The sequence below is a fragment of the Hemitrygon akajei genome, chromosome 21, assembly GCF_048418815.1.
Source record: "Hemitrygon akajei chromosome 21, sHemAka1.3, whole genome shotgun sequence".
In the NCBI taxonomy this organism is placed as follows: Eukaryota; Metazoa; Chordata; class Chondrichthyes; order Myliobatiformes; family Dasyatidae; genus Hemitrygon; species Hemitrygon akajei.
In genome coordinates, this window is record NC_133144.1 from 70,646,536 (window position 1) to 70,927,628 (window position 281,093).

Here is a 281,093-nt window from a genome sequence, read left to right on the forward strand (position 1 = left end):
TAAATAACTGCCATAAAGGCAGCACAATGCTTTTCTTCGAGTGTTTTCCATGTTGATGAGGGTGAGTACAAATGACTGATTTACAATAATTTAATTGTGAAAGTGCGCTTGATTTATCGTACAATTTCATTGGACCTCTGAATTACTCATCAATTTTATTGGTCTACTGTTACGAGGCAAAATGTTTTTGGCGGCATGAAAAAAAACCATGCATTAGCCGCTCCGTATTAAAGGCCGCAGAGTTCAAAGCTTTTCAAAATGTGGGAAAAAAGTAGCGGCTTAAAATCCGGAATCTACGGTACAAATCATGCAAGACACTTAAGCATTCAGCTCTGCAACCAGAAACCACTGCTCCATACATGCATTTGATTCCCACAATGACAACTGGAAAATTTAAATCAAAGTAAACTAAATTAAATATTTCATGAAAGTACTAAATTATAAAAAAAAAATGCCTCAGTGATATTTTTCTAGGAAGAAAATCTGCAATTCCTTACCAGTCTTACACCAGACCCACCAAAATGGTTACAAACCGAACCACTTCCTCAGATTGGGGGTAATTAAGCACAACAATAACATAGAGACATAGAAATCTACAGCACATTGCTGGGCCAAACATGTAATCTACTCTTGAAACTGCCTACAATTTCCATACTACATAGCCTTCTCCTTTTCTAAGCTCCACGTACCTACTTAAGAGTCTCTTAAAAGCTCCAATTGTATCCACACCTCTACCACCTTTGCTGGCAGTGCATTCCACATACCCACCACTCTTGTAAAAAAAAAACACTTACCTTTGACACCCCCCCTTGTACCTATTTCCAAGCGCCTTAAATCTATGCCCCCTTGTGTTAGCTATTTCAGCCTGGGAAAAAGCCTCTGGCTATCCACACAATCAATGCCTCTCATCATCTTCTACATCTCTATCAGGTCATTTCATTCCCCGTCACTCCAAGAGTAAAAGGCCAAGTTCACTCAACCTATTCTCATAAGAGATGCTCTCCAATCCAGGCAATGCCCTTGTAAATCTCCTCTGCACTCCCTCTATAGTACCCATATCCTTCCTGTAATGGGGTGACCAGAACTGAACAAAGTACTCAAAGTGGGGTCTAACTAAGGTCATACCTAGCTGTAACGTTACCTCATGGCTCTTGAAATCAATCCCATGGTTGATAAAGGCAAACACACCATATGCCTTCTTAACAACGTCAACCTGCACAGCAGCTTTGAGTGCCCCATATATGACCTTTCAAAAGCTCCAGCATATCCTCTTTCTTAATATCCATACACTCATCCGTTTCAGTCTGCTGCAAGTCATCCCTACAATTGTCAAGGTTCTTTTCCCTGGTGAATACTGAAGCAAAGTATTCATTAAGTTTCTCCGCTACTTCCTCCAGCTCCATGCACATGTTTACACTATTGTTCCTATTCTCACACGGCTCATCCTCTTTCTCTTTAAATACATGTAGAATGCCTTGGGGTTTATCTTAATCCTCTCATCAAGGCCTTCTCATAGCCCCATCGAGCTCTCCTAATTTCATTCAAGCTCCTTCCTGGCACCCTTGTAATTTTCTAGAGCTCTAACAGTACCTAACTTCTTGAACTTCACTTTTCATAAGCTTTTCTTTTCTTCTTAACTAGATTTTCTACCTCCTTTGTACACCATGGTTCTTTTACTCTACCATCCTTTCCCTGCCTCAATGGAACATACCTATGCAGATGGACTGAATTTTCCCCTCAATCCCACTCTCCATCTTTCACCCCGTAACTCTCAACCCCTTTATCAATCAACAACTTTATTACTTTATCACTTCCCATCAGTCACCTTATGTATAGACCCTCCTGTGCCCAGAGTCACTTTATGGCAATACAATCAATGTATTCAAGCCATTTTATGTATTTATATTTATTGTATTTTTTCAGTTATTATTGTGTTCTGTATCTTGAAGTGGGAATCCTGAAGTAGGAAGGTGAACAGCCAGAAGTCCTGGTACATACTGGTACCAATGGCGTAGGTAGGAAAAGGGAGGAGGTCCCGAACACAGACGACATGGAGTTAAGAAGGAAGTTAACGAGCAGGACCGTAAAGGTAGTAATCTTGGGATTATTGCCTGTGCCACGCGACAGTGAGTATAGGAATAGAGTGAGGTGGAGGATAAATGTGTGGCTGAGGGATTGGAGCAGGGGGCAGGGATTCAGATTTCTGGATCATTTGGTCCTTGTTTTTTTTTAAAAGGGAAGGCGTGATCTGTACAAAAAGGACAGGCCACACTTGAATCTGAGGGGGATCACTATCCTGGTGGGGAGGTTTGCTAAGGCTATTGGGGAGAGCTTAAACTAGAATTGCGGGGGGGGGGGGGGGTGGGAACCGAACTGAAGAGATGCAGGAAAGGGCAGTTGGCTCACACAAAGAGAAAGCTTGGAGACAGTACGAGAGGGAGGATAGGCAGATGATAGAGAAGGGATGTGCTCAGACCGATGGTTTGAGACATGTCTACGTCAATGCAAGGAGTATCGTGAACAGAGCAGATGAGCTTAGAGCGAGATCAGTACTTGGAGCTATCATGCTGTGGTCACTTCGGAGACTTGGATGGCTCAGGGGCAGGAATGGTTACTTACAGTGCCAGGCTTTAGATGTTTCAGAAAGGTCAGGGAGGGAGGTAAAAGAGGTGGGGGCGTGGCACTGCTGATCAGAAATAATGTCACAGCTGCAGAAAACCCCAAGACATTCAACAAGTATGTGAAGAGCAAGAGGATAAGACATGAGAGAATAGGACCAATCAAGTGTGACGGTGGATAAGTATGTATGCAACCGGAGGAGATAGCAGAGATATTTAATGAATACTTTGCTTCAGTATTCACTACAGAAAGGGATGTTGGCAATTATAGGGATTGTAGGGATGACTTAGTGGACTGAAAAGCTTGAGCATACAGGTATTAACAGGATGTGCTGGAGCTTTTGGAAAGCATCAAGTTGAATAAGTCTCCGGGACTGGATGAGATCTATCCCTGGCTACTGTGGGAGGCAAAGGTGGGGGGGGGGGGGGGGAGATTGCTAAGCCTCTAGCAATGATCTTTGCATCATCAGTGGGGACGGGAGAGGTTCCGGAGGATTGGAGAGTGGCAGATGTTGTTTCCTTATTCAAGAGACGGAATAGAGATAGCCCAGGAAATTATAGACTAGTGAGTCAGTGTTTGGTAAGTTGATGGAGAAGATCTTGAGAGGCAGTATTTATGAACATTTGAAGAGGTATAATATGATTAGGAATAGTCAGCATAACTTTGTCAAAGGGAGGTTGTGCCTTACGAGCCTGACTGAATTTTTTGAGGATGTGACTAAACACATTGATGAAGGTAGAGCAGTAAATATAGTGTATATGGATTTCAGCAAGGAATTTGATAAAGGTACCACATGCAAGGCTTATTAAGAAAGTAAGGAGGCAATGGATCCATAGGGACTTTGCTTTGTGGATCCAGAACTGGCTTGTCCACAGAAGGTAAAGAGTGGTTGTAGACAGGTCATATTCTGAATGGAGGCCAGTGATTGTGGTGTACCTCAGGGATCTGTTCTGGGAACCCTTTTCTTCGTGATTTTTAGAAATGACCTGGATGAGGAAGTGGAGGGATGGGTTAGTAAGTCTGTTGATGACATAAAGGTTGGGGGTGTTGTGGACAGTGTAGAGGGCTGTCTGAGGTTACAGCAGAACACCGATAGGATATAAAACTGGGCTGAGAAGTGGCAGATGGAGTTCAACCCAGATAAGTTTGAGGTGGTTCATTTTAGTAGGTCAAATATGATGGCAGAATATAGTATTAATGGTAAGACTCTTGGCAGTGTGGAGGATCAGAGGGATCTTGGGATCCAAGTCCATAGGACACTCAAAGCTGCTGTGCAGGTTGACTCTGTGGTTATGGCATACAGTGCATTGGTCTTAATCAACCATGGGATTGAGGTTAAGAGCCAAGAGGTAATATTACAGCTATATAGGGCTCTGGTCAGGCCCCACTTGGAGTACTGTGCTCAGTTCTGGTCATTTCACTACAGGAAGGATGTGGAAACTATAGAAAGGGTGCAGAGGAGATTTACAAAGATGTTGCCTGGATTGGGGAGCATGCCTTACAAAAACAGGTCGAGTGAACTCAGCCTTTTCTCCTTGGAGCGACAGAGGATGAGAGGTGACCTGATAGAGGTGTGTAAGATGAGAAGCATTGATTGTGTGGATAAGTCAGAGGCTTTTTCCTAGAGCCGAAATGGCTAACACGGGAGGGCACAGTTTTAAGGTGCTTAGAAGTAGGTACAGAGGAGATGTCGGGGTAAGTTTTTTTTTAAAAAAACGGAGAGAGTGATGAGTGCATGGAATAAGCTGCCAACGATGGTGGTGGTGGAGGATATGATAGGGTCTTTTAAGAGACTCCTGGATAGGTACATGGAACTTAGAAAAATAGAGGGCTGTAGGTAACTCCAGGTAATTTCTAAAGTAAGTACATGTTCGGCACAGCATTGTGGGCTGAAAGGCCTGTATTGTGCTGTAGGTCTTCTATGTAAGTTTCTACCTTGAGTTTCTTTATTCTGATGCATCAATTTGGTATAACAATTATTAACAATGATATTAAACAATCTTGAATCAATTTCTGCCTGAAATATACCCAATGACTTGGTCTTCACGGCCTTTTGTGGCAACAAATTCCACAGATTCACCACCCTCTGGCAAGAAGTTCCACCCTCTGTCATTCTAAAGAGGCATCCCTGTGTTCTGATGCTGTGACCTCAAATCCCGCAGTCTATTAATGGAATTCTTTCCAGATCCATTCTACCCTGCCTTTCAGCAGTCAGTAGGTATCAGTGAGATCCCTCCTCATCCTTCGGAGCTTCATCAAATATAAGCTCAGACCCATCAAACACTTTTCATACATTCAGTCACGATTCCCAGGATAATTCTTATGACGCTCTTCTAGACCCTCTCCAGGGCCAGGGCACATTTCCTTAGATCTATGCCTAAAATTGCTCACAATATCTTAAATGCAGTCTCACCAACACAGCACAATGCCTCAGCAATACATCCTTGCTTCAATATCCTAGACCTTTAAAAATACGTGCAAATGCAAATAAATTGCTTTCCTTAATACCACCTCAATCTGAATATCAACCTAGAAGGGATCTTACAATATTACTCTCAAGCCCCTTTACATCCTCTTTCACCACTTGGAAAACAGTTTGCACTATTATTCTTCATACCAAAGTGCACAACCTCACATTTCCTACTCCATATTTCATCTGTCACTTTTGTTCACTCTCTTATACTGATTTTTAAAAGCTTCCCAATCCTCTAATTTCCTACTAGTTTTTGCTGTATTATATGCCCTCTCTTTGGCTTTTGTATTTGCTTTTTTTCTTGTTAGTCACAGTTGTGTTATCTTGCCTTAAGAATACTTCTTCCTCTTTGGAATGTATATATCCTGTGCCTTGCTTCCAGAAATTCCAGCCATTGCTGCTCTGCCATCAATCCTCTGGTGTTTTCTCCCCCATCAATTCTGGTCAACTGCACTCCCGTGCCTTTGTATTTGTCTGAACTCCGCTGTACTACTGATACACTTGACTTTAGTTTCTCCTTCTCAAACTTCAGAGTGAATTCAATCATATTATGATCACATTTCCCCAAGGGTTCTTTTACCTTAAGCTCTAATCAATTCAAGTTCATTGCACATCACCCAATCCACCCGAGCTGCTCCAAAAAACCATCTTGTAGGCACTTTTGAAATTTCCCCTCCTGGAATCCAGCACCATCCTGTTCTTTCCCAATCTACATACCGATTTTAATTCCCTATGGCTATTTTAACATTGCCCTTTTAGCATGCATTTTATATCTCCCGTTGTGCATTCTGACAGGCTGCATCATTGTCTGGTATGGGGGTGCTACTGCACAGGACCGAAAGAAGCTGCAGAGGGTTGTAAATTGAGTCAGTTCCATCTTGGGTACTAGCCTACAAAGTACTCAGGACATCTTCAGTATCTCAGAAAGGCAGCTTCCATTATTAAGCGCCTCCAGCACCCAGTGCATGTCCTTTTCTCACTGTTACCATCAGGTAGGAGGTACAGAGGCCTGAAGGCACACACTCAGCAATTCAGGTACAGCTTCTTCCCCTTTGCCATCTGATTCCGAAATGGACATTGAACCAGTGAATACTACCCAACATTAAAATATATATTGTTTTCTGCATAAATTTTAACCTATTCAATACACATACACTATAATTGATTTACTTATTTTTTATTATATATTTTTTCTTCTTCTTCTATATTATGTATTGCATTGAACTGCTGCTAAGTTGCCAAATTTCATGACACATGCTGGTGATAATAAACCTGATTCTGATCATTTGTAGAACACATCCTTAACTACTGCTTGGGTGTGGGGGGGTCCTGTATACAACTCCCATTGGGTCGTTTTACCCTTGCAGTTCTTTAGCACTAGCCACAATGATTCAACTCTGCTCAAGATAGTGCCTGTGTACAATGCTCCTTTGGTTGACATCTTCATGATAGATCATGAAACCATCTTTTTCACTTCTTATGTTTTTACATTTGTTTCTCATATTGAATATGGAGCTTGTGTTTTGCTGTATGGAGATCATTTGGGTGCTTCAGCACTCCGCAGTCTCTGAGTGGACTCCAAGAGGTGGAGGCTGCATGCGCAAACTTTGTAGCGGGCAGGATGCAAGCTGATATTTGGCTCCATTTAGCCAATTAAAGTTCCCATTGCCTATCACTTAAAGGGACGAGGAAGATTGAATAATTAAAGCTAATACAAATTGTAGAGAGCCATTGTAGAGAGCATTGACCAGGTTTTTTTCTGCATTTTGTATCTGGATTTTGGACTATAGACTCTTTTTCCAGTCTTGTAGTTATTATATTCAGTGTTTTCTCACCCAATCTTCTTGTTTTTTTATGTGTGTAGGAAAAATGGATTTGGAAGTTGAAGTACCTGAACTATTTCATTTGTTTTTTTTGTGCGGGAGGAGAGATTTGGAGGTCGATGTGGCTGATCCATTTTGCTTAGGAGGATGATTTTGGGGATTGAGGATCGTGCTGCCTTTCTTTTTTCTCTTGGTTTCATGGCTACCCAGGGAATATACTTTGATATGAAACGAACCTTTGAACACCTTCCAACTCTCTATCTTTCTAATGATTTGATTTTTTTTTTAAATCAAAAGTGCAACACCACCCCTTCTGCCCTCCTGCCTGTCCTTTCGCTACAATGTGTATCCTTGGACATTAAGTACCTAGCTATAATCTGCTTTCAGTCATAATTTAGTGTTGCCTACAACATCATACATGCCATTTTGCAACTGTGCTCCAAGTTCATCTACCTTACTCAGTGTACTGCGTGCATTCAGATATAACACTTTCGGTCCAGTATTCACCCTTTTGGATTTTTTCAGCCTTTTACATTGCATCTCATCCTGTTGACTGCAACTATGTTCTATCAACAGGCTCTCACTACGCATTGCTTCTGTTTGTAAAAACAGAATAAAGGCGTAAACTATTTTCTAAATGGAGAGAAAATTCAAAAATCAGAGGTGCAAAAAGGACTTGAGTCTTTGTGCAGGATTCCCTAAATGTTAACTTGCAAGTTGAATCTGTAGTAAGGAAGGCAAATGCAATGTTAGCATTCATTTCAAGAGGACCAAAATATAAAAGGATGTAATGCTGAGGCCTTATAAAGGCATTGGTCAGACCACACTTGGGAGTACTGTGATCAGCTTTGGGCTCCTTATCTAAGAAAAGATGTACTGGCATTGGAGTGGATCGAAGGTCAGTAGAGCTAACAAAGATGTCTTAATATGATTAAATGAACTATTGCTGCTTAAAACTGACAGAAACAAAGCTGATTGTGGACGTACTCCTCACCAGATTCCACATATGAAACATGGCTGCAGGTCAGGGACACAAGTGCATCTAAGGAAATGGGGTTTTAAACTCAGTACCAACTATCTTGCTAGCAAACGTGCAGTATCTGGTGAATAAAACTGATGATCTGAGAGCTAGGGTGCTGAATCAGAGGGATAGTAGGACCGTGTGGGTCCTTTGTTTCATGGAATCCTGGTTAACCGCTTCCATACCAGATGCAGTGATTCAGATCGATGGATTTACTATACACCATCAGGATAGATCTATAGAGTCTCTCAAAAGCAGAGGTGGAGTATGCCTCATGAACAACTCTTCTTGGTGCACGATAATACCAATGCTGTCCCAATTCTGCTCACCAGACTTTGAATATCTCGCAGTTAAGTGCCATCCTTTTTATCTACCACGGGAGATTTCTGTGATCATTTTGGCAGTGGTATACATTCCACCTCAAGCCAATATCAATCAGGCTTTAGATAATCTGAGCAATGGGATCAACATGTACAAAACAGTGTACCCTAACATCTTCACATTGTTTTGGAGGATTTTAAGCAGGCCAGACTGGGGGGGGGAAATCACTAAACAATTATCAACAGATCACTTACAATACCAGAGGAAACAACACAATGGACCATTGTTACACCACCATCAAGAATGCCTACCATGCTATTCCATGCCCTCACTTTGGGAAGTCTGATCACCTGGCTGTACTTCTACTCCCTGATATAGGCAAAGACTAAAGACTGCAGCACCAGTAGTGAGGACCAAGAAGGTATGGACAAGGGAAGCACAGGAGTGCTTACAGGACTGCTTTGAATCGGTGGACTGGACCATATTCAGGGATTCATCTTCAAGCCTGGTTGAATATGCTGCAGTTGTTCAGTTAAAACCTGTGTGGATGAGTGTGTGCCTACAAAGACTTGCTGTACATTGCCAAACCAAAAGCTGTGAATGAACCAGGACGTACGTCGTCTGCTGAAGGTTAGATCTTTGGCATTCAAGTCTGGCGACCCAGGTCTGTACCACAAAACCAGGTATGATTTGCAAAGGGCTATTTCAAGGGCAAAGAGACAATTTCAAATGAGGGTGAAGGTGACATTGGATGTACAACTCTGGCAGGGTTTACAAGACATTACTTCCTACAAAGCAAAACCTGATAGCATGAATGGCAGTGATGTTTCACTACCAGATATACTCAATACCTTCTAAGCCCACTTTGAAAGGGAGAATATAACTACAGCTGTGAAGATCCCTGCTACAGGCGGTGACACTGTGATCTCTGTCTCAGCGGCAGATGTTAAGCTAGCTTTAAAGAGGGTGAACCCCCGCAAGACAGAAGGCCCTGATGGAGTACCTGGTAAGGTTCTGAAAACTTGCGCCAACCAACTGGCAGGAGTTTTCAAGGACATTTTCACCCTCTCATTGCTATGGGTGGAAGTTCCCACTTGCTTCAAAAAGGCAAAAATTATATCAATGCAAAGTAAGAATAATGTGAGCTGCCTTAATGACTATTGCCCAGTAGCACTCATATCTATAGTGATGAAATTGTTTGAGAGGTTGGTCATGACTAGACTTAACTCTTGCCTCAGCAAGGACTTGGGTCCATTTCAGTTTGCCTATCAGCACAATAGGTCAATGACAGATGCAATCCCAATGGTTCTTCACACATCTTTAGACCACCTGGACAATACAAACACCTATGTCAGGAAGCTGTTCATCAACTTTACCCGAGCATGTAACACCATCAATCCTACAATCTTGATTGATAAGTTATAGAACCTGGGCCACTGTGCCTCCCTCTGCAATTGGATCCTCATCTTCCTAACCAGAAAACCACAATTTGTGTGGATTGATGATAATATCTCCTCCTCGCTGACGAACCACACTGGTGCACCTCAGGAGTGTGTGCTTAGCCCACTGCTCTACTCTCTATTGTAACATCCTGGGAAAGGTTTCACTGCTAATGTAATAGTCTTTCTGTAGAAAGTGTGTTTGGGTTATGGTTAGAGATAACGGGTGCTTTGGAATGTGAGCTGCCCAATGACAGGAGGGTATTTTCCTGCCATGTGCTTGACACCAGGGTGACCTGGGTCTTTTGTTCGGTGGGAGATGGAGAGAAAATGCCAGAGTGGGCCATGACCTAACAAAGACCAAGGAGACAGGAGGAGGATCAGTGAAGGGGAAACCGTGAGCCACAACTTGTACACGTTAGACTGTTTTGTTAAAATGGGCCCTTTACTTTTTTGCTTTTTCTTCACTAACCCTGTAGTCAAAGAACTATAAAGCTAAATTGTTTAATTGTATGCGGTGTATTGTCTGTTATTTCGTGGTACTTATTTGTAACAGGGTAACAAATCATGCAGCATCCACACAAACAGGGGGTTTTGGGTTGAACTCACATCTCAATCTCACTCATGTGGCAGGGCCAGGGATTGACTTCCATAGACTTATGCAGCTGACAGAACCTGAGAGTTACACTATATAGCCATTACTGTGGGGCTAGGCATAGCTCAAATACCATCTGTAAATTTACTGATAATGCAACCTTTGTTGGTAGAATCTCAGATGGAGACGAGAGGGGCGTACAGGAGCAAGACATACCAACCAGTGGAGTGGTGTCACAGCAACAACCTTGCACTCAATGTCAGTAAGACAAAAGAGCTGATTGTGGACTTCAGGAAGGGCAAGATGAAGGAACACAAACCAGTCCTTAGAGGGATCAAGTGGAGAGAGTGAGCAGTTTCTAGGTGTGAAGATCTCTGAGGACCTAATCTGGTCCCAACATATCGATGCAACTATAAAGAAGGTAAAACAGTGACTATACTTCATTAGGAGTTTGAAAAGATTTGGTATGTCAACAGAAAGACTCAAACTTCTACAGATGTACCATTGAGAGCATTCTGACAGGCTGCATCACTGTCTGGTATGGGGGGAGGGTGGGAACTATTGCACAGGACTGAAAGAAGCTGCAGAGGTTCGTAAGTTTAGTCGGCTCCATCTTGGATACTAGCCTACAAAGCACCCACAATATCTTCAAGGAGTGGCATCTCAGAAAGGCAGTGTCCATTATTAAGGACCCCTCCAGCACCCAGAGCATGTCCTTTTCTCATTGTTACCATCAGGTAGGAGGTACAGAAGCCTGAAAGCACACACTCAACGATTCAGGAACAGCTTCTTCCCCTCTGCCGACTGATTCCTAAATGAGCATTGAACCGGTGAACACTACCTCACTTTATTAATATATATTATTTGTTCTTCCATGATTTTTAATCTATTCAATATACATACACTGTAATTTCTTTAATTTTTGTATTATGTATTGCAATTTACTGCTGCTGCTAAGTTAACAAATTTCACAACACATGCCGGTGATAATAAACCTGATTCTGATCCAGAGGATGTACATAAGAATTCTGGTTATGAGGAGTGCTTGATGGCTCAGGACCTGTTCTTGCTGAAGTTCAGAAGAATGGTGGGGAGGGGGGGGGGGGGAAATCTCATTGACACCTATCGAATATTGAAAGATCTGTGCAGAGTAGATGTGGAGAGGATGTTTCCTACAGTGGATGAGCCTAGGACCAGAGGGCACAGTCTTAGATTAGAGGGATGTCCACTTAAAATAGATGAGCAGGAATTTCTTTAGCCAGTGGGTAATGAATCTACAGAATTTGGTGCCACAGGCAGTTGTGGAGGCAAAGTCATTGAGTACATTTAAACCGGAGGTTGATAGTTTCTTGATTAGTCAGGGTGTCAAAGGTTATTGGGAGAAGGCAGGAAATGGGGTTGAGACAATAGATAGGCTGAATGGTCTAATTCTGCTCCTATGCCTTATGATTTCACTCAGAGGATGGTGAGGGTGTGGAGAGTTATCAAGTTATATTGAATAATGCTATGAAATACTTTGGGCAGAGAAAAGTACAGGCAGTGCTGTTGTTGTGTGGGCCCTGGGTAATTTAAGGGTTCCTTTCCTGAGAATAGTCTACCAGTAGGAAATATCTATTTTCTCTAGCTATGCATGTGTTATTACATGCACTTGTTATAATTCTTTCATTTCATTGAATAATGTCCTTAATGCTATCCATAATTGAACTAGAGTAATATATACAGTTGGCCTTCCTTATCCGCGCAGGATTGGTTCTGGGACCCCTCGCAGACACCAAAATTCGCGGATCCTCAAGTCCCTTATTCAACCTGTTCAATGTGGTGGATCTTAGGACCCAGTGGAACCCCAGACCTTATTATTTTTTTTTTATTTTTTTATTAGTTTTTCAAAACATTTTACAAAATTAAAAACCCCAAATCCCAATGAGGAGCATTAATACAGAGCAAGGTTAAGCATACAATAACAATATGCTACAGAGGAAGAGAATTTAACAAAAAAGCACCTAAATTAAAGACAAGTGAGCTTAGTGTCCTCCCCAAACCCCACAACACAAGAAAAAAAAACAACAATTCCAGACCAACCACCACACAATATAGAGAGTATAAGTCCGGACAGTCAAACTCCCAGACTGTGAATACACTTAGCAGCAGAGGATAATAATGCCTACTACCAGAAAAAAAAAGGGAGCTGAAAGCAAGGGACCGAAAAGAAAAAAAAACCCTAGTCAAGAGGAAGGTTATGAAAGTACTCGATAAAAGGCCCCCAGATCTTATGGAACTTTAAATCCGAATTGAGAACTGAATAATGAATTTTTTCGAGGTCCAAGCAGGCCATAATGTCGTTAAGCCATTGCGCATGAGTGGGCGGGGCAACATCTCTCCATCTAAGGAGGATCAAGCGTCTCGCCAGGAGAGAGGCAAAGGATAGTATTCGACATTTGGTCGGACCCAGACATAAATCTGTCTCACCCCAAAAACCGAACAGAGCAATTAAGGGGTTAGGTTCTAGGTGCTGATTCAGAATACCCGATAGTGTAGTGAAGACATCTTTCCAGAATTTCTCCAAGCTAGGACAGAGCCAGTACATATGGATGAGAGAGGCCACGCCCCTCTTGCATTTATCACAGAGCGGACTAATGCCAGGGTAGAATCGAGATAGTTTAGATTTAGACATATGGGCTCTATGAACAATCTTAAACTGTAAGAGACAATGGCGAGCAAAAAGAGAGGTTGAGTTTAGATTTAGACATATGGGCTCTATGAACAATCTTAAACTGTAAGAGACAATGGCGAGCAAAAAGAGAGGTTGAGTTAACTGATTTGAGAACTGAGTCCCAGCTCTCCTCGGATAAGGAGATATTTAAATCCTGCTCCCAGGCCATTTTAATTTTATCCACAGGGGCCTGTCGTAAGGCTGCTAGTTTATCTTGGATAATTGAAATTAAACCTTTACCTAGTGGATTAATGGAGAGAAATAGGTCCATAGCATTTTTCGCAGGCATTTCAGGAAAGTTAGGAATTAAAGGAGCAGTAAAGTGTCGGATTTGGAGATATCTGAAAAAGTGAGCGTTAGGCAGGTTGAACTTAACAGAGAGCTGTTGAAAAGAAGCGAAGCGGTTATCAATGAAGAGATCTTCAAAATGTCTAATGCCCTTCCTGTACCAAACATGGAATGCTGAATCGAACGTGGTAGGTAAAAAAAAGGTGATTATGTGCGACAGGGCTAGAAATGGAAAACCCCTGGAAACCATAGCATTTCCTGAACTGAGCCCATATACGCAAAGTGTGTCTAACCAGTGGATTAGCTATTGATCTGGGCAGACTGCTAGGGAGTGCAGAGCCAAGAAGTGCAGATATAGATACTTCTTTAGTGGAGCTCAACTCCATTGCCACCCAGTTAGGGCACTCAGGTTGACCGTGGAAGAAAGACCAGAAGGCAGCACAACGTATATTAGCTGCCCAGTAATATAAGCGAAAGTTAGGTAAAGCCATGCCACCCTCTTTTTTAGATTTTTGGAGGTGGATTTTATTAATTCTAGAGCACTTATTCTGCCACAGATATGACAAAATAATAGAGTCTAAGGAATCAAAAAAAGATTTAGGAATAAAAATTGGGATAGATTGAAATAAGTATAAAAATTTGGGGAGAACATACATTTTGACAACATTGATACGACCTACCAAGGACATAGATAGAGGTGACCATTGTACCAGACTCTGTTTTGTAGCATATGAAAGATTGACAAAGTTTTCACGAAAGAGATCTTTAAACTTCCTTGTGACTGTAATTCCAAGATAAGTAAATTGATTATGGACTACTTTAAAAGGGAGATCACGAAATATTAGTTCTTGTGCTTCTTTATTAATTGGGAAAAGTTCACTCTTATGTAAGTTGAGTTTATAGCCAGAGATCTGGCTAAACTGGTCAAGAAGTGAAAACATTAGAGGTAAGGATGTAGACGGATTTGAGAGAAAGAGTAATAAGTCATCAGCATAGAGAGAAACTTTATGCTCAACACCCCCTCTCCAAATCCCGGTCAGTTAAGGACATTTTCGAAATGCTATCGCCAGAGGTTCTATAGCCAAATCAAAGAGAAAGGGACTTAAGGGGCATCCCTGACGGGTGCCACGTTTGAGATTGAATACTTGGGATTTCTGAAAGTTAGTTAGAACAGAAGCAGTAGGACACAGGTACGGCAATTGGATCCAAGAGATGAAACTTTGGCCGAGGTCAAATTTTTCTAAGACTGCAGAAAGGTAGTTCCACTCTATACGATCAAATGCTTTCTCCGCATCAAGGGAGATAACACATTCAGGAGTCCCAGTTGGAACTGAGTATAAAATATTAAATAGACGCCGAATGTTAAAAAAAGGGAGACGGTTTTTAATAAAGCCTGTTTGGTCATCAGAGATAATGGAGGGAATAACGGTTTCTAATCTATGAGCCAACACTTTAGCTAAGATCTTTACATCAACATTGAGCAGAGAGATCGACCTGTACGAGGAACACTCTGTTGGGTCTTTGCCCTTTTTTAAAAGAAGAATAATAGATGCCTCATTGAAAGAGGGTGGCAATTTGCTGTAGTTAAACGAGTCAGATAATACTGAAAGTAACTGAGGAGAAAGAAGTGAGGAGAATGATTTATAAAATTCCACAGGGAACCCATCAGGTCCAGGAGATTTCCCTGAGGACAGTGCAGAAATTGCAAAAGATATTTCTTCTAGTGATATAGGCGCATTAAGTTTGGCTTTGAAATCAGATGAAAGTGAGGGGATATTCAGATTCTATAAAAATTGATCCACAGAGATATTGTCATTCAGGGATTCAGAGGAATAAAGCCGAGAATAAAAATTTTTAAATGCGTCATTAATTTCTAAATGATCTGATGTAAAGTCTCCGTTCTCCTTCCGGATCTTTGTAATATGTTGTTTGGCTTTAGAACGCCTCAGCTGATTGGCTAGGAATTTACCAGACTTATCCCCATGAATGTAAAAGTGACTCTTGCTTTCGAGAAGTTGGCGTTCGACAGGTTGAGTGGACAGAAGGTTAAATTTAGTTTGGAGTTCAACGTGCTTCTTGTATAATTCAGGGTTCTTAGTTTGGGCATATAATTGATCCACATCTTTAATCTGGTTAATGAGGTCTGCTCGATCTGCACGGGATCTTCTATTGAGATTTGCTGTGTAAGAGATTATTTGACCCCTCAAATATGCTTTCATGGCATCCCAGACAATCTGGGATGGCACTTCAGGTGATGCATTAGTGTTAAAATAGAAGGTTATCTGGTCTTTAATAAATTTTACGAAATCATCATCCGATAATAAAGTTGAATCGAACCGCCAGTGTTTGTTCCTCTGAGGGAGACCGGGAAAGTTCAGAGAGAGGGTAACTGGGGCATGGTCAGAAATCAGTATACTCTGATAGTCACAAGTGTGGGCAAATGGGATAAGTTGGTTATCGAGTAGGAAATAGTCAATTCTAGTGAAGGTATGGTGAACATGTGAGAAAAAGGAATAATCTCTCTCTGTAGGATGAGGAAACGCCATATATCAGAGATACCAAAATTAGAGAGAAACGACTGAATAGCTAAGGCAGATTTGGTAGGTGATCTGGTAACAGAGGACGATCGGTCCAGTTTAGGATCCAACCAACAGTTGAAGTCACCACCCAGTATAAGAGAGTATAGTTTAAGTCTGGTAGTGAGGAAAAAAACTGTTCAAAAAAGTTAACATCATCAAAGTTGGGGGCATACAGGTTTGCTAGTGCAACTTTAGTGTTACATAGTTTACCAGAAACAATAATAAAACGGCCATTTGTGTCCGATATTTTATTATGGAGTTCAAAAGGAATATTTGAGTTAATAAGAAAGGAGACTCCCCTAGCTTTAGCGGCAAAGGATGAATGAAAATGCTGACCCGCCCACTTGGACAGAAGCCGGGAGTTATCGAAACAACGAATACGAGTTTCTTGGAGGAAAGCAATGTCAGCTTTGAGTTGTTTAATATGTGAGAATACCTTCCTCCTTTTAACAGGGTGGTTCAGTCCCTTTACATTCCAGCTCACAAATTTAAGTGCACTAGCCATTATCAATTACTAATGCATAAAAGGCAGCAGGCATATAAAAAAATCAAGCAATACAATAGCAGTCTGGGAGCAGAGATGTAAACATAGATTCGTAAGGTCAAAATATAAACATGTCCTAAACAATAAAGAAATGTTGGAACTGGAAATCCCCCCCCTTCCACACAACCCAAAACTAGACGGCTACCAAAACAAGTAGCTAGCTCTACCAAAAAAATTAACCCAAATACAACTTCCAGATCTGTGTCATTGACAGCAGTTCCGTATAAATGCTATAACAAACAGATTAGAACACTTTCTGCCGAGATATACAACTTAATACAGAGAAAATCGGAAGAAAACCAAAACTAACCTACCCGCGAAATATTATAGAAGAATAAAGTAAGAGAAAGGGGAAAAAAAAGGTAAGAAGGAAAAAGAAAAAAAGAGGAAGGGGAAAATTATAAATTCAAGACGAGTATTTATCAACCGTTTACCGAGAAGGGAGAAAAAAACATTCAGAGAATGGAAAAAAAAAGGGGGTGAAGAAAAGAAAAAGATAAAATAAATATTTAAAACAGAGGAAAAATAAATCAGCAGTTGAACTGTGAACCGACAAACAGGGAGGCCTTCACTAAAGACTTCAAACTTCCAAAACAAGTTAGATTTAGTTGTAGAACTCTGTAGGTAAAGTTATACAGAGGTAAAAATAGATTACACACACACCAAATCCCGGGAGAGATTGTCAACAGCCTTTAGAGTTTCAGTGAATAATGTCTGAGTGATTCAAGTGAATTCCGAGTCCAGAGAAAGTAATTTTACTACGAGGAGTACTTATCCACCATTTTAGGAGGTCCGATCAGATTCTGAAGATGACTGGATAGCCGGAAGACTTGCCACAAACGCTTCAGCTTCCCTCGCTGATTTGAACCACTTGAATTCCCCGGTATTAAACTTGATTCTTAGGTCAGCAAGATTACGAAAGGAAGGTTTGAAACCACGATCAAAAAGCACTTTCATTACGCCTTTATACTCAGCGCGCATCTTTAAGGTCTGGGGTGCAAAATCTTCCACAAAGCGAATGGTTGTATCCTGGAAAGAAAAAGAGCCTCTGCGACGTGCCTCCACAATCAGACTGTGTTTTACCTGGTATTGATGGAAACACAAGATTACTGGTCGCGGACGGGAGCCCAGAATTCCGGGGGAAACATAGACTCTGTGTGCCCGTTCGAGCTCGGGCGGGTTTGGAAGCAGATCCTTCCCAAATATCTCACAGAGAAACTCGGCGAAAAACTTCACGGTTGACCCCTTCTCAGTTGCCTCTGGTAATCCCAGAATTCTGATGTTGCAGCGTCTGCTGCGATTTTCGAGATCCACCATTTTGGAAAGAAGTTTATTAGATTTTTCCTCTAAGCTGGAACAGAGAGTCTCCAAGTATCGAACCCGACTTTCTAAAGCTTCAGAAGTCGAATCGATGCGAGATAAGTGTTCAGCATGTTTGTCCACTTTATCGTTGATCCGATCCAGTTTCTCTTCTAACTGTTTGAAAGCGGTTTTAATTTCCTTTAAGATTTCGTCTCAGAGATTTTCAAGCGCCTCCATCGTCACGTCCGATGAGGTCGTAGTTTCTTTTCTCCCGGATTTAGAACTCTTGCTAGACATTGTAGGTTAGATATATTCACAGGCAAGTAAGAGATACCGAAATAATTCCTAACTAAGCTTTATAAAGTGGAGACATTTAGTGCAAAGGTAGCGACAGTAACTGAACAAAAGTTCAGAGCAGCTAAGCAATCGCCATCTTACCGGAAGTCCTCCCCCAGACCTTATTTAACCTGTCTCAGTGCGGTGGACATTAGGACCCAGCAGCAGAACTCCGAATCCGCAGTGTTTCTGTTCACGAAAATAATCACGTTCATGATTGAAAATAAAGTGGAAATAATAAAGTGATCGGAAAGAGGTGAAATGCCATCGGTCATTGGAAAAGCGTTAGGCTACGTCGGTCAACGACTGGAACAATTTTAAAGGATAAGTGAGAAAGGCTCTACACCGATGAAAGTACAATTATTACTAAGCAACGCAGTGGTTTAATTATTGGGTTTTTGATCCTCCACATCAACCAGGCACGGATGGAGAGTGCACTCGGAAGTGGTCTGTCACTGAATCGAACTCGGGAACTTCCCAAGCCCGGCGCTGAAACATACGTTCTTAAGCATTTTATATCATAGAAAGGTAAAATATACTATATACTAAAACAAATATTTGACTAACTGACGCTAAATAACACCAGATGTACCTGTTCTGACTTACTTACTAGAGAACTTACGATTTTTTTTGATCCCGCTCCACGATAAACCACGCACATCCTCCCGTATTCTTTAAATCATCTCTAGATTACTTACAATACCTAATACAATGTAAATGCTGTGTAAAATAGTTGTTATACTGCATTGTTTTGGGAATAATGACAAGAAAAAAAGTCTGTACATGCTCGAACAACAAGTACTAGAACAGCACTTCCGGGTTTTCGCATTCGCAGTTGGTTGAATTCGCGCATGCGAAATTCATATATATTTTACTAGGTTGAAAAATGTTTTTTAAAATATGGGGAAGAGTTTGCATAATATCAGATTTCTTTGAGTCCATCACTTGTAATGCAGTGAGCCATCTTAGAGAGGGGAGAAAAGTGCATGGATAAAATAGAAACAGCATCATTCTTGGAAAAAATCTTCAACTATTTTCCAATTTAAAAAAAACCCATAACAGTTAAACCTACTAGTACAAGACCTATTAATGCAAGTGTTAATATCAGTTACAAAAAACATGGATAAGCAGTTATTCTGCAAACTTACCTTGACTAAATGTAAACCCATACTTACTTAATGAAGGCTGGTGGCATATCTCTCTTCATAACTTGGTCTTCTGTAGTCTGTACAGTTTCTTTGCCAACCTGAAATCAATATATATGCACTTGTAAATATTACAAATACATTTATAACAATGTTTAATTTCAACAGACAAATGCAATATTTTAAACATTCATAAAGACAATTTATAATTTCAGGCATACCTTAGAAAATCAATTTATCTAATGATATTGACCATGTTATTTCAAAATCCATCTGCTGCCATTTCCATTGGGCTGTCTTGACCATGGATGTTGCATCCCAGCTGTCTATGACACGCAAGCCAGTATGCAAACCAAGGCAGTATGATATGAAGTGCAAGCTGTTGCCCATCGCTGCTGTTGATATCCTGGATTATTACAACTTTTACTAACAAGGGGGCTAGTTATTATTACAACTTTATTAATTATTATTATTTATTTACAAGTTTTTTATTATTATTATTACAACTTTTACTAACGTGGGGGTCCTAGTGCAGGATAACCTAAAGGTTAACCACCAGGTTGGATCGGCAGTAAGGAAAGCGAATGCTACGTTGGCATTCATTTCAAGAGGAATAGTGTATAAGAGTAAGGAGGTGTTGATGAGGCTCTATGGGGCACTGGTGAGACCCCATTTGGAATACTGCGTGCAGTTTTGGGCCCCCTATCTTAGAAAGGATGTGCTGATGTTGGAAAGAGTTCAGAGATGATTTCACATCTCTGTGAAAGAGTTCAGAGATAGGTTCACAAGGATGATTCCTGGAATGCAGGGACTAACATATGAGGAGCGTTTGTCGGCTCTTGGATTGTATTCATTAGAGTATAGAAGAATGAGAGGGATCTCATAGAAACATTTCGAATGTTGAAAGGGTTAGACAGAGTAGATGTGGAAAGGCTGTTTCCCTTGGTGGGTGAGTCCAGGACAAGAGGTCACAGTCTTAGAATTTAAAACAGAGATGAGAAATTTTTTTAGCCAGAGGGTCATGGATTTATGGAATTTGTTGCCACATACAGCTATGGAGGCCCAAGCATTGAGGGTTTTTAAGGAGGAGATTGACAGGTATCTAATTAGTCAGGGTATCAAGGGATATGGGGAAAAAGCCAGAAATTGGAACTAGATGGGACAATAGTTTAGCTCACGGTGGAGTGGACTCGATGGGCCGAATGGCCTGCTTCTGCTCTTTTGTCTTGTGAACAAGAATGAATATTAAATCCAACTGGTGAATAAATGAAAAGCCCAGTATATACATTACCTTGGAGAAATAAATGTAAAAGAGATAAGATGAAGAGAAATGTGTTATTTTGTGTCAGATCACATCAGCGAGGATTGTGCTGGGCAGCCCACAAGTATTGCCATGCTTCTGATACAAACATAGCATGCCCACAACTTACTAACTCTAACCCATACTCATTTAAACTCCTTAGACAGCAGCAGGAATCGAACCTGATATTATAGCCGGTACTGTAAAGTGTTGCATATCCTTATAGCAAATGTAGCAAAGAAAATTATTGTAGAGATAGTGTGCACATGTGGCAATATGAGTGTGAATGAGCTGGTGAGGCAGAAAAAAAAATACAGCTTTTTGTGACTCTTGCAACAACTCATGCTCCCATTTTTAACAGCAATACAAGCTTGAGATTTAGCATTTTGTTGGGTTACAGACTATTTAATTAAGATGACAAATCCAGCAATAAAACATTTCCAGCTATATCAGAAATGAGCAAGGGGTACAACAAAGAACATAGAAGACCCTTCAGCGATGATGTCTGTATTGACTAAACCCAATACTAAAACAAAATGGAACATCTGTTCCGAATGTGGTCCATAACCTTCTGTTCTCTGTTGCTGTCTTCCCTGCTTCCATCACTTTCTGACTGTGTTTCCAATGTTGTGTAAAAAAAAACTTGCCTCATAAATCTCCTTTAAATTTCCTCATACATACCTGAAAGCTATGCCCTACATTTAACATTTCAACCCTGGAAAGAATACATTAATCTATCCTGCCTCTGCCACTCAGATTTTTCTATCAGAGAGCCCCTCAGACCATCAGTCCAAATTTCTCCAAACCCTCCTTACAGCTAACACTCTCTAAAACAGGTACACCTCTTCCGCACCCTCTCCGAAGTCTCCATATCCATCTTGTACTGATGCAACCAAAACTGCACACAGTAGTTCAAAGTTTTATACACCTGCAATGCAACTTCCCTGCTTTTATAGTCAACATCTCAACTGATGAAGACAAGCATGGCAGATGCCTATTTTACTATTGTATCTACTTGTGTTGCCAGGAAGCCATAGACTTGCAGCCCAAGATTCTTGTGGCCACCCATTTCTATTCAGCTTCCTATTCCGACAAGTCACACTTGATGAAGCCACACTCAGGTTGGAACAGCAACACCTCACATTCCAGCTGTGTAGCCTCCAACCAGATGGCATCAACATCAATTTCTCTAACTTTTGGTAAGTCCAACCCCTCATTCTCCTCTCCTTTTTCATTCCTTATTCTAGCTCCCCTCCCAACCCTTCTCTTGTCCTTGCCTGCCCATAAACTCTGATTCCCGTCCTCCTTCCCTTTCTTCCATAACCCATTTTCCTATCCTATTAGATTTCTTCATTAGCCCTCGCCTCCAAACTATCACCTCTCAGCTTCTTACTTTATTCATCCTCCCCCATCCACCCACCTTCCTCCTCAGCTGGTCTTACCCATCACTTGTCAACATCTACTCCTCACCCCCCTTTCCAAGCTTCTTATTCTGCTCCTTTCGTTTCCAGTCGTGATAAAGGGCCTGAAATGTTATCTGGTTATTCCCCTCCAGTGATACTGCTCACCTTGCTGAGTTCCTCAGCAAATGTGCGTTACTCAAGATTTCCAACATCTCTTGTATATAGTTCACAAATGATATCATTTTGATTTAGCCACAATGCTTCAAATGAAAACAACACTTCCATTATGAATATGAAGGTACTTAACAAACATCAGGAATACCACATTCAAATGGTTTCAAAATTGAAACCATTGCACATTAAATTGGCTTTCAACATTCCATTAATTCTTCCTGCGTGACTTCATGTGATACAGAAACAAACAAAAGAGATGCTGCAGATAACTTCTTTTGAAATAGTATAGCATAAAGTAATACAACTCAATTTTCAGTCTGCAATAACAAATTGCTAGTCCTTACACAAGCATTTAATTTAGAATTTAAGCAACTTCTGAGTACAGCCCAGTGGTGCATTTGCATCTGTCATGGTTAATGAATTTTTCATACAAATTGTCTATGCACGTTCAGTCTCATCATGGAACATTGGTCCAGTATCATTAAAAACTTCTGCAAGGACTTCATGGCTGAAACTTCCCAAAGACAACCTGGGTGCATAAAGATTAGAGAAATGAGCAATATCAAAGCTGCAAAGTTGGCTTTTAAAAGCTTTGGGATTCAGGCTGAAAGATAAATGGATTAAAATCATAGGAGAGCCTAAAAATATCCAGGAGACAAGAATTTAGATAAGAACTAAAAGGCAAGACATATAACATAAGTCTTCAGCCTTCTCTATTCTTAAAACTTAGTAACCTCAAGATTACTGCCTGTGACAGGGCACAGTGCAGATAGGAAAAGAATGGGGTGCAGATAAATGCGTGGCTGAAGAATTGGAGCAGGGACAGGGATTCAGATTTCTGGATAATTTGGACCTCTTTTGGGGCAGGTGAGACCTGTACAAAAGGGTTGGGTTGCACTTGAATCTGAGGACCACCAATATTCTTGTGGGGAGGTTTACTAGAGCTTTTGGGAGTGGTTTAAATTAATATGGGAAAGAATATAATAGAGTTGAGGTTGAGCCAGCAGGTTTACAAGTAGATGATGGATGTAACATGAATGTGAAACCCTCTAGTTTCCTTGGCTGTGCAAGTCTAGGGAAAACACTCCCCGGTCCCACCAAACTCGTGAGACAGACGGCTCTCCCGCCCCCAAACCCTGGTTTGTGTGGATGTAGTGTAATTTACTACCCTGTTACAAATTAGTGCAACGAAATAACAGACAGTACGCTGCATACGATTAAAGTAATTATATTTATGAATCTTAAATTAACTGAAGGGTTAGTAAAGAAAAACAAAGAGAAAAGGGCCCATTTTAATTAAACAGTCAAATGTGCACAAATTGGAGCTCATCTTGAACTTCTCTGTCACTCATGTGCTGGGCCCTTTGTCTGCATGAAAGCACACACCACCTTCCAAACGTCGCTCGCAATCCATCTCAAACAAACGGATCTCTCACCAGGTCATATCTAACAACTGGTTCTCCCCAGCGTCTTTTCTCTTCATCTCTCGCCGAACCAAAAAAACCCTCAAGACCAAACTTAGTTTCCCTAATCAAGAAAACCTCCCCTAATTCTATCATCCTAACTGGATGGCACACATTCCTCATCATCCCTTTATCTTCAACAATAACCCAAACAAGCCGACAGTAGATTGCTCTTACAGAACTGCTAAAAGAAATACATACAGCAGAACAGTAAAAATATGAACCAGAGGATTACACTCACCCCACCACCACAAATTGTTACCTCTTCATGACTTGTAAATAATGTGTCATCCCATCATTAATAACACCATTTTCAAAGGAATTTTGTGATGTTAGAACCTCCAATCCATTTGTAAATGGTGGTGACATATCTCTCTAGGGGGATAGTCACAACCCTCTGTTCCCCTGGTGCTGCATAGGCCAGCCTATCTGGGAGTCTCCTGACGCTTTGAGATCTCCTTATCCCATCATCTACTTTTTTATTTTCAAACACTCTATAGGATATTTCTGGTCTATATGGCAAGGCCTTCCCCAGACTATTACTCGTGCCTTCCAGCAAATCAGGTTCCTCTGCCACTTGGCTGAGCTCAACTTCATTCCCATTTAGTTTGAAGCCCAACCCCCCCCCCCTTTCATGGTCCAGCTGCATGCCTGCTTGTCCACTGCTAGCCCCCTCCCTCATTACATCTGTCTCAGCATGAAAAGCATTTAGGAATCTCTTCTTCAATTAGTGGGGAGCTAGCCAAAGGCAGCATATACCACATGCCCATTTCCCAATCCTCAGAGTCCGTATCCCATTCAGGAGCAGGGGCCGAACTACTCTTTCCTGCTGCTGGTCCTTCAGTCTCCCCACGTCACAGCAGAGTTCTCTTAATCTGTGTAGGGTAAACCTGCACCTCTTGTCCCAGAGGGAGAAGGTGGTTTCGATGGAAAATCTTAACAAGTCCTTTCCCATCCTCTTAGTCTCACCCAAGAAAACTGGTATGTTTGGCATCTGACTCTCCATTAAGTAGGGCGTAGCCACCCAGCAGTCAGCCAACTTATGCTTCCCAGGAAGCCCAAATTCTTTATGAGGACTCAGTTGCCAGGCAAGAGTTGGGAAACCTTTTGATCAGATCTCCTCTTATTTCCTTGGTTCTGCTTGGTAGCCGAGACCTCAGCTAATTCAAAAGCCTTTTTCAGCTCCCTTCTCATAACAGACACAAACTTCAGAAAAATCTTCTGCAGTAGATCTTCCTTGCTAGTCCAAATTCAGAGGTCAACAAACAACCTCTCCTTGGGTCCAAACATCAGATAATACAGCAAGTGTCCAGTAGCTTCATTCTGTGTGCAGTAGTAGCAGTGGACAAGATGTCCAATATGTTGACTCCACTTGTTCTTTTTGCTGATCTCCAAGGTTCCAAGCATGTCTAGCAAGGTCCAATTGAACCTCTCAGCTGGGGATCACCCTGTGGGTGATAAAGCATAGTCCTCGACTTCTCAGCTCCAAGCATGTTCAGCAACTCATGTATGAGCCTACTCTCGAAATCCCATCCCTGATTGCTATGTATCCACTTGGGGAGGCCATAATAAATTAAATACCTCTCCCATAACACTTTAGCCACAGTGGATGCCCTCTGATCATTGGTAGAGAAGGCTTGGGTACATCTGGTGCAGTGACCCGTAATGACCAAGACATTCACCATGTTGCTGGCATTTGGCTCTATTGACATGAAAACTATACACACTAGGTCCAGGAGCCCCACACTCTGCAAGTGGGACAACATAACAGCTGTCGTAGACAGCATCTTCCTCCATATACATCAAATGCATGACCTACAGTACTCTGTCCTCTGGCTTCCCCCATATAGCCAGAGTCATCATGAAGTGACTTCAACACAATCCTCCGATATTTCTCAGGCAGAACCAGCTGGGAATGCCAAGGCTGGTCCGGAACCGATATAGAATCTGGTTCCTCAAATCCAATCTGAGCCATTCTCTCAGTCACTGCAGACTGTTTCACCTTGTCTGCTTGGGCCATGTCCCCTTTCGCAACTGCTGACCAACCAGTACCCATACAAGGGCCATCTCACTGAGCAGCTGCCACTTCCCCAGGGATCAATCCTGGCAACAGCTGTCTTCAGAGCAGTCAGGTTGCAATGAACTTATGGAATGGCACCATCATAATTTCCCAAATGATCCACCGCTTGATTCTGCCCTTGCCTTTCCTCTGCCTTCTCCATGATGGAAAACTGGCACATGGCTTTGACTCCAGGGGCAGGGAGCTCTCCCAGTCTCTGTTCCTGTCCAGCCCCTCATGTGTACGTCGGGACAACGGATCGCCATCAATGTTCCTACTTCCCAGCCGGTACATCAGGCTAAAATCATAGGCAGAAAATGCCGCCAACCACCGATAGCTTGTGGCATCCAATTTCGCCCAGGTCAGGATACAAGTTATTAGATTGTTGGCTGTCCTCATCTTGAACTTGGTATCATATAGTTAGTCACTTAGCTTATCCACCACAGCCCACTTCAATGCCAGGTACCCCAATTTGTGCGTGGGGTAGTTTTGCTCAGAGGGTGACAGACTCTAGATGACAAACATGACACGTCTCAACCCTGATCCTGATACAGAACACCCCCTAAGCCCTCTCTGCTGGCATCTGTATGCAATACATATGGCAACTGGGAGTCTGCAAAAGCCAGCACAGGTGCTTCCGTCAGCAGCTCCTTCAGCAACTGAAAGGCCTCTTCACATTTTGCATCCAATCTTGCTCCTAAAGGCTCTGAAGGGCTAAGATAATTTTTACCTAGGGAGGGTAACCACACAGAATCTGATTTAAAGGATGACTCACTTCAGAGTAGTAGTAGGCCTCCGTTAGTCTCGATAGACCATGGATTTGCAACTTGGGCAAGGTTTTTTTTTTAAATGGAAGACCGGCAGGTGCCCAAGCTGCATATCTCCCCTCTCCACACCACCAATGTTGTCCAAGGGAATGGCATTAGGACCCATACAGCTTGGCACCGGTGTCATCGCAGAGCAATGTGTGGTTAAGTGTCTTGCTCAAGGACACACACACACAGCCTCAGCCAAGACTCGAACTAGCGACCTTCAGATCACTAGATGAACGCCTTAACCACTTGGCCATGTGCCAACTCACTTTAGAGTAGCCCTTCATGAACCTCCCACAGATAGTGCTCATATAATCCAAGAAACAAGCACGCAGTCTGCAGCCTTGGCCATGTGGACACCGCCTCTATCTTAGATGGATCTATAGCTACTCCATTCCGTGAGACTATGTGCCCAACATAGTTGAAAGATGTCTTGCAGAACTGGCACTTGTCCAGGGAAAGTTTTAACCCTACAGCTTTCAGGCAGCCCAGCACCTTCAGTAGCCTCGCTTCATGTTCCTCCAAGGTGGACCCAAACACTATGGAATCATCCAGATACACCAAAACCTCAAGCAAGTTCATATTGCTCACTGCTTTCTCCATAATATGCTGGAAAGTAGCAGGGGCTCCCAATATGCCTTGGGGCATCCTTTCAAACTGGAAGAATCTTAGTGGACATATCAATACTGTCTTCTCTTTGTCAGCCTCACTCATTGGGATCTGGTAATACCCACTGAAGTCCAGCACACTGAACCACCTCGCACCACTCGGGCAGGTCAGTGCATCCTCAATTCTCGGGACTGTATACTGATCTGGGACTGTATGCCTGTTCAGACTCTGATAGTCCACACACATCTGTATCTTTCCATTCTTTTTCCTGACCACCACTATTGGAGATGCCTAAGGGCTTCTGGACTCAGTGATGATCCCAGCTTCCTTCAGCTTCCACAAACGCTGCCGAACCTGTGCAAGCGCCAATCATCATGACCTTTCTCTGAATAGGGTGTCCTTTGTCACCTGGATGGTGTGTCACTAGAAAAGACATCTTCCAGTTTCAACATCTCCACTATCAACCTGTTCTTCCAACCACCAGGTACTGGGGAGTCCCCAAAGTTGAATGACTTGGCAGTCAACTTCCCCTTTTTGGAGAGAGTTTCTCGCTGGCTTGTCTCACAGGGACACTAGACATTGCTGTCCACCATTGGCACCACTCGGCTGAGAGTGACCTCCTGCTCTAAAGTGTTCCTGACACTCACTGTCATCCTGTTCACCCGTACAACCAAGAGCTTCTACAGTTTGGGCCTCACCAGTACCCCAGCAGGTCTTCCAGAGCATCCACATCCTTCCTATAGTGAGGTGACCAGAACTGGACACAGTACTCCAAATGTGGCCTAACCAGAGTTTTATAGACAATAGGTGCAGGAATAGGCCATTCGGCCCTTCTAGCCAGCACCACCATTCACTGTAATCATGGCTGATCATACACAATCAGTATCCCGTTCCTGCCCTCTCCCCATATCCCTTCACCCCGCTATCTATAAGAGCTCTATCTAACTCTCTCTTGAATGCATCCAGAGACTTGGCCACCACTGCCTTCTGGGGCAGAGCATTCCACATATCCACCACTCTCTGGGTGAAAAAGTTTTTCCGCATCTCAGTTCTAAATGGCCTACCCCTTATTCTTAAACTGTGGCCTCTAGTTCTGGACTCACCCATCAGTGGGAACATGCTTCCTGCCTCCAGTGTGTCCAATCCCTTAATAATCTTATATGTTTCAATCAGATCTCCTCTCATCCTTCTAAATTCCAGTGTATACAAGCCCAGTCGCTCCACTCTTTCAACATATGACAGTCCTGCCATTCCGGGAATTAACCTTGTGAATCTATGCTGCACTCCCTCAATAGCAAGAATGTCCTTCCTCAAATTTGGAGACCAAAACTGCACACAATACTCCAGGTGGGGTCTCACCAGGGCCTTGGTACAGCTGCAGAAGGACCTCTTTACTCCTATACTCAATTCCTCTTGTTACAAAGGCCAGCATGCCATTAGCTTTCTTCACTGCCTGCTGTACCTGCATGCTTGCTTTCATTGACTGATGTACAAGAACACCTAGATCTCGTTGTACTTCCCCTTTTCCTAACTTGACTCCATTTAGACAGTAATCTGCCTTCCTGTTCTTGCCACCAAAGTGAATAACCTCACATTTATCCACATTAAACTGCATCTGCCATACATTTGCCCACTCACCCAACCTGTCCAAGTCACCCTGCATTCTCATAACATCTTCCTGAAATTTCACACTGCCACCCAGCTTTGTGTCATCAGCAAATTTGCCAATGTTACTTTTAATCCCTTCATCTAAAACATTAATGTATATTGTAAACAGCTGCGGTCCCAGCACTGAACCTTGCAGTACCCCATTGATCACAGCCTGCCATTCCGAAAGGGACCCGTTAATGGCTACTCTTTGTTTCCTGTCAGCCAGCCAATTTTCAATCCATGTCAGTACTCTGCCCCCAATACCATGTGCCCTAATTTTGCCCACTAATCTCCTATGTGGGACTTTATCAAAAACTATCTGGAAGTCCAGGTACACTACATCCACTGGCTCTCCCTTGTCCATGTTCATTGTTACATCCTCAAAAAACTCCAGAAGATTAGTCAAGCATGATTTTCCCCTCATAAATCCATGCTGACTTGGACTGATCCTTCTGCTGCATCATTACCCCACGACTCTTAAACTCTATCCCTCGATTTATGAAAGCTAACACACCATAAGCTTTCTTAAATACCCTATCTACCTGTGAGGCAACTTTCACTATGGACATGTACCCCCAGATCCCTCTGCTCCTCCACACTACCAAGTATCCTGCCATTTACTTTGTACTCTGCCTTGGAGTTTGTCCTTCCAAAGTGTACCACCTCACACTTCTCTGGGTTAAACTCCATCTGCCACTTCTCAGCCCACTTCTGCATCCTATCAATGTCTCTCTGCAATCTTAAACAATCCTCTAAATTATCCACAACACCACCAACTTTTGTGTCATCTGCAAACTTGCCAACCCACCCTTCTACCTCAACATCCAGGTCGTTAATAAAAATCACAAAAAGTAGAGGTCCCAAACCCGATCCTTGTGGGACACCACTAGTCACAACCCTCCAAAACAAATGTACTCCCTCCACCACGACCCTCTACTTTCTGCAGGCAAGCCAATTCTGAATCCACTGGCCAAACTTCCTTGGATCCCATGCCTTCTGACTTTCTGAATAAGCCTATCGTGTGGTAGCTTGTCAAATGCCTTACTAAGATCCATGTAGATCACATCCACTGCACTACCCTCATCTATGTGCCTGGTCACCTCCTCAAAGAACATTATCAGGCTTGTTAGATCTGCCATTCACAAAGCCATGCTGACTGTCCCTGATCAGACCATGATTCTCTAAATGACCTTAGATTCTATCTCTAAGAATCTTTTCCAACAGCTTTCCCACCACAGACGTAAGGCTCACTGGTCTATAATTACCCAGACTATCCCTACTTCTTTTGAACAAGGGGACAACATTCGCCTCTCTCCAATCCTCCGGTACCATTCCTGTAGACAACGAGAACATAAAAATCCTAGCCAGAGGCTCAGCAATCTCTTCCCTCGCCTCGTGGAGCAGCCTGGGGAATATTCCATCAGGCCCTGGCGACTTACCCGTCCTAATGTATTTTAACAACTCCAATACCTCCTTTCCCTTAATATCAACATGTTCCAGAACATCAACCTCACTCATATTGTCCTCACCGTCATCAAGTTCCCTCTCGTTAGTGAATACCAAAGAGAAGTATTCATTGAGGACCTCGCTCACTTCCACAGCCTCCAGGCACAGCTTCCCACTTTTATCTCTAATCGCTCCTATCATCATTCCTGTCAACCTTTTGTGCTTTACATAATTGAAAAATGCCTTGGGGTTTTCCTTTACCCTACTCGCCAAGGCCTTCTCATGCCCCCTTCTTACTCTTCTCAGCCCCTTCTTAAGCTCCTTTCTTGCTACTCTATATTCCTCAATTTGACCCATCTGATCCTTGCTTCCTAAACTTCACGTATGCTGCCTTCTTCCATCTGACAAGATTCTCCACCTCACTTGTCACCCATGGTTCCTTCACCCTACCATTCTCTATCTTCCTCACCAGGACAAATTTATCCCTAACATCCTGCAAGAGATCCCTAAACATCGACCACATGCCCATAGTACATTTCCCTGCAAAAACATCAGCCCAATTCACACCTGCAAGTTCTACCCTTATAATTTGCCCTTCCCAATTAAAAATTTTCCTGTCCTGTCTGATTCTATCCCTTTCCATGATAATGTTAAAGGCCAGGGAGTGGTGGTCGCTGTCCCCCAGATGCTCACCCACTGAGAGATCTGTGACTAGATTTCCTCACAATAAGAGTATTCATCCTCACAAGAATTGAAGCTTCACCCTCCTCAACCGGGACTGGACAAACCATCGCTAATGTATCAAGGGCATCAGCTACTCCCACATCTGCCTCCGAAAACTCCAGCTTCAACCACAAGTAACCATCATATGGATAGTCATCCGTACTAAGACCCCAGATCTCTAGCACAGGGAATGGCATCAATAGTAAATGCATCAAAAACCATTGTAAAATGAATGGTACAGCAGAGTAACCTGAGAGCCAGTGTCAAGTATGGCTCTAGAATAAATACCCTCAATCCATAGCAATACAGTGGAGCTTGGCCCAACTAAACCGTCATGAATAAGGTTCTTGCTTTAGGGTGTTCCTTGATTTATTGCTGGGAACACATTCCCCCAAGATGACAGGCCGTTCCCTCACTGGGTCTCTACGCTTTGGTTCCCGGGGGCTCACTCTACGAGGGTTTTCCTGTCCTTCTCACTCTAGTCTGACGTGTCCTTCTTCTCCGTATTTATTTATAACTGACAACACCGGTCACCATCTCCCCCCCCCTCCCCCACCTTCTTCCAAGGTCCTAGGCAGTTCCACCGCCGTTACATCAGTGCTAGTCTGAACTAAAACAAAGTCTTTGCCTGCCATTTTATCAAACCTCCGCTCCACAGTTGTAGCTGATCCTACTGCTTTAATGGTACTTAAAAGTTCGAATTAACAATTCATCAGGAATACGAGTGTCTACCCCGCTCAATACACACACATTCGTTACCAGTATCTCTGTGGATTTGCATCACCACTCAACACCTGTGGCATCCATAACCACTTATCATAATCACTTTACCACACAATAGTTTAACACAGGCTTCAACACACAACCCACTGGATCAATGCTCAGGGCAATCCACACAGCATCCAACTAAATCAATCCCAGACTCGCCCCCACAATGAAAGCCCCAGGTTTCTTTGGCTACCCAAGTCTAAGGAAAATACTCTCTGGTCCCGCCAAACTCGTGAGACTGAGACTGATCTCCCACCCCAAACCACAGTTTGTGTGGATGCAGTGTAATTTGATAACCTGTTACAAATTAGTGACATGAAATAGTAGCCAGTACACTGCATACGATTAAAGGAATTATATTTATGAATTAACTAGAGGGTTAGTACAGGGGAAAAAAAGCAGAGGGCCCATCTTAATTAAATAGTCAAATGTACACAAGTTCAAGCTCATCTTGAACTTCTGTCACTCGTGTGTTGGGCTCTCAGTCAGCATGAAAGCACGCATCACCTTCCTTTGAAAGGTCAGTTGCAACCCACCTTGAATAAACAGGTCGCCAGCGTCTTCTCTCTTCATCTCCCACCAAACCAAAAAAAAATCCCAGAGACCAACCTTTCTGTCCCTCACCAAGAAAACCTCCCCCTAATTCTACCATCTTAATTAGATGGCACACATTCCTCATCATTAACAATAACCCAAACAGGCTGACAGCAGAACAGACTGCTCTTACAGAACTGCTAAACGAAATACATACAGCGTAACATTAAAAATATGAACCACAGCATTACAAATTAAGGAAGGACATGTCAATGATTAGTACAGATGCAGACAGAGAAAAGAGTTAAACTGGATCACAGAGGCAAAATTCAAAAGGACAAAGAATGCAGGACTGAAGGAGCTGTATTTAAATACGCGTAGCATTCGGAATAAGATGGATGAACTCATGGCACAATTAGAGATTGGTTGATTATGACATTGTCGGCATCACTGACTTGTGGCTGAAAGAAGGCCACAGTTGGGAGCTTAACATAAACAATACAATTTGTATTGAAAGGACAGGTAGGAAGGATAGGCAGTGGTGTGGCTCTGTTGGTAACACAGGGTCAGAGAATGTTGAATGGTGGAGTTAAGAAACTGCAAGGGAAAATAAATCCAATATGGGAATCATATATCACCCTCTAAATAGTAGCCATGTTGTGGGGATGAGATTGCAATGGGAGCTAGAAAAGGCACGTAATAAGGGTAATGACACATTTGTAATGGGGGACTTCAATCTGTAAGGGATTTCAGAAGGTCAGATTGGTGTCAGATCACAAGAGAGGAAGTTTGTTGAATACCAATAACATGGCTTTTTAAAAGCAGCTTGTGCTCGAGCCTACTGAGGAAAAGCCATCTTAGATTGGTGTTGTGAAATTAATATAAAGGTACACTTAGGAGAAAGTGATCATAATATCATTGAATTCATTCTGCAATTTCAGAAGAAGCATAACTCATATGTATCAGTATCAGCTTTACCAAGAGAGATTTCTCACAGGTAGGCGGTGATTATTTGAAAAGGAAGCTTCAAAAGCGTTTGTCCATTATATGTGGCCTATCAGTAGCTATAACCGAAGCACCAATCGTGAGTTAGATAGCAGGAAAGGTTCAGGCATAAAAAAGGAGTCACTGCCTAGCGGAGCAGTCATCGATGGAGTGAACTGAGGCAAAATGGCAGAACCTTGGCTCATTCGGGCTTCTGTGAGTGGACTTTTTTTTCCTTTCCAGTTTTTTTAAAAAGAGGAACATAGATCATGTCTGTAGGGTTAGTGTACTTTGCTCTGGGTGTCAGATGTGGGAATCCTGGGAATCTTCCAGTCTCCCAGATGGCCATATCTGCACCTGGTGCACTGAGATGCAGCTTCTGAGAGACTGTGTTAAAGATCTGAAGCTGCGGCTTGATGACCTACAGTTTATTAAGGAAAGTGAGCAGGAGATAGATAGGAGCTACAGGGAGTTGGTCACTCTGAGGCTGCAGGAGTTAGATAATTTGGTGACTGTCAGGGAAGGGACGTGAAGAGCTCAGACAGTAGCGAGCACCACTGTGGCCATTCCCCTCAGTAATCGTCATCTTGATTTGGATGCTGTTGAGGGGGGTGACCTGACTGAGGGTGACCGCAGTGATCAGATCTCTGGCACTGAGCCTGGTTCTGTGGTGCAAAAGGGAGAGAAGATGAGGAATGTGGTAGTCACAGGGGATTTCAAACAGAAAGAAACAGATAGGAGGTTCTGTCAGTCTGATAGAGATGCCCACATGCTGTGCTGCCTCCCAGGTGCCAGGGTACAGGATGTCTCAGATCAGGTGCAGAGTTTTCTGAAGGGAGAGGGTGAACAGCCAGAAGTTTGGGTACACGTTGGTACCAACAATATAGGTTGAAAAAGGGAGGAGGTCCTGAAGAGAGAAATCAGAGAGTTGGGTAGTAAGCCAAGGGAAGGGCATAAGGTAGCAAAATTAAGAGGGAAGTTGGATGATTAGGAAGCAAAAGGCAACTAAAAAGCTATAAGGAGGAAAAAGATTAAATATGAGGGCAAACTAGCCAATAATATAAAGCAGGATACTAAAAGTTGTTAATATAACAATTACAGCACAGAAACAGGCCATCTCGGCCCTTCTAGTCTGTGCTGACGCTTACAATCACCTAGTCCCACTGGCCCACACTCAGCCCATAACCCTCCATTCCTTTCCTGTCCATATACCTATCCAATTTTACTTTAAATGACAATATCAAACCTGCCTCTACCACTTCTACTAGAAGCTCATTCCACACAGCTACCACTCTGAGTAAAAAAAATTCCCCTCATGTTACCCTTAAACTTTTGCCCCCTAACTCTCAACTCATGTCCTCTTGTTTGAATCTCCCCTACTCTCAATGGAAAAAGCCTATCCATGTCAACTCGATCTATCTCCCTCATAATTTTAAATACCTCTATCAAGTCCCCCCTCAACCTTCTACACTCCAAAGAATAAAGACCTAACTTGTTCAGCCTTTCCCTGTAATTTAGGTGCTGAAACCCAGGTAACATTCTAGTAATTCTTCTCTGTACTCTCTCTATTTTGTTGATATCTTTCCTATAAATTGGTGACCAGAACTGTACATAATACTCCAAATTCGGCCTTACCAATGCCTTGTACAATTTTAACATTACATCCCAACTCCTATACTCAACGCTCTGATTTATAAAGGCCAGCATACCAAAAGCTTTCTTCACCACCCTATCCACATGAGATTTCACCTTCAGGGAACTATGCAACATTACTCCTAGATCACTCTGTTCTACTGCATTCTTCGATGCCCTACCATTTACCATGTATGTCCTATTTGGATTATTCCTACCAAAATGTAGCACCTCACATTTATCAGCATTAAACTCCATCTGCCATCGTTCAGCCCACTCTTCTAACTGGCCTAAATCTCTCTGCAAGCTTTGAAAACCTACTTCATTATCCACAACGCCACCTACCTTAGTATAATCTGCATACTTACTAATCCAATTTACCACCCCATCATCCAGATCACTAATGTATACGACAAACAACGTTGGACCCAATACAGATCCCTGAGGCACACTACTAGTCACCGGCCTCCAACCTGACAAACAGTTATCCACCACTACTCTCTGGCATCTCCCAGCTAGCCACTGTTGAATCCATTTTACTACTTCAATATTAATACCTAACAATTGAACCTTCCTAACTAACCTTCTGTGTGGAACCTTATCAAAGGTCTTACTGAAGTCCATATAGACAACATCCACTGCTTTACCCTCGTCAACTTTCCTCGTAATCTCTTCAAAAAATTCATTAAGATTTAGACAATAGGTACAGAAGTAGACCAGTCGGCCCTTCGAGCCTGCACCGCCATATTGAGATCATGGCTGATCATTTACTATCAATACCCGGTTCCTGCCTTGTCCCCATATCTCTTGATTCCCCTATCCATAAGATACCTATCTAGCTCCTTCTTGAAAGCATCCAGCGAATTGGCCTCCACTGCCTTCCGAGGCAGTGCATTCCAGACCCCCACAACTCTCTGGGAGAAGAAGTTTTCCTTAACTGTCCTAAATGACTTACTCCTTATTCTCAAACCATGCCCTCTGGTACTGGACTCTCCCAGCATCTGGAACATATTTCCTGCCTCTATCTTGTCCAATCTCTTAATAATCTTACATGTTGCAATCAGATCCCCTCTCAATCTCCTTAATTCCAGCATGTACAAGCCCAGTCTTTCTAACCTCTCTGCGTAAGACAGTCCTGACATCCCAGGAATTAACCTTGTGAATCTACGCTGCACTTCCTCTACACCCAGGATGTCCTTCCTTAACCCTGGAGACCAAAACTGTACACAATACTCCAGACGTGGTCTCACCAGGGCCTGTACAAATGCAAGAGGATTTCCTTGCTCTTGTACTCAATTCCCTTTGTAATAAAGGCCAACATTCCATTAGCCTTCTTCACTGCCTGCTGTACTTACTCATTCACCTTCAGTGACTGATGAACAAGGACTCCTAGATCTCTTTGTATTTCTCCCTTACCTAACTTTACGCCGTTCAGATAATAATCTGCCTTCCTGTTCTTACTCCCAAAGTGAATAACCTCACACTTATTCACATTAAACGTCATCTGCCAAGTATCTGCCCACTCACTCAGCCTATCCAAGTCACCCTGAATTCTCCTAACATCCTCATCACACGTCACACTGCCACCCAGCTTAGTATCATTTGTCAAACATGACCTTCCACGCACAAATCCATGCTGACTATTCCTAATCAGACCCTGTCTATCCAGATAATTATATATACCATCTCCAAGAATACTTTCCATTAATTTACCCACCACTGACGTTAAACTGACAGGCCTATAATTGCTAGGTTTACTCTTAGAACCCTTTTTAAACAATGGAACCACATGAGCAATACGCCAATCCTCCAGCACCATCCCCATTTCTAATGACGTTTGAAATATTTCTGTCAGAGCCCCTGCTATTTCTACACCAACTTCCCTCAAGGTCCTAAGGAATATCCTGTCAGGATCCAGAGATTTATCCACTTTTATATTCCTTAAAAGTGCCAGTACTTCCTCCTCTTTAATCGTCATAGTTTCCATAACTTCCCTACTTGTTTCTCTTACCTTACACAATTCAATATCCTTCTGTTTTCTGTTATATAAAGAATAAAAGGGAGGCGAGAGTTGATATTGGACCACTAGAAACTAGTGAGGTAAGTAATGGGAGACAAAGAAATAACATATGAACTTAATGGGTACTTTTCACCTGTCTTCACTGTGGAAGACATTAGCAGAGTTCCAGAGGTCCGTGAGTATCAGGGAGCAGGAGTGAGTGCATTGGTATTAAAAAAGAATAAGTGCGAGACAAATTGACAGGTCTTACAGTGGGTAAGTCACTTAGGCCAGATGAACAGTGCCATGAGAGAGGTTGCTGAAGAGATAATGGATATATAGGTCATGATCTCTCAAGAATCACCCGATTCTGGTATGGCCCCAAAGGACTGGAAGATTGCAAATGTCAGTCCACTTTTCAAGAAGGAAGGCAGGCAAAAGAAAAGTAATTATAGGTCAGTCAGCCTAACCTCAGTGGTTAGGAAAATACCAGAGTGTATTATTAAGAATGAGGTTTTGGTGTACTTGGAGACTAAAAGAACATATAGAATAGCACAGCACATTACAGGCCCTTCGGCCCACAATGTTCAGCCTCCCATATAACCTACCACCTTAAATTCCTCCATATACCTGTCTCGTAGTCTCTTAAACTTTACTAGTGTATCTGCCTCCACCACTGACTCAGACAGTGCATTCCACGCACCAACCACTCTGAGTAAAAAACCTTCCTCTAATATACCCCTTGAACTTCCCTCCCCTTACCTTAAAGCCATGTCCTCTTGTACTGAGCAGTGGTGGCCTGGGGAAGAGGCGCTGGCTATCCACTCTATATTCCTCTTAATGATAAAATAAGTCAAAGCCAGCATGGTTTCAGTCAAGGGAAACCTTGACTGACAAATCTGTTACACTTGTTTGAGGAAGTGGGTGGGGAGACAAAGAAACAGTGGATGTCACTTACTTGAATTCACAGAAGGGAACTAACAAGGTGCCACGTAAGGCTGCATAACAAGATAAAATCCTGTGGCATTACAAGAAAGATACTGGCATGGAGGCAGCGAGTGGGAATAAAGGGGGTCTCTTCTGGTAGGCTGCCAGTGACTAGTGGTGTTCCTCAAGGGTCAGTATTGGGAACACTACCTTCCACATTGTCAATGATTTGGATAATGTAATTGATGGCTTTGTGGCAAAGTTTGCAGATGATACAGATAGGTTGAGGGGTAAAAGAAGAAGAAAGCCATTAACTCCGAGTGGAATCATTGGGACACCATCATGATGGTATTTTTAAGCAGACTTTCTTGTTTTTACGAGGCCGAGTTGTTAGCTCGACGCTCAACCCAGCACAGATGGAAAGTGTGCAAGGCAGCCCACTGGATTCGAACTCAGGGGCCTTCGCTCCGAAGTCTGGCGCTGATGCCACTACACCACCAGCTGACTAGAGGGGTAGGTAATGCTGAGGAAGAAATGCGATTGCAGCAGGACTTGGTCAAAACATTGGCAGATGGAATACAGTGTTCAGAAATGCTCCTTTTACCAAAATGCATTATCGTACAATAGTGCAGACTACTTCTAAGTGGGGAGTAAGTTCAAACATCAGATGTGCAGAGGGACTTTAAGTACTCGTGTAACTCCCAAAAGGTTAATTTACAGGTTGAGTCTGTGGTAAAGAAAGCAAATGCAATGTTGCCATTTATTTCAAAGGGAATAGTATATAAAAGCAAGGAGACACTGCTGAGGCTTTATAAGACACTTGTCAGGCCGCACTTCAAGTATTGTCAACAGTTTTGGGCCCTTTATCTCAGAAACGATGTGTTGCCATTGGAGAGAGTCCAGAGGAGGTTCACAAGGATGATTCATGGAATGAAGGGGTGAACATATGAGCAGCATTTGGCCTGTACTTACCGGAATTTAGAACAATGTTGGGGGATCTCACTGAAACCTACCAAATGTTGACAGGACAGGATATGGTGAACGTGGAGAGGATATCCTAGGGTAGGGGTATCTAGAACATAGTGGGCACAGCTTCAAAATATAGGGGCAACTCCAGAAGCAAGGAGGATTTTTTAAAACCCAGAAAGTAGTGAATCTGTGGAATGCTCTGCCACAGACTGTGGTGGAGGCCAGGTGCATGGGTATATTTAAGGCAGAAGTTGATAGTTTCCTGATCGGTCAGGGCATCAAAGGGTTATGGCGAGAAGGCAGGATCCGGGATCAGCCATGATGGAATGGTCTAATCCTGCTCCTATGTCTTATGATCAAGGAGGTAGAAGGCAAAGGAATTTGCAACATGGACAGATTCTGTATTTGATGCACTAGAAGAATGTACTGTACATGGAACTTCATCAAGCTAAGTAAAAAGGGGAAGCATCACTAAATAGTCATATGTAATGATTGCACAGCCATCTATGGAGGAAAAAAACTCAAAGTTCAAATTTATTCTGATGCATAATATATACAACCTTGAGACTCATCTTGCAGGCTCTGACAAATAAACAATAGAATCCATGAAAATTCACACACAAAGACAAACAAACATCCAATGTGCAAATAGTACAATACAAATACAAATACTTTATTGTCACCAAACAATTGATACTAGAGCATACAATCATCACAGTGATATTTGTTTCTGCGCTTCGCACTCCCTGAAGTACAAATCAAAGTAAATATGATAAAAATTTAAATTATAAATCACAATTAGAAAATAGTAAAGTGAAAGTACGGTAGTACAAGTCAGGTCCAGATATTTGGAAGGTACAGCCCAGATCTGGGTCAGGATCTGTTCAGCAGTCTTATCACAGTTGGAAAGAAGCTGTTCCCAAATCTGGCCGTACGCATCTTCATGCTCATGAACCTTCTCCCAGAGGGAAGTGGGACAAAAAGTGTGTTGGCTGGGTGGGACTTATCCTTGATTATCTTGGCAGCACTGCTCCGACAGCATGTGGTGTAAAGTGAGTCCAAGGATGGAAGATTGGTTTGTGTGATGTGCTGGGCTAGGTTCATGATCTTTTGCAGCTTCTTCTGGTCTTGGGACAGGACAACTTCCATACCAGGTTGTGGTGCACCCTAGAAGAATGCTTTCTACGGCGCACCTATAATGAGGGTTTTAGGGGACAGGCCAAGTTTCTTCAGCTTTCTCAGGAAGTAAAGGCGCTGGTGGGCCTTCTTGGCAGTGGACTCTGCTTGGTTAGACCGTCAGGTCATTTGTGATATTCATCCTGAGGAACTTAAAGCTTTTGACCTGTTCCACCTGCGCACCACCAATGTAGATGGGGTCGTGCGGTCCGCTTCTCCTTCTGACATCAATAACCAATTCCTTCGTCTTGCTGACACTGAGGGATAGGTTACTGTCTTCGCACCATGCCACCAGGTTCTTAATTTCTTCTGTACTCAGACTCATCATTACCCAAGATGCGGCCTACAATTGTGGTGTCATCAGCAAACTTATATATTGAGTTTGATGGAAACTTGGCTACACAATCATGGGTGTACAGTGAGTACAGCAGGGGGCTAAGTACACAGCCTTGTGGGACACCAGTGCTCAAGAGTGATTGTAGAAGAGAGCTTGTCCCCTATCTTTACAGCCTGGGTCCTGTCTGTGAGGAAGTTGAAGATCCAGCTCCAGATCTGAGTGCTAAGACCCAGGTTCCGGAGCTTAGGAATCATTTTATTTGGAATGATGGTATTAAAGTCAGAGCTGTAGTCAATGAAAAGGAGCCTTACATATGCGTCTTTATTCTCCAGGTGTTCTAAGGAGGAATGTAGTGCCACAGAGATGGCATCTGCCGTTGACCTGTTGCTCCGGTAGGCGAATTGCAAAGCGTCGAGGTTGACCGGTAGGTTATGGTTAATGTGTGCCATAACCAATTGCTCGAAGCACTTCATAGCAATTGATGTTAGAGCCACAGGTCGGTAGTCTTTCAGGCATGCCACCTTGCTTTTCTTTTTTTTTCCGGCACCGGGATTATCGTTGCCTTCTTAAAACACGAGGGGATCTTAGACTGAAGCAGGGAGCAGTTGAAGATGTCAGTAAACACTCCAGCTAGCTCGCTTGCACAGGCCCAGAGAACCCGTCCCAGGACGCCATCTGGACCCATCGCCTTCCTTGGATTTATCTTCAGGAAGGCTCTTCTAACGTCTTCCTCGGTGATGGTGAATCTTGATGCCACCAGGTCCGGTTCATCCAGAGGGGGCGGGACACTTCTGTTCCAATCTTGCGTAGAATACATTAAATTCGTCAGGAAGAGAAGCGCTACAGTTACTGATATTCCCAGCCTTTTCTTTGTGCCCAGTGATCTCATTTAGACCCTGCCATAGTCTACTGGCATCCCTCTGGTTAGCCTGGGCTTCCAACTTGGCTCAATATTGCCTCTTGGCACCCTTAATGGCTTTCCGGAGTTTATGCCTGGATTCCACGTAGCGACTGGTATCTCCGGACCTAAAAGCCGCAGCTCTAGCCTTCAAAAGGGACTGGACCTCATAATTTATCCAAGACTTCCGGCTAGGGAATACCCAGATCGTCTTGCGAGACACACAGTCCTCTGTGCATTTCCAGATAAAGTCCATGACAGCTGAGGCATACTCATCGAGGTTAGCTGCCGAGTCCTTAAATACTAACCAGTCCACTGATTCACAGCAGTCACGGAGGACCTCATCGTTTCCTCTGTCCAACACGACACCACTTTTGACACCGTGACCTCCCGCTTCAGTTTCTGTTTGTAAGCCAGGAGGAGGATTACAGCCTGATGGCCCGATTTTCCGAAGTGAGGTCGTTGGACGGAACGGTAGGCATCCTTGACTGCTGTGTAGCAGTGGTCAAGTATATTCGGGCCTTTAGTGGAGCAGGAGACATGTTGGTATAACTTTAGCAGTGCTTTTCTGAGGTTGGCCTGGTTAAAGTCCCCGGCTGTAATGAGCAAAGCCTCCGGATACCTGGTCTCAAGTTCACTGATGTTGGCATACAGTGTATTAACAGCACATTCCACATCCGCCTGGGGGGGAATGTAGACCGCTGTCCGTATTACCGAGGTGAATTCCCGTGGCAGATAATAAGGACGACACTTCACCGACAGGTGTTCCAGGTCCGGACTGCAGGAGCTTGTCAGTGCCACTGTGTCCGAGCACCACGCAGTGTTGATCAGTAGGCAGACTCCACCTCCCTTCGTCTTGCCCGCCGTGCTGTCCATCCGATGGATCTAAAATCCCTCTGGTCGGATGGCACAGTCGGGGGTGGCAGGGAAGAGCCAGGTCTCTGTGAAACAGAATACACAGCAGTTCTGCATCTCCTTGCAGTAGGTGAGTCTCCCTTTAAAATCATCCACCTTGTTCTCTATGGTTTGCACATTTGCTAGTAGGATGGTGGGCAGAGGGATCCTAAAGCCCCTCCGCTTCAATCTGACCAGCAGCCTAGCTCTTTTCCCACGCTTCCTCAGTAATTTGTGCATCTTTCCAGATTTCCATCGATGCAGTGTGTTGTTGGCAGCTCTGAGGTTGGTGGACTCGTCCCGCGAGGATCGATCGGCGGGTCGCATCGTCGGGCACTCCAGGTCAGGCCGAGTGACGGGGGAGGCTCCGCTGCCACTTCCAACTGTCGGGGTCTCAGGCTGTCCATTGGGTCGGGCCCCAAAGCCAACACTTAATCCCGGAGGGCCAGACTGCCGACTGAAACAAGTCTGAACTGTGTCACGGTTGCGGAGGCCTCCGCTGCAGCTGAGCCCCGGGCTCAACTTCCAAGGTCGGCGGCAGAGGCCTCACTTCCAGCACCTGTGGACAGCCACCAACGAGGCTCTACGGTGGTCACTCAGGGGTATCTTGAGGTCTCTGACATCACTTCTGTGTGCTCATTTGCTTCGGACAGGTGCTGGTCGGAATGGGCCATGCCTCCAGGCGTTCCGACACGGTAGCAGGCCGCGGGTCTCCGGGAACGTGGTGGACCTCGGACCAGGCCTCGACGATCGGGTCCAGGTACGGTCTGGAGCTGAAGCAATTCTGGTGCATCAATGATCTCCAGTTGGGTCAGTAACTTCGCCAGGGTGTTGTTGATCTTGCTAGATGTAGCAAATTGGAGGTTTAGAAGGTTTTCTCGGGTATAGGATAGTGTAGAGGGCAGTTTGTTGGGAGAGCACGCGCAGAGTCGCCAGTTACCGGCGCCATCTAGTAAAAACAACACAAATAATTTATTGAACATGAACTCCAGAGACCCAGAAAGTGAGTCCACAGGATGCAGAGTTAGTTCACTGCTATGGTGAATGAAGCAGGTTCAAGGCTTCTGGGCAACCACTGCTACTGAATCTGGTGGTGGGGACCCAAGACTCCTGCACCTCCCACCCAATAGTCTTTCAAAGTTCAAAGCAAAAAGTTATTACCGGTATCTCAATACGTATACCATGTACAACCTTGATATTCATCTTTTTGCAGGCAGCCATAAAACAAAAACAATAGAATTCACCAAAAACCCAAAGACTAACAAACATCCAATATGCAAAAAAAAGAACAAACTCTGTAAGCAATAAAGTAAACAAGTCACACACAGAACATGAACTACAGATTCCCCAAAAGTGAATCCATGGCTCTGGAACCAGTTCAGCACTGATGCAAGTGAAGCTGGATCAGGAGTCGGATGGCTGCAAGCCAAAGCTGCAGAGTCAGTTCAGCACTGAAACTGACCTATAGTAGTGAGAAGGGAGATGGGTCATGAGCAAGTAGACAGTGCTGAACATAGTTCATTTTCCATTCTTGGGCCTTGAGTTAGTTTTCTGTTCTTGGGTCTCAACATAGCGTCCACCCCCAGCGACAGTCACCCTGGGATTATTTGGAGAGTTCTCCAAATTCTTCAGAAAATCTTAAAACCTCTAGATCACATAGGCAGTTAAAAAATGTTCTTTAAAGGGAAATTATAGACTGCAGTTTGCAATGATCATTATTCAGAAGTACAATGCCTATTAAAAAATCACTCCCTTTACAAGTTTTTATGTTTTGTTGTTTTACAACATTGAATCACAGTGGATTTAATTTGGTTTTTTTTTGACACTGATCAGCAGAAAAAGACTCTTCTTGGTCAAAGCAAAAACAAATCTCTACAAAGTGATCCAAGTTAATTACAAATATAATACACAAAATAATTAATTGCGTAAGTATTCACCCCCTTTAATATGACACACCAAGGTGCAGCCTATGAGCTTTATAAGTCACATAATTAGTTAAATGGTGATCTCTTTTAGCAGACCTGTGTGCAGTCTAAGTTTTTCAATTGATTATAGTAAAAATACACCTATATCTGAAAGGTCCAACTGCTGGTGAGTCAGTATACTGACAAAAACTACACCACGAAGACAAAAGAACAGTCCAAGCAACTCCACAAACAGGTTATCGGGAAAGCACAAGTCAGAAGATGGAATTAAGAAAATTTCCAAGCCACTGATAATCCCTTGGACTACAAGTAAGTAAATTGTCAAGAAATGGAAAGAATATGGCACATTTATAAATCTGCCTACAGCGGGCCGTCCTCAAAAATCTAAGTGACCGTGTAAGAAGGGGACTAGTGACAGAGGCCACCAAGAGACTTACACCAATTCTGGAGGAGTTACAAGTTTCAGTGGCTGGGATGGGAGAGACTGCACAAATAACAACTGTTGCCCGGGTGCTTCACCAGTTGCAGCTTAATTGGAGAGTGGCAAAGAGAAGGACACTGTTCAAAAAAACAAGCTCTCATGAAATATCGACTAGAGTTTGTCAGAAGGCATGTGTGTATGACTCTGAAGTCAGCTGGAAGAAGGTTCTATGGTCTAATGAAATCAAAATTGAGCTTGTTGGCCATCAGATGAGACTCTGGCGTTAGCCAAACTCTGCACATCATCAAAAACACACCTTATCTACGGTGAAGGATGGTGGTGGCTGTATCATGCTGTGGGTTGCTTCACTACAGTGGGCCATGGAAGGTTTGTGAAGGTAGAAGGTAAAATGATTGAAGCATAATATAGGTAAATCCTAGAGGAAAACCTAACGTAGTCTGCAAGAGAACTGTGACTTGGGAGAAGAACAAAGACAAAGCAACACAGGAATGACTTAAAAATAACAAAGTTAATGTCCTGGAGTGGCCAAGTCAGAATCCAGACCTCAATCTAATTGAGAATTTGTGACTGGACTTGAAAAGGGCTGTTCATTCATGGTCCCCGTGTAATCTGACAGAGTTTTGAGCACTTTTGTAAAGAATAATGGGGAAAAATTGCAGTATCCAGATGAGCAAAGCTGAAAGAGACCTATCCACACAGATTCAAGGCTATAATTGCTGCCAAAGGTGCATCTACTAAATAATAACTTGAAGGGGGTAAGTAATTATGAAATTAGTAATTTTGTGTTTAATATTTGTAATTAATTTAGACTAATTTGTAGAAAGTCAAAAGAGCCAAATTAAATCCAATGTAATTCAATGTTAGCAACATAGATAACCTACAGCACAATACAGGCCCACAAAACTTTGCCAAACATGTCCCTACCTTAGAACTACCTAGGATTACCCAAAGCCCTCTATTTTTCTAACTTCCATGTATCCATTCAAGAGTCTCTTAAAAGACCCTATCATTTCCGTCTCCACCACCACCGCCGGCAGCCCATACCATGCATTCACCACTCTCTGCATATTAAAAAAAAACTTACCTCTGATATCTCCTCTGTACCTACTTCCAAGCACCTTAAAACTATGCTCTCTTGTGCTAGCCATTTCAGCCCTGCGAAAAAGCCTCTAACTATCCACAAGATCAATGCCTCTCATTATCTTGTACACCTCTTATCAAGTCATCTGTCATCCTCCATCGCTCCAAAGAGAAAAGGTCAAGTTAACTCAACCTATTCTCATAAGGCATGCTCCCCAATCCAGGCGCCATCCCTGTAGCTCTCCTCTGCACCCTTTCTATGGTTTCCATGTCCTTCCTGCAGTGAGGCGACCAGAAACCAGAATTGAGCACAGTACTCAAAGTGAGGTCTGACAGGGTCCTATATAGGTGCAACATTACCTCTCGGCTCTTAAACTCAATCCCACATGATGAAGGCCAATGCACCGTATGCCTTCTCAACCACAGAGTCAACCTACGTAGCAACTTTGAGTGTCCTATGGACTTGGAACCCAAGATCCTTCTGATCCTCCACACTGTCAAGAGTCTTGCCATTAATAAGAACATAAGAATACAAAAAAATAGGAGCAGGAGTAGGCCATCTGGCCCATCGAGCCTGCCCCACCATTCAATGAGATCATGGCTGATCTGTCCATAAACTCAGCTCCATCTATCTGCCTTTTCCCCATAAACCCTTAATTCCCTTACTATGTAAAAAAACCTACCTAACTGTATCTTAAATATATTTAGTGAAGAAACCTCGACCGCTTCCCTGGGCAGAGAATTCCACAGGTTCACCACTCTCTGGGAAAAACAGTTTCTCCTCATCTCCGTCCTAAATCTTCTCCCCCGAATCTTGAGTCAATGTCCCTTAGTTCTAGTCTCACCTACCAATGGAAACAACTTTCTTACTTCTATCTTATCTATCCCTTTCAAAATTTTGTATGTTTCTATAAGATCCCCTCTCATTCTTCTGAATTCCAGAGAGTATAGTCCCAGGCAACTCAATTGCTCCTCAAAGGTTAACCCCTTCATCCCTGGAATCAACTTGGTGAACCTCCTCTACACTACCTCCAAAGCCAGTATATCCTTCAAGTATGGAGACCAGAACTGTACACAGTACTCTGGGAGCGGCCTCACTAGTACCCTGTATAGTTGCAGCATAACCTCCCTGCTCTCGAATTCAATCCCTCTAGCAATGAAGGCCAACATTCCGTTTGCCTTCTTAATAACCTGTTGTACCTGCAAGCCAACTTTTTGCAATTCACGAACAAGCACTCCCAAGTTGCTCTGCACAACAGCATGCTGCAATCTTTCACCATTTAAATAATAATCTGTTCTACTATTATTCCTTCCAAAGTGGATGATCTCACATTTGCCAACATTGTATTCCATCTGCCAGACCTTGGCCCACTCACTTAACCTGTCTACATCCCTCTGCAGACTCTCCACATCCTCTTTATATAATTTGCTTTTCTACTCAGTTTAATATCATCAGCAAATTTTGCTATGCTACACTCAGTCCCCTCTTCCAGATCATCAACGTAAATGGCAAACAGCTGCTGGCCCAGCACCGACCCCTGCAGCACCACTGACTGCCAACCAGAGAAACACCCATTTATACCAACTCTCTGCCTTCTATTGGTTAACCAATCCACTATCCATGCCAATACACTTCCTCTGACTCCATGCATCTGTATCTTATTTCTAAGTCTCTTACTTATCTGTATCTTATTTATAATGCTATATTCTGCCATCATATTTGACCTACCAAAATAAACCACTTCACACTTATCTGGGTTGAACTCCATCTGCCATTTCTCAGCCCAGTTTTGCATCCTATCAATGTCCTGCTGTAACCTTCGACAGCCCTCCACACTATCCACAACACCCCCAACTTTTGTGTCATCAGCAAATTTACTAACCCATCCCTCCACTTCCTCATCCAGGTCATTTATCAAACTCACAAAGAGTAGGGGTCACAGAACAGATCCCTGAGGCACACCACTGGTCACTAGCCTCCATGCAGAATGTAACCTGTCTACAACCACTCTTTGCCTTCTGTGGTCAAGCCAGTTCTGGATTCACAAAGCAATATTCCCTTGGATTCCATGTCTCCTTACTCTCACAATAAGCCTTACATGGGGTACCTTATCAAATGCCTTGCTGAAATCCATATACACTACATCTACGGCCCTACCTTCAATGTGTTTAGTCACATCCTCAAAAAATTCAATCAGGCTTTTAAGGCACGACCTGCCTTTGACAAAGCCATGCTGACTATTCCGAATCATATGATGCCTCTCCAAATGTTCATAAATCCTGCCTCTCAGGATCTTCTCCATCAACTTCAACCACTGAAGAAAGACTTACTGGTCTATAATTTCCTGGGCTATCTCCATTCCTTTTCTTGAATAAGGAAACAACATCTGCAACCCTCCAATCCACTGAAACCTCTCCCGTCCCCATTGATGATGTAAAGAGCATCGCCAGAGGCTCAACATTCTCCTCCCTCACCTCCCACAGTAGCCTGTGGTACAACCCATCTGGTCCTAGCAACTTATCCAACTTGATGCTTTCCAAAAGCTCCAGCACATCCTCTTCCTTAATATCTACATGCTCAAGCTTTACAGTCTGCTGCAAGTCATCCCTACAATCATCAAGAACCTTTTCTATAGTGAATACTGAAACAAAGTATTCATTAAGTACAACATGAGTGAATCTGCAGGTGCTGGAAATAAATAAAAACACAAAATGCTGGCAAAACTCAGCAGGCCAGACAGCATCTATGGGAGGAGGCAGTGACGACGTTTCGGGCCGAAGGGTTTCACTTCACTCACCTCAACACTGAAGTAACTTCACAGCCTATAAACTTATTTTCAAAGACTCTACAACTCTGTATATATTCACTACATTTTACTATATGCACAATTTGTCTTCTTTTGCACATTGGTTGCTTGCCAGTTTTGTTGTTTATAGTTTTTCAAAATTCTATTGTATTTCCTATAAATACTTGAAAGAAAATGACTCTAGTGAATATACACGTACTTTTATAATAAATTCACTTCGACTTTAAACTTTGGTGATCAGGCACCAGGGGTGTTCAGTAAAAGCAGCAGATGGTAGCACCGTGGTTAGCAAAATTATTTTACAGCACCATGATCATTGATCTGGGTTTGATTATTGCCACTATCTGTAAGGAGTTTATACATTCACCCGTGACTGTGTGGGTTTCCTCTGGATGCTCCAATTTGTTCCCACATTCCAAAGATGCATGGCTGGAGTTAGTGAGATGCAGGCATGTTATGTTGGCACCGGCATGGTGATCCATGTATTGTGTTGGCAGTGACACAAAATGGCACATTTCACTATGTTTTGATGTTTCAAAGTACGTGACAAATAAAGTTAATCTTATCTTTAATGTCAAGTAGCATACAAAATAAGACAGAAATTTGCTGTTGTGATTGGCAGTCTGTGACCAGCAGTGCCCCAGAGACCTGAGCTGGACCATTATCTTTTGCAATATTTATTAATGACTTAGCTGTGAATGCAGGGGGCATGACTGGAATGTTTGCAGATGATACAAACATTGTGTTGTTGACAGAGGGTAGCTTCAGGTTACAGAATAATATTAATCAGCTAGTAACCTGTAGGGCAACAAAACATGGAATTTAATCTGATGAAGTGTGACGTGATCCATTTTGGATGATGTTATGAACGCAAGACCTCAAGGAGCCTCGGAATACAATGATGCCCCTTTAGATCAGAGATAAGGAGGAATTTCATTACCAGAGGGCAGTGAATCTGTGGAATTCATTGCTACAGATGGCTGTGGAGGCCAAGTAATAGGATATATTTAAAGAGGAGGTCGCTAGTGAGAAGGCAGGAGAATGGGGTTGAGAGGGGGGGAAAAAAATCAGCCATAATAGAGTGGCAGAGCAGCTACATTGGGCTGAATGGCCCAATTCTGCTCCTGTGCCTTAGGTTCTATGTCTTATAGTCGAAGCAGTTAGAAATAGATTTTCAAAGTAGTAGATCAAAGCAGTTGAAGGCATATCATCTACGTTCAGAACAACAAAAATCAGGGGGTGCAAAAAATCTTGTGGAGCAAAGTAAATAGGGATTGGAAGATTAGAGATCCAAGTGTCATAAGTTTTAAAAGAAGAAAAGCAATGCCACAGGGATGTGAACAAGATTTTTAAGATCAGAAGATTAATTCATATATCAAGGAAGGGCTGAAGAATGTTTTCCCCATTAAGAGAACTTGCCACTGTACAATCCACAAAGTACTGCACAATTTAAGGAGATGCGACCCTAACACACCTGATAATTTACATGATTTCTTGAAGATAGTAAAAATTGGGTTTTGGCTATATCTTTTGAGCACTCAGGATTTTAGCCTCATCTTAATCTACAAGAGATTTCTCTGAAAACATTTCTGGTATTTAACCTCCCTCATTTCTGTGCTGAGGAATTGCCCAAGTCTCCTCTGCTAGGAAGAATTAATTTAACATACACATCCGATGGCATCCTTTAATTAATATACTACTTTCCTCCATAGGCCAATAATGTCAATTGCCCAAGAGACCTAATTAGTCAAGCCTATATTTTGCTTATATACTTAGAGGTGTACAAAATTCCAACCACTTTGCAACTCACAAAATTAAAATATTTGCATAATTACATCCAAGCTCATTATACCCATCCTAAAGAAAGAAAAAAAGAACATGCCAAACTTTGAGAAAAACATGAACAAAATTTGAACTGCTTCTCAGATTCAATATCAATATTCAAAGAATGCTCTTAACTGCATTGTAGACTTGCAAAGAAAATTGAAGCAACAAACACAAAATGCTGGAGGAACTCAGAAGGCCAAGCAACATCTATGGAAAAGAGTACAATCGATGTTTCAGGCACAGACCCTTCATCAGGACTGGGAAAAAAAGAAAATTCCTTAAATGTTTATAGGAAGCATTGATGCAAAGTTTTGAAGAAGATTTCTTGAAGGTCACATCTGTAAAGGTTATATGCAAAATTCAATGTTCTGACCCCTGAACTTCATACTAAGAAATGGAAGACACTTGTACTTCTTTTAAAGTGAAGCAGCTGCGACTCACCAACAACTCTTCTACAAGTGATGGCAAAGAGATTCAAGTTGTTTGGAGAGTAGGTTTAGTTGCACAGACCTAAAACAAACATGTAAAGCCTGTTCCTCAAACAAAAAAAAATCTTGTCTAATTTCTCCTTGAGATCTTTCTCATCTGACTCCTCCATGTCTGAAATCCTGCAGCCTTCCCCTCATACCTCTTCCACCAGTTAGCTGCTCCAGTAATGGCAGGACCCAGTCTGAGCACTTGCAACAAGATTCCACATGTTGTTGCCACCATCACTAAAGTCAGTTTTTCCAAATAATTTGATTCACTCCATATACACTAGGAAACAGTAGCATCTACTGCATAAGCGATGGGATCAGGCCACATCTGTATACTTTAGAGCTATACTTTATTAGAAGTTAAGAGATTTAGCATGTCAACAAATACACTCAAAAACTTCTATAGTTGTACTGTGGAGAGCATTCTGACAGGCTGCATCACTGTCTGGTATGGAGGGCTATTGCACAGGACCGAAAGAAGCTGCAGAAGGTTGTAAATCTAGTCAGCTCCATCTTGGGTACAAGCCTACAAAGTACCCAGGACATCTTTAGGGAGCGGTGTCTCAGAAAGGCAGCTGCCATTACTAAGGACCTCTAGCATACAGGGCATGCCCTTTTTTCATTGTTACCATCAGGTAGGAGGTACAGAAGGTTGAAGGCACACACTCAGCAATTCAGGAACAGCTTCTTCACCTCTGCCATCCGATTCCGAAATGGACATTGAAGCTTTGTACACTACCTCACATTTTTAATGTACAGTATTTCTGTTTTTGCACATTTTTAATAATCTATTTAATATTTGTAATTGATTTACTTGTTTATTATGTTTTATTTTATTTATTATTTTTTCTCTCTGCTAGATTATGCATTGCATTGAACTGCTGCTGCTAAGTTAACAAATTTCACGTCACATGCCAGTGATAATAAACCTGATTCTGATTCTGTTGTGCTCAAGGTGGTCTAGAAAACGAGGATGTGATGTTGAAGTTTTATAAGGCATTGATGAGGCCTCACCTTTAGTATTGTGAACAGTTTTGGGTCCCATATCTTAGAAACGATGCTCTGACATTGGAGAGAGTCCAGAGGAGGTTCACTAGGATGATTCCAGGAATGAAAGGGTTATCATACGTGGAATATTTGATGGCTCCAAGTCTGCACTCGCTGGAATTCAGAAGGATGTGGGGGGGTGCGATCTCATTGAAGCCTTTGAAATGTTGAAAGGCCTAGACAGAGTAGATGTGGAAAGGATGTTTCCCATGGTGGGAGAGTCTAGGACCAGAGGGCACTGCCTCAGGATAGAGGGGCACCCTTTCAATTCAGAGATGCGGAGAAATTTCTTTAGCCAAAGGGTGGAGAATTTGTGGAACTCGTTGCTACATGCAGCTGTGGAAGTCATTAGGTATATTAAAGGCAGAAATTGATAGGTTCTTGATTGGATATGGCATCAAAGGTTCTGGGAAGAAGGCCAGGAACTGGGGTTGAGAAGGAGATTTTTTTTTTAAAAAAAGGGTCAGCCATGATTGAATAGCAGAGCAGACTCGATGGGCCAGATGGCCTAATTCTACTCCTATGTCGTATGGTCTAAGAACATAGACTCTTCAAGCCATGTTGTTTCAGTGAAGCTATCACACTGATATTTACCCCATAATTTAAAAAAATAGCAGGACAAATGCAATCCAGCTAAATACTGCCCCGCCTATGCTCATTTTCCATGAAGTACACTACTGTGCAAAAGTCTTAGGCAAGACTTTTGCACAGTACTGTAATTTTAATGTATTGCACTGTACTGCTGCCATTTAAAAAAATATTCATGACATTCAAAAAAATAAACCTGATATGGGTCTCTATTGTGAACTGAAAGTGGGAAGAGGGCAGGGAGAGGGGAAGAGAACAGGAAACACCAGAGAGACATTCTGTAATGATCAATAAATCAATTGTTTGGAATCAAATGACCTTGCCTGGTGTCTCAGGACTGGGTGTGTCTGCACCTGTGCCACCTCCACCTCGGTACTCCTTCTCTGCCACCTGTCCCACACTCTTCCTGTGGTGCTCCACCCTTATGATTCCCAACATTCTCTGCTCCCACCAGATTTACAACATCTGCACCTAAAACTTTTACACAGTACTGTAATGGATAATACTGTCAGAACCATAAAGATGCATTTACTCACCAATAAGCTTCTAAATGGAGTGGCTTGGAATTCAGCAGTAACATACTTGACTCCAGATGTAGGAAAGTCTTTGTCCTAACTCCCTTTGATATTGGGAAAGCAAGTGTGACACCAAACATAATCAACACACTAATAGAACACAGAAGAGCACAGCAGTTAATGGCCCTTCTACCCACATTGTACCAACCTGCGTAAACCTATTCCACAATCAATTTAATCTTCCCACCTACAAAGTCCAAAACCCTCCATTTTTCTTATATCCTTATGCCTAAAAAAGTCTCTTAAATGTCTGTATTATATCAACCTCTACCAGTACCTCCTGACAGTGTGTTCCATACACTCACCACTATGTAAAATCCCTCTGATATTTCCCCTAAACTTCCCTCCACTCACCTTAAATAGACGTCTCTGGTATTGGCCTTTCCGCCCTGGGAAAAAGACACTAGTTGTCCTCTGTATTTATGCCTCAGTCTTCTACACCCCTATCAATTCACCTCTCATCTTCCTTCACTCTAAAGGGAAAAGCCCCAACTTGCTCAAACTTCCCTCGTAAGATATGCTGTCTAATCTCCTCTGCACCCTCTCTACAGGTCACCATCCTTTCCATAATGATGCAACCAAAAATGGATATAATAAACAAGAGATAATCTACAGGTGCTGGAAATCCAGGCAACACACATAAAATGCTGGAGAGCTCAGCAGGCCAGGTAGCATCTATGGAAAAAAAACAGTCAACATTTTGGGTCGAGACTCTTCAGCAGGGCTGTCAGAGAGCATCAGAGATCACAGAGGGGGAGCAGTGAGAGTGCGTTTCACTGAACTCCCTTTGAAGGGAAGATTTAAACTTCTTCAGGGTAGGCACTCTGGAAGAGACTTCACAGTGTAGTAATCCAATCACAAAGAAGATTCAATCAGCTTCGGCAGCAAAGCAATGCGAATTAAATAAAAGTACAGAAGGAGCAAGAGGGGTGGCCTTTGTTGGGAGTAGACCAGCAGTGAGAGTCAGAGTGTCAGGCTTTGACTCATGAGGCTTCAACATGAGGAGGCTGAGGCTAAAGAAACAAGTTAGAGGATTTGGTCTTGGTTGCCCATTGTACAGTGTAGACAAGATGGCACATATAGCAGTAGAATGCTCTTCCTATAGGATGTGGGAATTCATAGATCCTGATGGTCTTCCTGATTTCAACATCTACGGGAAGTGCAGCCAACTCCAGATCATGAAAGACCACAATAAGGAGCTGGATTTGGATGAACTTGGGACCATCTGGGAGACAGAGCAGTTGATATCTATGACTTTTGAACAGGTGGTTACACCCATAGTGCAGATGGGTCAACACCAAGAGAAGTAAAGGGAGAAGGAATTCAATGCAGGATCCCCCTGTGGTTATTCCCCTCAGCAACAGGTATACCTCTTTGGATACTGCTGTGGGGTTGATCTATCTGGGCAAGGCAGCAGCAGTTGGCTCTGAGCCTCAGAAGGGAAGGGTGAAGTCAGGCACAGCATTAGTCATAGGAGACTTGATAGTTAGAGACAGATAGGAGACTCTGCAGCAGCAAAAGAATCACCAGGATAGAGCAAGTAGCTGGAGGTCATGGTACAATATGGTACCAATGACAGAGGCAGGAGAGGGGTAGAGGTCCTGTGCAGCAAGTTTAGGGAGTTAGGAAGGAAACTGAACAGCAGGACCTCCAAGGTGGTAATCTCAGGCTTACTTCCAGTGCCATGAGCTAAGGAAGGTCAGAACAGGAAGATAGCACAGATGAATGAGTGGCTGAGGAGACTGTGCAGGAGGCAGGGTTTCAAGTTCTTTGATCACTGGAAACTTTTCTGGGGAAGGGGTGACCTGTACAAGTGGGATGAGTTGCACCTGAACTGGAGGGGAACCAATATCCTGGGAGGGAGGTTTGCTAATGCTACTGGGGAGGGTTTAAATTAAATTTACAGGGGGGTGGGAACTGAAATGAAGAGGCAGAGGATGGGGTGGTTGGCACATAAGTAGAGACAGCTTGTAGGGAGTTTATAAGGAAGAATAGGCAGATGATAAAGCAAAGTAGCACTCAACCAGATGGTTTGAGATGTGTCTGCTTTAATGCAAGGAGTATCATGAGCAAGGCAGATAAACTTAGAGCATGGATCAATACGTGGAACTATGATGTTGTGGCCACTACAGAGACTTTGATGACTCAGGGTCAAGAATGGCTGTCGAGTGTGCCAGGCTTTAGATGTTTCAAGAAAGGCAGGGAGGCAAGAGGCAGGGAATAGCACTGCTAATCAGGGATAGTATCACAGCTGCAGAAAAGGAGGAAGTCATGGAGGGATTATCTGCTGAGTCATTGCAGGTGGAAGTCAGAAACAGGAAGGGGGCAATAACTCTACTGGGTGTTGTTTGTTTTTTTTTTACATGGACTGCCCCCCCCCCCCCCCCCAATAGTAACAGAAACATCAAGGAGCAGATAGGGAGGCAGTTTTTGGAATGGTGCAACAATAAATATAGGGTTATTATGATGGGTGATTTAACTTTCTTAATATTGACAGGCATTTCGTTCGAGCAAGGAGTTTAGATGGGGTAGAATTTGTTAGGTGTAGTCAGAAAGGTTTCCTGATGCAATATATAGATAAACCAACCAGAGGAGAGGCTGTACTTGATCTAATATTGGGAAATGAACCTGGTTAGGTGTCAGATCTCTCGCTGGGAGAGCATTTTGGAAGTAGTGATCACAACTCTATCTCTTTTACCATAGCTCTGGAGAAGGAGAGGAGCAGAAAATTGGAGGAAACATTTAATTAGTGTAGGGGGAAATATGATGTTATTAGGCAGGAATTTGAGAACATAAATTGGGAGCAGATGTTCTCAGGGAAATGCACAGCAAAAATGTAGCTAATATTCAGGGAACATTTGCATGGTGTTCTGCATAGGTATGTTCCACTGAGGCAGGGAAAGGATAGCAGGGTTAAAGAACCATGGTGTACAAAGGATGTAGAAAATCTAGTTAAGAAGAAAAGCTTACGAAAGGTTCAAGAAACTAGGTACTGTTAGAGATCTAGAAAATTACAAGGAGCTCAAGAATGAAATTAGGAAAGCTACAAAGAGCCATGAAAAGGCCTTGGCAAGCAGGATTAAGGAAAACCCCAAGACATTCTACAAGTATGTGAAGAACAAGAGGATAAGCCTTGTGAGAATAAGACCAATCAGGAATGAGAGTGTAAATACGTGTGTAGAGCCGGAGCAGGTAATGGAGGTAATGAATACTTTACTTCAGTATTCACCAGTGAAAAGGACCTTGGCAATTGTGGGGGTGACTTACAGTAGTCTGAAATGCTTGAGTGTATAGACATTAAGAAAGAGGATGTGCTGGAGCTTCTGAAAGGTATTAAGTTAGATAAGTCACTGGGACCAGACAAGACAAATCCCAGGCTACTATGGGAAGCAAGGGAGGAGATTGCTGAGCCTCTGACCACCAAAGCTGCCTGTGACAAAGATCTACACTGGCTGAAGAAATTCCTCTTTATCAACATTCTAAAAGGACATCCCTTTATTCTGAGGCTGTTTCCTCTGGTCTTTAGACTTTCACACCATAGAAAACACCCTCTCCACATCCACTCTATCAACATCTTTCAACATTCAATAGGTTTCAAATAGGTCACCCCTCATTCCTCTGAATTCCAGTGAATACAGGCCCAGAGCCATCAAACGCTCTTCATATGACAAGCCATTCAATCTCGGAATCATTTTCGTGTACTTCTTTTGAAACTTCCCCAGTGTCAGCACATCCTTTCTAAGGCAAGGAGTCCAAAACTGCACACAATACAAGTAAGGCCTCACCAGTGCTTTAAAAAGTCTAAACATTATATCCTTGCTTTAAAATTCTTGTCCCCTTGAAATTATGCTAACATCGCATTTGCCTTCCTCACCAATAACCACCTGCAAATTAACCTTTAGGGCAGGGGTAGACAACCTTAAGCACAAATTATTTTCTAGCATGCATTATTCATTAATTTGAGGCAAAACATAACTAGATATATTTAAATGGATAATTCCCATATTACAAGTTTTTAAATGGGATTTATCTGGCCCACCGTCCACTCATTCATAGGCAATCCAGCCCACAGAGGCCTCAGATTTTAGAATTTTCTCTCCACTTAGAAAATAGTCTACCCTTTCATTTCTTCTACCAAAGTAGATTACTATATACTTCCCAACACTGTACTTAACCTGCCACTTCTTTGCCCATTCTAATTTCTCCAAGTCCTTCTGTAGCCTCTCTGCTTCCTCAACACTATCTGCCCCTCCACCAATGTTCATATAGTCCACAAAATTTACAACAAAGCCATTAATTCCATCATCTAAGTCACTGACATATAATATATAAAGAAGCACTCCCAACACAGACCCCTGTGGAACACTACTAATCACTGGCAACCAACCAGAAAAGGCTCTCTTTAGTGCCACTCTTTGTTTCCTGCCAATCAGCCACTGTTTTATTGATGCTAGGATCTCCCTTGTAATAACATGGTCTCATAGCTTGTTATGCAGCTTCATGTGTGGCACCCTGTCAAAGGCCTTCTGAAAATTAAAGTACACGACATCCAATTCTCCTGTCTACCATGCTTGTTATTTCTTCAAAGAATTCCAACACAAGGCAAGACTTTCCTTAGACTACAGCCTATTTTATCATGTGCCTCCAAATACCCCAAAACAACATCCCTAACAATCAACTCCAGCATCTCCCAACCACTGTGGTCAAACTAATTGACCTATAATTTCCTTTCTTCTGCTTACATAGAATAGTACAGCACGTTACGGGCCCTTCGGCCCAATGATGTGCTGACCTTCAAACCCTGCCTCACATATAAACCCCCCCCCCCACCTTAACTTCCTCCATATACTTGTCTAGTAGTCTCTTAAACTTCACTAGAGTGTCTGCCTCCACCACTGACTCAGGCAGTGCATTCCACGCACCAACCACTCTCAGTGAAAAACCTTCCTCTAATATCCCCCTTGAACTTCCTTCCCCTTAACTTAAAGCCATGTCCTCTTGTACTGAGCAGTGGTGCCCTGGGGAAGAGGCGCTGGCTGTTCACTCTGTCTATTCCTCTCAATAACTTGTACACCTCTATCATGTCTCCTCTCATCCTCCTTCGCTCCAAAGAGTAAAGCCCTAGCTCCCTTAATCTCTGATCATAATCCATACTCTCTAAACCAGGCAGCATCCTGGTAAATCTCCTCTGTACCCTTTCCAATGCTTCCACATCCTTCCTATAGTCAGGCAACCAGAACTGGACATACTACTCCAAGTGTGGCCTAACTAGAGTTTTATAGAGCTGCATCATTACATCGAGTCTCTTAAACTCTATCCATCGACTTATGAAAGCTAACACCCCATAAGCTTTCTTAACTACCCTATCTACCTGTGAGGCAACTTTCAGGGATCTGTGGACATGTACCCCCAGATCCCTCTGCCCCTCCACACTACCAAGTATCCTGCCATTTACTTTGTACTCTGCCTTGGAGTTTGTCCTTCCAAAGTGTACCACCTCACACTTCTCCAGGTTGAACTCCATCTGCCACTGCTCAGCCCAATTCTGCATCCTATCAATGTCTCTCTGCAATCTTCGACAATCCTCTACACTATCTACACCACCACCAACCTTTGTGTCGTCTGCAAACTTGCCAACCCACCTTTCTACCCCCACATCCAGGTCGTTAATAAAAATCACGAGAAGTAGAGGTCCCAGAACAGACAACAACACACACAAAATGCTGGTAGAACACAGCAGGCCAGGCAGCATCTATAGGGAGAAGCGTCGACAGCGCTTCTCCCTATAGATGCTGCCTGGCCTGTTGTGTTCTACCAGCATTTTGTGTGTGTTGTTGTTTGAATTTCCAGCATCTGCAAATTTCCTCATGGTCCCAGAACAGATCTTTGTGGGACACCACTAGTCACAACCCTCCAATCTGAATGTACTCCCTCCACCACAACCCTCTGCCTTCTGCAGGCAAGCCAATTCTGAATCCACCTGGCCAAACTTCCTTGGATCCCATGCCTTCTGACTTTCTGAATAAGCCTACCGTGTGGAACCTTGTCAAATGCCTTACTAAAATCCATGTAGATCACATCCACTGCACTACCTTCATCTATATGCCTGGTCACCTCCTCAAAGAACTCTATCAGGCTTGTTAGGCACAATCTGCCCTTCACAAAGCCATGCTGACTGTCCCTGATCAGATCATGATTCTCTAAATGCCCACAGATCCCATCTCTAAGAATCTTTTCCAACAGCTTTCCCACCACTGACGTAAGGCTCACTGGTCTATAATTACCCAGACTATCCCTACTACCTTTTTTGAACAAAGGGACAACATTCGCCTCCCTCCAATCCTCTGGTACCATTCCTGTAGACAACGAGGACATAAAGATCCTAACCAGAGGTTCAGCAATCTCTTCCCTTGCCTCGTAGAGCAGCCTGGGGAATATTCCATCAGGCCCCGGGGACTTATCCGTCCTAATGTATTTTAACAACTCCAACACCTCCTCTCCCTTAATATCAACATGCTCCAGAACATCAACCTCACTCATATTGTCCTCACCGTCATCAAGTTCCCTCTCATTGGTGAATACCGAAGAGAAGTATTCATTGAGGACCTCGCTCACTTCCACAGCCTCCAGGCACATCTTCCCACTTTTATCTCTAATCGGTCCTACCTTTACTCCTGTCATCCTTTTGTTCTTCACATAATTGAAGAATGCCTTGGGGTTTTCCTTTACCCTACTCGCCAAGGCCTTCTCATGCCCCCTTCGTGTTCTTCTCAGCCCCTTCTTGCTACCCTATATTCCTCAATTGACCCATCTGATCCTTGCTTCCTAAACCTCATGTATGCTGCCTTCTTCCACCTGACTAGATTTTCCACTTCACTTGTCACCCATGGTTCCTTCACCCTACCATTCTTTATCTTCCTCACCGGGACAAATTTATCCCTAACATCCTGCAAGATATCCCTAAACATCGACCATATGTCCATAGTACATTTCCCTGCAAAAACATCATTCCAATTCACACCCGCAAGTTCTAGCCTTATATCCTCATAATTTGCCCTTCCCCAATTAAAAATTTTCCAGTCCTCTCTGATTCTATCCTTTTCCATGATAATGCTAAAGGCCAGGGAGCAGTGATCACTGTCCCCTAGATGCTCACCCACTGACAGATCTGTGACCTGACCCAGTTCGTTACCTAGTACTAGATCTAGTATGGCATTCCCCCTAGTCAGCCTGTCAACATACTGTGACAGGAATCCATCCTGGACACACTTAACAAACTCTGCCCCATCTAAACCCTTGGATCTAATCAAGAGCCAATCAATATTAGGGAAGTTAAAGTCACTCATGATAACAACCCTGTTAATTTTGCACCTTTCCAAAATCTGCTTCCCAATCTGCTCCTCGGTATCTCTGCTGCTACCAGGGGGCCTATAGAATACCCCCAGTAGAGTAACTGCTCCCTTCCTGTTCATGACTTCCACCCATACTGACTCAAAAGAGGATCCTGCTACATTACCCACCCTTTCTGTAGCTGTAATAATATCCCTGACCAGTAATATCACCCCTCCTCCCCTTCCCCCCCCATCCCTTTCAAAGCACTGAAATCCAGGAATATTGAGAATCCATTCCTGCCTGGTGCCAGCCAAGTCTCCGTAATGGCCACTACATCATAATTCCATGTATGTATCCAAGCTCTCAGTTCATCACCTTTGTTCCTGATGCTTCTTGCATTGAAGTACACACACTTTAGCCCTTCTACCTTACTACCTTTATACCCTTTATTCTGCTGCTCTTTCCTCAAAGCCTCTCTATGTTAGATCTGGCTTTACTCCATGCACTTCTTTCACTGCTCTATCGCTCCGGGTCCCAACCCCCTTGCAAATTAGTTTAAACCCTCCCAAACCATGCTAGCAAACCTACCAGCTTCCTTCCCTTCTTTTAGAGTGGAGTGACATTTGCAATTTTCCAGTCTTCCAGAGCCATTTCAGAATCAAGTAATTCTTGGAAGATCATTACTAATGCATCTACAATCTCTTCAGCTACCTCTTTCAGAACACTGAGGTGTACACCATCTGGGCCAGGTGACTTATCTACCTTCAAACCTTTCAGTCTGGCAACTTCACACACTTCTGTCCCCGACTCTCTCAAACTTGTAGTATACCATCTTTTCCTTAATGACTTTTTTGATCATCTATGACAACCTTCTACATTAACCACAACTTTTGCATCACCTGCAAACTTACTAACCCACACTTTCACTAACTCACTAAAGTGATTTATAAAAATCACAGTGTAGGAATCCTAGAACAGAACCCTATGGAACACCACTGGTCACCAGCGGCAGGACACACCATCTTCTAGCATCCTTTGCCTTCTGTGCACAAGCCAAGTTTCCAAGGATCCCATGCATTCTATCTTTCTGGAGTAGCCTACCAAGAATGAACTTGTGAAACACCACACTAAAATCCATATACATCCACCACCCTACCTTCATCGATTTGCTTCATCACCTCCTCCAAAATTCAGTCAGGTTCATGAGGCATGACGTGCTCCTCAAAGCCAAAATTATCCCAAATAAGACTATGCTTCTCCAAATGCTCATAAATCCTGTCCCCAGGAATTCTCTCCAGTAGTTTGTACACTTAAGTACAGCTCACTAGTCTAATTTCTAGATTACCCTCATCAACTTTCTTGAACAACATTCGCATCCTTCACTCCTCTGGTCCTACTCCTGTGGCTAGGGAGGATTAGAGATCTTACATATGGCCCCATTTAACCCTGAGTATTCTACCCTCACTCCTGTCATCCTCCAGTTTTTCATGTATGTGCAAAATGCCCTCTTAAGCTCCTCCCTGGCTACTTTATAACTCTTAACAGCCTAACTGATTTTTGCTTCTTTCTTCCTCCTGACTAAATGTTGTCTCAGTGGAACAAACCTATTTGTAACCCATACAAGTGCTCCCTAAACACCGCTACATTCATGCTGTGATCATAAGACCAATAAGACACAAGAACTGATTTAGTTCTGGATACCCCAACTATAGGAAACATCCTCTCCACATCAACCTTATCTTGTCCTTTCAACATTCAGTAGGTTTCAATGAAATTCCCCTGCATTCTTCTAAACTCTAGTGAGTACAAGCCCAAAGCTGCCAAACATTCTTCATATGTTAACCCCTTCTCTAGACTCTCTCCAATGCTAACACATCCTTTCTGTGATATGGGGCCCAAAACTGTTGACAATACTACAAGTGCAGCCTGACTAGTGAGCTTCCCTGAGAACATCTGTGCCCAATTTATGCTCCCAATTTCTTGTTTAATACCATTGTAAATAGCCCTTCTCCTATTAAATATTCCCCCATGTCACTTGTTCTTATCCCCATCCAAGGTTATGCTAAATGTTAGGTACTTGCGGTCACTGTCTCACCTACTGAGAGGTCTAGCACCTGACCAAGTTCATTGCCAGTACTAGATCCCATATGATGTCTCCACTAGTCAGCCTGTCCACATACCGTGTCAGGATATACCTAACAAATTCTGCCCAGTCAGAACCTTTTACACTAAAGAGGTACCAATCATTATCAGGGAAGTTGAAGTCACCCAAGACAACAACCCTGTTATTTTTCACCTTTCCAAACCTGCCTGCCTGACAGCTCCTCGACGTCCTGTTGGTTTTTTTTTTTTTGGGGGGGGGGGCTAATGGAATACTCCCAGAGTGATTGCTCCCTTCCTGTTTCTGACCTCCACCCATAGTAACTCAGTATGTGATCCCTCCAGGATGCCCTCACTTTCTGGAGCTGTGACATCATCTCTAATTAGCAATACTACCCCCACAGCTACTCCTTTTACCTCCCTGTTCCTTTTGAAACATCTAAACCCAAGAACATCAAACAGCCAATCCTTCACTTGCAACAGTCAACTCTGTAATGGCCACAACATTTTAGTTCTATGTACTAATCCATGCTCCAAATTCATCACCCTTGTTCTTAATACTTCTTGCATTAAACACATTTCAACCCTTTTGAGTGATGTATTAATACTCTACTCACTGCCTATCCTCCCTCGGTCTCTCTGCACATTGCATTTACCTGGCTTACACCAAATGCTCCATCATCTGACCTATCTGGTTCCTATCCCGCTACCAACCTAATTTAAACACTCCCCAATAACTCTAGCAAATCTGCTCACATGGACATTAGTCCCTCTCAAGTTCGGGTGTAACCCATCATTTTGTACATGTCGTACCTTCCCAGCAGTGATCCCAATGATCTACAAAACATTCTGGAGGAGTTTATTTAACTTTCTAAAAGATAAAATAAAGTATTTCTTGTAAATTATAATTTTATTAATCAGGGTTCTCATGCAGAGGCTACTTTTACAGCTCTATCAAAGCAAAACTGCACCACATTTACCGGTATTCTAAATAGGTTTCATCCAAGATATGAAAAGATATAGCTCACAAGTGATAGATTTGACGGAAGTATATACGAAAGCAATGACTGAGTGGGGTGCTGATTCTTGATTAATTTAAAATTGATGTTGATTTACCCTAACTAAAATGTGTTTCACCCCTTTAATCTGCTTGGTTGAAGCAAGGCACTTCTGAAAGGCAATCTCAGAAAAACAAATAGCAATAGAAATATAAATGTACTGAATATCAGTGTCATCTTCATCAGGGTCTCATCAGCAAGATGAATGAGTCAGCATACGGAGAGGAGGTGCAGCAGCCAACAGACTGGTGCAGCCCAGCAGCATCTCTACTTTCTGTGAAGGCTTAGAAAAGTCCATCTTCCACACCCCATCCTCACTACATTCTACAGAGGATGTATCGAGAGCATCCTGAGCAGCTGCATCACTGTCTGGTTTGGGAATTGCACAGTCTCGGATCGCAAGACCCTGCAGCGGATAGTGAGGTCAGCTGAGAAGATCATCGGGGTTTCTCTTCCTGCTATTACAGACATTTACACCACATGCTGCACCCACAAAGCTAACAGCATTGTGAAGGACCCCACGCACCCCTCACACAAACTCTTCTCCCTCCTGCCATCTGGCAAAAGGTACTGAAGCATTCAGGTTCTCATGACCAGACTGTGCAAGTTTCTTCCCCCAAGCCATCAGACTCCTCAATACTCAGAGTCTAGACTGACATCTACATCATTTATTATATTATAATTTGTCCTCTACTGTGTCTATTGTCTTGTTTAGCGATCATTGTACTGCCCTGCACTGTTTTGTGCACTTTATGTAGTCCTGTGCAGGTTTGTAGTCTAGTGCAGTTTTTATGTTGTTTTACGTAGTCTAGTGTAGCTTTGTGCTGTCTCACATAGTCTAGTGTAGTTTTCTGTTGTTTCATGTAGCACCAGGGTCCTGGAGGAACGTTGTTTCATTTTTACTGTATACTGTACCAGCAGTTTATGGTCGAAATGACAATAAACTTGAACTTGATCTTAACAAATTTGAAGAAAAAGAAAATGCTGGAGATATTCCCCAGGTCAGTATTTTTAAAAAAATCTATTTTCTGATTTACAGCATCTAGCTATTGCTTTAAGATTACTTCTGTCACAAACTCTTTTGGTAGCTTATAAGGTTTCCCTTTAAGGTGAAGTTTGGCTGGAAGTAATCAGCATTATTAATTTTAAATTGCTTACATATCAGTAACCCGCTTAATGATTGCTCTCATTTTTACTTCCATCAATTCTCTTCACACTTCATGCTCCCTTTATCTTTCTTTATTTAGGACCTGTTGCCTGTCCGTAATTGGATGTTGAAATGCTGACATTTATTTAGTAACAGTGCTGTAACCATTCTGTAACTCTCTTTACTTCATCCACCATACCAAAAAAAGCTGGCACCAATTTTATTCCTTCTTGAATGTTTTAGAGTTCAAGCCACCAAACATGGATCTGATGTCACTGATTGTGAAATGTTATCTGGTCATAATTCACTGAAATTTTGAGATTGTGACTACTATTTAGTTAATGGATTCAAGGCATAAAAACTGATTTTTATTGTTGCATTTTAAGTTCCTTGAGGTTGTTATAGCCAGGGATGGTAACAGGGACAAGTTCCCACTACCTATTAAATACGCCCAATGGGTGCACCTCAAATAGCCTCTGACAATTAGGTCCAGCTCATGGCTTTTACATGTGACTTAGCTACTAAGTCCAGAAGAACCATTTTTACTGACAGGACAAGGCGCAAAGGCATGTTACTGGCACCTTAAAACCAGTCACTTCAAGCAGATGGGGCTTGTCAGACAAGGTTAGCAGCTCATCTAGTAAAAGGAAAACTTTGATCTCAAATCTCTGCTGCCTTACAGCTATAGCCACTCATTTGGAAGGCTTCCTGAATAAACCCTAAGGGGAAAATCCAGAGCAGCAGTACCTAAGACAGTCCTACATGGGGTTCAATGATAATTGGCGACTTCTGCAACACTGCTGGTACCAAACTGTATCGGTCTTTGCCGTTCCTTTGCGTTCATCAGATGCGTGGAGAAGCAAAGCTTGCTACATGGGCAACAGCTTGCTCTCCATATCATACTGCCCAGGCTTGCCTATCTAGACAGCTAGGACACAATATCCATGGTCAACTCTGATCGACATAGGCCCTCACCTCAGTTTAAGTTTGTATACTCCAAAACACTTAAAATAATTAGAGACAGGCAATGCAAAGAGATTAAACAGATTTCAAACTGAAGTCAAAAAGTAAAGACCCAAGATTCAAATAAAATTACTCAAGGGTTCATCATGTAACAAGGCTACATGATTGCATTTCCACAGAGATATAATCACAGCTGTCTACAACAAAACTATCCATAGCTACTTCGTGAATATGCAGAGTTTCAAGAATGTGGACAGAGAGAAAAACTTCAACATATTGGCCTGACCTTATGTCAAATTCATATTATTTGTAGGAAAAGAAAATCTGTAAATTCAAGCAATTTAAGTAAATTCAATACAATACAATCTACTGCAGGATCACTATGCACTGTGCAGTATCTGTTTGCATGTCTGTGTCAGAGGGTGGCTTGGGGGAAAAAGAATTATCAACATTGGATTGAAATGCTTCATGTGGACTAAGAATAGAGAGAAGATAACCAGCAACAGAAGGGGATTGGCGAGATAGGGCCAGTACGTTAGTTGGGTGACAAAGGCAAGTAGATGACAGATGGAACCATGCGGCGAAGAGTGGTACTAAGATAAAGACAGCTAAGATTGTGATAATAATGAATATAAAGGCTACCAATGCTTAAATCTGCTAAGGAAGATGATAATAGGAAAACTGTGCAACTCAAGTTCCCTTTGAGATAAAATGTGTTTCTATGCTTAATTGAAACATGTTCACTTATGTAATTGACAGCTTCATATTTCAAAATATTTCATAAGACATTTCCATTGGGGTTCTCAGCAATGTTTGCATCCAGCTCTCACAGCAATTAGCATTTTAATAAAACAACATTTTATTCATATCCATAAGTTTACATTGTTTACTGATTATTAATAGATTTAAGTATGGATGAAGAACATCTGCATCTTTAGATTTCTCTAACCGTTTTCACTCTTATATGTCATCAACCACAAACTGCAAGATAAAAACCCCATGGTGGAGCATACATTTCTTCACTTTATCTGGATGTTGCAGTATTTCCTGTATTGTCACTCTTTTTTCAGATCAAACTTGAAAATATTACAAATGTAAAATAAGAGTCAAAATGCCAACAATAAGAACAAATGAAATTTTTAAAATATCAAGTCGACCATTCAGTGAATTTCAACACAAAGAGAAGGTATCACACCATTATTTCAAAACAATTCTCCAACAGTATAGAAGATTAGTCACCAACGTGGGAAAGAATTTTTCAATCCATATAAATGAGGTAGAAATTCAGCTATAAGAGAAAAACTGCAGATGCTAGAAATTCAACCAACACACAAAATGCCGGAGGAACTCAGCAGGCCAGGCAGCATCTATAGAAAAGAGTACAGTCTTTCTCTCCTCCCCTTTCTATAAGTGTATACCTCAATTATTATGTGGAGATTTTGACAAAAATGATTATATGATATATATGTACAGTATCTGAAATACATCTTATAGAAATGTTTGTTTGATGATAAACTTCAATAAAAAATAAATTATAAAAAAAGAGTACAGTCAACATTTTGGGAATTTCATCAACTTTACCTCCACCCTGCCCTCAATGTATTTGGTCCATCCCTGACACCTCTCAGCATGGTCATCTATGAATGGAGCATTATGAAATGGGGGTTTTTGCATCTGTACTTACACAGGAGACGGGCACATAATCTAAGTAAACAAGACAAAGCAGCAGTGGGATTATGGACCGTATCCAGATTACAGAGAAGGAGACTGTTGCTGTCTTGAAGCAAAATAGAGTGAATAACTCCACAGGGGCTGACAAGGTGCTCCCTTGGACCATGTGAGAGTCTAGTACATACATTGCAGGAGTTATAGCAGAGATATTTAAAACATCCTTTACAAGAGATGAGGTGCCAGAAAATTGGAGGACAGCTAATGCTGCTCCATTAGTTAAGAAAGGCTCTCTGAATCAGCTGGGAAATTATAGGTCAATGAGCCTGACATTAATGGTGAGAGAAAGTTATTGCAAGGTATTCTAAGGGTCTGGATATACAAGTACTTGGATAGACACAGACTGATTAAGGAGAGTCAGCATGGCTTTGTGCGTGGTAGGTCATGTCTATCTAATCTTAGAGTAATGGTCACCAACCTTTTTAAGCCCAAGATCCCCTACCTTGGCCTTAGTGAAAGGCAAGATCGACTCCAGATTGATTAGTTACATGCATGCACACCGGGGCAGTAAAAAAACTGGAAGTAAAACCCCGCAACCCAGAAGTAGAAATAATGTATAAACACCAGGAGTACCCACCCTTTTTTGCACCGCGGACCTGCTTAATATTGACAATATTCTTGTGGACCGGCCGACAGGGGGGGGGGGGGGGGGGGTTAAACACGACGGGAATACAGCGATACTCGAAGCAGGTTCCTTATATCCAGTCTATTCCACAATTTAGTTTTCGCAGCTCTCAGTACTTAGCTTTTGTCCCGCGCTGCTCGCGTTTTTTTCCGCTGGGAAAAAAAACTCAACAGGTTCGTCTTTGTGCAGGGTGCTTGGACTCAAGGTGCCAAAGCAGTTTTGAGGGCTTCATTGCCTCATTAGACAGCCCCCGGGCCTGAACTCCAGCCTCCCGCCCCCTGCTCAAGGCCTTGGCCAAGTGCGGCCGGTCGTGTGTGGGGTGAGAGGACAAAATAAGGGCCAGAGGTCCCCGTGCCGGGGCTGCGGCGGTTGCAGTCTGTAGAGAGTGACCGACAAAGCGAGGAGTGCATTAAGACGTGTGCCTGCCTCCCTTGTAGGATCTATCGGCCAACAAAAGTTTGTTTCAGTAGATCATAGTGTGGTAGCTGCTCTGCTGCTTATGAAACCGAGCCCGAATTAGATCGTCTGCGAATATTTTAGCACCAGGTTCCCCACGAACATTCGGTGTACTGAACAAGTTTAGAGGCGGCGCCCATCTGTCCGCGCTCCAAGGTCCAGGCTGGTAGCAACGGCACTTCCCACCGGCCGCGCAAGGGTATCACTGCGTTTAGGCGACTGATGACCTCGCGTGGGTTCAAGTTCAACAGTGGGCGTGACAGGGAATGAGGGAAGGTACAGCTGACTGACCGTTTCCTTGCAGCCCGGTGGTTGGGGACCATTGAAGTACACTGTGTAGTGCAGGGGAGTTACACGCATGCGCACTGGGCAGAAAGAATGGAACTAAAACCCCGCAACCCGGAAACAATCTCTCAACAGTATTTGTGTATTTAATTTTCTTTTTTTTTCAGGATCTACTGGGAAAGTCTCAAAGATCGACCAGTTGATCGCGATAGACAGGTTGGCGACCACTATTTTTTTTCCCCAAGGATGTTACTAGGAAAGTTGATGAAGGCAAAGCAGTGGGTGTTGTCTACATAGACTTTAGCAAGGCCTTTGACCAGATCCTACATGGGAGCTTTGTTAAGATGGTTTAGTTGTTTGGCATTCAAGATAATAAAGTGGTTTAGACATTGGCTTCACAAGAGATGCCAGAGAGTAGCAGCAGATGGTCGCTCTCTGACCGGAGGCCTGTAACTAGTAGTGTGCCACTCGGGTTGGTGCTGGGTCTATTGTTGTTTGTCATCTACATCAATGATCTGGATGATAATATCATAAATTGAATCAGCAAAATTACAAAAGACTCCAAGTATCTCAAAACCACATCCTTAATAATTGATTCCAACAATTTCCCAACCACTAAGGTTGAGAAATTTGCTAACTGGCCTATAATTTTCTTTCTTTTGCCTTCCTCTCTTCTTAAAGAGGGGAGCTTCATTTACTATAGATGTCTTGAAAGATCATGATGAATGCAGCTGTCACCTCTTCAGCAATCTCTCTCAGGACTCTGGCATGTAGTCCATCTGGCCCAGATGACTTATCCACCTTATGACCTTTCAGTTTGCCTAGCACTGTGTCCTTTGTAATAGCAATAGCATTCACTCCTGTTCCCTGATGCTCACGGACCTCTGGCACACAGCGAAGACAGATGTAAAGTACCCATTAATCTGCCATTTCTTAGTCCCCTATTAATACCAAACCAGCATCATTTTCCAGTGGCCCAATATCAACTATCACCTCCCTTTTACTCTTTATATAATTGAAAAAACTTTTGGTACCCTGCTTTATATTATTGGCTAGTCTGGCTTCATATTTTATCTTTTCCCCTTCTTATAGCTTTTTTAGTTGCCTTTTGTTGGATTTTAAAAGCTTCCCAATCATTCAACTTCACACTCACTTTTGCTACCTTATATGCCCTTTCCTTGGCCTTTATGCAGTCTTTAACTTCCTTTGTCAGCCACAGTAGTCTACCCCTGCCATTTGAGAACAACTTCTTTTGTGGGACTTAACTATTTTGCACCTTGTGAACTATTCCCAGAAACTTCAGCCAACTCTGATCTGCTGTCATCCCCGCCAGTATCCTCCTCCAAACCACCCGGGCAAGCTTCTGTCTCATACCTCTAATTCCCTGTATTCCATTGTAGTACTGAAACATCTGACTGTGCTTCTCAAATTACAGTATGATTTCAATCATATTATGATCACTGCCTCCTAAGAGTTTCTTTACATTAAGCACCCTAATAAGATCTGCGTTATTACACAACATCCAGTCTAAGGTAGCCTTTCCTTCAAGTAGGTTCAAGCACAAGCTGCTCTAAAAAGCCATTTCATAGGCATTCAACAAATTTCCTCTCGTGATCTGACACCAAATTGATTTTCTCAATCACCTTGCATACTGAAGTCCCCCATCACAATTGTGTCATTCCCTTATTACATGCCTTTTCCAGCTCCTTCTACAATCTTGACCCCACATTTGGCTACATTTTGGAGGCCTATATGATTCCCCATAATGGTTTTTTTTAAACCCTTGCAACTTCTTAACTCCACCCACACAGATTCAACATTCTCTAACCCTATGTCACCTCTTTCTAAAGATGTAATTCCATCTCTTAACAACAGAGCCACACCAACCATGACTTCCTGCCTGTCCTTTCAATACAAAGTTGTGAGCTTACATCAAAGGATAAACTATGGCCTTTTGGAAAATATTTTGCTTCTCAATTTTTCCCCGTGGCAAGTATATCAAAAATGAGAGGGTTTAGAGGAAGGGATTTTGAAATGCATGCAAGGGTATATTTTTGTTTTACATGGCAAGCGTTAGCATTGGGAATGTGCTATTAGAGGAGAGGCAGAATCAGGTATAATTATCATGTTTAACAAGCATTTAGACAGACTTAAATAGGCAAAGCATGGAAGGATATAGCTCTAATACAGGCAACAGGATGCATGTAGATGGGCAAGGTGGTTAATAATAAACACAAGAAATTCTATAGATGCTGGAAATCCAAATCAACACACAAAATGCTGGAGGAACTCAACAGCTCAGGCAGCATCCAAGGCAATGAACAGTTGATGCTTCAAGTCAAAACCCTTCTTCAGGACAGTTCAAGAAGGTTAATGCATCGGCTGAACAGCCCATTTCAGTCCTATGTGACTAAAGCAACACAGACATTGAAATCTGAAATAAAACATGAAACTGCTAAAAAAAACTGTTTCAACATAATTACAATAGCTATAACTGTAGAATCAACTTCCCACTGCAAAATAGAGAAAGTCTACACCAGTATTATTTCAGGAACAAAAAATATTGGCAGTGGTAGGTCACATGCTCCCTCAAACCTGTCTCAACATTCAATACGATAGTTGTTGATCTATCCCAAGCCTTAACCCCTTCCCTCTCCAATCCACATAGCCCTCAATCCCCAAATCTTTCAAAAATCTCCACCGAGATAGTTTGAATGAGTCACTCTATGACTTTCTAGGCAGAAAATTCTAGATTCAACATTGTGAAAGAAAAAGAAGTGCCCATGTATCTCATTTTTAAATGACCAGTCATCTTGAAACTATATCTTTCACTTGAGATTCTTCTAACCATGAAAATATCTCAACAGCTACTCTACTATTTCCCCTTAGGATTTTAAGTCAATAAGGTTATCCCCCAATCCAAAACATACACAAACAAAATATATTTTAGCTAAATGCATTTCAGATTAACATATACTTGATTTAAAACCGAATTTATTCAGTTTTCAATTTATTACATTACTTCCACTAATATAAAATGCAATTTTTTACAATTTAACTAACGTCCTTTCAAATGTCTTCCTTCTAACTGCAAAAAAAAGCACAGAATATTTCTGCACAATAGCTTCAGACAGACTACAGGAAAGCCACAGCAGAAACAAATTTACAGAGCTGAATAATGAATCCAACAGGGTACAGTGAACAAGCTCCAGAAGTTTTCCTTTTAAGGCTGCTCCATTTTGAGAACTAAACATTTCCATAAAAGGCTACTGTCCAAAGGAACTTTCTTCCCCCCAGTTTGGCTTAAGCGCAAACACACACAATTGCCCTCTTCTTTTTCCCATTATATGATTGAGGGAAAAACAAGTCATTCATGCAGATCTTAAGCTTTCCACGCTACTCTAATATTAAAGTCTGCCCCTTAAAATAGATTAGTTTGAAGGAATCAACAGAAAGGATAGAGTTTCTGCATGTTACCAGAGTGCAACGCAGATGAAATTGGCCAAGCTGTCAAATAAAAATTTTAAACACAAGTAGCATCAAGCAAAAATACCAATTTAAAAATAATTTTGCCCCAAATCAGATGCTGATATAAATTAATACAGATAAAAAAAACACAAAATGCTGGCAGAACTCAGCAGGCCAGACAGCATCTATGGGAGGAGGTAATAACGACGTTTCGGGCCGAAACCCTTCATCAGGAGTGAAGTAACATGGGATGGTCGAGGGGGGATAAGAAGTGGGGGGAGGGATAAAGTAGAGATCTGGGAAGTGATAGGCTGGAGGGAAATGGGCTAGGGGGAAGGTGGAGAATTATGGGAAATAAAAAAGAAAGAAAGGTAGGGCTGGGGGGAGAGATTATAGTGAGGGGGGAAAAAGAGAGAGAAAGAGAACCAGACTAAGATAATAGATAGGGATGGGGGTAAGGGTGGGGGACATCCCTATCTATTATCTATCAGTCTATCCTATCAGTCTGCATCCGGATGATAGCCCTCTGTATCCTTGCTATCCATGTAACTATCCAAACTTTTAAATTGAGCTCACATGCACCACTTGTGCTGACAGCTCATTCCACACTTTCATGACTGAGTGAAGTCTTCCCTCATATTCCCTGTAAACATTTTACCTTTCACCCTTAACTCATGACCTCTAGTTGTAGTCCTACTCAACCTCAATGGAAAAAGCTTGCTTGCATTTACCCTATCTATACTTCTCATAATTTTATATACCCCTATCAAATATCCCCTAAATCTTTTACAATCAAAGGAATAAAGTCCTAACCTACTCAATCTTTCCGTATAACTCAGGACCTCCAGTCAAAGCAACATCCTTGTAAATTTTCTCTGTACTCTTTCAACCTTGTTTACATCTTACCTGTAGGTAGGTGACCAAAATTCCACACAATACTCCAAATTAGGCCTCACCAATGTCTTATACAACTTCAACATAACATGCCATCTCCTATAATCAATACTTTGATTTATGAAAGCTGATGTGCCAAAAGCTTTCTTGACCCTATCTACCTTTCAATGAATTACAGACCTGTAGTCCAAAATCCCTTAGTTCCGCTGCACTTCTCAGTGCCCTACCACTGAGCTGAACTGTATACAGACTCTTCAATTTTAGCTTTATATTATGTATTCCCCCCCCCCCCACGTGTTCTTTCTTGTTGCCATTTGAGCAATTTGCTTTTTTGCATGCACGGGGGTTGATACACTTGTTGCCATTTCTGCACAGGGTGCTTGATATTTTCTGCTGAACAGGATCCATCGTTTCTTTGTTTCGTGGCTGTCTGTGGAGAAGATGATGTCAGGGTTGTGCACTGCATACATACTTTGATAATTAATGTACTTTGAATACTACCATTCACTGTGCAAGACCTACACTGGTTGATCCTACCAAAGTGCAAAACCTCACACTTGTCTGCATTAAATTCCATATGCCATTTTTCGGCCAATTTTTCCAGCTGATCCAGAAACCACTGCAAGCTCTATTGGTCTTCCTCACTGTCCACTACACTGTCAATCTTGGTAAAGATAAAAAAGAGAGAATTAAGACTGGAGTGAAGAAAAGTCAGTGCAAAAGAGTAAACGATTATAAGATTTTAAAAGCACAATGAGTGTAAGGTATTTAAAGAGCAAACACGAGGAAATCTGCAGATGCTAGAAACTTCAAACAACACACACAAAATGCTGGTGGAACACAGCAGGCCAGGCAGCAACTATAAGGAGAAGCACTGTCGACGTTTCGGGCCGAGACCCTTCATCATCCCTTCATGAGTGTAAGGTATTTTATTTGAATGCCTGTAATTTTCAAAACAAGGTCAGTGAACTTGTGGCACAACCAGTACAATGAAGTATGATTTAGTGGCCATTACAGAGACATGGTTGCAGGGTGGAGAGGATATCAGGTAATATGGAAGGATAGGCAGGAAGGTAAGGGAGATGGGGTAGCGCTCTTAATTAAGGATGAGATCAGGGTGATAGTGAGAAACGATACAAGATCTAACGAGCAGAATGTTGAATCCATCAGGATGGAGAGTAGGAAAAGTAAAGGGGAAAAAAATCACTGGTGGGAGTTGTCTATCAGCCACTGAATAACAACAATACAGTGGCACAGGCAATAAACAGAAATATCTGAGACATGTAATAATGGAACAGCAGCTATCATGAAGAACTTTTAACTTGCACATAGATTGGGTGAATCAAAAATAAACAAAAGTGCACTGCAGATGTTGTGGTCAAATCAAGACGTAGAAAAAAGCTAGATGAACTCAGGTCAGGCAGCATCCGTTGAGAGGAGCAGTCAACGGATGCTGCCCAACCTGATGAGTTCATCCAGCTTTTTTGTACCTCTTGGGTGAAACAAGTTGGTCAAGGCAGTCAAGGAGGACTTCATTGAATGCATCCATGATGGCTTTCTTGAACAGTGTGTTACTGAACCTACAAGGGAATGTGCCATCTTAGATCTGGTCCTGTGCAATGAGACAGGTAAAATTAGTGATAAGAGTGATTACAGTATGATTGAATTTCTCATACAAATGGAGGGTGCAATAGTTCAATCTAAAACCAGAGTATTATGTCTAAACAATGGAGACTACAATGGGATGAGGGAGGATTTGGCTAGTGTAGGAAGGGAACACAGGCGATATGGTGGGACAGTTGAGGAGCAGTGGAAAACTTTCAAAGAAATTTTTCACAGTGCTCAACAAAAGTATATTCCAGTTAAAAGCAAGGACGGCAAGGGTGGGGACAACCAGCCTTGAATAAGGTAAATAAAGGAAGGCATCAAACTAAAAGCTCGTGCATACAAAATCACCAGCAGTAGTGGGAAACTGGAAGATTGGGAAAACTTTGAAAAGCAAAGTACCACTAAGTGAGCAATAAAGAAAGGGAAGCTAGATTATGAAAATAAACTAGGACAAAATATAAAAATGGATAGTAAAAGATTTTATAATTATGAAAAACAGAAAAGTGTGGCTAAAGTGAGTGTAGGTCCCTTGGAGGACGAGAAGGGGGGAATTGATATTTGGTATTGAGGAAATGGCCAAGGCTTTGAATGACTATTTTGTGTCCGTCTTCACGGTGGAGGACACATCTAACATGTCAAAGATGGATGTTGTGGATGCCATGGAAGGCAAGGACCTCAATACAATAGCTATGACTAAAGAGGTAGTGCTGAGAAAACTTGTGGGCCTGAACATAGACAAGTCCCCTGGTTCCGATGGAATGCTTCCCAGGGTAATGAAAGAAATGGCAAAAGTTATAGTAGAGGCGTTGGTGATAATTTACCAAAATTATCTGGACTCTGGGCAGGTCCCAGTGGATTGGAAGACAGTGAAAGTCACGCCACTGTTCAAAAAAGGAAGGACATAGGCAAAAGGCAGGTAACTATAGGCCAGTTAGTTTAACATATGCAGTTGGGAAAATGCTCAAAGCTATCATGAAAGAAGAAATAGCGAGGCATCTGAAAAGAAAGGCATGTCCTGTTTGACAAATTTACTGGAGTTCTTTGAGGATATAACAAGCACAGTGGACGGAGGGGAACAGGTGGGCATTACTTACTTGGATTTCCAGAAAGCGTTCAATAAGGTGCTGTATAAAAGACTTATTCATTGGATAAGGATGCATAGAGTTGGGAGTGATGTATTAGCATGGATAGAGGATTGGTTAACCCATAGAAAACAAAGACTTGGGATACATGGGTGTGGTGAGTGGTGTGCCGCAGAGGTCAATGCTGGGTCAGCAATTGTTCCCGATAGATATTAATATTCTGGAAGAGGGGACTGAGTATAGTGTATCTAAGTTTGCTGATGATACTAAATTGAGTGGAAAAACAAACTGTGCAGAAGATACAGGGAATCTGCAGAGAGATATAGATAGGTTAAGTGAGTGGGTAAGTGTCTGGCAGATGGAGTACAATGCTGGTGTGGTCATTCACTTTGGAAGGAAAAATGAAAGAGCAGATTATTATTTAAAATGGTTAAAAAAATTTAGTCAAGTAGAGTAGTTAAAAGGCTCCCAAATGCCAAATTTTCCCCAGGATTACAATTTTTCCAGTTCTATACACGTCAATGGCAAACACTGCAATCCAAGAATGACGGCAAATCATGTAATATTTGGAAGCAACTTGCCCAATGTTCAGTCACAGAAAATACATTTAAATGGTTACTCAAACTGTATAATTTAGATACAGCTCTATTTTCCAATTTATTATACAATTCTGAGTCAAAGACCCATGTGTAGGACACAATGAAGGACATTACTTCCTACAAAGTGAAACCCAATAGCATGAATGGCAGCAATGCTTCACTACCAGACAAGCTCAGTGCCTTTTATGCCCACTTTGAAAGGGAGAATACAATTATAGCTGTGAAGATCCCTGCTCCACCTGGTGACCCTGTGATCTTTGTACTGAATTTAGAATTTATTTAAAATTTTACATCCATCCCACAACTTGAGGGAGTAAAAATTTTTTGTTATGACTCCATTGCAATGTACAGATATGTGAATTTAAAAGTCTAAAGGTTTGTAGAAATAAGCTGTCCAGTAACCTGTTGGTACCACAGCATTAAAGCCTGGACCAAACCAAAGCAGCTGAAACAGTTTATGGTTGAGGTGACTGGTGTCTGCGATGGGCTAACCTCAGGCTGTCTTTCAGGACGGTGAACCCTCACAAAGTGGCAGGCCTCGATGAAGTACCTGGTAAGGCTCTGAAAACATGCCAGCCAACTGGTGGGTGCATTCCAGGACATTTTCAACCTCTCACTGCTGTGGTTGGAAGGTCCCACCTGCTTCAAAAGGGCAACAAGAGTGCCCAAGATAAGTAGTGTGAGATGCCTTAATGACTATTGTACAGTAGCACTCACATCTACAGTGATGAACAACAACACACACAAAATGCTGGTGGAACACAGCAGGCCAAGCAGCATCTATAGTGAGAAGCGCTGTCGACGTTTCGGGCCAAGACCCTTCGTCAGGACTAACTGAAAGGAAAGATAGTAAGAGATTTGAAAGTAGGGGAGGGGAATGCGAAATGATAGAAGACCGGAGGGGGTGGGATGAAGCTAAGAGCTGGAAAGGTGATTGGCGAAAGTGATACAGAGCTAGAGAAGGGAAAGGATCATGGGACGGGAGGCCTCGGGAGAAAGAAAGGGGGGGAACACCAGAGGGAGATGGAGAACAGGCAAACAACTAAATATGTCAGGGATGGGGTAAGAAGGGGAGGAGGGGCATTAACGGAAGTTAGGGAAGTCAATGTTCATGCCATCAGGTTGGAGGCTACCCAGCCAGTATATAAGGCGTTGTTCCTCCAACCTGAGTTTGGATTCATTTTGACAGTAGAGGAGGCCATGGATAGACATATCAGAATGGGAATGGGATGTGGAATTAAAATGTGTGGCCACTGGGAGATCCTGCTTTTGCTGGCGGACCAAGCGTAGGTGTTCAGCGAAACGGTCTCCCAGTCTGCATCGGGTCTCACCAATATATAAAAGGCCACACCGGGAGCACCGGACGTACTATACCACACCAGCTGACTCACAGGTGAAGTATTGCCTCACCTAGAAGGACTGTCTGGGGCCCTGAATAGTGGTGAGGGAGGAAGTGTAAGGGCAGGTATAGCATTTGTTCCGTTTACAAGGATAAGTGCCAGGAGGGAGATCGGTGGGAAGGGATGGGGGGGACGAGTGGACAAGGGAGTCATGTAGGGAGCGATCCCTGCGAAAAGCAGAAAGGGTGGGGGGGGGGGGGGGGAGAGGGAAAAATGTGCTTGGTTGTGGGATCCCGTTGGAGGTGGCAGAAGTTACGGAGAATTATTCATTGGACCTGGAGGCTGGTGGGGTGGTAGGTAAGGACAAGGGGAACAGTCCTTCCAGGTGAGGCGACACTTCACCTGTGAGTCAGCTGGTGTGGTATACTGCTTCCGGTGCTCCCGGTGTGGCCTTTTATATATTGGTGAGACCGGATGCAGACTGGGAGACAGTTTCTCTGAACACCTACGCTCGGTCCACCAGAAAAAGCAGGATCTCCCAGTGGCCACACATTTTAATTCCACGTCCCATTCCCATTCTGATATGTCTATCCATGGCCTCCTCTATTGTCAAAATGAATCCAAACTCAGGTTGGAGGAACAACACCTTATATACCAGCTTGATAGCCTCCAACCTGATGGCATGAACATTGACTTCTCTAACTTCCGTTAATGCCCCTCCTCCCCTTCTTACCCCATCCCTGACATATTTGTTTGCCTGTTCTCCATATCCCTCTGGTGTTCCCCCCCCTTTCTTTCTCCCGAGGCCTCCCGTCCCATGATCCTTTCCCTTCTCCAGCTCTGTATCACTTTCGCCAATCACCTTTCCAGCTCTTAGCTTCATCCCACCCCCTCCGGTCTTCTATCATTTCGCATTTCCCCCTCCCCCCACTATTTTCAAATCTCTTACTATCTTTCCTTTCGGTTAGTCCTGACGAAGGGTCTCGGCCTGAAACGTCGACAGCACTTCTCACTATAGATGCTGCCTGGCCTGCTGTGTTCCACCAGCATTTTGTGTGTTGTTGTTTGAATTTCCAGCATCTGCAGATTTCCTCGTGTCTACAGTGATGAAATGCTTTGAGAGTTTAGCATGGCTATAATGAACTCCTGCCTCAGCAAGAACCTGGACCCACTACAATTTGCCTATTTCCACAATATGCCAATGGCAGACGCAATCTCTTCAGATTGCCTTAGATGACCCGGACAATACAAACACCCATGTCGGATCCAGTTAATTGATTATAGCTCAGCTTTTAACACCATCATTCTCACAGTCCTGAACAATAAGCTTCAGAACCTGGGTCTCTGTACCTTCCTCTGCAACTGGATCCTCTACTACAAGACCACATTCTGTGCAGATTGTTAATAATATCTCTTCCTTGCTGGCAATTAACACTGGTGCACCTCAGGGTCGAGTGCTCAGCCCACTGCTCTATTCTCTCTATACCTATGACTATGTGGCTAGGTATAGCTCAAATACCACCCATAAATTTGCTGAAGACAGAAACATAGAAAACAGGTGCGGGAGTAGGCCATTTGGCCCTTCAAGCCTGCACCACCATTCAGTACGATAATGACTGATCATCCAACTCAGAACCCTGTACCTGCCTTCCCTCCATACCCCCTGATCCCTTTAGCCACAAGGGCCATATCTAACTCCCTCTTAAATATAACCAATGAACTGGCCTCAACTGTTTCCTGTGGCAGAGAATTCCACAGATTCATCACTCTGTGTGAAGAGGTTTCTCCTCATCTTGGTCCTAAAAGGCTTCCCCTTTATCCTTAAACTGTGACCCCTCGTTCTGGACTTCCCCAACATCGGAAACAATCTTCCTGCATCTAGCCTGTCCAATCCCTTTAGAATTTTATATGTTTCAATAAGATCCCCCCTCAATCTTCTAAATTCCAGAGAGTATAAGCCCAATCAATCCAGCCTTTCTTCATGTGAAAGTCCTGCCATCCCAGGAATCAATCTGGTGAACCTTCTTTGTACTCCCTCTATGGCAAGAATGTCTTTCCTCAGACTAGGGGACCAAAACTGCACACAATACTCTAGGTGTGGTCTCACCAAGGCCTTGTACAACTGCAGTAGAACCTCTCTGCTCCTGTACTCGAATATTCTTGCTATGAATGCCAACATACCATTTGCTTTTTTCACCGCCTGCTGTACCTGCATGCCCACCTTCAATGACTGGTGTACAATGACACCCAGGTCTTGTTGCACCTCCCCTTTTCCTAATTGGCCACCATTCAGATAATAATCTGTTTTCCTGTTCTTGCCAACATAGTGGATAACCTCACATTTATCCACATTAAATTGCACCTGCCATGAATTTGCTCACTCACCTAACCTATCCAAGTCACCCTGCATCCTCTTAGCATCCTCCTCACAGCTAACACTGCCGCCCAGCTTCGTGTCATCTGCAAACTTGAAGATGCTGCATTTAATTCCCTCATCTAAATCATTAATATATATTGTAAACAACTGGGGTCCCAGCTCTGAGCTTTGCGGTACCCCACTAGTCACTGCCTGCCATTCTGAAAAGGTCCTGTTTATTCCCACTCTTTGCTTCCTGTCTGTCAACCAATTCTCTATCCACATCAATACCATACCCCCAATACCATGTGCTTTAAGTTTGCACACTAATCTCCTGTGTGGGATCTTGTCAAAACCCTTTTGAAAATCCAAATATACCACATCCACTGGTTCTCCCCTATCCACTCTACTAGTTACATCCTCAAAAAATTCTTTAAGATTCGTCAGACATGATTTTCCTTTCAGAAATCCATGCTGGCTTTGTCCGACGATTTCACCGCTTTCCAAATGTGCTGTTATCACATCTTTGATAACTGACTCTAGCATTTTCCCCACCACCGATGTCAGGCTAACCGGTCTATAATTCCCTGGTTTCTCTCTCCCTCCCTTTTTAAAAAGTGGGGTTACATTAGCCACCCTCCAATCCTCAGGAACTAATCCAGAATCTAAGGAGTTTTGAAAAATTATCACTAATGCATCCACTATCTCTTGGGCTACCTCCTTAAGCACTCTGGGATGCAGACCATCTGGCCCTAAGGATTTATCTGCCTTTAATCCCTTCAATTTACCTAACACCACTTCCCTACTAATATGTATTTCCCTCAGTTCCTCCATCTCACTAGACCCTCAGTCCCCTACTATTTCTGGAAGATTACTTATGTCCTCCTTAGTGAAGACAGAACCAAACTAGTTATTCAATTGGTCTGCCATGTCCTTGTTCCCCATGATCAATTCACCTGTTTCTGACTGTAAGGGACCTACATTTGTCTTAACCAATCTTTTTCTTTTCACATATCTGTAAAAGCTTTTACAGTCAGTTTTTATGTTCCCTGCCAGCTTTCTCTCATAATCCTTTCTCCCCTTTCCTAAATTAAGCCCTTTGTCCTCCTCTGCTGGACTCTGAATTTCTCCCAGTCCTCAAGTGTGCCGCTTTTTCTGGCTAAATTGTATGTTTCTTCTTTGGACTTGATACTATCCCTAATTTCCCTTGTCAGCCACAGGTGCACTACTTCCCTGGTTTATTTGGCTCAGGCAGTAATCCTGAGATTATTACTCTGGAGGTCCAGCTTTTCGATTTTCTTCCTAGCTCCCAGTAATCTTCCTTCAGGACCTCCTCTCTTTTTCTGTCTAGGTCATTGGTACCAACATGTACCAAGACTTCTGGTTGCTCACCCTCTCTCCTGAGAATACTCTGGACCCGATCCGAGATCTAGATAGCAGTGATAGGATTGGGCCGAGCCAGCATGGATTTGCCAAGGGCAAATCATGTTTGACTAATCTATTGGAGTTTTTCGAGGATGTAACCAGGAAGTTAGACAAGGGAGATCCAGTGGATGTAGTATACCTCAATTTTCAGAAGGCATTTGATAAGGTCCCACATAGGAGATTGGTGGGTAAAATCAGAGCTCATGGCATTGGGGGGGAAGATATTGACATGGATAGAAAACTGGTTGGCAGATAGAAAGCAAAGGGTAACGGTGAATGGGTGTTTCTCGGAATGGCAGGTGGTGACTAGTGGGGTGCCACAGGGCTTGGTATTGGGACCATAGCTGTTTACGATTTACATCAACGATTTAGATGAAGGCATTGAGAATAACATCAGCAAGGTTGCTGATGATACTAAGCTGGGTGGCAGTGTGACATGTGATGAGGATGTTAGGAGAATTCAGGGTGACTTGGATAGGCTGAGTGGGTGGGCAGATACTTGGCAGATGACATTTAATGTGAATAAGTGTAAGGTTATCCACTTTGGGAGTAAGAACAGGAAGGCAGATTATTATCTGAACGGTGTAGAGTTAGGTAAGGGAGAAATACAAAGAGATCTTGGAGTCCTTGTTCATCAGTCACTGAAGGTGAATGAGCAAGTGCAGCAGGCAGTGAAGAAGGCTAATGGAATGTTGGCCTTTATTACAAAGGGAATTCAGTACAAGAGCAAGGAAATCCTCTTGCATTTATACAGGGCCCTGGTGAGACCACACCTGGAGTATTGTGTGCAGTTTTAGTCTCCAGGGTTAAGGAAGGACATCCTGGCTATAGAGGAAGTGCAGCATAGATTCACAAGGTTAATTCCTGGGATGTCCGGACTGTCTTATGCTGAGAGGTTAGAGAGACTGGGCTTGTACACGCTGGAATTAAGGAGATTGAGAGGGGATCTAATTGCAACATATAAGATTATTAAGGGATTGGACAAGATAGAGGCAGGAAATATGTTCCAGATGCTGGGAGAGTCCAGTACCAGAGGGCATGGTTTGAGAATAAGGGGTAGGTCATTTAGGACAGAGTTCAGGAAAAACTTCTTCTCCCAGAGAGTTGTGGGGGTCTGGAATGCACTGCCTCGGAAGGCAGTGGAGGCCAATTCTCTGGATGCTTTCAAGAAGGAGCTAGATAGGTATCTTATGGATAGGGGAATCAAGGGATATGGGGACAAGGCAGGAACCGGGTATTGATAGTAGATGATCAGCCATGATCTCAGAATGGCGGTGCAGACTCAAAGGGCCGAATGGTTTACTTCTGCACCTATTGTCTATTGTGATATCTGGTACCCTCGCACCAGGGAGGCAACACACCATCCGGGTATCCTTGTCCGGCTTGCAGAACCTCTTGTCTGTTCCCCTCACGATGGAATCCCCTAAAACGACTGCATTTCTCCTTGCTCTCTTGATCACGGCACTGGGCAGAGTGCCAGAGTCCCTTTCACTGTGGTCTTCCTCTGTCTGGTCAACCTCTCCAACAGTATCTAAAACTATATATCGATTCCTGAGGGGGACTGTCACAGAGGTGCTGTCAACTATTTCTCTATAGGTACTATCGATCACCTCCTCACTTTCTCTAATAAGCTGAAGGTCATCAAGTTGTTGCTCCAGATCCCTCACATGATCCCGAAGGAGCTTCATCTCATTGTATCTGGAGCAGATATATTCCTGGGGGAGGCTGGGAGTCTCCCAAGGTCCCCACATCTGGCACTCCAGGCACAACACTAATCTTAAATGCATACCACTAATGCTACTGTCAGCTCTAAATAAATAAGCCTGTAACCTACCACTTTACTGTAAGGCTCAACAATCGCAGGAAGCCTCTCCCCGTTTTCGCCTAAGCCCGTTGAGCCAAAGCCCTATCACGCTGTACCCGTTCACTCCGCTGCCCGCTCCGACGCTGCCCGCTGGATATGGCAGTGTTCTTTTTAAATCTTCCGCTCTGAGGTCACCTGCCTGCGCAGACGTGCCTCTTTTATCCCAAGTAGTTTGAAAAACAAATCTGAACTTTTTCCCCGAAAAACTGGCAACTTACTCCTCTGCCTGCTTGCTGTGATTCATACAACCATTGTTGGCAGAATTTCAGATGGAGAAAAGGGCATACAGGAGTGAGACATACCAGCTGGTGGAGTGGTATCACAGCAACAACCTTGCACTCAATATCAGTAAGATCAAAGAGCTGACCAGGAACTTCAGAATGTGGAGGACAAGGGAACACAAACTAATCCTCATAAAGGCATCAGAAGTGTAAAGAGTAAGCAATTTCAAATTCATGGGTGTCAAGATCTCTGAGGATCTAACCTGGATATCAATGCAACTAAAAACGTCAAACAACAGTTTGAAGAGATTTGGTTTGTTACCAGAAACACACAAAAACTTCTACAAGTGTTCCATGGAGAGAATTCTGACAGGCCACATCACTGTCTGGAATGGGGGTGAGGGGGCTACTATGCAGGATCAAAAGAAGTTACAAGAAATTATAAAATTAGTTAGCTCGATCTTGGGTACCAGCCTCCATAGTATTCAAGACTTAAAATCATCAACCAATATTAAGGACCCCCATCTTAATGGGGGGGGGGGGGGCATACCCTCTTCTCATTGTTACCGTCAGGAAGAAGGTACAGAAGCCTGAAGGCACACATTTAGTGATTCAGGAACAACTTTGTCCCCTCTGCCATCCAATTCCTAAATGGACATTGAACCCATGAACACTACTCCATTATTTATTTTTAGTATTATTTCTGTTTTGCTCTATTAATTTTATTCTTAATATACATATACTTAGTGTAATTAATTTACTTTTTTTTTCTATTATGTATTGCATTGTACTGCTTCTGCCAAGTTAACAAATTTCATGATATACGCCAGTGATATCAGACCTGATTCGGATTCTGTAAGCTTGGTAGATAAAACTTTGAAAAAAATGTCAATACATTTTTCAAAAAGAATAAGCAGAAACTTTTTTTTTAAAAAAGTAGACATTTACTCTAACCAACAGAACTTATTGGAGTTGTTGGGTATAGTACAATTTTTTAAATTAATGAAGAGGGTGCAGTGGAAATACACAGGACTAAAGATTTGCCAGTTTTAGAAAAAGATTGGATAAACTTATGATTGATTATTGTAAAGTCAGAAACCAAAACTATACTTGGGTCAGGTGTATAAATCACGAGGAACAGAGACTAAGGCAAGGTAAAATCATTATTTAGAATCAAGCGGTTTCAAGAGTAGATGTAGATCATTTTTCCTACCCAGAGTACAGTAGTTATGTGAAATAATTGTAAAGGCAGAATCCTTCATCACACTTAAACGTGATCTACAGAGAAACACCCCAGTACTGAAAAGTGGCAAAGGTTTTTTTTTTCTGATTAGCACACATGGGCCAAATGGCTTCCCCTTACTGTATATTAAAAAAAATTACAATGTTAGAACTTTTTTGGCATTAGTACTTTTCCTCCCCACTGACAAAGTTACCATTCATCATCCATTTCCAGATTGTCTGATACAACTAAATTGCAAAGATACAAAGAGCTCAATACATCAATGTGGAACCAGTCTCCTCCTCTTTTTCTTTGGCTGTACAGCTCTCAGGCTCTATGGTAACAAACTCAACAACCAGTGACTACCACTGACTTTGTTACCAAAGAAAAATCTCTGGAATTAAGAGAGCTGGGGTGCCAGCAAAATTCCATCATGCACAACAGATAGTAATGAGGGACAGCACGTGAATCTATGTGATGCTGCTACATATGAAGCAGCTCCTACCCACTTTCACATCTTGGCAGAGAGCAACAGCTCTACTCATCGAAGCCTACCCAACACCTGCACTCACAAGCACCCTCACCTAAGGTGCAAGGGATTTCATTGCTGGAGAATGCCAGTGGAGGGCAGGAGTCACATCAGGTTCTTGGCAAAGCACACACAATTCAAGGACGTGCATGGATGGATGTACATGCCTCCAAGTTTGGACATTGACCAAATCACTTTGCAGCATGGCCCTAAGCAAAGTGCATTGTAAGACCAAGGGCTGGGGAAATTTTGAATTAAATGAATGATAAGCAAACTTTGATAAAGTGTAAAGCAGAATGCATGAGAAAATGTAATGAGGAAAAGGAGAATGGCTGAGAAACAAAACAAAAAAATCAGGGCTTCTGAGAAATGAAGGCTCCAAAATAAGTGAGGAAGTTTTAGCAAGATCTTTGATAAGGTCACACATGGTAGGCTGGTTGGCAATGTCAGATCATGAGATCCAGAGTAAGCCAAGTCAAATGGGCATAAAATTGGTCTGATGGAAGAAGTCAGATGATGGTAGTGAAAAACTGTCTTTCCAGGGTGGGGGCCTGTGTCCAGAGTGCTGCACATATTGGTTGAGTCCACTGAGTTCATGATAGACATTAGCTATTTAGATATGAATGGGAAGGTTACCAAGTTTGTGGCTGACAACAATATAGGTGGTATATTGAAATTGATAAGAATCTGAATGGCAGTTGAAATTTTACATGGACAGGGCAAAATGTTGCATATTAACAAGTTTAACTAGTGAAGGCCTTGTACAGTAAATGGCATGGCACTTCAGTGTTATAGAACAGAGACCGATGGGCAAGAGTCATAGAGAATCAGAGTTATACTGTTCATCAGTCCAAATGGCCCATGTCAATCACAGCATCCTCTTTGCTCGTCACAGTTGCCTGCATTCAACCCATAACTCTCTAAGCCCCTCCCCTCCATACACCTCTTAAATGTTGAAATTGTATAACCTCAACCACTTTTTGTGGCAGCTCATTCGAGGCAACCTCCGTGGAAAGTTACTTCTCAGTTCTCTCTTAAATCTCTTCTCCTCTCACCTTGTGTCTGTGCCCTTTCATTTTGGACTCCTCAACCCTGGAAGAAAGACAATGTCTGCCCACCCTTATTCTCCTATGCATCAAGGAATAAAGATCCAGCATGATAAATCTCTCCATATAGTCCAGACCCTTGAATCCTTATAAGTCTCTTCTGCACATTCTCCAGCTTGACAATGTCTTTCCTATAATATTGTGCTGCAGTTAAAGAAAATTTATTAATTAAGTACATATATGTCATCCCTGAGATTTATTTTCTTGAGGGCATGCTCAATAAATCCAATAACATAAGAAAAAAGAAATAGGAGCAGGAGTAGGCCATCTGGCCTGTTGAGCCTGCTCCGCCATTCAATAAGATCATGGCTGATCTGGTCACAGACTCATCTCCACCTCCCTGCCTTTTTCCCATAACCCTTAATTCCCCTACTATGCAAAAATCTATCCAACCTTGTCTTAAATATATTTACTGAGGTAGCCTCCACTGCTTCATTAGGCAGAGAATTCAACAGATAACCATAATATAATCAATGTAAGACTGTACTAAGTATGGACAACCAGTGTGCAATAGGCAACAAACGGCAAATACAAATAATAATAACAATAATAAACAAGCAAATAATTATCAAGAACTTGAGATGAAGAGCCCCTGAGAGCGAGTCTTTAGGTTACCCTCTCTGGTTCAGGAACCTTATGGTTGAGGGGTAATAACTGTTCCTGAACCCGATGGTGTGATTCCTGAGGTTCCTATATCTTCTTCCTGATGCCAGCAACAAGAAGAGAGCACAACCTGGATAAATGGGATCCCTGATTATGGATGCCACTTTCCTGCACCAACACTCTGTGTAGATGTGCTCAATGGTGTAGAGGGCTTTACTGGTGATGCACTGGGCCATAGCTACTGCTTTTGGTAGGATTTTCTGTTTAAGGGCATTGGTGTTTCCATACCAGGCTGTGATGCAGTCAGTCAATATACACTCCACCAAACAGCAATAGAAATTTGTCAAAAGTTTCAGATGTTATGCTGAATCTTCACAAGCTTTTAAGGAAGTAGAGGCACTGCCGTGTTGTCTTCATAATGGTATTTGTGTGTTGGACCCAGGATAGGTCCTCTGAAATGTAACCAGCAAGGAATTTGTGTACAAGATGATGAGAGGTATTGATCGTGTGGATAGTCAGAGGCTTTTTCCAGGGCTGAAACGGCTATCACGAGAGGGCAGTTTTAAGGTGCTTGGAAGTAGGTACAGAGGAGATTGTCAGGGGTAAGTTGTTGTTGTTGTATTTTTATGTAGAGAGTGGTGAGTGCGTGGAATGGGCTGCCAGCGATGGTGGTGGAGGCGGATACGATAGGGTCTTTTAAGAGACTCCTGGATAGGTACATGGAGCTTAGAAAAATAGAGGGCTATGAGTAACCCTAGGTAATTTCTAAAGTAAGTATGTGTTCGGCATAGCATTGTGGGCCGCAGGGCCTGTATTGGGCTGTAGTTTTTCTATGCTTTATGAATTTAAAGGTGCAGACCCCATCCACGTCTGATGAAGTCCAACTCATGAACCTTTGGTTTCCTCCTCCTGAAATCAATAAGCAGTTCCCATGTTAGCCTGGCTTATGCTAGTAGAGCTAGTGCTGTACAGCAGAGAAATAGTCCCTTCAGTCCACCACATCCATGCTGACCTTTTTGCCCACCTACATAATCCCATTTGCCCAAATTTTGCCTACATTCTTCTATACTTTGCCTATTTGGGCCCATTTCTAAAAGATGTTTTGCCATTGGAGAGGGTTCAGAGGAAATTTACAAGAATGATCTCAAGAATGAAAGGGTTAACATCAAACATAGAAGCATTGCCACCCTCTTTCAATGAGGCATCTATTATTCTTCTTTTTAAAAAGGGCAAAGACCCAACAGAGTGTTCCTCGTACAGGCCGATCTCTCTGCTCAATGTTGATGTAAAGATCTTAGCTAAAGTGTTGGCTCATAGATTAGAAACCGTTATTCCCTCCATTATCTCTGATGACCAAACAGGCTTTATTAAAAACCATCTCCCTTTTTTTAACATTCGGCGTCTATTTAATATTTTATACTCAGTTCCAACTGGGACTCCTGAATGTGTTATCTCCCTTGATGCGGAGAAAGCATTTGACCGTATAGAGTGGAACTACCTTTTTGCAGTCTTAGAAAAATTTGACCTCGGCCAAAGTTTCATCTCTTGGATCCAATTGCTGTACCTGTGTCCTACTGCTTCTGTTCTAACTAATTTTCAGAAATCCCAAGTATTTAATCTCAAACGTGGCACCCGTCAGGGATGCCCCAAAGTCCCTTTCTCTTTGATTTGGCTATAGAACCTCTGGCGATAGCATTTCAAAATTGTCCTGAATTGACCGGGATTTGGAGAGGGGGTGTTGAGCATAAAGTTTCTCTCTATGCTGATGACTTATTACTCTTTCTCTCAAATCTGTCTACATCCTTACCTCTAATGTTTTCACTTCTTGACCAGTTTAGCCAGATCTCTGGCTATAAACTCAACTTACATAAGAGTGAACTTTTCCCAATTAATAAAGAAGCACAAGAACTAATATTTCGTGATCTCCCTTTTAAAGTAGTCCATAATCAATTTACTTATCTTGGAATTACAGTCACAAGGAAGTTTAAAGATCTCTTTCGTGAAAACTTTGTCAATCTTTCATATGCTACAAAACAGAGTCTGGTACAATGGTCACCTCTATCTATGTCCTTGGTAGGTCGTATTAATGTTGTTAAAATGTATGTTCTCCCCAAATTTTTATACTTATTTCAATCTATCCCAATTTTTATTCCTAAATCTTTTTTTGATTCCTTAGACTCTATTATTTTGTCATATCTGTGGCAGAATAAGTGCTCTAGAATTAATAAAATCCACCTCCAAAAATCTAAAAAAGAGGGTGGCATGGCTTTACCTAACTTTCGCTTATATTACTGGGCAGCTAATATACGTTGTGCTGCCTTCTGGTCTTTCTTCCACGGTCAACCCGAGTGCCCTAACTGGGTGGCAATGGAGTTGAGCTCCACTAAAGAACTATCTATATCTGCACTCTTGGCTCTGCACTCCCTAGCAGTCTGCCCAGATCAATAGCTAATCCTCTGGTTAGACACACTTTGCGTATATGGGCTCAGTTCAGGAAATGCTATGGTTTCCAGGGGTTTTCCGTTTCTAGCCCTGTCGCACATAATCACCTTTTTTTACCTACTATGTACGATTCAGCATTCTATGTTTGGTACAGTAAGGGCATTAGACATTTTAAAGATCTCTTCATTGATAATCACTTCGCTTCTTTTCAGCAGCTCTCCGTTAAGTTCAACCTGCCTAACGCTCACTTTTTCAGATATCTCCAAATCCAACACTTTACTGCTCCTTTAATTCCTAACTTTCCTGAAATGCCTGCGAAAAATGCTATGGACCTATTTCTTTCCATAAATCCACTAGGTAAAGGTTTAATATCAATTATCCGAGATAAACTAGCAGCCTTACGACGGGCCCCTGTGGATAAAATTAAAATGGCCTGGGAGCAGGATTTAAATATCTCCTTATCCAAGGAGAGCTGGGACTCAGTTCTCAAATCGGTTAACTCAACCTCCCTTTGTGCTCGCCATTGCCTCTTACAGTTTAAGATTGTTCATAGAGCCCATATGTCTAAATCTAAACTATCTCGATTCTACCCTGGCATTAGTCCACTCTGTGATAAATGCAAGAGGGGCGTGGCCTCTCTCATCCACATGTACTGGTTCTGTCCCAGCTTGGAGAAATTCTGGAAAGATGTCTTCACTACATTATCGGGTATTCTGAACCAGCACCTAGAACCTAACCCCTTAATTGCTCTGTTCGGTTTTTGGGGCGAGACAGATTTATATCTGGGTCCGACCAAATGCCGAATACTATCCTTTGCCTCTCTCCTGGCGAGACGCTTGATCCTCCTTAGATGGAGAGATGTTGCCCCGCCCACTCATGCGCAATGGCTTAACGACATTATGGCCTGCTTGGACCTCGAAAAAATTCATTATTCAGTTCTTAATTCGGATCTAAAGTTCCATAAGGTCTGGGGACCTTTTATCGAGTACTTTCATAACTTTCCTCTTGACTAGGGTTTTTTTTTTCCTTTTTTTTCTTCTTTTCGGTCCCTTACTTTCAGCTCCCTTTTTTTTCTGGTAGCAGGCATTATTATCCTCTGTTGCTAAGTGTATTCACAGCCTGGGAGTTTGACTGTCTGGACTTATACTCTTTATACTGTGTGGTGGTTGGTCTGGAGTTGTTGTTTTTTTCTTGTGTTGTGGGGCTTGGGGAGGACACTAAGCTCACTTGTCTTTAATTTAGGTGCTTTTTTGTTAAATTCTCTTCCTTTGTAGCATATTGTTATTGTATGCTTAATCTTGCACTGTATTAATGCTCCCCATTGGGATTTGGGGTTTTTAATTTTGTAAAATGTTTTGAAAAACTAATAAAAAAATTTAAAAAACAAACAAACATAGAAGCAGAATTAGACCTAATCCATCATTTGAAGAGTGTTTGATAGCTCTTGGCCTGTACTCACTGGAGTTTAGAAGAATGGGGGGGGGGGGGGGGGAAGAACATAGAACATAGAATAGTACAGCACATTACAGGCCCTTTGGCCCACAATGTTGTGCTGACCCTCAAACCTGCCTCACATATAACCCCCCACCTTAAATTCCTCCATATACTTGTCTAGTAGTCTCTTAAACTTCACTAGTGTGTCTGCCTCCACCACTGACTCAGGCACTGAAGAGAAGAGAACCTCAGTGAAAACCACTAAATATTAAAAGGCTGAGATGAAGTGGATGTTGGCAGGATATTTCCAATAGCAGAAAAATCAAGGATCAGAGAACATAGCCTCAGAACAGAAGGGTGTCCCTTTAGCCAGAGGTCAGTATATCAAGGGTTTCATTGCCTCAGGCAGCTGTGGAGGCCTAGTTGTTTGGTACATTTAAAGTGCACTTTGATAGTTATTGATTAGTACAATGTCAAAGGTTGAAGAAAGCAGGAGAGTGGTGGTGAGAGAGAATACAAATCAATCATGACTGAATAGTGCAGCAAACTCGAAGAGGCAATTGACTCAATTCAGCTCCTATGCCTGTTGGGCTTTCTTTAATTGTCTATCAAAATACATCTTAAATGTAGTATGTAATCAGAACTGATTCCACTGCCTTCTCTGGTACAGCATTCCAAATAACAACTGCATGTAAAAGAAACAACCTTCTGATTAATTTAAAAACCCCTCCCTGTCACCTAAACCTATTCTTCTTGTTTTTGTTATCTGTATCATGGGTACAAGATTTTGATCTTCTACCCTAAAGATCTCTCAATCTACTTACTCCAAGGAAAAAAACTCAACCTATCCATAATCTCCCCCATTACTAGAAGCACCTGTATCTAAACAACTTGCTGGGTGATATTCCTCTACAGAAATAGTAAACTTTGAGATCAATAGAGCCCACAGCACCAAAAAGTCAAGCAATGGCTATCAGTTTGTTTCTTTTATAATTCCAGATTTCCAAAACCCTCAATATTCTACTTTAACTTTAAGCTCTAATTATATAAAGTAAAAAAAGCGTTGCACATATTCAGTTAACCACAAATAGTCAGCACTTAATTTGATAATGGACAAAAAGCAATTAGCAAAATTGAACATGTTTCTGTGATGAAAACCATCTACGTGATAAATGAGTCAACTTTGCACATATCTGAAACACATACTGAAAACGCCTCAAATCGTTGAGTAACGCTATGTTCTTCAATATTGCCAAAAACATAAATACACACGTGGCGCAACAATAAATATTCCAATAAACTGTAGATTCATAAAAGGTAACCAGTTGTCTTTGGGCGTACCAACGCTTTCTGGTAGCTGTCATACAAATCTCTCGATCAAACCAACCACAAAACAAACTACAGTTAATAAAAAGGAAGAACCCTGGTTTCAAGGCTCGAGTTCTAAGAACATAACACTACAAAGTTTTATTCTTCTTGTTTTTAATCAGTCGCAAAATTTATGGTCACGATGGAAAATCGTTCCCGCAGGGGATGCCCCACCGTTTGCTTGTAAGAAACAAAGCCTTTCATAGCTCTGACATGGTTTGCTTTATACAATTAAAACATGAAGATATTAAATGTTTATGGAAATGCAATATTATGTACACATCCAGTAAAACATTATGCACATATTTAAATGAGATATCGGAACCATGCAGAACAACACGTCTAACTATTCAGTAGACCAAACTGTGTGTGGACCGTCTATTTATCAGTGGTGGAACTCGATCAGTCCAAAGTTGTAAACTGTATTCAACATCATCGTAGACTTATTTGGGAGGGAAATTCTTACTGTACTGTTACCCTAGCAGCAAGAAATGAATTATGGAACATTTATACTGGGAGCACCTTTGTCTTTGAAAACAAGATCCTTTTCATTGTGTTGCATTTTAAGTAGTGGTAGACTACAATACACCCAGATTAGAGAGGATATACTTACCCTCACCAAATTACTGACAGCAGCCTGTACAGCAGCAACCGGGCCCGTAAGATCAGGAATTGCTTTTCCATCCACTTCACCCTCTTCGTGCATAATAACCAGATGGGAAATTTGTTGAGCCACGGGCTCCAGGATACTTTCTATCGTCTTCGTATGAAACACAGGCATCGTTGCAACTCAAGCAGGACCAAGATCAAAGTGCACCCAAAGTTAAAGAGAAGAAGACGATGCTTCTAGTCAAGATATGTTCGAAATACTTCCGCTTTCGACTTTACAATACACAAGAAAAGAACACTTCCAAACGACTTTCCTCGAGCAAGTCTCCCTTCTAGTGGATACCTTCTCTCCCACCCCGCCCTTCGCCAATTGTCTAACGTCATCTTCGGCGAGAGTGCCCTCTCACTGGTCTGTGAGACATTCAATCAAATATGGGGCACGGTTTTCTTTTTAATTCCGCCCCTTAGTGTGCGTCGTTTCCGGCGGGATTGGAGAACGGGCGTTGCTTCTCTCTTGGACCTTCTGAGTGCTGGTGACGTAAGGCGGTCTACTTCCTTAAAAGGGAATTCTGTCCTCTGGTATGGAATGTTTGGCGCTGTTGAAGTGCGGCTGAAGTCACTTAAGGCGTAGGCAGACTCTCCAGACCATCTTCTACCTGTAATTCCATTGAACTGGATGGTAATGAACGGCCATTTTTGATTCGAGCGTTTGGAGATATTAGCAAAAAGACTCAATGCTAGGGCAATCCAGAATTCCAGATGAGAAACCTGTTTGAGGTCCCGAACACAAGAATATCTGCAGATGCTGGAAATCTAAAGAAACATACACAAAATGTTGGAAGAACTCAGCAGGCCATGCAGCATCTATGAAAAAGAGTAAACAGCCGACGTTTCGGGACAAGACCCTTCATCAAGACTGAAAAAGAAGGGGAGAATGCGAAAATATGAAGGTGGGGGGAGGAGTGGGAGAAGGGAGGAAGAAGTAGAGGGCAGTAGGTGATAGGAAACTGGGGGAGGGGTGAAGTAAAGGGCTGGGAGTTTGATGTGAAAGTGGTAGAGGGCTGGAGGAGGGGGTAATCTGATAAAAGATAGAAAACCATGGAAGAAAGGGAAGTGATGGACAGGTGAGGAGATAAGTTGAGAGAGGGAAATAGGAATGGAGAATAGTGGCAATAGAGGCAATTTCCAGAAGTTCGAGAAACTAATATTCATGCCATCAGGTTGGAGGCTACCTAGACAGAATATAAGTGCTCCTTCAACCTGAGTGTGACCTCATCTCAGCAGTAGAGGACCATGAACTGATGTTGGAATGGGAAGTGTGATTTAGCCACCCATTACAATTCCTATTCCAACATATCAGTCCATGGCCGCCTATACTACCACGATGAGGCCACATTCAGGTTGTCAAAAACACTGCGTGCTACTCTTTTACTCTTGCCTGATGGTATTTTCCATTTTGGTTCTTGTCTCACATTAGATGTTTTTCTTAGCATTTCTTGTACTGGGGAGTTTGTTGGTCTCATTAACAACTCATTGCAAGATGAAGAACACTGTAACTGCCAGTATTAAACCATTTTACTTACCCTATCTCAGGCTCTTTAACTCCTCTCTCCCCCATCTTCTCACTCATAGCAACTTGGATCTTTCCTTATCTCAATCACGCTGAAGAGTTTTGAAAACCTGAAATGTTGACTGTTTCTACAAATGATGGTTGAATGCTGAGGTTTTTTTATTCTCTCCAGCATTTACTGTTTATTTTAAGTTAGGTTTGTCAGATGCATAAATGCATTTCTGTACAGGTGCAATGAAAAACTTGCAGCAACAACAAAGCACACCGCATCATACAAGCAGCAATCACAAGAAAAACAAATTGTATACTTCTTGACACAAAATAATCCATTTCAATATAAAGCAGCATTTATAGTTTTGTTAAACTATAGTGATTGGGGTTTTGCTGGTTATTTCAAGAATCAAATGGTTAAAGAGAAGTAGCTTTCTTGAACCTGGTTGTGTGGGACTTGAGGCTTCTGTACATATTGTCTGATGGTAGCTGTGAAAAGATGGTGTGGCAGAATATGGTTTTCTTTAATGATGGATGTTGCCTTCTATAGACAGCACCTTCTGTAGGTGCTACCAGTGGTGAGGAGGGATGTGCCTGTAATGTGTTTTACAGAGTCTTGATTAGTAAATGTGTCAAAGGTCAGGGGAGAACACAAAAGAATGGGATTGAGGGGGAAAATAAATCAGCCATGATGGATCAGATTTGATGGGCTGAATGACCTAATTCTGCTCCTGTGTCTATAACCATATAACAATTACAGCACGGAAACAAGCTATCTTGGCCCTTCTAGTCCGTGACGAAAGCTTACTCTCACCTAGTCCCACCGACCTGCACTCAGCCCATAACCCTCCGTTCCTTTCCTGTCCATATACCTATCCAATTTTACTTTAAATGACAATACCGAACCTGCCTCTACCACTTCTACTGGAAAGCTCGTTCTACACAGCTACCACTGAGTAAAGAAATTCCCCTCGTGTTACCCCTAAACTTTTGCCCCTTAACTCTCAACACAATAGACAATAGGTGCAGAAGTAGACCATTCGGCCCCTGGAGCCTGCACCACCATTCTAAGATCATGGCTGATCATCTACTATCAATACCTGGTTCCTGCCTTGCCCCCATATCCCTTGATTCCCCTATCCGTAAGATACCTATCTAGCTCCTTCTTGAAAGCATCCAAAGAATTGGCCTCCACTGGCTTCTGAGGCAGTGCATTCCACACGCCCACAACTCTCTGGGAGAAGAAGTTTTTCTTAACTCCTAAATGACCTACCCCTTATTCTTAAACCATGCCCTCTGGTACTGGACTCTCCCAGCATCTGGAACATATTTCCTGCCTCTATCTTGTCCAATCCCTTAATAATCTTATATGTTGCAATCAGATCCCCTCTCAATCTCCTTATTTCCAGCGTGTACAAGCCCAGTCTCTCTAACCTCTCTGCGTAAGACAGTCCGGACATCCCAGGAATTAACCTTGTGAATCTACGCTGCACTTCCTCTACAGCCAAGATGTCCTTCCTTAACCCTGGAGACCAAAACTGTACACAATACTCCAGGTGTGGTCTCACCAGGGCCCTGTACAAATGCAAAAGGATTTCCTTGCTCTTGTACTCAATTCCCTTTATAATAAAGGCCAACATTCCATTAGCCTTCTTCACTGCCTGCTGCACTTGCTTATTCACCTTCAGTGACTGATGAACAAGGACTCCTAGATCTCTTTGTATTTCTCCCTTACCTAACTTACACCGCACAGATAATAATCTGCCTTCCTGTTCTTACTCCCAAAGTGGATAACCTCACAATTATTAACATTAAACATCATCTGCCAAGTATCTGCCCACTCACCCAGCCTATCCAAGTCACCCTGAATTCTCCTAACATCCTCATCACATGTCACACTGCCACCCAGCTTAGTATCATCAGCAAACTTGCTGATGTTATTCTCAGTGCCTTCATCTAAATCGTTGATGTAAATAGTAAACAGCTGTGGTCCCAATACCGAGCCCTGTGGCACCCCACTAGTCACCACCTGCCATTCTGAGAAACACCCATTCACTGCTACCCTTTGCTTTCTATCAGCCAACCAGTTTTCTATCTATGTCAATATCTTCCCCCCAATGCCATGAGCTCTGATTTTACCCACCTATCTCCTGTGTGGGACCTTATCAAATGCCTTCTGAAAATCGAGGTACACTACATCCACTGGATCTCCCTTGTCTAACTTCCTGGTTACATCCTCGAAAAACTCCAATAGATTAGTCAAGCATGATTTGCCCTTGGTAAATCCATGCTGGCTCGGCCCAATCCTATCACTGCTATCTAGATATGCCACTATTTCATCTTTAATAATGGACTCTAGCATCTTCCCCACTACTGATGTTAGGCTGACAGGATGATAGTTCTCTGTTTTCTCACTCAATCCTTTCTTAAAAGGTGGGATAACATTAGCCATTCTCCAATCCTCAGGAACTGATCCTGAATCTAAGGAACATTGGAAAATGATTACCAATGCATCCGCAATTTCCAGAGCCACCTCCTTTAGTACCCTAGGATGCAGACCATCTGGACCTGGGGATTTGTTAGCCTTCAGCCCCATCAGTCTACTCATCTCCGTTTCCTTCCTAATGTCAGTCTATTTCATTTCCTCTGTTACCCTATGTCCTTGGCCCATCCATACATCTGGGAGATTGCTTGTGTCTTCCCTATTGAAGACAGATCTAAAGTACTTATTAAATTCTTCTGTCATTTCTCTGTTTCCCATAACAATTTCACCCAATTCATTCTTCAAGGGCTCAACATTGTTCTTAACTATCTTCTTTCTCTTCACATACCTAAAAAAAGCTTTTGCTATCCTCCTTTATATTCCTGGCTAGCTTGCGTTCGTACCTCATTTTTTCTCCCCGTATTGCCTTTTTAGTTAAGTTCTGTTGTTCCTTAAAAATTTCCCAATCATCAGTCTTCCCACTCACCATCTGTCATACTTCCTTTTTTTTAATGCTATGCAATCTCTGACTTCCTTTGTCAACCACTGTGGCCCCTTTCCCCTCTTTGAATCCTTCCTTCTCTGGGGGATGAACTGATTTTGCACCTTGTGCATTATTCCCAAGAATACCTGCCATTGCTGTTCCACTGTCTTTTCTGCTAGGATATCTGTCCATTTAACTTTGGCCAGCTCCTCCCTCATGGCTCCATAGTCTCCTTTGTTCAACTGCAACACTGACACCTCCGATCTGCCCTTATCCTTCTCAAATTGCAGATAAAAACTTTTCATATTATGGTCACTACCTGCTAATGGCTCCTTTACTTCAAGTTCGCTTATCAAATCCTGTTCATTACACAACACTAAATCCAGAATAGCCTTGTCCCTGGTCAGCTCTCGTACAAGCTTTTCCAAGAATGCATCCCGTAGGCACTCTACAAACTCCCTATCCAGGGGTCCAGCACCAACCCGATTCTCCCAGTTCACCTGCATGTTGAAATCCCCCATAACTACTGCGACATTACCTTTGCCACATGCCAATGTTAACTCCCTATTCAACTTGCACCCAATATCCATGCTACTGTTTGGGGGCCTGTAGACAACACCCATTAGGGTCTTTTTGCCCTTACTGTTCCTCAGTTCTATCCACACAGACTCTACTTCTCCTGATCCTATGTCCCCCCTTGCAAAACTCATGTCCTCTTGTTTGAATCTCCCCTACTCTCAATGAAAAAAGCCTATCCACATCAACTCTATCTATCCCCCTCATAATTTTAAATGCCTCTATCAAGTCCCCCATCAACCTTCCAAAGAATAAAGACCTAACTTGTTCAACCTTTCCCTGTAATTTAGGTGCTGAAACCCAGGTAACATTCTAGTAAATCTTCTCTGTACTCTCTCTATTTTGTTGACATCTTTCCTGTAATTCGGTGACCAGAACTGTACACAATACTCCAAATTCGGTCTTACCAATGCCTTGTACAATTTTAACATTACATCCCAACTCCTATACTCAATGTTTAATGTAAGTTAGATATGGCCCTTGTGGCTAAAGGGATCAGGGGGTATGGAGAGAAAGCAGGTACAGGGTTCTGAGTTGGATGATCAGCCATGATCATACTGAATGGTGGTGCTGGCTCGAAGGGCTGAATGGCCTACTCCTGCAACTATTTTCTATGTTTCTATGTTCTGATTAATGTAATTCATACTCTCTACAGCTTTTTGTGTTCCTGTACATTCAAATTGCTTTCCCAGACTGTAATGCAAATTGTCAGATATTTTCAACAGTACATCTGTAGAAATTTATTGAAGAGTTTAGTGACAAGCCAAGCTCCTTAATGTGCCTTTTAAAAACTAAAAAGAAGCCAAGATGCTGGTGGACTTTCTTTTTAATTACACCCACGTGCTGTGCCAAGACAGGCTGTCCAATATGTTACTATACAAAAATTTAAAGGTACACTCTCGACTGCTGATTTCAGCCAATATAAACTGGTACATGTTTACCCTCTTTCCCTTTCTTTCATTCAGCTCCTTAGGTTAGACATAGTGAAAGGTTGTTTTACTGGCACCACTGATCCAGGTGATCCATCTTGCTCCAGTAAGTTGGCTTTTGCCACCTGTGATTTGTTCAACAACTCTAGTGTCTTGGTGCATTTGCAGATGGCATTAAAGCGGTGCTTAGTCACAGTCTTTTGTATAAAGAGAGTAGAGCAGGGAAGCTAAGCATGCAGCCTTGAGGTGCATCTCCGTTGATCGTCAGTGATGAGTGACCCAATTTCCCTCAGGATTAATAAAGTATGTCTGTCTGTCTGTGTGAGGTGATGTTGTTATCAATCCTCAGTGAGAGATATCAGCCACTGAGGAAGTCAGGTATCCACATACAGAGGGATGTATGGAGGCCCTGGTCTGAAAGCTTGATCATGAAATTGAATGGGATAATTGTATTGAATGCCAAGCTGTAGTTGATATACAAATGCAACTTGACATAAAATTTCCTGTTAATTAGAGCAGAGAAAAGCCAGAAAAATGTCACAAAATGGCAATTAATCAACACCTTCTGTGGTAATAGGGAGCTTGGGGTACATCACGTAATCTCTGAGGAAGGAGCAAACACGAGGAAATCTGCAGATGCCGGAAATTCAAACAACACACACAAAATGCTGGTGGGACACAGCAGGCCAGGCAGCATCTATAAGGAGAAGCACTGTCGATGTTTCGGGCTGAGACCCTTCTGAGGAGACTCTGAGGAAGGATGTGGTTTGTGCTGTAAGACCATAAGACGTAAATGCAAAATTAGGCCATTCAGCCCATCAAGTCAGTCCTGCTATTCCATTATGGCTGATCCCAGATCTCATTCAACACATAACCTTTGATGCCCTGACCAATCAGGAAACTACCAACTTTTGCTTTAAATATACCCATGGTCTTGGGCTCCACAGCTGTCTGTGGCAGAGCATTCCACAGATTCACTATTCTCTGGCTGAAAAAATTACTCCTTACCTCTTATCTACTGAATTTTGAGGCTGTGCCCTCTAGTTCTGGTTACCGCACCATAGGAAACATCATCTCCACATCCACGTTATCTGGTCCTTTCAACATTTGGTAGGTTTCAGTGAGATTCCCCGCCCCACCCCGCATACTTCTAAATTCCAGTGAATACAGGCCCAGAGCTGCCAAACGCTCCTCAGATGTTAACCCCTTTATTCCTGGAATCATCCTTGTGAACTCCCCTGGACTCTCTGAATGACAGCACATCCTTTCTGAGATATGGGGCCCAAAACTGTTAACGATACTACAATTGTGGCCTGATCAGTGTCTTAAAAAGTCTCAGCATTATCTCCTTTTTCTTACATTCTAATCCCCTTGAAATGAATGCCAACATTGCATTTGCCTTCTTTACCACAGACCAACCTATAAATTAACCTTTTGGGAGTCTTGCATGAGGATTTCCAAGTCCCTTTGCACCTCTGATGTTTTGAATTTTGCCCCATTTAGATAATAGTATGCCATTTTGTTCTTTTTACTAAAATGCATTATCATACATTTCCCAACACTGTATTCCATCTGCCACTGTTTTGCCCGTTCTTCCAATTTGTCTTGAGGTCTGCAATTGCAATGCTTCCTTAGCACTACCTACCCTTCCACCTATCTTCATATTATCTGCAAGCTTTGCCGCGAAGTCATCAATTCCATTACCTAAATCATTGACAAGCAATGTAAAAAGTAGCAGTCCCAATACTGACCCATGAGGAACATCACTAGTTACTGGCAGCCTACCAGAAAAGGCTCCCTTTATTCCCACTCGCTGCTTCTCGCCCATCAGCCATTCCTCTATCCATGCCAATATCTTTCCTGTAACACCATAGGACTTTACCTTGTTAAGCACCTTATCAATTTCCTTCTGAAAATCCAGGTAAATGACATCCACTGCCTCGTCTTTGTCCACCCTGCTTGTTACCTCCTTGAAGAACTTGACAGATTTGTCAGGCAAGGTTTCCCTTTACAGACTTTGTCTTATTTTATCATTATTCTCCAAGCACCCCGAAACCTCATCTGCAGTAATAGACTCCAACACTTAACCAACCACTGAGGTTAGGCTGACTACCCTATAGTTTTCTTTGTTTTGCCTTCCTCCCTTCTTAAAAAGTGGAGTGACATTTGCAATTTTCCATTCCTCTGTAACCATGCCAGAATTGAAAGGTCATAACCAATGCATCTGCTATCTCTTCAACAACCTCTTTCAGAACTCTGGAATGTCATCCATCTGGTCCAGGTGATTTATCCATCTTAAGACCTTTCAGTTTACCTAGCACTTTTTCCACTGTAATAGTAATGGCACTCACTCCTGTTCCCTAACACTCGATTTCTGGCACACAGCTAGTGTCTTCCACAGTGAAGACTGATGCAAAGTACTTCTTAAGTTCATCTAGCCATTTCTTTGTTCCCCATTACTACTTCACCAGCATAATTTTCCAGTGGTCCAATATTAGCTCTGACCTCAGTTTTTCTCTTTATAAAGCTGAAAAAAAAACTTCTGGTATCCTGCTTTATATTATTGGCTAGATTGCCCTCATATTTCATCATTTCCCCTTTTATGGCTTTTTAGTTGCCTTTTCTTGGATTTTTAAAAACTTCTCCATCATCCAACTTCCCACTAACTTTTTCTATATTGTATGCCCTTCCCTTGTCTGCCAGAGTTGCCTACGGCTGCCATTTGACAACATCTTCTGTGGGACAAAGCTATCCTGAACCTTGTCAATTATTCCCAGAAACTTAAGCCATCTCTGCTCTGCTGTCATCCCCACCAAGATGTCTCTCCAATCCACTTGGGCAAGCTACATCATAACCAAGCTCTGATAGCACTTCATTGCAGTTGATGTAAGTGCCACCAGATGGTCATTCGGACAGTTCACTGTGCTCTTGGGCACCGATACAATTGATGCCTTAAGCAGGTGGCAACCTCAGACCACAAAAGCAATATCTTGAATATATTCATAAATACTCCATCGAGTTGGTCCATACAGATCTTTAGTACTCGGCCAGGTACACCACCTGAACAAGATGCATTTTGTGGATTGGCTTTGTTGAAGCCTGGATATCGGCCTCTGAGAATGAAATTACAGGCATGTTCAGAAATGTTGGAGCTCATGTGAGTGTTTCATAGTTCTCCTTACCAAAACATATATAAAAGGCATTGAATTCATCTGGGAGTGATGGGTCATTGCCACTAATGCTACCTGATCATGCCTTGTTGGAAGTTATATTGTCCAAGCCCTACCACTGCTGTCACGTGCTCATCTGTGATTTCAGTTTAGCCCAATATTGCCTCTTTGCACACACAATGCCCTTGCAGATGTTGTACCTGGACTTCTTACATAATCTTGTATTGCCATCCCTAAATGTTACATATCAAGTTTCAATTTTATTTCAGAATTCCAGCATTTAGAATTCATTTTGAATTAATATTTAAATGTGAATATATGCAAATTATCAATGTTTATTCTTGGGAGTACGTACATAGTTCCCTAAAAATACCCTTTTGATTCAATGTGTATCCTTGGACATTAAGCTCCCTGCTATAATCTTTCAGCCATGATTCAGTGATGTCGACAGTGTCATTCATGCCAATCTGTAAAGGCTGATTTATACTTCTGCGTAGGCTCTACACAGTAGTGAGCATGCATTGGTGTGTGCCAAAACACTAGTTGGCAGTGGGGTTTCTATGCCACTGTGTTAAGTTTCTCCATGACAGACATGGACGAGGAAATGCATTTCAAACATTTTTGCATGTCGGCAGGTAGATTTCACAATTTGGTTCACCTACTTCGCATCGGTGTATAGAGATGGTGGAGAAGAAACAACCGGAAATATGATGCTACCAAGCAGACCAATCACAGTTGTTACGGTCTGCATCGCCGCAACACGAGTTACTTTTTTAGGGAGGTGCACATCACTCTACGGCGTAGGGTATGCATACCTACAGTGTAGATTTGACACAGAAGTATAAATTGGCCTTAACTGCCTTACCAATTCATCTACCTTGGCAAGTAGGATTAAGGTGAATCCCAAGGCATTCTATACATACATCAACTGCAAGAGGAAAACTATGGAGAGGGTTGGATATAAAGAAGGGAACAGTTGCTTGGATGTAGAGAATGTGAGTGAGATCCTTAATGAGTATTTTACATAGAAACATAGAAAACCTACAGCACAATACAGGCCCTTCGGCCCACAAAGTTGTGCTGAACATGTCCCTACCTTAGAAGTTACTAGGCTTACCCATAGCCCTTTATTTCTATAAGCTCCATGTACCCATCCAAAAGTCTCTTAAAATACCCTATCGTATCCGCCTCCACCACCGTTGCTGACAGCCCATTCCACGCACTCACCACTCTGAGTAAAAAACTTAACCCTGACATCTCCTCTGTACCTACTCCCCAGCACCTTAAACCTGTGACCCCTTGTGGCAACCATTTCAACCCTTGGAAAAAGCCTCTGACTATCCACACGATCAATGCCTCTCATCATATACACCTCTATCTGGTCAACTCTCATCCTCCATCACTCCAAGGAGAAAAGGCCGAGTTCACTCAACCTATTCTCATAAGGCATGCTCCCCAATCTAGGCAACATCCTTGTAATCTCCTCTGTACCCCTTCTAAGGTTGTAGGGAAATTGCTGGAGCATTTGGAAAACCATGGCCTAATTAGGGAGAGCCAGCATGGCTTTTTGCAGGACAAGTCATGTCTTACCAACTTTTATTGAATTTTTTGAAAAGGTGACAAGAGAGATTGATGAAAGCAGAGCAATGGATGTTGCCTACATGGATTTTAGTAAAGTATTTGACAAAGTCCCTCATGGGAGGCTAATGCAGAAGATTAGGATACTAGGATACATGGGGCCTGTGGCGAATTGACTGGATTCAGAACTAGCTTGTGCATAGAAGACAGAGTGTTGGCGCGTGGCCTAGTGGATAAGGCATCGGACTAGTAATCTGAAGGTCACTGGTTCGAGCCTCAGCTGAGGCAGCATGTTTGTGTCCTTGAGCAAGGCACTTAACAACGCATTGCTCTGCGACGACACCGGTGCTAAGCTGCTTGGGTCCTAGTGCACTTCCCTTGGTCAACATCGGTGGCGTGGAGAGGCTTGCAGCTTGGGCAACTGCCAGTCTCCCATACAACTCTGCCCAGGCCTGCACCCTGGAAACCTTCCAAGGCGCAAATCCATGGCCTCACGAGACTTACGGATGTCTATAGAAGACAGAGGGTAGTGGTTGAAGGGACATATTTAAGCTGAAGGTCTATAATTAGTGGTGTTCTGCAGGGATCTGTGCTGGGACCTCTACTGTTTGTGATATATATAAATGACCTGGATGAAAATGTAGATGGGTGGGTTAATAGGTTTACGGATGATACCAAGATTGGTGGAGTTGTGGATAGTGTAGAAGACCAACAAAGAATACGGTATGATATAGATCAGTTGCTTGTATGAGTAGAGAAATGTCAAATGGAGTTTAACCCAGATAAATGTGAGTTCAAAGTAAAATGTATTATCAAAGTACATACACGTAGCCACATACAACCCTGAAATTCTTTTTCTGCAGGCATACTTAGCAAATCTATAGAACAGTAACTGTAAACTATAAACAAACTCTGCAAATGCAGATATAAATAAATAACAATAAGTTAAGAGCGTGAAATAACAATATAACATCCATTAATATAACAATATAAAAGAGTCCTTAAATGAGTGTAATTATTCCCTTTTGTTCAACAGCCTGATGGTTGAGGGGTGGAACAGTTCTTGAACCTGGTGGTAGGACTAACGTCTTGATGATAGCAGCGAGAAAAGAGCATAGCCTGGGTGGTGAAGGTCTTTGATGGATGCTGCTTTTCTATGGCAGTTTCATCCAGGTGTGCTCAATAGCTGGGAGGGTTTTACCCATGATGTTCTGGGGCCGAATCCACTATCTTTTGTAGGAATTTCCACTCAAAAACTTTGATGTTCCTATACCAGGCTGTAATGCAGCCAGTCAGCACACTTTGCACCACATATCTATGAAAGTTTGCCAAGGCTTTCAATGACTTGCCGAACCTCCACAGATGGATCCAGGACAGGTCCTCTGAGATAGTGACTCCCAGATGCTTTCCTTGTATTCACTCTCTTGAAGACAGCCCGCATGTTGTCTTCAGATACTAAGACCAAAGGACACATGGGGGTGCACAATGGTTCCTTTCTGTTCTGGTGGTCAAAGCGAGCATAGATGGCATGGAGCTCATCTGGAAGTGAAGCTCTCCTGTCCCCTATGTCGCAAGATTTAGCTTTGAGGGAGGTTATGGCATTCAAACCCTGCCACAGCTGTCAACACTCCTCATTGATTGCAGTCTAGTCTGGAACCTCAACTTCACCCAAAAGATGGCTTTCTGGAGATCCTACCTGCACCTCTTGAGGCATTCTTGACCTGGCTCTCAGCGGGTTCTGGATTTCCTTGTTCATCCAGGGCTTCTGACTAAGGAAAACCCTGAATGATTTCAAGGGGACACACTCATCCACAGCAGCAATAAAGTCTGCCACAACCCTGGTGTAGTCATTCAGATCCTCAGATGACTCCTTGATCATGGTCTAGTCCACTTACTTAAGGCAGTCCTGTAACCATTGCTCAACCTCATGCGACCACCTCTTAGTTGTCTTGATCTCTGGAGCCTTGCTCATTAAGCTCTGTCTGTATGCAGGTAATAGGAGTTCAGCCAAATGATCTGACTGGCCAAAATGTGGTCTTGGGAAGGAACAATAGGCATTCCTAGTGTAGCAATGGTCCAATGTGTTGGAATTTCTGAGGAATCAGGTTACATGCTGGTGATAACTGGGCAGGGTTTTCTTCAGACAGCCTGGTTAAAGTCACTGTCTATAATTTGAAATGCATCAGGATGGGATATTTCATGTTTAAGACCATAAGACATAGGAGCAGAATTTGGCCCATTGAGTCTACTCCACCATTCAATCATGGCTGCTCCTTTTTTATCCCCTCCTCAACACTATTCCCCAGCCTTCTGTCTGTAACCTTTGATGCTGTGTCCAATCAAGAGCTTATTAATCTCTGCCTTAAGTACATCCAATGACCTGGCCTCCACAGCTACCTGTGGTAACAAGTTCACCACCCTCTGGCTAAAGAAATTCCTCTGCATCTCTGTTTTAAATGGACGGCCCACTATCCTGAGGCAGTGCCCTCTTGTCCTAGACTCCCCCACCATGGGATAAATCCTTTCCACATCTAATCCGTCTGGGCATTTCAACATTTGAAATGTTTCAATGAGATCCACCCCTCATCCTTCTAAATTCCAGCGAGTACAGATCCAGAGCCATCAAGCACTCCTCGTATGACAACCCTTTCATACCCGGAATCATCCTTGTGAACCACCTCTGGACCCTCTCCAATGCCAGCACATCTTAGATGAGGAGCCCAAAACTGTTCACAAGACTCAAGGTGAGGCCTAAAGCCTCAGCCTCACATCCCTTGAAATGAATCCTAACATTACATTTGCCTTCTTCACCACCAACTCAACCTGAAAGTTAACCTTTATGGTATTCTGCACATGCACTCCCAAGTCTCATTGCATCTCAGATGTTTGGATTTTCTCCCTTTTTAGAAAATAGTATGCACATTTATTTCTACTACCAAAGTGCGTGACCATGCAATTTACAACATTGTGTTTCATTTGCCACTTTCTTGTCCATTCTCCTAATTTGTCTAAGCCCTTCTGCAGCCTACCTGTTTCCTCAACACTACCTGACCCTCCACCAATCTTCATATCATCTCCATAATTTAAATCATTGATATACAGCAAAAAAAGAAGTGTCCCCAACACTGACCCCTGCGGACCACCATTAGTCACTGGCAGCCAACCAGGCAAGGATCCTTTTATTCCCACTTGTTGCCTCCTAGCAATGAGCCAATGCTCTAACCATGCAAGTAACTTTCCTGTAATACATTGGGCTCTTACTTTGGTACGCAGCCTCATGTGTGGCACCTTGTCAAAGGCTTTCTGAAAGTCTAAACGTACAACATCCACTACATCCCCTTTATCTATCCTGCTTGTTATCTCCTCAAAGAATTCCCTTAAGGAAGCCATGCTGACTATGTCCTATCTTGTCCTGTGTCTCCAAGTACTTCATAACCTCATCCTTAACAATTGACTCCAACATCTTCCCAACCAATGAGGTCAAGCTAACTGGTCTGTAATTTCCTTTCTGCAGCCTTCCTCCTTTCTTAAACAGTGGAGTGACATTTGCACTTTTCTGGTCCTCTGGCACCATGCCAGAGTCCAATGATTTTTGAAAGATCATTTCTAATACCACCACAATCGCGAATGCTACCTAGTTCAATCATGAGTTGGAGAACAGGGAAGGCTCAGACATAAAAGGAAGACACTGCCTAGTGGAGTAGTCATCAAAGGAATGGTCTGAGGTGGAGTGATCTGAGGCAGAGCGGTTGGGTTTTGACTCATTCAGGCTTCAGCAAAGTAAGTGGGTAAGTGGACTTTGTTTTTTTTTTCCTTGCATTTTTTGGAGGAATAGAGAGCAGGTCTGTAGGGTTAGTACTTTGCTCTGGGTGTCAGATGAGGGAAACCTGGGGAAACTTCCAGTCTCCCAGATGGCCACATCTGTGTCAGGTGCACCAAGATGCAGCTCCTGAGAGACCATGTTAGGGATCTGAAGCTATGGCTTGATGACTTACAGCTTATTAGGAAAGTGAGCAGGAGTTTGTCACCCTGAGGCTGCAGGAGTTAGATAAGTGGGTGACTGTCAGGCAAGGTAGCACCCCTGTGGCCATCCCCCTCAGTAATCGTTATCTCATTTTGGATGCTGTTGGGGGAGGGGGTGATCTGACAGAGGACGACCATGACGATTGGGTCTCTGGCACTGAGCCTGGTTCTGTGGTGCAGATGGGAGCGAAGAAGATGAGGAATGTGATAGTCACAGGGGATTCCATAGTGAGGGGAACAGAGAGGAGGTTCTGTCAGCCTGATCGAGATACCCGCATAGTGTGTTGCCTCTCAGGTGTCAGGATATGGGATGTTTCGGATCGGGTGCAGAGTATTCTAAAAGGAGAGGGTGAACAGCCAGTAGTCTTGGGACACATTGGTATCTATGAAATAGGTAGAAAAGGAGGAGGTCCTGAAGAAAGAATTCAGGGAGTTAGATAAGAAGCTAAAAAGCAGGACCTCCAGGGTAGTAATCTCAGTCTACCTCCACACTAGACCAGATAAATCCGTAACTGAAGCCATTTTTCTTCATTTTGACCCTCCATCCACACTGAAATGGCATTTTCCTCCCCTGAAAACAGAGCTTTTCTAAAACACTCATGGCGTGCCGGAACAGATGGTGGCAGCAGTGCGCCATTTCATAGTTTTCTTGAACACAACCTCCAACACCACAACAATAATGGCAGACGGCTTCAGGAGACTGTCCCTGAGCAGAATGTTAATGCAGCTTTGCAGTATGACAGAGAATTTCAACCCCCCCCCCCACACACAACCTAACAATTTCAGAACAGAAGGCAACAAGACTGAAGCCAGAAGAGTTAGAAATGTACTCACCAAATACTTTGACCCACAACTTAATAAATAAGTATACTCATCTTGTCCTGTTTTTCTGTCCTTGCTTGTATGAAGGTGGTTTACCTATTTATGCAAGTACTTCTCTGACAATAGATGTGTTACAGCCTAATGTAACATTGTATGGAAATACAAGATAACACTGAAACAGACATGTTTTATACATTTAACAAGGTGCTTTATTAATGTATTGCTTGTGCAAACATTCAATAGATGCAATTGTCACTACTTCCAAAATGTCATTTTTAAGTAGTAGCTTATATTTGGCATAGACGTGAAAATGTTAAAACCAAAAAAGGACAATTGTAAGTTTCACTTTTACTCAGGTAAAAATAAAATCAATTTTGCCCAGTAACTTGTTTTATTGCCAATGTTAAATACAGCAAAATAATACAGAAAGACATAGCAAAAGTAAAGGCAAACAAATGAGGTAACAGCAAATTTCACTTTAGCCCAGTAACAAGCCTTATTGCATTTAGTTGTAGCTGTCATCCCTTTCATCGGTGAAGAGACTATGGCTGTAGGAAATGTTTCCAATACTGTCCATGAACTCCCTGTCGATTGCCTCCATACGCTTCAGTATTTATCTTTTTTAGTTTTAAGTCCTCCTGCTCGAGAGCCAACAGCTGTCTGTTGTTTGGCAATTACCTTTTAAGTTTTTCTAGTCTGTAACTGGACAAATGCACTCCAAGTCTTTCACAGCGCGAGATTCAACACCAAACATGTCGCTTATTTTCTGTAGATGTGCCCTGCACATGCCCAGTAGGAGGAGACGCGCCCAAATACCAGTTTTAATGTGGACAGAGGTATTTTCAAAAATGCCTGGTGTGGACGCCTATTGTTTTTACATGAAACTGGCGTTTACAAAATTATCTGGTCTAGTGTGGACGTAGCCTCAGGATTGCTGCCTGTGCCATGTGCTAAAGAGCGTAAGAATAGAATGATCAGGCATATTAATGCGTGGCTGAGAGACTGCTGTAGGGGGCAGGGCTTCGGGTTCCTGGATCACTGGGGCCTCTTTTGTATGACCTCTACAAAAAGGATGGGTTACACCTGAACCTAAAGGGGTCCAATATCCTAACAAGCAGGTTTAGTAGAGCTGTTCAGTAAGTTTAAACTAATTTGGCAGGGGGAACCAGAGTGAATGGGCCGAGGAAGGGGAAAACAGAAATAAATCAAAGATAGCATCCAACAGAGATGATAGAAAGGACAGGCAGGAGATGACACATAATCACAGCCAGTGGGATGAGTTACAGGGCAATAGAGGTGTGGTGCAGTTAAAACAGAAGGCAAGAAATACTGGACTGAAAATGTTATGTTTGTGTAACATGCTGTGAGGATTCACTGGTAATGTAATGGCTTCTCTGTAATGCTTCACTGCTAAGGCTAATGAAATGGCTTGTCTGTAATGTTCACTGCTGAGGTAATGGTTTCTCTGTAGCAGCAATGTTTGGGTTATGGCTGGAGATAACAGGACTGTGGTATGCATGTTAGCCAACGAGGAGATTGTTGCTCTGTCTTGTGGAGCTGGAAGAGAGTTTTTTGTGGTCCTTTTGCCGGGGAGAGATGAAGAGAGAAGACGTGAATAGAGAGATTTGGTAGACCTCCGGACAGGGTGGACTTGGAGCAAGGGTCCAAAGGGCAGCGACAATCGGAGGAGGTCGATGGTGGAAAATGAAATATCTTTATTTTCATTGCATTGTACAATTTATCATGCACCAATACAGCGAAAATAAGTTTGCAAATCTCGTACTCAATGCTATAAAACAACAAATAAAATAAATAAACAGTAAATAAAATCAAGTAACCAGCCAATACAAGCAATGTCCAGCAGTACAAAAGTGCAGCTCAGATGCATGATAGCCATAAAACCAGTATTAAAAGTAGCAATATAACAAATTTATGGATGGTGCTTGATCAATTGGTTCAGAGCAATTATTGCTCTGGGGGAAAAAGCTATTTTTCAGTCTGGAAGTGCGGGCATAGAAAATCTTATAGCATCTGCCAGATGGAAGAAGTTCAAACAGATGATTGCATGTGTGTGTATTGTCCTTACAAATGCTTGTAGCTTTCCTTAGGCAGCGTAAGCTGTAGGTGTCCTCCAGGGTTGGGAGCTGTGTCCCGATGATCTTCTGTGCACTAGAGACAACCTGCTGAAGTGCTTTCCTATCAGCTGCTGTACAACTGGGATACCACACAGAGATGCAGTATGTTAAGATGCTCTCTATAGTGCATTGGTAAAAAGTCACCAGCATCTGTTCAGGTAGACCAGCTTCCTTCAACATCCTGAGGAAAAACAAGCGTTGCTGTGCTTTCTTTACTATTGTTGTAGTGTTAGTGGACCATGTAAGGTCTTCTGAGATATGTATTCCCAGAAACCTGAAACTGGACACTCTCTCCACTATGTCTCCGTTAATGTAGACTGGAGCGTACTCGTCATCCTGTGACTTCCCAAAGTTGATAATTAGCTCCTTAGTCTTTGCGATATTAAGAGACAGGTTGTTCTCTGAGCACCAGCTCACTAAGTTCTGTACCTCCGCTCTGTACACTGATTCGTCTCTGTTGGAGATCAACCCAATCACTGTTGTGTTGTCTGCGAATCTGACGATGGAATTGGTGTTAAATGCAGGTACACAGTCATAAATGAAGAGGGAGTAGAGTATGGGACTCAATACACAACCTTGTGGTGTACCAGTGTTCAGGATAGTAGTGAAGGACAGATGAGGGCCCAGTCTCACAGTGTGTGAACTGAACAAGAAATTCAGGACCCATTTGCAGAGTGATGAGCTGAGGCCTAGCTGGTGGAGTTTGGAGATGAGTTTGCTGGGGATGACAGTATTAAAAACAGAGCTATAATCTGTAAACAACGTCTTCATGTATGTGCCCTTTTCCTCCAGGTGTGTCAGGACAGTGTGAAGAGTTAATGAGATGGCATCTTCCGCGGACCTGTTTGCTTTATAGGCAAAACTGGTGTGAGTCCAGTGTAGCAGGGACAGTGACTTTAATGTGGGAGAGGACCAATCTCTCAAAGCACTTCATTATTATTGGTGTGAGGGCAATCGACTTATCAGTGAGTTCCAACTTCGCACAGCAGACTGTTTAATAAATAAATATAGGCAGCATGGAGTAAACGAGCTGCTCGAGGAATATGAAGAATGTAAAAAGAATCTTAAGAAAGTAATTAGAAAAGCTAAAAGAAGATACGAGGTTGCTTTGGCAAGTAAGGCGTAAATAAATCCAAAGTGTTTCTACAGTTATATTAATAGCAAAAGGATAGTGAGGGATAATATTGGTCCCTTAGAGAATCAGAGTGGACAGCTATGTGTGGAGCCAAAAGAGATGGGGGAGATTTTGAACAATTTCTTTTCTTTGGTATTCACTAAGGAGAAGGATATTGAATTGTGTAAAGTAAGGGAAACAAGTAGGGAAGTTATGGAAACTATGACGATTAAAGAGGAGGAAGTGCTGGCTCTTTTAAGGAATATAAAAGTGGATAAATCTCTGGGTCCTAACAGGATATTGCCTAGGACCTTGAGGGAAGTTAGTGTAGAAATAGCAGGGGCTCTGACAGAAATATTTCAAATGTCATTAGAAATGGGGATGGTGCCGGAGAATTGGTGTATTGCTCATGGTGTTCCATTGTTTTAAAAGGGTTCTAAGAGTAAACCTAGCAATTATAGATCTGTAAGTTTAATATCAGTGGTGGGTGGGTAAATTAATGGAAAGTATTCGTAGAGATGGTATATATAACTATCTGGATAGACAGGGTCTGATTAGGAACAGTCAACATGGATTTATGTGTGGAAGGTCATGTTTGACAAATCTTATTGAATTTTTTGAAGAGGTTACTAGGAAAGTTGACAATGGATGTTGTCTATATGGACTTTAGTAAGGCCTTTGATAAGGTTCTGCACAGAAGGTTCGTTAGGAAGGTTCAATCTTTAGGTGTTAATATTGAAGTAGTAAAATGGATTCAACAGTGGTTGGATGGGAGATGCCAGAGAGTAGTGGTGGATAACTGTTTGTCAGGTTGGAGGCTGGTGACTAGTGGTGTGCCTCTGGGATCTGTACTGGGTCCAATGTTGTTTGTCATATACATTAATGATCTGGATGATGGGGTGGTAAATTGGATTAGTAAGTATGCAGATGATACTAAGATAGGTGGCGTTGTGGATAATGAAGTAGGTTTTCAAAGCTTGCAGAGAGATTTAGGCCAGTTAGAAGAGTGGGCTGAGCGATGGCAGATGGAGTTTTATGCTGATAAGTGTGAGGTGCTACATTTTGGTAGGAATAATCCAAATAGGACATACATGGTAAATGGTAGAGCATTGAAGAATGCAGTAGAACAGAGTGATCTAGGAATAATGGTGCATAGTTCCCTGAAGGTGGAAACTCATGTGGATAGGGTGGTGAAGAAAGCTTTTGGTATGCTGGCCTTTATAAATCAGATCATTGAGTATAGGAGTTGGGATGTAATGTTAAAATTGTACAAAGCATTGGTAAGCCAAATTTGGAGTATTGTGTACAGTTCTGGTCACAGAATTATAGGAAAGATGTCAACAACATAGAGAGGAGATTTACTAGAATGTTACCTGGGTTTCAGCACCTAAGTTACAGAGAAAGGTTGAACAAGTTAGGTCTTTATTCTTTGGAACGTAGAAGGTTGAGAGGGGACTTGATAGAGGTATTTAAAATTATGAGCATTAACAGCTGGAATTTCTGGAAGCAATTTGGAAGGCACAGGATATATACATCTAAAGAAGTAGTGTTCTAAAGGGCAGACGACACAACCATGGCTAGCATGAGAAGACAAAGCCAACATAAAAGCCAAAGAGAGAGATATAACAGAGCAAAAATTAGTGTGAAGTTAGAGGATTGGGAAGCTTTTAAAAATGAACAGAAGGCAACTAAAAAAGTCACTAAGAAGGTAAAGATGGGATTAAACTAACCAATAAAGAGGATACCAAAAATTTCTTCAGATATAAAAAGTGTAAAAAGAGAGGGAGAGTGGATATCGGACTGTTGGAAAACAATGCTGGAGAGGTAGTAATGGAGGACAACAAAATGGTAGATGAACTGAATAAGTATTTTGTGTCAGTCTGCACTGTGGAAGTCACTAGCAGGATGGTTGAAGTTCCAAATGTCAGTGGTCATGAAGTGTTTGAAGTTTCCATAAATAGAGAGAAGGTTCTCTTCAAGAGAAGAGAGAGGCGGAAGAAAGGAAGCTACAGGCTAGTGAGTTTGACCTCAGTGGTTGGGAAAATGTTGGAGTCTCAGGGCACTTGGAGGCACATGATAAAATAGGCAGTAATCAGCATAGTTTCCCCAGGGGAAAATCTTGCCTGACAAATCTGTTGGAATTCCTTGAAGAAATTCTTTCATGAGGATGATTCCAGGATTAAAGGGGTTAACATATGAGGAGTAGTTAGCAGTTTTAGCTCTGTACTCACTGAGATTTAGAACAATGTGGGGGGGGGGGAATCTCATTGAAACCCACCAAATGTTGAAAGGACCAGATTAAGTGGACGTGCAGAGGCTATTTCCTATGGTGGGGGGTGTCCAGAACTAGAGGGCACAGCATCAAAATTGAAGGGCGACCCTTTAGAACAGAGGAATTTTTTTTAGCCAGAGAGTAATGAATCTGTGGAATGCCCTGCCTCAGACAGTTGTGGAGGCTAAGACTGTGGGTATTTTTAAAGTGAAAATTGATTTGTCAGGGCATCAAAGGTTATAGCGAGAAGGCAGGTGTATGTGGTTGAGTGGGATCCAGGATCAGCCATGATGAAATGGCAGAGCAGACTCGATAGGCTGAATGGCCTAATTCTGCTCCAGTGTCTTGTGGTCTTGAATAACAAGCAGAATAGACAAATGAGAATCGGTTGATGTTGTATACTTGGATTTTCAGAATGCCTTTGACGAGGTGCCACACATCCTACTGTCAAGATGAAGCCACACTCAGGTTGGAGGAACAACACTTTATATTCTGTCTGGGTAGCCTCCAACCTGATGGCATGAACATTAATTTCTTTAACTTCCATATAACAATCATGGCACGGAAACAGGCCATCTTGGCCCTTCTGGTCCATGCCGAACGCTTACTCTCACAATGTCCCAACGATCCATTAATGCCCCTCCTCCCCTTCTTGCCCCATTCCTTATTTATTTACCCCCTCTCTTTTTTTTCTCTCTCTGCCCCTCTCACAATCACTCCTTGCCTGTTCTCCATCTCCCTCTGGTGCTCCTCTTCCCCTTTCTTTCTCCCTAGGCCTCCCATCCCATGATCCTTTCCCTTCTCCAGCTGTGTATCCCTTTTGCCAACCAACTTTCCAGCTCTTAGCTTAATCCCTCCCCTTCCTGTCTTCTCCTATCATTTTGGATTTCCCCCTCCCCTTCCCACTTTCAAATCTCTTACTATCTTTTCTTTCAGTTAGTCCTCACGAAGGGTCTCGGCCTGAAACGTTAACTGTACTTCTTCCAATAGATGCTGCCTGGCCTGCTGCATTCCACCAGCATTTTGTGTGTGTTGCTTGAATTTCTAGCATCTGCAGATTTCCTCGGTTTGTGCCACACATTTGACTGCTTATCAAGCTATGAGCCTACAGTATTACAGGAAAGATTTTAACATGAATAAAGCAGTGGTTGATTGTCAGGGGGCAAAGAGTGGAAATAAAGGCAGCCTTTTCTGTTTGACTGCTACTGAGTAGTGGTGATCCACAGGGGTCCGTGTTGGGACTGTTTAGTTTTACATTATATGTCAATGATTTGGATGATAGAATAGATGGCTTTGTTGCAAAATCTGCAGGAGATAAGAAGAGAGGTGGAGGGCAGGTAGTTTTAAGGAAGTAGAGAGGTTTCAGGAGGACTTAGACAGATTAGGGGAATGAACAAAGAAATAGCAGATGGAATACAGTGTCGGGAAATGTATGGTTATGCATTTTAGTAGAAGAAATGAAAAAGGTGACTGTTTTTTAAATGGAGAGAAAACACGGAAAAAAAACTGAGATGCAAGGGTACTTGGTAGTCTTTGTGCAGTATTCCCTAAAGGTTTATTTGCAAATTAAGTCTGTGGTGAGGAAGGCAAATGCAATGTTAGCATACATTTCAAGAGGACTAAAACATAAAAGCAAGGATGTAATGTTGAGCCTTTATAAAGCACTAGTGAGGCCTCACTTGGAGTATTGTGAGCAGTTTTGGACCCCTTATCTTAAAAAGGGTGTGCTGAAACTAGAAAGGTTTCTAAGAAGGTTCACAAAAATGATTCCTGGATTGAACAGTTTGTCATATGAAGAGCATTTGATGTACTCTGGGCCTGTATTTACTAGAATTCAGAAAAATGAGAGGTGACCTCATTGAATCCTATCAAATTGTGAAAACCTTTGATAGAGTGGATATAGAGAGGTTGTTCCCTCTGTTGGTAGAGTCTAAGACCAGAGGACACAGCCTCAGAATAGAACAGAGATCAGGAATTTCTTTAGTCAGAAAGTGGTGAATCTGTGGAATTCTTTGCCACAAGCAGCTGTGGAGGCCAAGTCTTGATGTATATTTAAGGCCAAGTTTGATAGATTTTTGATTGGTCAGGGCATGAAGGGATAAGGGAAGAAGGCAAGAGGTTGGGGCTGAGAAGAAAGTTGAATCAGCCATGATGAAATGGAGCAGATTCAGTGGGTCAATTGGCCTAATTCTGCTCCTATATCTTATTGTCTAACTATTGTCTTCTGTCATTATCACTTTCATGACTTTACCCTTCCCTACTGAGCCGCAGAGCCAGCCACAGTGCCTCTGGCTTGGCTGCCGCTGTTGTGCCCTGGTAGGTCATGCCCCCTTCAGTATCCAAAGGGATGTACTTGTTGCTGAGGGAAATGGCCACAGAGGAAACCTGCACTAACTGCTTACTCCCCTTACTTCTCCTGGTGGTCACCCATGTACTATCTGGAGCCTACTCTCTGGTTGTGACCATCTAAGTAAAAGTCTTATCTTTGAGTTTTCAGCCTTTGTACATTCAGCTCCAGCTTCTTGACCTTGTCAGTCAGGAGCTGAAGTTGAGTGCACTTCCTGCGGACAGTCATCAGGGAGACTTTCAGGTACCCTGCAATCCCATGTCTTAAGGGAGGAGCATTCCATAGCCATTACTACCATACTGGCTGCACTTTTTATACCTTTGGTTCTAACATCTCAAGCTTAAATTCTGAAATCAACTAATTCCAAATGAATCAGCACCCTTAGCCTCCACTAAATGAGACAGGGCAAGTTTTAAAAAACATGCAGGAAGTTGTGGGTGCCTGGATTGCACTGGCTAGTGTGGTAATGGAGGGAGATATATAGAACACAGAATTCTACAGCACATTACAGGCCTTTCAGCCCACAATGTCGTGCTGACCATGTAATCTACTCTAGAAACTGCCTAGAATTCCCCTACCGCATAGCCCTCTATTTTTCTAAGCTCCATGTTCCTGTCTTAGAGTCTCTATTGTATCTGCCTCTACCACCATCAAAGGCAGGGCATTCCACGCATCCACCACTCTGTGGAAAAAACTTACCTCTGACATCCCCCTTGTACCTGCTTCCAAACACCTTAAAACTATGCCCCCTCGTGTTAGCCATTTCAGCCCTGGGAAAAAGCCTCTGGCTATCCACACAATCAATGCCTCTCATCATCTTGTACACCTCAGTCAGGTCACCTCTCATCCTGCGTTACTCCAAGGAGAAAAGGCCAAATTCACTCAACCTATTCTCATAAGGCTTACTCTCCAATCCAGGCAACATCCTTGTAAATCTCCTCTGCACTCTCTTTAGAGACTTTTAAGAGATGTATAGATAGATACATATACAAGGGAAATGGAAGGATATATACAAAGAAGGCAGAAGAGATTAGTTGGCCATTTGACTAATTTAATTGGTTTGGCACAACATTGTGGGCCAAAAGGTCAGTTCTAGTGTTCTACTTTTTTTATTATCAATATTATTATAGCACTATAAAATCTATGATCTTGGCACCCTGTAGCAAGGTGAAGCAGGATAGGTGGGGTTGTGTATCTCAAACTGGAAACCATTATTTAACACAATTCTACTGATTATCAAAAAATGTAAGAATTCACAATTCACAAGATACACATTTTGGCAACTGTTTCAATATTTTATTCATTACCATTATGAAATACTAACAGGACAATCTAAATTTGCTCAATAGAAGATAAAACACATGGAATGTTCATAAACGTGTGCAAGTAATCTGCCATTTGAATCCAATCAACTGACTTTTTCAGCTTCCGAAAAGTGTAATTTGACTCTCTACTCTCACTGATAGAGAAAAGCAGGCTTGCCAAGCTTAAAATTTCTTGATACTCAGAAAACTTGATTCTGGTTAAACTGTCTTTTCAATTCAACTTTATCCTACAGCCTGTGGTTCTAGATTTGAATTTCATATTTTGCATTTCTGTAAAGCAAACTGTTCACAGTGATATTGCCAATCTTATCAATTAATTTTAATTAAACAAAATCAAAGTATTTTGAACATAAGGTCATCATAGCTTTTTTGCCATACATCAATTAAAATTAATCTTTATATATTTTGTCAAATCTTAAAGCTACACAAAATGATAAGTATAAAAAGAGGTATTCTGTCTGATGCAGACAAAAGCAGAAAGTTTTTGCAGCAGCAAAGTGTGTAGCTCATATCTTTGCAAAATAAATCCACGATTATATATTTCAGAAGTAAAACCAGGTAAGTTGGATGAATATTACTGGAAATGATTTTAAAAGTTTCAGATCAGGCAGCCATGTTTTCTTCAATCCACTGTAAGTAATTTGTTACTCTTGTGTAAATTCCTGGTTTATTTTTTTGGGCACACCCTTCTCCCCAGCTGATTACTCCATAAAGATACATTTGTCCATCCTTTTCACAAACCAGAGGTCCCCCAGAATCTCCCTGTCAATCAAAACAGAAAACATATCAGCTAACTATTGCTCTAATTATTGCAATAAAGAGGTTGCAATGCTATTACTGGTAAAATACTTCACATAAATATTAACAATCAATTAATTGAAATATGATTCAGTCGCAATGTAAACAAATTGACTTTGCATTGGCAAGCAACATGATATTTTAACATGTTTAACCCATCTAAGATCAGGGCATACATGCAATGGATCTGTTTGTTCAATTCTGAGATTAGATTTTAATTCTTACTTACTGTTCACTATTTCCATAACAACAAACCTTGGATCACCAGTGATCTAAAGGCATTTCTCAACTACAAAAATACAGCCTTTAGATCAAGAAACAGAGAGGAATTGAAACATATGCAGAGGGAGCTAAAGGAGAAGATCAAGGTTGCTAGAGAGGAATGAAGGAGAGAGCTGGAGAACAAACTTGGGCAGAGGAGCAATGGGAGGTATGGAGAAGCATGAAGAACATCACTAGCTTCAATCAGCCTAGCTATAGAGCTTTGGAATACAGCAGTGAATGGGCCAATGAGTTAAACCAATTCTTCAATGTGTTTGACAATTGCCATCCTGTTTACACGCCCCTTGGCACATCAGCCCAGGTACCAAGGCACCCAATACTCCCTCAGCACTTGCACCACCCCTCCTCCAGTTCAACACATGGATGAACGACACAGGCTACATTTCCCCCTTGCCTTGCTATCCATACCTCCACATACCAACTACTATTATCTGTATCTTGACCTCCCCAGGCCCCCACCTTCCACCAACTCCCCAGTCATCATTAACTCACCTTCACTGCTGAGCAGGTGAGAAGGGCTCTGGATAAACTCAGACACAGTAAAGCATTGGGACCAGATGGTGTGAACCCCAAAGTTCTGAAGGAGTGTGCTGAGCAGCTATGTGGAGTTCTCCAGCACATTTTGAATCTGAGTCTCAGCCTGGAAAGGGTCCTGACTGTGTGGAAAACATCATGTGGTCCCAGTACACAAGAAGGGTCAACTGAAAATCCTGAATGACTACCATCCAGTTTCCCTGACCTCACACATCATGAGGAGCCTAGAGGCTGGTCCTGACTCACCTCCAACCCCTGGTCAGATCAATCCTCGATCCCCTGCAGTTTGCCTAGCAGGAGCACAATGAAGTCGACCTGCTGAACAGAGCCTAATCCTATTTGGATAAGCAGGACAGCACAGTGAGGATCATGCTTTTTTGGTTTCTCAAGTGCCTTTGATACCATCCAGCCTTCATTGCTTGGGGAAAAGCTCCATTCAATGCAGGTTGGCATTTCCATTGTATCCTGGATAATGGACTACCTGACTGGCAGACCACAATTTGAGCTGTGCGTCAGACATTGCTACAAGCAGCACCGGGGCCCTACAGGAGAATGCACTGGCTCCTGCTTAACCTGTATACCTCAGACTTTAGACATAACACTGAGTCATGTCATCTGCAGAAATTCTCTGATGACTCAGTAACAGTTGGGTATATAAAGGGAGGACAGGAGAATGAAAACAGAACCCTGGTGGAGGACTTTGTCAAATGGTGCAAGATGAATTGTCTGCAGCTCAACATCAGTAAGACAAATGATATGGTGATAGATTTAGGAAGACTAAGTGTGCACTTCTCTCTGTTACAATTGGATGGTGAGGACCTACCAGTACCTGGGGGTGCACATGGATGACAGACTTGAGTGGAGCACCAACACAGAGGCTGTGTACAAGGTTGTCTTTACTTTCTCTTTCTAAGGAGACTGAAGTCTTTGGAGTATGCAAGTCTCTCCTTCACACATTCTACCAGTCTGTTGTCAGCAGTACCATCTTCTTTGCGGTGGTGTGCTGGGGTAATGGCATCATCACAAGTGAAGCCAACAGGCTCAATAAACTGATTGAAAAGGCTGGCTCTGCTATAGGAGTCAAAATAGACACACTGGAGGCTGTGGTAGAAGAAAGGACCCTACACAAAAACCTGGCAATTCTGTACAATGTTTTTTACCCTCTGCAAGCTACTTTGGCTGAACAGAGGAGCACTCTCTGTTGCTCCCCAAATTCCATCAGTCTGTGGACTTTACAACGAGGGGGGGAGAACACATTGGACCTGGTTTACCCAAGCATCCCTGACACGTACCGGGGTAGAACCCTGCCCCCACCTCGATTACTCAGACCACATCTCTGTGATGCTAATCCCAGCATACAGACCGCTCGTCAGGCGCTCCAGACCAGTTCAGAAGCAGGTGAAAACCTGGCCAGCAGGAGCCATCTCTGCTCTTCAAGACTGCTTTGAGCACACTGACTGGCACATGTTCAGGGAGTCTGCAACCTATGGCGACTCTACCAACTTAGAGGAGTACACAGCATCAGTGACCAGCTACATCAGCAAGTGCATTGATGATGTTGGCACATCACAGGCAGAAAGGGAAGGGGTGGCCACTAGACAGCGTAGCAGTAGGCAGGTAGTGCAGGAGTCCCCTGAGGTCATCTCCCTCCTAAACAGATATACTGTTTTGGATACTGTTGGGGGAGATGTCTCATCAGGGGAAGGCAGCAGCAGCCAAGTTCATGGCACCATGGGTGGCTCTGCGGCACAGGAGGGAAGGAAAAGGAGTGGGAGAGCTATAGTGATAGGGGATTCAATTGAAAGGGGAATAGATAGGTGTTTCTGCGGCCGCAAATGAGACTCCAGGATGGTATGTTGCCTCCCTGGTGCAAGGGTCAAGGATGTCTCTGAGTGGCTGCAGGACATTCTGGAGTGGGAGGGTGAACAGCCAGTGGTCGTGGTACACATAGGTACCAACGATATAGGTAAAAAAATGGGATGAGGTCCTACAAGGTGAATTTAAGGAGTTAGGAGATAAACTAAAAAGTAGGACCACAAAGGTAATAATCTCTGGATTACTACCAATGCCACGTGCTAGTCAGAGTAGAAATAGGAGGATATTTCAGATGAATACGTTGCTTGACAATGGTGCAAGGGGAAGGGATTCAAATTTCTGGGGCATTGGAACCAGTTCTGGGGGAGGTGGGACAGGTATAAACAGGACGGTCTGCACCTGGGCTGGACTGGAACCAATGTCCTAGGTGGAGCGTTTGCTACTGCTGTTCAGGAGGATTTAAACTAGTGTGGCAGGGGGATGGGAACAAGTGCAGAGAGACAGAGGGGTGTAAAATGAGGGTAGAAGCAAAAAGTAGTAAGGTGAAAAGTAAAAGTGGCAGGCAGGCAAATCCAGGGCAAAAATCAAAAAGAGCCACTTTTCAACATAATTGTATAAGGGCTAAGAGTGTTGTAAAAACAAGCCTGAAGGCTTTGTGTGTCAATGCAAGGAGCATTCGTAACAAGATGAATGAATTGAATGTGCAGATAGTTATTAATGAATTATAGTTGGGATCACAGAGACATGGCTCCAGGGTGACCAAGGATGGGAGCTCAACATCCAGGGATATATAATATTCAGGAGGGATAGACAGGAAAGAAAGGGAGGTGGGGTAGCATTGCTGGTTAGAGAGGAGATCAACGCAATAGAAAGGAAGGACATTAGCCTGGAGGATGTGGAATCGATATGGGTAGAGCTGCATAAAACTAAGGGGCAGAAAACGCTGGTGGGAGTTGTGTACAGGCCACCTAACAGTAGTAGTGAGGTTGGGGATGGCATTAAACAGGAAATTAGAAATGCGTGCAATAAAGGAACAGTAGTTATAATGGGTGACTTCAATCTACATATAGATTGGGTGAACCAAATTGGTAAGGGTGCTGAGGAAGAGGATTTCTTGGAATGTATGCGGGATGGTTTTCTGAACCAACATGTCGAGGAACCAACTAGAAAGCAGGCCATTCTAGACTGGGTATTGAGCAATGAGGAAGGGTTAGTTAGCAATCTTGTGGTGCGAGCCCCCCTGGGTAAGAGTGACCATAATATGGTGGAATTCTTCATTAAGATGGAGAGTGACATAGTTAATTCAGAAACAAAGGTTCTGAACTTAAAGAAGGGTAGCTTTGAAGGTATGAGACGTGAGTTAGCTAAGATAGACTGGCAAATGATACTTTAAGGGTTGATGGTGGATATGCAATGGCAAGCATTTAAAGATCACATGGATGAACAACAACAATTGTTCATCCCAGTTTGGCAAAAGAATGAACCAGGGAAGGTAGTGAACCCGTGGCTGACAAGGGAAATTAGGGATAGTATCAAGTCCAAAGAAGAAACATATAAATTAGCAAAAAAAAAAGCAGCACGCCTGAGGACTGGGAGAAATTCAGAGACCAGCAGAGGAGGACAAAGGGCTTAATTAGGAAAGGGAAAAAGGATTATGAGAGAAAGCTGGCAGGGAACATAAAAACTGACTGTAAAAGCTTTTATAGATACGTGAAAAGAAAAAGATTGGTCAAGACAAATGTAGGTCCCATACAGTCAGAAACAGGTGAATTGATCATAGGGAACAAGGACATGGCAGACCAATTGAATAACTACTTTGGTTCTGTCTTCACTAAGGAGGACATAAATAATCTTTTGGAAATAGTAGGGGACCGAGGGTCTAGTGAGATGGAGGAACTGAGGGAAATACATGTTAGTAGGAAAGTGGTGTTAGGTAAATTGAAGGGATTAAAGGCAGATAAATCCCCAGGGCCAGATGGTCTGCATCCCAGAGTGCTTAAGGAAGTAGCCCAAGAAATAGTGGATACATTAGTGATAATTTTTCAAAACTCCTTAGATTCTGGATTAGTTCCTGAGGATTGGAGGGTGGCTAATGTAACCCCACTTTTTAAAAAAAGGAGGGAGAGAAAAACCAGGGAATTATAGACCGGTTAGTCTGACATTGGTGGTGGGGAAAATGCTAGAGTCGGTTATCAAAGATGTGATAACAGCACATTTGGAAAGCAGTGAAATCATCGGACAAAGTCAGCATGGATTTCTGAAAGGAAAATCATGTCTGATGAATCTTATAGAATTTTTTGAAGATGTAACTAGTAGAGTGGATAGGGGAGAGCCAGTGGATGTGGTATATTTGGATTTTCAAAAGGCTTTTGACAAGGTCCCACATAGGAGATTAGTGTGCAAACTTAAAGCACACGGTATTGGGGGTATGGTATTGATGTGGATAGAGAATTAGTTGGCAGACAGGAAGCAAGGAGTAAACGGGACCTTTTCAGAATGGCAGGCAGTGACTAGTGGGGTACCGCAAAGCTCAGTGCTGGGACCCCAGTTGTTTACAATATATATTAATGATTTAGACGAGGGAATTAAATGCAGCATCTCCAAGTTTGCGGATGACATGAAGCTGGGCGGCGGTGTTAGCTGTGAGGAGGATGCAGGGTGACTTGGATAGGTTAGGTGAGTGAGCAAATTCATGGCAGATGCAATTTAATGTGGATAAATGTGAGGTTATCCACTTTGGTGGCAAGAACAGGAAAACAGATTATTATCTGAACGGTGGCCGATTAGGAAAAGGGGAGGTGCAACGAGACCTGGGTGTCATTGTACACCAGTCATTGAAGGTGGGCATGCAGGTACAGCAGGCGGTGAAAAAGGCAAATGGTATGTTGTGTTACGAATGTGCCACAACGCTGAGGGGCCGAAGGGTACAAAGTAGCCCCCTCCTTTTTGAAAATCGCAAGATCGCTATTAATTCGGGTCTGGGACCCAGGAAATGAGAGAGAGACGTCCAGAATACACAGGTTTTGGAATGTGTCCTGGCCTCAGCAAGACAAAGCCACAGATAACAGCCATTGTCTCTTGGAGACGGAATTGTGTATTGAGTACTGTACTATTCATTGAAGCCCCTCAGGGGGATGACCAGAGTGGGCTGGTTGAGGGATTACATCATCCCAACCTGATTGACATCTGAGACCCCGTGAGTAAGGATAAAAGAGGGTCTGGGGAACAACCCCTTTAGACGCACCAGGAGAAACGTCTGAGACCGGTGGGGACTTGTGTGTGTGTCCATCCTTGCCCGGATGACAAGTCTTCCATGGAATGGCCTCGCTAAAGGACGAATACGGATCAAGATCGGATAAAGGAAAGTTTCTAAAATCTGTCTCTCTCCAACAAAAGGCTGCAGCCTGCATGAACTGAGTGACTTTTATATTTCCATCGGACAATACATTATCCCCTAGACAACGATAGAGCTTATTTCTTATTGATTATTATTATACCCACACTTTTAGATTTAGTATTGACAACGTGTATTATCTGTATGTTTGCATTGATATTATTTTTGTGTATTTTTACCAATAAATACTGTTAAAGATAGTACCATCAGACTTCAACGGACCTCTCTATCTTTGCTGGTAAGTGACCCAGTTACGGGGTTCATAACAGTTGGCATTCATAGCAAAAGGATTTGAGTACAGGAGCAGGGAGGTTCTACTGCAGTTGTACAAGGCCTTGGTGAGACCGCACCTAGAGTATTGTGTGCAGTTTTGGTCCCCTAAAATGAGGAAAGACATTCTTGCCATAGAGGGAGTACAAAGAAGGTTCACCAGATTGATTCCTGGGATGGCAGGACTTTCATATGAAGAAAGACTGGATTGACTAGGCTTATACTCACTGAAATTTAGAAGATTGAGGGGAGATCTTATTGAAACGTATAAAATTCTAAAGGGATTGGACAGGCTAGATGCAGGAAGATTGTTTCCGATGTTGGGCAAGTCCAGAACGAGGGGTCACTGTTTAAGGATAAAGGAGAAGCCTTTTAGGACTGAGATGAGGAAAAACTTCTTCACACAGAGAGTGGTGAATCTGTGGAATTCTCTGCCACAGGAAACAGTTGAGGCCGGTTCATTGGCTATATTTAAGAGGAAGTTAGATATGGCCCTTGTGGCTAAAGGGATCAGGGGGAATGGAGAGAAAGCAGGTACAGGGTTCTGAGTTGGATGATCAGCCATGATCATACTGAATGGCAGTGCAGGCTCAAAGGGTCGAATGGCCTACTCCTGCACCTATTTTCTATGTTTCTTTGTTCTGCAGTAAGTGAATGAGCTTTCTCATTGGTTAACTTGAGACTGCAGTATTTGAATGAGTACTTTTAACTGGTTGTTCCTCATCTACAGAATTGAATGGAATTTTTTCTTATGTCGGAAGTTTGAAATAGTTGTTTTATGGTAGGTGCTATTTTAGACCGTAAGATATAGGAGCAGAATTAGGCCATCTGGCACAGAGAGTTTGCTCTGCCATTCAATCATGGCTGACCCTTTTTTTAATCTTCTCCTTAACTCTAGTTCCCAGACTTCTCCCCATAACCTTTGATGCTTTGTCCAATCAAGAACCTATCAATCTCTGCCTTAAATACACCCAATGACCTGGCCTCCACAGCTGCAGGTGGCAACAAATTCCACAAATTTGCCACCCTTTGGCTAAAGAAATTTATCTGCATCCCTGTTTTGAAATGGGAGCGCCCCTCTATCCTGAGGCTGTGTTCTCTTGTCCTAGACTCTCCCACCATGGGAAACATCCTTTCCACATCTACTGTGTCTAGGCCTTTCAACATTCGAAAGGTTTCAGTGAGATCACCCCCCATCCTTCTGAACTCCAGCGAGTACAGACCCAGAGCCATCAAACATTCTGCATACGATAACCCTCTCATTCCTGGAATCATCCTTGTGAACCTCCTCTGTACCCTCTCCAATGCCAGCCCATCTTTTTAAAGATGAGGGGCCCAAAGCTGTCACAATACCTCAAGGTGAGGCTTCACCAGTGCCTTATAAGCTTCAGCATCACATCCTTGCTTTTGTATTCTAGACCTCTTGAAATGAAATGTCAACACGGCATTTGCCTTCATCATCACCAACTCAACCTGCAAGTTAACCTTCAGGCTGTTCTGCACAAGGGCTCCCAAGTTCCTCTGTATCTCAGATTCCTGGATTTTCTCCCCATTTAGAAAATAGTCCACACATTTATTTCGACTACCAAAGTGCATGACCATGCATTTTCCAATATTATATTTCATTTGCCACTTTCTTGTTCATTCTCCTAATCTAAGTCCTTTTGCAGCCTACCTGTTCCCTCCACTCTACCTGCCCATCCACCAATCTTCATATCATCTGCAAATGTGGCAACAAAGCCATCTATTCCATCATCTAAACCATTTATATACAGCATAAAAAGAAGTGGTTCTAACACCGACCACTGTGGAACACCACTAGTCACTGGCCAGGAAAGGATCCTTTTATTCCCACTCGCTGCCTCCTAACTATCAACCAATGCTCGAACCATGTTAGTAACTTTCCTGTAATACCATGGGCGCTTAACTTGGTAGCAGCCTTTTGTGTGGCACCTTGTCAAAGGCCTTCTGAAAGTCCAAATATACAACATCCACTGCATCCCCTTTATCTATCCTACTTGTAATCTCCTCAAAGAATTCTAACAGGTTCGTCAGACTGGATTTTCCCTGAAGGAAACCATACTGATTTTGTCCTATTTTGTCCTGTGTCACCAAGTACTCCATCACCTCATCCTTAACAATTGACTAACATCTTCCCAACCACTGAGGTCAGGCTAATTTTAGTTTCTCTTATTCCAACTAGTAAACCAGTCACTATTTGTTCCATCGACTCTTAATAAAATGATCATGAAGCAGTAAATTTTATGTCTCATTCCTGACTTCTAGAAGAACCTTGGATTAAAATATCACATGATAATTTTACCTTTTACTGGCAATATTTAATATCATTGCACTTGGAAGCAAATATTGTATGCCAATGCTTTTTAGGTATTTTTCAGAAATGTGATAAATCGTAATATTTTTTTATATAGACAGGTATTGTACTTTCTCCTAGTCTTAAGCCAAATGATATGCACTTTGCATGCAGATATACTTTCTAGGTAAAATCTGATTGCAGTTGTCAAAAAAGTATTACAAGTCACAGTTTATTGCTAATATTTTGAAGTGTTCCTCAGATTCATAGATTTTCATAAGAAAACAAATAATCTTTCTTCCATTTACTTACTTGACAAGAATCTGCAGTCCATTCAGGGTGAGCAGCACACAACATGTTGTCAGTCAGCTTCTTTCCGTAGTACTGAGAGGACCTGCATAATTGCTGTGAAAGTATGTGCACTTTTGCCTCTTTCAAGAATTTGGAGAAGAAAGGCGAAACTATTAAAAAAAAAATACACAGCTTGGTTTGACCATATAAACCATATAACAATTGCAGCACAGAAACAGGCCATCTCGGCCCTTCTAGTCCGTGCTGAATGCTTACTCTCATCTAGTCCCACTGACCCACACTCAGCCCATAACCCGCCATTCCTTTCCTGTCCATATACCTATCCAATTTTACTTTAAATGACAATACCAAACCTGGCTCTACCACTTCTACTGGAAGCTCATTCTACACAGCTACCAGTCTCTGAGTAAAGAAATTCCCCCTTGTGTTACCCTTAAACTTTTGGCCGCTCTCAACTCATGTCCTCTTGTTTGAATCTCCCCTACTCTCAATGGAAAAAGCCTAACCACGTCAACTCTGTCTATCTCCCTCGTAATTTTAAATACCTCTATCAAGTCCCCCTTCAACCTTCTATGCTCCAAAGAATAAAGACCTAACTTGTTCAACCTTTCCCTGTAACTTAGGTGCTGAAACCTAGGTAACATTCTAGTAAATCTTCTCTGTACTCTCTCTATTTTGTTGACATCTTTCCTATAATTCGGTGACCAGAACCCAATACTCCAAATTCGGCCGTACCAATACCTTGTACAATTTTAACATTACATCCCAACTCCTATACTCAATGATCTGATTTATAAAGGCCACCATACCAAAAGCTTTCTTCACCACCCTATCCACATGAGATTCCACCTTCAGGGAACTATGCACCATTATTCCTAGATCACTCTGTTCTACTGAATTCTTCAATGCCCTACCATTTACCATGTATGTCCTATTTGGATTATTCCTACCAAAATGTAGCACCTCACACTTATCAGCATTAAACTCCATCTGCCATCGCTCAGCCCACTCTTCTAACTGGCCTAAATCTCTCTGCAAGCTTTGAAAACCTACTTCATTATCCACAACGCCACCTATCTTAGTATCATCTGCATACTTACTAATCCAATTTACCACCCCATCATCAAGATCATTAATGTATATGACAAACAACATTAGACCCAGTACAGATCCCTGAGGCACACCACTAGTCACCGGGCTCCAACCACTACTACTCTCTGGCATCTCCCATCCAGCTACTGTTGAATCCATTTTACTACTTCAATATTAATACCTAACAATTGAACCTTCCTAACTAACCTCCCATGTGGAACCTTGTCAAAGGCCTTACTGAAGTCCATATAGACAACATCCACTGCTTTACCCTCGTCAACTTTCCTCGTAACCTCTTCAAAAAATTCAATAAGATTTGTCAAACATGACCTTCCACGCACAAATCCATGTTGACTGTTCCTAATCAGACCCTGTCTATCCAGATAATTATATATACCATCTCTATGAATACATTCCATTAATTTACCCACCACTGACGTCAAACTGACAGGCCTATAATTGCTAGGTTTACTCTTAGAACCCTTTTTAAGCAATGGAACCACATGAGCAATACGCCAATCTTCTGGCACCATCCCCGTTTCTAATGACATATGAAATATTTCTGTCAGAGCCCCTGCTATTTCTACACTAACCTCCCTCAAGGTCCTAGGGAATATCCTGCCAGGACCTGGAGATTTATCCACTTTTATATTCCTTAAAAGCGCCAGTACTTCCTCCTCTTTAATCGTCATAGTTTCCATAACTTCCCTACTTGATTCCCTTACCTTACACAATTCAATATCCTTCTCCTTAGCGAATACAGAAGAAAAGAAATTGTTCAAAATCTCCCCCATCTCTTTCAGCTCCACACATGGCTGTCCACTCTGATTCTCTAAGGGACCAATTTTATCCCTCACTATCCTTTTGCTATTAATATAACTGTAGAAACCCTTCGGATTTATTTTCACCTTACTTGCCAAAGCAACTTCGTATCTTTTAGCTTTTCTAATTTCTTTCTTAAGATTCTTCTTACATTCTTTATATTCCTTGAGCACCTCATTTACTCCATGCTGCCTATATTTATTGTAGATATCTCTCTTTTTCCTAACCAAGTTTACAGTATCCCTTGAAAACCATGGCTCTCTCAAACTTTTAACCTTTCCTTTCAACCTAACAGAAACATAAAGATTCTGTACCCTCAAAATTTCACCTTTAAATGACTGCCATTTCTCTATTACATCCTTCCATTAAAACAAATTGTCCCAATCCACTCCTAAATCCTTTCGCATCTCCTCAAAGTTAGCCTTTCTCCAATCAAAAATCTCAACCCTGGGTCCAGTCCTATCCTTCTCCATAATTATATTGAAACTAATGGCATTGTGATCACTGGACCCAAAGTGCTTCCCATCACATACCTCCGTCACCTGACCTATTTCATTCCCTAACAGAAGGTCCAACACTGCCCCTTCTCTAGTTGGTTCCTCTATATATTGCTGCAAAAAACTATCCTGCACACATTTTACAAACTCCAAACCATCCATCCCTTTTACAGTATGGGCTTCCCAGTCTCTGTGTGGAAAATTAAAATCTCCCACAATCACATCCCTGTGCTTACTACAAATATCTGCTATCTCCTTGCAAATTTGCTCCTCCAATTCTCGCTCCCCATTAGGTGGTCTATAATACACCCCGATAAGTGTTACTACTCCTTTCCCATTCCTCAATTCCACCCAAATAGTCTCCCTAGACGAGCTCTCTAATCTATCCTGCCAGAGCACCACTGTAATATTTTCTCTGACGAGCAATGCAACACCTCCCCCCTTGTCCCTCCGACTCTATCACACCTGAAGCAATGAAATCCAGGAATATTTAGTTGCCAATCACACCCCTCCTGCAACCATGTTTCACTAATAGATACAACATCATATTTCCAGGTATCAATCCTTGCTCTAAGCTCATCCACCTTTCTTACAATGCTCCTAGCATTAAAATAAATGCATTTAAGAAATTCTCTACCTCTTCCTCTCTGTTTATCTCTAACAGTACAATGAACTTTACTGTCTTCTTTTTCTTCCTTCTCCCATACATCTGTTCCTACACTCTGGTTCCCCTCCCCCCTCATATCTAGTTTAAATCCACTGGAGCCTCTCTAGCAAACCTACCTGCAAGAATATTTGTCCTCCTCCAGTTCAGATGTAAACCGTCCCACCGGAACAGGTCCCACCTTCCCTGGAAAACTGCCCAATTATCTATAAATCTGAAGCCCTGCACCATGTCTTCAGCCATGTGTTGATCTGCACTATCTTACTATTTCTAAACCCACCTGCATGTGGCACTGGTAGCAATCCTGGGATTGCTATCTTGGAGGTCCTGTCCTTTAACTTGGCACCTAGCTCCCTAAACTCACCTGATGCCTTTTCAATTTTTGACAATGGGCTGTACTTAGTCAGTGATAGAGGGACACTACCCAATGAGCTCCAAATTCTGACACAATTTTGACACACGACTTCCTGGTTACTATGGGAAGCAGGGGAAGAGATTGCTGGGGTGTTGATGATTATCTTTATGTCCTTATTAGCCACAAGACTGGTAGAGAATTGAAGAATGATATATTGCAATAGGAATAATTCTGGGAATTATTGACTGGTGAATCTTATGCCACTGGTGGGTGGGCAAAATAATGAAGCTTGTTAAGATTTACATAGCTTTATTAGGAACAATCAGAATGTCTTTTTGAGAGGCAGATTGTGCTTCATGAACCTGATGGACTTTTCCAAGGAAGTGATAAAACAAATTGATGAAGGTAGGTCTCAGCCAAAAACATCAGCTGTTCATTCTGCTCCACAGATGCTGCCTGGCTTGCTGAGTTCATGCAAGCATGGAAAAGTACAGCACAGGGAGCCTTTGCTGTGTTGATTTAGTATTTACTTGCTCATAGAAGGTAGAGGGTGATTGTAGATTGAGCATATTCTGCCTGGAAGTCAGTGACCAGTGATTTGTTTTGGAAACCCTGTTCTTTCTAGATGAGGAAATGGAAGGGTGGATTAGTAACTTTTCAGATGACAGGAAGGTTGGTGCTGTTGTGGATAGTGTAGAAGGTTGTAGAGGTTACAATGGGGCATTGGATGGATGCGGAGCTAGGCTAAGAGGTGAAAGATGGAGTTCAATTTGGAAAAATGTGAAGTGATATACTTTGGAAGGTTGACTTGGAAGGCAGAGCACAGAGTGAATGACAGGATTCTTAGCAGAGTAAGCAGACATACAGATCTTTGGGTCCATGTCCACAGATTCCTCAGTTGCTTTAAAAGGGTAGTTAAGACGGCTTATGGTGTATTGACCTTCAATATTTGGGAGATTGTATTCAACAGCCGTGAGGTACTGTTGCAACTAATATGTATGTGTACACACACACACACAGTAGTGGGTGTCTGGAATACTTATGGGTGTTGGTTAAGGCTAATACATGGGGAATTTAGAAGACTCTTAAATAGTCATTTGGATGAAAAAGAAATAAAGGACACTGGGTATGTAGGAGGGAGGGGTTAGATTAATCATGCAGTAGTTTTGTATAGGCCAACACACCATGGTGTGATGGGCTAAAAAGGCATGTACTGTGTTTTACCTTTCTATGTTTTATCAACAATCACGTGCATTTAGTGGTACTTTTGACTCGTCTACTATTTTAATAATAGTGAAAACAAATCTAAAGATTTTTATTCAATGAAAAGAATTGCAACATGGAACAGAATAGTTCAGTACAGGAACAAAACCTTCAGCCCAGGATGTCCATGTTGACCACACAAATCGAAACTAATCCTATCTGTATACCATTGGTCTATATACCACTTGCATGCAGATATCCATCTAGATGCCTCTTAAATGTTGTTATTCCATCTTCTTACATTACTAGTCCTGGATGTGTGTTCAAGGCACCTACCACCCTGTCTATCTAAAATAAAACTTCCCTAGTAAATCTCCATAAACTTTCCCCTCTCTCTATGAACTCAAGTATTTGACATTTACAATCTGAGTATTTCTGCCTCTCAGAATTTTGTAGACTTGGAATCAGGTTGCCCCTCAAATTCTACAGTTTATACAAAGATTAGTGGCATTGTGACTAGTGTAGAAGATTGTCAAATAATACAATGGGATATTGATCAGGTGCATATGTGGGCAGCAAAAAGGCAGAAGGAGCCTAAATTGAGACAAATGTGAGGTGTTGCACTTAAGCAGATCAAATGTAAAGAGACAGTAAACAATTAACAATAGAATCCTTAAGTGTTAAAAATAGAGGGATTTTGGGAGCCAAGTCTCTAAGTCCCTGAAAAAGAATGCACAAGTCAATTGGATGGAAAAGGTGCATGACACTAAAGAAAGAGTTACCGTAGATTCCGGATTTTAAGCCGCTACTTTTTTCCCACATTTTGAACAGCTTTGAACTTTGCGGCCTTTAAAACGGAGCGGCTAATACATGATTTTTTTCATGCCGCCTCGTAAACATTTTGCCTCATAACAGTAGACCAATAAAATTGATGAGTAGTTCACAGAGGTCCAATGAAATTGTACGATAAATCAAGCGCACTTTCACAATTAAATTATTGTAAATCAGTCATTTGTACTCACCCTCATCAACATGGAAAACACTCGAAGAAAAGCATTGTGCTGCCTTTATGGCAGTTATTTAGTTGATAATATTTTCGCTTAGTAATTCATTTTCTAGTTAAAGTTAGAAGAGTTTTAACTATATTTGTTTTCTGTACTACATCGCGGGATGCTATGACGTCACACCCGGTTTCGCCGCGTCTTGTGGGAAAAATGCCAGTTTGCGATAAAACGGGACGGAGGGAGGGAGCGCATTACGCGAGCGGCTTTGGATCTGAGCGAACGCTGCTTTTAAGTTAAAGGCGATCAATAACTTTTCCTGGTAGGCTGCAGTATATATATTTTTTACCAGTCGTTAGGAGATATTGGAATGTTGTTCAGTAAAGAAGTATACGCAACGTATATTTAAAAGTAGCCGCGTTACGGGCACGGTTCGAAAAAAAGCATTTGCAATATGTATTTGTTTTTGTTACCATATGGATTTAATTAAAAGTTAAAAAATCCTCACGTGTAATATCTTTCTGTGTAAATATCTCATATTACAACGTGGGACACCTGCGGCCGAAAATCCGGTGCGGCCTAAAATCTGGTGCGGCCTGTACAATTAAAAAATTGATTTTATTTCTAAAATTAGAGCCAGCGGCTTTTAATCAGGTGCGCTCTGTAGTCCGGAATCTATGGTAAATGTGATTCTTCCTTGGTATATGCTAAAATAAAATGGAAGTTCTTAAGAAGTGTTTTCTTGTGGTTTTACATATGTGAAGTGTTTCCTTTGTTTGTGAATACATATGTGAATACCCTAAGCTGAATAAGGAAAGAACGCAGAATGAATTTTAAAATAATTTTCGTTACAGACATACTTGCCTTTATTAGTAAACACATTGAATTCAAGAGTCAGGAAATTATGTTGCAACTTTATAGAACTTTGGTTAGGCTGCATCTGGAGTATTGCATTTAATTCTGTTTGTCCCGTTCCAGGAAGTACATGGAGGCTTTTGAGGGCAGTGAACAGGCTCATCAGTATGCTGCCTAGATTGGAGAATGTGCTATAACAAGATGTTAGACAAACCTGGGCCCTTTACTCAAGCAGCAGAGGCTGAGAGATGACCTGAAAGAAGGTTATAAAATTGAGAGAGGCATGGAAAGACAGTCACCATATTTCCTCAGGGCTATACAGTAATACTTTAATACAACAGGGTGTTAATGTCCATTGAGAAGCATAATGTTTAAAGATGATGTGTGGGGCAATTCTTCAAAAAAATGTGGTGCCTGAAATGTGCTGCCAGGGTGGGGACAATTATGAATTAGAAATATTTAAGAGGCTTTTAGATTGATACTTGAATATGCAGAGAATGGATGGATATGGACCATGTGCAGGCAGAAAGAATTAGTTTAATTAAGTGTCATTAGCTGAATTGGTTTGGCACAACATGGACCAAAGGGTCTATTCATGTGTTGTACTGTTCTATATTATGCTTGAGAGGAAACAATTCTAGTTTATCTAGGATACTCTTTAATCCTGACAATATCTTGATGAACCTCTTCTACATGGTCTCCAAAAACCTTCACATCTATCCTGTAATGTAGTGACCAGAACTGCAAAGAATACTGCACATGTGGCATAACCAAAGTTTATAGCTTTAATAGCTTTTACACCCAGCACACTGACTAATGATGGCAAGTATGCCATATGGCTTATTTACCCATTTTATCTACTGAAAGTGAAATTATTGCTGCTAGATAGTTATTCAGAATTTTAAACTTACATGCACTTTCCATACCATAACCAGAAATTTCACATTGGGTGCCATCAGCAAGTCTTTGGTATTTCAGAGGCAGGCAGACAGTTTGTACAAATTTAGTCATCTTTGCACACATTCCTGATTGAGATTTCAGCTTCAACAGTGCTTTAAAGACAAAGGAAAATCTTTTAGGCAAAATACATAAATTTTACCGAAAGATTTATTTTCAGTGAAGCAAAATAAGTGCTGCTGAACTTCAAGAATTATTGCAAACAATTGTTAATTCATCTGAGAACTCCATTTTGAAGTTTTGAGAAGGAGAAGCTAAACTGTATTGGCTATTTCTTACATCCTTCACATACATGAGGAGTAAAAACCCCTACATTATGTCTCTATCTAAATGTGCAATCATAGTTATTTATAATTGTTTATAATAAATAGAACAGTCAATGTAATATAGAGTACCCTCAAATCAGTGTGAGTTCATCAGTCTGAAGCTGTCCCCAAACCTGTTGGTCCAGGCTTTTATGCTGCAGTACCGCTTCCCAGATGGTAGCAGCTAGAATAGATTGTAGTTGGGATGCCTTGGGACCCCAATGATCCTACGGGCCCTTTCTACACCCCTGTTCTGAATCATGGAAAGTTCACAACTACAGATGCGCTGGGCTGTCCGCATCACTCTCTGCAGAGTCCTGCGATTAAGGGAGGTAGAGTTCCAAAACTAGACAATGATGCAGCCAATCAGGATGCTCTCAATTGTGCCCCTGTAGGATTTGGGGGCCCATACCAAACTTCCTCAACTGTCTGAGGTGATTCCCATGGAGTAAAGGGAATTACAGAGGCGTTAGAAAGGGACTTGCCAAAGCTGATTGGAAGGGAACACTATCAGTGATGTCAGCAGAACACTAATGGCTGGAATTTCTAGGAATAATTTAGAAGGTACAGGAAAGATACATCCCAAAGATGAAATAGCATTCTAAAGGCAGAATGATGCAACCATGGATGACAAAATAAGTCAAGGACATCATAAAAGCAAAAGACCATAAGATATAGGAGCAGAAGTAGGTCATTTGGCCCATCGAGTCTGCTCCGCCATTCAATCATGGGCTGATCCAGTTCTTCCAGTCATCCCCACTCCCCTGCCTTCACCCCATACTCTTTAATGCCCTGGCTAATCAAGAACCTATCTCTGCCTTGAATACACCCAATGACTTAGCCTCCACAGCTGATTGTGACAACAAATTCCACAGAATTACCACCCTCTGACTAAAGTAATTTCTCCACATCTCAGTTCTAAATGGACGTCCTTCAATCCTGAAGTCGTGCCCTCTTGTCCTGGAATCCCCTACCATGGGAAATAACTTTGCCGTATCTAATCCATTCAGGCCTTTTAACATTCAGAATGTTTCTATGAGATCCTCCCCTCATTCTCCTGAACTCCAGGGAATACAGCCCAAGAGCTGCCAGATGTTCCCCATACAGCAACCCTTTCATTCCTAGAATCATTCTTATGAATCTTCTCTGAACCCTCTCCAATGTCAGTATATCATTTCTAAAATAAGGAGCCCTAAACTGCACACAATACTCCAAGTGTGGTCTTACAGGTGCCTTATAGAACTTCAACATCACATCCCTGCTCTTAAATTCTATACTTATAGACATGCATGTCAACATTGCATTTGGCTTCTGCACCACTGACTCAACCTGGAGGTTAACCTTTAGGGTATCTTGAACACAGTCTCCCAAAACCCTTTGCATCTCTTCATTTTGAATTCTCTGCCTATCTAAATAATAGTCTGCCTGTTTATTTGTTCTACCAAAGTGCATGACAGTCCACTATCCAATTTTGTATTTCATTTGCCACTTCTTTGCCCATTTCCCTAAACTATCTAAGTCTCTCTGCAGGCTCTGTTTCCTCAACACTACCCGCTCCTCCACCTATCTTTGTTTCATCTGCAAATTTAGCCACAAATCCATTAATCCCATAGTCCAAATCATTGACAACATCGTAAAAAGCAGCGGTCCCAACACCGACCCCTGTGGAACTCCACTGGTAACTGGCAGCCAGCCAGAATAGGATCCCTTTATTACCACTTTCTGTTTTCTGCCAATCTGCCAATACTCCACCCATGTTAGTAGCTTCCCTGTGATTCCATGAGCTCTTCTTGCTAAGCAGCCTCATGTGTGGCACCTTGCCAAAGGTCTTCTGAAAAGGCAAGTACAGCACATCTACTGCATCTCCTTTGTCTACCCTGCTTGTAAGTTCCTCAAAGAATTGCAGTAGCTTTGTCAGGCAGCATTTTCCTTTCAGAAAACCATGCTGGCTTTGGCCTATCTTGTCATGTGCCTCCAGGTACTCTGTAATCTCATCCCTACAATCGATTCCAACAACTTTCCAACCACTGATGTGAGCCTAACAGGTTTATAGTTTCCTTTCTGTTGTCTCCCACCCTCTTAAATAGCAGAGTAACATTTGCAATTTTCCAGTCATTCGTTACAATGCCAGAATATACCTCTCTTTCTGATACACAGTATATCCTTAGACGTTCAGCTCCCAATGGCAGCCATCCTTTAGCCAAGCTTCAGAGATGGCCACAACATCACATTTGCCAATCTGTAGCTGAACTTCAAGATTATACATTTTAATTCTTATGTTGTGTGCATTCAAATATAACACTTTCAGTCCAGTATTTGTTACTTTCTCTTTTACTGCACCACACTTCTATTGCCCTGTAAATCATCCCACTGACTGTGATTATGCTTCATCTCCTGCCTGTCCTTTCTATCAACTCTTGATTTATTTCTGTTTTTCCCTTCCTCAGATCTATCACTCTGGTTCCCATCCTCCGCCAAATTAGTTTAAACCCTCACTATCAGCTCTATTAAACCTGCCTGTTAGGATATTGGACCCCTTTGGGTTCAGGTGCAACCCATCCTTTTTGTACATGTTGTACCTCCTGCAGAAGAGGCCCCAATGATCCAGGAACATGAAGCCCTGCCCCCTACACTGTTCTTTCAGTCACACATTAATATGCCTGATCATGCTATTCTTGAGCTCGTTAGCAAGAAGTTTGGGTCCCTTGTCCAAGAAAGATGTGTTGGCATTGGAGAGGGTCCAAATGAGGTTCACAAGAATGATTCCAAGAATAAAAGAGTTAAAGTATGAGGAGCGTTTGATGGCTCTGGCCTGTACTCGGTGGAGTTTAGAAGATGGGGTGGGGGGGTGGGGGGGAAATTTCATTGAAACCTATTGAATATTGAAAGACCTTTCTAGAGTGGATCTGGAGAGAACATTTCCTATAGCGAGTGAGTCTAGTATTAGAGGGCCCAACCTCAGTATAAGGGGATGTCTATTTAGAACATATGACAAGGAATTTCTCTAGATAAAGGGGAGTGAATCTGTGGAATTCATTGCCATAGACAGACGTGGAGGTCAAATCATTGGGTATATATGAAGCAGAGGTTGATACGTTCTTGATTAGTGAGGATGTCAGAGGTTACCTGAAGAAGGCAGGAAAATGGGGTTGAAGGGGAAATGGATCAGCCATAATGTTGAAGCATATTTAATGGGCTGAATGGTATAATTTGTTCCTAGGTCTTATGAAATTTGTATTGTTTAGAGTAACATAGTATTAACAACAAACTTCATCTTACCAATATCATTGTCATATGTATGTTCATTGAACCTTTGGTGAATAATTATTTTTTCAACAGAAAAGTTTTGTTCATTCTTAGCATGTTCACTGATCGAAAATTTTCCCAGTAATACCCTGTAGTCTGTAGGGGAAGCACTAAACAAGAAACAAAGACAAGTTTTGTTTTAGAATATGTGTACAGAAAATTTGCTAACTTTATGGCTGCAATTTGCATTGCACCTCCTTTTAATGAATGTAATCCAATTCCCAAGGTACACGTGAAACTTACTGTCATTTCAATATCATATTACAACTATCACACTTTTAATTGTTATAGAGCAAAGCTTTGACAATATTTTCCACCAAAAAACAACTCAGTTTTTATAAACATAGGTGTTTTAAAAATATGAAAAAGCATGGCTCAATAAATAAGGAATCAACATCAACCAAAGGTATTGGACAATGAAAGGTATTGCATCAGGCTATGCAATGTGATTCAACCCACAATTTGCATCTGTTTTTGTATTCTTATTGTAAGTGCACAGTATTCATTATTATCATGTTCTTATAGAAACTAACTGTATAAAATAGTCAGATTGAAAACACATTAATGAGAGTGATGATATATGAACCAAATTAGTTTTATTTACCATCTTAAACTCCTCTTTAGTGAAGCTATTTTGAAAAGCATGGAATTCTGCATGAGATTTTTACTTATAAAGAGGACCATCACCACAAAAGACAGGTGTGATACACAGTAGTTCAATGCTATTATTGAAATAAATTTAGTTTAAGAGATTGAGTTTATAGAATAGGGATAGTTGGTCAAATATTTTTTTTTCAGCCAGGTTTTGGAAGAAGTATCCTGAAGAACAGTGAGGAAAAAAAATTGGTATTTCAAACTGTATTTATCTAAATTTATTACAGCTGACAGTGCTATTGAATCTCAATAATTAATTGCCAATTTAAGCTGGAGGGTTTGGCTATTTGGCAGAATAAAAGCTAAATTTTATTAAAAATCAACACTAAATTCTACTTCTTAAATAAAAATCTGGTACCAACAATACAAGCATCACTGAAGTATCGTTAGTAAGAGATTTCAGCTAAAGCAATTTAGCCAGAATTGTAAACAGAATGAAAGTTATTTTCAAGTCTGGCTAATTCTTACATGGGGACAAACTATGAAATAAAATAATTAAACAGCTCATAACAATAAATTATATGTTCATATTATTCCAGAATCAAGCAATTAAATGATTTAAACCAACTTTTGGTCTATCTTGAACTTAAAATGCTTTTGAAGAGACCGAAGAAATGTATCTGCAGAGTCTACTGATAACTGGTTTAGCTAACAGCCAGGGTTGTGTTGTCATTAACCCTGAATCATGGTTTAGCAATATTTGACAGAGTGGAGTGTGATCCCACTACTGGAATGAAAAGCTGAAAGAGGAACCTACTTGGTGACAATGCAGTGTGCAGCTGTCAGAACCCAGCATGGATTAATCAAACTTGCTCCACATTGAAAAGCCGGATTAATGGATCTTGCTCCAGTAATATAAAGTGCTGCTTGCCAAGGGTGAGATTCAATTGTGGCTCCAAGTCCTCCAACAATCTTCTTCATTTTATGCCACCTTTTGCCACACTTTGACTCTGATAGAAGAGAATCATCCACTAGTACAATCACATTTATTGGGATGTTGAAATACACATTGCTAGTTCTGTAATTTCCCAAAGAATAATTACTTTGGCTAAGCCAGAAAACATTGACTTATTCAACAAATTAATGAAAAAAGACACTATGTCTAGGGAAATTTTATTAGGACTAGAGAAGTCAGAGTAAGAAGGTGGGGTGGAGGGGAGGAAGAAGTACAAGGTAGGTGATAGGTGAAACCAGAAGAGGGAGAGAGGTGAAGTAAAGAGCTGGGAAGTCAATTGATGAAAAAGATAAATGTCTGGAGAAGGGGAAATCTGATAGGAGGTGGCCATGGAAGAAAGGGAAGGGAGGAGCAGCAGAGGGAGATGATGGGCTAGCAAGTTGATAAGTTGAAAGGGGGAAGTGGAGAGTGGTGAAAGAGCAGCAGTAGAAGAGGCCATGGACATGACATATCAGAATGGGAATGGGGAGTAGAATTTGAATGTGTGGCCTCTGGGAGACCCCGCTTTTTCTGGCAGATGGAGTGTAGGTACTCGGCAAAGCGGTCTCCCAATCTACATCAGGTCTCATGGATATACAGGAGGCCTACCTGGAACTCCAGATACAGTAGATAACTCCAGAGTGAAGTGTTGCCTCATCTTGAAGGACCTTTTGGGGCCCTGAATGGTAGTGAAGGAGATGATGTAGGGACAGGTGTAGCACTTGTTCCACTTGCAAGGATAAGTACCAGGAGGGAGATCAGTGGGGAGGGATAAATGGACAAGGGACTATCATAGGAAGTGATCCCTGCAGGAAGCGGGGGGGGGGGGGGGGGATAGGGGAGGGAAAGATGTACTCGGTGGGAGGATCCCATCAGAGATGGTGGAGGTTACGGAGAATTATGTGCTAGATGTGGAGGCTGGTGGAGTGGTAGGCAAGGACAAGAGGAACCTTATCCTTGTTGGGGTGGTGGATGGATGGAGTGGGGACAAATGTGCATGAAATTGAAGAGATGCATTGATAGTGGAGGAAGGAAAGCTCCTTTCTTTAAGGATGACATTTCATCAGTTCTGGAATGAACAGCCACAATCCTGAGAACAGATGCTGTGGAGAGAGAGGAACTGAGAGAAGGGGATGGCATTTTCCACAAGTGACAAGGTGGGAAAAGGTATAGCCCAGTTAGTCATGAAAATCAGTGGGTTTATAAGTGATATCAGTAGATAAAGCTGACTCCAGAAAGAGAGATCATGAAAGGGGAGGGAGTTGTCAGAAACGGACCAGGTACATTTGAGGGCAGGGTGGAAGTAGGAGGCATAGTTGACGAGCTCAGCATGGGTGCAGGAAGCAGCATCATTGTAGTCTTCAAACTAATATGGCAGGGGATGGGAACCAGTATTTTAGAGCTGTGGATGAGCCAGTAGTTTACAAGTAGATGATGGCTGTAACATGAATGTAAGGAAGGACAAGCCAATGATTGGGTACAAATGCAGACAGAACAAAAGAGTTAAATGATACCACAGAGGCAAAATTCAAAAGGGTGAAGAAAGCAGGACTGAAGGTACTGTGCTTAAATGTGAGTAGCATTTGGAATAAGGTGGATGAACTCATGGTGCAATTACACATTGGTCAGTATGATGTTGTGGCATCACTGAGTCATGGCTTAATGAAAGCCATAGTTGGGAGCTTAACATCAAAGGGTATAACTTGTATCAAAAGGACAAGCAGAAAAGCATAGGCGGTTGGTAAGAGATGGAATTGGGTTAGAGAACATTGAATCTTTATGGGTGGAATTAAGAAATTGCAAGGGTAAAAAAAATTATGGCAATCATATATAGGCCTCCAAGGTGTGGAGTTGAGATTGAAAAAGGAGTTAGAAAAGGCATGTAATAAGGGTAATGACACAATTGTAATGGGCTTCAAGGGGATTGGGAAAACCAGGTTGGTGTCGCATCGCAAGAGAGGGAATTTGTTGCATGCCTATGAGATGGCTTTTTAAGAGCAGCTTGTGCTTGAGTCTACTCAGGAAAAGGTTATCTTTGACTGGGTGTTAAGTAATAACCCTGACTTTATTGGGGAGCTTAATGTAAAGGAATCCTTAGGAGGGATGATTGTAGTATGATTGAATTCATACTGCAATTGAGGGAGAAGCACAAGTCACATGCATCTGTATTACAATGGAATAAAGGAAATTACAGAGGCATGAGAGAGGAGCTTGCCCAGGTAGATTAGAGGAGGATACTGGTGGGATAACAGCAGGGCAGAGATGGCTGAAGTATATGGGAATAGTTCACAAGGTGCAGGATGGATATGTCCCACAGAAGTAAATGTTCTCAAATGGTAGAGGTAGGCAACAGTGGCTGACAAGGGAAGTTAAGGACTGCATAAAAGCCAAGGAAATGGCATACAAGATAGCAAAAGTGATTGGGAAGTTGGATGATGGGGAAAATTTAAAAATCCAACAAAGGGCATGTAAGAAAGTTATAAGGGATAAGTTGAAATATGAGGGCAAACTAGCCAATATAAAGTAGGATACTAGAAGTTTTTTCAGTTATATAAAAAGTAAAAGGGAGGTGAGGATATTGGACCACTGGAAAACTGCTGTTGATGAGGTAGTAACGGGGAATGAAGAAATGACAGATGAACTTAATAAGTACTTTGCATCAGTCTTCACTGTTGAAGACATTAGCCAGAGGTCCATGAGTATCATGGAGCACAAGTGAGTACCATTGCAATTACAAAGGAAAAAGTTTGTGGCAAATTCAAAGTCTTAAAATGAATAAATCACCTGGACCAGATGGATTAAATGCCAGAGTCCTGTGAGTGGTTGCTGAAGAGATAGATGCATTAGTTGTGATCTTTCAAGAATTACATGATTCTGGCATGGGGCAGAAGGACTGGAAGATTGCAAATATCACTCCACTCTAAGAGAGGAAGGCAAAAGAAAGGAAATTATAGGCCAGTTAGCCCAACCTCAGTTGCTGGGAAAGTGTTGGAATCAATTATTAAGGATGAGGCTGGGGGGGGGGGGGGGGGTGGGGGGTGGGGGGAGGTACTTGGAGTCTAATGATAAAATAAAAATAAAAATGTGGTTGTTAAGTTGATGGAAAAGATCCTGAGGGGCAGGATTTGTGAACATTTGGAGAGGTATAATATGATTAGGAATAGTCAACATGGCTTTGTCAACAGGCTTATGAGCCTGACTGATTTTTTTGAGGATGTAACTAAACACATTGATGAAGGTAGAGCAGTAGATGTAGTGTACATGGATTTCAGCAAGGCATTTGATAAGGTACCCCATGCAAGGCTCATTGAGAAAGTCAGGAGGCATGGGATCCTAGGGAACATTGTTTTGTGGATCCAGAACTGGCTTGCCCACAGAAGGCGAAGTGTGGTTGTAGATGGGTCATATTCTGCATGGAGGTCGGTGACCAGTGGTGTGCCTCAGGGATCTGTTCTGGGACCCCTACTCTTCGTGATTTTTATAAATGACCTGGATGAGGAAATGGAGGGATGGGTTAGTAAATTTGCTGATGACACAAGGGTTGAGAGTGTTGTGGATAGTGTAGGGGGCTGTCAGAGGGTACAGCGGGACATCAATAGGACGCAGAACTGGGCTGAGAGGTGGCAGATGGTGTTCAACCCAGATAAGTGTGAGGTGGTTCATTTTGGTAGGTCAAATATGATCGAAGAATATAGTATTAATGGCAAGACTCTTGGCAGTCTGGAGGAGCAGAGGGATCTTGGGGTCTGAGTGCACAGGATACTCAAAGCTGCTGCTCAGGTTGACTCTGTGGTTAAGAAGGCATATGGTGCATTAGCCTTCGTCATCCTTGGGATTGAGTTTGAGAACCAAGAGGTAATGTTACAGCTATATAGGACACTGGTCAGACCCCACTTGGAGTACTGCACTCAGTTCTGGTCACATCATACAGGAAGGATGCGGAAACTATAGAAAGGGTGCAGAGGAGATTTCAAAGGACGTTGACTGGATTGGGAAGCATGCCTTATGGGAATAGGTGGAGTGACTTGGCCTTTTCTCCTTGGAGCAGCAGAGGATGAGAGGTGACTCGATGGAGGTGTACAAGATGAGAGGCATTGATCACGTGGATAGTCAGAGGCTTTTTTCCAGGGCTGAAGAGGCTAATGTGAGAGGGCACAGTTTTAAGGTGCTTGGAAGTGGGCACAGAGGAGATGTCAGGGGCAAGTTGTTTTTTTAAATGCAATGAGTGGTGAGTGCATGGAATGGGCTGCCAGCAATGGTGATGGAGGTGGATACAATAGGGTCTTTTAAGAGACTCTTGGATAGGTACATGGAGCTTAGGAAAATAGAGGGCTATAGGTAAACCTAGGTAATTTCTAAGTACGTACATGTTTGGCACAGCATTGTGGGCCAAAGGGCCTGTATTATGCAGTAGGTTTTCTATGTTCTAACTCAAAAGTCAGCATGGTTTCTCTAAAGTACTCTTTAGAGTACTTTAGAGTACTTTGAGGAAGTAATAAGCAGGGTAGACAAAGAAGAGGCAGTGGATGTCATTTAGTTGGATTTTCGGAAGCTGCTTAACAAGATAAAATCCTATGGCATAACAGGAAAGATACTGGCATGGATAGCAGAATGGCTGACAGACAGGAGTCAGCACGTGGGAATAAAAGGAGCCTTTTCAGGTTAGCTGCCAATAACTAGTGGTGTTACTCAGGGGTTAGTATTGGGACCACCTCTTTCACGTTGTTTGTCAATGATTTAGACAGTGGAGTTGATGGCTTTCTGGCAGTTTTAGATGATATGAAGATAGGATGGAGTGGTAGGTAGTGCTGAGGAAGCAGGACTTAGACAAATTGGAAGAATGGGCAAAAAAGTGGCAAATGATATACACCCTACACAGGGTGAATGTGGAGGGGATGTTTCCTCTGGTGGGAGTGTCCAGAACTAGAGAGCACAATCTCAAAACTGAGGGGCAACCCCTTAGAACAGAAGCATGGAGGAATTTCTTTTTAGCCAGAGAATAGTAGCTCCGTGGAATGCTCTGGCACAGACTACAGTGGAGGCCAAATCCATGGGTATATTTAAGGCAGACTTCTATAGTTCCCTGATTGGTAAGGGCATCAAAGGATATGGCGAGAAAGTAGCTGTATGGAGTTGAGTGGGATCCGGGATCATCCATGATGGAATGGTGGAGCAGACTCAGCAGGCTGAATGGCCTAATTCTGCTCCTAAGTCTGATGGAGAATGTAGTGTTGAAGAAGATGGGGAGTGATACCGGTGTAGGCTTGGAACATAGACTGTTCCACGTAGCCGATAAAAAGGCAGACACAATTTGGAAGGTCAAACTTGAAGGCAGAGCACAAGATTCTTAGCAGTGTGGAAGAATAGAGGGTTCTTGGGACCTCCATCCATAGAACCCTCAAAGTTGCCACACAAGTTGATAGGGTGGTTAAGAAGATGTATGGTGTATTGCATTCATTTTGGGGGGACTAGAATATATAAGCAAGGATGTAATGTTGAAACTTTATAAGGCACTGATGAGGCTTCACTTGGAGAATTGAGAGCCATTTTGGGCCCCTTAGCTAAGAAAGGATGTGCTGACATTGAAGTGGGTTCGAAGGAGGTTCACAGAAATTATTCTTGTATTGAAAGACTTATCATATAAGAAGCATTTGATGGCTTTGGACCTATACTCTCTGGAACTTGGAAGAATGAGATGAGATCTCATTGAAACCTATCAAATATTGAAATGCCTTAACAAAGTAGATGTGGAGAGGATGTTTCCTATGGTGGGGAAGTCTAAGACCGGGGGACATAGCCTCAGAATAGAAGGATGTCCATTTAGAATAGATGAAGAGGAATTTCTTTAGCCAGAGAGTGATGAATCTGTGGAATTCTTTGCCACAGGTAGCTATGGAGGCCAACTCATCAAAAGGTCCATTTTATTGTGGAAGTATGCATGTACAATTCAACTCTGATATTTGTCTTCTTCCGATAGACATGAAATACAGAAAGACTCTGTGAGCTATTGAAAGTAAAGACATCAGCTCCCTCTCCTGCATGAAAAAGAAATAAAACTTGCGAACACCAAAATCCCCCAGAGAAAACAGCAACAATAGCAACAAACCCTCAAACCCACCAGAAAAAAGCAGTGAAAATAATAATCCCAGATCCCCCCACTTACAAAAAGAACAGCGACAGCAGCATCGAAACCTTCAATCCTCCCTCTCACACACATAGAACTAACAGATCACCCCTCCTGCCAGTCAGCCACAAGAAAGAAAACACCAAAAAATGAAGGAGACCAATATAAAGTATATTTACGTAAACTTAAGGCAGAGGTGATAGATTCTTGATTAGTCAAGGAATGACAGGATGTTGGAAGAAGGCAGAAGATTGGGTCTGGGAGGAAAATAGATCAGCCACGATGAAGTAGAGCAGATTCAATGGGCCAAATTGCCTAATTCTTCTATATCTTATGGTCTAAGATGCTAAAAGAAATAAGTACCAAGAGCTGTAGGACAGACCTAAATACAAGGAAAGGATACTTGTCTGGAAAGTCACTTTTGCAGGGGGAGCAAAGGCAAAGGTAATTACCTGCTGTGTTAATGATGAAATAAAAAGAAACAGCCACAGAACGCTTAGGAAGCTTAAAGGTGTCAGAGAATGCCCATCCTTGTGATGCACAAATAGAGGATGGGTGGAGGGAAGTTGAGATGATGCAGATCAGACGGTCAGGGTGAGGAAGTGATCAATTAGAGAGGCAGGAAGTGTAATTCATGAGGGGGAACAATTCCATGAAAAAAAATGGCAGACTACACAAAGAGTGTATTCCATCCACATGATCCGAAATATAGATGTTATTGTCTGTACTTACACAACACAGTGCCACCCGCACATGTTAAAATAAATCATTAAGTTTTGGATCCAACAAATGTTTGTAAGATTTAGTTTTAAATTGTTCCTCTTAAGGTAATTTTTAAAAATTCACTTACTAATTTCTGTCTGACATTTTGGAATATCGCAGAAGTCCCAGTACTTTATTCCTTCAATGAAACACCAAGGCTTTTTATCATTGTCTGGATTCCTTTGCAGTTGAAATATTAAACACATGGATTGGTAATTGAACAGTATAAATGGCATTTCAAATAAATAGAAAAAGGACTACTGGATATACTGTATAAATGGATAACACTAATTGTCAGAAAAATGTGAACAGCGAAATCCATCTAGTGGCAGCTTTTCTTAAACATTGCTGAAACATTCATTTCTGTGATGGCTCAGATTTCCAGCTTTACTCTCACTATCAGTAGATGTAGGAAGTAGTTTGGAAAAGTATTTCCCAATTAATAATCCCTCCGACATGTTTCCAAGCTATTTTAGATAGATAGATAGATAGATACTTTATTCATCCCCATGGGGAAATTCAACTTTTTTTCCAATGTCCCATACACTTGTTGTAGCAAAACTAATTACATACAATACTTAACTCAGTAAAAAATATGATATGCATCTAAATCACTATCTCAAAAAGCATTAATAATAGCTTTTAAAAAGTTCTTAAGTCCTGGCGGTTGAATTGTAAAGCCTAATGGCATTGGGGAGTATTGACCTCTTCATCCTGTCTGAGGAGCATTGCATCGATAGTAACCTGTCGCTGATGTCGTATTTAGATGTTCATCCTTAATTATTCTCCCCACATGCTGCCCAATTTACCCCTCCCTAAATAATTTGTAGACTTATATGCTGCAAAGCAAAGTTATGAGATCAAAGATAGACTAGCCAGTCGGTCATGTTTGCATATAGTGTGGGAAATGCAATCCTCACCCAGTGGCTGCAGAGCTATAGAGCTAATCACCAAATGGACAATGGACACCACTCCTCTTCGTACAGGTTTCTTACACATCTCCACCTGGGCTTTCTGCTGTGATTGACCAGCTGGCTTTGCCCAGCTTAAGTGCTTGTGAATAACATTTTCCCAGTAAAGAAGAATGTTAAATTTCCCGAGATCTTATTTGTCTTAATCATTGTATCAGAATTATGGCCTCTTTCGGTGTCTTGTATTTTATAGAGCATGGAAACAAATAAAACAGGCCAACCATCAAGCAACAAGCTATAAATCAGCCTTCACACATGCCCATCAACTCTTCTGACTGTACAACCCACCTACACCCTTGTGTCAGTTTACATTCTCCAATTAACCTACCAATACAAGACCATAAGACATAGGAACAGAATTAGGCTATTCGGCCCATTGAGTCTGCTCCATCATGGCTGTGCAAGGGGCTTTTCTTTCTTTTTCTTTGTGAGGGTTTTTTTCTTTTTTTGTTATTGCATATGTTAATCAAAATGGCTTCCTTGTTTTGTTAAAAGTAGGAATGCTTCTTTGTTATGATAAGTGCTTTCTCTCACAGTTTTGTTTGGGTTAAAATTACTGATAACGAGAATTGTATTCTTTTGTTAACCAATTGGGATTAATGTTATTCTCTCTTCTGGGTCTGTAAACTATTGTTGGCGGGGATTTGGGGAGTCGGCACGAGGGGGTGAGAGAGAGAGGACACGATGCTGTAAGCTGGCAATGGAACGGACCCTGAATGGGAGTCTGAGGCCAGGATTTTCGGTGAGGAGAGGAGATGAAGACAGACATGCCGGGAGTGCTTGGTTGATCACTTCGGGTGGTCCTGAGCTGCGAGTCGAGGAGGTCTGAGGGGATCAAATGGTAGCCAGAAGACTTCATTAATTGAGCTCCAACGGTTGTGCACAAAGTGGTTTGGACTTCGATAAGTTTTGGCGCCTTTTCTTTATTTTCGTTTCCTTCGTATATATAGTATCATTATTAATCACTTAGTTCTAGTAATCTCTATAAAGTGTAATCATTTAATCACATAAGGTGTACTGTCTGTTATTTGGCGGGGTGGGGACATCACACAGTATCCACACAAGCTGATTACCCAGTTTGGCAGGGCCGAGGGCTGCTCTCCCCCTAGACAGAAGCAAGCTGAGCAAGTCTAAGGCATGCCAGGGGGCTACAGCTGATTCATTAGCCCTCTCAACTCCATTCTCCTGCCTTCTCTTCATAATCTTTGAAGCCCTGACTAATCAAGAACTTATCAACCTCCACTTTAAATATACTCAGCAACTTGGTGATGGCAATGAATTCCACATATTCACCAGCCTTTGGCTAAAGAAATTCCTCCTCATCACTTGGTTTGGATCGTGGGAGGAAACTGGAGAACACTGAAGGACTCCCACATGGTCACAAGGAGCATTTGTAAACTCCATAGACAGCAACAGAGATCAGGATTGAACCCAGGTCAGTTAACTGCAAGGTGGCAGCTCTACAATCAGTATCAGTGCTCTTGCATTGATAGGATGCATTTTGCATATCACAGAGACCATCCTGAACAGTCTGTAGATCAGTTTTCTCAAGGATCCCATTGGATCCTATTGGTCTCAAATATCTCCAAAGTCTTTAAGACAATGAAGACAGAAACTGCTGTTGCTTGGTGTTTGTAACTCTGCTTTTGCAGGAGAAATTATTTTGGAGATGAATGTAGCATCTGCAAAGAGCTGGCTAACCTCTCTTTTGCATTGTATTCAGAGTCTGAAAAACCTGCCATTCAGTCAAAATTTAATATTTATGTATTGAGATACAGTGTGGAATAAGCCCTTCAAGCCATGCAACCCAGCAATCCCCCAGTTTAATCCTAGCTGAATCACAGGACAATTCACAACGGCCAATTAACCTACCAATTGATAGGTCTTTGGACTGTGAGAGGAAATCAGAGCATCTAGAGAAAACTCACCTAATCATTGGGAGAACACACAAACTCTTTACAGGCAGTGGTAGGAACTGAAGCCTAGTTGGTTACTGGTATTGTCAGGCATTGGGCTAATCACTATATACTGTGCTACCCCATGTATGTGTAGATTTATCAATTTCAAATGTGTATTTGAGGGCAACAGTGAAATGTAGAAGTTGATTGTAGCTAAGATATTGCCCTGCTGCATGATCAGTTTAAGCACTGAACTTGTAGAACAGTACTGCACACAAACAGACCCTTCAGCACGGGATATCTGTGCTGATCATGATGCCAAATTAAACCAAATCTCTTCTTCTTCCTCCACATATTTTAGCTTTGTTTGTCATACTTATATCGAAACAGTCTGAGGATTGTGCCGGGCATACCAAGAAATATATATCACCGCACTTCTAGTGCCAACAGAACATTTTCACAACTCCCCAACCCTACGTGACAGGAGTCCTTGACGAGGATGAATTGGGCCAAATGCTGGGATGTCCAAAGCAAGGTTCGAGATCTGGTATTAGATCAAGAGATCTGAGCTCAAAATAAACATTAGCGATATCACAAGTAACTTCACGATTGAGCACCAAACTGAGTTCAGGTATTCCTTAAATACTTCCTTAAATATAACCAACATGGCTTTGTGAAGGGAAGATCGTGCCTCACGAGCCTGATTGAGTTTTTTGAAGAGGTAACAAAAGAAATTGATGAGGGTTGGGCAGTGGATGTGGTCTACATGGACTTTAGCAAGGCATTTGACAAGGTCCCTCACGAGAGACTCATCCACAAAGTCATGACGCATGGGATAAGTGGAACCTTGGCTGTTTGGATAAAAAATTGGCTTGAAGAAAGAAAGCAGAGGGTAGTTGTGGAAAGAAAGTATTCTGCCTGGAGGCCAGTAACTAGTGGAGTGCCGCAGGGATCTGTCCTGGGACCCCTGCTATTTGTGATTTTTATAAATGACCTGGATGTAGAGGCAGAAGGATGGGTGAGTAAGTTTGCAGATGACACGAAGATTGGAGGAGTTGTGGATGGAGCTGCAGGTTGTTGAAGGTTATAAGAGGATGTAGACAGGCTGCAGAGTTGGGCAGAAAAATGGCAGATGGAGTTCAATCCGGATAAGTGTGAGGTGACGCATTTTGGAAGGACAAAGCAGAAGACTGAGTACAGGATTAATGGTCAGTTACTTAAGAGTGTGGATGAACAAAGGGAACTTGGGGTTCAAATCCATACATCCCTCAAGGTTGTTGCTCAGGTTGATAGGGTAGTTAAGAAGGCCTATGGGATGCTAGGCTTCATTAATAGGGGGATTGAGTTCAAGAATAGAGAGGTCATGTTGCAACTCTACAAATCTCTGGTGAGTCCGCACTTAGAGTATTGTGTTCAATTCTGGTCACCTCATTGTAGGAAGGATGTGGAAGCTATGGAGAGGGTGCAGAGGAGAATTACCAGGATGTTGCCTGGTTTGGAGAACAAGTCATATGAAGCAAGGTTGGCAGAGCTGGGACTTTTCTCTTTGGAGCGTAGAAGAATGAGAGGGGACTTGATAGAGGTCTACAAGATTATGAGAGGCATAGATAGGGTGGATAGTCAGTGCCTGTTTCCCAGGGCACCAATAGCAAACACCAGAGGGCATATGTACAAAATTAAGGGAGGGAAGTTTAGGGGAGATATCAGGGGTTAGTTTTATACACAGAGGGTTGTGAGTGCCTGGAATGACTTGCCAGGGATGGTGGTGGAGGCTAAAACATTAGGGGTATTTAAGAGCCTCTTGGACAAGCACATGGATGAAAGAAAAATAGAGGGTTATGGGGTAGTGTGGGTTTAGTACTTTTTTAAGGATTATGTGGGTCGGCACAACATGGAGGGCTGAAGGGCCTGTACTGTGCTGTAATGTTCTATGGTTCTATGGTTCTACTCAATTCTTGGCGCTCAAAACATGATTACCATTTAGCACAACCGTCCTGAACCCTTAAAGAGGGTTTAGCCATCTGGACTTTGGGGAGTTTGAGCATTTAAATCCTTGAAGCTGGTGTGGTTGGGGGCATCTCGTAACGAGACCCCTCCCCTATGGCCGATTCATGATGGCCCTGGCTGCTGGGAGAGGCAATGATGGTAATTGTGGATGAGAGCTGGATCAAAGATGTCTGTTTCGGGCACCTAGTACTTTGGGTCTGAATCCTTCCTAGTCCACGAGGTATTGCCGAACCTCTTGAACAGTGAGTTAATCCAAAAGTCTTTTTACCGTAAAATCCTGTTCCCCCATGATAAATCTAGGTGGTGACGGGGCTGATGCTGATGGAATTAAGGCACTGGTGCAGACAGGTTTTAATTTAGAAATGCCAAAGTTGGGGTTGTTCTTTAGGGTCTTGGAGAGCTTCAAGATGTAAACCACCGGGCCTCCTCACCTCTGAGTTTTAAAGGGTCCAGTGAATGTGGGCACTAACTTTCTAGATTTCACTCAGAGAAGCAAATCATGAGTAAACAGCCAGACCTGTAAAGCAGGTCCCCACTTCTTTTTCTGTTCACCTTGGTCTCCGCTTTCCAGGTAGAATTCAGCAACATCTCTCTTGTCTTAATCCATCTTTGCTTGCAGTGTTGGATGAGATCTTCCTCCACAGGGACCCCAACCTCGTCTTCCTGTTCTGGAAAGAGGCAGAGAATAGCCAAACTGGCACTCGAACGGTGCGCTGCATGCTGCAAGATTGAGCAACTTCTGCCCACATCAAATGGTCACACCATTCATCTGAGCTTTCTGAGGACAAGCACAAGCACCTTAGCGTATGTTCTAAATGCTGGTTGGACTGGGGGTGAAACCCAGAGGAAAGGCTTGCTGTTGTCCCTATCAGTTTACAGAACACCCTCCAGAAATAATCTGTGGATCCTGAAGACCAGGACAAGCTGGACCTGCAGACGGTAGCTTCTTCAAGGCAATGAACTTTCAAGCTTTCAAAAACCAATCGGCAACTACCATAATAACCGAGTTCCCGTTGGATGGTGGGAAACCTGTGACAAAGTCCATGGAGATGTGTGCCCAAGGTCTTTCCAGAACGGGTCGGGAGTGGAGGAGCCCTTAAGATCAAGGAAGGGAGTTCTTTGTTTTGTGTGCTCACCTTGTATGCCCACAGTACTGCCGAACCTCTTTCGTCATTCTGGAACACCAACACCTCCTATTGATAAACTTGAGGATCCTGGCAATCCCTGGGAGTGCAGTCATTCTCGACGAATGTCCCCATTGGAATACCTGGGACCTGACGGAACTTGGGATGAACGGCCTATCCGGAGACATTCCTAAGAATCTCCCTTTGCGCTTGAGCCTTGTGAACAAGAGTGTCAATACACCAACGAATTGGCGCTACCACCCTGGCCTGGAACAAAATGGTAGGCTGCTGCTCTCATTCTGGTTCATCAAACTGACGGGACAGGGCATCTGGCTTCTGGTTCTTCGACCCTGGTTGATAAGTCAGGATGAATTCAAAGCGATTAAAGATTAAAGCCCTTTTGGCCTGCCTAGAATTAAGTCACTTGGTCTTCTGAATACAAGCCAGGTTCATTTTGGCAGTCCAAATGATAAAAGGGTCATTGGCTCCCTCGAGCCAGTGACGCCATTCCTCCAAGGCTAACTAAACCACAAGAAGCTCCCGATTCCTGATGTCATAGTTTCAGTCTACCTGGGTCAGCTGCCTAGAGGAGAATGCACACAGGTTCATTTTACCGTCTGAAGGTGGTTGTTGGGACAAGACAGCACCCACTCTGCAGTCTGAGGCGTTCACTTCCATGATGAAGGGAAGGTTCGGGTTAGAAGAAACCAAGATAGGAGCTGTTGCGAACTGCTGCTTAAGACCGCATGGTTTGTTGCCTCCCGGGTGCATGACATCCTGGTACGAGAGGGAAAGCAACCAGAAGTCGTGATACATGTTGGTACCAACGACATAGGCAGGAAGAGGGATGAGGTCCTGAAGTGTGAGTTTCGGGAACTAGGCAGAAGGCTGAAGAACAGGACCTCAAGGGTAGTGTTCTCAGGATTGCTGCCAGTGCTACGTGATAGTGATGGTAAGAATTGGAGGAGATGGCAATTAAATGCGTGGCCGAGGAGTTGGTGCAGGGGCAGGGTTTTAGATTTTTGGACATTGGGATCTCTTCTGAGGAAGGTGGGACCTGTACAGATTGGATGGGTTGCAACTGAACTCGAGGAGAAGCAATATCTTTGCAGGTAGGTTTGCTGGCATGGTTCGGGAGGGTTTAAACTAATTTGCAAGAGGGATGGGACCTGGAGCGATAGAGCAGTGAAAGAAGTGCATGGAGTAAAGCCAGATCTAACACATAGAGAAGCTTTGAGGAAAAATAAGCAGAATAACGGGTGTAAAGGTAGTAAGGTAGAAGGGCTAAAGTGTGTGTACTTCAATGCAAGAAGCATCAGGAACAAAGGTGATGAACTGAGTGCTTGGATACATACATGGAATTATGATGTAGTGGCCATTACAGAGACTTGGCTGGCACCAGGGCAGGAATGGATTCACAATATTCCTGGATTTCAGTGCTTTAAAAGGGATAAAGGGGGGGGGGAAGGGGAAGAGGGGTGGCATTACTGGTCAGGGATATTATTACAGCTACAGAAAGGGTGGGTAATGTAGCAGGATCCTCTTCTGAGTCAGTATGGGTAGTAGTCAGGAACAGGGAGGGAGCAGTTACTCTACTGGGGGTATTCTATAGGCCCCCTGGTAGCAGCAGAGATACCAAGGAGCAGATGGGGAAGCAGATTTTGGAAAGGTGCAAAAATAACAGGGTTGTTATCATGGGTGACTTTAACTTCCCTAATATTGATTCTCACTTGATTAGTTCCAAGGTTTAGATGGGGCAGAGTTTGTTAAGTGTGTCCAGGATGGATTCCTGTCACAGTATGTTGACAGGCCGACTAGGGGGAATGCCATACTAGATCTAGTACTAGGTAATGAACCGGGTCAGGTCACAGATCTGTCAGTGGGTGAGTATCTGGGGGACAGTGATCACCGCTCCCTGGCCTTTAGCATTATCATGGAAAAGGATAGAATCAAAGAGGACAGGAACATTTTTAATTGGGGAAGGGGAAATTATGAAGCTATAAGGCTAGAACTTGCGGGTGTGAATTGGGCTGATGTTTTTGCAGGGAAATTTACTATGGACATGTGGTCGATGTTTAAGGATCTCTTGCAGTATGTTAGGGATAAATTTGTCCCAGAGAGGAAGATAAAGAATGGTAGGGTGAAGGAACCATGGGTGACAAGTGAGGTGGAAAATCTAATCAGATGGAAGAAGGCAGCTGATACACCATCAATAACTCACTCTGAGACGTAAGAAGCAAGATATCAGCTTTTATTGACTGGAAGAATGAACAACACTACATCCTGGAGAATGAGGCCGGGCTCAGGCCTCAATCGCCTTTATACAGGGGTCTGTGGGAGGAGCCACAGGAGCAGTCAGCAGGGGTCTGTGGGAGGAGCCACAGGAGCAGTCCAGACAGGGATATGTAGTTCACCACAGCAGCATACATGAGATTTAGGAAGAAAGGATCAGATGGGTCTATTGAGGAATATAGGGTAGCAAGAAAGGAGCTTAAGAAGGGGCTGAGAAGAGCAAGAAGGGGGCATGAGAAGGCCTTGGTGAGTAGGGTAAAGGAAAACCCCAAGGCATTCATCAATTATGTGAAGAACAAAAGGATGACAGGAGTGAAGGTAGGACCGATTAGAGATAAAAGTGGGAAGATGTGCCTGGAAGCTGTGGAAGTGAGCGAGGTCCTCAATGAATACTTCTCTTCGGTATTCACCACTGAGAGGGAACTTGATGACGGTGAGGACAATATGAATGAGGTTGATGTTCTGGAGCATGTTGATATTAAGGGAGAGGAGGTGTTGGAGTTGTTAAAATACATTGGGACGGATAAGTTCCCGCTGCCTGATGGAATATTCCCCAGGCTGCTCTACGAGGCGAGGGAAGAGATTGCTGAGCCTCTGGTTAGGATCTTTATGTCCTCGTTGTCCACGGGAATGGTACCGGAGGATTGGAGGGAGGCGAATCTTGTCCTCTCATTCAAAAAAGGTAGTAGGGATATCCGGGTAATTATAGACCAGTGAGCCTTACGTCTGTGGTGGGAAAGCTGTTGGAAAAGATTCTTAGAGATAGCATCTATGGGCATTTAGAGAATCATGGTCTGATCAGGGACAGTCAGCATGGCTTTGTGAAGGGCAGATCGTGTCTAACAAGCCTGATAGAGTTCTTTGAGGAGGTGACCAGGCATATAGATGAGGGTAGTGCAGTGGATGTGATCTACATGGATTTTAGTAAGGCATTTGACAAGGTTCCACACGGTAGGCTTATTCAGAAAGTCAGAAGGCATGGGATCTAGGGAAGTTTGGCCAGGTGGATTCAGAATTTTCTTGCCTGCAGAAGGCAGAGGGTCATGGTGGATGGAGTACATTCAGATTGGAGGGTTGTGACTAGTGGTGTCCCACAAGGATCTGTTCTGGGACCTCTACTTTTTGTGATTTTTATTAACGACCCGGATGTGGGGGTAGAAGGGTGGGTTGGCAAGTTTGCAGACGACACAAAGGTTGGTGGTGTTGTAGATAGTGTAGAGGATTGTCAAAGATTGCAGAGAGACATTGATAGGATGCAGAAGTGGTCTGAGAAGTGGCAGATGGAGTTCAATCCGGAGAAGTGTAAGGTGGTATACTTTGGAAGGACAAACTCCAAGGCAGAGTACAAAGTAAATGGCAGGATACTTGGTAGTGTGGAGGAGCAGAGTGATCTGGGGGTACATGTCCACAGATCCCTGAAAGTTGCCTCACAGGTAGATAGGGTAGTTAAGAAAGCTTATGGGGTGTTAGCTTTCATAAGTCAAGGGATAGAGTTTAAGAGACGCGATGTAATGATGCAGCTCTATAAAACTCTATTTAGGCCACACTTGGAGTAGTATGTCCAGTTCTGGTCGCCTGACTATAGGAAGGATGTGGAAGCATTGGAAAGGGTACAGAGGAGATTTACCAGGATGCTGCCTGGTTTAGAGAGTATGGATTATGATGAGAGATTAAGGGAGCTAGGGCTTTACTCTTTGGAGAGGAGGATGACAGGAAACATGATAGAGGTGTACAAGTTATTGAGAGGAATAGACAGAGTGGACAGCCAGCGCCTCTTCCCCAGGGCACCACTGCACAATACAAGAGGACACGGTTTTAAGGTAAGGGGAGGGAAGTTCAAGGGGGATATTAGAGGAAGGTTTTTCACTCAGAGAGTGGTTGATGCGTGGAATGCACTGCCTGAGTCAGTGGTGGAGGCAGATACACTAGTGAAGTTTAAGAGACTACTAGACAGGTATATGGCGGAATTTAAGGTGGGGGGTTATATGGGAGGCAGGGTTTGAGGGTCGGCACAACATTGTGGGCCGAAGGGCCTGTAATGTGCTGTACTATTCTATGTTCTATCTGCAAAAACAGCCACCACTTCAATCGTCCAGACTAAGGGGCCCGTGGATTTCTCTAGCGCCACCAGCAGAACAGCCACTGAGCTGAAGTTCCTGAAGAACTTCCAGTAGAAATTAACAAACTTCGGGAATCACTGGACTTGTTTGATACTGCATGGTGGTGGCTAGTCTCTGACTGCCTGAGTTTTGGTAGGGTCCACCTTGAGATTGCCATTGGAGATGATGAATCCCAAAAATGAAACAGGTGACTTCTCCGACTTGACAAAGTCCATGGTCTAGAAGTCTCTTTAAAATGTCCCTGAAGTGAGCAACGTGCTCCTCCAGGTGTTTTAAGAGGATTAGAATATCATTCAAGCAGACAAAGGCATATTTATGGAAAGTATCATGGAGCATGTTGTTTATGAATTCTTGGCATACGGCTGGAGCGTTCACAAGGCCAAAGGACATAACCAAGTACTCATAATGCCCTGTCGATGTATTGAATGCAGTCTTCCACTCATCGCCTTCCCCAATACGGACCAGTGCTGTCTCAGTAGTCAGTTATTTTTTTTTGTTATTTAGCACCCTCTGCTGGTGGTTTTGTATAGCAGTTATTTAGGTCCTGTGATCTGTGTCTCTAGGTGATGACATCATAAGTAGATATTTAAGCAGTTTTCCATGTTAGAGCTGTGGGAAAGTCCAGAGATAGTTAAGCATGTTTTGCTGAGTTGTAATTGATATAAAATTGAAAGAAGCATATTGTTCAAGAGGCTGTTTGGCTTAAATGTATTTTGTTTTTCTGTTAAATCTTTGTTTGGCCACCAAGAGAACCACCATCTGATTGAAGAGTTTATTATTCAGTTTCTACGTGCGACAAGTTTATATTCAAGAATTTGAGTTTCTTGAAATTCTATAATTAATTATACATCCTGTAGAGGGCAGTAAGACACTTAAATGCGTCTAAACTGCTGGAAATAGAAGAAGAAGAAGAAGAGCTGTAGGAAACTCGTGCCTTTTCATCTGGCAGCATCCTGATGTTCAGGCCTTTGAAAGCATCATCGGGATGTATAAGTAACCTTTGGGTTTATCATTTATTGATATATATGCATATTTTTACAAATCAAAGATATTTGAACAGTTTGTGTGCAGATAAAAATACAGATGGAGTATTCATGTAGGCCACATGTTCCTACAGATAAAAAAAGGGATTTAATACAATCTGATAAGGAACCATTTAATTCTAAATAGTTAAAAACACAAAATGCTGGCAGAACTCAGCAGGCCAGACACCATCTATGGGAGGAGGTAGTGACGATGTTTCGGGCCGAAACCCTTCATCAGGAGTGAAGTAACATGGGATGGTCGGGGGGGGGGGGGGGATAAGAAGTGGGGGGAGGGATGAAGTAGAGAGCTGGGAAGTGATAGGCTGAAGGGAAATGGGCTAGGGGGAAGGTGGAGAATTATGGGAAATAAAAGAGAAAGAAAGGTAGGGCTGGGGGGAGATTATAGTGAAGGGGGAAAAGAGAGAGAAAGAGAACCAGACTAAAATTATAGACAATAGACAATAGACAATAGGTGCAGAAGTAGACCATTCGACCCTTTGAGCCTGCACCGCCATTCTGAGATCATGGCTGATCATCTACTATCAATACCCGGTTCCTGCCGTCCCCATATCCCTTGATTCCCCTATCCATAAGATACCTATCTAGCTCCTTCTTGAAAGCATCCAGAGAATTGGCCTCCACTGCCTTCTGAGGCAGTGCATTCCACACCCCCACAACTCTCTGGGAGAAGAAGTTTTTCCTGAACTCTGTCCTAAATGACCTACCCCTTATTCTCAAACCATGCCCTCTGGTACTGGCCTCTCCCAGCATCTGGAACATATTTCCTGCCTCTATCTTGTCCAATCCCTTAATAATCTTATATGTTGCAATCAGATCCCCTCTCAATCTCCTTAATTCCAGCGTGTACAAGCCCAGTCTCTCTAACCTCTCTGCGTAAGACAGTCCAGACATCCCAGGAATTAACCTCGTGAATCTACGCTGCACTTCCTCTACAGCCAGGATGTCCTTCCTTAACCCTGGAGACCAAAACTGTACACAATACTCCAGGTGTGGTCTCACCAGGGCCCTGTACAAATGCAAAAGGATTTCCTTGCTCTTGTACTCAATTCCCTTTGTAATAAAGGCCAACATTCCATTAGCCTTCTTCACTGCCTGCTGCACTTGCTCATTCACCTTCAGTGACTGATGAACAAGAACTCCTAGATCTCTTTGTATTTCTCCCTTACCTAACTCTACACCATTCAGATAATAATCTGCCTTCCTGTTCTTACTCCCAAAGTGGATAACCTCACACTTATTCACATTAAATGTCATCTGCCAAGTATCTGCCCACTCACTCAGCCTATCCAAGTCACCCTGAATTCTCCTAACATCCTCATCACATGTCACACTGCCACCCAGCTTAGTATCATCAGCAAACTTGCTGATGTTATTCTCAATGCCTTCATCTAAATCGTTGATGTAAATCGTAAACAGCTGTGGTCCCAATACCAAGCCCTGTGGCACCCCACTAGTCACCACCTGCCATTCCGAGAAACACCCATTCACCGTTACCCTTTGCTTTCTATCTGCCAACCAGTTTTCTATCCATGTCAATATCTTCCCCCCAATGCCATGAGCTCTGATTTTACCCACCAATCTCCTATGTGGGACCTTATCAAATGCCTTCTGAAAATCGAGGTACACTACATCCACTGGATCTCCCTTGTCTAACTTCCTGGTTACATCCTTGAAAAACTCCAATAGATTAGTCAAGCATGATTTGCCCTTGGTAAATCCATGCTGGCTCGGCCCAATCCTATCACTGCTATCTAGATTTGCCACTATTTCATCTTGAATAATGAACTCTAGCATCTTCCCCACTACTAATGTTAGGCTGACAGGATGATAGTTCTCTGTTTTCTCCCTCCCTTCTTTCTTAAAAAGTGGGATAACATTAGCCATTCTCCAATCCTCAGGAACTGATCCTGAATCTAAGGAACATTGGAAAATGATTACCAATGCATCCGCAATTTCCAGAGCCACCTCCTTTAGTACCCTAGGATGCAGACCATCTGGACCTGGGGATTTGTCAGCCTTCAGTCCCATCAGTCTACTCATCACCATTTCCTTCCTAATGTCAATCTGTTTCATTTCCTCTGTCACCCTATGTCCTTGGCCCATCCATACATCTGGGAGATTGCTTGTGTCTTCCCTAGTGAAGACAGATCTAAAGTACTTATTAAATTCTTCTGCCGTTTCTCTGTTTCCCATAACAATTTCACCCAATTCATTCTTCAAGGGCCCAACATTGTTCTTGACTATCTTCTTTCTCTTCACATACCTAAAAAAGCTTTTGCTATCTTCCTTTATATTCCTGGCTAGCTTGCGTTCGTACCTCATTTTTCTCCCTGTATTGCCTTTTTAGTTAAGTTCTGTTGTTAATTAAAATTTTCCCAATCATCTGTCCTCTCACTCACCTTAGCTCTGTCATACTTCCTTTTTTTTTAATGCTATGCAATCTCTGACTTCCTTTGTCAACCACTGTGGCCCCTTTCCCCTCTTTGAATCCTTCCTTCTCCAGGGGATGAACTGATTTTGCACCTTGTGCATTATTCCCAAACATACCCGCCATTGCTGTTCCACTGTCTTTTCTGCTAGGATATCCGTCCAGTTAACTTTGGCCAGCTCCTCTCTCATGGCTCCATAGTCTCCTTTGTTCAACTGCAACACTGACACCTCCGATCTGCCCTTATCCTTCTCAAATTGCAGATAAAAACTTTTCATATTATGGTCACTACCTCCTAATGGCTCCTTTATTTCAAGATTGCTTATCAAATCCTGTTCATTACAAAACACTAAATCCAGAATAGCCTTGTCCCTGGTCGGCTCTCGTACAAGCTGTTCCAAGAATGCATCCCGTAGGCACTCTACAAACTCCCTATCCTGGGGTCCAGCACCAACCTGATTCTCCCAGTTCACCTGCATGTTGAAATCTCCCATAACTACTGCGACATTACCTTTGCCACATGCCAATGTTAACTCCCTATTCAACTTGCACCCAATATCCATGCTACTGTTTGGTGGCCTGTAGATAACACCCATTAGGGTCTTTTTGCCCTTACTGTTCCTCAGTTCTATCCACACAGACTCTACTTCTCCTGATCCTATGTTCCCCCTTGCAAAGGACTGAATCTCATTCCTCACCAACAGGGCCACCCCACCCCCTCTGCCCACATTTCTGTCCCTACCATAGCACGTATACCCTTGTATATTCATTTCCCAGGTCTGATCTCCCTGCAGCCATGTCTCCGTTATCCCAACAACACCATTCGCACCTGAACTTCAAGCTCATCCACCTTATTTCTGACACTATGCTAGAACATTATGCTAGAAAAGCCAAGGGTACCCGAGGATCAGGGACAAGTGGAGAGTCAGTACTGCAGAAACAAATGCCTTCCACATGATCCCGTATCTTCGTCTGCAAAACTCAGCAATGGTCTTTTTCTGGATCTGCCCAGAGACTAGCGGGTGGCCGTCCAAGACAGTTTCGGGCATGGGCTGGCTCAACCCTTGCAGTGGTATGTTGAACCAACAGGCTGATCCTAAACCCAGGAAATTACCTGGTGCCCCAGAGTCCACAAAAACTTTCACCTGCCTCAGAGTTTACCCCACATGAGCTCAGCCTTCAGCATGAAATCGAAATCTATGTGATTGGGTGTAGTGGCTGCTACCGTCACAGTCCTCCCAACACTGGACAGTTTTAGCAGTTTTATAGGTGGCTGCAACTTCGGAGTTTCGGCCCACAGGTGACCTGCTTTCCCCACAGTAAAAGCAATGACCTTGACTTCAATGGTGTGACCTCTCATTGGCGGATAGTTCAGCACCACCGAACTGCATGGGTCGACTGAATCTTGAGTAGGTGACAAGCTGGTTGTGGTCCGTGGTTGGAGAGTGGAACTGCAAAGCGTAGGGACCGGGCTTGGAATGGCTCTCGTCAACCTCCTAACGTGGTTCCACTCTCGCTCTGCCAGACAATTATCGAGACGGATGGACTGGCTGATCTTTCTAAGTTCTCTGCTGCCTCTCCCAAGGCGAGGGTATCCTTCAGTTCATTTCGGAGTGTGTGGCGGTATAGCGTGGCCAAGGCTTTCCCGTTCCAATCTCTCTCCAGGGCCAAGGCCCGAAATTCAATCGTGTAGTTGGTCTCTGACCATCCTCTCTCCTCCCTCTTCTGTTCCACCTTCATCTGGCAGGGTGATGAAACACCTTCCTCATGAATTCCTCCCAATCCGAGTAAATCGCTGACCTACCTTCCCAATGTGCAGTGGCACCGGCCAGGGCTCTTCCAGTCAGAAGAGAAATAATGAAGGCCACCTTTCCGTGCTCTAAAGGGAACTGGGACAGCTGGAGTTCAAATACTAATCACTGGATGAGGGAGCCACGGGAAGAACCCCAGCCACCATTAAAACTCTCCAGAGTTGGACGATGGACTGACTCCTCCGAGCGAATTTAGCTTCCTCCCTGCAATAGTTGGCACACAGCGCTCTCTGTGTATTTTAAAAAAAACAGGAGCTGCTCATCTCCTTTCAACTTTTCTCCTTCACTTTAAATGCGAGACCTTCAGTATCTGACATTACCACCCCTGGAAAAAGATTGTCGACCTGAGATATAATTTTATAATATTCTGTCAGATCACCCATCAGCCTCTGATACTCCAGAGAAAACAATCAAATTTTGTCCAGCTTCTCATATTATCTAATCCAGGCAGCACCTTGGTAAAACTTCACTATACCATTTCCTAGGTCACCATATTCTTCCTGTAATGGAGTGACCAGAAATACACACAATAATACATGAGCAGCCTAACCAAAGTTGTAAATAACATGATTTCCCAATTCTTCTACTCAAAGCCCCAACCAATGAAGGCAAGTATGCCAAACACCTTCTTTACCACCTAACATAAGCATATAGCCACTTTCAAGGTGCTGTGGACTAGGACTCCATACCTGACGAGTGGCATAATGCTGGAGGAAATTAGCAGGTCAGACAGCATTTAAAGAACATCTAACTATTCAAGGATGTGTGCCTTCATTTTTTGAAGAACACAAAAAGAGAATTTTGAATAGAAACTTGTCAATGCTTTTCCTGCCAATTATGCTGAAAAGCTTTTCATTTGGGCATAAAGATAAACATTTGTTAGAATGGCTGCAAAAGAAGAAGATAACATTGATGAAGGTAGAGCAATGGATGTAGTGTATATGGATTTCAGTAAGGCATTTGATGAGGTTCCCAATGCGAGGCTCATTCATAAAGTAATGAGGCATGGGATCCAAGGAGACATTGTTTTGTGGACCCAGAATTGGCTTGACTACAGAAGGCAAAGGGTGGTTGTGGATGGTTCATATTCTGCATGGAGGTGGGTAACCAGTGGTCTCCCACAGGGATCTGTTCTGGGCCCCCTCCTCTTTGTGACTTTTATAAATGACCTGGATGAGGAAGTTGAAGGGTGGGTTAGTAAGTTTGCTGATGGCACAAAGGTTGGGGTGTTGTGGATAGACTGGAGGGTTATCAGAGATTACTGTAGGACATCAACAGGATGGAGAACTGGGCTGAGAAGTGACAGATGGAGTTCAACCCAGAAAAGTGTGAAGTGGTTCATTTCGGTAGGTCAAATTTGAAGACAGAATATAATATTAATGGTACGACTCCTGGCAGTGTGGAGGAACAACCAGATCTTGGGGTCCATGTCTATAGGACACTCAAAGCTGCTGCACAGGTTGAGTGTTGTTAACATAGAAACATAGAAAATAGGTGCAGGAGTAGGCCATTCGGTCCTTCGAGCCTGCACCGCCATTCAGTATGATCATGGCTGATCATCCAACTCAGAACCCTGTACCTGCTTTCTCTCCATACCCCCTGATCCCTTTAGCCACAAGGGCCATATCTAACCCCCTCTTAAATATAGCCAATGAACTGGCCTCAACTGTTTCCTGTGGTAGAGAATTCCACAGATTCACCACTCTCTGTGTGAAGAAGTTTTTCCTCATCTCGGTCCTAAAAGGCTTCCCCTTTATCCTTAAACTGTGACCCCTCGTTCTGGACTCCCCCAACATTGGAAACAATCTTCCTGCATCTAGCCTGTCCAATCCCTTTAGAATTTTATACGTTTCAATAAGATCCCCCCCTCAATCTTCTAAATTCCAGCGAGAATAAGCCTAGTCGATCCAGTCTTTCTTCATATGAAAGTCCTGCCATCCCAGGAATCAATCTGGTGAACCTTCTTTGTACTCCCTCTATGGCAAGAATGTCCTTCCTCAGATTAGGGGACCAAAACTGCACACAATTCTTTCCTCAGATTAGGGGACCAAAACTGCACACAATAAGGCATATGCTGTGTTGGCCTTCATCATCCATGGGATTGAGTTGAAGAGCCATGAGGTAATGTTACAACTTTATAAGACCTTGGTCAGACCCCACTTGGAGTACTGTGTTCAGTTCTGGTCACCTCACTACAGGAAGAGTATGCATACTATAGAGACAGTGCAGAGGAGATTTACAAGGATGTTGCCTGGATTGGAGAATATGCCTTATAGGTTGACTGTACTTGTCTTTTTCTCTTTGGAGCAACAGAGCATGAGAGGTGACCAGATAGAGGTGTATAAGATGATGAGGGGCATTGATCGTGTGGATAGCCAGAAGCTTTTTCCCAGGGTTGAAATGGCTAACATGAGGGGGCATAGTTTTAAGGTGCTTGGAAGCAGGTACAAATGGGAATGTCAGAGGTAAGATTTTCAGAAAGAGAATGGTGGATGCATGGAATGCTCTGCCAGTGAAAGCAGTGGAGGTGGATACAATAGGGTCTTTTAAGAGCCTCTTAAAGAGGTACATGGATCTTAGAAAAATAGAGGCAGTTTCTAAAGTATGGTCAGCACAACACTGTGGGCCAAAGAGTCTGTAATGTGCTGTAGATTTTTGATGTTTCTATAATTTTCTTCTCTACATTTGATTTTGTTGCCATCGATCAAAAAAATATAATTGAAAGCATTTGGGGAAGACAAAAATATACCTGCAGTAATTGTGACTCCCAAGACCCAAATTCAATGCATCTGATCTTGCGTTGTAGTTTCTTATATGGACAGCAGCTGAATCCCATCTCAAGCACTGAGAGCCAGATTTTGTGTAGTTCCTTGTGCCTCTGTAATTTCTTCCACTCTCAGTAATGCACTGGGATTTAATATCTACAAAAAACATACCATTGTAATTGCATTTGAAATTTCATTTCCCTGTCTCAATCCATGGATGAAAACTATTTTCAAGAATCCTTTTGTTAATTGGGGCACACAGTTATTTAGAATAGTTTCAATTAATGTTGGAAAAACTGCCATAAAATCTATCAGCAGTTTTGCATTTACTTAATGGAGGTGAAATGATTAATGTGGTAACTCAATCTTTTTCCTCTAAGGGAATTTCACACCATTTTATTAAGTAATTATATTCCATCTCAAAAGAGAATTAAATATTTGATTAAAAAGGAAAGCCTTACACTTCTGAGGAATAGAGCTGAGATTAACTGAATAGATTTTTCTGGAGTAAACACAATGACCACAAAAAATCAATTGGGCACATTTTGCATGATAATGAATAATCTTTCAAACCCCAAGATTTTTGATAAGAGAAAAGAAAAGCTATTGGAATTAATTTACATATTTCCCCCTGCTAGCTCTCTCTGTTGCCAAAGCTACAGGAAAATCATTCTGTCCTTAGGCTCCCACCTATGTTGCTTTACAAAGATAGGTGGAGGAGCATGTGGTGTTGAGGAAGAGGGAAATTGCAGAAGTACTTGGACTGATTAGGAGAATGGACAAAGTGGCAGATGTAGGGAAATGTATGGCCATGCACCTTGGTAGAAGAATAAAAGCATAGACTATCTTCCATATAGGGAGCAAATCCAGAACTCAGAGATACAAAGGAACTTAGGAATCCTAGTGCAGGATTCTCCAACAGTTAAGTTGCAGGTTGAGTCAGTAGTAAGGAAGGCAAATGCAATGTTAACATTCCTTTCCAGTAGACTAGAATATAAATATAATGCCGAAACTTTAAAAGGTGCTGACCAGACCAGTGCCTTTATTGTGAGAAGTTTTGGGCTCAAGATCTAAGAAAAGATGTGAGGGCATTGGAAAGGATCCAGAGGAGGTTTGCAAGAATGAATCAGTAATGAAAAGGTTAATGTATAAAGAGCATTTGATGGCTCTGGGCCAGTGCTTACTAGAATTTAGAAGAATGAGGGGGGGTCTCATTGAAAACTACTGAATATTGAAAGGTCTACATGGAGCAGACATGGAGAGGATGCTTCCTATAATGGGAGAGTCTTGGTCCAGAGGGCACAGCCCCAGAACAATAGGACATCCCCCTCAGAACAGACATGAGGAGGAATTTCTCTAGCCATGGTTGGTCATCTATGGAATTCTTTCCTACAGGTCGCTGTGGAGGCCAAATTATTGTGAATATTTAAAGCAGAGATTGATAGGTTTGTGATTACCAAGTGTGCCAAAGCTAATGGGAAGAAGGCAGAAGAATATGGCTATGAGAGAGAGAGAGAGAGAAAATAAATTCAGTCATAATCAAATGGCAGAGCAGATTCAATGGGCCAAATGGCTAAATTATGTTCCCATGTCTTATGATGTGAGGCATTTGTGTTCAGTGTTTCATCTCACACTTCTATGAAACGTTTGGCTTCTATACTGCACATTCCCATAATAGAGCAATTGAGATCACCAAGTTAGTGTGTGATAGGTGGCGACTATAGGTCACTCTCTCTGTTTTCTGTGGCTTGTTCACTGGCTTCTCAACACCATATGTCCCATTTGTAATTTGTATTTCCATCAAATGTTTTGTAACTTACAGCATAAAAATAATAAAACATTTGGAGGTGTGCTTGAAATTTTATATGATATGGTTTTAACCTATGAAATAATCTGATATAAGACCATGAGATATACGGTAGGAGCAGAATTAGACAATTTGGCCCATCAAGTCTACTCTGCCATTTCATCATGGCTGATCCATTTTCCATCTCAGCCCCAATCACCTGCCTTCTCCCTGTAGTACTTCATGCCCTGGCCAATCAAAAATATATTAATCACTGCCTTAAATAAATGTAAAGACTTGGCTGCTACAGCTGCCTGTGGCAAACAATTCTACAGATTCACCAGTGTCTGGCTAAAGAAATTCCTCCTCCTCTCCGTTCTAAAAGGACACCCCTCTACCCTGGTTAAGAAGGCATACAGTGCATTGCCTTCATCAATTGTGGGATTGAGTTTAAGGGTCAAGAGGTAATGTTGCAGCTATATAGGACCCTGGTCAGACCCCACTTGGAGTACTGTGCTTAGTTCTGGTTGCCTCACTATAGGAAAGATGTGGAAACCATAGAAAGGCTACAGAGGAGATTTACAAGGATTTTGCCTGGATTGGGGAGCATACCTTATGAGAATAGGTTGAGTGAACTCGGCCTTTTCTCCTTGGAGCGACGGAGGATGAGAGGTGATGAGAGGTGACTTGATAGAGGTGTACAAGATGAGGAGAGGCATTGATCGTGTGGATAGTCAGAGGCTTTTCCCCAGGGCTGAAGTGGCTAGCACGAGATGGCATAGTTTTAAGGTGCTTGGAAGTAGGTACAGAGGAGATGTCAGGATAAGTTTTTTTATGCAGAGAGTGGTGAGTGCATGGAATGGACTGCCAGTGGCAGTGGAGGAGGCACAAATGATAGGGTCTTTTAAGAGACTTTTGGACGGCTACATGGAGCTTAGAAAAATAGAGGGCTATGGGTAAAGTCTAGGTAGTTCTAAGGCACGGCTTTGTGAGCCAAAGGGCCTGTACGGTGCTGTATATTTTCTACATTTCTGTATCCTGAGATGGTGTCCATAAAACCATAAGACCATAAGATATAGGAGCAGAATTAGGCCATTTGGCCCATCGAGTCTGTTTTGCCATTTCATCATGGCTGACCCAATTTTCCTTTCAATCCCAATCTCCTGCCTTCTCCCTTCCTGTTTACCTTGTATATCTTGGACTTTAGATATAACACTGAGTCATGTCATCTGCAGAAATTCTCTGACTCAGCAATAGTTGGGAATATAAAGGGAGGACAGGAGGATGAATACAGGGCCCTGGTGGAGGGCTTTGTCGTATGGTGCAGACTGAATCATTTGCAGCTCAACATTAATAAGATAAAGGAGATGGTAACTGAATTTAGGAAGACTAAGCCTGCATTGCTCCCTGTTACTATTGATGATGGGGACATGGATGTGATGAGGACCTACAAGTACTGGGGTGCACCTGGGTGACAGACTTGAGTGGAGCATCAACATAGAGGCTGTGTAAAAGAAGGGCCAGAGTCACCTCTACTTCCTGAGGAGACTGAGGTCCTTTGGAGTATGCAGACCTCTCCTTCACATGTTCTACCACTCTGTGGTCACCAGTATAATCTTCTATGTGGTGATGTGCTGGGGCAATGGCAATAATGCGGGTGCTGCAACAGGCTCAATAAACTGATTAGAAAGGCAAACTTTGTTATAGGAATCAAAACGGACTCATTGGAGGTTGTGGTAGAACAAAGGACCCTATGGAAAATCCTGGCAATTCTGTACAATGTTTCTCACCCTCTGCTTGCCTCCACGGCTGAACAGAGGAGCACTTTAGTAATAGACTAAGATAACTGCGCTGCTACAAAGAACACTATATAAGGTAATTCTTAACCTTCATCCATTAGGCTCTATTATTACTCAACCTATAGGTGGGGAAGTGATGACTGTAAGACTGTGGTAACTTAAGTTTATTCTTTTTACTTCTCTTCTAGTATTTATATCTGTACACTTGTAATGCTACTGTGACACTGTAATTTCCCTTGGGATCAATAAAGTTTATATCTCTCTATCTATTCCTTCATGTTCTGACCAATCAAGAATCTGTCAACTTCTGCCTTAAATGTACGAGGACTTAGCCTCCATAGCTGCCTATGGCAAAGATTCACAGATTCACCACTCTCTGGCTAAAGAAATTTCACCTAATCTCTGTTCTAAAATGTTGACCCTCTAATCTGAGGCTCTGTCCTCTTATTTTAGATTCTCCCACCATAGGAAACATCTTCTCCATATCCACTCTATCAAGGCCTTTTACCATTCAGTAGTTTCATTGAGGCTGCCACCCCCATTCTTCTGAATTCTAGTGAATTCAAGCCCAGAGCATCAAACACTCTTCATATGACAAGCCAATCAATCCTGGAATAATTTTTGTGAACCTCCTTTGAACCCTCTCCAGTTTCAGTATATGTTATGGTTTTATCTTTTCAAAAATAAGGGGCCCAAAACTGCTCACAATACTCCAAAACTGAGGCATCACAGTGCTTTATAAAGTTTCAATATTACATCCTTGCTTTGATATTCCAGACTTCCTGAAATGAATGCTAACATTGCATTTGCCTTCCTCACCACAGACTCAAGCAGCAAATTAATCTTTACTGCATCCTGCACAAGGACTTCCAAGTTCCCTTATGCCTCAAATTTTTTGCATTTTCTCTCCATTTAGAAAATAGTCAACCCTTCCATTTCTTTTACCAAGGTGGATGACCATACACTTCCTGACACTGTATTCCATCTGCCATTTCTTTGCCCATTCTCCTAATCTGTCAAAGTCCTTCTGTAGCCTCTCTACTTCCTCAAAACCACCTGCCCCTCCACCTATCCTCATCTTGTCTGCAAACTTTGCAACAAAGCAAAAAATTCCATCATCCAAATCATTGATATAAAATATGAAAAGAATTGGTCTCCACACAGACCCCTGTGGAATGCCACTAGTCACCAGCAGCCAACCAGAGAAGGCTCCCTTTATTCCTACTCTGCCTCCTGCCAATCAGCCACTGCTTTATCCATGCTAGAATATTTCCAATAATACCATGGGTTTGTAGCTTGTTAAGCAGCCTCATGTGTGGCACCTTGTCAAAGGCATTCTGAAAATCCAAGTACACAACATCAACCGATTCTCCTTTGTTCATCCTGCTTGTTATTTCTTCAAAGAATTCCAACAGATTTGTCAGTCAAGATTTTCCCTTGAGGAAACCATGCTGGCTATGGCCTATTTTATTATGTGTCTTCAAACATCCTGAGACCCCATCCTTAATAATCAACTTCATTATCTTCCCAACCACTGAGTTCAGACTATTTAGTCTATAGTTTCCTTTCTTCTGCCTCTCTCCCTTCTTGAAGAGTGGGGTGATATTTGTGGGACCAGAATCTTCCAGTCTTGTGGGACCATTTCAGAATCTAGTGATTCTTGAACGATTATTAGTAATGCCTCTACAATCTCTCCAACCACCTCTTTCAAAACCCTGGGGAATACCATCTGGTCCAGGTGACATTTCTACCTTCAGACCTTTCAGTTTCCCAAGAACCTTCTCTCTAGTAATGGCATCCTTACACACTTCTGACCCCTGATATTCTTGAACTTCCAACATACTGCTAGCATCTTCTACAGTGGAGACTAATGCAAAATGCTTATTCAGTTTGTCTGCCATTTCCTTGCCCTCCCCCCACATTACTCCTCTCCAGCATCATTTTCCATCAGTCCAATATCCACTCTTGACTCTCTTTTACACTTCATGTATCTGAAGAAACTTTTGTATCCTTTTGAATATTATTGGCTAGTTGACTTTCATATTTCATCTTTTCCTTATTAATGGCTTTTTAAGTTGCCTTCTGCTGGCTTTTAAAAACTTCCCAATCCTCTAACGCCCCACTAAATTTTAGACCATAAGCCCATAAGATATAGGGGGAGAAATAGACCATTCAACCCATTGAGTCTGCTCCGCCATTCAATCATGGGTTGATCCAATTCTTCCAGTCATCCCCACTCCCTTGACTTCACCCCATACCCTTTGATGCCCTGCCTAATCAAGAACCTATCTATCTCTGCCTCAAATATACCTAATGACTTGGCCTCTGCAGCCGCTGGTGGCAACAAATTCCATAGCTTTACCTTCCTTTGACTAAAGTAATTTTTCCACATCTCAGTTCTAAATGGACATCCTTCAATCCTGAAGTCGTGTTCTCTCGTCCAAGAATCCCCCACCATGGGAAATAACTTTGGTATATCTAATCTGTTCAGGCCTTTTAACATTCAGAATGTTTCTATGAGATCCCCTCTCATTCTCCTGAACTCCAGGGAATACAGCCCAAGAGCTGCCAATCGTTCCTCATATGGTAACCCTTTCATCCTTGGAATCATTCTTGTGAATCTTCTCTGAACCCTCTCCAATGTCAGTATATCCTTTCTAAAATAAGGAGCCCTAAACTGCACACAATACTCCAAGTGTGGTCTCACAAGTGCCTTATAGAGCCTCAATGTCACACCTCTGCTCTTATATTCTATATCTCTAGAAATGAATGCCTTCTTCACAACTGACTCAACATGGAAGTTAACCTTTAGGGTATCTTGCATAAGGACTCCCAAGTCACTTTGATCTCTGCATTTTGAATTTCTCCCCATCTAAATAATAGTCTGCCCTTTTAATTCTTCCACCAAAGTGCATGAGAATACATTGTATTTCATTTGTCACTTCTTTGCCCATTCCCCTAAACTATCTAAGTCTCTCTGCAGGCTCTCTGTTTCCTCAACTCTACCCGCTCCTCCACCTATCTTTGTATCATCGGCAAATTTAGCCACAAATCCTTTAATACCATAGTCCAAATCATTGACAACATCGTAAAAAGCAGCAGTCCCAACACTGAACCCCGTGGAACTCCACTAATAACCAGCAGCCAGCCAGAATAGGATCCCTTTATTCCCACTCTGTTTTCTGCTGACCAGCCAATACTCCACCCATGCTAGTAACTTCCTTGTAATTCCATGGGTTCTTATCTTGCTAGGCAGCCTCATGTGCGGCACCTTGTCAAAGGCCTTCTGAAAATCCAAGTACACCATGTCTACTGCATCTCCTTAGTCTACCCTGCTTGTAATTTCCTCAAAAAATTTCAGTAGGTTAGTCAGATAGGATTTTCCTTTCAGGAAACCATGCTGGCTTTGGCCTATCTTGTCATGTGCCTCCAGGTACTCCGTAATCTCATCCCTACAATTGATTCCAACAACTTCCCAACCACTGATGTCAGGCTAACAGGTCTATAGTTTTTTTCCTGTTGCCTCCCACCCTTCTTAAATAGCGGAGTAACATTTGCAAATTTCCAGTCATCCCGTATTTTACTCTATTATATGCCCTCTCTTTGACTTTTATGTTGGCTCTGACTTTGTTAGTCATGGCTATGTCATCTTGCCTTTGGAGTACTTTTTACTCTTTGGGTATATCTATCCTGTGCCTTCTGAATTGCTTTCAGAAATTCCAGGTGTTGCTGTCCTGCCATCATCCTAGCTAGTATTCTTTTCCAAACAATTTTGGCCAGCTTCTCTCTCATGCCTCAGTAATTCCCTTGACTCCACTGTAATACTGATACATCTGACTTTAGCTTCTCCTTCTCAAATTTCAGGGTAAACTTAATCATATTTTGATTACTTGTCCCTAAGGATCTCTAAACAATTCTAGTTTGTTTCATAACACTCAATCTCGAATATCTGATCCCCTAGTGGGCTCAACCATGAGTTCCTCTAAAAAGTCATCCCGTAAGCATTCTAAAAATTCTCCCTCTTGGGATCCAGCATCAACCCGATTTTCCAACACTACCTGCATATTGAAATCCTCCATGACTATTGCCCTTTTGACATGGATTTTCTATCTCTCATTGTAATCTGCTTACTACTGTTTCGGGGTCTGCATATAACTCCCATCAGGGTCTTTATACCTTTGCATTCCTTTTAGAATAGAGGAAACCCTTGTGTTTCCTCTATCCACAACAATTCAACACCTTCCAGCCCTATGTCACTTCTTTCTAATGATTTGATTGCATTTTTTACCAACAGAGTCATGCCACCTCCTTTGCCTACCTGCCTGTCCTCTTGATACAGTGTGTATCCCTGGATGTTTAGCTCCCAGCTATAATCTTCTTTCAGCCATGGCTCAGTGATGCCAACAACATCATACATTCCAATATGTAACTGTGCTAAAAGTTCATCTATCTTATTCCGTATACTGTGTGCTTTCAAATATAACATCTTCAGTCCTGTATTCACTCTTTTCGATCTTGTCTGCCTTTTACATTGCAATTCACCTTGTTGACTGAAATCTTGCCCTACCATAAGCCCCTCTTTGCTAGGAGTCTCACTGTACATTGCCTTTGTTTGTAAACCAACTACCTCATCTTCAGAACTATCACTCTGGTTCCCATTCCCCTGCCAATTTAGTTTAAACCCTCTCAAACTACTCTAACAATCTTGCCCACAAGGATATTGGTTCCCCTTGTGTTCAGGTGTAACAGTACCTATTGTACAGATTGTACCTCCCCCAGAGGAGATCCCAGTGATCCATACATCTGAAACGCCTGCCCCTGCATCAGTTCCTCAGCCAAGCATTCACTTGTCAAACATCTTATTCTGACCCTCACTGGTGTGTAGCACAGGCATCAGTCTGGAGATGACTACACTGGAAGTTCTGTTTTACAGCTTTCTACCAAGCTCCTTAAAGTTTCTTTGCAGGATCTCTTCACCTGTTCAACCTATGTTAGTGGTGTCAATATAATCTAGACTTCTGTCGGCTCACCCTCCTCCTTGAGAGTACCATGGACTGAGACATCCCTGACCCTGGCATCTGGGTGTCTCTATTGCGTCCACAGAATCTAGTGTCTGCTTCTGTGTCTATGGAATTTCCTTTCAACACTGCAGTCCACTTCACCTCTCTGCTTTTCTGAGCTGCAGCACCAGACTCAATGGCAGAGACCTGGTCACTGCTGCACCCCCCCCCCCCCCCCCCCCCCCAGTAGGCCGTCCCCCTCAAAAGTATCTGATGTGGTATAGTTGTTATTGCATAGCTACGATTACTACATTGTCTGAGGTAATATCTTTCGGAATGGAGGCTTCATTATCTATCCACGTCTCCATTAATGATTCAAAGGCATGATGGAAAAAGTATATTGTGGTCAAAATTTTCCTTAACTAGCAGTATTAACCAATTTTTGTTATATTACATGTAAATAAACATTAATGTTATATCAAACTGCTGGATGACAACATACCTATCTCACAGTGTTTACCAGTGTATCCATGTGGACATCGACAGACATAATATTCTGAATGAAGATGTTGTGCACAGCTTCCCCCATTTAGGCAATTGTTTGTAGCACATTCTGTGAAGGTGACAGTTAATATAATAATTTAATTTTGCATGTTCTAAGACCTACATGGCTTTCAAGTTCCACAAACTCTACCATCCTTATTTTCAAGAAGTTTCTAACATCCAACTGCTCTGAACTTACTAATCTACATGAAGGAGCCCCAATTCCCAGGACATGCCCTCTTCACATTGCTACTATCAGAGAGGAGGTACAAGAGCATCTTAGGAACAGCTTTGTTCATTCTGCCATCAGATTTCTGAATCTACAATGGGCCTATTTTGTTCTTCTTTGCACTACATATACAATATATTTCTTATTATATAATTTATGGTATTTTTATGTATTGCACTGTACTGCTGCTGTAAAACAACAAATTTCACAAAATATGTCAGTGATAGTAAACCTGATTCTGTTTGCACTGACTCTTAGTACAGCTACTCCTTTACATTGAAATAGTTTTGTATATTTTCAAATTCTCCCCATGCCTTTCATCTTATGACTTTCTGCAGCCCTAAAGCCCTTTGAGATTTCATTTTTCATTATGGCATTAAAGGAACCTGTTGAGTCCCTTCTGATTCTCAGAACAATCCATTCAATGTCATTGTCTCTGGTATATCTCAGTAGCCTTTTCTCTCTACCAGATTCTCCACCCTCCCCCCCCCCCCCCCCCCCACCAACATCCACTTACAAACGGATAATTTACAGAAACCAACTAACTGACAAATTCACATCATTAGAATATGGGAGAGAACTGGAGCATCAGTGGAGCATCACAGGGAGAGCATGCAAATGCTCAGAGATAAACTCGGAGTTGTTGGAACTGTGCTTGCACTTTCCCAGTTTTGATCTCTCACACAGTACAAAACTTAGCTATTCCACCCAACTTCTGGAATTTGCTTCCTCAAACCTCTCTATTACTTCCCTTAAAAATTAGATCATAAGACCATAAGACATAGGAGCAGAATTAGGCCAGCTGGCCCATCGAGTCTGCTCTGCCATTCAATCATGGCTGATCCTTTCTTTTTATCTCCTCCTCAACCCCAGTTCCCGGTCTTCTCCCTGTAACCTTTGATGACATGTCAAATCAAGAACCGATCAATCTCTGTCTTAAGTACACCAAACAACCTGGCCTCCACAGCTGCATGTGGCAACAAATTCTACAAATTCACCACCCTTTGGCAAAAGAAATTTATCTGCATCTGTGTTTAGAAAGGGCACCCCTCTATCCCTCTTGTGCCCTCTTGTCCTAGACTCACACACCATGGGAAACATCCTTTCCACATCTACTCTGTCAAGCCTTTCAAATTTCGAAAGGTTTCAATGAGATTCCCCTCATCCTTCTAAATTCAGGCGAGTACAGGCTCAGAGTCATCAAATGTTCCTCGTCTAGAAACATAGATAGAAACACAGAAAACCTACAGCACAATACAGGCCCTTCATCCCACAATGCTGTGCCAAACATGTACTTACCTTAGAAATTATCTAGCATTACCCATAGCCCTCTATTTTTCTAAGCTCCAAGTACCTATCCAGGAGTCTCTTAAAAGACCCTATCGTATCTGCCTCCACCACCATTGCCAAAATGTACGGCAGAAATGTGGCAGATATTCAGGGGATATTTGAGTGGCATTCTGTGTAAGTACGTTCCAATGAGACAGGGCAAGGATGGCAGGGTACAGGAAGTGTTGTGTACAAAAGCTGTTGAAAATCTAGTCAAGAAGAAAAGAAAAACTTACAAAAGGTTCAATAAACTAGGTGATGATAGAGATCTAGAGGATTATAAGGCTAGCAGGAAAGAACTTAAGAATGAAATTAGGAGAGTCAGAAAGGCCCATGAGAAGGCCTTGGCGAGCAGGATTAAAGAAAATCCCAAGGCATTCTACAAGCATGTGAAGAGCAAGAGGATAAGACGTGAGAGAATAGGACCAATCAAGTGTGACAGTGGAAAAGATACTTGGCATCAGTATTCACTACCTCCATGCAGAATATGACCTATCTACAACCACTCTTCGTGATTGGTTGGGATCACAAAGGATCTTGGCTATTGTTGGTATGACTTATAGCAGATTGAAAAACTTGAGCATATGGACATTAAACAAGAGGAGCTTTTGGAAAGCATGAAGTTGATTAAGTCTCCAGAACCAGACGAGATATACCCCAGGCTACTGTGGGAGGCGAGGGAGGAGATTGCTGATCCTCTGGCAATGATCTTTGCATCATCAATGAGGACGGGAGAGGTTCCAGAGGATTGGAGAATTGGAGATGTTGTTCCCTTTTTCAAGAAAGGGAGTAGAGATAGCCCAGGAAATTATAGACCTGTAGTTGGAGAGGCATAATATGATTAGGAATAGTCAGCATCGCTTTGTCAAAGGCAGGTCATGCCTTATGAACCTGCTTGAATTTTTTGAGGATGTGACTAAACACATTGATGAAGGTAAAGCAGTAGATGTAGTGTTATGGATTTCAGCAAGGCATTTGATAAGGTACCCCATGCAAGGCTTATTGAGAAAGTAGGGAGGCATGGGATCCAAGGGGACCTTGCTTTGTGGATCCAGAATTGGCTTGCCCACAGAAGGCAAAGAGTGGTTGTAGACGGGTCATATTCTGCATGGAGGTCGGTGAACAGTGGTGTGCCTCAGAGATCAGTTCTGGGACCCCTTCTCTTCGTGATTTTCATAAATGACCTGGATGAGGAAGTGGAAGTCCTGACAAAGGGTCTTGGCCTGAAACGTCGACTGTGCTTCTTCCTATAGATGCTGCCTGGCCTGCTGCATTCCACCAGCATTTTGTGTGTGTGTTGAGGAAGTGGAGGGATGTGTTAGTAAATTTGCTGATGACACAAAGGTTGGGGTGTTGTGGATGGTGTTGACGGCTGTAAGACATTACAGTGGGACATCGATAGGATGCAAAACTGGGCTGAGAGTTCAACCCAGATAAATGTGAGGTGGTTCCTTTTGGTAGGTCAAGTATGATGGCAGAATATAGTATTAATGGTAAGGCTCTTGACAGTGTGGAGGGTCAGCGGGATCTTGGAGTCAGAGTCCATAGGACACTCAAAGCTGCTGTGCAGGTTGACTCTGTTTTTAAGAAAGCAATGGTGCATTGGTCTTCATCAACCATGGGATTGAGTTTAAGAGCAGAGAGGTAATGTTGCAACTATATAGGGCCCTGGTCAGACCCCATTTGGAGTACTGTACTCAGTTCTGGTTACATCACTACAGGAAGGATGTGGAAACCATAGAAAGGGTGCAGAGGGGATTTACAAGGATGTTGCCTGAATTGGGGAGCATGCCTTATGAAAACAGGTTGCGTGAACTCGGCCTTTTCTCCTTGGAGCAATGGAGGATGAGAGGTGACCTGATAGAGGTGTATAAGATGATGAGAGGCATTGATCATGTGGATACTTGAAGGTTTTTTCCAGGGCTGAAATGGCTAACACGAGAGGACACAGGTTTAAGGTGCTGGGAAGTAAGTACAGAGGATTTGTCAGGGGTAAGTTTTTTATGCAGAGAGTGTGAGTGCGTACAATGGGCTGCCGGTAACGGTGGTGGAGGCAGACACGATAGGGTCTTTTAACAGACTTTTGGATAGGTACATGGAACTTAGAAAAATAGAGCGCTATGGGTAAGCCTAGTAATTTCTAAGTAGGGACATGTTCGGCACAACTTTGTGGGCCGAAGGGCCTGTATTGTGCTGTAAGTTTTCTATGTTTCTAAGTCCTTCTGCAAGCTACCTGTTTCCTCAACACTACCTGTCTCTCCACAATACTTGTATCATCTACAAACTTGGCAATGAAGCCATCTATTCCATCATCTAAATCATGTATATACAGCATAAAGAGAAGTGGTCCTGACACCAACGGCTGCGGAACACCCTTAGTCACTGGCAGCCAACCAGAAAAGGATCCTTTTATTCCCACTCACTGCCTCCTACCAATCAGCCAAAGGCCTTCTGAAAGTCCAGATATACAACATCCACCAAATTACTTCCAATTCACATTTTGACCATCCGTCTGCACCTCAGGTTGTTGTTATGCTATCTACTATTAAGAACAGACTTTGTACAAGTGATTTTACCTTCCGTGTGTATGTCATAACAAATTGCTCTTCGTTGACATCTGCATTTCTGGATCTTGCCTCTGTGAATCCGCAGCCAGACATCACCTCTTCCGTAGGTTTCAAATGGTGATTCCATGCATTTACCTGACAAAGATACATTGAACAACTTTCTTTTTTTAGAAAGTAACAACTGGTTTATAAATTACTTCAAAAGCTTAAGAATGACAGAACCACAACTAGACCATAAGACCATAAGACATAGGGTTGAAATAGGCCATTTGGCCCATCCAGTCTGCTCTGCCATTCCATCATGGCCGAATTATTATTATTCCTCACTGCCCCATTCTCTTGCCTTCTCTCCATCCTGGCTAATCAAGAACCACTTTAAATTTACCCAATGACTTGGCCTCTACAGCTGTCTGTGGCATTGAATTCCTCGGATTCACCACCCTCTGGCTAAAGAATTCTTCTCATCTCTGTTCTAAATGAACATCTGTCTATTCTGAGGATGTGACCTCAGAACCCAGATTCATCCACTATAGGAAACATCCTCTCCATATCCACTCATCTAGGCCTTTCAATATTCAAGAGCTTTCAATGAGATTCTCCCTCATTCTTCTAAACACCATTGAGTACAGTCCCAGAGCTGTAAAAAAAAACTCATTAAAAGTTAATCCATTTATGCCCAGAATCATTCTTGTAAACCTCCTCTGGACCATCTCCAGATTAGACTAAAGTGCACATCCCTACATTATGTTCCATTTGACACTTCTTTGTTCATTTTTCCAATCTATCTGAGTCCTTCGGCAGACTCTCTACTTCCTTAAAACTATCTGCCCCACCTTCAGACTATCTTTGTATTGTCTGCAAACTTGACCACAAAGCCATCAGTTATGTTATTCAAATCATTGACACACAATATAATGTGAAAAGAAGTTGTTCCAACATGACCTCTGTGGAACACCACTAGTCACCAGCAGTCAACCAGAAAAGACTCCTTTTATTCCCACTCTTTGCATTCAGTCTGTAATAGCATGGGCTCTTATCTTGTTACACAGCCTCATGTGTGGCAGTTTGTCAAAGGCCTTCTGAAAATCCAAGTAAACAACATTCACTGACTCTCCTTTGTCTATCCTGCTTGTTATTTCCTCAACGAATTCCAATGGATTTGTCAGGCAAGATTTCCCTTGAAGGAAACCATGCTGACTGTGGCCTATTTTATCAGGACTCCAAGTATCCTGAAACCTTGTCCTTAACAATAGACTCCATTATTTTGTCAACCACTGATGTCAGGCCATCTGGCCTATAATTTTCTTTCTTCTGTCTTCTTCCCTTCTTGAAGAGTGGAGTGACATTTGTGGTGAACTACATATACCTGTCTGGACTGCTCCTGTGGCTCCTCCCACAGACCCCTGATGACTGCTCCTGTGGCTCCTCCCACAGACCCCTGTATAAAGGCGATTGAGGCCTGAGCCCGGCCTCATTCTCCAGGATGTAGTGTTGTTCATTCTTCTAGTCAATAAAAGCCGATATCTCGTTTCTTACGTCTCAGAGTGAGTTATTGATGGTGCATCAATTTTATTGACTGGAAGTTAAAACATGGAAGCCGTTTTACGTCCGGAAAGATTGGATTTGGACCCCCAAGACCCTGAAGCAGCTCTTGCCTTTGAACTCTGGCTTGCATGCTTCCAATCATACTTGGAGGAGGTTTGTGCAACTGACCCCGCTGTTAGGTACAGAATTCTCTTCTCGAGAGTCGCCCCAAAAGTTTATTCATTCATCAGGGACCTCTCGACCTACGAAGGGGCGCTTGATGCCCTCAAAAGACAGTACCTGCAGCCGGTGAACGCCGTCTACGCCAGACATCGCTTGGCCATGCGCAGACAGCGCCCTGCGGAGTCGTCCGCCGAATTTCTCCGAGCTCTACAGGCATCTCGTACGCGTATATTCCGGGTGCCTCGCACACACGTGAGGGATCCCTGACACCTCCAGTTAGGCCAGAACCAGCACAACCTCCGTCTCCTGTGCAATCACCACCTCCGGCACCTGTGCAATCACCACCTCCGGCACCTGTGCAATCGCAGCCGGAGCTACGTAGATCGCAGCGACAGATTCGACCGCCTGATAGACTTAACCTGTAAATATACTTGTAAGAAACTTCGCCACCTGGGGACTCTTTTTAAAACAAAGGGGGGGTGAATGTGGTGAACTACATATACCTGTCTGGACTGCTCCTGTGGCTCCTCCCACAGACCCCTGCTGACTGCTCCTGTGGCTCCTCCCACAGACCCCTGTATAAAGGCGATTGAGGCCTGAGCCCGGCCTCATTCTCCAGGATGTAGTGTTGTTCATTCTTCCAGTCAATAAAAGCCGATATCTTGCTTCTTACGTCTCAGAGTGAGTTATTGATGGTGCATCAACATTTGCAATTTCGAACCTCTCGAACCATTGCAGAATCTAGTGATTCTTGAAAGATTATTACTAATGCCTCCACAATCTCCTCAGCCACCCCTTTCTGAATGCTGCTGTGAAATCTATCTGTTAAACAGAATATTGTGATGTAGAAATTGAATACAACAGGAATTAACTTCATAGCACAAGAGGCAAGCATTTGATCCATTACAAACTGATCAAAGACCTGACTGGTTTCATCCCCTTGACAGTTGTTCATCTGCAGCCTTGGGAGTGGCAGAGGGTGGGAGATGGTTTATAGTATAATATTCATTTCTGCTGGGAGGAACCTTTTCTTTTTCTTTGACTTTAGAGGGTTCCAAAACTGAAACAAAAAATTCTTATTGTTTCCCACAATTCTTTTACACCTCTAAATTAAGGCATAATTAATATATTACTTTGTTAAAGCATAGAACAGTAAGTACGGGAACAGGCCCTTCAGCCCATGATGTATGTGCTGAACATAATACAAAATCATAGTAATTCCTTCTACCTACACATGATCCTACATCTCCGTCTTCAGGTGCTTACCTACTAGTCTTTTAAATGCCACTATAATAGCTTCCTCCACCGCCAAGCTGGGCAGTACATTCCAGGCACCTATCTCTAAAAGAAACATGCCCTTCACATCTCCTTTAAACTTTCACCCCTCACCTTAAATCTAAGCCCTCTGTTATCTGACATTTCTATCCTGGAAGAAAGATGCCTGTCTACCCTATCTATGCTTCTGAACTTTATAAACTTCTGTCAGGTTCTAGTATAATATCAAAACTCAGAATCAGAATCATGTTTATTATCAGTGACATATGTCGTGAACTTTGTTGGTTTGTGGCATCAGTGCAGTGCAATACATAAGTTACTGTAAGCTACTATAAGAAATAGAATAATAAATAAGTAACCCAAAAAGGCAGGAAAATAGTGAAGTAATGTCCATGGACCATTCAGTAATCTGGTGGCAGAGGGTAAGAAGCTGTGTCTAAAATGTAGTGTGTGCATTTTCAGCTCCTGTACCTCCTCCCTGTTGGCAGTAATGAAAAGAAAGCATGCCCTGGATGGCGATAGTTCTTAAAGATGGATGCTCTCTTCTGAAGTATCACCTATTGAAGATGTCCTCAATTGTGGGGAGGCTCGTGCCTATGATAAAGCCATCTGAATTTACAACCCTCTCAAGTTTTTTCCAATCCTGTTTGTTGGATCCTCCATAACAAGTGGCAATGCAACCAGTCAGAATGCTCCCCACAGTACATCTGTAGAAACTTGTTAAAGTCTATGGTGACGTACCAAATCTCATCAAGCTCCTAATGGAATATAGCCACTGGTGTGCCTTCTTTATGTTGGGCCCAGGATGGATCTTCTAAAACATTGATGGCCAGGAACTTGAAGTTGCTCACCCTTTCCAGTTCTAACCCCTCAACTAGGGCTGGTGTGTGTTCTCCCAACTTCTCCTTCCTGAAGTCGACAATCAGTTTCTTGGTTTTACTGATGTTTAGTGTGAAGTTGTTACTATGACACCACTCAACCAGCTGATCTATCTCACTCCTGTATGCCACCACAATCTGAGATTCTGCCAACATTTGTGTCATCAGGGAATTTTTAGATAGTGTTTTGTACTGTGCCTAGCCACACAGTTATGAGTGTTGAGTAGTGGCTAAGCACACATTTATAGATGTGTGCCTGTGTTGATTGCCAGTAATGAGATGTAATTTAAAATTATTCTGTTTTTCTTCTTGAATTGTTTCAAGAAGCTGCTCATGACACACATTAACTTTAACCTCCTAGACAACCATCAACCCACTGCAACTTGCCGAGCACCGATAAAGGTCGACAGCAGGGGCCACCGCCTTGGCCCTACATTCATCTCTGGAGTATCTGTAGACCCATATTAGACTATAGTTTATTGGCTACAGCTCTGATCCAATATTATAATTCCACGCAAACTCATCTCTAAACTCCTAGACCTGGGATTCAATATTTCACTCTGCAACTGGATTATTGACTTCAATAGACAATAGGTGCAGAAGTAGACCATTCGGCCTTTCGAGCCTGCACCGCCGTTCTGAGATCATGGCTGATCATCTACTATCAATACCCGGTTCCTGCCTTGTCCCCATATCCCTTGATTCCCCTATCCATAAGATACCTATCTACCTCCTTCTTGAAAGTATCCAGAGAATTGGCCTCCACTGCCTTCTGAGGCAGTGCATTCCACACCCCCACAACTCTCTGGGAGAAGAAGTTTTTCCTTAACTCTGTCCTAAATGACCTACCCCTTATTCTCAAACCATGCCCTCTGGTACTGGCCTCTCCCAGCATCTGGAACATATTTCCTGCCTCTATATTGTCCAATCCCTTAATAATCTTATATGTTGCAATCAGATCCCCTCTCAATCTCCTTAATTCCAACGTGTACAAGCCCAGTCTCTCTAACCTCTCAGCGTAAGACAGTCCGGACATCCCAGGAATTAACCTCGTGAATCTACGCTGCACTGCCTCTATAGCCAGGATGTCCTTCCTTGACCCTGGAGACCAAAACTGTACACAATACTCCAGGTGTGGTCTCACCAGGGCCCTGTACAAATGCAAAAGGATTTCCTTGCTCTTGTACTCAATTCCCTTTGTAATAAAGGCCAACATTCCATTAGCCTTCTTCACTGCCTGCTGCACTTGCTCATTCACCTTCAGTGACTGATGAACAAGGATTCCTAGATCTCTTTGGATTTCTCCCTTACCTAACTCTACACCGTTTAGATAATAATCTGCCTTCCTGTTCTTACTCCCAAAGTGGATAACTTCCTGACAAACAGACTATAATCAGTTACACCTTCATCTTGATTAGCCTTAATATTGGTGCCCCATAAAGCTGTGCCCTCAGCCCCCAACTCTACTCCCTAAACATTCCCAACAGTATGACCAGATTCTTCTTGAGCTCTATTTACAAATTTGCAGATGTTGCCATTGTGGTGGGCAATATATTAAGTAACGTTGAGTCAGAGTACAGAAAGGAGACAGAGAGCCCATTGAAATGGTGTCCCGACACCAGTTTTTCCCAATACCAACAAAACATCGATCTGATTATTGACTTCAGGAAAAAGAGAGTTGTATATCCATCTGTTTGCATGAATGGTGCTTAATTTGACAGGACTGCGAGTTTCAAGTTCCTGAGAGTGAGCATCAGCAATAGCCTGTCCTGGTTCAAACATGTTAACACCTTAGCCAAGAAAGTTCACCAACAGTTTTACATCAAGTTCAAGTTCACAGAAACACACAAACATAAAAATCTAGGTCACATTACAGGCCCTTCGGCCCACAATGTTGTGCCGACCATATAACCTACTCTAGAAACTGCCTAGAATTTCCCTACCACATAGCCCTCTATTTTTCTAAGCTCCATGTACCTATCTAAGAGTCTCTTAAAAGACCCTATTGTATCCGCTTCTACCACCTTCACTGGCAGTGCATTCCACACACGCACTTCTCTCTGTGTGAAAACTTACCTCTGACATCCACCTTGTACCTACTTCAAAGCACCTTAAAAATATGCCCACTCATGTTAGCCATTTCAGCCCTGGGAAAAAGCCTCTGGCTATCCACACGAGCAATGCTTCTCATCATCTTGTACACCTCTTTCAGGTCACTTCTCATCCTCTGTCACTCCTAGGAGAAAAGGCTAATTTCATTCAACCTATTCTCATAAAGCATGCTCTCTGATCCAGGCAACATCCTCTCACAACGCTTGAACTCAATCCCATGGTTGATGAAGGCAAACACACCATACACCTTTTTAACAATACTGTCAAGCTTTGAGTGTCCTATGGACATGGATTCCAAGATCTCACTGATCCTCCATACTGCCAAGAGTCTTACCATTAATATTATTTTCTGTCTTCAAATTTGACCTACTGAAATGAACCACTTAGCACTTTTCTGGGTTGAACTCCATCTGCCACTTCCCAGCCCAGTTCTGCATCCTACTGATGTCCCACTGTAACCTCTGACAACCCTCCAGGCTATCCACAACACCCCCAACTTTTGTGTCATCAGCAAACTTACTAACCCACCCTTCTACTTCCTTATCCAGGTCATTTATAAAAATCACAAAGAGAAGGGGTCCCAGAACAGATCCCTGCAGAACACCACTGGTCACTGTTCTGCATGCAGAATACGAACCATACACAACCATCCTTTGCCTTCTGTGGGCAAGGTAATTCTGAATCCACAAAGCAAGGTCTCCTTGGATCCCATTCCTCCTTACTTTCTGAATGAGCCTTGCACGGGGAAACTTATCAAATGCCTTACTGAAATCCATTCCTCCCTTCCAGATTACCAATTAACCTTCAGGCTCCGATCTTCAGTATTGACCCCAGGACTAGCCGATGCTGAAACTCCAGACTCCAGGCATGCCGATGACTGGCCTTTGTGCTTCCTACTTGCACTGGTCTTCAAGCATGGAGTGGATGCCTGGACTGCAAATGTCCTTCAACATCTGTCGAAATTGCTGGACTTTGAAAGCTGACTGTAAGGTGCAGAGCAGAGGCCTGATCTCTAACTTCCCCACATCCCTGTCCATAAACTATAATCTGACCTCTAACTCCTCTCTCTGTCCCCAAAACCATCCCTACAAATTTAAGAAAACAACTACCGGGCCTTGAAAAAGTATTCAGCCCCCAACCCTTTGGTCATATAAATATTACAACCTGGGATTTTGATCAACTGAATTGAATTTTTAAATTTGTGAATCACATGCTCCTTTTTCACAATAGAGCCCAAACACAGGGAAAATTATAAAGCATGAGAAACTGAAAGGCCAGCAGTTCAAAAGTACTCATCCCCCTTTGCTCAGTACTTAGTTGAACCACCCCTCACAGCAATTACAGCTAGTAGTCTCTTTGAATAAGTCCCTATTAGATTTGCACAATGTAATGGAGGAAGATTTGCTCAAGCTGTGCCAGGCTAGTTGAGGAGCAGTGGTAGACAGTAAGCTTGAGGTCTTGCCAGAGATGTTCAATTAGGTTAAGGTCAGGAGACTGACTAGGCCACTCAAGGACTTCAACTTTCTTCATTTGAAGCCATCCCATGGCTGCTCTGGCAGTGTGATTTGTATTGTTGCCCTGCTGTAAATCAAACGTCCGCCTAGCTTTCTGGCAGAGGCTAGCAGGTTTTTGTCTAGGATCTCTCTGTATTTTGCAGCATTCGTCTTCCCATTATTCCTGAGCAGAATTCCAGTCCCTGCAGTTGAAAAGCATTCCCATAGCATGATGCTCTCTCCACCATATTTTACAGTGTTACCTTACTGATGGGCAGTATTAGAGTTACTCACATGTACCACTAAAAAACCATCCTTGCTTGTAAAGACTTATGAAATGTCACTAAGAATATACAGTAAAGATGTGGAAGAAGGTCCTATGGTCAGATGGACTTTTTGGTCTCGACACCAAGTATTACCTGTGATGTAAATCTTATACTGTGTATCAGCCAGGTAATACTGTCCCTATTGTAAAGTATGGCAGAGGTAGCACCATGCTATGGGGATACTTTTTAGTTGCGGGGAATGGAAATGTGGACCGGATTAATGGGAAGGTGAATGCTGCTAAGTACAGAGAGATCCTGGATAAAAACCTGCTAGCCTTTGCCAGAAAGCTTAAACTGGAGAGAAAGTTTGTCTTTCAGGAGGTCAATAACCCAACGCACACTGCCAGAACAACCGTGGAGTGGTTTCAAATTTAAAATATTGATGTCCTTGAGTGGCCCAGTCAGAGTCTTGATCTTAACCTGACTGAACATTTCTGACAAGATCTCAAGATTGCTTTCTACCACTGCACTCTAGGTAACCTAGTACAGCTTAAGCTGTATATGGCATCATATACAATCTTGAGATTCATTTTTTTATGGCCACAGTAAATACAAGAAACACAATAGAATCAATGAAGACCACACCAACAGGACTGAAAACCAACCAGTGTGCAAAAGAAAACAAATTGTGCAAATGCAAAAAGAAAAAAACAATAACTATCATGAGATGCTGAGTATCTAACAGTAAGTCCGTATGTTGTGGGAACTGTTCAGTGATGGGGTAAGTGAAGTTATCCCCTCTGATTCTGGAGCCTGATGGTTAAGGGGTAATACCTTTTCCTGAACCTGGTGGTGTGGGTCCTGAGGTTCCTCTACCTCCTTCCTGATCGTAACAGGGAGAAGAGAACATGGCCTGGATGGTGGGGTTCATAGATCATGGATGCTGCTTGCCCGCATCAGCACTCTGTGTAAATCTGCTCAATGGTGGGGAGGGCTTTACCCGTGATGCATTGGACCGTATGCACTACATTTTTTTTTGGATTTTCCATTCAAGGACATTTCTGACTTTGGTGGATAAGTCAAGCATTTGGAGTTTGGCCTCGAAATATGCACATACTTGATGACTGATCTTACAGTGATCTTGATTCTAGAGTCAAGGTGACAATGGTTGAACTGTTTCTTGTACATCATATAGATTTACCCTGTTTCACTGAGTAGCTTGTTGGTAGATGCTAGAAACATAGAGAAGAACATTTCATATTGATCCAAACTATTTGTGTCCATAGACTCCACTTCTGTCAAGCACTGCTGATCCTATAAAATTTTCATTGCAAATGTCATCTGCTTACTTTTCAACACATCCCTATCATGTGCATTGTGCAAGCACACATATAATCTAGATGTGGCCAGTTCTTCGTGGAAGCTCATATAACAACAGCATGAGATGTGCACAGATAAGACCATAAGACCAGAAGATATTGGAGCAGAATTAGCCATTTGGCCCATCGAGTCTGATCTACCATTCAATCATGGTTGATCCTTATTTTCCCTCCTCAGGCCCACTCCCTAGCCTCCTTCTTGAAACCTCTGATGCCATGGCCAGTTAAGAACCTATCAATCTCTGCCTTAAATAATCCAATGACCTGGCCTCCACAGCTGCCTGTGGTAATAAATTCTACAAATTCACCACCCTCTGTCTAAAGGAATTTCTCTGCATCTCTGTTTTAAATGGACACCCCTTTATCCTGAGGCTCTGTCCTCCTGTCATAAACTTCCCCCCAGCATGGGAAACATCCATTCCACGTCTACTCTGTCTAGGCCTTTGAACACTTGAAAAGTTTCAATGAGATCCCTCCTCATCTTTCTAAATTCCAGCGAGTACAGACCTCGTTCCTCGTATGATAACTTTTTCATTCCTGGAATCATCCTTGTGAACCTCCTCTGAAAATTTTCCAATGCCAGCACATCTTTTCTTAGATAGGGAGCCCAAAACTGTCCACAATACTCAATTTGAGGCCTCACAAGTGCCTTATAAAGCCTCAACATCACATCCCTGCACTTATATTCTAGACCTCTTGAAATGAATGCTAATATTGCATTTGTCTTCCTCGCCACCAACTCAACCTGCAAGTTAACATTTAGGTTGTTCTGCACAAGGTCTCCAAGTCCCCTTGCATCTCAGATATTTGGATTTTCTCCCGGTTTAGAAAATTTGGATTTTCTCCCGGTTTAGAAAATAGTCTGCACATTTATTTCTACTACTGAAGTGCATGACCATGCATTTTCCTACATTGTATTCCATTTGCCACTTTCTTGCCCATTCTCCTAATCTGCCTATGCTCTTCTGCAGCCTTCTTACTTCCTCAACACTACTTGCCCCTCCACCAGTCTTCATATCATCTGCAAACTTGGCAACAAAGCCATCTATTCCATCATCTAAATCACTTATATACAGCATAAAAAGAAGTGGTCCCGACACCGACCCCTGTGGGACACCTCAAGTTACTGGCCACCAACCAGATAAGAATCCTTTTATTCTCATTTGCTGCCTCCTACCAATCAGCAATGCTCTAACCATGCCAGTAACTTTCTAGTAATACCATGGGCTCTTAATTTGATAAGCAGCCTAATGTGTGGCAACTTGTCAAAGGCATTCTGGAAGTTCAAATATACAACATCCACTGCATCCCCTCTAGCTATCTTACATGTAATCTCCTCAAATAATTCCAAAACGTTCATCAGGCAGGATTTTCCCATAAGGAAACCATGCTGACTTTGTCTAATCTTGTCCTGGGTCACCAAGTACTCCATAACCTCATCCTTAACAATTGACTCCAACATCTTCCCAACCACTGAGGACAGGCTAACTTGTCTATAATTTCCTTTTTGTTGCCTTCCTCCTTTCTTAAAGAGTGAAGTGACATTTCCAGTTTTCCAGTCCTCTGGTATCATGCCAGAGTCCAATGATTTTTGAAAGATCATTACTAATGCCTCCACAATCTCTACTGTTACCTCTTTCAGAAACCTAGGGTACAGTTCATCTAGTCTGTGTGACTTATGTGACCTTAGGTCTCTCAGCTTTTTGGGCACCTTCTCCCTTGTTCTAGTAACTGCACTCACTTCTCTTCTCTCACACCCTTCAATATCTGGCACATTGCTAGTGTCTTCCACAGTGAAGACTGACGCAAAAATGCTCATTTACTTCATTTGCCATTTCCTTGGCCCCTGTTATTATATCTCTGGCCTCATTTTCTAGTGGTCCTATATCCATTCTCATCTCTCTTTTATTTTTTACATATTTGCAAAAGCTTTTACTATCCACTTTCACATTGTTCCCTTTCTTTCATATTTCGTCTTTTCCTGTCTAATGATTACAGAAGAACAGAAGAAATAGAAGCAGGAGTAGGCCATCTGGCCCACTGAGTCTGCTCTGCAATTCAATAAGATCATGGCTGATCTGGCCATGGACTCATCTCCACCTACCTACATTTTCCCCATAACCCTTAATTCCCCTAGTTCCCCTAGACTCTTTTAGTTGCTCTCTGTAGGGTTTAAAAGCTTCCCCATCCTCTCACATCCCACTAATTTTTGCTATGTTGTATGTCCTCTGTTTTGCTTTTATATTAGCTTTGCCTTCCCTTGTCAGTCATGGGTGTACTATGTTGCTCTTTGAGTATTTCTTTGTTTTTAGAATACATCTGTCCTGCACCTTCCTCATTTTTCACAGAAATTCACGCCATTGCTGCTCTGCTGACAACCCTGCCAACATCTCCTTCCAATTTACTTTGGCCAACTCCTCTCTCATACCACTGTAATTTCCTTTACTTGACTGAAGTACTGCTACGCAAGACTTTACTTCCTCCCTGTCAAATTTCAAGTTAAACTCTATCATATTGTGATCATTGCCTCCTATGGGTTCTTTTACCTTAGGCTTCCTAATCACTTCCAGTTCATTACATAACACCCAATCCAGTATAGCTGATCCCTTAGTAGGCTCAACGACAAACTGCTTGAAAAAGCCTTATCACTGACGTTCAACAAGCTCACTTTCTTAAGATCCATTACCAATTTGATTTTCCCAATCGACTTGCATGTTAAAATTTCCCTTGACTATCATAACATTGCCCTTTTGACACACCTTTTCTATTTCATTTTGTAATCTGTGGTCCCCATCCCAGCTACTGTTGAGAGGCCTGGATATAACTGGCATCAGGGTCCTTATATACTTGCAGTTCCTTAACTCCACCTAGAAAGATTCAATATCTTCTGATACTAAGTCACATCTTTCTACTGATTTGATGCCATTCTTTACCAGGAGAGCCAAGTTACCCCTCTGCCGACCTTACTGTCCCTCTGATGCACCGTGTAACCTTGGACATTCAGCTCCCTACTACAACCATCCTTCAGCCATGATTCAGTGATGGTCACATCATACCTGATGATCTAATATTGCAGCAAGATCATCCACCTTATTTCTTATACTTTGTGCATTGAGATATAACACTTTGAGTAATATATTTGTGACCCTTTTTAATACTGCATTCCTGTGCACTAATACTCACCCTGCTGGCTGCAATTATGTCCTATCATCTGTATGGCAGTCTGGCTGCATGCTACTGTTGCTTTTTTACTGTCTGTCCTATCCTGAGTCCCTTAATTCTGGATCCCAACTCCTGCCAAATTAGTTTAAATCCTCCCCAACAGCTCTAACAAACCTACCCATGAGAATATTGGTTCCCCCTTGGGTTCAGGTACACTTTTGAACAGGTCACACCTCCCTCAGAAGAGATCCCAGTGATCCAAGAACATGAAGCCCTGCCCCCCACACCAGCTTCTCAGCCACACGTTAATTTACCAAATCATCCTGTTTCTACCCTCACTGGTGCGTGGCACAGGTAACAATCCAGAAATTACTGCCTGGGAGGTCCTGCTTCTCAGCTTTCTACCTAGTTCTCTAAATTCTCTTTTCAGGACCTCTTTGCTTTTCCTTCCTATGTCATTGGTACCAATATGTACCAAGATAACTGTCTGCTTTCCCTCTCTCTGCAAAATTTTGTGGACGCAATCCAAGACATCCCTGACCCTGGCATCTGGGAGGCAATATACCATTCGGGTGTCCACAGAACCTCTTGTCTGTTCCCCTGACTATCGAGTCTCCTATCACTACCGCTCTGCTCTTCTCCCGCTTTCCCTTCTGTCTCACGGACCCATGCTCTGTGCCAGTAACCCGGTCTTTGCGGCATTCCCTTGGGATTTCATCCCCCACAACAGTATCCCAAAATGGTATACTTATTTTTGAGGGAAATATTTCTATTTCTATATGTCTATTTCTCCTGACAGTCACCCAGCTACTCACCTTCTGCAACTTCAGGGTGACTCCATCCCTGTAACTGATTGATTATCTCCTCACTCTCCCGTACAAACCAAAGTTCATCCAGCTGCTGCTCCAGATCCCTAACACAGTCTTGAAGGAGTTGCAGCTGGATTCACTTCACAGACAGACAGACATACTTTATTGATCTCAAGGGAAATTGGGTTTCATTACAGCCGCACCACCAAGAATAGTGAAGAAATATAGCATTATAAAACCATAAATAATTAAGTAATAATAAGTTAATCATGCCAAGTGGAAAGTGGAAAATCATGCAGATATAGTTCCCTGGGAGACTTTGGGTTGCCCAGGACTCCAACATCTGGTATGAAGAACACACAACAGCCATTTACTACAGTAAGAGAAAACAAAAAGGGAACCTTAACAGAAGCTTACCCAGAGCTAATGCCTCTTTCGAGTCAAAGCCTGATATTCCTACTCTCACCACTGTCCTACTCCCAACAATGGCTGCCTGCTTGTTCCTTCTGTTCCTATTGTTTTAAACAAACGTCACCGACCTGCGAGAGACCTGTCTAAAGATTAATTAGTAGAAACAATGTCTGACCTTTAAATAAATCACTACTTTTGCCTTAGTTAAGCATTTATTTTATAAATTGTATATGATTGCCTGTTAAGGTGCTTCAGTTTGCATTTGCTTAAGATTAAACCAAACCTTTTGCATCCATTGAACTGTAGCCTACCTGCTTTGCTTGTATTGTGCATCTTTCTGTAATGCAACAGATTCTGAAACAAAAAGATATGTTTTTCAATTCATAAAAAAGCAACATAGCTTATTTAAAATAGATCATATTTAATTGTACGTACATAGCTTATCAATAAAGAAATGGCTTGCTTTTGCTGGTTTAAACATGATAAGGAAATTGAAGTCAATTTTATTTCTAATTCTGTTGAAAGAAAAGTCTGTTCCTTAAATATAATGGAAACTCTCTGCGATATCCTGATGAATGAGACAGATATTGCTCAATCCCATACACCTGCCTTCTCGCCATATCCTTTGATGCCCTGACCAATCAGGAAATGATCAACTTCTGCCTTAAATATACGCACAAACTTGGCCTCTATCACAGTCTGTGGCAGAATATTTCACAGATTTACTACTGTCTGGCTAAAAAAATCCTCTTTACCTCTTTTCTAAAGGGTTGCCCCTCAGTTTTTGAGCTGTGCCTTCTAGTTCTGGATAGCCCCACCATAGAAAACATCCTCTCCACATCCACCCTATCTAGTCCTTTCAACATTTGATAGGTTGCAATGAGATCCCCCCGCATTCTTCGAAATTCCAGTGAATACAGGCCCAAAGCTGTCTAATGCTCCTCATATGTTAACCTTTTCATTTCTGGAATCATTCTCGTGAACCTCCTCTGGACCTTCCAATGATTACATGTCATTTCTGAGATATGGAGCCCAAAGCTGTTGACAATACTCCAAGTGCAGCTGACTAGTGTCTTATAAAGGCTCAGCATTATCTCCTTGCTTTTATATTCTATTCCCCTTGAAATAAATGCCAACATTTGCATTTACCTCCTTTACTACAGACTCAACCTGTAAATTAACCTTTTGGGAGTATTGCATGAGGATTCCTAAGTCCCCTGCAGCTCTGATGTTTGAACCCTCTCCCCATTTAGATAATAGTTCCTTTTACCACAATACAATATTATACATTCCCCAACACTGTATTCCATCTGCCACTCTTTTGCCCATTCTTTCAATTTGGCTAAGTCTTGCTGCAATTGTATTGTTTCCTCAGCCCTACCAACCCCTCCATCTATCTTTGTATCATCTGCATACTTTGTCACAAAGTCATCAAATCCATTGACAAACAATGTGAAAACCAGCAATCTAAACACTGACCCCTGAGGAACACCACTAGTCACTGGCAGCCAACCAGAAAAGGCTCCCTTTATTCCCACTCACTGTCTCCTGCCTGTCAGCCATTCTGCTATCCATGCCAGTACCTTTCCTGTAACACCATAGAATTTTATTTTGTTAAGCAGCCTCACATGTGGCACCATATCACCTTCTGAAAATCCAAGTAAATGAGAACTATTGCCTCTCATTTGTCAACCCTGCTTGTTACTTCCTCGAAGAACTCTAACAAATTTGTTGTGCAAGATTTCCCTTTACAGAAACCATGCTAACTTTGACTTATTTTATCATTAAACTTAATATTAGACTCCAACACTTTCCCAACCACTGAGGTTAGGCCAACTGGCCTATAATTTCCTTTCTTTTGCCTTCCTCCCTTCTTAAAGAGTGGAGTGACATTTGCAATCTTCCAGTCCTCTGGGACCATGTCAGAGTCAAGAGATTCATGAAAGATCATGACCAATGCATCTATTATCTCTTCAGCAATCACTCTCAGGACTTTGGAATGTAGTCCATCTGGTCCAGGTAACTTATCCACATTAAGACCTTTTATTTTGCCTAGCACTTTTTCCTTTGTAATAGCAATGACACTTACTCCATCTCCCTGACACTCATGGATGCCTGGCACACTGCTAGTGCCTTCCACAGTGAAGACTGATGCAAAATACCCATTAGGTTCATCTGCCATTTCTTTGTCCCCCATTACTACCTCACCAGTATCATCTTCCAGTGGTCCAATATCAACTCTCACATCCCTCTTACTCTTTGTATAACTGAAAAAAGTTTGGTATCCTGCTTTATATTATTGGCTAGTCTGCCCTCATATTTAATCTTTCCCTTCTTACAGTATCAGTATCAGGTTTATTATCACCGGCATGTGTCCTGAAATTTGTTAACTTGGCAGCAGCAGTTCAATACAATATATAATATAGAAGAAAAAATAGAAATAAATAAAAAAGTAAATCCATTACAGTTTATGTCTATTGAATTGATTAAAATTCAATTGATTGATTCGGAACAAGAAGGCAGCAGGAGAGCACCTAAGGATTTCCAGCGGGAAGACATTTTGAGTTCTCGGGGGAAGAGAGAGGCCGGACTGCACAGGCGCGTGACGTCAGCCAGTTGAGCGCGAACAGTTTAAAAAGAAGGCAGCCATATCCAGCGGGCAGCGGAGTGAAAGGGCTTTGGCGGTAACGGGAAGAGGTGAGGCAGTTGTTGATTGCAATAGGAGGTAGTATGTGTGTGAGGCCAGTTTTCTGTGGTCAGTGTCAGATGTGGGAGGTCCCGGAGTTGCCCGGCATCCCGGACGGCCATATCTGCACCCGGTGCATCGAGATGCAACTCCTAAGGGACTGTGTTAGGGAACTGGAGCTGCAGCTTGATGACCTTCGTCTGGTCAGGGAGAGTGAGGAGGTGATAGAGAGGAGTTACCGACAGGTGGTCACTCCAGGGCCATGGGGGACAGAGAAATGGGTCACAGTCAGGAGAGGGAAGGGGAAGAGTCAGGTACTAGAGAGTACCCCTGTGGCTGTACCCCTTGACAATAAGTACTCCTGTTTGAGTACTGTTGGGGGGGGGGGGACAGCCTAACTGGGGGAAGCGACAGTGGCCGTGCCTCTGGCACAGGGTCTGGCCCTGTGGCTCAGAAGGGTAGGGAAAGGAAGAGGAAGGCAGCAGTGATAGGGGACTCTATAGTCAGGGGTTCTGACAGGCAATTCTGTAGATGCAGGAAAGAAACTCGGATGGTAGTTTGCCTCCCAGGTGCCAGGGTCCGGGATGTTTCTGATCGCGTCCAAGATACCCTGCGGTGGGAGGGAGAACAGCCAGAGGTCATGGTACATATTCGTACCAATGACATAGGTAGGAAAAGGGAAGAGGTCCTGAAAGAAGACTACAGGGAATTAGGAAGGAAGTTGAAAAGCAGGACCTCAAAGGTAGTAATCTCGGGATTACTGCCTATGCCACGCGACAGTGAGAATAGGAATAGAATGAGGTGGAGGATAAATGCGTGGCTGAGGGATTGGAGCAGGGGGAAGGGATTCAGATTTCTGGATCATTGGGACCTCTTTTGAGGTGGGTGTGACCTGTACAAAAAGGACAGGTTGCACTTGAATCCCAGGGGAACCAATATTCTGGTGGGCAGGTTTGATAGAGCTGTTGGGGAGGATTTAAACTAGTTTGGCAGGGGGGTGGGAATCAGAATGTGAGTGTAGGGATTAAGGTAGAAGGACAAGGGCATGATGCTAAGAGTTCGGAGTTGATGAGGAAGAACGGGCAGGGGACAGAACATAGTTGTAGCCAGTTAAAGGGATTGAAGTGTGTCTATTTCAATGCTAGGAGTATTAGGAACAAGGAGAATGAACTTAGAGCATGGATTAGTACATGGAACTACGATGTTGTGGCCGTTACTGAAACTTGGTTGGAGGAAGGGCAGGATTGGATGATGCAGGTCCCAGGGTTCAGGTGTTTTAAAAGGAATAGGATGGGAGGTAGAAAAGGGGGGGGGGGGAGTGGCATTACTGGTCAGGGATAGTATCACGGCTATAGAAAAGGAGGACGCTGCAGAAGGAGTGTCCATGGAATCAGTCTGCGTGGAAGTCAGAAATAGGAAGGGATCAATCACTGTGCTGGGAGTAGTCTATAGGCCTCCAAATAGCCCTCGGGACACCGAGGAGCAGATTAGCAGGCAGATTTTAGAATGGAGCAGGAAATACAGAGTAGTAGTTATGGGTGATTTCAACTTCCCTCATATTGACTGGTACCTCCTGAGTGCAAGGGGGATAGATGGGGCTGAATTTGTCAGGTGTGTTCAAGGAGGATTCCTGACACAGTATGTGGACCGGCTGACAAGAGGAGAGGCTATACTGGATCTAGTTCTGGGTAATGAACCTGGTCAGGTGACAGACCTCTTGGTGGGGGAGCATTTTGGTGACAGTGACCACAACTCCCTTAGCTTCAGCATAGCTATGGAAAGGGATAAAATCAGATGAAATGGTAAAGTGCTTAACTGAGGAAAGGCTAACTTTGAAGGGATGAGGCAGGAACTAGCGAGAGTAAATTGGAAACAGATGTTCAAAGGGGAAAGCACAGAAGTAATATGGGAGAAGTTTAGGGACCACGAGCTGGGTTCAGGATAGGTTTGTCTCACTGAGGCGAGGAAAAAATGGTAGGAAAAGGGAACTGTGGCTGACGAAACATGTGAGGCAACTCGTCAAGAGGAAAAAAGAAGCATATGTTAGATATGTGAAGCAGGAAGTAGGAGGGGCTTATGAAAAATATAGGGTAGCCAGGAAGGAGCTAAAGAAAGGACTTAGGAGAGCTTGAAGGGGGCATGAGAAGGCCTTGGCATGTAGGATTAAGGAGAACCCCAAGGCATTCTATGCGTATGTGAAGAATAGGAGGATGACGAGAACGAAGGTGGGACCGCTAAAGGATAAAGAGGGCAACATGTGCCTGGAGGCGGAGGAGGTTGGGGAGGTCCTAAATGAATAATTTGCTTCAGTATTCACAAGTGAAAAGGATCTTGATCAGGATGAGGTCGAAGTAAAGCGGGCCTGTGTGCTGGACAAGGTGGAGATTAGGGAAGAAGAAGTGCTGGATCTTCTTAAAAACATTAAGATTGATAAATCCCCAGGGCCGGATATGATACACCCCAGGTTGTTGTGGGAATTGAGAGAAGGGATCGCAGGAGCATTAGCCATGATCTTTGAATCCTCTTTGGCTGCAGGGGAAGTGCCGGAGGACTGGAGAATGGCAAATGTAGTTCCCTTGTTTAAAAAAGGTAATAGGGAGAAACCTGGGAACTATAGACCAGTGAGTCTTACGTCAGTGGTATGCAAACTACTGGAAAGGATTCTTAAGGATAGGATCTATGAGCATTTGGAGAAGTATAGTCTAATCATGGATAGTCAACATGGCTTTGTGAAGGGAAGATCGTGCCTCACGAGCCTGATTGAGTTTTTGAAGAGGTAACAAAAGAAGTTGATGAGGGTAGGGCAGTGGATGTGGTCTACATGGACTTCAGCAAAGCATTTGACAAGGTTCCTCATGAGAGACTCATCCAGAAAGTCATGAGGCATGGGATAGGTGGAACCTTGGCTGTTTGGATAAAAAATTGGCTTAAAGGAAGAAAGCAGAGGGTAGTTGTGGAAGGAAAGTATTCTGCCTGGAGGTCGGTGACTAGTGGAGTGTTGTAGGGATCTTTCCTGGGACCCCTGCTTTTTGTGATTTTTATAAATTACCTGGATGTAGAGGCAGAAGAATGGGTGAGTAAGTTTGCGGATGACATGAAGATTGGAGGAGTTGTGGATGGAGCTGCAGGTTGTTGAAGGTTATAAGAGGATGTAGACAGGCTGCAGGGTTGGGCAGAAAAATGGCAGGTGGAGTTCAATCCAGACAAGTGTGAGGTAATGCATTTTGGAAGGACAAACCAGAAGACTGAGTACAGGAGTAATGGTCAGTTACTTAAGAGTGTGGATGAACAAAGGGACCTTGGGGTTCAAATCCATACATCCCTCAAGGTCACTGCACATTGATAGGGTAGTTAAGAAGGCCTATGGGATGCTAGGCTTCATTAACAGGGGGATTGAGTTCAAGAGTAGAGAGGTCATGTTGCAACTCTACAAATCTCTGGTGAGTCCGCACTTAGAGTATTGTGTTCAATTCTGGTCACCTCATTATAGGAAGGATGTGGAAGCTATGGAGAGGGTGCAGAGGAGATTTACCAGGATGCTGCCTGATTTGGAGAACAAGTCATATGAAGCAAGGTTAGCAGAGCTGGGACTTTTCTCTTTGGAGCGTAGAAGAATGAGAGGGGACTTGATAGAGGTCTACAAGATTATGAGAGGCATAGATAGGGTGGATAGTCAGTGCCTGTTTCCCAGGGCACCAATAGCAAACACCAGAGGGCATATGTACAAAATTAGGGGAGGGAAATTTAGGGGAGACATCAGGGGTAAGTTTTTTACACAGAGTGTTGTGAGTGCCTGGAATGACTTGCCAGGGATAATGGTGGAGGCTAAAACATTAGGGGTATTGAAAAGCCTCTTGGACAGGCACATGGATGAAAGAAAAATGGAGGGTTATGGGGTAGTGTGAGTTTAGTACTTTTTTAAAGGATTATATGGGTCAGCACAACATGAAGGGCTGAAGGGCCTGTACTGTGCTGTAGTGTTCTTCTAAAAATTATGCAAAATCAGAAATAATATATATTAAAAAAGTGAAATAGTGTTCAAGGTTTCAATGTCCATTTAGGAATTGGATGGCAGAGGGGAAGAAGCTGTTCCTGAAATGCTGAGTGTGTGCCTTCAGGCTTTTGTACCCCCTAACTGATGGTAACAGTGACAAAAGGGCATGTCCTGGGTGCTGAGGGTCCTTAATAATGAATGCTGCCTTCCTGAGACACTGCTCCTTGAAGATGTCCTGGATACTTTGTAGGCTAGGGCCCAAGCTGGAGCCGACTAAACTTACAACCCTCTGCAGCTTCTTTTGGTCCTGTGCAGTAGCCCCCCCCACCACCCCCATACCAGACAGTGATGCAGCCTGTCAGAATGCTCTCCACAGTACATCTATAGAAGTTTTTGAGTGTTTTTGTTGACATACCAAATCTCTTCAAACTCCTAACAAAGTATACCCATTGTCTTGCCTTCTTTATAGCTGCATCGTTATGTTGGGACCAGGTTAGGTCCTCAGAGATCTTGACACCCAGGAGCTTGAAACTGCTTACTCTCTCCACTTCTGATCCCTCTATGAGGATTGGTATGCTTTTTTTAGTTTCCTTTTGTTGGATTTTAAAAAGCTTCCCAATCATCCACTCACTTTTACTACCTTATATGCCCTTTCCTTGACTTTTATGCGATCATCTTCTTCTGTGGGACATAGTTATCCTGCATCTTGTGACTTATTCTCAGAAACTTCAGCCACTTCTGCTCTGCCATCATCCCTGCCAGTATCCTCCTCCAATCTATCCGGGCAAGCTCCTCTCTCATGCCTCTGTAATTCCCTTTATTCCATTGCGATACTGATACATCTGACTTGTGCTTCTCCCTCTCAAATTGCAGTATGAATTCAATCATATTATGATCACTTTCTCCTAATAAGGTTAGGGTTATTACACAACACCCAATCTAAGATAGCCTTTCCTTGAGTAGGCTGAAGCACAAGCTGCTCTAAAAACAAGTTCCCTCTCTTGTGATCCAACCCCAACCTGATTTTCCCAATCCCCTTGCATATTGAAATCACTCATTACAATTGTATATTTACCCTTATTACATGCCTTTTCCAGCTCCCTTTGCAACCTCAACCCCACACTTTGGCTGCTATTTGGAGGCCTATATATGATTCCCATATTTTTTTTTTACCCTTGCAGTTTCTTAACTCCACCCATAAAGATTTAACATTCTTTGATCCTATGTCACCTCTTTCTAAAGATGTAATTCCATCTCTGACCAATAGAGCCACATATCCACCTATGCCTTCCTGCTTGTCCTTTCAATACAAAGCATATCCTTTGATGTTAAGCTCCCAATTGCAGGCTTCTTTCAGCCATGACTCAATGATGTCCACAATGTCATACCGACTAACCTTTATTTGTGCCACGAATCGTCCACTTTATTCCGAATGCTACACGCATTTAAATACAGCACCTTCAGTCGTGCATTCTTTGCCCTTTTGAATATCTGCATACCTCGGCTCTATTTTGTTCCCTCTGGTTCATTCCCTTCCTACCTACATCCATGACATTTCACACGCTCTGGATCTTTTCAATGATTTCAGGTTCCCTGGCCCCCTTCAACTTATTTTTACTATGGATGTCCAGCCCCTCCACACCACCATCCCCCAACAGGAAGTCCTCAACCCTTGCCATTTCTTTCTGGACGCCAGACACTACCAGTTTCCTTCCACCACCACTCTGCTCCTCCTAGCAGAACTTGTCCTCACTCTAAATAATTTCTCCTTTGGCTCCTCCCACTTCCTTCAAACAATAGGTGTAGCCATCGGCATTCATATGGGTCCCAGCTATGCCTGCCTGTTTATCAGCTATGTGGAACAGTCTATATTCCAAGTTTACACTGGTGACTGTCCCGCACCTTTCTTATGCTACATCGATGACTGCATTGGTGCTAGTTCCTACACCCATGCTGAACTCGTTGACTTCATCGACTTTGCCTCCAACTTCCACCCTGTCCTCAAATTTACCTGGTCCATTTCTGACACCGCCCTCCTCTGTCTTGATCTCACTGTCTCCATCTCTGGACACAGCTTAGTTATTGTTGTCTATTACAAACCCACAGACTCTCACAGCTACCTGGACTATACCTCCTCCCACCTTGTTACTTAAAACAATACCATCCCCTTTTCTCAATTCCTCCGTCTCTGCTGCATCTACTCTTGGGATGAGGCATTTCATTCCAGAACGAAGGATTTGTCTTCCTTCTTTGAAGAAAGGGGCTTCACTTCCTCCACCATCAATGCTGCCCTCAACTGCATCTCTTCTATTTCACACATGTCCGCTCTCACTCCATCCTCCCGCCACCCTGCCAGGGATATGATTTCTCTTGTTCTCACCTACCACCCCATCAGCCTCTGCATCCAGCACATAATTCTCCGCAACTTGTGCCATCTCCAACAGGATCCCACCACCAAGCACATCTTTCTCCCCCTCTCCCACTTACTGCTTTCTGGAGGGATCGCTCCCTATGCAACTCCCTTGTCCATTTGTCTCTCTCCACTGATCTCCCTCCTGGCACTTACCCTTGCAAATGGAACAAGAGCTACACCTGCCCCTACACTTCCTCCCTCACTACCATTCAGGACCCCAAACAGACACTTCACCTTTGAGTCGGTTGGGGTCATATACTGTGGCTCCTGTATATCAGTGAAATCTGACATAGATTTGGAGACGCTTTGCCGAGCACCTACACTCCGTCTGCCTGAAAAAGCGGGATCTCTCAGTGGCCACACATTTTAATTCCACTTCCCATTCCCATTCTGATATGCCTATCGTTGCCTCTTCCACTGTTGTTATGAGGCCATACTTAGGTTGGAGGAAAAACACCTTATATTCTGTCTGGGTAGCATCCAACCTGATGGCATGAACATCAATTTCCCGACCTTCCGCTAATGCCTTCCTCACCCCCCTACACCATTCCCCATCCCTTTTCTCTCTCTCACCTTATCTCCTTGCCCGCCTATTGCTTCCCTCTGGTGCTCCTCCCCCTTTTCTTTCTTTCTTTCTGTCCTCTTCTGTCAGACTCCCCCTTCTCCAGCCCTGTATCTCTTTCACCAATAAACTTCCCAGCTCTTTACTTCATCCCCACCCCCCGCTGCAGATTTCACCTATCACCTTGTGTTTCTCTCTCCCTTCCTCCCACCTGTTAATTCTATACCTCAGCTTTTTTTCTCGTCTTGCTGAAGACTCTTGGCCCGAAACATTGGCTGTACTCTTTTCCATAGATGCTGCCTGCCTGCCCTGCTGAGTTCCTCCAGCATTTTGTGCGTGTTGAACAGATTTCCAGCATCTGAAGATTTTCTCTTTTTTGTAATTTAACTTGCAAATTCTATTCTTGGTGGTAACCCTAAGATGACTGGATTGTTATAAAGCCATATTTATTTTAAGTTGTTGAAAGGACATTGATGGTAATACTGGCATTGTCATCCCCATTTTCCCCCGACAGAGGAGTTGTTAAGGGTTAACTTCATTCATGACTGTAGAATCAGACATACCAGAGTTGAACAATGACACAGAGGTTAGGACTATGCTGCCAGCGTGATGCTCCCCCTTGATCGTGCACACATTTTCCCACATTCCAAAGACGTGTAGGTTGGTAGATTAACTGGTTGCTGTAAATTTCCCTGAGTGTAAATAGGTGGTAGAATTGGTATTGAGGCGATGGGGAAAAAGGTTGCAGGGAAAATTAGAGAATTGTTTGCTCCGTGAACTTGCCTAGGCTTGATGGGCCATACAGCCTCCTATGATGTAATAAAATAGGTGATCCTGTTGATTTCAAACATTACTAAACTGAAATAAATATGGTTTTACAACAGTCCAGTCATTTTAAGGTTGCCACTGAAAGTAGAATTTACAAGTTAAAGTCCCAGCACAATAAGGAAAAGCTACAAAACATAATATGTTACAAGTACTTATCACTGAAATATCTTGATCAATAAGAAACAAGAGACATTCAAGGACTGAAGAGAGTACAAACAAAGGATAAGCGGTCAAGAGCTCAGAATAGGATTATGTGTTTTGAAAACTAATTACTAAGGAACTTTCAGCCAGAGAAGTGTCATGCTTATCAGATGGTTAGGGATCAAATAAAAAAATAAACTATTTGACTAAGAATTCTTTTGAACCTTGGTGGGAATATTGAATTGGATTTTAATTGAAACTGCAAAGGTGGTATGTGCAAACTCAATATGACTGATTACTTTAATAACAGATATCAGAAATTTCTGTACACAAAATATTTAATGTGGAGAATTAGTTTCTAGACAGAAAAGTACTATCTGTTAACATTTTTCCTTTATGCTAACAAGAACATGTGAAGTTTGTTCAGTCTATTTAATGCAAATATTCAGGAACAAAACAGCATCAGTTGTCTTTTTTCTGAGGGAATACCACAACAGTATCCCCTCTTTCTGGATACCACAGTGGAAAGGAGGAAAGCAATGCCACTTTACTGTGCCAGTTAGAATTAAATTGGCTGAAAAGTCTTCTGCATTTATAATTGCTAATATGAATAGTACCCGTGGGTGTCTTGTACCTGTCACGTGGCCATGATGTAATTGAAGTTATGCTGGACATGAGGTGATGGTCTTGTGATGGGGGAGTGATGTCATTTTCCCACCAGTGAGAGGTCATGTGATAGTTTTTTCAACCAGGTATAAAAGGAGAACCCCACCCTGTGACGTGGACAGTTCGTGGCTGAATTCGCTACTGATTCCACGCTGCTGCGTATTCCGATGTTATGACGCAGTTTCATTTAAGAGTGGAGTTTTACTTTCTGTTTTAATTCTTAAAGGTTATTGCCAGCAGTTTTGCCATATTACTGCCAGTCCAGTCATTGGAGAGTGAAGATTTGAAGTTCAGGAAGTTAAAGTTTGAGGAAAGTTGATTTCGACGGTAAAGCAGGTTCGACCTTGTTTGATCCTCATTCGGAAGGAATTCGTCAGCTATGCCCATGATAACCCCTGTTCTGCCAGAAGAATAGAGGGCTGGGTAAAGTTTTGCCAAAGAAAGGTCAGTGCCTTTAAGCTGTTTCATTGTTCTTCATCGTAAATTCTTTCATACTTCGACTGGGCTAAGCCGTAACGCCACGAAAGAGAATTTATTATCAACCAAAGCCTTTCCTTTAACAGACTGTAAATCATATTGGTCTTTCGCATTACTACTTTGAGAACTGTTTTCGCAGTACCGCTTTAAGAACTGTTCAAGCTGCCGTATCGCAGCTGACTTCCGGTTACATTAGTCGTTTGTTTACTTGTGGGTTTTTACTGTGTTTAATAAATGTTTTATTTGTTATAAAAAAAAACCCTGCCTCGATTATATATTCATTGTTGCTGATTTGTAACAAATGGGGGCTCGTGGGATGAACTATTTTTGAGTTTAAATGCTTGTTTAATTTTTGATCGGTGTTTTGGAAAAGGGAGATACTCAATTCTTTTGTTTGATTGGCTTGTGAGTGGTATTCGGCAACAATGAATATTGATGACTTTCTGGCTTCGCCTAACGCAGAGTTGTTAGTGAAGGCGGAAAAAAATGTATTTGAGATTGCTAATAGATTGGAACTTAAAGATATCTCGAGGTCTACATCAAAGGCTCTAATACAGAGAAAAGTCGCGTCACACTATGTAGATTCAGGAGATTTTGATGAGTCAGTTTTAGATTAGTTTCCGATAAGTACTCTAGAGATGCAGTTACAAATCGAACAAATGAAGTTGGAACAAAGTAAAGCGGACTTGGAGCATTGTAGGTTAGAAGCTGAAAATAAAAAGAGGGAATTTGAATATGCAATGGCAGAATTAAGGTCTGAGAATCAGTCTCCTGGTTCTAAGAAAACGTTTGTTGTTAGTCAGGAAAATAAATTGGTTTCTCCTTTTTGTGAAACAGAAGTAGAAAAATATTTCCAACATTTTGAAGCGATTGCTCTGATTTCAGAGTGGCCGAAAGAGAAATGGTCAGTGTTGTTGCAGAGTGTAATTAAAGGCAAAGCACAACAGGTTTATGCAGCTTTAACTGCTGAGCAAGCGCTTGATTATGATATTGTGAAACAGCAGATATTGAGTGCATATGAGTTGGTCCCAGAAGTGTATAGAGAAAGATTCAGAAATCTGTGGAGAAAACGTATGTGGAGTTTGCCTATGATAAAGCTGTGTGTTTTGACAGATGGATTTCCTCTAAAAATGTAAATGGGGACTATAATAAATTGAAAGAGCTGATTTTAATGGAAGAATTTAAAAGAAGCATTCCTGTTGAAGTAAGGACATACTTAAATGAGACAGACATTGATACATTGCAGGACTCTGCTAAATTAGCTGATGAGTATATTTTAATTCATAAGAATAAATTTTCTCAGGGTAGAACTTTTAAAAGGAAAAATAACACTGAGACTCAAGGTAAATCAGAAATTAAATCAGAAGTTGGTGAGAAGGGTAAAGAGGAAGGAAAACCTGTGAAGGAAAGACAGTTTGGTCCCATTTGTAATTATTGTAAGAAATCTGGTCATGTAATAGCTAACTGTTTCTGATTGAAAAAGAAAGAGAAGGAAGCAGGCTCAGATGTTTGTGTGCAACATACTAAAACACCTGTAAAATCACAGGGTTTGATAAACACAAATGAGGTTTTGTTAGAGTCTGACCAAGTTAAAAGGGGATATGAACATTTTATAACTGAAGGGTTTGTATCCTTGGAAGAAGGATCTACTCCGGTGCCAATAAAAATTCTTAGGGATATTGGAGCTTTGCAATCATTGATGTTAGATAGAGTGTTAAAGTTTAATGAAGAGTCTGATACTGGTGAGGTAAATTATATACAAGGTGTTGGGAGTGCCCTTATGCCTGTACATTTACATAAAGTAAATTTAAAGTCAGGGTTAGTTACAGGACTTGTTAAAGTAGGACTACAGCCTAGCTTACCTGTGAAGGATATTTCTTTATTGTTAGGTAATGACTTGGCAGGTGGACAAGTTTTTCCTGAAGAGCATTTGACAATTGAGTCAGAGGAACCACAGACGGATTCTAACACAGATTCTTCCTGTGTTGTGACTAGAGGCTATGGCTAAAAAGATTGATGCGCAGAATGAGATTGTTACTCATAACTGTTCAACTCAGGATTCGAGTTTTGAGGATGTGTCAGAAACTTTCTTACCTTCATTGTTTGAACAAGATTCTTGGAGTAAGTCTGACTATGAAGATCTATCTCTGTCTCGGAAGGAGATGATAGCAGAGCAGAGAAGAGGTCCTGTATCATGGTCCGGATCGGTTCCCCTTTAAATTCAGTTAGGTTGCATTATGATCTGGACCATTGACTCTTTGTTCCCTTCTAATTCCGTTTCACATGTCCCTTGAGCTCGGCAATTAAGGTGATCTACTCTCGACCCAAACCAGCAGCTTATAAGCCCCTGATTTTAGCCATTCGGGGCGCGAATGTTAAGAAGTTGCCGTCGCTACGACAAGCCAGAGTTATCCAGCCCACATCGGAATACCAGCAATTCACCTTCCTTCGCCAGAGTGGGTCTGGGCAAGGTCAATCTGCCAGGGGTGAGTTGAAGGTGGAGTCCTGACTTGACGTTCATGCCCATTGTCCGTGTCTACCCCTCAAAGAGTCCCAGCTCGGTGCCTGATCTGAAGGCGGAGTCCTGGCTCGACGTTCATGCCCATTGTCTGTGTCTACCCCTTGTAGAAGAGTCCCGGCTCGGTGCCTGAGTTGAAGGCGGAGTCCTGGCTCGATGTTCATGGCCTGTGTCCACATCTGTCCCCTTGAAGAAGAGTCCCGGCTCAATGCCTGATCTGAAGGAGGAGTCCTGGCTCAAGGTTCCTTGTCCTGTGTTTTGACGTCCATGTTTCTGGCTGTGGTGATCCATGATCCCACTGTCCAAGTCCAAAGTCCGCGGCTGTCCATGTTCCCACTGTCTAAGTCCAAGGGCTGCGGCTGTCCATGTTCCCACTGTCTAAGTCCAAGGTCCGCGGCTGTCCATGTTCCCACTGTCTAAGTCCAAGGGCTGTGGCTGTCCATGTTCCCACTGTCCAAGTCCAAGGTCCAAGGCTGCCCATGTTCCCACTGTCCAAGTCCAAGGTCCAAGGCTGCCCATATTCCCACTGTCCAAGACCAACGGCCGTGGCTGTCCATGTTCCCACTGTCCAAGTCATGGCCGCGGTGATCCCAGTTTCCAAGCCCCAGGTCCGTGGCGATCCAGGTCCCTAGTCCCCTAGTCCGAGGTTCGTGTTCCTCTTTGTCCTCCTTCAGTTCCCAATTTTCTGTGTAGCGAGTGATAAACGCTATTTTATTGTACCTAAGAAAGACGTGTTTGTGTCCTGCTTGTGGGTCCTCTCCCAGCACCCTTGCCTCCAGCTCGTGACATCCTAAGATTATAAAATTAAAAGAACAAGCTCTACCAGATAGTGAAATTGAGAAGGTGCCAGTAGGATATTATTTTGAAAAAGGAGCATTGATGAGGAAGTGGAGATCACCTACAATTCCTGCAAGTGAGGAATGGAATATTGTTTACCAGGTAGTTGTCCCTAAAGTTTATCGAAGTGAGATTTTAACTTTAGCTCATAATGTGCCCTTAGGTGACATCAAGGGGTAAGGAAAACTGTGGACAAGATTTTAAAACATTTTTACTGGCCTGGTTTAAGAAAAGATGTGGCGATGTTTTGTAGAACGTGCCATACTTGCCAAATTGTGGGTAAACCAAATCAAGTTACACCAGTGGCTCCATTGCAACCTATTCCAGCATTTGGTGAACCATTTTCTAAAATTATTATAGATTGTGTAGGACCATTACCAAAGACAAAAACTGGTTATCAGTACTTGTTGACTATCATGTGCACTGCGTCTAGGTTTCCAGAGGCAGTACCACTTAGGAATATAACAGCTAAAACTGTAACAAAGGCGCTTATAAAATTCTTCACTTATTTTGGGTTACCTAAGGAAATACAATCTGATCAAGGCAGTAACTTTATGTCTGGATTGTTTCAACAGATAGTTTATAAATTGGGAGCTAAGCAAATCACTTCATCTGCATTCCATCCAGAATCGCAAGGTGCCTTGGAGAGGTTTAATTCTACCCTCAAGAATATGATTAGGACATATTGTGTGGAAAATGAAAGTGATTGGGATGAGGGTATAAACTTCTATTTGCAGTAAGGGAATCGGTACAAGAATCCTTAGGTTTCAGTCCATTTGAACTTGTATTTGGGCATTGAGTTAGAGGCCTTATTAAAAGAACAATAGATTAATAAACAGGTACACACTAATTTGTTGGACTATGTTTTGAAATTCAAGGACAGGTTACATAAAGCTTGTAGTTTAGCTAGGGAAAATTTAAAATTGGCTCAGGAGAAAATGAAAACCTGGTATGATAAAGAAGGATGAGGACGTTTAAACCTGGAGATAGTGCTGGTTCTTTTCCCAGTGCAAACGAATCCTTTACAAGCTAGATTTCATGGTCCTTACGAAATTGTGTCTAAAGTCAATGAGGTGGATTACATGATAAAAACTCCAGATCATAGAAGACCAACACAACTTTGCCATATAAATATGAGAAACAGTCTGCTACTATGACTGTTGTGGTCAATGATAATAAGTTTGATCTCACTAGAGACATAATGGATAATTCATTTGAAACTCATTCTGAACCCAACATTGTTTCTGCCAGGTTACCAAACTCAACCATTCTGGAAAATATTGATGAGAAATTAGAACATTTACAACCAGAGTAGAAACAACAAATGAAACAATTAATTTTTAAATATAAGGATTTGTTTCCAGATGTTCCTAGAAGAGCTACTATGATCATAAGAGAATTTATTATCAATGAAAGCCTCTCCTTTAACGGACTGTAAATCATTTTGGACTTTCGCATTTATGCTTTAAGAACTGTTCGAGCTGCCGTGTCGCAGCTAACTTCCGGTTACGTTAGTCATTTGTTTACTTGTGGGTTTTTACTGTGTTTAATAAATGTTTTATTTGTTATAAAAAAAACCTGCCTCAATTATATATTCATTGTTGCTGATTTGTAACAGAATAAAAAAGCATTATGACCTTGAGCAAACAAAATGAGTGTATGGTATGATACAGAGATTAAATGCTAAGTAACAAAAGGAGATGAAAAAAAACCTGAAATCTAAGAAGCAGCTGATTACTTCTCACAAGGTAGTGGAAAGATAGCTTATACTGATATAATTTAAAATGCGATGAGTCACAAAAGGAATTATTAATATTTCTGGTTAAACTATCCTGTAAATAAAATAAAACCAAGTCAATGCCTTAACTTTTTTAAGCTTTAACTTTAGCTCATGTTTTAAGGCACTTTCAACAACTGGAAAGAGAAGCAGAAGAGTCAGCAGTATGTGTTTTGTGCCAAGAGGAACCAATACTGACAATTATTCAGGAAACTGATTAAGGAACATGGTCAGTATAATGGTGGAAAAGAAACTAGTTGTTTGCTTTTTTTCTTCATATTATTTTTTTCCTGTTTAAATAGTTTTACTGATTATAATCTCTTACCATCTCATTAGAAGTGCTGAATGACAGCAAAGTTAAGAGGAGGATCTTCATTTCTTCTGTTTCTCTGAAAACTTACTTGTTTGGTAGATATCTGCAATGGAAGAGACAAGGGACTTACACCCAGTTGCACCATGGTGGTAGTTAATTAAACTTTTATTGCATTTGATATAGCTATTCAACTGTATGTTTAAACAAAGCAGATAAAAGAATAAAGGCTATATTATTGTTGCAATGCAGGTCAGCAAACCTTTACCACAGCTGTTTTCAAGTTTCCAACATTTGGAACATGGAAGGAAATTGATGTTACGTAAACCAGTACAGTATTAATGATTTGAAAGGTTCAGGAGATACAATTTTTTGAAGATTATTTTTAATTAACATTGTGTCTTGGGAAACTCTTGTAAAATGGCATCTTTATGCAAAGTAAAAATATTCCTAAACAACAGAGCCATACAAAAATTGACTGTTTGCTATAAAGGGTTACTGTTATTTCTGCACATTGATTTATGCATAATTAAGTATCTTGTGAGATTCTGGTAATTTTCATTTCTATTTGGTATCTCAATTGTAAATGAAATAAACAGGTAGAACTGGGCTGTTTTTTAAAGTAGTATAGAAAGGAAACCAAATGCTATTATTTTACAGGTTTTAATTGCACTTGAATATGATTAGTCCCAGAGAGCTACTGATTATATATGCAACACTGCTTCCAAGGCACTACTTCAAGGAGTGGCCTGGGCCCAGACTTAGAAAATGTACATGAAAAGCAGGAAGTCAACTCAAAAATATTCATGCATAAATAGTGATATAAATATGACTAAATATATTCCAGGATTTCATTAGACTTTCTTTTTCACTCAAGACAATTTTTATTCCTCTAATATGCAGTATATTAAGTTGACATTGTGATTCACCATTAAAGTCAAAGTCTTCAAATAAGATCTTTCCAATAAAACATTCTCTCATGCAAGTCATGTGTGAGAAAATTGAACATTCTTCATTTTAAATAGCTGTTTATTTGTCATGTTAAAATCTGGTGAAGATTGTGGTAATCTCTACTTTCTTGGAGTTCAAATAGAATTGAAATATTGAGAATAAAGATTTGCATTTAAAAAGTTCTTTTCTAAACCTCAAGACAAAGCAATTTACAAGAACAAGTTATATAAAACCTTCCGTGAAGCAAAATGACAACTCACCAGTGTATTATCAAAGGAAGTTAAAACCACCCACAGGAAACATTAGTATATCAGTATTCACCAGTGAGAGGGACCTTGATGAATGTGAGGACAGTGTAAAACATACTGATATGCTGGAACAGGACAGTATTCAGAAAGGATGTGCTAGAACTTTTGAAAAAACGCTCAGATAGATAAGGCCCCGGGGCTGGACAGGATATACCCCAGGATACTACAGGAAGTGAGGGAGAGACTACTGCACCTAGGTGTCCTTACTAGCCACAGGAGTAGTACCAGAAGCTCAGAGGGTGGCAAATGTTTAGGGATAGTAATTTCTTCACTATTCTTGTTTGGTGCGGCTGTAATGAAACCCAATTTCCCTCTGGATCAATAAAGTATGTCTGTCTGTCTTTGTGAGAGGCAGATCATTTTTCACGAGGCTGATTGAATTCTTTGAGGATATGTCAAAATAAATTGATGAACATAGAGCAGTGGATGTAGTGTATGTGGATTATAGTGCTTGGAAGTAGATACAGAGGAGATGTCAGGGGTAAGTTTTTCACGCAAAGAGTGCTAGGTGCATGGAATGCACTGCTGCCGATGGTGGTAGAGGCGGATACAATAGGGTCTTTTAAGAGACTTTTAGCTGGGTACGTGGAACTTAGAAAAACAGACAGCAATGCAGTAGGGAAATTCTAGGCAGTTTCGAGAATATGTTACATGGTTAGCACAACATTGGGCCAAAGGGCCTGTAATATGCTGTAGATTTCTATATTCAATGTTCTGTTCAAGGATACAGGGCTGTATGGTTTAAGAATTGGTTTTCTCACAGAAGACAGAGCATGGAAATAAATGGATAATATTTTGACTGGAGATTGGTGACCAGTGTTCCACAGTGATCTGTTTTGGGATTTCTGTTCTTTGGAATTATTATACATGACTTGGATGAGGAAGTGGAGAGGAGGGGCAATACATTTACAGATGACATGAAGGTTGGTGATGTTGTGGATAGAGTAGAAGGTTGTTGCAGGTTACAAAGGGATATATTGTTGGATGCAGAGCTTGCCTGAGAAGTGGCAAATAAATTTCATCCTGGAAAAGTGTGAGGTGATTCACTTTGGAATGTTAAATTTGAAAGCAGAATACATGGTTAATAACAGGAAGAACTTTTAAATTTTTCAATCTTTAAAGACTTTAACATGCCAATGAACAGCTGTCTAAAATGAAGAATGTTCAATTTTCTCACACATGACTTGCATGAGAGAATGTTTTATAGGAAAGATTTTATTTGAATACTTTTACTTTAATGGAGATTCACAACATAGTAGTGTGGAGGAACAGAGGGATGTTGTGCTCCACATCTATAGATCCTAACAGTTGCCATGCAAGGTGTTTGTGTGATTAAGGTGGTATACATTGTGTTGGTCTTCATTAGTCAGGGGGATTGAGCTCAATAGCTACAAAAGAGTATTGCAGTTCTACAAAATCCTACTTAGACTAAACTTGGTGTATTGTGTTCAGTTCTGGTTGCCTCATCATAGGATGGTTGTGGAAGCTTTTGATAGGATGCAGAGGAAATTTACCATGATGCAGCCTGGATTTGAGAGCATGTCTTATGGGGATTGTTTGAGCAAGCTGGGTTTCTTTTTTCTTTGGAGCAAAGGATAATGAGAAGTGACTTGATAGAGGTGCAGATCAATTAGACATCCAGAGATGTTCTCTTAGAGTAAAATTAGCTAATACAAAGGGGTACAATTTTAAGATGATTGGAGAAAAGTATGGGATTGGTGAATGTCAGGAGTAAGTTTTTTAAATATGCAGAGTGTGATAGGTGTGTGGAACAACCTGCCAGGTTAGTGGTGGAAGCAAATTTAAGGGACATTTAAGAGACTCTTAGATATGCACATTGGATGAAAGAAAAAAGGAGGACTATGTTGAGTGAAGGAATAGATTTGATCTCAGAGTAGATTAAAAGGTCAGCTCAACATAATGGACCAAAGGGCATGTATTATGCTGTAATGTGCTATGTTCAGGGGATATAGATTGTGCAAGTCATCTGATTGGACTTTGGTGAGCAAAAGTTGAATTTAGTTACACACACAAAATACTGGAGGAACTCAGGCCAGGCAGCACCTATGGAAAAAAGTACAGTCGATGGTTTGGGCCGAAACCCTTCGATAGGACTGAAGAATAAAAGCTGAGGAGTAGATTTGAAAGGTGGGGGGGAGGGGAGAAAGAAAATCCAGGCAATAGATGAAACTTGGAGGGGGAGGGATGAAGCAAAGAACTAGGAAGTTGATTGATGAAAGAGACAGAAAGCCATGGAAGAAAGAAAAAAGTGGGAGGGAGGAGCACCAGAGGGAGACGATGGGTGGGCAAGGAGATAACTTGAGAGAGGAAGAAGGGGATGGGAAATAGTGAAGGGGGTGGGCATGGAGACATTACTGGAAGTCTGAAAAATTGATGTACATGCCATCAGGTTGGAGGCTACCCAAATGGAATTTAAGGTGTTGTTCCTCCAGCCTGTACAGGCACGAACTGTACAGAAAGGGATGGGTTGCACTTGAATCCGAAGGGGACCAATATCCTGGCAGGGAGGATTGATAAATCTATTGGGGAAAGTTTAAGCTAGAACTGCTGGGAGGTGGGAACCAAATTGAAGAGACCGAAGAAGGGGTGGTTGGCTCACAAATAGAGAAAGCTTGGAGACAGTGTGAGAGGGAGGACAGACAGGTGATAGAGAAGGGATACGCTTAGACTAATGGTTTGAGATGTGTCTATTTTAATCCAAGAAGCATCATGAATGAAGCAGATGAGCTTAGAATGTGGATCAGTATTGGAGCTATGATGTTGTGGCCATTACAAAGACTTGGATGGCTCAGGGGCAGGAATGGAGTGCCAGGCTTTAGATGTTTCAGAAAGGACAGGGAGGGAGGAAAAAGAGTGGGAGTGTGGCACTGCTGATCAGAGATAGTGTCACGGCTGCAGAAAAGGAGGAAGTCATGAAAGGATTGTCTACTGAGTCTCTGTGGTTAGAAATTAGAAACAGGAAGGGGTTAGTAACTCTACTAAGTACTTTTTATCGACCACCCAATAGCAACAAGGACAGATAAGGAGACAGATTTTGGAAAGGGGTAATGATAACAGGGTTATTGTGCTGGGAGATTTTAATTCCCAAATATTGATTGGCATCTCCCCAGAGCAAGGGGTTTAGATGGGGTGGAGTTTGTTAGGCGTGTTCAGGAAGGTTTCCTGACATAATATGCAGATAAGACTACAAGAGGAGAGGCTGTACTTGATCTGGTATGGGGAAATGAACCTGGTCAGGTGTCAAGTCTCTCAGTGGGAGAGCATTTTTGAGATAGTGATCACAATTCTATCTCCTTTACCATAGCATTGGAGAGGGATAGGAAGAGACAAGTTAGGAAAGTGTTTAATTGGAGTAAGGGGAAATATGAAGCTATCAGGCAGGAACTTGTAAGCATAAGTTGGGAACAGATGTTCTCAGGGAAATGTACAGATGTTCAGGGGATACTTGAGTGGCATTCTGCATAGGTATGTTCCAATGAGACAGGGAAAGGGTGGTAGAGTACAAGAACAGTGGTGTACAAAGGCTGTTGAAAATCTAGTCAAGAAGAAAAGAAAAGCTTATGAAAGTTTCAAAAAAACTAGGTAATGATAGAGATCTGGAAGATTAAAAGGCTAGTAAGAAGGAGCTTAAGAATAAAAAATTAGGAGAACCAGAAGGGGCCATGAGAAGGCCTTGGCAAGCAGGATTAAAGAAAACCCCAAGGCATTATATAAGTATGTGAAGAGCAAGAGGATAAGATGTGAGAGAATAGGACCAATCAAGTATGACAGTGGAAAAGTATGTATGGAACCGGAGAGATAGCAGAGGTAATTAATGTATACTTTGCTTCAGTATTCACTACAGAAAAGGATCTTGGTGCTTATAGGGATGATATACAGTGGATTGAAAAGTTTGAGCATATAGACATTAAGAAAGAGGATGAGCTGGAGCTTTTGGAAAGCATCAAGTTGGATAAGTCTCCGGGGCCAGATGAGATGTACTCCTGGCTACTGTAGGAGGTGAGGGAGGAGATTGCTGAGCCTCTGGCAATGATTTTGCATCATCAATGGGGACAGGAGATGTTCTGGAGATTTGGAGGGTTGCAGATGTTGTTCCCTTATTCAAGAAAGGGAGTAGAGATAGCCCAGGAAATTGTAGACCAGCGAGTTACTTCAGTGGCTGGTAAGTTGATGGAAAAGATTTTGAGAGGCAGGCTTTAGGCACAGTTTTAAGGAGCTTGGAAGTAGGTACAGAGGAGATGTCAGAGGTAAGTTTTTTTATGCAGAGAGTGGTGAGTGTATGGAATAGTCTGCCAGTGATGGTGGTGGAGGTGGATATGATAGAGTCTTTTAAGAGACTCCTAGATAGGTACATGGAGCTTGGAAAAATAGAGGGCTATGGGTAACCCTAGGTAATTTCTAAAGTAAGTACATGTTCAGCACAGCATTGTGGGCTGAAGGGCCTGTATTGTGCTGTAGGTTTTCTATGGTTCTATTTTCTATGTTTCTAACCCAAGTGTGGCCTTATCCCAGCAGCGGAGGAGGCCATGGATGGACATAGAATTAAATACAATTTTCTATAACTGCTTTCAGCTATAATTCTCATGTTGTTTACAGTGTGTACCAATTTATAGTTCCTGATTTCCTATACATGTTTCTGTGAGAAAGGAAACATCCTCTAGAGTATGAGGAACTGAAAAATCTTACATAATTTCTAAGAGGCAAACCACAGTGGGGAATACCAAAGCAGAAGAATCTCAAGATGGGTTATATTTTATACAATAAAATTTCGCAATTTGGAATATTTAAACTACATTTTAACATGTATTTCAAAAGACCTCAGCCATGAATGCATAAGAATTTGGTGACATCATAGTGCATCTTTGAAAGATCAGAAAAGATGGAGGAAAACAGTGTTGGCATCCAAGTTTGAATTGAGATTTAAAACATATGCCTTGCCAAATCACTTGTTTACTCATGTGCCAAATGAAGTACATTTACATGTAAGTTCTAGCTTTCTCTAAAAGAAACTGGTTTGCAGTATCCTCTGAATATCTAGCATATTTCACCACTTTTGACCAGTTCTTGCAATGGGAGGGCATGCATATAACAAACTTAATGAAGCGGGTAGTCAGGCTCTATTTTTGTTATATTTGCCTGAACATTTGGAAAACTTCTTGTCCTTTGAATTGGGTCATGTGTGCTTTTTTCACATGTAACAAAGGAAAAGGCAATTCATAATTGGGTGTTGAACTAGATTTGATTAGGAAGCTTAAGGTAAAGGAATCCTTCGGAGACAGTCATCTTTGACGTGGATAGGCTTTTTCCATTGAGATTAGCGGAGATTCAAACAAGAGGACATGAGTTGAGAGTTAGGGGGCAAAAGTTTAAGGGTAACACGAGGGGGAATTTCTTTACTCAAAGAGTGGTAGCTGTGTGGAATAAGCTTCCAGTAGAAGTAGTAGAGGCAGGTTCGGTATTGTCATTTAAAGTAAAATTGGATAGGTACACGGACAGGATAGGAATGGAGGGTTATGGGCTGAGTGCGGGTCAGTGGGACTAAGTGAGAGTAAGTATTCAGCACGGGCTAGAAGGGCCGAGATGGTCTGTTTCCATGCTGTAATTGTTATATGGTTATATGGTTAATATAATAGAATTCACCCTGTAGTTTGAAAGGTATCGGTGTTAAAATTGAGTAATGTAATTGTAAATGCATGAAAAGAGGAGCTAACCAAAGTTGATTGGAAGGAACACTAGCAGGGATGATGGCAGAGAGCAATGGCTGGAGTTCCCGGGAACAATTTGGAAGATGCAGGATCGGTTCATTCCAAAGAAAAAGCATTCTGAAAGGTGGATAAGACAGCCATAGCCAACAAGGGAAGTAAATGGCAGCATAAAAACAAAAGAACATAAGAACATAAAAAATAGGAGCAGGAGTAGGCCATCTGGCCCATCGAGCCTGCCCCACCATTCAATAAGATCATGGCTGATCTGTCCATAAACTCAACTCCATCTACCTGCTTTTTCTCCATAACCCTGAATTCACTTACTATGTAAAAACCTATTTAACTGTTTCTTAAATACATTTAGTGAAGAAACCTCAACTGCTTCCCTGGACAGAGAGTTTCACAAATTCACCACTCTCTGGGGAAAAATAGTTTCTCCTCATCTCCGTCCTAAATCTCTTCCCCTGAATCTTGAGGCAATGTCCCCTAGTTCTAGTCTCACCTACCAATGGAAACAACTTTCCTACTTCTATCTTATCTACCTCCTTCAAAATTTTGTATGTTTCTACAAGATCCCCTTTCACTCTTGTAAACTCCAGAGAGTTTAGTCCCAGGCGACTCAATCTCTCCTCATAGGTTAACCCCTTCATCCCTGGAATCAACCTGGTGAACCTCCTCTGCACTGCCTCCAAAGCCAGTATATTCTTCCTTAAGTATGGAGACCAGAACTGTACTCCAGGTGCAGCCTCACCAGTACCCTGTATACTTGCAGCATGACCTCCCTGCTCTTGAATTCAATCCACCTACCTTTGTAGCAATGAAGGCCAACATTCTGTTTGCCTTTTTAATAACCTGTTGTACCTGCAAGCCAACTTTTTGTGATTCATACACAAGCACTCCCAAGTCCCTCTGCACAACAGCATGCTGCAATCTTTCACCATTTAAATAATAATCTGCTCTTCTATTATTCCTTCCAAAGTGGATGATCTCGCATTTACCGACATTGTATTCCATCTGCCAGACCTTGACCCACTCACTTAACCTATCTATATCCCTCTGCAGACCCATTTATACCAACTCTCTGCCTTCTATTGGTTAACCAATCCATTATCCATGCCAATACACTTACTCTGACTCCATGCATCTGTATCTTATTTATAAGTCTCTTGTGCGGCACCTTATCGAACGCCTTCTGGAAATCCAAGTATATGGCATCCACCTGTTCCCCTCTATCCACTGCACTCATTATGTCCTCAAAAAACTCCAGTAAATCTGTCAAACAGGACCCGCCCTTTCTGAATCCATGCTGCGTCTGTCTAATGGAACCACTTCTTTCTAAATGTTTCGCTATTTCTTCCTTAGTGACAGCTTCAAGCATTTTCCCGACTACAGATGTTAAGCTAACTGGCCTATAGTTGCCCATCTTTTGCCTGCATCCCTTTTTAAAAAGTGGTGTGACATTTGCTGTCTTCCAATCTGCTGGAACCTGCCCAGAGTCTAGAGAGTTTTGGTAAATGATTACCAATGCATCTACTAAAACCTCCACCAATTCCCTCAGCACCCTGGGATGCATCCCATCAGGACCAGTGGATTCATCTACCTTCAGGCCTGCTAGTTTTCTCATCACTATCTCTTTAGTGACTGTGGTTCTATCGAGGTCCTCACCTCTCATTTCATCCATAACATCATTCTTTGGCATATTAGACGTGTCCTCCACCGTGAAGACTGACACAAAATAGTTGTTCAATGACTCAGCCATTTCCTTATCACCCAATATCAATTTCCCCTTATCGTCTTCCAAGGGACCTACGTTGACTTTAGACACCCTCTTCTGCTTTATATATTTATAAAATCTTTTGCTATCTGTTTTTATATTTTGTACTAATTTCCTTTCATACCCTATCTTCCCTTTCCTTATTTCTTGTTTAGTTGTTCTTTGGTGCTTTTTAAAGTTTTCCCAATCCTCCAGTCTCCCACTACTCTTTGCGACTTTGTACACATGAGCTTTTAATTTAATACTATCTTTTATTTCCTTAGTTATGCAAGGCTGGCTCTCTCCACACTTACTGTTCTTACTTTTGACTGGAATATACTTTTGTTGAACACTGTGAAAAATCTCTTTGAAAGTATTCCACTGTTCCTCAATTGTCCTACCAAATAGCCTGTGCTCCCAATCCACATCAGCCAACTCCTCCCTCATCCTGTTGTAGTCTCCCTTGTTGAAGCATAATACACTAGTTGTAGACCTAACTATTTCATCCTCCATCTGTATGCGAAATTCAGTCATACTATGATCACTCTTTCCAAGAGGATCCCTGACTACAAGATCGTTAATCTTACCTGTCTCATTGCACAGGACTAGATCTAAGATAGCATTTTCCCTTGTAGATTCACTAACATGCTGCTCACGAAAGCCATCATGGATGCATTCTATGAAGTCCTCCTGAAGACTTCCTTGACCAACCTGATTCACCCAATCTATGTGGAAGTTAAAATCCTTCATGACAACTGCCGTTCCGTTCTTACAAGCCTCAGTTATTTCTTGGTTAATCGCCACTGCCACTGCAATATTTTTATTAGGTGGCCTATAGACAACTCCCACCAGTGATTTTTTTTCCCTTTACTATTCTTAATCTCTACTCAGATGGACTCAGCATTCTGCTCTGCAGAACTTATATCATCTCTCACAATCGCCCTGATCTCATCCTTAATTAAGAGCGCGACCCCACCCCCTTTGCCTTCATGCCTATCTTTCCATATTACCTAATAGCCTTGGATATTTAATTCCCACTGATCTCCAGCTTGCAACCAGGTTTCTTTAATGGCCACTAAATCATATGACTTTGTACTGATCCATGCTACAAGTTCACTAACCTTGTTTCTGATACTACAGGCATTTAGATAAAGTGCCCTTATACTCATTGTCCTTTTAAAATCTAGTGACTTGTGCAATTTTTGCTTTTTACTTTTATGCACTCTATTCTTACTTTTTTTCTTCACTAGCTCTAGCTTTGGTCTCTGTATCACTTCCCTCTTCTTTTCTGTGTGGGTTCCCATCCCCCTGCCATATTAGTTTAAAACCTCCCCAACAGCACTATCAAACAATCTCCCTAGGACATTGATCCCGGCCCTGCCCAGATGTAGACTGTCCGGATGGTACTGGTCCCACCTCCCCCAGAGGCAGTTCCAATGCCCCAAGAATCTGAAACCCTCCCTCCTGTATCTCCGCTCAAGCCACATATTCATTCTAGCTATCCTGCTATTCCAACTCTGGCTAGCATGTGGCACCGGTAATAATCCTGAGATCATTACCTTTGAAGTCCTACTCTTTAATTTATCTCCTAGCTCCCTAAATTCAGCTTGTAGGACCTCATCCTGCTTTCTTCCTATATCGTTAGTACCTACATGCACCACAACAGCTGGTTGTTCACCCTCCCCATTCAGAGTGCTCTGCAGCCTCTCCGAGACATCTCTGACCCTTGCACCTGGGAGGCAACACACCATACGGGAGTCCTGTTTGCTGCCACAGAAGCTCCTCTCTATTCCACTTACTGTGGAATCCCCTACCACAACAGCTCCGCCACTCTTTTTCTTGCCCTCTTGCGCAGCAGAGCCACCCACGCTGCCATGATCCTGGCTACTGCTGGCTTCACCTGATGAGCCATCTCCTCCAACACTCTCAAAAGCGGTATATCTGCTTTGGAGGGAGATGACCACAAGATACTCCTGTACTACCTTCCTGCTACTACTTTTCCTGTTAGTCACCCATTCCCTATCTTTCCTTAGATCCTCAAGAGAGAGTGCAAACAATCCTAGGTGCCATGGTCCACAATGTTTCTGAATGCATCCACAATTTCCTGGAAAGGGAAGTTGAGCAGCCAAAGGTACCAACAACATGTAGAACAAGGGAGGAGATCCTGAAAACAGAACACAGGGAGTTAGGAAGGAAGCTGTGAAGCAGGACCTCAAGGGTAGTAATTTTGGGATTGTTGCCTATGCAATGTGATAGTGAGGATAGGAATAGAAAGAGGTGGCAGATAAATGTGTGGCTGAAGAATTGGAGCAGGGGGCAGGGATTCAGATCTCTGGATCATTGGGACCTCTTCTGGGACCAGTGTGAGCTGTACAAAAGGGACGGCTTGCACATGATTCTGAGGGGGACCAATATTTTGGTGAGCAGGTTTACTAGAGCAGTTGGGAGTGCTTTAACCTAATATGCAGAGGGATGGGAACCAGAGGATGAGCCAGCAGGTTATCAAGTAGATGATGTGTGTAACATGAATGTAAGGAAGGACAAGCCATTGATTGGGTACAAATCAGACAGAGCAAAGAGGTAAATTGTATCACAGAGGCAAAATTCAAAAGGGCGAAGAATGCAGGATTAAAGGTGCTCTATTTAATTGCGCATAGCATTTGGAATAAGGTGGATGAACTCATGGTGCAATTAGGGATTGGTCGGTATGACATTGTGTGCATCACTGAGATATGGCTGACAGAAGGCCATAGTTGAGACCTTAACATTAAAAGATATGTTTTGTATCAAAAGGACAGGCAGGGAAGCATAAGTGGTGGTGTGGTACTGTTAGTAAAAAATGGAATTACATCTTTAAAAAAAGGTGACATAGGATTAGAGAATGTTGAATCTTTGTGGGTGGAGTTAAGAAACTGCAAGGGTAAAAATCAATTATGGCAATTATATATTGGCCTCTAATTAGTAGCCAAGATGTGGGGTTGAGTTGGCAAAGGGAGCTGGAAAAGGTGCATGATAAGGGTAAAGACACAATTGTAAAGGGGGACTTCAATCAGCAAGGGGATTGGGAAAATCAGGTAGGTGTCACATTGCAAGAGAGGGAATTTGTTGAATACCTAGGAGATGGCATTTTAGAGAAGCTTGTACTTGAGCCTACTCGAGGAAAGGCTATCACAGATTGGGTGTTGTGTAATAACCCAGATCTTAATAGGGAGCTGAATGTAAAGGGACCCTTAGGAGGCAGTGATCATAAAGTAACACTTGCTTGCCTAGCAGCTTAATCTAGAAGGTGATAACCCCCTTGCTCGGCCAAACTTAATAAATCTCATTTGGGTGGATGCTGAGCAATGTGTCCCCTGTGCCAAAACAGAACCCAGAAATAACAAGCAGTACACAATATGCGGTTAAACGATTAAGATTTATAACTCTTACTTTGACTATGTGGTTAGTAGAGAAACAAAATATAAAAGAAAAAGGTGCCAATAATCTTATTAAACAGTCTGTGCAGAAGTCATTGGAGCTCACTCAGCTCGATCGTCTGTACACTGTTCGATTTCCTCTGTGTGTCGCTGACCCCTGGACTCCCACCCAGAGTCCACCCAGTCGGGCAGCCCACCAACTTGCTCAAATCGTGTCTCCTCTCTTCATTCCCCTCATGCCTTCTGGCAAAAGCCCGCAAAACCAACAGCTTTCAGACACACAAGAAAGAATATTTCCCCCATTGGATAGTCACCCGTTATCTCTAGTTATAACCCAAACATTGATGCTACAGAGAAACCATTACCTCATCAGTTAACATTACAGAGAAGCCCTTACAATAATATGCTCAAATTCATATTGCAATTTGAGAAAGAGAAGCACAAGTCAGATTAATCAGTATTGCAATGGAGTAAAGAGAATTAGAGAAGTATGAGAGAGGAGCTTGCCCGGGTGGATGAGAGGAGGAAACTGACGGGGATGACACCAGAGTAGAGATGGCTGAAGTTTATGGGAATAGTTCACAACACATAGGATAGATATGTCCCACAGAAGAAGAAAATCTCAAATGGCAGGGATTGGTAACTGTGGCAGACAAGGAAAATTAGGACTGCATAAAAGCCAAGGAAAGGACATATAAGGCAGTAGATGTGAGTGGAAAGCTGGATGATTGGGAAGCTTTTAAAATCCAACAAAAGGCAACTAAAAATGCTATAAAAAGGGAAAAGATGAAATATGAGGGTAGCCTAGCCAATAATATAAAGCAAGATATCAAATGTTTTTCAGTTATATAAAGAGTAAGAGGGATATGAGAGTCGATTTTGGACCATTGGAAAATGATGCTGATGTGGTAGTAATGGGGGGAAAAAGAAATGACAGATGAACCTAATGGGTACTTTCCATCTGCCTTTACTGTGGAAGACACTAGCTGTGTGCCAGAGGTCCGTGAGTGTCAAAGAGCAGGAGTGGGTGCCATTGCTATTACAAAGGAAAAAGTGCTAGGCAAGCTCAAAGGTGTTAAGGTGGATAAGTCACCTGGACCAGATGGACGACATCCCATAGTCCTGCGAGAGGTTGCTGAAGAGATAACAGATGCATTGGTCCTGATCTTTCAAGAATCACTTGATTCTGATATGGTCCTGGAGGACTGGAAGATTGCAAATGTCACTCCATTCTCTAAGAAGGGAGGAAAGCAAAAGAAAAGAAATTATAGGCTATTTAGCCTAACCTCAGTGGCTGGGAAAGTGTTGGAGTCTAATATTAAGTTTGAGTTTCGGGGTACTTGGAGACTAATGATAAAATAAGTCAGAATCAGCATGGTTTCTGTAAAGGGAAATCTTGCATGATAAATCTGTTAGAATTCTTCAAGGAAGTAAGAAGCATGGAGGGCAGTGGATGGCATTTACTTGAATTTTCAGAAGACATTTCAGAAGATACCACCATGTATGGTGGAATGGCTGACAGGCAAAGGCAGAGAGTAGGAATAAAAGGGGCCTTTTCTGTTTGGCTGCTGGTGACTAGTGGTGTTCCTCAGTGGTAAATATAGGAACCGTTACTTTTCACATTGTTTGTCAATGATTTAGATAACAAAATTGATGGCTTTGTGGCAAAGTTTGTGGATAATACAAAGGTAGGTGGAGGAGTAGGTAGTGCTGAAGAAGCAATGCGATTGCAGCAGGAGTTAAGACAAATTGGAAGAAAGGGCAAAAAAGTGGCAGATGGAATACAGTGCTGGGAAATATATGATAATGCATTTTGGTAAAAGGAACAAAGTGCAGACAATTATCTAATTATCTAGGAGGAAGCTTGAGTGGAAACTCCAGCAGAACAATATGAGAGAGGTCTGGAGTGGGATGAGGACCATCACTGGGTTCCAGCAAACTAGCAACAGAGGAGCTGAAGGCAGTGTGGACAGGGCCAACGAACTTAACCTGTTCTTCAACAGATTTGACACTGTGACCCCTGCCCATCCACCACATGATTCACCTGTTGTCAGCCCCCAACCAACACATACTCCACTCTCCCCTCCTACCCCTCCTCACAGCCCCCCACCCTGCTCTCATGACTACACCCCTCCCCCACCTGAAACTACCAAACAATCCTTCCAGGTGAGGCAACACTTCACTTGTGAGTCTGTTGGGGTAATCTATTGCATCCATTGCTCCCGGTGCGGCCTCCTCTACATCGGCGAGACCCGTCGCAGATTGGGGGACCGCTTCATCGGGCACCTATGCTCCGTCCGCCACAACAGACAGGATCTCCCGTTTACCACTCACTTCAACTCTCCCTCTCATTCCCATTTGGATATGTCCATACATGGCATCCTCTACTGCCATGATGAGGCCAAACTTTGGTTGGAGGAACAACATCTCATATACTGACTGGGTAGTCTCCAGCCCCTTGGTATGAACATCGAATTCTCCAACTTCCGGTAATTCCCTCCCTCTCCCTTCCCCCATCCCATCTTCACTGTCTCCTCTTCTAGCTGCCTATCACCTCTCATGACTCTGCCTTCTTCTACTACCCATAGTGCTTTCCCCTTAGTTTCCTTCTTCACCTCTCCTGCCTATCCACTCCCTGCTTCCCCTCCCCTCCCCCACCCCTTGATCTTTCCTCTGATTGGTTTTCCACTCTCTCCCCACCTTCTTTATAGGGCCCCTGCCCCCTCCTTCTTTAGTCCTAAAGAAGGGTTTCGACCGGAAACGTTGACTGCTTCTTTCAACGGATGCTGCCTGACCTTCTGAGTTCATCCAGCTTTTTTGTATGTCTTGACTGTGAGGGTCATGTTTTTTGACTTCTCCAGTGCATTCAACACCATCCGCCCTGCTCTGCTGGGTGAGAAGCTGACAGTGATGCAGGTGGATGCTTCCCTGGTGTCATGGATCATTGATTACCTGACTGGCAGACCACAGTACGTGCGCTTGCAACACTGTGTGTCAGACAGACTGGTCAGCAGCACTGGGGCTCCACAGGGGACTGTCCTGTCTCCCTTTCTCTTCACCATCTACACCTCAGACTTCAACTACTGCACAGAGTCTTGCCATCTTCAGAAATTTTCTGATGACTCTGCCATAGTTGGATGCATCAGCAAGGAAGATGAGGCTGAGTACAGGGCTACGGTGGGAAACTTTGTCACATGGTGTGAGCAGGATCATCTGCAGCTTAATGTGAAAAAGACTAAGGAGCTGGTGGTGGACCTGAGGAGGGCTAAGGCACCAGTGACCCCTGTTTCCATCCAAGGGGTCAGTGTGGACATGGTGGAGGATTACAAATACCTGGGGATACGAATTGACAATAAACTGGACTGGTCAAAGAACACTGAGGCTGTCTGCAAGAAGGGTCAGAGCCATCTCTACTTCCTGAGGAGACTGAGGTCCTTTAACATCTGCCGGACGATGCTGAGGATGTTCTACGAGTCTGTGGTGGCCAGTGCTATCATGTTTGCTGTTGTGTGCTGGGGCAGCAGGCTGAGGGTAGCAGACACCAACAGAATCAACAAACTCATTTGTAAGGCCAGTGATGTTGTGGGGGTGGAACTGGACTCTCTGACGGTGGTGTCTGAAAAGAGGATGCTGTCCAAGTTGCATGCCATCTTGGACAATGTCTCCCATCCACTCCATAATGTACTGGTTAGGCACAGGAGTACATTCAGCCAGAGACTCATTCCACCAAGATGCAACACTGAGCATCATAGGAAGTCATTCCTGCCTGTGGCCATCAAACTTTACAACTCCTCCCTTGGAGTGTCAGACACCCCGAGCCAATAGGCTGGTCCTGGACTTATTTCCACTTGGCATAATTTACTTATTATTATTTAATTATTTATGGTTTTATACTGCTATATTTCTATACTATTCTTGGTTGGTGCAACTGTAATGAAACCCAATTTCCCTCGGGATCAATAAAGTATGTCTGTCTGTCTGTCTAAATGGGAAGAAGGTTCAAATATCCTGGTGGGGAGGTTTGCTAAGGCTACTGGGGAGAGTTTAAACTAGAATTGTTGGGGAATGGGAACCAAATTGAAGAGACTGGGGAAGAGGAAGCTGGCTCACAAATAGAGAAAGCTAGGAGACAGTGTGTGAGGGAGGATAGGCAGGTGATAGAGAAGGGATGTGCTCAGACAGAAGGTTTGTGATATGTCTATTTTAATGCAAGGAGTGTTGTGAACAAAGCGGATGAGCTTAGAGCATGGATCAGTACTTGGAGATATGATGTGGTGGCCATTACAAAGACTTGGATGGCTCAGGGACAGGAATGGTTACTTCAAGTGCCGGGTTTTAGATGTTTCAGAAAGGACAGAGAGGGAGGCAAAAGAGGTGGGAGCATGTCACTGTTGATCAGAGATTGTGTCAAGGCTGCAGAAAAGCTGGATGCCATGTCTATAGAGTCTCTGTGGGTGGAGGTTAGGAACAGGAAGGGGACATTAACTTTACTGGGTGTTTTTTATAGGCTGCCAAATAGTAACAGGGATATCGAAGAGCAGATAGGGAAACAGATCCTGGAAAGGTGCAATAATAACAGAGTTACCGTGATGGGAAATTTTAATTTCCCAAATATCGATTGGCATCTCCCTAGAGCAAGGGGTTTAGATGGGGTAGAGTTTGTTAGGTGTGTTCAGGAAGGTTTCTTGAAACAATATGTAGATAAGCTTACAAGAGGAGAAGCTGCATTTTGTTGGTATTAGGAAACAAACCTGGTCAGGTGTCAGATCTCTCAATGGGAGAGCATTTTGGAAATAGTGATCATAATTCTATCTCCTTTACAATAGCATTGGAGAGAGAAAGGAACATACAAGTTAGAAAAATGTTTAATTGGAGTAAGGGGAATTATGAGGCTATCAGGCAGGAAACTGGAAACAGATGTTCTCAGGGAAAATTACAGAAGAAATGTGGCAAATGTTCAGGGTATAATTGTGTGGAGTTCTGCATAGGTACGTTCCAATGAGACAGGGAAGTTATGGTAGGGTACAGGATCCGTGGTGTACGAAGGCTGTAACAAATTTAGTCAAGAAGAAAAGAAAAGCTTACAAAAGGTTCAGAGAGCTAGGTAATGTTAGAGATCAAGAGGATTATAAGGCTAACATTGGAATCTCTTCTGGGGAAGGTCTGACCTCTACAAAAAGGACGGGCTACACCTGAACTAGAAAGGGACCAATAGCCTGGCAGGCAGGTTTGCTAGAGCTGTTAGGGAGGGTTTATACTAGTTTGGCAGGGGGGTGGAATCAGAATATGAGTGCAGAGATTAGGGTAGAAGGACAAGGGCATGGAGACTCTTGCTAGATGGAGTAAGTCACATTTTTGGCTCTGCTCCAGTCATTTTTCAATTTCCTAATCACCCCTTTATTATATATATCAAAGTGTCTTTAACATCTTTATATGTTTGAATTCTGAAGTCTAATCGATGGGAATGACTTCCAGAGGAAGAAAGGTATTAGCTGAAGGCAAGGAAACCAGTAATGGAAACAGGAAGAAAGAAGATCAGCCAACACAGCCTCAGCTTACTTTACAAGCTATTTCGAATTTATTGGATGAGAAACTGGATGAAAAACTTGATAAAAGATTTGCTGCATTAGAAGTAATGTTGAAGGAGAATAAAGGTAAACTGAAAGCACTTGAAAAAGAGAACGAAAAACAACAACAGCAAATTTCTGAGCTTACTGAAGTTGGGAAACAGAGAGATTCCAGAATGAATTCTTTTGAAAAGAAATTAAATTCAACTGCTCATACATTGGAGCAGTATAAAGCCAAGATTATCGATTTGGAGAGTCGCAGTTGCAGACAGAATTTGTGAATAATAGGTCTCAATGAAGACGTCGAGAGCGGGGACCTTACTGAATTTTTCTCTAAATTCTTAATGGAAGTTTTTGGTTCGGAGGTTTTTACCTCTCCTCCAGTTCTCAATCGCGTGCATAGGTTGTTAAAATCTAAACCATTGAAAGAGTTAAAACCACGTCACGTAATTCTTTGACTTCACTATGTGAGTACGAAGGAGCACTTAATTCGAATTGCTCATCGTAAAAGAATTATTGAATATCAAAATCTTAAGTTTCGTTTGGTTGAAGATTATTGTCCCAAGGTAATGCAAGAAAGATTGCGTCTTAAAGAGGTGATGTTGGAATTATACCAAAGGAATCTTTGACCGGCTTTGCTGCACCCCACCTGCTTAAGAGTGGTCTTACCCGATAAATCATTTAAATGGTTTAAATCAGTGGCCGATGCAAAACAATTTTTCGAAGAACATTGTTTGAGCTTGGATGTTTAATCAATTTTCTGTTTCTTTATAACCATATAACAATTACAGCACAGAAACAGGCCATCTCGGCCCTTCTAGTCCGGGGCGAAATGTTTGTATACTCTGGGTGTACACACCTTTATGTTTGTATACACTGGGTATATTAGTTAATAATCAGCTTATAGAGTTGGACATTTTAAGTTCGTGGAGTTGTGCCCTTGGACTGATGTTTTAGATATTTTGTTTTGGCTTATGTCTATTCTATATTAAAGTTTTCTTCCTTTTCTTTTATTATTTTACTTTTTAATTTTTAATTGTTCATTTTAGAAAATTATTAAGACTTTGACTTTGTAATTAATTATTATGAAGATTGTGCTCTGCTTTATTTCTTAAGACCTCGGTTTTTAAAATGGACTACAAAAGTTGTTTTTTCACTTAGCTTGTGTTTGGCATTCTTTCGTATTGTTTTGGCTATGGGAGGTTTTCTTTTTTCTTTAAAATCTGGAGACTTGCCATCAAGAGAGATGGTGGTTGGGCGGTTCTTAGATAGTCTCCTGGCTGCCTATTGGCCAGGTTTCATGGCTTTGCAGGAAGGGAGAAGGTCTTTTTTTTAGTTTAGTATTTTTCATTTGGGCTGCCTTGAAACTACAAAAATGTCTGTATTGTCGTAACTTCCAGTTCCTCTTTAAACTTTTTTCCTCTTCCTGGTTCATGAGTTTCCTATGCAACTTGGTTAATCCTTTATATACCATATGGCTTATTTAAGGAAAATGGATAATATTATTAACTTTGTTTCATGGAACACAAATGTTTTGAATCATCCTATTAAATGGAAGAAGATTTTCGAAGTTTTTCATAGATTGAATGCTCAGATTATTTTTGCGTAGGAGACTCATGTGAGGAAGGAGGATAATCAGCATTTTTTTAGGTTTTGGAAGGAACAACAGTTTCACTCAACCTCATTGACCAAAGCAAAAGATGTTTCCATTTTTATAGACCCTTCGATTTCATTCATTCATCATGACACAATTTCAGATCCTTATGGTAAATTTCTATTAATTACTGGTTTACACTATAACCAAAAAGTAGTTTTGGTTAATGCTTATGCACCAAATACAGACTATCCTGAATTCTTTAAGCAGCTATTTATACCTCTTACTAATTTAAATGAATATAGGTTAATAATGAGCGGAGATTTTAATTGCTGTTTGAATCCTATGTTGGATAGGCCTGCGCTCAATCAGGTACTTCCAAACAAATCTGCTACTTTTATTCATTCCTTCTTAGTTGACTCAGGAATTTTAGAAATTTGGAGGTTTTTATATCATAATGATAAAGAGTTCTCTTTCTTTTCTCAAGTTTATCATAACTACTCTAGAATCGATTACTTCTTTATTGATTCTCATTTAGTTTCATCTGTCACTACTTGTGAGTATGATGCAATCGCCATTTCCAATCATGTCCCTTGGAAATTATCAATTAAATTTAGTGATGTGACTTTTAGTACTAGACAATGGTGTTTCAATTCTATTTTGCTTCAGGATTTAAATTTCGTTAGTTTCATTGAAGAACAGATTGCATTTTTCTTTTCATCTAATTCAACGGAAGAAATTTCCAGTGGGATATTATGGGATACCTTTAAAGCATATATCCGTGGACAAATTATTTCATATTCTGCTGGATTGAAAAAAATGAATTAATAGTAAGATACGTACATTGGTTGATAAGATTAAAGAAATTGATAAAAATATTCTATTGTTCCCAATTTGGAGCTTTATAAAGAGAGAGATGAACTTCAGATGTAACATAGCTTGTTATTGACATCTCTGATTGAAAACCAATTACTTAAATCTAGGAGTCAATTTTATATACATGGTGATAAGTCAGATAAATTGTTGGCTAACCAATTGAAAGCTGCTTTGGTGAAACGACAGATTAATAAAGCTCATAGACGGGATGGTATTTTGACGGTTAACCATGATGAAATTAATAAATCTTTTCAAGAATTTTATACTAATTTATATCAATCAGAATTTCCTGATGATCCTACCATAATGCATGAATTTCTAAATGAAATATTCTGAAATTACCAGTTGATGAATGTTTAGCATTAGATGCACCCATTACTGAAGAGGAAATAAAGAAGGCAATTTTTTCAATAAACTCTGGTAAAGCACCTGGCCCAGAAGGATATACAGCTGAATTTAAAAAAAACTTTTTCAGATTTGCTCTCTCCCTGGTTATGTAGAATTTTTTAAAGATGCTTTATTAGTAGGTAAATTACCACAATCCTTTTATGAAGCATCTATTTCTTTAATTCCTAAAAAAGATAAAGATCACACTGAATGTGCATCATACAGGCCTATATCTTTGTTGAAAGTGGATTCTAAAATCTTTTCCAAAATATTAGCAAAGATTAGAGAAGGTATTGCCTCAAATTATTTCTGAGGATCAGAGAGGATTTATTAAAAATTGTTACTCACATTTTAACGTTAGGAGGTTAATGAACATTGTATACTCCATCTAATACTTCAGAATGTGTTATTTTGCTTGATGCCGAGAAGGCATATGATAGACTTAAATGGGAATATTTATTAAATATACTTGAGAAATTTAATTTCAGTTCAAAATTTATATCTTGGATTCAATTGTTGTATCATTCACCCTTGGCCACTGTATTTACCAATAATCAGAGATCCCCCTTTTATTAGGCTTTTTTGAGGTACTAGACAGGGCTGTCCTTTAAGCCCTTCACTATTTGAGATTGCCTTGGAGCCCTTGGCAATTGCTATTCGTGATTCACCTGATATATTTGGCAATACGCCGGGAAATGGGACGCATAAAATATCACTATATGCAGATGACCTGTTATTATATATATCTAACCCAGAGAAATCCATTCCTGCAGTAATAACACTACTTGCTCTGTTTAGTAGTTTTTCTGGTTATAAATTGAATCTTGATAAGAGTGTGCTTTTCCCATTAAATATGCAAGTTCCAATTTATAGACAATCACCATTTAGATTGGTTACTGATTATTTTATTTACTTGGGGGTTAAAATTACTAAGAAGTATAAGGATCTATTTAAAGTTAATTTTTTACCTTTAATTGATCATGTTAAGCAACTGTTTACTAAATGGTCCCCAATGTCCTTATCTTTGATTGGTATAATTAATGTGATTAAGATGTTTATTTTACCTAAATTTCTGTATCTATTTCAGGTGGTATCAATTTTTATTCCCAAATCATTTTTTGATATTATTGATTCTAAAATTTCTTCATATATATGGCAGTATAGAAATCCCAGGTTAAGTAAGAAATATTTACAGAAATCAAAAAAAGAAGGCGGTTTGGCTTTGCCAAATGTTAGATTTTATTATTGGGCAATTAATATTTGATATTTAATGTTTTAGACACAAGAGTTGGATGAAATTCAATCCCCATGATGGATAAACCTCGAGCGGGAGTCTGTACAAGGGTTTTCATTGGTTTCAATTTTAGGAGCTGCGTTTCCCTTTGCAGTTACTAAATTGAATAAACAAATGATAACTCCAATAGTTAAACATACAATATGAATATGGTTTCAATTTCATAAATTTTTTGGATTGAATAAATTTATCCTGTCAAGTCCTATTATATCTAACTTTTTTTTCAATCATTTGGAATTGATCAAGCTTTTTAAATGGAAAACAAAAGGAATAATATGCTTTCATGATTTATTCATGGATGATTGATTTATGTCTTTTGAACAGTTGTCTAATAAATATAATTTGCCTAGATCACACTTTTTCAGATATTTACAGATCAGGAACTTTCTGAATGCTACTTTACCTACCTTTCCAATATCACATCAAATCGAAGTTACGGAAAAAGATTTAGGTTTAAACCCCTATCAGAAGAGTTTAATAGCAATTATTTATGATCTGATTACGAAAATACATCGAGGTACATCTGATAAAATTAAGAATGAGTGGGAAAGAGAACTTCAAATATCTTTATCTACAGAGAAATGGGAGAAAATTCTTAAACTAGTTAATACTTCTTCAATGTGTGTCAGACAAGCTTTGATACAATTTAAGGTTGTTCATAGGGCTCATATGTCCAGGGGTAAGTTAGCTCTTTTTTACTGTCATATAAAACCTGTTTGTGATAGATGTAATTCTGAAGTAGCTTCCTTGACACATATGTTCTGGTCTTGTCCTCTTCTAGGAAAATATTGGAAAGATATTTTTGATATTATTTCAGTAGTTCTGCATGTTAATTTACAGCCTCATCCTATTACTGCAATCTTTGGACTACAGTGATAGACTCCAGTCATTTATCCTCATCAGATTGTTGTTTAATTGATTTTGTGCCATTAATAGCCAGAAGATCCATTTTACTTAAATGGAAAGATTCCAAACCCCCATCACATTTCAATGGCTTTCCCAAACGATAGCATGTCTAAATTTGGAAAAAATTAGGAGTAGTACGATGGACCCTTGGGTTAAATTTGAAGAAACTTGGAGGCCAATTATTCAATATTTTCATATAATGTAGGTTGATCCTTTCTGAATCCTTTTTTTAGTAATTTTTTTTTGTTCATTTATAGAGGAGCGAAGTTAACAACATATTATAATTTTAACCGATAAAATATGGCGGCCCAATCTTTGTTTGTTTCTTTTTAGTTTAGTTTTCTTAGTTTAGGGTTTTTTTCTTTTTAAAAATATCTTTTTCATGGTTAATTACTAAGAGATTGGGAGGCTAAACTCCATTTGTTACTTGAAATATGTGCTTTTACATGTTAACCGTTATTAATGTAATCCCAATCTCTATGTACCATTATCAATATTGTTATGTTTATTAATTTGAAATTTACTAAAAAGATTGAAAAAGAAAGACAAGGGCATGATGTTATGTGTTCTGAGTTGGTGAGGAAGGACAGGCAGGGGACAAAACATAAATGTAGCCAGAGGGGTTGAAATGTGTCTATTTCAACACTAGGGGTATTAGGAATAAAGGGGATGAACTTAGAGTATGGATTAATACGTGGAACTATGATGTTGTGGCTGTTAACGAAACTTGGATGGAAGAAGGGCAGGATTGCCTGATGCAGGTACCGGGGTTTAGGTGTTTTAAAAGGAATAGGATGGGAGGTAGAAAAGTGGGGGGGGGGGGTAAGTAGAATTACTGGTCAGGGATAGTATCACAGCTATAGAAAGGGAGGACGCTGCAGAGGGAGAGTCCACTAAGTCAGTTTGGGTGGAAGTCAGAAATAGGAAGGGATCAATCACTGTGCTGGGAGTAGTCTTTAGGCTCCCAAATAGCCCTCGGGACACCGAGGAGCAGATAAGCAGGCAGATTTTAGAATGGTGCAGGAAATACAGGGTTGAAGTTATGGGTGATTTCAACTTCCCTCATATTGACTGGCACCTCCTGACTGCAAGGGGGATAGATGGAGCTGAGTTTGTCAGGTGTGTTCAAGAAGGATTCTTGTCACAGTATGTGGACTGGCCGATGAGAGGAGCGGCTATACTGGATCTAGTTTTGGGTAATGAACTAGTTAGATGGCAGACCTCTTGGTGGGGGAGTATTTTGGTGAGAGAGATCACAACTCCCTTAGCTTCAGCATAGCTATGGAAAAGGATAAAAACAGACAAAATGGGAAAGTGCTTAACAGGGGAAGGACTGACTATGAAGAGATGAGGCAGGAACTAGCGAGAGTAAATTGTAAATAGATATTCAAGGGTGAAAGCACAGAAGTAATGTGGAGGAAGTTTAGGGACCACTTGTGCTGGGTTCAGGATAGGTTTGTCCCACTGAGGCAAGGAAAAAATGGTTCGAAAAGGGAACCATGGCTGACGAAACACGTGAGGTAACTCATCAACAGGAAGAAAGAAGTAGCTGTTAGATACGTGAAGCAGGAAGTAGGAGGAGCTTATGAGAAATATAGGGTAGCCAGGAAGGAGCTTAAGAAAGGACTTTGGAGAGCTTGAAGGAGGCATGAGAAAGCCTTGGCATGTAGGATTAAGGAGAACCCCAAGGCGTTCTATGCGTATGTGAAGAGCAGAAGGATAACAAGAATGAAGGTGGTGCTGCTAAAGGATAAAGAAGGCAACATGTGCCTGGAGGTGGAGGAGGTTGGGGAGGTCCTAAATGAATACTTTGCTTCAGTATTCACAAGTGGAAAGGACCTTGATCAGGGTGAGGTCGAAATAGAACAAGCCTGTGTGCTGGACAATCTGGAGATTAAGGAAGAAGAAGTGTTGGATCTTCTTAAAAACATCGAGATTGATAAATCCCCAGGGTCGGATGTGATATACCCAGGTTACTGTGGGAAGTGAGAGAAGAGATCATTGAAACAGTAGCTATGATCTTTGAATCCTTTTTGGCTGCAGGGGAGGTGTCGGAGGATTGGAGAATGGCAAATGTAGTACCCTTGTTTAAAAAAGGTAATAGGGAGAATCCTGGGAACTATAGACAGGTGAGTCTTATGTTGGTGGTCTGCAAACTATTGGAAAGGATTCTTAAGAATAGGATCTACGAGCATTTGGAGAAGTATGGTCTACTCAAGGATAGTCAACATGGCTTTGTGAAGGGAAGGTTGTGCCTCACAAACCTAATTGAGTTTTTTGAAGAGGTAACAAAAGAAATTGATGAGGGTAGGGCAGTAGATGTGGTCTACATATATTTTAGAAAGACATTTGACAAGGTTCCCCAAGAGAGACTCATCCAGAAAGTCATGAGGCATGGGATCAGTGGAACCTTGGCTGTTTGGATAAAAAATTAGTTTACAGGAAGAAAGCAGAGGGTAGTAGTGGAAGGAAAGTATTCTGCCTGGAGCTTGGTGACTAGTGGAGTGCTGCAAGGATCTGTCCTGGGACCACTGCACTTTGTGACTTTTATAAATGACCTGGATGAAGAAGCGGAAGGATGACACGAGGATTGGAGGAGGTGTGGATGGAGCTGTAGGTTGTCGAAGGTTATAAGAGGACATAGGATGCAGATTTGGACAGAAAAGTGGCAGATGGAGTTTAATCCAGATAAGTGTGAGGTGACGCATTTTGGTAGGACAAACCAGAAGGCTGAGTACAGGGTTAATGGTCGGTTACTTAAGAGTGTGGATGAACTGAGGGACCTTGGGGTTCAAATCCATACATCCCTCAAGGTCGCTGCACAGGTTGATAGGATAGTTAACAAGGCCTATGGGATGATAGGCTTCATAATAGGGGGATTGAGTTTCAGAGTAGAGAGGTCATGTTGCAACTCTACAAATCTCTGGTGAGACCACACTTAGAGTATTGTGTTCAGTTCTGGTCACCTCCATATAGGAAGGATGTGGAAACTATGGAGAGGATGCAGAAGAGATTTATCAGGATGTTCCCTGGATTGGAAAACAAGTCTTATAAGGCAAGGTTAGCAGCATTGGAACTTTTCTCTTTGGAGCATGAAAGGATAAGAGGGGACTTCATGGAGATCTACAAGATTATGAGAGGCATAGATAAGGTGGATAGCCAGTACGTGTTTCCCAGGGCATGAATAGCAAACACCAGAGAGAATTGGTACAAAGTTAAGGGAGGGAAGCTTAGGGGAGACATCAGGGGCAAGTTTTTTACACAGAGGGTTGTGGGTGTCTGGAATGACTTGCCAGGCATGGTGGAGGCCAAAACATTAGGGTTATTTAAGAGCAAACATGAGGAAATCTGCAGATGCTGGAAATTCAAACAACAACACACACAAAATGCTGGTGGAACACAACAGGCCAAGCAGCATCTATAGGGAGAAGCGCTATCGACGTTTCGGGCCGAGACCCTTCGTCAGGGTTATTTAAGAGCCTTTTGGACAGGTACACGGATGAAAGAAAAATAGAGGGTTACCGGGTAGTGTGGGTTTAGTACTTTTTAAAAGAAATATATGGGTCGGCACAACATCGAGGGCCGAAGGGCCTGTACTGTGCTGTAGTATTCTAGTATCTAATGTCTAATGAAGGAGCTTAAGAAGGAAATTAGGAGAGCCAGAAGGGGCCATGAGAAGAGCAAGAGGATAAAACGTGAAAGAATAAGACCTATCAAGTGTGACAGTGGGAAAGTGTGTTTGGAACTGGAAAAAATAGCAGAGGTACTTAATGAATACTTTGCTTCAGCATTCACTATAGAAAAGTGTCTTGGTGATAGTAGTGATGACTTGCAGTACACTGAAAAGCTTGAGCATGTAGATATTAAGAAAGAGGATGTGCCGGAACCTTTGGAAAGCATCAAGTTGGATAGGTCGCCGGGACTGGATGAGATGTATCCTAGGCTACTGTGGGAGGTGAGGGAGGAGATTGCTGAGCCTCAGGCGATGATCTTTGCATCATCATGGGGACAGGAGAGGTTCTGGAGGATTGGAGGGTTTTGAATGTTGTTCCTTTATTCAGGAAAGGGAGTAGAGATAGCCCAGGGAATTATAGACCAGTGAGTCTTACCTCAGCGGTTGGTAAGTTGATGGTGAAGATCCTGGGAGGCAGGATTTATGAACATTTGGAGAGGTATAATATGATTAGGAATTTTCAGCATGGTTTTGTCAAGGGCAGGTCGTGCTTTATGAGCCTGATTGAACTTTTTTGAGGATTTGGCTAAACAAATTGATGAAGGAAGAGCAGTAGATGGATTTCAGCAAGGCATTTGATAAGGTACCTCATGCAAGGCTTATTGAGAAAGTAAGAAGGCATGGGATCCAAGGGGACATTCCTTTGTGGATCCAGAACGGACTTTCCCACAGAAGGTAAAGAGTGGTTGTAGATGGGTCATATACTGCATGGAGATCGGTCACCAGTGGAGTGCCTCAGGGATCTGTTCTGGGACCCTTACTCTTCATGATTTTTATAAATGACCTGGATGAGGAAGTGGAGGGGTGGGTTAGTAAGTTTGCTGATGACACAAAGTTTGGAGGTGTTGTGGATAGTGTGGAGGGCTGTCAGAGATTACAGTGGGACATTGATAGGATGCAAATCTGGGCTGAGAAGTGGCAGAGGGAGTTCAACCCAGATAAGTGTGAAGTGTTTCATTTTGGTAGGTCAAATATGATTGCAGAATATAGTTTTAATGGTAAGACTCTTGGCAGTGTGGAGGATCAGAGGGATCTTGGGGTCTGAGTCCATGGGACGATCAAAGCAGCTGTGTAGGTTGACTCTGTGGTTAAGAAGGCATATGGTGTATTGGCCTTCATGAATTGTAGAATTGAATTGAGGAGCCGAGAGGTAATGTTACAGCTATATAGGACCCTGGTCAGACCCCACTTGGAGTACTGTGCTCAGTTCTGGTTGCCTCACTACAGGAAGGGTGTGGAAGCCATAGAAAGGGTGTAGAGGAGATTTACAAGGATGTTGCCTGGATTGGGAGCATGCCTTATGAGAACAGTTTGAGTGAACTCGGCCTTTTCTCCTTGGAGCGACGGAGGATGAGAAGTGACCTGATAGAGGTGTATAAGATGATGAGAGGCTTTGGTCATGTGGGTTGTAAGAGGCTTTTTCCTGGGGCTGAAATGGTTGCCACAAGCGGACACAGGTTGAAGGTGCTGGGGAGTAGGTACAGAGGAGATATCAGGGGTAAGTTTTTTACTCAGAGAGTTGTGAGTGTGTGGGAATGGCTGCCAGTAACAGTGGTAGAGGTGGATACGATAGGGTCCTTTAAGAGACTTTTGGATAGATACATGGAGCTTAGAAAAATAGAGGGCTATGGGTAAACCTAGTAATTTCTAAGGTAGGGACATGTTCAGCACAACTTTGTGGGCCGAAGGGCCTGTATCGTTTTGTAGGTTTTCTATGTTTCTAAACATCAGAGGTGCAGAGGGACTAAGGAGTCCCAGAAGGTTAATTTACAAGCCTATGGTAAAGAAGTCAAATGCAATGTTGGCATTTATTTCAAGGGGAATAGAATATAAAAGTAAGGAGATAATGCAAAGGCTTTATTAAATGCTAGACAGGCTGCACTTGGATATTGTCAACAGTTCTGGGCCCCATATCTCAGAAAGGATGTGTTGTCATCGGAGAGAGTCCAGAGGAGGTTCATGAGGATGATTCTGGGAATGAAGGGGGTTAACATAGGGGGAGTGTTAGGCAGCTTTGGGCCAGTATTCACTGGCACTTAGAAGAATGTGGGGGGATCTCATTGAAACCTACTGAATGTTGAAAGGACTAGATAAGGTGGATGTGGAGAGAATGTTTCCTAAGGTGGGGGTATCCAGAACTAGAGAACACAGCCTCAGAATTGAGGGGCAACTTTTTAGAACTGATGTAAGGAGGAACTTTTTTAGTCAGAAAGTAGTGAATCTGTGGAATACTCTGCCACAGACTGTGGTAGAGGCCAAGTCTGTGGATATACTTAAAGCTGAAATTGATAGATTCCTGGTTGGTCAGGATATCAAAGGATATGGTAAGAAGGCAGATGTATGGGGTTGAGTGGGATCTGGGATCAGCCATGATTGAATGGTGGAGCAGAATCGATGGGCTATGTGGCCTAATTCTGCTCCTATGTCTTATGGTGTAAAAGAGCAAAGATGGGAAAATTTAGTGTGAAGTTAGAGGACTGTGAAACTTGTAAAGATCATCTCAATGCAACTAAAACATCTAAGGGGAAAAAGGTGAAATATGAAGGTAAGCTGGCCAATAAAATAAATGAAAGCGATTCTGCAGGTGCTGGAAATCCAGAATGCAAAATGCCAGATGGACTCAGCTGATCAGGCAGCATCTATAGAAAGGAACAAACAGTTTACTTTTCAGGCTGAGGCCCTTCATCAGGACTGGCTAGAGGCTTCTTCTACCTTCATTTCTAGTCCTGATGAAGGATTTCAGCCCAAAACATTGACTGTTTATTCCTTTCCATTGGTACTCCCTAATGTACTGAGTTCATCCAGCATTTATTGTTTTAAGTTTATCAGGTTTATTATCAACAGCATGTAACATGAACTTTGTTAACTTAGCAGCAGCAGTTAAAAAATAAAATAATATAAATAAGTTTTCTTTTCATATTTATAAAAAGCAAAAGAGTGGCATGAGTGGGCATTGAACCACTAGAAATTAACACCAGAGGAGTAGTAACAGGGGACAAAGAAATGATGGACAGACTGAGTAGTCTTTTGTATCAGTCTTCACTGTGGTAGACACCAACAGAATGCCAGAAATTTGAGAGAATCAGGAGGCAGAATTGACTGTAACTGGTATTACTAAGCAGAAGGTGCTTGGTAAGCTGAAAGGTCTGAAGGTACATAAGTCACTTGGACAAGATGGTCTACACCCCAAGATACTGAATATTGAAAGGCCTAAGTAAAGTGGTGATGGAGAGAGAGTTTCTGACAGTGGGAGAGTGTATGACCAGAGGGCACAGAATAGAAGGATATCCCTTTAGAAAGTAAGACAATAAGATATAGAAGCAGAATTAGGTCATTTGGCCCATTCAGTCTGCTCTGAAATTTCATCATGCCTGAACTATTTCCCTTTCAGCCCTAATCTCTCGCCTTCTCCCCGTATCCCTTCATGAATCTATCAACCTCTGCCTTAAATATACATAAGGCATCCTCCACAGCAGTCTGTGTAACAAATTTCACAGATTCACCACTCTCTGGCTGAAAAAGTTCCTTCTCATCTCCATTTTAAAAGGTCGGCCCTCTATTTTGTATTGAGGAGGTACTTCTTTACCAAGAGGATGTTGAAACTGTGGAATTCATTGTCACAGATGACTGTGGAGCCCAAGTCATTGGGTATATTTAAAATCAATGGTTGGTAGGTGCTTGATTTGTCAGGTTGTCAATAGCTCAGGGCGAAGGCAGGAGACTGGGGCTGAGTAGGAAAATAAATCAAGGATGATGAATGGTGGAGCAGATTTGATGGGCCAAGTGGCTGATTTCTGCTCCTATGCCTTATGGTTTAAATGCACATGACCTAAGAATGCACTTCTGACAATGCATCATTTTCTCAGAAAACTTGTAAATATCTCACATCAGCAGAAGGACACCAACATTTCTGGCAGGTGGACACTCAATTAAATGTGATCTGAAATCAATACCACCCCCCCCCCACACAATGCCTCTAGGTAATTAGAATCATATACATTTATTTTCTAAAGCGAGATTAAAGTCTGACATCTTCGCAACAAAATCATAGAGTTATGAAGTCATAGAGAAGTACAGCTTAGAAACAGGCTCTTCAGCCCATCTAGTCCATGCTAAAACCATTTATGCTGTCTACTCACATCAGCTTGAACTGGGATCATAATCCTCCAAATCCCTACTATCTATGTACCTATCCAAACTTCACTTAAACATTGAAATCGAGCACACATGCACCACTTGTGCTGGCATCTGATTGCACACTCTTACAATCCTCTGACTGAAAAAGTTTTCTGCATGTTCCCCTTAAACTTCTCACCTTTCACCCTTAACCCATGATGTCTGGTTGTCGTTCCACCCAACCTCTGTTGAAAAAGCCTGCTTGCATTTACCCTAACTATACCCCTCATAATTCTCTATAGCTCAATCAAATCCCCTCTCAATCTCCTACCTTTTAAAGACTACAGTCCTAACCGATTCAATCTTCCCTTATAACTCTGGTTATGGCAATTGTTCACTGTGTAAGACCTACCCTGGTTGATCCTACTGAAGTGCAAGATCTTACACTGTCAGCATTAAATTCCATCTGCCATTATTCAGCCCATTTTTCCAGCTGATGTAGATCCCTCTGCAAGCCATGATAGCCTTCCTCACAGTCCACTACACCCCCAATCTTGGTGTCATCCGTAAATTTGCTAATCCAGTGAATCGCATTATCATCAGGATCATTAATATAAATGACAAACAACAAAGGACCCAGCATCCCTACAGCACACCATTAGTCACAGGCCTCCTGTCAGAGAGGCAATCCTCACTACCACTCACTGGCTTCTCCCACGAAGCCAATGTCAAATCCAATGCCATCTCCAACAGGATACCACCACCATGCACATATTTCTCTCACCCCCAACTTTCCGCAGGGATCACTACCTATGCGACTCCTTTGTCCATTCATCCCTCCCTACTGATCTCCCTCCTAGCACTTATCCTTTCAAGTGGAACAAGTGCTACACCAGTCCTTACACCTCCTCCCTCACTACCGTTGAAGGCCCCAAGCAGACCTTTCAGGTGAGGTGACACTTCACCTGTGAGTCTGTTGGGGTCATATTCTATGTCCGGTGTAGCTGGTGTGGCTTCCTGTACGTACATGTTCAGTACAGCATTGTGGGCCAAAGGGCTTGTATTGTGCTGTAGACTTTCTATGTTCTATCTCCTTCCAATGTACTTTGGCCAACTCCTCTCTTATACCACTGTAATTTCATTTACTCCACTGTAATACTACTATATCAGACTTTATATTCTGCCTATCAAATTTCAAGTTGAACTCAATCATATTGTGATCACTGTCTCCTAAGGGTTCTTTTACCTTAAGCTCCCTAGTCACCTCCAGTTCATTACATAACACCCAATCCAGTATAGGTGATCCTGTAGTAGGCTCAACGACAAATTGCTCAAGAAAGCCATCTCATGGGCATTCAACAAACTGACTCTCTTGAGATCTATTTCCAACCTAATTTTCCCAATTATCCTGCATGTTGAAATCTCTCATGACTTTCATAACATTGTCCTTTTGACATGCCTTTTCTATTTCCCATTGTAATTTGTGATCCACATCCCAGCTACTGCTGGGAGGCCTGTATATAACTGCCATCAGGGTCCTTTTATTCTTGCAGTTACTTAACTCAATCCACAAGGATACATCTTCTCAGATCCTATGTCACATCTTTCTACTGATTTGATGCCATTCTTTACCAGCAGAACCAAGCCAGCCCTTTGCCAACCTTCCTCTCCCTCATTCAGTTCTGAACTACAACCATCCTTCAGCCATGATTCAATGATGGTCACAACATCATACCAGACAATCTGTAATAGTGCAACAAGATCATCCACCTTATTTCTTATACTTTGTGCATTGAGATATTACACTTTGGGTATTGTATTTGCTACTCTTTTTGACTCAACATCCCTAATGCACTGATACTCAGCCTGCTAGCTGCAATTACGTCGTATCATCTGCTGCCTTTCCTGACAGTCTGACTGTATGCTATATTTGCTTTTTTACTATCCTCTATCCTGAGTCCTTTCTTTCCAGTTCCTACCTCCTGCCAAATTAGTTTAAACCCTCCCCAACAGCTCTAACAAACCTTCCCGTGAGAATTTTGGTCTCCCTCGGTTCAGGTGCAACCGTCACTTTTGAACAGGTCATACCTCCCCCAGAAGAAATCCCAATCAACCAAGGACCCGAAGCTCTGCACCAGCTTCTCAGCCACGCATTAATTTGCCAAATCATCCTGTTTCTACCCTCACTGGCGCGTGGCACTGGCAGCAATCTAGAAATTACTACCCAGGAGCTCCTGCTTCCCAGCTTTCTGTCGAGTTCTCTAAATTCTCTCGCAACTCTAGTTTAAAAAAAGTGAGAGAATGCCGTGTTAGAAGTTAATGAATTGCAGGCAAAGTTCAAATTAAAATGATCAGATCCACTATTTTTTAGAATTGTTATACTGTGACTTATTCCTTATATTGTTTATTTGAAAGTATTGACTTTATTTATAGGGTGGCTGTTTCACGTATCATACACAAGTACGACTCGTTAAATCCACCATACAACTTTATACAGTCTACTGAAAATTTCAGAAGCATCAGCAGACTAGTCACAGAACATTGTTTCTCCCAGCAGCTGACAACGGAGAGGCTAAATGCTTTCCCCCTTAATTGAATTCGTAGGTAATGGGGAAAAACAAACCTCCATTTTCTGATGTATAGTAATAATGTTACTGGATCAAAAACCGAACATCACGCGGATATTAAGCATGAACCATAGCATTTCAATAACGAAGTAACATTTATATACGTACTGTATTTGAGCAGAGCTGCAGTGGAACAAACTCGTCGCTCTCTGTGCAGTATTGGGCGCTGATGCCTCCGCTGTGCGTTTTAAAGGTTCGTGCCGGAAATGTTGACGCGATTTTTTTAATGATTATCTGAGCTCGGAGAACTGCGGAGGAGGGTATCAGATGATTCTTCATCACGTTCATCCCATATCCTGAAAGTCACATTTATATGGTAAAAACCAAATTACTAAGATCTCCTTACAACGAAGAATACGTTTTTCTAACCTCATGATTCTTTTCTGTCGTTGTGGAACAAGAAATGTTTGCCGAGACTTTCATGGAAGAAAGTACACAATTTAAAGACAAAGATCCCAGTCTATAATATAGAAGTTGAAGTCACTCACTTTGCTAACCTTCTTCATTTTAGTTTGCTTACATACCTGTTGCTCAATGTGCAGGTACCCATATAGACAGCGAACGTGTCCTCCACTATGTCCCCTCTGAGTACAACTCCGATATCGCTCCTTATCAGTAATGCATGTTCTCCCCCTTTCTACCTTCCCCTCCATCTTTTCTAAAATATTAAGTCCTGCCGCTCTCTCAACCGGGTTTCTGTATTGATCCATGATCTAATTTCAACACCCCCTTATTCTTAATACTCCTTGCAGGAAAATAGACGAACTTCAACCCCTCCGTCCCATTCTGTCTATTACCTTGCTCCTGCCTTTTCTTGCTTGTAGACTTACTGAAAATCAGAATCAGGTTTAATTTCACCACATACGTCATGAAATTTGTTAATTTAGCGGCAGCAGTACAATGCAATACATGATAATATAGACAAAATAAGTAAATCAATTTCAGTAAGTATATGTACTTAAATAGTTAGAATAAAAAATGTTCAAAAACTGAAATAATATAAGTGAGGTAGTGTTCATGGGTTCAAAGTCCATTTAGGAATCGGATGGCAGAAGGGAAGAAACTGTTCATGAATCACTGAGTGTGTGCTTTCAGACTTCTGTACCTCCTTCCTGATGGTAACAATGAGAAGAGGGCATGTCCTGGGTGATGGGGGGGGGGGGGGGGGGCTTTAATGATAGATGCTGCCTTTCTGAGGCAACACTCCTTGAAGATATCTTGGATACTATGGAGGCTAGTACCCAAGATGGAGCTGACTAATTTTACAACTTTCTGAAGCTTCTTTCAATCCTGTGCAGTAGTTTCTTCCCCCCCCCCCCCCCATATCAGACAGTGATGTAGCCTGTCATATGTAGCCAGTGATGTAGCCTCCATGGTACATCTGCAGAAGTTTTTGTGTGTTTCAGGTGACAAGTCTAATCTCCTCAAACTCCTAACGCAGTATAGCAACCGTCTTGCCTCCTTTATAGCTGCATTGATGTGTTGGGACCAAGTTAGATCTTCAGAGATCTTGACGTCCAGGAACTTAAATTCCTCACTCTCTCCACTTCTGATCCCTCTATGAGGATTGGTTTGTGTTCCCTCATCCTTCCCTTTCTGAAGTCTGGAATGAGCTCTTTGGTGTTTCTGATGTTGAGTGCAAGTTTGTTGAATTTTGAATTGAATTGAATGCTACACCACTCAACTACTTGTATATTTTGCTCCTATATGACCTCTCTTATTGGTCATGACATCTCATTTTCCCCTCCATTGCTTCACTTTCTGACTTTCTGTGCTGGTTCCCATTCAATTCTGTATCAAAGGCCAACCTTGCAACCTTGACTAAAGACCATTTCAACAGCTCAAACAGTTGCTTGCAATTAATTGAAGTTTTCCTCTGTGTAAGCATTACATTTTATTGTTTGGTGCTCTTTAAATCCATTCCAAACCTAGCATGTTTGTGCACTAAGCACTTTATTTTTACATCTCTTTAATTCATGAAACTGGAAAAGATGGTAAGGCGTAGTGCAGTATATTCATCAAAACCCCTAAAGACTATATACATCAGTGATAGTTAGTGAGGTAGTAGAATGGAACTGTATAAATAAGGCATCTGGCTTTAAAAGCAATAATTATAGAATTTTGAAACTAGATTGGGTTTTACTAAGATGAACTGTATAGAAGACATGTCCAAGGCACACTGGGTTTTGAGGGATAGCAAAGATTTACTTAAGTGAATATAACAGGTACAAGACACTTAAAACTTGTGAGCCCTTTTAGGAACATAGAATGTACAGGGTTTACTTAAGAAAGTAGGAGGTTAAAAAGGCCTGTGGAATATCACTAACAAATAAGATTAATAAACATTTTAGCATTTTATAAGCATATGAAGAGCAAGTGATAACCAAGGAAAGGATAGGGTCTCCTCTCATTATATCCGCTAAAGAAAAAGACATTGTAATTGCAGATTTAATTTGGGATGCTAAAATTCAAGTACATGCCATGATTAAAAAGGAAATATTAGATATCTTAGTAAACATAAGGTCATAAGACCATAAGACATAGGAGCAGAATTAGCCCATTCAGCCCCTGGAGTTTGCTCTGCCATTCCATTATGGCTGATCCCGGATCCCACTCAACCCCATACACCTACCTTCTTGCTATACCCTTTGATGCCCTGACCGATCAGGAAACTATCAATTTCCACCTTAAATATACCCACAGACTTCGCCTTCACTGCAGTCTGTGGCAGAGCATTCCACAGATTCACTACTCTCTGGCTAAAATATTCCTCCTTACCTCTGTTCTAAAGGGCCGTCTCTCAATTTTGAGGCTGTGCCCTCTAGTTCTGGATACCTCCACTATAGGAAACATCCTCTCCACATCCATCCTATCTAGTGCTTTCAACATTTGGTAGGTTTCAATGAAATTCCAGTAAGTACAGATCCAATGTTGCCAAATGCTCCTCATATGTTAAGTCCTTCATTCCTGGAATCACCCTTGTGAACATCCCCTGGACTTTCTCCAGAGACAACACATCTGTTCTGAGATATGTGGCCCAAAACTGTTGACAATGCTCCAAGTGTGGCCTGACTCATGTCTTATAAAGGCTCAGCATTAACTCCTTGCTTTTATATTCTGTTCCCCTTGAAATAAATGCATTTGCATTTGTCTTCTTTACCACAGAGTCAACCTGTAAATTAACCTTCTGGGAGAATTGCAAGAGGACTCCCAAGTCCCTCTGCACATCTGATGTTTGTACCTACTCCCCATTTAGATAGTAGTCTACACTCTTGTTCTTTTTACCAAAATACATTATCGTACATTTCCTAGCATTGTATTTAATCTGCCACTTTTCCCCCATCCTTCTGCAAACACATTACTTCCTCAGCACTACATAAGAACATAAGAAATAGGAGCAGGAGTAGGCCATCTGGTGCATCGAGCCTGCCCCACCATTCAATCAGATCATGGCTGATCTGTCCATAAACTCAACTCCATCTACCTGCCTTTTCTCCATAACCCTTAATTCCCTTACTATGTGAAAACCTATCTAACTGATTCTTAAATATATTTAGTGAAGAAGCCTCAACTGCTTCCCTGGGCAGGAATCCCACAGATTCACTACTCTCTGGGAAAAACAGTTTCTCCTCATCTCCGTCCTAAATCTTCTCCCCTGAATCTTGAGGCAATGTCCCCTAGTTCTAGTCTTACCTACCAATGGAAACAACTTAGCTACTTCTATCTTATCTATCCCTTTCAAAATTTTGTATGTTTCTACAAGACCCCCTTTCATTCTTCTGAACTCCAGAGAGTATAGTCCCAGGTGACGCAATCTCTCCTCATAGGTTAATCTCTTCATCCCTGGAATCAACCTGGTGAACCTCCTCTGCACTGCCTCCAAAGCCAGTATATTATTCCTTAAGTATGGAGACCAGAAATCTAGATGTGACCTCACCAGTACCCTGTATAGTTGCAGCATGACCTCCCTGCTCTTGAATTCAATCCCTCTAGAAATGGAGGCCAACATTCTGTTTGCCTTCTTAATAACCTGTTGTACCTGCAAGCCAACTTTTTGCGATTCATGCACAAGCACTCCCAAGTCCCTCTGCACAACAGCATGCTGCAATCTTTCACCATTTAAATAATAATCTGCTCTTCTGTTATTCCTTCCAAAGTGGATGATCTCGCATTTACCAACATTGTATTCCATCTGCCCACTCACTTAACCTATCTATATCTCTCTGCAGACTCTCCACATCCTCTGTACAATTTGTTTTTCCACTCAGTTTAGTGTCATCAGCAAATTTTGCTACGCTACACTCAGTCCCTTCTTCCAAATCATCAATGTAAATGTTGGAATCTGTGGGCCCAGCACCAACCCCTGCGGCACCCCACTCACCACTGACTGCCAACCGGAGAAACACCCATTTATTGAGAAACAACTCTCTGCCTTCTATTGGTTAACCAATCCACTATCCATGCCAATACACTTACTCTGACTCCATGCATCTGTATCTTATTTATAAGTCTCTTGTGCAGCACCTTATTGAACACCTTCTCGACATCCAAGTATACAACATCCACCTGTTCCCCTCTATCCACTGCACTCATTATGTCCTCAAATAACTCCAGTAAGTTTGTCAAACAGGACCTGCCCTTTCTGAATCCATGCTGCGTCTGTCTAACGTAACCACTCCTTTCTAAATGTTTCATTATTTCTTCCTTAATGACAGCTTCAAGCATTCTCCCAACTACAGATGTTAAGCTCACTCCTTCAGCACCCTGGGATGCATCCCATCAGGACCAGGGGACTTATCTACCTTCAGGCCCTCTAGCTTGTTCATCACTTTCTCTTTAGTGACAGTGATTTTATCAAGGTCCTCACCTCCCATTTCGTCCATAACATCCTTCTTTGGCATATTAGACGTGTCCTCCACCGTGAAGACCGACAAAAAATAGTCGTTCAATGCCACAGCCATTTCCTTATCACCCAATATCAATTTCCCTTTCTCATCTTCCAAGGGACCTACATTGACTTTAGCCACCCTCTTCTGCTATCTGTTTTTATATTTTGTGCTAATTTACTTTCATACTCTATCTTCCCTTTCCTTATTTCTTGTTTAGTTGTTCTTAGTTGTTTTTTAAAGTTTTTCCAATCCTTCAGTCTCCCATTACTCTTTGTGACTTTGTACACATGAGCTTTTAATTTGATATTATCTTTTATCTCCTTAGTTATCCAAGGCTGGCTCTCCCCACACTTACTGTCCTTACTTTTGACTGGAATATTTGAGAAGATTGTGATTTTTATTAACGACCTTGATGTGGGGGTAGAAGGGTGGGTTGGCAAGTTTGCAGATGACACAAAGGTTGGTGGTATTGTGGATAGTGTAGAGGATTGTCGAAGATTGCAGAGAGACATTGATAAGATGCAGAAGTGGGCTGAGATGTGGCAGATGGAGTTCAACCTGGAGAAGTGTGAGGTGGTACACTTTGGAAGTACAGACTCCAAGGCAGAATACAAAGTAAATGGCAGGATACTTGATAGTGTGCAGGAGCAGAAGGATCCGGGGGTACATGTCCACAGATCCCTGGAAGTTGCCTCACAGGTAGATAGGGTAATTAAGAAAGCTTATGGGTGTTAGCTTTCATAAGTTGAGGGATAGAGTTTAAGAGTCGCGAGGTAATGATGCAGCTCTATAAAACTCTGGTTGGGCCACACTTGGGAGTACTGTGTCCAGTTCTGGTCGCCTCACTATAGGAAGGATGTGGAAGCATTGGAAAGGGTACAGAGGAGATTTACCAGGATGCTGCTTGGTTTAGAGAGTATGTATTATGATCAGAGATTAAGGGCGCTAAGGCTTTACTTTTTGGAGAGAAGGAAGATGAGAGGAGACGTGATAGAGGTAGATAGATAGATAGATAGATAGATACTTTATTCATCCCCATGGGGAAATTCAACTTTTTTCCAATGTCCCATACACTTGTTGTAGCAAAATAATAGATATTAAGAGGAATAGACAGAGTGGACAGCCAGCGCCTCTTCCCCAGGGCACCACTGCTCAATACATGAGGACATGGCTTTAAGGTAAGGGGTGGGAAGTTCAAGGGGGATATTAGAGGAAGGTTTTTTACTCAGAGAGTGGCTGGTGCATGGAATGCACTGCCTGTGTCAGTGGTGGAGGCAGATACACTAGTGAAATTTAAGAGACTACTAGACAGGTATGTGGAGGAATTTAAGGTGGGTGGTTATATGGGAGGCAGGGTTTAAGGTCGACACAATATTGTGGGCAGTAGGGCCTGTACTGTGCTGTACTATTCTATGATCTATGTTCTATGTTCTATACTTTTGTTGAGCACTGTGAAAAATCTCTTTGAAAGTATTCCACTGTTCCTCAACTGTCCTACTAAGTAGCCTGTGCTCCCAATCCACATTAGCCAACTCCTCCCTCATCCCATTGTAGTGTCCTTTGTTCAAGCATAATACACTAGTTTCAAATTTAACTATTTCATCCTCCATCTGAATGTGATATTCAAACATTCTATGATCACTCTTTCCAAGAGGATCCCTGACTACAGGATCATTAATCTTACTTACGCCTCCACCTATCTTCATTTCACCTGCAAACTTTGCCACAAAACTATCAATTCCATTATCCAAATCAATGACCAACAATGTGAAAAGCAGCAGTCCCAATACTGACCCCTGAGGAACACCAGTAGTCACTGGCAGCCAACCAAAAAAGGCCCCTTTTATTCCCACTCACTGCCTCCTGCCTGTCAGCCATTCCTCTATTCATACCTGTATCTTTCCTGTAACACTACAGGATTTTATCTTGTTAAGCAACCTCATGTGTGGGACCTTATCAAATGCATTTGAAAATCCAAGTAAATGACATCCACTGCTTCTTAGTTGTCTAATCTGCTTGTTACTTCCTCAAAGGACTTTAACTGATTTGTCAGGCAAGATCTCCCTTGACAGAAACTATGCTGACTATGACTCATTTTATCATTAGTCTCCAAGTACCTCAAAACCTCATCCTTAATAATAGATTCCAACACTTCCCCAGCAACTGAGGTTAGTCTAACTGGCCTATAATTTCCTTTTTTTGCCTTCCTCCCTTCTTAAAGTGTAGAGTGACATTTGCAATCTTCCACTCCTCCAGGACCATGTCAGAATCAAGTGATTCTTGAAAGATCATGATCAATGCATCCAATATCTCTTCAGCTATCTTTCTCTGGATTTTGAGATGTCGTCCATCTGGTCCAGGTGACTTACCTACCTTAAGACCTTTGAGTTTGCCTAGCACTTTTTCTTTGTAATAGCAATGGCACTCACTCCTTCTCCCTGATACACTCGCAGACTTCTGGCACACTGATAGTGCCTTCCATCCACTTCATAATGTACTGGTTAGGCACAGGTGTACGTTCAGCCAGAGACTCATTCCACCAAGGTACAACACTGAGCGTCATAGGACGTCATTCCTGCCTGTGGCCATCAAACTTTACAACTCCTCCCTCGGAGTGTCAGACACCCTGAGCCAATGGGCTGGTCCTGGACTTATTTCCACTTCAAATAATTTACTTATTATTATTTAATTATTTATGGTTTCATATTGCTATATTTCTACACTATTCTTGGTTGGTGCAACTGTAACGAAACCCAGTTTCCCTCGGGATCAATAAAGTATGTCTGTCTGTCTGTCTGTCTGTCTGTCACATTGAAGACGGATGTAAAATACCCAGTAAGTTAATCTGCCATTTCTTTGTTCCCCATTACTACCTCATCAGCATCATTATCCAATGGTCCAATATCAACTCTCACCTCCCTTTTACTCTTTATATAGCAGAAAAAAACTTTTAGTATCCTGCTTAATATTACTGGGTAGTTTGCCCTCATATTTCATCTTTTCCCTTATAGTTTTTTCATTGCCTTTTGTTGGATTTTAAAAGCTTTCCAATCATCCAACTTCCCACTTACTTTTGCTACCTTATATGCACTTTGCTTTTATGCAGTTCTTAATTTCCCATGTCAGCCATGGTTGCCTACCACTGCCATTTGAAAACTTCTTCTTCTGTGGGACATATCTATCCTGCGCCTTGTGAACTATTCCCAGAAACTTCAGCCATCTCTGCTCTGCCATCATCCTCACCAGTATCCTCCTCTAATCCACCTGGGCAAACTCCTCTCTCATGCCTCTGTAACTGCCTTTATTCCATTACAATACTGATACATGTGACTTGTGCTTCTCTCTCTCAAATTGCAGTATGAATTTAATCATATTATGATCCCTGCCTCCTAAGGGTCACTTTACATTCAGCTCCCTAATGAGATCTGGGTTATTACACAACACCCAATCTAAGATAGCCTTCACAAGACATACAAAAAAGCTGGATGAACTCAGCAGGTCGGGCAGCATCCGTTGAAAGAAGCAGTCAACGTTTTGGGTCGAGACCCTTTGTCAGGACTAAAGAAGGAGGGGGCAGGGGCCCTATAAAGAAGGTGGGGGGAGGGTGGAAAACCAATCAGAGGAAAGATCAAGGGGTGGGGGAGAGGAAGCGGGGAGGGGAAACAGGGAGTGGATAGGCAGGAGAGGTGAAGAAGGAAACTAAGGGGAAAGCACTATGGGTAGTAGAAGAAGGCAGAGTCACGAGAGGTGATAGGCAGCTAGAAGAGGAGACAGAGTGAAGATGGGATGGGGGAAGGGAGAGGGAGGGAATTACTGGAAGTTGGAGAATTCGATGTTCATACCAAGGGGCTGGAGACTACCCAGACGGTATATGAGATGTTCCTCCAACCGAAGTTTGGCCTCATCATGGCAGTAGAGGAGGCCATGTATGGACATATCCAAATGGGATAGATAGCCTTTCCCTGAGTAGGCTCAAGCACAAGCTGCTCTAAAAAGCCATCTTGTAGGCATTCAACAAATTCCCTCTCTTGTAATCCAACACCAATTTTCCCAATCCCTTTGCATATTGAAGTCCCCCATTACAATTATCATTACCCTTATTACATGCTTTTTCCAGCTTCTTTTGCAATCTCAACCCCACATCTTGGCTGCTATTTGGAGACCTGTGTTTGATCCCCATAATGGTTTTTTACGCTTGCAGTTTCTTAACCCGACACCAACAAGGTTTTGACATTCTCTAACTCTATGTCACCTCTTTCTAAAGATGTAATTCCATCTCTTACCAAAAGAGCCACACCACTGCTTATGCCTTCCTGCCTGTCCTTTTGATACAAAGTATATCTTTTGATGTTAAGCTCCTAACTATGGCCTTCCTTCAATCACAACTCTGTGATGCCCACAGTGTCATACCAACCAGTGATAAAGCATGATGGAGACGATGCCATGATGTAATGAGAGATATTCCTGGTTGTGTGGGAAGCAAGGAAGGAGACTGCCGAGGCCCTGTCCCAGAGGTTTAAATCATTGCATACCACAGGTGAAGTGCCAGATAAGTGGAGGGCAGTAAATGTAGCACCTTTACTTAAGAAGGATAGTAGGTATAAACCAGGTGATTATAGGACAGTGAGTCTATCTGCATCAGGGTTATTGGAAAGAGTGACAGGATTAATCTGCACTTGGAAAGGCAGAGATTATGTGGGTCATTTAGACCAATATCCATTCTTAATGTAGATTACAGACTATTTACCTCCATCATGGCCAAACGATTAGAAGAGTTTCTACCGATACTGATACATAACGATCAGACAGGTTTTATACAACAACATGAAAAAAAAGACAATATACGAAGGACAGTTCACATTATGGATCATATACAAAAAAATAAAATTGAAGCAAAAGTGATAAGCATGGATGCTGAAAAGGCATTTGATTCAGTTAATTGGAATTTTCTTTACAGAGTTTTACATAGATTTGGTTTCCATGACACAATTATTAAAACTATACAGACACTATATGACAACCCTACTGCTAGGATTAAAATCAATGGATATTTATCAAATAGTCTTACCCTAGAACGGGGCACGAGACAGGGTTGTGCATGGTCATAATTACTCTTTGCATTATATCTGGAACCATCAGCTCAATACATCAGACAAAGTAAAGATATCAGAGGAATTACTATTAAAGGGACAGAGCATAAATTGGCTTGTTACGTGGATGACATTCTGATCTATCTAGGGCAACCAACATACTCTTTACCTAAATTGATGCAATCCTTTGAACAATATGGTCAATTATCAGGATACAAGATCAACATAGATAAAACCCAATTACTTACATATAACTATAGCCCACCAAGAGAAATTGAAAGTAGATATCCCTGGGCATGGCAAACAGAGTTTTTCAAATATTTGGGCATCGTTATGCCAAAAGATTTGGCAAAATGATCAGAATGCAATTATCAGCCTATATATAAAAAATTAAAGAAGATAAAACAAGATGGAACCTAATTCCTTTCTTTACTTTGAGTTCAAGGATTGAATCTATTAAAATGAATATGCTGCCCAGACTATTATATATCTTTCAAACCCTACCAATAGAGATTAACCAAAATTAATTCAATGAATGGAACAAGATGTTATCCGGATATATTTGGCAAGGTAAAAGGCCCAGAGTTTATCTCAAAACTTTGCAATTGGCCAAGGAAAAGGGGGGATGGGGCCTACCTTCTCTTAGAGATTATTATTTTGCAGCACAGTTGAGAGCTGTGATGTGTTGGTGCTACCCATCATATGACACTCAATGGAAAAACATTGAGGAGCGGGTACTTCCCATCCCCATACAGGCAATTTTGGCTGATAACAACCTACAAAGGTACATAAATACTATTGATAACCCATGGGTGAAATGGACTCTTAAAATATGGAAAACTATTATAAAAGAATATAAACTAGAGGGAGATATTGCAGTTCTTAAATGGTGTACATGTGACTCGGATTTTACGCCAAATAAACTGGATGCTAGAATTATGGACTGGACAGTTAAAGGAATTTGACAAGGCATTTAGTAAGACATTTGAAAATGTGCCAGACAGTAGGCTTATTCAGAAAGTCAGAAGGCATGGGATCCAGGGAAGCTTAGCCAGGTGGATTCAAAATCGGCTTGCCTGCAGAAAGCAGAGGGTCGTGGTGGAGGGAGTACATTTGGATTGGAGGGTTGTGACTAGTGGATCGGTTCTGGGACCTCTGCTTTTTGTGGTTTTTATTAACAACCTGGATGTGGGGATAGAAGGGTGGGTTGGCAAGTTTGCAGATGACACAAAGGTCGGTGGTGGTGTGGATAGCGTTGAGGATTGCCAAAGATTGCAAGGAGACACTGATAGGATGCAGAAGTGGTCTGAGAAGTGGCAGATGGAGTTCAACCCGGAGAAGTGTGAGGTGGTAACTTTGGAAGGACAAACTCCAAGGCTGAGTACAAAGTAAATGGTAGGATACTTGGGGGTTTAAGGGTCAGCACAATATTGTGGGCCGAATTGCCTGTATTGTTCTATGTTCTATGAATAATAGTTCTTTTCAATATAATGAAAGAAGGAACACTGTTCAGTTTTGAAATGCTTAAAGAGAAACGCTTATTAGGAAAACAAGACTTCTATCGGTATTTACAAATGTGACATTATGTTAACAGGACGGTTAAAAATGTAACCGAGGCAAGAACATGTTTGATAGAGCTATTTAGAAAAGCATATAATTCAGATAATGGTAGTAGAATCATTTCAAGTGTTTATAAGGGTTTGTCAAATCTTAAAACACATTCGACTTCATACATTAAAACAAAATGGGTGAAGGAAGGAGGGATAATTATATCTGAAAAAGAATGGACAATAATATGGAGGTATCAATGGAAGTGTACCAGTTCACAGAAATGGAGAGAGTTTGGATGGAAAAAGTTGATAATATATTTTATTACACCCTCTCAGAAATCCCATTATGATAGTAACCTCCCTGTTTGCTGGAGAAATTGTAGAAATCAAAATGCGAACCATTATCATATTTTCTGGGAATGCCCTGTTATCAAAGACTATTGGAGTGGGATACACAATGCCCTACAAGACATCTTTAAAAGTGAAATACCCTTAGAAAGTAAGACTGTATGTTTTGAGTATATATCTCAAGAATGGTGGAAAAGAGATAAATATTTAATGAATAAACTGTTGCTGGCTGGTAAAAAGACTCTTACTAGGAAATGGTTATCACAGGAGAGCCCAACCTTAAATGCACGGATGGAATTTACAATGGACATTTACAAAATGGAGAAGATAACAGCATCTGTTAATCATAAGTTGGAACAATTTGATTCATACTGGGAAAAATGGTTTAACTACATAACACTTCATAGGTCTGATTTTATTCTCACAAATCAATAAAAATGTTGTAAAAAATAGATCACTCCCTACTTGTACATAGTTTTCTCCTTTCACTTGTTCTTTCTTTCCTCTCTTTTATATTCAGATTCAGATTCAGATAAATATTATGTGGAGATTTGTGGCATATATGACAATACAATATATATGTACAATATCTGAAATACATCTTATGGAAATGTTTGTTTGATGATGAACTTCAATAAAAAAAATTACAAAAAGAAAGGAAAGGCAGGGATTGATCAGGGATAGTCATTTGGTGAAAGATCCTGTTAAACTAATTTGACTGAGTTTCTTCTAAGTTCAAAGTTGAAAGGAAATTTATTATCAAAGTATATTTATGTCATCATATACAACCCTGAGATTCATTCCCTTGTGGGCATATGCAATGAATCCAATAACCATAATAGAGTCAATGAAAGACCATACTAACACAGTGGACAAGCAGTGTGCAAATACAAAAAGGAAGAGTAAAAAGAAATAATAATAATAATGATAGTAATAATGACTATTATTATTATTTGAGCAGAGCAGACATTGACAAGGAGGTGTCGAATGCCTGGCTCAGATTTGCAGACCTTTTCGCAGAAATAGAAGGGTTCCTTATGCTAAGCAGGACTAGGTGGAAAACACAAAAAATATCAAAAATACATAATAAAAAACCAATAAATTCAAGGTGATAAATGCAGAAAATGCCAATAGAAACCTCCCTGGCAGGGAGGTTTGCTAATTGGGAGAGTTTGAACTAGAATTGCTGGGGGTTGGGAACCGAACTGAAGAGACAGAGGAAGGGGCGGTTGGCTCACAAATAGAGAAAGATTGGAGACAGTGCGAGAGGGAGGATAGGCAGATGATAGAGAAGGGATACGCTCAGAGTGATGGTTTGAGAGGTGTCTATTTTAACGCAAGAAGCATCGTGAACAATGTGGATGAGCTTAAAGCATGGATCAGTACTTGGAGCTATGATGTGTGGCCATTACAGAGATTTGCATGACTCAGGGGCAGGAATGGTTACTTAGAGTGCCAGGCTTTAGTTGTTTCAGAAAAGACAGGGAGGGAGGCAAAAGAGGTGAGGGTGTGGCACTGCTGATCAGAAATAGTGTCATGGCTTGCAGAAAAGAAGGAAGCCATGGAGGGTTTGTCTACTGAGTCTCTGTGGGTGGATGTTAGAAACAGGAAGGGGTCAATAACTCAACTGGGTGTTTTTTATAGACCACCCAATAGGAACAGGGACATTGAGGAGCAGATAGGGAGACAGATTCTGGAAAGGTCTAATAATAACAGGGTTGTCATGGTGGGAGATTTTAATTTCCCAAATATTGATTAGCATTTCCCCAGAGCAAGGGGTTTAGATGGGATGGAGTTTGTTAGGTGTGTTCAGGAAGATTTCCTGACACAATATGTAGATAAGCCTACAAGAAGTGAGGCTGTACTTGATCTGGTATTAGGAAATGAACCTGGTCAGGTGTCAGATCTCTTAGCGGGAGAGCGTTTTCAATATAGTGATCACAATTCTATCTCCTTTACCAAAGCATTGGAGAGAGATAGGAAGAGACAAGTTAGGAAAGCGTTTAATTGGAGTAAGGGGAAATATGAAGCCATCAGGCAGGAACTTGGAAGCATAAATTGGGAACAGATGTTTTCAGGGAAGTGTACGGCAGAAATGTGGCAGATGTTCAGGGGATACTTGCATGGTGTTCTGTTCCAATGAGACAGGGAAAGGATGGTAAGGTACAGGAACTGTGGTATACAAAGGCCGTTGAAAATCTAGTCAAGAAGAAAAGAAAAGCTTATGAAAGGTTCAAAAAAACTAGGTAATGAAATAGATCGAGAAGATTATAAGGCTAGCAGGAAGGATCTTAAGAATGAAATTAGGAGAGCCAGAAGGGGCCATGAGAAAGCCTTAGTGAGCAGGATTAAAGAAAACTCCAGGGCATTCTACAAGTATGTAAACAAGAGGATAAGATGTGAATAGGAGCAATCAAGTATGACAGTGTAAAAGTGTCCATGGAATCAGAGGAGATAGCTGAAGTACTTAATGAATACTTTACTTTAGTATTCACTACGGAAAAGGATCTTGGAGATTGTAGGGATGACAGTGGATTGAAAAGCTTGAGCAGATAGACATTAAGAAAGAGGATATGCTGGAGCTTTTGGAAAGATTCAAGTTGGGTAAGTCACTCGGATTTTACACCAAATAACTTGGATGCTAGATTTAAGGACTGGACAGCTAAAGGAATAACAGTTCTTTGCAACATAATGAAAGAAGGAACACTGTTCAGTTTTAAAATGCTTAAAGAGAAACACTTATTAGAAAAACAAGATTTTTATCGATATTTACAGATGCAACAATATGTTAATAAGACACTTAAAAATGTAACCAAGGAAAGTACATGCTTGATAGAGCATGATACTAAGTATCATGATACCTTGCAGATGATACTAAGGTAGGTGGCGTTGTGGATAATGAAGTAGGTTTTCAAAGTTTGCAGAGAGATTTAGGCCAGTTAGAAGTGTGGGCTGAGCGATGGCAGATGGAGTTTAATGCTGATAAGTGTGAGGTGCTACATTTTGGTAGGAATAATCGAAATAGGACATACATGGTAAATGGTAGGGCATTGAAGAATGCAGTAGAACAGAGTGATCTGTGAATAATCACGGTGGGCTTCACAGCTGAACAGATGAAAAGACAGCTGAAATGTCTCCATACAAGCAAGGCTGCAGGCCCGGATGGTGTCAGCCCCAGGGTGCTCAAAGCCTGTGCCCCCCAGTTATGTGGAGTACTTAACCATGTCTTCAACCTGAGCCTGAGTCTTCAGAGGGTTCCTGTGATGTGGAAGACGTCCTGCCTCATTCCTGTATCGAAGATGCCGCGCCCTAGTGGCTCCAATGACTACAGACCGGTGGCATTGACCTCCCACATCATGAAGACCCTGGAGAGACTTGTTCTAGAGTCTGTTCTGGCCTATGGTTAGGCCACACATAGACCCCCTCCAGTTCGCCTATCAGCCCCGACTAGGAGTTGAGGATGCCATCGTCTACCTGCTGAACCGTGTCTACGCCCACCTGGACAAGCCAGCAAGCACTGTGAGGGTCATGTTTTTTGACTTCTCCAGTGCGTTCAACACTATCCGCCCTGCTCTGCTGGGTGAGAAGCTGACAGTGATGCAGGTGGATGCTTCCTTGGTGTCATGGATTATTGATTACCTGACTGGCAGACCACAGTACATGCGCTTGCAACACTGTGTGTCAGACAGAGTGCTCAGCAGCACTGGGGCTTCACAGGGGACTATCCCTTTCTCCCTTTCTCTTCACCATCTACACCTCGGACTTCAACTACAGCACAGAGTCTTGCCATCTTCAGAAGTTTTCTGATGACTCTGCCATAGTTGGATGCATCAGCATGGGAAATGAGGCTGAGTACAGGGCTACGGTGGGAAACTTTGTCACATGGTACGAGCAGAATCATCTGCAGCTTAATGTGAAAAAGACTAAGGAGCTGGTGGTGGAGCTGAAGAGGGCTAAGGCACCAGTGACCCCTGTTTCCATCCAAGGGGTCAGTGTGGACATAGTGGAGGATTACAAATACCTGGGGATATGAATGGACAATAAACTGGACTGGTCAAAGAACACTGCGGCTGTCTACAAAAAGGGTCAGAGCCGTCTCTACTTCCTGAGGAGACTGAGGTCCTTTAACATCTGCCGGACGATGCTGAGGATGTTCTACGAGGCTGTGGTGGCCAGTGCTATCATGTTTGCTGTTGTGTGCTGGGGCAGCAGGCTGAGGGTAGCAGACACCAACAGAATCAACAAACTCATTCGTAAGGCCAGTGATGTTGTGGGGGTGGAACTGGACTCTCTGATGGTGGTGTCTGAAAAGAGGATGCTGTCCAAGTTGCATGCCATCTTGGACAATGACTCCCATCCACTCCATAATGTATTGGTTAGGCTCAGGAGTACATTCAGCCAGAGATCCATTCCACCGAGATGCAACACTGGGCGTCATAGGAAGTCATTCCTACCTGTGGCCATCAAACTTTACAACTCCTCCATCGGAGTGTCAGACACCCTGAGCCAATAGGCTGGTCCTGGACTTATTTCCATTTGGTATGATTAACTTATAATTATTTAATTATTTATGGGTTTTATATTGCTATATTTCTTCACTATTCTTGGTTGGTGCGGCTGTAACGAAACCCAATTTCCCTCGGGATCAATAAAGCATGCCTGTCTTTTTGTCTGTAATGGTGCATAGTTCCCTGAAGGTGGAATCTCATGTGGATAGGGTGGTGAAGAAAGCTTTTGGTATGTTGGTCTTTATAAATCAGAGCATTGAGTATAGGAGTTGGGATGTAATGTTAAAATTGTACAAGGCATTGGTAAGGCCGAATTTGGAGTATTGTGTACAGTTCTGGTCACCGAATTATAGGAAAGATGTCAACAAAATAGAGAGAGTACAGAGAAGATTTACTAGAATGTTACCTAGGTTTCAGCATCTAAGTTACAGGGAAAGATTGAACAAGTTAGGTCTTTATTCTTTGGAGCGCAGAAGGTTGGGGGGGGACTTGATAGAGGTATTTTAAATTATGAGGGGGATAGATAGAGTTGACGTGGATAGGCTTTTTCCATTGAGAGTAGGGGAGATTCAAACAAGAGGACATGATTTGAGACTTAGGGGGCAAAAGTTTAAGGGTAACATGAGGGGGAATTTCTTTACTCAGAGAGTGGTAGCTGTGTGGAATGAGCTTCCAGTAGAAGTGGTAGAGGCAGGTTCGGTATTGTCATTTAAAGCAAAATTGGATAGGTATATGGACAGGAAAGGAATGGAGGGTTATGGCCTGAGTGCGGGTCAGTGGGATTAGGTGAGAGTAAGCACTCGGCATGGACTAGAAGGGCCGAGATGGCCTGTTTCCGTGCTGTAATTGTTATATGGTTATAGAGCTATTTAGAAAAGCATATAATTCAGATAACGGTAGTAGAATCATTTCAAGCATGTATAAGGAGTTGTCAAATCTTAAAACACATTCGACTTCATACATTAAAACAAAATGGGAGAAGGAAGGAGGGATAATTATATCTGAGGAAGAATGGACAATAATATGGAGGTATCAATGGATGTGTACCAGTTCACAGAAATGGAGGGAGTTTGGATGGAAAAACTTGATAAGATATTTTATTACACCCTTTCAGAAATTCCATTATGATTGGTGGTGGCTGGTAAAAAGACTCTTACTAGGAAATGGTTATCACAAGAAAGCCCAACTTTAAATGCATGGATGGAAATTACAATAGACATTTACAAAATGGAGAAGATAACAGCATCTGTTAATCATAAGCTGGAACAATTTGATTCATACTGGGAAAAATGGTTTAACTTCATAACGCCTTATAGGCCTGATTTTATTCTTACAAATCAATGAATATGTTGTTAAAAAAAATCACTCCCTACTTGTACATAGTTTTTTTCTTTTTGCTTTTTTTTTCTCTCCACTCTTTTCTGTAAGTGTATACCTCAGATAAATACTATGTGGAGATTTGTGACATATATGGTTATATGATATATACGTACAATGTCTGAAATACATCTTATGGAAATGTTTGTTTGAAAAAGAATTAAGATGGGTAAGTCTCTGGGACCAAATGGGATGTACTGCAGGCTACTGTAGGAGGTGAGTGTGGAGATTGCTGAGCCTCTAGCAATGATCTTTGCATCATCAATGTGGAGGGGGGAGGTTCCGGAGGATTGGGAGGGTTGCAGATGTTATTTGCTTATTAAGAAAAAGAATAGAGATAGCCCAGGAAATTATAAACCAGTGAGTCTTACTTCAGTGGTTGGTAAGCTGATAAAAAAGGTCCTGAGAGGCAGCACTTATGAACATTTGGAGAGTATAATATGATTAGGAATAGTCAGCATGGCTTTGTCAAAGGTAATTTTTTGAGGATGTGACTAAACATGTTATGGATTTCAGCAAGGCATTTGATAAAGTACCCCATGCAAGGCTTATTGAGAAAGTAAGGAGGCACGGGATCCATGGAGACCTTGCTTTGTAGATCCAGAACTGGCTCTCCCATAGAAGGCAAAGAGTGGTTGTAGACGGGTCATATTCTGAATGGAAGTTGGTCACCAGTGGAGTGCCTCAGGATCTGTTCTGGGACCTCTTCTCTTCGTGAATTTTATAAATGACCTGGATGAGGAAGTGAAGGGATGGTTAATAAATTTGCTGATGACACAAAGGTTGGGGGTGTTCTGGATAGTGTGGAGGGATGTCAGAGGTTACAGCAGGCCATTGATAGGATACAAAACTGGGCTGAGAAGTGGCAGATGGAGTTCAACCCAGTTAAGTGTTAGATGGTTCACTTTGATAAGTCAAATATGATGGCAGAATATAGTATTAATGGTAAGACTCTTGGCAGTGTGGAGGATCAGAGGGATCTTGGGTTCTGAGTCCATAGGACACTCAAAGTCGCTGGTCAGGTTGACTCTGTGTTTAAGAAGGCGTACGGTGCATTGGCCTTCATCAACTGTGGGATTGAGTTTAAGAGCCGAGAGATAATGTCACAGCTATATAGGACCCTGGTCAGACACCACTTGGAGTACTGTGCTCAGTTCTGGTCAACTCACTACAGGGAAGATGTGGAAGCCATAGAAAGGATGTAGAAGAGATTTACAAGGATGTTGCCTGGATTGGGGAGCATGCCTTATGAAAACAGGTTGAGTGAATTCAGCCTTTTCTCCTTGGAGCAATGGAGGATGAGAGGTGACCTGATAGAGGTGTATAAGATGATGAGAGGCATTGATCGTGTGGATAGTCAGAGGTTTTTCCCAGGGCTGAAATGGCTAACACGAGAGGACACAGGTTTAAGGTGCTTGGAAGCAGGTACAGAGGAGATGTCAGGGGTAAGTTTTTTACACAGAGAGTGTGAGTGCGTGGAATGGGCTGTTGGTAATGGTGGTGGAGGCGGATATGATAGGGTCTTTTAAGAGACATTTAGATAGGTACATGGAGCTTAGAAAAATAGAGGGCAATGGGTAAGCCTAATAATTTCTAAGATAGGGACATGTTCGGCACATCTTTGTGGGCTGAAGGGCCTGTATTGTGTTGTAGGTTTTCTATGTTCTATTTCTATGTTCTATATGATGATGAGAGGCATTAATTGTGTGAATAGTCAGAGGCTATTTCCCAGGGCTGAAATGGCTAACATGAGAGGGCACAGTTTTAAGGTGCTTGGAAGTTGGTACAGAGGAGATGTCAGGGGTAAGTTTTTTTACACAGAGAGTTGTGAGTGTGTGGAATGGGCTACCAGTGATGGTGATGGAGGCAGATATGATAGACTCCTGGATAGGTACAAGGAACTTAGAAAAATAGAGGGCTATGAGTAACCCTAGGTAATTTCTAAAGTAAGTACATGTTCGGCACAGCATTTTGGGCTGAAGGGCCAGCATTGTGGTTATTCTCCAGTTTTGACAAAAACTATGGGATTTCTGAGTTGGTGGTGGTGTTTACTGTTGTTAATTATCTAGGAGATATTTACTGATCGTGCTTCAGCGCCTGGCCATGGCCTTCTTCCAGGGCTTTTGGGCAGCTGCTGAGGATATGTTCCAGGGTCCTTCTGCCAGGCAGAAGACATGACAGTGCCTTGCTTTTGTCCCAAGCAAAAGGTTCACTGGACTAGGCATGATGTCGTGCACAAACTGGATCATGAATGATTCACTGAGGTGCTGCATGCTAGATGTTGGACCAGGAGATCTTCTGCTTCAAAGTTCAAAGTAAATTGTATTATCAAAGTACATACAGTATATAACACCATATAGAATCCTGAGATTCATTTTCTTGTGGGCATACTCAGCAGATCTACAGAATGCTAACTATAAAAGGATCAATGAAAGATCAACCAGAATGTAGAAGACAACAAACTGTGCAAATGCAAATATGAATAAATAGCAATAAATAATGACATAAAATAATGAGATAAAGAGTCCTTAAAGTGAGATCATTGGTTGTGGGAACATTTCAATAATAGGGCAAGTGACTGTAGTTACTCCTTTTATTCAAGAACCTGATGGTTGAAGGGTACTAACTGTTCTTGAACCTCATGGCATGAGTCCTGAGGCTCTTGTACCTCTACCTGATGGCAGTGGAAAGAAGAGAGCATGACCTGGGTAGTGGGATCTCTGATGATGGATGGTATCTTCCTACAACAGCACTTCATGTAGATGTGCTCAATGGTTGACAGGGTTTCGCCCTCCCACCTTGTCCATGCTCCCTGCTGCCCCATTCCTACCATCCTGGTGGTATGTATTTTTCAACTGCTGCTCGCACCTCTTCCTGGACCACTTTGCATCTATCCCTGCCCTGGGCCCTGTCAAAGAAGGTTGAAGGGAAGCTGTCCAGCCCTACCTGAGCAGACGCCACTGTCCCTTCCAGATCCCTGTGCCTCAGATGTGACTCAGCCATCTCTACTGCATCCTTTGCCTTTCATTTCCTGCCTGTCGAGACCTCAATGCATGCTGAAATAATTTTGTGGTTGCTGGAATCTGTACAGCAGAAATTCTCTTGTATGGGAAACAATGAACTTCTCATTCAGGCTGCTGAAGGGAAGTCATTTCTGTGAAACTAGGCACAGCTACAATGCCATATGTAAATTTGCTGATGACACCACTGTCATAGGCTGAATCAAAGGTGTGGCAAATCAGCAGATAGAAGAAAGATTAAAATTCTGGATAAGTAATGCCACAACAGCAACCGCTTACTATATGTCAGCAAGACCAACAGCAGATTATTGAATCACAGACAAGAGAAAATCAGCAGATGCTGGAAATCCGAGTAACACACACAAAATGCTGGAGAAACTAAGCAGGCCAGGCAGCATCTATGGAAAAAAATACAGTTGATGTTTCTGCCTCACATCCAGTCAATAGGGAAACAGATCCTGGAAAGAGGTAATAATAACAGAGTTGGCGTGATTGAAGATTTTAATTTCCCAAATATTAGACCATAAGACCATAAGACAAAGGAACAGAAGTTAGCCATTCAGCCCATCGAGTCTGCTCCGCCATTTCATCATGAGCTGATCCAATTTCCCTTTTAGTCCCATTCCCCCGCCTTCTCACCATAACCTTTGATGCCCTGACTACTCAGATACCTATCAATCTCTGCCTTAAATGCACCCAATGACTTGGCCTCCACTGCTGCCTGTGGCAACAAATTCTATGGATTCACCACCCTCTGGCTAAAAAATTTTTTTCACATCTCTGTTCTGAATATTGATTGGCATCTCCCTAGAGCAAGGGTTTTAGATGGGGTGGAGTTTGTTAGGTGTGTTCAGAAAGGTTTCTTGACACAATATGTAGATTAGCCTACAAGAAGTGATTTGGTATTGGGAAATGAACCTGGTCAGGTGTCAGATCTCTCAGTGGGAGAGCATTTTGGAGATAGTGATCATAATTCTATCTCCTTTACCATAGCATTGGAGAGGGATAGGAACAGACAAGTTATGGAAACGTTTAACTGGAGTAAGGGGAAATATGAGGCTATCAGGCAGGAACTTGGAAGCATAAGTTGGAAACAGATGTTCTCAGGGAAACATACGGAAGAAATTTGGCAAATGTTCAGGGGATATTTGTGTAGGGTTCTGAGTAGGTACGTTCCAATGAGACATGGAAAGCATGGTAGGGTACAAGATCCGTAGTGTACAAAGGCTGTTGTAAACCTAGTCAAGAAGAAAAGAAGAGCTTACGAAAGGTTCAAAAAACTAGGTAACGATAGCAATCTAGAAGATTATAAGGCTAGCAGGAAGGAGCTTAAGAAAGAAATTAGTAGAGCCATTAGGGGCCACAAGAAGGCCTTTGCAGACAGGATTAAGGAAAACCCCAAGGCATTCTACAAGTATGTGACGAGCAAGAGGATAAGACATGAAAGAATAGGACCTATCAAGAGTGACAGTGGGGGAGTGTGTATGGAACTGGACGTCTTTGCTTTGGCAATCAGGGTGAAGGATAATCCTAAGAGCTTCTACAGGTATGTTAAGAGCAAAAGGATAGTAAGGGATAAAATTGGTCCTCTTGAAGATCAGAGTGGTTGGCTATATATGGAACCAAAAGAAATGGGAGAGATATTAAATGGGTTTTTTGCATCTGTATTTTCTAAGGAAACTGGAATGGAGTTTATGGAAACAAAGCAAACAAGTAGGGAGGTCATGGAACATATACAGATTAAAAAGGAAGAGGTGCTTGCTGTCTTGAGGCAAATCAGAGTAGATAAATCCCCAGGACCTGACAGGATATTCCCTCGGACCGTGAAGGAGACTAGTGTTGAAATTGCAGGTACTCTGGCAGAAATATTTAAAATATCGATATCCACAGGTCAGGTGCCGGAGGATTGGAGGATAGCTCATGTAGTTCCGTTGTTTAAAAAAGGCTCAAAAAGTAAGCTGGGAAATTATAGGCTGGTAATTTTGACATCGGTAATAGGTAAATTATTGGAAGGAATACTAAGAGATAGGATCTACAAGTATTTGGATAGACAGGGACTTATTAGAAACAGTCAGCATGGCTTTGTGTGTGGTAGGTCATGTTTAACCAATCTATTAGAGTTTTTCAAGGAAGTTACCAGGAAAGTGGATGAAGGGAAGGCAGTGGATGTTGTTTATATGGACTTCAGTAAGGCCTTTGACAAGGTCCCGCATGGGAGGTTAGTTAGGAAGATTCAGTCGCTAGGATACACGGAGAGGTAGTAAATTGGATTAGACATTGGCTCATTGGATGAAGCCACAGAGTGGTAATGGAGGATTGCTACTCTGAGTGGAGGCCTGTGACTAGTGGTGTGCCACAGGGATCAGTGCTGGGTCCATTGTTATTTGTCATCTATATCAATGATCTGGATGATAATGTGGCAAATTGGATCAGCAAATTTGCTGATGATACAAAGATTGGAGGTGTAGTGGACAGTGAGGAAGGTTTTCAAAGCTTGCAGAGGTATTTGGACCAGTTGGAGGAATAGGCTGAAAAATGGCAGATGGAGTTTAATGCAGACAAGTGTGAGATATTGCACTTCGGAAGGTCAAACCAAGGTAGAACATGCAAGGTAAATGGTAGGACACTGAGGAGTGCAGTAGCACAGAGGGATCTGGGAGTACAGGTACATAATTCCCTAAAAGTGGCTTCACAAGTAGATAGGGTTGTAAAGAAAGCTTTTGGTACATTGGCCTTTATAAATTAAAGTATTGAGTACAAGAGTTGGAATGTAATGGTGAGGTTGTATAAGACATTGGTGAGACCAAATTTGGAGTATTATATGCAGTTTTGGTCACCTAATTACAGGAAGGATATTAATAAGGTTGAAAGAGTGCAGAGAAGGTTTACAAGGATGTTGCCGGGACTTGAGAAACTGAGTTACAGAGAAAGGTTGAATAGGTTAGGACTGGAGCATAGGAGAATGAGGGGTGATTTGATAGAGGTGTATAAAATTATGATGGGTATAGATAGAGTGAATGCAAGCAAGCTTTTTCCACTGAGGCTAGGGGAGAAAAAAAACCAGAGGTCATGGGTTAAGGGTGAAGGGGGAAAGGTTTAAAGGGAACATTGGGGGGGTTTCTTCACGCAGAGTGGTGGGAGTGCGGAATGAGCTGCCAAATGAAGTGGTGAATGCGGGCTCACTTTTGACATTTAAGAAAAACTTGGACAGGTATATGGATGAGAGGGGTTTGGAGGGATATGGTCCAGGTGCAGGTCAGTGGGACTAGGCAGAAAAATGGTTCGGCACAGCCAAGAAGGGCCAAAATGCCTGTTTCTGTGCTGTAATGTTCTATGGTTCTATGGAAATAGCAGAGGTACTTAATGAATACTTTACTTCAGTATTCACTATGGAAAAGGATTTTGCTGATTGTCAAGTCAAGTCAACTTTTATTGTCATTTCGACCATAACTGCTGGTACAGTGCATAGTAAAAATGAGACAATGTTTTTCGGGACCATGGTTTACATGACACAGTACAAAAAACTAGATTGAACTACGTAATAAGAAAAACACAGAGAAAGCTATACTAGACTACAGACCTGCACTGGACTGCATAAGGTGCACAAAAACAGTGTAGGCATTACAATAAATAATAAACAGGACAGTAGGGCAAGGTGTCAGTCCAGGTTTCGGCTTCGGGTGATAGCTTGGGGGAAAAAACTGTTAAATAGTCTGGTCATGAGAGCCCGAATGCTTCGGAGCCTTTTCCCAGACGGCAGGAGGGAGAAGAGATTGTATGAGAGGTGCATGAGGTCCTTCATAATGCTGTTTCCTTTGCGGATGCAGCGTGTAGTGTAAATGTCTGTGGTGGCGGGAAGAGAGACCCCGATGATCTTCTCAGCTGACCTTACTATCCACTGCAGGGTCTTGCAATCCGAGATGGTGCAATTTCCGAACCAGGTAGTGATGCAGCTGCTCAGGATGCTCTCAATACAACCCCTGTAGAATGTGATGAGGATGGGGGTGGGAGATGGACTTTCCTCAGCCTTCGCAGAAAGTAGAGACACTGCTGGGCTTTCTTTGCTATGGAGCTGGTATTAAGGGACCAGGTGAGATTCTCCATCAGGTGAACACCAAGAAATTTGGTGCTCTTTACGATCTCTACCGAGGAGCCGTCGATGTTCAGTGGGGAGTGGTTGCTCCATGCCCTTCTGAAGTCAACAACCATCTGTTTTGTTTTGTTCACATTAAGAGACAGGTTGTTGGCTCTGCACCAGTCCATTAGCCGCTGTACCTCCTCTCTGTAAGCTGACTCGTCGTTCTTGCTGATGAGACCCACCACGGTCATGTCATCGGCGAACTTGATGATATGGTTCGAGCTGTGTGTTGCAGCACAATCGTGGGTCAATTGAGTGAACAGCACAATCGTGGGTCACAGAGTGAACAGCAGTGGACTGAGCACGCAACCCTGGGGAGCCCCCATGCTCAGTATGATGGTGTTGGAGATGCTGCTCCCGATCCGGACTGATTGAGATCTCCCAGTCAGGAAGTCTAGGATCCAGTTGCAGAGGGAGGTGTTCAGGCCCAATAGGCTCAGCTTTCCAATCAGTTTCTGAGGGATAATTGTGTTGAATGCTGAACTAAAGTCTATGAACAGCATCCGAATGTATGTGTCTTTTTTATCCAGGTGGGTTAGGGCCAGGTGGAGGGTGGTGGCAATGGCGTCATCTGTTGAGCGGTTGGGACGGTACGCAAACTGCAGGGGTTCCAGTGAGGGGGGCAGCAGGGTCTTGATATGCCTCATGACAAGCCTCTCGAAACACTTCATGATGATGGATGTAAGTGCAATGGGACGGTAGTCATTTAGGCAGGACACTGAAGACTTCTTCGGCACGGGGTCAATGGTGGCGGCCTTGAAGCATATTGGAATTGTGGCGCTGCTCAGGGAGATGTTGAAGATGTCAGTGAGAACATCTGCTAGCTGGTCTGTACATCCTCTGAGCACTCTACCAGGGATGTTGTCTGGTCCAGCAGCCTTCCGTGGGTTGACCCTGCACAGGGTTCTTCTCACGTCGGCCATGGAGAGACACAGCATCTGGTCATTCATAGGAGGGGTGGTCTTCCTCACCGCCACATCATTTTCCACCTCAAACTGGGCATAGAAGTTATTCAGTGCATTTGGGAGGGAGGCATCACCTGCACAGTCAGGTGATGTTGTCTTGTAATTGGTGATGTCCTGGATGCCCTTGCACATGCGCCGCATGTCGCCGCTGTCCTGGAAGTAACTGTGGATTAGCTGGGCATGTGCATGCTTTGTCCCTCTGATGGCTCAGGACAGTTTGGCTCTTGCTGTTGTTAGGGCTGCCTTGTCGCCTGACCTGAAGGCGGAGTCGCGGGACCTCAGCAGCGCATGCACCTCTGTGGTTATCCATGACTTCTGGTTGGCACGTATAGTGATGGTTTTGGACAGAGTAACTTCATCAATGCACTTGCTGATGTAGCTGGTCACTGATGCTGTGTACTCCTCTAAGTTGGTAGAGTCGCCATCGGTTGCAGCCTCCCTGAACATGTGCCAGTCAGTGTTCTCAAAGCAGTCTTGAAGAGCAGAGATGGCTCCTGCTGGCCAGTTTTTCACCTGCTTCAGAACTGTTCTGGAGTGCCTGGCGAGCGGTCTGTATGCTGGGATTAGCATAACAGAGGTGTGGTCTGAGTATCCGAGGAGGGGGTGGGGTTCTGCCCAGTACGCGTCGGGGATGTTTGTGTAAACCAGGTCCAATGCGTTGTCCCACCTCGTTGCAAAGTCCACATACTGATGGAATTTGGGGAGCACTGACTTAAGGTTCACATGGTTAAAATCACCGGCGACAATAAACAGATCATCAGGGTGTGCGTTCTGCTGTTCGTTAATAGCCCCGTACAGTTCACAGAGCGCCTCCTTAGCATTAGTGCTGGGGGGAATGTAGATACCGAATATAAGGACAGAGGTGAATTCCCGTGGCAAATAAAATGGTCTGCATCAAACTGCCACAAACTCCACTAACAATGAGCAGTGTCTGGAAACCAGCACAGAGTTCTTACACTATTCCGGGTTGATGTAAACACAGACACCGCCACTGCGAGTCTTACCGGAGACAGCTGCATCTCTGTCTGAACGAAACAAAGCTAGCTCGACTAGCTGGATGGCAGCATCCAAAATCCCATCAGTGAGCCATGTCTCTGTGAAGACAAATGCGGAGCAAACTCTGTACTCCCGCCGAGTATTACGTTGGAGTTTGATGTAGTCCATTTTATTGTCCAGGGAGCGGACATTGGAGAGCAGAATGGACGGGAGAGCCGGCCGGCTAGGGTTTGCTTTTAGCCTGGCACGGACCCCTGCCCGTTTGCCTCGCTTCTGCTTCCTCGCACATCACTTTCGACGTCTCCATCTCTGGCTCCCAGCATCAGGCAAGTCCGAGGATTGTAGGCCCATTCCCCTCAGCAAGCCGACGTCGCAAAATTCAGCCAGCAGATCTTTGTGAAGGTTTGTTTTTGGGCGATCTCTGTATTGTAGTAGTATCTGGCGATGGTAGATAGCCACTCTGTTATCCATGTGCCCTAATCGAAAATTGTGTATCAAACTTAAAATAGAAAATTAAATTAAAGTAACACCAGGTCTGAAAGGCCTCTGCTGTCATGCCGCACCGCCTCATGGGAGACTTGTAACAATGACTTGCAGTGGACTGAAAAGCTTGAGCATGTAGATATTAAGAAAGACTATGTGCTAGAGCTTTTGGAAAGCTTCAAGTTGGATAAGTCGCCGGGACCCGATGAGATGTACCCCAGGCTAATGTGAGAGGCAAGGGAGAAGATTGCTGAGCCTCTGGTGATGATCTTTGTATCATCAATGGGGACGGAAGAAGTTCCGGAGGATTGGAGGGTTGAGGATGTTATTCCTTTATTCAAGACAGGGAGTAGAGATAGCCCAGGGAATTATAGACCTGTGAATCTTACCCCAACGGTTGGTAAGTTGATACAGAAGGCAGGATTTATGAACATTTGGAGAGGTATAATATAAATGGTAGATGGAGTTCAACCCAGATAAGTGTGAAGTGGTCCATTTTGGTAGGTGAAATATGATGGCAGAATATAGTAATAATGGTAAGACTCAGAGGGATCTTGGGGTCCGAGTCCATAGGATGCTCAAAGTAGCTGCGCAGGTTGACTCTGTGGTTAAGAAGGCATATGGTGTATTGGCCTTCATCAATCGTGGAATTGAATTTAGGAGCCGAGTGGCAATGTTACAGCTATATACGACCCTGGTCAGACACCACTTGGAGTACTGTGCTCAGTTCTAGTTGCCTCACTACAGGAAGGATGCGGAAGCCATAGAAAGGGTGTAGAGGAGATTTACAAGGATGTTGCCTGGATTGGGGAGCATGCATTATGAAAACAGTTTGAGTGAACTCGGCCGTTTCTTCTTGGAGCAACGGAGGATGAGAGGTGATCTGATAGAGGTGTATAAGATGATGAGAGGCATTGATCATGTGGTTAGTCAGTGGCTTTTTCCCAGGGCTGAAATGGCTAACATGAGAGGACACAGGTTTAAGGTGCTGGGAAATAGGTACAAAGGAGATGTCAGGGGAAGTTTTTTACGCAGAGTGGTGAGTATGTGGAAGAAAATGAATCTCAAGGTAGAATATGGTAACATTTTCATACTTTGATAATAAATTTACTTTGAACTTTCCCATTATGTTGTGTAATAGTCCTTGCTCTTTCAGCATTGAAGTGTGATAAATTGTGCAGCGCTGACACATGATGCTGCTGACTTCACAAACTCTTGCAAGCCCATTTATGGAGAAGTTCATACACCATCAATACTATGTAAGCCTGTAGTTATTACATAACAGCCATATTAATAGGAATTTATACATTTTTTGGAAAAGAATCTTATTTAAATCCATATTTGGTTAAAAGGACCAGTATGAATAGATCAGATTTTATTTATAACAGGAAAAGATAATTTATGCCCAAATATAAACAATTAATAGTAAGTTTTGCAAAATAACAGAATGATAAACAGAGATGATCTCAGTAGCCTGGTTGATTAAAACAATTTATAAGCAGGAAAGAAAGTTAGTCGCACATTAGTCCGGATGAAGGGTCTTGGCCCAAAACATCATTTGTTTATTTAATTCCATCAATGCTGCCTGACCTGCTAAGTTCCTCCAGCATTTTGTGTGCACTGCTCTGTTTTAGTCATACATTCTGAACATTCTTTATCACTACTTCATTTTTAAGTCTTAAAGCAGTTAGAACGCTACAGAAAAATACGTAACTATCTTTATTATTTTAAATGGGGAATGATTCAGAAATCAGAGGAGCAAAGGGACTTGGGAGCCCTTTTGCAGAATTCCCTAAAGGTTAATTTGAAATTTGAGTTGGCGGTAAGGCAAATGCAATGTTAGTATGGTTTGTATTCATTTCAAGAGGACTAGAATATAGAAGCAAGGATGTAATGCTGAGGCTTCATAAGGCATTGGTTAGACTGCACCTGGAGTATTGTGAACGGTTTTGGGCCCTTTATATAAGAAAGGATATGTTGGCATTGGAGAGAGTCCAAGGAGGTTCATGAGGATGAACTTGACAATGAAAAAGTTAACATATGAAGAGTGTTTGTGAGCTCTGAGCTGAAACTCACTGGAGTTTAGAAGAATGAGAAAGGATCTCTTTAAAACCTACTGAAATTGAAAGGCTGAGAAAAAGTGGATGTAGAGAGGATACTTCAAATAGTGAGAAAGTATAGGACCAGAGGGCACAGCCTCAAAATATGATGTTCCTTTAGAACAGAGATGAGGAGGAATTTCTTTAGCTGGAAGGTGGTCAATCTTTGGAATTCATTTCCACAGATGGCTGTGGAGGCCATGTTATTGGTTACATTTAAAGTGGAGGTTGATAGGTTTTTGATTAATAAGGGCATCAAATGTTACTGGGAGAAAGCAGGAGAATGAGTTCGTGAAGGAAAATATAGTCAGCCATGAGCCAAATGGCTTAATTCTGCTCCTATGTCTTCCCTCACACATACAAAGAATGATCAGTGAGAATCTTAAGTTGGTCATTATGGTAGGAGAGTCTAAGACCAGAGGACACAGTCTCAGAATAGTGGAGCATCCATTTAGATCAGAGATGAGGAGGAATTTCTTTAGCCAAAGAGTGATGAATCTGTGGAATTCCTTACTATAGGCAGCTGTAGAGGTCAAGTTTTTATGTGTACTTAAAGCAGAAGTTGATAAGTTCTTGATTAATCAGTCCATGAAGGGATATTGGGAGAAGGCTGAGAGGAAAATTGGATCAGCCATGATGAAATGGCAGAGCAGACTCATTGGGTGATGCACCATCAATAACTCTAGGAGACTGGAAGTGAATGATAGGCTTTTATTAACAGCAAAAAGGGAGCACGACATCTCAAAGGCTGAGGGAGGAGCAGTGCCCCAATCGTCTTTATACAGGGGTCTGTGGGAGGAGCCACAGGAGCAGTCAGCAGAGGGGCGTGTCTAGACAGGTATACATAGTTTACCACATTGATGCAAATGACCTAATTCTGCTCCTATATCATAAGGTCTTATGGTCTTCTAGTACTAAAGTAAACTTTCAATATCTTGTCTCATTAGTTGATTAATGTGGATATATTTTCCCATTATATTGCAATTAAGCAAGTCAAGCCATAACAAGTGCAGAGGCAAAACCAACAATATCCACATGAAGTTACTAAATGCACTCCTAAGAACCTATCAACAGAGCACTTCTAATGAAAAGAGAAATTAATGACTGAATTCCAAACCATCAGGCTAAGACAATTGTTTTATCACTAATGTTAACGTCCTCCACGAGGACCACAACCTTGTCATGGTTTGGAGGCTTGTGTGCCTCAGACCTGGAAAGCTATGTTTGCTGGAGTCAGGGCTTTCTGCTTTGGCTCTTAGTAAGGTTCCTCTTAGCCCAGCCTCCTGCCTTCTCCCTGTATCCCTTCAAGTCCTGATCCACCAAGAATCTATCAACATCTGCCTTAAATGTACACAAAGACTTGGCTCCACAGCTGCTTGTGACAAAGAATTCCACAGATTTCCCATTCTTGGGCTAAATAAATTCCTCCTCATCTCTGTTCTCAAAGGATGTCCCTTCATTCTGAGGCTGTGTGCTCTGACCTTAGATTCTCCCACCATAGGAAACATTCTCTCCACATCCACATCTTTCACCATTTGACAGATTTCACCCCTCATTGTTCTGAATTATAGTGAATACAGGCCTAGAACCATCAAACGCTCTTCATAATGACATAGACAGAAAAAGAGAGGAGGTCCTGAAGGAAGATTACTGGGAGCTAGGAAGAAAATTAAAAAGCCAGACCTCCAGAGTAATAATCTCAGGATTACTGCCTGAGCCACGCCCTAATGATTGTAAGAACAGCAAAATTAAGCAGATAAATGTGTGGCTAAGTAACTGGTGCAGGGGGCAGGTCTTCAAGTTCTTAGATCACTGGGATCTATTTTGGGGAAGGCATGATTTATACAGAAACAATGGGTTACACCTGAACTCAAAGGGTACTGATATCCTGGCGCGATTGTTTAATATAGCTGTTAGGGAGGGTTTAAACTGAGTTGTCAAGGGGAAGGAAACCAGGGTGTTAGGGTCGAGAAAGGGGAAAATAGAAATAAGTCAAGGAAGTCCTGCTGTTCAGGAGGATTTAAACTAATGTGGCAGGGGATGGGAACAAGTGCAGAGACAGAGGGGTGTAAAATGAGGGTAGAAGCAAAAAGTAGTAAGGTGAAAAGTAAAAGTGGCAGGCAGGCAAATCCAGGGCAAAAATCAAAAAGGGCACTTTTCTTTATTTTGTAATTTATTTTTTTATTGAAGTTCATCAAACAAACATTTCCATAAGATGTATTTCAGACATTGTACCTGTATATCTTATAATCATATATATCACAAATCTCCACAAAGTATTTATCTGAGGTACACTCTTATAGAAAGGAGTGGAAAGAAAAAACAAGCAAAAGGAAATAACTATGTACAAGTAAGGAGTGATTTTTTTTTTTTTTTACAACAGATTCATTGATTTGTGAGAATAAAATCAGGCCTATGAGGCATTATGTAGTTAAACCATTTTTTCCCCAGTATGAATCAAATTGTTCCAAATTGGATAAAATTCTCTTACATTTGATTGGATTTAATAACCCATTGACATTAAAAGAAATGAATTTTACCTTGTCCATAGCCATCTGTATTTATCTGTCAAAGTATCATTGAAATTAGAATAAAACTTAATCGATCTACTCCCTGAGCAAATAAAAATCAAGAAACGCAAATAATAACAAAAATGACAACGCACATGTGATTCCAAGGCTGAGGTCTCTAGTAGATGACCCTGCATTGAGCTAGAGGAAATGTCTACTTGTGAGTTAAGGGCCCCCATTGCAGTATTCATAAAAGTCAGTAAACAAATCCATTACACAGAAAAGATTTCCCTGTGTCACACACACACACACATTATACATTACATATATATTCTCATTTTGGTGGGGAAAAAGGAGTAAGTGAGTGAATAAAGAATAACAACTGAGTAATATAAAATCCACATTATAATAAGTATTTCTCGAGATAGGTATATCACCGTGTACTTTTGCTTCCGTTTAGCTTCTCAACATTTTTAAAGTTAGCCAAACCTTATGGCTCTTCCTAAGGGGGTGAGGACTGTCTTTAGGAAACTCCCAATCTCTTCCTGATATATTTCGGCCTCCTCCTGTCTCCTGCCTTCTCGATTCTCGCACTATTTCCCAATCGGAGCGGGATAATTCCTCAGTCAGGCTTTCCTTCGTTTTGGTCACGCTGATGGGCAATCCTCTGGCCATCATGTCTGTAGTCGCCTCGTCCACTGTCTGGTACAACCGCGTCCCGTTGTTATAAAACACTCGAAGTTTAGCAGGGTAGGAGTTTGAAATTTAATTTTTTTTGCTTTAGTACTCGCTTTACTTCAGAGTATTCTTTGCGTTTCTGCAAGACCGCGGGGGGGGGGGGGGAATCTTGGTCGAAATATATTAATTTATCGTTGAAAAGCACTCTCTTCTTACCCCAGGCCCTTCGTAGAATCTCCGCCTGGGTGCTCTACCGAAGGAATTTAATTATTATTGAGCGTGGCTTTCTATCCTGGGTAGGTTTCGGGACTAACGCGCGGTGGGGTCTTTCGACTTCCAGCTTCATAGCCGAGGGAATATCCAGCGCGTCTCGCAGTAACTTTCCGACAAACTCCATCATAGACAAGCCCTCCGCTCCTTCGGGAACGTTGTAGATTCTGATATTTTTCCGCCGTGATCTTCCCTCCAGGTCAAGCAGTTTACCTTCTTGGTGATGTAATGTTTTTATTGTCTTACTCAGTATCCGTTCCACGTTTTAAACGTGATCTTCCACCATCTCAATTCGAGTCTCTGTCACCGCTATTTTTTAATTGATGCTGGCGAGCTCTGACTTAATATCACGGAGCTGCTGCTTTATTTCTTTCTGGACCTCCATTATTTCTTTCAGGATTTCGAAGATATTCGCCGCTTCGCCTGAACGAGGCCTGGCGTCCGCCTCGCTAGCACGCAGTCGGGTAGGAGAGCTGCTCGCTGCACTCCTCTGGGACGCAGGCTCCGCAGTGTCGCTTTTTTTTATTTTTGTTCTTTTTCCCCATTCTTGCCACTCTTTTCAGTTCAAATATTTTTTGAAAAGTATTATATTTGTTGGGATAACGGGGCTTAATACACATTTTTCTGGAGGAGCTAGTGACTTAAACTGCCATTCTCGACGATGACGTCACCGGAACTCCCAAAGGCCACTTTTCAACATAATTGTGTAAGGGCTAAGAGTGTTGTAAAAACAAGCCTGAAGGCTTTGTGTGTCAATGCGAGGAGCACTCGTAACATGGTGGATGAATTGAATGTGCAGATAGTTATTAATGAATATGATAGAGTTGGGATCACAGAGACATGGCTCCAGGGTGACCAAGGATGGGAGCTCAACATCCAGTGATATTCAATATTCATGAGGGATAGACAGGTAAGAAAAGGAGGTGGGGTAGCCTTACTGGTTAGAGAGGAGATTAACGCAATAGAAAGGAAGGACATTAGCCTAGAGGATGTGGAATCGATATGGGTAGAGCTGCATAACTCTAAGGGGCAGAAAACGCTGGTGGGAGTTGTGTACAGGCCACCTAACAGTAATAGTAGTGAGGTTGGGGATGGCATTAAACAGGAAATTAGAAATGCGTGCAATAAAGGAACAGTAGTTATAACGGGTGACTTCAATTTACATATAGATTGGGTGAACCAAATTGGTAAGGGTGCTGAGGAAGAGGATTTCTTGGAATGTATGCGAGATGGTTTTCTGAACCAACATGTTGAGGAACCAACTAGAGAGCAGGCCATTCTAGACTGGGTATTGAGCAATGAGGAAGGGTTAGTTAGCAATCTTGTCGTGCCATGCCCCTTGGGTAAGAGTGACCATAATATGGTGGAATTCTTCATTAAGATGGAGAGTGACATAGTTAATTCAGAAACAAAGGTTCTGAACTTAAAGAAGGGTAACTTTGAAGGTATGAGATGTGAATTAGTTAAGATAGACTGGCAAATGATACTTAAAGGGTTGACGGTGGATATGCAATGGCAAGCATTTAAAGATCGCATGGATGAACTACAACAATTGTTCATCCCAGTTTGGCAAAAGAATAAACCAGGGAAGGTAGTGCACCCGTGGCTGACAAGGGAAATTAGGGATAGTATCAAATCCAAAGAAGAAACATACAAATTAGCCAGAAAAAGCAGCATGCCTGAGAACTGGGAGAAATTCAGAGACCAGCAGAGGAGGACAAATGGCTTAATTATGAAAGGGAAAAAAGATTATGAGAGAAAGCTGGCAGGGAACATAAAAACTGACTGTAAAAGCCTTTACAGATATGTGAAAAGAGAAAGATTGGTTAAGACAAATGTAGGTCCCTTACAGTCAGAAACAGGTGAATTGATCATGGGGAACAAGGACATGGCAGACCAATTGAATAACTACTTTAGTTCTGTCTTCACTAAGGAGGACATAAATAATCTTCCGGAAATAGTAGGGGACCGAAGGTCTAGTGAGATGGAGGAACTGAGGGAAATACATGTTAGTAGGGAATTGGTTTTAGGTAAATTGAAGGGATTAAAGGCAGATAAATCCCCAGGGCCAGATGGTCTGCATCCCAGAGTGCTTAAGGAAGTAGCCCAAGAAATAATGGATGCATTAGTGATAATTTTTCAAAACTCTTTAGATTCTGGATTAGTTCCTGAGGATTGGAGGGCGGCTAATGTAACCCCACTTTTCAAAAAAGGAGGAAGAGAGAAACCGGGGAATTATAGACCAGTTAGCCTGATATCGGTGGTGGGGAAAATGCTAGAGTCAGTTATCAAAGATGTGACAACAGCACATTTGGAAAGCAGTGAAATCATCGGACAAAGTCAGCATGGATTTGTGAAAGGAAAATCATGTCTGACGAATCTTACAGAATTTTTTGAGGATGTAACTAGTAGAGTGGATAGGGGAGAACCAGTGGATGTGGTATATTTGGATTTTCAAAAGGCTTTTGACAAGGTCCCACACGGGAGATTAGTGTGCAAACTTAAAGCACACAGTATTGGGGGTATGATATTGATGTGGATAGAGAATTGGTTGGCAGACAGGAAGCAAAGAGTGGGAATAAACGGGACCTTTTCAGAATGGCAGGAAGTGACTAGTGAGGCTCAGTGCTGGAACCCCAGTTGTTTACAATATATATTAATGATTTAGATGAGGGAATTAAATGCAGCATCTCCAAGTTTGCGGATGACACGAAGCTGGGCGGCAGTGTTAGCTGTGAGGAGGATGCTAAGAGGATGCAGGCTGACTTGGATAGGTTAGGTGAGTGGGCAAATTCATGGCAGATGCAATTTAATGTGGATAAATGTGAGGTTTTCCACTTTGGTGGCAAGAACAGGAAAACAGATTATTATCTGAATGATGGCCGATTAGGAAAAGGGGAGGTACAACGAAACCTGGGTGTCATTATACACCAGTCATTGAAAGTGGGCATGCAGGTACAGCAGGCGGTGAAAAAGGCAAATAGTATGTCGGCATTCATAGCAAGAGGATTCGTGTACAGGAGCAGGGACCTATTTTCTATGTTTCTATGTTTCTATAAGACAAGCTGTTCAATTCTGGAATCATTTTTGTAAACCTCCTTTGAAACCTCTCCAGTTTCAGCACATCTTTTCTAAGATAAGGAGCTGAAAACTGCTCCACATAGTCCAAGTGAGGCCTCTCCAATGCTTTATAAAGTTTCAACATTATATCCTTGTCTTTATGTTTTAATCTTCTTGAAATGAATGCTAACATTGCATTTTCCTTCCTCACCACAGACTCAATCTACAAGTTTACCTTAAGGGAAGCCTACATAAGGACTCTCAAGTCCCTTTGCACCTCAGGTTTTGGTATTTCTCTCCATTTATAAAATAGTCAACCCTTTCATTTCTTCTACCTAAATGCATGACCATACACTTCACGACACTGTATTCCATCTACTATTTCTTTACTCTTTCTCCCAATCTGTCTAAGTCCTTCTGTAACCTCTTTCTGCTTCCTCAAAACTACCTGCCATTCCACCTATCTTCATATTGTCTGCAAACCTTGCAACAAAGCCATAAATTCCATTATCCAAATCATTGAGATATAATGTAAAAAGAATCGGTCCCAACACAGACCCCTGTGGAATACCACTAGTCACTGGCAGCCAACCAAAAAAAGACTCCCTTTATTCCCACTGTTTGCCCCCTGCCAATCAGCCACTGCTTTATCCATGCTAGAATTACATGCCTCTGTTTATGAACTAGCCAACTTAACTTTCAGCACTATTATCTGGCTTTGCTATGATATTTCTTGCATTGAAATACTGTACATGCAGCTGAGGACACCAGTTGCACCATGTTCAACCTTTTGATTCCTAACTTTGTCTGAGGACTTACTAACATCTGCCTTCACAAGCTCTCCACTAACTCTGATTTCCATCCCCCTGTAGCTCTACTTTAAACCCTCCATACACTCTATAACCATATAACAATTACAGCACGGAAACAGGCCATCTTGGCCCTTCTAGTCCGTGCCGAACGCTTACTCTCACCTAATCCCACTGACCCGCACTCAGCCCATAACCCTCCATTCCTCTCCTGTCCATATACCTATCCAATTTTACTTTAAATGACAATACCAAACCTGCCTCTACCACTTCTATTGGAAGCTCGTTCCACACAGCTACCACTCTCTGAGTAAAGAAATTCCCCCTCATGTTACCCTTAAACTTTTGCCCCCTAAGTCTCAAATCATGTCCTCTTGTTTGAATCTCCCCTACTCTCAATGGAAAAAGCCTATCCACGTCAACTCTATCTATCCCCCTCATAATTTTAAATACTTCTATCAAGTCCCCCCTCAACCTTCTACACTTTAAAGAATAAAGACTTAATTTGTTCAACCTTTCCCTGCAACTTAGGTGCTGAAACCCAGGTAACGTTCTAGTAAATCTTCTCTGTACTCTCCCTATTTTGTTGGCATCTTTCCTATAATTCGGTGACCAGAACTATCAACAAGCCTTCCCGAGGATATCAGTCCCACTCCAGTTTAGGTCCAAACTGTCCCTTCTGTACAGGTCCCACTTTCCCCGGAAATGAGCCCAATGATTCAAAAATCTTATGCCCTCCCTCCTATACCAACTTCTTAGCCACTTATTAAACTGTATAATCTTCCTAGTTCTCGCCTCACTAACAAGTGGCACAGGTAGCAATCCTGAGATCACAACCCTGGAGGTTCTGCCCTTTAACTTAGCACCTAACCCCCTGAACTCCCTATGCAGTACTTCGTCACTCATCCTACCCATGTCATTGGTACCTACATGCGCCATGACTTCTGGCTCTTCATGCTTCTGAGGACTCGATCTGAGATATCCCAGACCCTGGCACCTGGGAGGGAACCTACCATCCGTGAATCTTGTTCTCGCCCACAGAACCTCCAGTCAATTCCCCTAATTAATGTACCCCCTATCACCACAGTGTGCCTCTTCTCCCCACTTCCCTTCTGAGTCACAGAAGCAGACTCAGTGCCAGAGGCTCAACTACTATGACTTTCCTCTATTAGGTCATTTCCCCCACCCACGCCTGACAGTATCCAAAGTAATATACAGTTCCTGGTGTTGATGGGGATGTCCACAGGGCTACTCTGCATTGGCCCCTTAACCCCTTTCCCCTTTCTGACTGTCCCCCAGTTTCCTGTGTCCTTTACCTTGGGTGTAACTACCTCACTCTATGTCCCTATCTATCACCCTTCAGCCTCTTGAATGATCTAGAGTTCACCCAGTTCCAGCTACAATTCCTTAAAGCAGTTTGTTAGAAGCTGCAGCTGGATGTATTTCTCACAGTTATGGTCGTCAGGGATACTGGAGGTCTCCCTGCCTTCCCACATCCTGCAAGAGGAGCATTTCACTATACTGCCTGGCATCTCTACTGTCCTAGTTGAGCAGATATTAAGAAGAGAAGGAAAAAAACTTGAATTTTTCTTTCCTTTGCCTTGTCTGAGTGAAGTCTCTCTTTGTTGAAGGCTCGAAGAGGAGGTAAAGCCTTAAATCACCACTCTGTCTTTGTCCACTCAGACGATGGCCACTGCACTTGCCCCTGCTTTCCTTTAATTTCCTCTTACTAATCAATCCCAAATGCTGATTAGTTACTGGTCAAAGCTCTATTATACAAATTGTGTAATTAAAAATGTACTGAGAATATAATAATTCCATTTACCTTCACTGCTGTATACTGTATTTGTGTGATCATTTTGTGTTTCATGCACAGACAACACATTCCTTTGTGCTGCAGATGCCAACACAATTCCTCCTTTTAAATAAAACTCTTTTTCTTTTTGCTTTTAAAGTGAGCAACATCATATTTTCCCACATTA

At 42.3% G+C, this 281,093-nt stretch overlaps 2 protein-coding genes across 5 annotated transcripts in view; both read right to left on the reverse strand.

Moving 5' to 3' along the window:
• Positions 1-92,957, reverse strand: part of LOC140714433 (vinculin) — a 306,627-nt gene extending 213,670 nt beyond the window's left edge. Inside the window, exons 1-2 of one of the 2 annotated variants that reach the window (XM_073025728.1) lie at positions 92,588-92,957; positions 19,226-19,296 (exon numbers count right to left, since the gene is read on the reverse strand). In XM_073025728.1, coding sequence (XP_072881829.1) covers positions 19,226-19,296; positions 92,588-92,755 — 239 coding nt within the window. In that variant the 5' untranslated portion in view covers positions 92,756-92,957. The remainder of the gene's footprint in view (positions 1-19,225; positions 19,297-92,587) is intronic. The other variant, XM_073025729.1, reaches the window with a different exon arrangement.
• A 24,403-nt stretch (positions 92,958-117,360) lies between these two features.
• On the reverse strand, positions 117,361-242,506 carry LOC140714435 (salivary plasminogen activator beta-like). 3 transcript variants are annotated; one of them, XM_073025731.1, is made up of 13 exons: positions 242,430-242,470; positions 222,315-222,455; positions 209,083-209,173; positions 192,170-192,212; positions 178,376-178,501; positions 174,201-174,311; positions 165,098-165,269; positions 146,740-146,831; positions 139,589-139,781; positions 138,151-138,287; positions 134,521-134,661; positions 127,121-127,269; positions 117,361-118,163 (listed from the first exon to the last, which is right to left on the reverse strand). In XM_073025731.1, exons 3-13 carry the CDS (start codon positions 209,131-209,133, stop codon positions 118,005-118,007), a joined length of 1,374 nt encoding a protein of 457 aa, XP_072881832.1. In that variant the 5' UTR covers positions 209,134-209,173; positions 222,315-222,455; positions 242,430-242,470; the 3' UTR covers positions 117,361-118,004. The 3 variants fall into 3 exon arrangements, with proteins under 3 accessions (XP_072881832.1, XP_072881831.1, XP_072881833.1); XM_073025730.1 differs by lacking the exon at positions 222,315-222,455 and having other exon boundaries at positions 242,430-242,506; XM_073025732.1 differs by lacking the exons at positions 174,201-174,311; positions 222,315-222,455 and having other exon boundaries at positions 242,430-242,506.
• Between the last annotated feature and the right edge of the window lie 38,587 nt (positions 242,507-281,093).

Coding starts and splice junctions, on each gene's coding strand:
- LOC140714435 (XM_073025730.1), bottom strand. CDS start 209,133: ATGAAGATCCTCCTCTTAACTTTGCTGTCATTCAGCACTTCTAATGAG. Junction 138,288..139,588: donor GCACACTGCATTGTCACCAA/GTAGGTTCCTCT, acceptor TTTCTTGTTTAG/TGCTTCCCCTACAGACTACA. Junction 134,662..138,150: donor TACATATGACAATGATATTG/GTAAGATGAAGT, acceptor TTGTCTTTAAAG/CACTGTTGAAGCTGAAATCT.